This window comes from Lepisma saccharinum, chromosome 2, assembly GCF_977018435.1.
Source record: "Lepisma saccharinum chromosome 2, izLepSacc3.1, whole genome shotgun sequence".
Lineage (NCBI taxonomy): Eukaryota > Metazoa > Arthropoda > Insecta > Zygentoma > Lepismatidae > Lepisma > Lepisma saccharinum.
In genome coordinates, this window is record NC_139230.1 from 7,445,774 (window position 1) to 7,671,712 (window position 225,939).

General features: G+C 38.3%; 3 protein-coding genes across 9 annotated transcripts in view; 1 reads left to right on the plus strand and 2 right to left on the minus strand.

Annotated features, from left to right (window-relative positions):
• Positions 1 to 23,620, minus strand: part of LOC145984353 (uncharacterized) — a 242,526-nt gene extending 218,906 nt beyond the window's left edge. Inside the window, exon 1 of the mRNA XM_083118009.1 lies at positions 23,486 to 23,620. Within this exon, the coding sequence (XP_082974135.1) occupies positions 23,486 to 23,581 (96 nt within the window). The 5' untranslated portion in view covers positions 23,582 to 23,620. The remainder of the gene's footprint in view (positions 1 to 23,485) is intronic.
• Positions 23,621 to 59,586: 35,966 nt separating this feature from the next.
• eIF2D (eukaryotic translation initiation factor 2D) lies at positions 59,587 to 194,976 on the minus strand. Of its 2 annotated transcripts, none has more exons than XM_083117003.1 (6): positions 194,530 to 194,976; positions 96,608 to 97,834; positions 93,945 to 94,034; positions 83,379 to 83,580; positions 63,254 to 63,425; positions 59,587 to 59,812 (listed from the first exon to the last, which is right to left on the minus strand). In XM_083117003.1, exons 1-6 carry the CDS (start codon positions 194,565 to 194,567, stop codon positions 59,748 to 59,750), a joined length of 1,794 nt encoding a protein of 597 aa, XP_082973129.1. In that variant the 5' UTR covers positions 194,568 to 194,976; the 3' UTR covers positions 59,587 to 59,747. The 2 variants fall into 2 exon arrangements, with proteins under 2 accessions (XP_082973129.1, XP_082973128.1); XM_083117002.1 differs by lacking the exon at positions 194,530 to 194,976 and adding an exon at positions 102,036 to 102,231.
• Positions 101,838 to 155,048, plus strand: LOC145983899 (N-fatty-acyl-amino acid synthase/hydrolase PM20D1-like). Of its 6 annotated transcripts, none has more exons than XM_083117004.1 (9): positions 101,838 to 102,112; positions 125,149 to 125,474; positions 139,332 to 139,567; positions 141,631 to 141,717; positions 144,030 to 144,166; positions 146,206 to 146,401; positions 148,039 to 148,179; positions 150,287 to 150,524; positions 151,501 to 155,048. In XM_083117004.1, the coding sequence occupies exons 2-9, from the start codon at positions 125,156 to 125,158 to the stop codon at positions 151,740 to 151,742; spliced, it is 1,596 nt and encodes a 531-aa protein (XP_082973130.1). In that variant the 5' UTR covers positions 101,838 to 102,112; positions 125,149 to 125,155; the 3' UTR covers positions 151,743 to 155,048. The 6 variants fall into 6 exon arrangements, with proteins under 6 accessions (XP_082973130.1, XP_082973131.1, XP_082973133.1 ...); XM_083117005.1 differs by lacking the exon at positions 101,838 to 102,112 and adding an exon at positions 109,318 to 109,420; XM_083117007.1 differs by lacking the exon at positions 101,838 to 102,112 and adding an exon at positions 109,531 to 109,646.
• Positions 194,977 to 225,939: the final 30,963 nt, after the last annotated feature.

The following is a 225,939-nucleotide window of genomic DNA, read 5'->3' on the forward strand; positions in this document are numbered from 1 at the left end:
GGAATAATTTTCGCGCGCTCCCTTCAACGAATGATCCAGTTAAACTATGACAGAGTGATAAATGGTGTTAAAGCAGTTCTACAAATGAATAAATTTCGAATACTTAGTATACAGTCAAGAGTGACGTTTGTACAGGTGTACGCTCTCTCCAAGGTGTGGTATGTAGCAAAAATCCTCCCGTTGCGGCAACTGGATATTTTTAAGCTCAAGAGTGCTGTGAACTGGTTTGTCTGGAACGGTCAAATCTTGCGTGTAAATCACGCAACGCTTTGTTTACCCTATGCAGAAGGGGGAATGAACCTTGTAAACGTGGAATATAAAAGTCAGGCTCTACGTATTCAAGCTGATGTAACGACACTGATCCAACACCCAAACAGCCTCACTAGTAAAGTTCTGAGACACGCTTTGGACAACATTAAATTGGAGGCCCCCATTGATGTTACAAGACTTCCAGACAGATTATGGTATTTTAAGAATACAATAGTGGATATCAGTTACGCGTTAATACAATCTCCTATCCTTCCAACGCAAGAGACGTCAAAAATATATAGAAGACTGTGTTCACTATCACAAAACCAGTGTAAAATTGTAGATCGGAATCCAAGAGTCAATTGGCGGGAAGTATGGAATAATATACAGGCCCGCCACCTGACGTTAAGAGTCAGATCAGCGTGGTATATAATTGTACACCAAATATTCATTACTGGAGTTAAACTTTATGATATAAAATTAGTAAATACTCCAATATGTGCTACATGTAATGTACAAGATAATTTAGTGCATAAGCTTAGTGAATGTCAAATAATCCAAAAATCATGGTTATATATCAAAAAACTTGTGAGTACAATTTGTCGTACATCAGAACGTAACATTTCAGTAGATATTCTTTTGTATCCTTCCTTTGCATATTATCCAAGAACAAAACGCCACAGTGTACAATGGCTCTTAGGCCAATATGCCCTTTTTGTATCCATATATAGGCAACAAGATTTTCACACCCAATTTATCAATCACCTGCACCAGGAATACCAAATGATCCCTCGATGTAAAAGAGATATGTTATATGCAAATTTCCTAAATGTAATGTTAACTTTGTAATGACTTAAAATGTATAACATGCACAATAATATGTAATAGTTTCAAATAAAAAAAAAAAAAAAAAAAAGTGGTTAGCACATCGCGCTGCGACGCCAATGGTCCCGGGTTCGAATCCCGGTCGGGCTTGGTTGTTTGTGAATGTCCATTCATCCATTTCATCATTTCATCACTCATCCCCATCTTCGCAAATTAGCCAAGAGGCACAAAACGCGAAGTAAAATAAACTAAATCAAATCAAATCAAAAAATCAAAAAGTCTTCAAACAATTCTGGTACAATAACAAACCATTGATATTTTTCGAATGCACGTAATTTGTGGGTTTATTTATTCGTCTTTTATCTAAAATGCGACAATTCGACACGCGAGCAAATTTATCGTTCACAGTAAATCTTAGTTCAGCTTCCTGTCCATGAAAAGAAATCGGTTCTCAGTTAGCGTTCAGTTGACTTCCTCAACAAGCAATTCGTTTTTTCTATACACTCTAGATGGGGAAATCTTGTTATGGTTCTTCTCTATCTTGAAGACGGAAGATTGTTCGAGGGATTCAGAGCCGTTGCTAGGAGATGTAGTACAAGGCGCACAAATAAACCACGGGGAAATATGCCGTAGAATCGTTTTCTAGCGCCACGTTTCCTGTGACAATAAAACGTGAGAAAAATCAAGGTCGAAAAAGGTTTGAAAGCGATTCGTGAACAATGGTTGATGAGTTGTTGGATCACTAGAGAAAAGAAAAGCCATCAGGAATATTCTTGTACATCATATCACGGATTTTCTTTCTGGTTGAGCTTCCTGGCGGTATGTTCTACTATCTTAAATGAATTAATTCGTATGGGCTTGAATTCAGTAGTACAGAGGTTATTTATTCTGTCTAGATTTCTTTTCTTGAAGACTACCTAACCATCATGTATATAAAGTAGGTCCAATAAGCGAAAACGCTTCAATAAATATTTATTTCCTTCCTCGCTATTTCTTTCTTTGTCACACTTGCATTCCTTGTAACAAATGAACTCTTTCGATATTAACCATGCACTGAACAACAGCTAGAAATTTAAAATAAATCTAGGGTCTACTTCCGGCAGTTTACACCTAAGCCGAGACTCAACTCCAGAAGATTATCACCCGCATATCAAAGTTAATATCACTAATTTACTTTCGCCAAAAATGCGTCGCATTAACAGTGCAAACGCTTGATTTTAAAAAAGAGGGAAATTGCTTGTTCATCAGGAAGTGACCCAATTGGCGTGGGAATACCAAGGAAGCCGTCCCCTTTCTTTACTGAACATTCCTTCTCTCTCTACATTTCAATGTAAGCAAGGGGTCCTGAGTTCGATACCCGGTGGAGGCACATAGGTCAAGTCCTGATTGGTCTATCTGTGCATAAAGTTGACTTAAAACAACAATTCAATTCAATTCTACATTTTAAAATTAATTCCAAATCAGGAAAGAAAATTTTCTCTCTTCTGAAAATATGCGTATTACCATAGTTATTTTTTACCATTTATTACTAATGTCCATTTTTATTACGAGTATTATTAATTTATAATTGCAGTTCCTTGGTTAAAGTGTTATGTATGTATGTATATATATATATATATATATATATATAAAATTCACAATATGTGTGATTCGTTTTAAAACAAATATTTACATTGCCTCCAAATGTAACAATCTTATAACATACTAGCTGATTACCAGGCGTTGTTTAATTGTGTTTAATGATTTCTAACTATAGCGTAAAATGTAACTAATTTTATTTACAGGTATTTAAAAGTATAAGTACAAATTATAAAGTAATATCTTTTACAAATTCACTATAATATAAATTTAACAACAATTTATGAACAACATTTTTAGTTCCACCTCCAAGAGCAAGAATAAATACATTGAACGACATTGGGAATGTCACTATTCATCTTAGCGACCCCGAAAACTATGGATTCAACACTAATATCGGTCGTTTTCGATTATTTTTACATGTCATCCCCTTTCCACCCACCCCTACGGGTGCCAGGGGTGTATTGAAGTTGAACGGCATTGGGAGTGTCACTATTCATCTTAGCGACACCGAAAACTATTGAATTCACACTAATATCGGTCGTTTTCGATTATTTTTACATGTCACCCCTTCCCACCCCCACCCCTATGGGTGCCAGGACTGTCTTGGTGTTGAACGGCATTGGGAGTGTCACTATTCATCTTAGCGACCCCGAAAACTATATATTCCACGCTAATAATGGTCGTTTTACATGTCACCCCCTTCCCACCCCAACCCCTAGTCGTGTCAGGGGTGTCTTGGAGTTCAACGGCATTGGCAGTGTCCCTATTCATCTTATCGACCCCGAAAACTGTGGAATCCATACTAATATTGGTCGTTTTCGATTATTTTTACACGTCACCCCCTCCCACTCCCACCCTTAGGGGTGCCAGGGGTGTCTTACCCCCACAGTATTTCTTTCGAAATTGTAAGTGATACGTGTTCCAAGTTTGGTTGAAATCGCTCCAGGCGTTCGAGAGTTATGCCGGAACAAACACACACACACTCATACATCCATTTTTATATACACTGCTGGACAAAATAAACCAGACACTTGCATTTTTTGTGATAACGCATAAATTCTGATTCGAAGGCTAACTAAATGTTGCAGAAATTATTGGAAATGAGAAAACCTGAATATATTCAACAGAAAACAAATTAAATTTAACGACTTAGTGGCGTGCCTAGCATTTTCAACTTTTTAACTTTTTTAGTAATTGCAATTCAGATGTCAAATATTAAGGTGTCCGTTTTTTTTTTTTGTCCATCAGTATATTAGAGAAGAAGAATTTTCAAACATTATTATTATTTGTAATTGTAATGAGAAAGGTTGTAAAATTTACCTGAAGCTTAAATATATTTAAAAGATCTTACAATTCTCGTCCACTAAAAATACGCTAGTACTCAAAAGTTACAAAATTCGCAAGTGGAATTGAATCAAATACACAATTCAAGTGGAAGAAATTTCCTGTTGCTATTTCTTCTGGAAGAAGTAAATTTCGGGTCAATTTGCCTCCGTTTCTCCCAGCATCTGGAATATGTAACTCGGAATTGCCAGAGATATCTCGTTGCCTTTGTGATGTTTCTCTCCCCAATGTTTCTACATCGAAGGCCAGCCTTCCGAGTGAGGTTATAGTCATATGAAAATACACAGAATGGCCACATGCGGCTTCCTGTTGCACCGGAAACCTAACGGCCACCTTTCACAACTCTGTAATCAAATAATCCACATGTCCACGGATTTACTCCAAACCATATGTTAGTCACCACTATTTCTGCAACAGGAAATAGAAACGAGAAAATATTTATCTTAGACTCTTGGAGTTAACTTGAAGGAACCCTCAAGAAAGTTTCAAGCCAGGACTTTTAATCGGTTTGCCACTTGGAAATTTTTACAAATGCTTCCTGAAAGTTGCAGGTAAACATGGACCAAAACTTTTCAGAATATTGTCTAATGAATTGAACTATTAAAAAAATCTTGCTAGTTCATAAACCCTAATAGACAAGTCACCAGGTTCCACGAAGTCATCGGTTACAGGCTCGACGCAGCGAAAGCTCAGAATTTTCGGTGTTGACAATAGAGGAGGTAGTTGAAAGCAAGACTCGTGTCTGGAAAGCCAGAAAAGAGCGGCAATGGGACTCGATGCGCTGACCACAGGTCCCATAACGAAAATACTCTTGGCAGTATGGGCAAATAACCATTTACTCAAAGGCAAGACATCACAGGTTCATATCGTACCCTCTTCATTTTCTTTAGGCGAACGCAGACCGAGTTCGAAGCGTAGAAAATATAAAAAATTGCTTAAAGCTTAACGCCCACGGAGAAACGCGGCAACAGAAAGCAACAGATCTTCTGTTGTCTGCTTCACTCACATCCCCTTTCACGCGTTCATTGGTTGAGTCCCTTCGGGTCACTACTTGCGCAGAGACTTGTTTTCGTTCACTTGCTCCACAAATTCCCGGTATAGAATACTTTAGATCAATTTCGACGACGATTCCTGTCTTCTGCTTGGCTTGTTTGATTTTCTGGTCTGACGCATAAGAAGTTTAATGATATGCAGTTGAAATATGCGATGCCTATATAATTCCAATTTTTTCGTTGGGCAAATTTAAGACACAAACGTATTTTTCCATTCAGTTACGACATATGCCGCATGCTCTGTTAACATCATGATTCTGACATTCCTATCGTCACCGTATCAGAAGAAAAGCTATCTTACTGGGTTTTTTTATTAGGTACGTTTTATTTTCAGGATTGTTGGAATTAAAACTACCAATAGAACGTTTGTTCCTCTGTCACACACACACCCAGCCACAACTTCCTCTAACTCCTTTATAAAAAGTGCTTGATACAACGGTTCTCTCCGTCTACTAACCTCATACCCTCGCACGTATGATATCCGAATCGATCTCCAAAGAAAGCTGATCACGTTTTTCACTCAAATCCTATGCTCCTGATCAAATACGCTGCACGTAAACAACCATGGAAAGGAAAGAAATGGTTGCTCTCGAGTTCTCAGATACTGATCCTCCATTTGCAAAATGTAAAACCCTTTTGCTGCTGAACACAGCCTGAGCTCTCCCCATTCAAGGGGATTTCCCGATTTGTATGGTGGATAATCCTGTGGCCTTGTGAGCAAAGAGTGTGACCCGATATTTTTTTTTTTTTTTGTCTTTCTGTATTATTTATTTTCTGCAAATAGCCCAATTTAAGGAATAACATAAGAAGAGGCAAACCAGTGGTCCAGTAACCTTGCGGATTTAAGCAATAAAACTATATTAATTCAGTTGAACTTGATAGATATGTAAAGATTTAAGCCGTAAGTTAAAGTACCTAAGCAACAGATATTAATTATTTTAATTTTTGTTTCTTAGCGTCGCTTTTCTGTCAGTTTTGGCTAATTGCAACGATGAGGTTGACTGATGATATGATGAAATTGATGAATGGACGCTCACAAATAACATCCATGCCCAGCCCGGGATTCGAACCCGGAACCCCTGACGTCGCGGCGTGCTGTGCTAACCACTCCACCCTGGATTTCGGCAGGGCTGATATTTAATAAGAGTGTTATTTTAACAAAATGCCTGAAAGGATTAATAATATAAAACTAGTGAGAAAATAATACAAACATCAATAACAAATCATAAAGCAGTAACATAATTTAACATACCTGACAAAGAAGTATCGTGAAATACAGTATAAGAACATAAGTACTCTCTAGACGTAAAATAAGCAGTGAGTATTCGATTTCATTATCTCCCAATGGACTTTCCGTTTTTATAAACTAATAAGATTCCTCATTAATGTAGTTAAACCAAGTCATTATAGCCGACTTTCGTGGCGGAGTGGTGAGCACAGTGCGCTACTGGTTCCAAGGTTCGAATTCCGTACTGGGCATAGGTGTTATTTGTGAGTGTCCTTTCATCAATTTCATCATCTCATCACTCATCCTTATCTTCTGAATTAGCCAAAAATGGCAAAAAAGCGAAGTAATATAATCCAATTCAATCAATCAGCTCATTATAATCAAATATGGTAATAGGACTTAGCCTGAATAGACCGAAGAGTGCTGTGATTAACTAAATAAATACCCAACTATCCACTCTACTACAAAAGTATAAAGCCGCGATTAGTCAAAAGGGGTAAAAAAGCGAAGTAAAATAAATCAAATCAATCAATTAATCAATCTTAAACTGGCAGGTAGGAGAAACTCAACTTAGTATGTGGATTCCTGGGCTAATCATCAGTCGAAGTGATTCCCTCTTCTTCATTTCCTTACGTCATAGTCACGCCCCTTAAATAGGCAATGTAGTCTATTGGCAAAACAACATACCCTTGCTAAACTCAATGCATACCGTCAAAGGGGAGAATTTTTGATTCCCGGCGGGGTACATTGCATGGTGGTTCGAATTCCACCATAATAGGTTGGTCCAGTCCTGATCTGAATGCCCTAGCATAATGTCGTCTTAATACAACATTTACGAACTTTGTCTTCCTATTCGTGAAGTTTCATTGACAACACTTCTAATAAACTATGTATTAGAGCCGAGGTTGGTGATAAATATGAGAATAGTCAAAAATCGTAAACAAACGTTCCTTCTCTTCCAGGTCACACTTCGTAGCTGATTCAACATATCTATTTCCCATTGTCTTGTAATTGAGTAAGTAAGTAAGTTATGTTTGCTCTTTTCGAAAACAATTCAGCTGCAGTTACTCTATTTCAAAAGTAATGCAATGAAAGTTGCTCTTTGGGAGAGAAATTAACCGAGTTATAATTACTCTTTTCGATAATTAATTCAGTTCAAGTTGCTGTTTCGGAAAAGTAGCTCATTCAGTTACACTTACTCTTTTTTAAATGAAATCAATTAGATTTACTATTTTGAGAAGTAATTAAGAAGTTACTCTATTTGTGAAGTAATTCAGCTGCAGTTACTTCATTTAAAAATACTTCATTTGCAGTTCTTTTTAAAAAATGATTCAGTTTTCCAGCTAATTTGGAAAGTAATTCAGATAGACAATGTTTTTGAAAAGTAATTCAGTTATCAAAACTTTTTAAAAAAGTAACTATAACAGCCACAAACGTGCAGCTTTCAAATACAGAAATACTAACACACAAAGCATAACCCATGCCTATCTACCTTCCCAACAAGATCTTGTAAAGTATTATTTATTATTTTAATTGACAGCAATGTATAACAACCAATAGAATATTTCGAAGTATCACACACTATTTGCAAGTCAACGACTGAGGATAACCGAGGCAGAAGAAGCGGACCATCACTCCATGTAATCTGAGGACATGATCAATTATGTTTTTACAGCAAGGTGTAATGCGCGGTCGTCCACCCTGGAGGAGTGGTTAGTGAAACGCGCCAGAGGTTCGAAGTTCAAACCTCGGGTATGATGCAAATGCATCACTGTGATTGTCCCATCTATTTCACCACTTCATCACTCATCATCGCCGGGAATAACCCAAGCGATAGAAAAGCGACGTCAAACAATCTAATCAGGAAAAATAAAGATATGCACAAGGGGCAAGTTTATAGATAAAGTAGAAATCTATTATTCTGTGTTCTTATTGTCATATACGCATGTAATAGCATACACCATGTTGTTTCCGCCATGATGGTTTTCGAAATTATAACATGCCGAGTCACTTTACGTCACTTCAAATATGACAGCGCGTGAGAGATGATGATTTCCAGTCAAGAGTCGCAAGTCAACACTTCCATCAGAAACCTGTCCCCTAATTAGTAATAGCTGCGATGACCGATATTAATCAAGCAGGCCCTCATTTGGTTTGTGTTGTAAAGTCATTGGATGAAGCGCTGTTCGTGATCATTTCGCACCAATATATTTCTCGCAGCTAAATGTCGAATTCGAATAATACTTGGATTTTGTAGGTTTTGATGTGCAAACACGTTAAAGCGAATATACTCTTTCATATTTCTGTGCGGGCCTCTCCGATGGCGTAGTGGCAACACTGTCGCCTTGTAATCAAGGGGATCCGGGTCCAATCCCCGGTGGAGGTTTAACGTAGTTCGGATCCCACTTTAAACTGTAGGTCCAATCCTGATTAAGCTGTAGTGCGTAAGGTGGTCTCGAAACAAACTTTGAAACTTTCTGTGTACACACACCGTCAATTTAAGACCGTTACTGTTGGTATTTACGTTTCAAAACAGAAAAGTAGGCTTACTTATTCGATCAACATTTTTTTTTAAATTCAAATGTGTTTCTTATACCTCCACACAATAAGTGAAACAGCTGTAATCGACTGGTAATGAAAATTCGCAAGAAATACGTAACCATGCAATTTTCTCATATCTTCTTATGCAAAGGACATTATTATAAATATTCACATTATAAAATAGTACGCTTAAATTAAAATTTGTAGGGGGGGTATCGTACCACTTGGATAATTTTTCAGATTTTGATGGAATCAACAGCGGCTAAATAAAACGTAATAATTAGTACTTGTTGAAGTACGTACTTGCAAGCCAACGTTTAAAACTTAACTTCTTGCGGTTTAAATATTGTGAAGAAAAAGTGTAAAGATGAAAAGTAGTACACAGGGTTGTTAAAGGTCCAGGAATTGTAAATATATTCAATTCCGGTCCGGGAGAGAAAATCAGAAAAAGTAAATGGGTTCTGGACCGTAAAGAACCTTTATATCATTAAATACGGTCCAAGTTCGATATTGAAATGAAACAATACGCAACCGAATTTAAATTATGCGAGAGAAAAAAGTTTCCGGTTCTGTTATAAATAAATAACCCGTGGTTCGAGAGCCCGTAAGGGCCTTGGCCTATCTCCCGACTGCCAGTCTCCCTCCCACAATCCTACCTTGAGGTGTGGAGATCTTCAACCGGTAATGGGGTGACGTGGGGTCAGCACGTCGAACCCTCAGCCGTTATGGTAGATATCCGAGACCGGATTACGCTACTCGCTCGTAGCTCCCCAATTTCCCCACGATGGTGGGTTTGCCACCGGTCCTATACGCAGGCCGAGAACCCAGAGACTGAATCCAGGCGGATTCGAACCCATGACGTCCCGCAGTCGGAGCCCAAAGCACATCGCGTTAGACCGCACGGCCACAGAGGACGACTTCCGGTCCTGTTACGGAACCCAAGAGAACCCATTATAATTTATGAGTTCCTGGACTTTTGACACTTACGATCATGGTATCATAAATTGTACGTACCACTAGTATTATAGATTGGACCATTAAATAAATGCAAATGTTCTGACGCATAATACAAGTATTAAAAATAATAAAATTTTGTTTACAAAAATTTAAAAGATGAATGGCGTTAACGATGTCTTTAGAAATTAAAAATCAACCAAGCAGAATAATGTTGTTAAAGTAATCATCTTTCTCTTTATTATCACGGTCGAAAGGGGGTAGAAAAGTTATATTAAATAACAAAATATAATCAAACACAAAATTAATATTACACACACCCTGCATAGCAACAAATATGAAAAAATTACAGTCATTCTGTTTAGTCATTTAATGCATTGATGTATTTTGTTTCACGAAAAGTTGATCTAACTTAGGAATTATGCTTATGTAAAATGCTGGATTAAGTAAAAGTCAACTACCAGGCAAAATATATGTATCGCGTAGTTGACGTGTAGAGGCCAATTAACCTTATCTCTACACTAAATATGTTTGTTTACTGAATCCCGTAAGTTTACAGACCTACTCTTGAAATTCTTGTCTTTCGATAGGCATGAAGAGTATTAGAATAATCCGAACAACTATAAATTAAATTTGAAACAATTATGGTTCTTTCAATATAAGTGCGTCATTTATCCCCTTATTTTAAGACTGATAGTACCTTTAGTTTTGTCCTCATTTTCTCATTATTTCTTTTTGATTGATTGATTTGGTTTGTGTTTAAAGTCCACTTTACGTACAGTAAGGTTATCGGGACTGAACATACAGCTTTGAATCCTATGTGCTTCCACCGGGTATCGAACCTGGGGCCCCTTAATTACAAGGCGACAACGTTACCAACTACGCCATCGGGGAGGGCCACATATTATTCCCTCTTGTCTGTATTCATATCATCAATGCTTCTACAGGGTGGTCCAAACAAAACTATACCCAACACAACGAAGGTAATAACGTTTTGTGTGGGGCATCCTATAATATCTTATGATGACAAGTGGGCTCACACATTATTACGCTTTGCAAGCACGCATAGATTACATTTTATTCATATTTATTTAAAATGTTTCAATGATGAGGCTAAAAGTTGATTTTTTTATATTTACAGAATTAATGTAAAGTGGGCTTGACCTTTGGCCAACGCAGTCAAGGCCTTTTCGAATTTTTCTCTCCTTCCGAAAAACCGCTATGACATTCAAAAATCTGAAAAATTACATGTTCTTGGAATTCCTTCTAGAGCATTCACGTGAATCCTCGTGTAGTTTGCTTTCGCGGTTTCTTAGATATTCTCAATAGTTTCGTGGCTACGTAAGCCGATTAAATTATTGATAATATCTAGACAATTGACCGATTGATTTAGTTTATTTACTTCGTTTTTCTGCTACTTTTGGCTAATCGCGAAGATATGGATGAGTGACATGATAAAATTGATGAATGGTCACTCGCAAAGAACAACGATGTCCAGGCCGAGATTCGATTTCATCATACCCCGCCACAAAGGTCGGCAATCAATTAAATAGAGGAATGAAATGAAACGGGCACGTCATCTACGGAGCGTGCAAGACAAGGATTGGTGCATCTCCGCTGGAGTCGAAATCGAAATGTTCAACAGGTTAACGGACGTTGATGTGAAATCCTGCAGGGCAGGACGAAGCGATTCGCTGATCGAGCAGCCAGTTAGCTGGGGAAAAAACTGGTGGATTGAAGGGAATTAATTAAGGCCACTCCACGTCTAGAATAGGAGGGTGCAGAAGTTCAAGACGCCGATCTGATCAACCTATGATGTCTAAGAGGTAGAAGTGGAAAGTGGCGGTGTAAAGCGTGGGTTATAGTAATTACGAACATTTTTCGATTATAAGGGATAGAATTATTTGGAGCACATTGTTTCCCTTTGCGTCTTACATTACCAGCTTATGCAAACGTTTTTGCTAGTTCAAAAAGTGCTACAACATATGACAATAAAAATATTTAATCATCCACCGAATTATATAACTGTACTGAATCTTCCACATATCAATGTATGGAGCAATATATCCAAAGATCATATTTTTGAAGTTGTTGAATATACACATACTTCAGAACGCGTGTTTTTTTCAACTGTTAAAGAGCTAAAGGTAAAATGTATGAACACATGATATTTGTGTTTCATTTGTAACACATCCCTTGTTTTTTTTCTTTTGAACAGAACAGTTAACAGAATAAATTTCCAATTCATCTATTCCCTGAATATTACTATAAATAAGCTAAACTGAAAATGATATTATGTTACCGGTCTCACAACCTACATATTCTATACATGCATACGTAAATATGTCTAATGCCCATTCAGTTATGAGGGAAGAGAAATTTATCTTTCATTACAGAAAAAACTATTGTGTCTTTAATAAGTAATATTTCATTTTACTTTGGTAAGGGGACCTGTCTCAAAGTTGGCTACTCCTAGTTGACGCTCTTAGAAAATGTTACCATATTAAGGATTACTGGACTTAGAAATATTTGAAGTTGCGAAGTGATAATAATTTCGAGCTAGAGTTTCCACTTTTCTTGAAAATTGCAGCATACTCTTGTACAGGTGGAATACAAGGTTGTTTCGGATCATAAACTAAAAATGAAGTTACATTTTACCAGTCTCTTTGTTCTATACAAAGCTACAGCCTCCGATGGCGATAAACTAGTTATATTTGAGTGTAAATATGATTTGGGAACATACAAGCGCAAAACAGCCGGCTCGTATCCTAAGCTACAACTTCATCACCGACTGTATAGCAAGAGTTGTTATTTTCCTGAGAGACCGTTCAATACGAATTCGAAATTACTGTCACAACACGCCTTACTCGTACATATACCAGATCAGATGATTGAACATACAAGCTACACCGTCTTATTTCTCGTCATCGCAACCAGTGGTGACAGAAACGCCCATTTGAACCTAGAGATAAACTCGAACGCCTCTCTGACCCGACCTGTCATATGCCAAACGCACGTGCTCGTCTGGTTACGGGACAAACGTCCGGGTTTTCCATAACTTCATCAGATATGCCTCTTCATGCATCATCAGGTGCAGAGTTAATTGTGTTATTTGTGTCCTTCCACTCGAAGGGGTAAATTCACAGGTCGATAACCATCCTACAGGCAAATCACGGCAAGAAATTACGCTAAAGGCAATCTGGAAGTTTAAACAACCCACAGGTGTCCCGATTCAATATTGTAGAGATCATAGTGGGAGACTATTCTTGTCCTCTTCTATCACGTAAAAACGTCCAGTTTCTTCAATATATTATTGTATTTATTTATTTATTTAATTAATTATTCGTTTGCTTCCTACAGAGAGAATCTCCAATTACAGGAAAGCTTACTTAATTCAAATAATAAACATATAAGAGTGTAGATTACATATCAACACACACACACACACAAATACATTTATATACACAAGATAATAAGTGAAGTACTACAGTAAAGAAACATATATACATCCAACCATATACATAAATATTCATTGTTCATAACATAGCCTTTACATAGTATTGAACGAAAAAAATAATAAAAATAGCATAGAAGGTAAAATAATTTCAGAACAATGGAAAAATGCACAGTAGAATGGATTCACATATGTATATCTAGTCTTTTTCAAAAATTGGTTTTAGTGTTTTTAGATACAAGGAAAGTGGCAGACTAAAATCCAGATTTTCATGCTTTGTAGAAATATTATTATATGCAGAACAAAGTCTGAATAAAGGTGATGATTTGTATTTTTCTGTTCTCGGGATATCACAGAGGAAAGGGTGTTAGATTTTTTAGTATTAAATTTAAATTGATGAAGAAAGTTACTATTATCCAGAATTCCATTTACTGTTTTGTAAAGAAATATTTGTTGTGCTAATTCTCTTCTACTACTGAGGCTTACATAACAAAACTCTTTCAATAAATACTTATAAGATAATTTCATCTCGTAAGCAGATACTTGATTCTTCTTGTAGTATAAGTACCGTAGAAATCTTTTTTGAATCTGCTCTATTCTATTTTTATAAGATGAGACCAAACAACCGACGCATATTCGAGTTTACTTCTTATCATACTGTTATACAAGAGCATAATAACATTTAAATTATTTAGGCTCTTTGAGCTTCTTATGAGAAATTCTAGTCGTCTATATGCATCCTTAACAATATTCGAAATATGTTCCTCAAAGGATAAATTACAATCAACAACAACACCAAGATCTTTAACAGAGTACACTTTTTCCAGCTTTTCATTACTAATTCTGTATGAATACTCATATGGGTGTTTATTCATCGAAAATACCATAAAGCTACATTTTTTAATATTAAACCTTAGATCGTTATCCATACTCCAATCATAGATTACATTTATATCATTATGAAGATCTAACATATCTTGAGTACAATTAATTTCTTTATACAGTTTAACATCGTCTGCGTACATGAGAAGTTTGGAGTGCTGAAGTTTATGTGGCAAATCTTTATAAATATAATAAACAGAAGTGGACCAAGGTTCGAACCTTGGGGGACTCCAGAATTTACAACGTATTGATGTGAATCTGATTGTTTGTAAGTCACATATTGTTCCCTATTGTGAAGATACGAAATAATAAGAGATAACATGTCACTCGTAAAACCAAAGTTTGCAAGTTTACATAGTAATACATCGTGATTTAATTTATCAAAAGCTTTGGAGAAATCCATGTAAATAGTGTGAACACTTGACCGATTATGAATTGCATTATAAACATCATGAATGAAATTTACTAAATTTGTTACAGTGGATCTATGAGGAAAGATCCATAAATAGGAATTGTAGCTTTACTGAACGTGATTCGAACAAGTGTTCTCGGGTTACCAGTCGGGTTAAATCGACTTTAGCTTCCAATGTTTCGAGCGCATACATTGCTCTCTCATCATATAACAAATGTAATGTAATTAAATTTAAATGCCTTTACCTCATCTCCAGGAAGGTATGAACTAGGACAAGCTCCGGCACCTCCCGCCCTGTAGGGTGAGAATGAGTCAAAGCAAGGACTTTAAATACCTTTTCCTGCTCACCCCAAAATATGTAATACTTAGGCTGGAGAGTTCAATGAACTAACCGATCTCTAAATTATTGGAATGTAAAAAATTTTGTTTTCTTTTTGTTCGTGGACAGGACGATTTCTTTATCAGCTTCATATCTTTTTCTTTGCTGAAATCGGGAACATCGGGTTGCGATAACTGTTGTATTAAGTCGAGCAAGGAATCTTGGGTCGAATTGGACTCGTCCGAAGATATTGTGCGTGTGTTCTGTCCATGCCTGGAAACTCGGTTTCTGCGGCGAGGATAATTCTGGCTTCTGATTGGGCCGTCGGTCGCTGGTTGGTGCACAGGGTTCCTTGTCGTAGTCCTTGTTGGGTCAAGCTGAGTCGGTGACTCGTCGAATGGGCCTGGAAGTTGGAGTCGTGGAATCGTGTGTTGAGCACGGCGTTCATTTTTTACAGACTTAAATAGAAGACAACCTCTATAGCTGGCATAATGGTGTTGGCTGCAGTTGGCGCACGTCGGAAGTATTGACGGGTCCTTATTTGGGCAGTCGGAAAAACTATGTTGTCTGGCACATTTGATGCACCGGGATCGAACATAACAGTGCCGCTGGTCGTGTCCAATCCTCTGGCACGCGTGGCATTGTAATATCTGTTGGGAGTGGTGAACCCATGTCTCGGATTCGAATCCCGGCCTGGGCATGGATGTTCGCGAGTGTCCATTCATCAATTTTATCACATCATCACTCATCCTCATCTTCGTAGTTAGCCAAAAGTGGCACAAATGCGAAGTAAAATAAATCAAATCAATCAATTTAATAAATCGCTACGATGGGAATGATCTTGAATGAATTAAGGGTTGATTAAAGAACAACCACCAAGAAATGTTCACGCGTTATCTTGAATTTTAAATGAAGATCTCTTCGCTTTGCAGCATGTTATTGTAGCCACGGTAAAGGTAATGTCTATCATCACAAATCTTACTCAAGCGTCAAAGTACAAGTATTCGATTGAATACAGTGTGTAAGTAAATAAAATTCATCATGATTTGGTATCTGTCAAATATAATGTTAACAAGACTCCAAGATGTACATGAGCACTAATGCAAGGAAAGATGATACGTGTGGTTACTTTAATTGAATACCGTAGAAAAATCAGCGATAATGGTTGTTTATTAATTAACGATTCATGCGTCAGCAAGGAGATTATGTGTCCATTCACAACATACATGTTCTTATTAAGACACAAGAAACTCTGTCTAAAATCAGAACCATAAAGGATAAAAATGGAGAATTTAATTAAAAGATAATCAGAAAACACAAATGTTTCATGCATGTCGTTCCACTCATCCAAGCATTGTTTTAATAAAAGGAGTTTTTAAATTCACTTTATAATCAGATGGATGAATCAGGACTGGATCTAGAGTTTCAAGTAAGATCCGAATTGCTGTGCATTGTGTCTCCACTGGGTATCGAAACCTGTACCCCACGATGGCAATGTCACATCGTTACCACTACGCAATCGAGGAAGCTCGTAATTTTCATTGCGTAATACTTGAGAGAAAGTTTGGTACTGCAAAATGAATGGTAGTTACCAATCAACCTGTACTGAACCAAGATGCATTAACGTGCTATTTTTGTTCAGTAAGTTTCAGGTTCGATTTTGCAAGGGATAGAGCATTTCGGCGCTTCATATTCCAGGCCGTTTTCGACTAACACTTACCCTCTGTCCCGGAAAACTCTGGAGCGAGCGATCAAAAACAAGTCTCTGCACAAGAAGTGACTCGAGAGGGCTCCACCAATGAACTCGTGAGAGGGGAAGTGAGTGCAGCTACCAGCTGTTTGCAGCAGCGCGCACTCCTCTGCTCCGCCCACTCGTTTTCTCCCTTTCTCTTCCGTTATGCGCGGCCTTGCTCCACAGATTCCAAACACAGAGTGTAAGTAAGCATGAAGTGACAAGACAAACGTGAAGTGAAGTGAAAAGACAAACGTGAAGTGGAGAGATTGTCAGAAAACCCTGATAATTATGCAACCCAACTTGCTCTTGTGTAGTGCTCCGATCCGTATAAAGCAGGCAAATTGTTCCTATCGGTAATGCCAAGGGTTCTAGATTGAATTTGATAAGTTCATAATAGGTGAATAGATCCGTCAACAATGAGGCTATTTGCACCCTTCAACCTAATACGAGGAGACACGGGCCCTTGACAAAACGAAAGCTAATTTAAGTCTGGTACTTAAAAGCCCAAATATCTCGACAATAACCACGGCGGTGTTTGTAGGAGGCCTGGGAAATTCTCTTCTTTGGATAGTTTGATTTATTTATTTTACTTCGCTTTTCTGCCACGTTTGACTAATCGTAAATATTAGGATGAGTGTTGAAATTGATGAAGGAACACTCATGAACACTCATTCCAAGACCGGGATTCGAACCCGGGACCTATGGTGTCGTAGCGCGCTGTGCTAGCCACTCCTCCACGAAGGTAGGCTCTTCTTTGACTGACTTTCACTTTCTGCTTCCTCCGGCTTGGTGGACAAGCGCGTTAAGGGCCGAATTTCGATATCGTCACTGCAGTTTCCGGGTTCGAGTCCTGGCCTGGGCATTGGTGTTATTGGGAAGTGTCCCTTCATCAATTTCAAATAAAAATCATGGCGTAATGAGCACGGGGGTAACTTTAGTTTACCTTACATGAAATCAATAGTAGAACTGACCACGCATAGTCCGTAGAAAAGCCGGTTGGTATGGTTCTAGTCTTGGAAGGGGTGTTGCGCCATGGTGTTTAGTCGTAGTGTTTACATAAAAATGGGGTTGGCTTGTGTTAAAACAAAATGTATATTGCCGTCATTTTGATTCAACCATTCATTAGTTTTACCGGCAAATTACTTATGATATTAAAGTAGTTGTTTAGAAATTGGAAATAGATTTTGAGGATGTTGGGTCGCACGAGAACGTAGTTAACTTTCAAAGGGGCACATTTTTCAAAAAAGTTGAGAAACACTGCTCTGGATGGCATCCCTCTTATTCCACACACGTTGAGATAATTGTAATATTTGACACATATATTTGGCCGATATCCACGGCGAAGTGGTTAGAACAGCGCTCTACGACGCCAGAGTCACGGACCCAGCCATGCTTTGTGATTGTCCTTTCTTCAACTTCCTCATATCATCATTAATTCTCATAGCCACGATTAGAAAACAAAATCAAATCAACGTGTCCTTGATTTTCCGGTTACACGTGGCATTACCTTCATTTCGAAAGTACCAGAATTTTACTGTAGAAGTGGTTATGGAGTCTCCGTGGCATGGCTTCAAATTCCTCACGTTCCCATACCATCCCAGGCCATAAACAAGAAGGTCATTTTTATATACGTCCTAATAGTGCTCATTTAAGTTTATATCAAATAATCGGTTTAGATATTGTAAAATTTATTATTACTATCAAAAACGCATTGCTAGGCAGGACACATAGGTGACATCCATGATTTAATATCTCAATTCATAGATTTCCTGGGCCACCCCGATGGCGTGGTGGTAACGAAAGGGTCCCGAGTTAGATACCTGATGATGGCATGTGGTGGTTCGGATTATGGTGACCAACTTTTGACCATGAATTTAAGGGAAATTTCCAACTCTTGGCATTGAATTTACGGGAGATTTAGTCACGACAAATTTTGTGCATCTTTATCGGTGCGGCGTAACTCCATCAGATGTTCATGGGATGGATAATATTAAACAAAATAAGTAATTTACATTTAATATAATATATAGGTCACAATACAAAATAAAAATTTACAAATTTCTTAATTTTGACCTATATGAATTTATCCACTGATGCTGCAGAACCAAGTATTTTTTTTTTGTTTTCGTGTGGAAATTTTAAAAAACTCTATACAACTATAATCATCATGAATTGCTTTGTATAGCTCGTCGAACTCTTATTATATCATAATGAATTTAAATTTCATGAATATGATTGTAAATTAAATATACGCGAGAAATAGAATGTCAAAGGAGCCGGGAGGATCCAAAAAATATAGCCCCAGTACCGGAGTTCCCGGAAAATACGAGAGAGTGTCACCCTCTCAAGTTCGGATCCAACTTTAAACTTTCGGTTCAGTCTCGATTAGTCTATCTGAAAGTGCGCTCTAAAAAACTCACAATAGATTCCCCAACGTTTATTAGTCTGCCACCGGATCATTTTGCATTCAGCAGTGCTTAATTGTATCATTTTTTTGGGTCCGTGTCGATATCTTACACCCTGGATTTCGCAAACATTTCAAATATTTTCGTCAAATTAATAAGTTTCTTGTAACAAAGGGTGTTTCTAAATAGCGCGGAAGGAATTTTTTTTACATCTACGGCTACGAAACTTAGTTTTTTATTATATATATTGAAGTTCCTTACGTACGTAGCGTCTATACGGCTATTCAGGGCTTCCATAATGGTTTCATGTCACAGGCGCACGTCTACACATTTTCTTTTTCTTCTTATGATTGATTGACTTGTGCAATGGGATAATTTGCGATATGTTTTTTGTATGACGTATTGGCGGGTTGGAGATTTCAGACATTGGAATTGATTTGTGTGACGACGTTATCTTGTGGAATATCGTGCACATTTCTCTTCGCAACTGCGGGCCAGAAAAGAGGAGGGTTGTATTTTCTGAATGACTTGTGGGATGGGATAATTTGCAACTTCTTACTTGTATGATGGTACGGAAAGGGGAGGGTAGTATTCTGTGGAAAAGGAAAACAAAGACTTCTCTTTTGGACTTTCAAATTAACTTCGACCCGCAATTCAGCCTGCACTTGGAATAAAGAGGTAAGTTACCTTTTGAGGTTTAATTTCAGCCTTATTTCTTTGGTACCTAAATGTGTCGGTGAGAAAAATAGTATTAGGGCAGGTGGCTCCGGCCAGTTTCTAACATACCTTCAATAGGGACTCTATATAGAAAGGCGGGTAGCCGGAGCGGAGGCGGGGCCGCGGTAGCGGTAGGAGGCGGTAGGTTAAATACCCCAGGGACGGAGCCCGGAATCGGTGGGAAATTTGAACACAGCAACACTGTACAGTCGTAAATACTTATTTCCGCGCTCCAGAATTTTATTATTCACAATTAGCAGTACAATTTTCATAAAAAAAATCACCTGCGAAATCGAGGGTGTAAGATTTCAACACGGACCCATTTTTTTTTTTTTTTTTTATTTTTTGTTGGCACGTGTTGCTTGTCTGTTAACTTAATGGGTACAAAAATTTGACTGTTCGTTAGATCTCAGGACGTGACCCTGTGATGTCACAATGTCACAGTCTCGCCTCCAGATCATAAACGGTGAAACGTACCACTTTCCGGTTGTCGACATGTTAAAGGTTGAGAAATGGGCCCCGGGGGGAAGCAGCCACGCGTTGTCCACAAATGTTTATCCTGTAATCAGGGTTAGGGATGAAACCCCTTGAGGAAAACGTACTAATCGATGTTAGCAGATGTCGAATTGCTCCCGGCAGACTCTGCACCTAACTTGTTTGTTTCCGATTTAACCACTTCGGTGAATCTCTCTCTGCTAATTCCGAAACTGAATTGTAAATCCAATACTGTGTAAAATGCATTCTAGCACACAACCACGATAAAATATATATTTAATATTAGAATAGGTATTCGTTAATTGCTTTTGAAACTAATTAAGATATTTGTATATATTCCCATGCGCTAACAGAAAGCTTCTTCATCTATTTTGATTTTTTTTACAGGTGAGTGGAGAAGGTTACATAATTTAGAACTGAATAACTTGTATTCATGTCCAGATTAAGCACACAACCACGATAAAATATATATTTAATATTAGAATAGGTATTCGTTAATTGCTTTTGAAACTAATTAAGATATTTGTATATATATTCCCATGCGCTAACAGAAAGCTTCTTCATCTATTTTGATTTTTTTTACAGGTGAGTGGAGAAGGTTACATAATTTAGAACTGAATAACTTGTATTCATGTCCAGATTAAGAATAATTTATTTAATCAAGAAGACTTAGGTGGGCAGGCCATATGGAACGAATGGGAGAGGATATTGCTTTGCTTTATTTTACTTCGCTTCTTGTGCCACTTTTCGCTAATTTGCAAAGATCGGGATGAGTAATGGTATGATGAAATTGATGAATGGACACTCACAAACATCCATACCCAGGCCGGGATTCGAACCCGGGACACCTGGCGTCCATCGGTAGGGATGGAAAAGATTTTATTGATCTTGCCCAGAATAGGGACAGATGGAGGGCTTGTGTTGCTGCAGCCATAAACCTTCGGGTTTAAGAAGGCTAGAGTGTAGGTATTTTGAGTTTCATTACATTTCTAAAATTCAATTATGTACACACGTGTATGTAGACTCCTTTTCATATAAAGTGACACATATTTCAGCTGTTTAACCTTATAAAATGTGCCACTTTATGTCAACAGGAGTGTACACATAATACCTACAAAAGAACCACAATGAATGTTCATTAACTTGCATTAACTACGCATTTGATGGATATTGGCTTGTAATCAAGATATTTCCAGTTCGAATCGTAGTCATGGCACATTCTCTGCACAGGATTCGACTTCAAACTGTAGATCTTTTTTACAATAGCAGATGGTACATAAAGTAAACTCACGCAATACCACGCTATCAAACCAAACCTTCTGATTATCACAGCTATGTATTTGTATTTTTCTTATTTTACGTCGATTCCTTTCCTATTTAGGTTAATCGTGAATGGCGATTAGATAAAAAATTAACGGACACTCACAAAAGAACAGTTGGGCCCACACCAGGACACGAAACTAGGACAATCGGAAGCAGGTGGCGAGACCAAGCACTCAACGTCTTCAGCCACCGAGGCGACGAGTGATACAACTTATTAATGTTAATAGCAATTTTTGTCGAAATGTTTAAACGACGGAATTTAAGGAATTTATTATGTAATTACAAAAGCGATGGTTGAATATGAGTATGAGTACTTCATTTCTTATTATTTTTTTTTAGATATTTATGAACAACAATATTTTACAATCAGGTGAGTAATTTATTTATCTGTAGTAGCATGATAGATAGTGGTAACGTCGTCGCCTTCTAATCAAGGGATCTTGGGTTCGATACCCGGTGGAGGCACATTCGGATCCCACTTTAAACTGTATGTCCAGTCCCGATTAGCCTTCTGTGCAAAATGTGGACTTAAAACTCGAAATCCAATCAAAATCAAATATGAGTATGATTTTGCGCCACCTTAAAAGTGTTTCTTTGAGAACTAAGCTCAGTCTTATTTTTTGAGCACCCATACAGATGCAGGGAGTAATTGGATTTCTAACAGACTGAAACTGACCCAGCATCCACTCACAATTACCACTAAGCTAGACTTCGTGGCGCAACAACCCTTTGAGGGACAAGAGGCCTGTCAGGCAGGTTTGAGTGACGCGTGGTCGGCGCACAGAGTCCCGTCGCCGCTGTTTTCGGAGACCGGCTTATAAATAACTTCATTTCTTAATTATTTCTATGTAGAAATTTATGAACAACAATATTTTACAATCAGGTGCGTAATTTATTTATCTGTAGTAGCATGATAGAAATATACACTGCTTAAATAATTGAAGGACTAAGAGTGAGGTATCAATCTTTAACTTAATACTTTCTAATCTGTATCTATTTGCTGTTAAAATATATGATTATATAGTAAGTTACTAAATAAAAATTTTAATACTTTTATAAAATTTAGAATTGTTTGATAACTATTTTTAACCGATATATATTTACTATTCCACACATTGATAAGCCATGCAGACAAAGTGAAACTTTGTCTTAGTCTTATTTATATCTCAGAACTATTTTTGTCTTCAGGTTTAATGTTCAGGGTAGAGAACCGCTACACTCTACGGTTTGGTCTGATCTATTTCGGATATCTCGCGTTTCCATGTGTTTGATATTTCGTACTGGGAAGGAAGCTGTGAGGACACACTTCAGTTATTGTGTCAGGTGTGGTTACCCTACGCACACACCACATGAAACAGTTTAACCCCGATGACTGGGTAAAACCTATCAGATCGCAATATTTATAAAGCGGAAGAATTAGATAATGTGTTGGGAAGACGCCTTAACGACTATTGAAATCTTTGACGTTAGAAACTCTTGATTTGACCTTACTTAAACGGCACCTCTTTGGAAATATTATGTAATAGCTTTATCTCTTACAGAAGGAATAACCAAAGAAAATTTAGCCGATACATAAATTTTACATATGGCTATGTTCGTCTATTTTCTTCTACTCATTATTACTATTGTAAGATTACCAGGCACGCTTATTATTCTTCGCATCGTTTCAAGACTGCTTGAATGTCGAAGAAACTTTTGAACACAACTTTTGTCGTTCATAAGTATTTTTAATAGTGTATCCATTGAAACAAAGATAATTGCAAGGTCGAAGATAAGATTTCACTTTTTTTATCTACGTTCGACTATCAGATCATGTAGTCCACCATAAAAAATGCCCGCGATACGCTGATAGCGCAAAGTTGAAAAGTCGTTATGGAAACAAAATGCGCAAAGTAAGAGTTCACAGGTTAGAAACACAGAGTTACGACTTGTGGCTCATTATTCAGGAAAATGTGAGTTTCTTACTTACCTCTACCGTGCAAGTCTCCTCCAGAGAAGTTGCTTTTCCTGTGCCAGAGATGGAGACGAAATAGATCGCGATGATGGAGGAAATCCCAACCGCCATCGCCCCCTTTGCAGCCGCGTACCTTGATAGAGAACCGACCTGGAGGGCTGTTTATCACGAAGTGAGTTCCATCGACAGATGAAGCTCTCGTATCTCCGTAGCAACAGCGCTGCCACCTATCGAGAAGACACACGATTTACTCTACGCTCGTATCGCACGCTACTACCTAATTTCTTTGCAATACACGTGCAATATACAAAGTCAGATTAAAGAGTTAAATATATCTGTAAAAAAAATCATGTAACTTAACTGATGGAATTGTAGAGATATTTAATTACGAATAATTGTTTTCCATGAGTTACAGTCTATTAGTTACATCAATAAACTACCATGTCTGGGGATGGACGATATCGGAAATTTGATATCGCGATATATCGTCACAAATGATACAATATTTCTTCCATATCGTGATATCGGCGATATATCGTCTCCACGATATACACTCGCCAAATATCGTGACGATATGTCGCCGACACGACATATCGCCAAAATATCACCTGGACGATAAGATATTTTTTCAATATCGCTATATATCGTCTGGACGATATATCACCCAACATTAACCATGTCCAGAATAAAGAGAGAATGTTTTTACCAGTAACAAGGGTATGCGGGACTAGATTCAGAAGGAAAATGTTATAATCCCGACGTTCGGGACTGAAAAATTTCGCCATTCGGATCAATCTGTGAAAATCTTGAATTCTACACACTATTTCCTCCTCAAGTGATTGTTTTTGAACTTCTTGAATAAAAACTGTTAATTTCAAGAAATTTCAGACTTTTATTGTGCAGAAAATATCAATAAGTAACCATTTTTCCCGAAGTCGTGATTTGACCATGACAATTCAATCGCGTCATTTTGAATTCCTTTTTTTTTCATTAGCCTTCCGTGCGTAAAGGAGATCGATCATATTAACTGGTCTCTGTTCGATGTCTGTGCATCGTGAAAAAGTTCAAGAAGATAAAGAACTATTCATAAACATATTATGGATTATAACACCATTAAGCCTTGTTTCCATGATATGAAAAACTCAATATTCTGACCAAGGCAGAAATTTATTTTATTATAAAACATAAACTAAACGTAACGTTTCAACCTTCTTCAGACTATGTACCAAGTACAAATGTAACAAGGTACAAGAAAAGGACGATATATATACACAAAAATACTCCCCTCCAGACGTTACGTTTAGTTTATGTTTTATAATAAAATAAATTTCCTGATGACCGCAATATGCCAGCATTTCAGAAATTTTCACCCAACCCATATCCGAAGAAGAGTACAAAAATAACACGTTTAACAGTTCTGTGCAAACATAAAATCTCTCCTATTTATACTGTATAAATGAAAGAAATATACGGCTACAGACCAAATACTATTGTAACTGTTATTCACTATACATACATATATAATATATACATACATACACACACACACACACAAAGGCCTCCCAGAAGGCGTAGTGGTAGCGTCGTCGCCTTGTAATCAAGGGGTCCCGGGTTCGATACCCGGTGGAGGCACATAGTGGTTCGGATCCGACTTTAAACTGTAGGTCCAATCCCGATTAGCCTTTCTGTGAATAAAGTGGACTTAAAACAACAACTTAAATCAAACCAAAACACACACACACACAGTGCTCGAAGTGATGGGGGATGGAATCCCCAAGCTAGCAAATTTTTGTCGCAAAGCATTTCCCCATCTGTCACATTACTTCTATGTAAAACATAGGAACATTCCCAAGTTAGAAGTAAGCCTCTGCCAAATCTCCCCCAGTTAGCAATTTCTACTTCAAGCGCTATATATGTGTGTGGGCCTCCCCCATGGCGCAGTGGTAGCGTCATTGCCTTGTAATCAAGGGGTCCCGGGTTCGATACCCGGTGGAGGCACAAGTGGTTCGGATTCCACTTTAAACTGTAGGTCCAGTCCCGATTAGTCTTACTGTGCATAAAGTGGACTTAAAACAGCAACTCAATGTGTGTGCATGTATATACAGTGCTGTTTTCTGGGAATAAAGGTCTCGGTACTCTTCCAAGATGGTTTCTAAGAAGCTTTCAGACCGAGGCGACACGCGACACGGGGATTTCATAACAAAGTTACATGAGGGAAGCGAGACGGACCCCTGCAAGCTGTAGAAAAGCATTCACTGTGCATGGGCTACCAACAGATCCAGGCGACACGATTCACGCTATTGAGAAAACGGCTTAGTATGAGTAGTGAAGAATTTGGGAAGCTGCGAATGAGTAGCGTAACAACTTATCCCCCAGAGATTTCGGCCGGACTGGGGGTCCATCCTGCTGACCACACATCACTCCGTAACAAGTAACGGGTTACTTTGGTAAGGAAGTGCAGAAGGTAAAATTCCATGACTTCCTCCTTCAACGGGAGTAGTTAAAAATTGTCGATAGATGGCAGCACACATTTCATTTCACTTTTCTCGTTAAAACTGACAAATAAGTTTTGTCTTTTGAGATAACTGTTTACACCAGAAAATGTATATCTTAACGTTTTATTTATAAGTAAATAAATTATAAAAATTATTGTATATATTTGTGAGAAATATTCATAAATTCGAATCTCTTGCTGTAATTCGTAAGTGAAACGGTGATAAAAGAATGGCATTTGGCTCTTTAAGACAATGGCAAGATTTCATCCCGACCCATTGTAGGCTCCATTCTACATCTTCTTTGACTTTCTTGATCTTGTTAAAAAAAGGGTAAAGATAATGTCGAATGGAGCCTAGAGCGGGTCGGAATGACATCTTGCCATTGCAAACCGGCAATATTAGTTCCAAAAACCACAGCTTAATAATTTTTGAAAAAGGAACACTACTTCTTCTTGATTAATAGTAAGTCAATTTTCATTCGTCGACGAAAGGGGGAGGGGATGAGTGGAACTGGGCTAGTTATGGACAGTTGTTGATCGTCCCAATAAGTTTTTGTAGAGAGGATCAGTCTGCTGATGTAAATTATATAGCAGAAATTTTTATCGTCAATTAGTTAAAATAAGACCATCTTGCTCCTACCTTATCGTTATTATTAATATTTGCTGTCTATTCTTTACCACTAAGTTTAGCTTAAAATGTTTCAGGAGGGCAATGAGACAAGGGAAGGGGTTATTTGCAACTTACTCAAGGTAAATCGACGATTGTCATTTTCAGGCGTCTATGGGATACCTTTCAATAGAGGTTTATCCAGAATTTTCCATCTGGTAGGGGTGTAAGGGTGTATTTAGAGCCAAAATGAACCTAAATTAGGCCTTTGTGAAAGCGGTGCTGAAGAAATTTTGTGGATGTTGGAGTGTGTGGATAAATTACTGCCTTTCACCTCCTTTGTCAATGGTAGGCCCTGGCCGTCACGGGCTGTTGCGCCACTGGAAATTACTATTTATTCATTTGCTTACTTTTCATTATAAAGAATTTATTTTAAATTCTTAGGAAACCAGAGAGAGATATTCCTATTATTTGATCTTCGCAGAGCAAATTCGAATGTGAAAGTGAGTCAGTTTTCACTCAGATTAACTTCGGCACTTCATGTTGTCACCATACTTTGTCCAAATAAATCAATAAAATAATTATGAAATTCGGAATTATGGTCATTACCAGTATGTCTGAGTTTAGCCAAAGCGTTGTATCATCTTCGATTTCTAAACTATACTCTGTCACAAGAGTCTGTGGAGCTACGCCACACTTAACGGCAGAGATGGGGAGAAAGCAAGTGGGCGGAGCAAAGCAGTGCGCGCTGCTGCAAAGAGCTGGTAGCTGCAGCCGCGTTTTCTCCTCCATACACTCACTTCCCCTCTCGGGCATTCATTGGTCGAACCCCTTCGAGTCACTACTTGCGCAGAGGACTGGATTTCGATCTCTTGCTCCACACCCTTCTAAGACAGAGTATAGAAGCTTAATTAAGGGTAAGTGTTCGTTTGAATTCCTATTGGGAAATTACAGCTCATGGCGTCGATTTAGCCATGCACTCTGGCATTTTACATGATCAATTCATTCAAGATTAGAACGGTAACCAACATTGCCTTCTTGAAGTTACTTGGTAGGTGGGAGGGGGGTTAATCTCAGGCATCTCTTACAATATTTTCTACTAGTATAGAATATATTAATTTTTACCTTGAAAGTTGTAGTTCATGATAAAAAATTGGCCATGGGTTTTGTTTTAAATTCAACTCAAACTAAAAAAATTGACCATTCACCTAACCTGTTTATAAACATTAGAATGGATGCCAACTTTTTCTTCAACAAGTTTACAGATTATTTGCTTGACAATAATGTCAATTCTCATCCCGTAGAATAAATAACTGTAGTGTATTTTAAAGATCATAGTAATGGGGGGAAACTGGGGCACATTTGAACACACTGCAAATTTAATTCCTTTATTTATTTCATAGTCAAAATTATTCTGCTACTTTTAATAGAAAAAATAAGCAAACTCAATCTTCTAATGCATGTGAACATTTTTGCACACAAAAATCAAAGTTATTTTGCAAGTTGAATGCATTAAACAAAACATCGGTACCTTGTTCGAATCTGCCCCATGCATGCGGGACATTTGAACAGACATGAGACAGTTTTGAACAATGTCTTGTTTTTTTATTAATCTTATTGGAAACAGTGTTTAATACAATATACGTAATATTATTTTGCATTATCTTTGCTTTCGTGTTGGTTACAGCCGTATTGGTTACAGGCGATAGCTCGAACTCTTTAGAGAATATCCATATCTCGTGTTCTGCAAATGCCGATATAATATTCTTCGTCGTAAATGAAGTTAAATAGCCTGTCCCTCAAAGATGCCAGATCGCAAATAGGGATTGATATGCTTTCCAGAATTTGATGCCAGCAGGTCATTTTGTGCTACTAGCAGTTTTCCCTCAATATCTAGTGACTGGATTCGAAACGTTCACTGAGGAGGAAATGTTAATAGAACTATTCCATTCTCTTTTGCAAACAGAATAGCGTCAAGAGTGCAACGTCTTTCGTGGCTATCCATTAGAAAAATAGTTTGCTACATCTAGCAAGCTTCTTAACATGTTCAAGAAATTTTGTCAATAAATTTCCTGTCATCCATGAACTACATGAACTGTTCACCATCACCATTTAAAATCGTGTGAAATTCATTAGTTAATATTTGTATGATGAACCTACAGGAACTTTGCAGTGACGGTGCCAGCCTGAAATAGTGGAGGAGCTATAGATTTCGGAGTCAATTTTCGGGGGCTAACTAATACCGGCTAAAAGGTATTTGCTTAGTACTTTATTACGGTATAATTTTACCAGTGACATATTTTAAAGTACGTTCCAAAGATAAATCACTGAGATGTTGCATTTTGTTCCAGCATATACAAAAGTACTTTTCAAATAAAAGACAAATAATTATATTGTTATCTTTTCCTAAGCCATTATTGAGTGGAATAATATCACAGGCTTACTATTCGTATGAACAGTACAAGATACACCATAAAACTACACTCACTATCAACTCACTGGATATATACGTATAAGTAATACATGTTATATTATTTCTATATAACGAGTGAGAGTACTTTTTTGCTAAAATATGAAAATGAACCAAAGCAAGAAACTAACATAAGATGCGTCTGTTTTTATGAGCAGCTACAACCTTGTTTGAATCCAAACATTTTGCAACCTTTTTCTCAAAGCACAGAATAGATAGAGAACCTCTCGTTACCAATTCGATTACGAAGGTAACACTTGATTTGCCGCAAGCAGTCGTTGATGGAGGTGTACACATTTCAATAACACAAAGCTTATAAAGTAGGTAAAATGCAATTTTGAATGTTTCAACCATTGGAAGCAGCTCCTGAAGGGTCTATATTTTGAGTCCCTTTGCCTCATAGTGTGCCATAACTCTAAACGTCAAAATCACAACAGTATGGAGCGGCAAAAGATTGTATATCTTCGTGCTTCAGAAAAGCGGCACTAACTTAATAAAGTAGGCATCAAATAAGCAATAACACCCTTGAATAGAAAGCGTGTTATTGATACCAGTTTTCTTGTTCAACGACTGGAATTCAAAACTTAGGGCTAAAAATGGGGAGGATGTGGAAATACCGTCTGCTTAGGACGTGCCACTACAAATTCACCTCCACTAGGAGGCAAATACATTGTCATAAAAGCAACTCTTGCACTGGATATTTTGATTAACGAAAGTAGCTGCTGAAGATTATAATTTTATTTCAGAATATAGAATGCATAAATACTACTGATCAGAATTGAATCAATAGTTTTAGATGTGCTTCAAAGATTGATCCTCCTGCACGGAATCAAATTTGGCCACTATGAAAGTACTGCAGAAATTATTTTTCTATTCTCACAAATTATATTAATTAACATGTAGGACTAGGACTGCGAGCAATAAAATTGCCCAAGCATGCTGGTTTTCACACAGTATTGTAATGGTTAGTTGATTCGATTGGATTTGTATTAAGGTCCACTCCATGCATAAAGGCTAATCGTGACGAGAGCTACAGCTTCTAGTGGAAACCGAACTACTTAATGAAATGTTACCTCCACCGGGGAAGAACCCGGGACCATTTGATATCAAGGCAGCAGTTTTATCGCTCTACTATCGGGGCAGGGAACCCAAGTGTAATCTTTCCAATTCTTAGCATTTCAGAATTACGTAGTTTGTGTATTCTTTGATTCTTTAACATCTTATTTCTCCCTCTCGAATATTTACAGCGATAAGGATAGATATAACTACGAAACCAATTAGAGAACATCGCTAAGACTCATGCAATTGTCGGTAATCGAATGAGAAACCAACAAACATTAAAGAAACATAACGCTTGTTTAGATTTTGAACGTCTCTGTACTTATAAAAAATCATTTGTCACACCTGTTAGGCCTATTTAGAAATATAGTGATACGATTTGTACAGGCTAATAATTGTACATATTTAGCTGTATATGCCAACAATTGAACAATCGCAGTCACTGAATACGTCCACCTACCAGACAGTCAGCAGGTTTCGTAGCAAGTTTAGCGACTCATGGTTGGACAATTACTTAGTATCAAATGATTGGTGGTCACTGATATCCAGGAATATCTGCAGCTCCCATATCCCCCCCCCCTCCTTTGATTTTAGAACACATCGTAATAACCGAACTAGGAAACGTACTTGAACGTTGTACTGTACTTGCCCAAACTGAAGTTTTATATTGGAAAATATAAACTTCTACTTTTTAAGTTTTCAGTCGAAATACGTCCACCGTACTACAAGAAATCTAGGGAGCTACAGGGGGGCTGACACCTATTTGGGGGCTTTAGCTCCCCCTAGCCCCCTGTAGCGCCGTCCCTGGAACTTTGATCACTGTTCAAATGTACCCCAAGAGTGCTGTTCAAATGTTCTCCAACAGAGCTGTTTAAATGTGCCCCGACAGGGCTGTTCAATCTGCGCTACAGGACTATGAGAGACAAATCCACGCATCATAGGGGATAGCTAACAGATAAGACTTTTCGCAATAGTTGTATACAAACCTATCCATAATCAATAATACGAGGGTTACAGCAAAAGTCATGGCATTGAACTGAGGGAAGTGGGAAGTCAGTGCGTGTTTAACAGTCGTGCAGGATGAATGTGACCCGGCGTGAACAGCGTTCTTATGTGAAAATAGCAGTTCTCCTTGGAAGGAATGCGAGAGAATATCACACTAAGCTTGTGGAAGCATTAGGAAATGATGCTCTACCATCCCGAACTGTTGCGAGGTGGGCAGCAGCATTCGGGCGGGGAAGAGAAGCAACTGCCGACATGCAACGTTCAAGACGACCTGTGACTGCGCACATTTTGTATTTTCTCTATCCTGATACAGATCTCTATGCTGTTCAAAATTCATACATAAAACGTTAGCATATATCGTGACCATCCAATTGTATATTTTACAATTTCTTGCCTGACCCGCATTATCGTGGAAAAAAGTAGTTACCATGACTTTTGCTGTAACCCTGGTATTATATAACCAAACATATCTCTTGGCCTTCTACGTGGTTACCTTACAACTTTCGACGAGAAGAATTACTTTTCAAGGAGTTAGACACAAGATCTCACCTTAAATGTTTACGAACTGATGAATGGTCCGACTACCAGCTGAGAGCACATCTGCAGGTCTGTCATCCACTACCTCTGATGTCAACTCCTCACAATTTATTCGCTTTACCGGAACATTCATGATGTTCAAATGTGCCCCAGTCTCCCCTACTTTGCAGACTAGCCTCGTACTAAAACGCACGTTGTATTCTTCTTTTCGAAATACGAGTAATCAGATCCGCAATATGGAGATATAATATGCACATCAACATGTATGTACACGACGTTTGGTTTAATATGTCGATACTTCTCGGATCAGCATCAAATTCGAAATAAAACAGAAGCGAATGCAACGCTCTCTGAGTAGCTAATTACAAGTGCTTGTACAGACAGACTCAATTAATTTTGAGATTATCGGAAACTCGTTTGATCACCTGCATTAACGGCTAAATATAACTTCGGGCTTCGGTTGAGTATGTTGAACAGCTGCAGGGATTTCTCCAAAATATCCAGTTCGGGGTATGTAAGAAAGCATAAGGCACACTTTAGACGGAAGCATTTTTTTTTTTGGCTAGCATAAATGCTTTGTAAATGCTTCCAAAAATATTATAACAGACAGTACTTTACACGAAAGCATTCCATGCAGAAAAAATAAAGAAAAATTTCGGGGGGCAAGACAATACTTTATATATGTAAATATACATATACGTGAATTTTGGGGGCAGAAAATGCCTTACCCCCCACCCCACAAAGTCTGCGCCTATGATTTCATGTAACATTCCGGTTAGCTTTTGCGATATCGATGTTTAATATATACAGCATAATACACAATAATTTTTCAAGCCTTTGCTAATATCAAAGAATGCACAACAAACAACTTGAAAGATTAAATTACGCAATAAAAGAGCATCAAACGTGCAAAAATATGTAGTTTTCAAACATTCCTAAATTTTTTAATTTGGTTGAATCGAATTGATGTGTGCTAAGCAATTCTTCGATTGCAATTTTGTACAAACTGATCAAATGGTCAGAACTTTATGTTTAAACACAAGAAACGTTTTGCCATTAATCAAGTTTTATCATTGGCTCTTTTATCCAATCGAATCTTACAGTTCGCAAAACTACAAAACACAGCTAGTTTACTATAACTTCGAGAATTTCAGAAAAAGAATCGTATTCGGTCTTAAATCGTACATTCAGTTATAAAAACCAAATTTTATGCAACGATTATTATGAGCTTCTCCACTGCGATCATTACAATTTTATGAAATGCACCAGTTGGCAATACATTTGAAACTTAAAAATCTTGGCACTTCTCTTTTTACATTTACGCAAGACCAGCTCAATTCGTGCATTATTTTGTTTGGTGGGTTTTATCGGAATGAAAAAACAGGATGCTCTCTCTTTCTTTCTGAACAGAGTTTTGCGTAAATGGTTCGATATATTCTTCACCTTGCCGACAAATCGTAAAACGTTTTACTCTCTCGTCGTAACAGTGCGAAGTTTTATAGTGACTTACTTTATCATTGAAAAGCCGACGGGCATGGATGTTGTTTGTAAATGTCCCTTCACCAATATCATCATATCATCATTCAGCCTCATCGTGATTAGTCAAAAGTGGCAGAAAAGTGAAGTAAAATAAACCAAATTAATCAATCTATTTATCATTGAAAACTGAAGGTAAGCAGGTTTTTTCCGCAGAGTTCATTTCGATGGTCCAGTTTAATTTCAAACTAATAGTCTAATAGCCAAGATACAAGATATTACAAATTTGTTGAGCACTTTTCAGACTGATTTTTTCGCGGCACCAGAATAAAGATGGAAGTTACCTGAAAAGCTTCGATGGAAATCTGCCTCTTAGATGGAATAGTCGGCCAACATTTGCTCTATTCCTATTTGACGAGACAGGCACCAAGTTCTCGCTGACGACTGGTTTGCTTGTTCTCGTTCATGCTCGTGCTGCAAACGACTGGTATCTGCACTCGCTTCCCCTCTCACGTTCATTGGTCGAGGCCTCTCGAATCACTACCCTGAGGCTTGCATTCGTTCGCTCGCTCCACAGCCTCCCTGGGACATGTTGTACCAAGGTCATCTTCCCGTGCGACTGGGCCATGAACGAAGCACAACGAGCTCGAATATCGGATATAAGTAACAGTAAGAAGCTATTGCTCTCTCCACGAAAATAGCCCAGTCAAGGTCGGAGCTTCCCCTGGCCCTCCAGGGTTGCCACACTTCTTCTAAGTTGCCCAGTCGACACTTCGCGCGTTGTACACTCAAGTAAAAAAAAAAGGTTCATATCACATTAGTGATTTTAAATTGTATTCTTGGGGGACCACTTTCTAACATTGTTGCCTGACATTAAAATAAGCGAAAACACACTGCTATGCTTAATAAAAAAAAAACATCCATTCATTGCCAGATTGTACAACTGTATAGGTCGAGGTTCATAAGCCTCGTCCATCTCATTCTAGGGACTGTATATTTTGTATACAGTTTACAGTGGAATCACAACACAGGTTATAACATATTATTTAGGTTGTTTAACCTAATAGAATTCGAATCCCTGAGAGAGCCAAGTACTGAGCTTTAGCATTCCATATTAGCAAAACCTTTATACGCACGTATTTATAACCTCAATTTACTAATGAGGGAATCCCCCTTAGCCAACCAATTAGCACATTTATATGACCTTCTATAGAGGAAGAGGACATGACATTTCCGAGCCGGTATTATTGATGTGACATTCTTAACAGGTTAATGCATCAATCTTTACGCAAACACTTAGGAATGTTTGGAATGCAAACAATTCTTGTGACAAAACAATTGGGAAATTCTTTTTTTAACCAAACAATCAACACAAATTTCTCTTTTTTTATAGAGAAAAGGGAAGAGCATAACATTCCCGAGACAATATTATTGATGTAACATTCTTAACAAGTCAATGCCTTAATGTTTACACACATACATAAGCGCATCAATCTCTACACAACCACACACACACATATACAAGAATATTTGGAATGGCTCAGAAAATTCCCCTTAGCCAGTTAAATTACCAGTTACATGACCCTCTCTCTCTCTCTCTCTTTTCTCTATAAAAAAAAGAAGGTTATGACATATCCAAGCTAAGGTCTAAATCACAAATCCCTGACACCTTCTGTAAACAAACGGTCTCACCGATTCGATGTATCACTCCGCGTCAGCTGATCCATGACCGCAATCATCTGCTGTTACACTCATAGTTCGCCGCACCTATTCATTTTATATAAGAGCCTCTGAATGTGAGAACCCGCTCTCAAAACATCAGACGAATATGCAGCCGCATACATTGTTACTCCCCGGCCATTCTCTCTTTCATAACCCTTAAAAGTGCAGACACTGACACACCACTGCACTGGGATACCAACTTAGCCACTTCATTTACTGGTTTCTCAGGATACCACTGACAGAACGTTACATAAATATTAAGTAGAATCTGTTTCTCACCCCTTTTCAAAGGCTGTCCTTGCTGGTGTTTTGAAAACAAGTTCGGAGAACACTGAGACCTTCCCGCACGCACAGAACTCGGCATGTTATTTTTCTAAGGATAAGTCAGACAATATTACTAAGTTGCACTACTTCCTTGCTGTTCACATGATTATTTTTAGAAAATAACCAATGTTATAAAATATTATTATGTACACAAATCTCTAAGCTCATTGAAAGTTACAATGCATATTACTACAAAATGTTCACACTTATCTTGCCTTGCCATGTCACCAAGTTATTTTACAAAGTGCACTATATTTGGCGGAACAAAAAATCGTTATTAGGATGCTTGTCAAAGTTTCCAACCGCAATAAATTTACGAACTTTCTTTGTCATCATCATCAATATATTTATTGGACTTACAGCATTGCATATGGCTGTTTATGCCCATTATATATTTTATTTACATAAGATACAATTTACATAAAATCTACAAACAAATTTCAAATACACTCCTATCTATATCATCCTTAGAAATATACATTACCATGTTATATCATTTTGTCTAAAGAAATGCAAGTAAAATATATTCAATTCGCATGCAAAGGAACTGATTACTGGTGCAAAGAGTTAATCATAAAAGTGAAGCAATAAGTACAAAAGAAAAAGCATTGGGTTTAAAGTGAGACGTCATTTGCGGCAGCGTATCCCATACTACAAATTTGCCATTGTTTTACCTTACGTAATAAATCCTGTAACAACGCTGGATTTTCGTGTGGATTATTTTACTTCTATGAGTTTGCAATGCTTTCTGCATGCAGGTGGTTTTTGTTTACAGAAGGTGTCAGGGTTTGTGATTTGAACTATAGTATTATTGACGTGACATTCTTAACAGGTCGACGTCACATATACACACACGCACGCACACTCGGGGAATGTTTGCAGAAGTTGACTTGTTCACCGAGTTCAGATGTTTACTCATTGATGACTCCGTCGTTGTCGTCTATCAAAAAAACCTAAGTATTTTGCAAACAATGAGAGTTATCGAAAAATCTCCCCTTGTCGATTTTTTTTTGGTGACGTAGAGTACGCGTAGAGAGGTCGGGTTTTAGTGTGTCGGTCGAGTCTCGGTGTCCTCTGTCCACCCATACCAAAATAAACATAGGTCGTCATGAAACCAATTTTTCATCAATCGAAAATTTTCCAAGTCCAGCGTTAAATTGCAAATATCTCAATAATGGTAAGAGTTATCGAAAAAAATATATCGAAAAACACCCCCATCCTGGTATCGTTAGATACCCCCCTGTCGATTTTGGAGGTGGAGAATACGTGTACCAAGTTTTGGTGGTCCTGGGGCCAAGGGGTAAGAAGTTAGCCCACCTCCCAAAACTTTGATCACTCGTAACTTTTGAACGAATAGTCGTAGAAAGGTCGGGTTTAGTGCGTTGGTCGAGTCTCGGTGTCCTTTTTGATCTTCTAACAAAAAAAACATAGGTTGTCATGGAACCAAATTTGACCCCTCTGTCGAAAAATTTTCCAAGTCCAGCGTTAAATTGCAAAAAATGTCTCGAAAAAACAGTGAGAGAGAGAGATAGTGCAAAAATCCTCCCCGTTGACCCTTTTGTCGATATTGGTGATGCAGAGTACGTGTACAAAGTTTTTAGAGGTCCTGGGTCAAGGGTGGGCCAATTGCCAAAATATTTTTTTCATCGCTCGTAACTTTCGAAAGGATGATCATAGAGAGCTGTGATTTCTTGCGTTAGCATCGTCTAGGTGTCCTCTGTCCTCCCATACCAAAATAAACAGGTCGTCATGGAACAAAAAAAAAATGTACCGAAAATTTTCTAAGTCCAGCGTTAAAAAAATCTTAAATTGCAAATATCTCGAAAATGGTAAGAGTTATCGGAAAAATATATCGAAAAACACCCCCATACGGCATCGTTAAATGCCCCCTGTCGATTTTGGAGGTGTAGAATACGTATACCAAGTTTTGGTGGTCCTGGGGTCAAGGGGTAAGAAGTTAGCCCACCCCCTCCCAAAAACTTTGATCACTCGTAACTTTTGAACGAATAGTCGTAGAGAGGTCGGGTTTAGTGCGTCGGTCGAGTCTCGGTGTCCTCTGTCCTCCCATACCAAAATAAACATAGGTCGTCATGGAACCAATTTTTTTCATCAATCGAAAATTTTCCAAGTCCTGCGTTAAATTGCAAATATCTCGAATTTTTGATAAACAGAGGTGTCCCATAGGATTTTTGAGAAAAAAAAACACGTGAAACTCTACAGAGGTATGTGGTTATCTAACCGCAGCCGTTAGAACTTTTTTTTGGGTTGGGGCACCACGCACCCTGGCGGGGTTATAGGGGCCAGGAATCCTAAAAAAAAAAATATATATATTATTTGTTTGTTTGCTTGAAAAAAAGAAAAACACGTCACAATACAGAAATAACGAGAGGCACGCATGTGTGTGGCAGAAATATCACATCGTTCCCGAGAGGTTTACAAAGGTCACGATATATAAACATGGCCTTACTTAGAAAATTACGATAAGGTGCATTCATCCTTCAAGGATGAGAAAGGATGAGAAAGTGAATTTACTCATCACTGCTTTTCTGCGCCGTGAAACATCGTCAGCGCAATAAATGAGGCGCGGAACGTGGAGAGAAAGTGAGTTTTTGAGGTTTTGGTGCGATTTTCTTAGAGGTCGAAAAATCAGGGTAGTGCTAGAAGGTACAATTACTATCTACTGTTCGAATAAAAGAAATGATCAACAATGTCGATATGAAACAATCAGCCCGAAAATTTTCATGGCCAACCTAGACCGACAAAGTAATGTTTACCATTGTTGCATTTGTATTTTTGCACATTGTAAGTGCAAATAAACATTCTCGCTTTCGCAATTCTTTTTTTCTTTACCATTTTCTTCGAACGCCAGTGCTGTAATAGCCAATTCCGTCGTTGAAAATATCTTAAAGATTGTAGTTAGTACAATCGGCAGGCTCTTTATTAAAAAAAAAAAAATAGAAAATCAGAGTACTCTGTCAAGAAATCAACACCAGATTGACGATGATTATACCTTGACCGTTAATGTGGATACCCCCTGACCGAGCGTGGACAGTGATTTGAGCGTTGCTTGAGAGTAGATGAGATTCAAGCCTTACAGCTTACAGCGAGACGACAGCGCTTGTTTCTGACCCAGGGTGCACTCCCCCAACCCTAATAGTGGAGTCGCCTGTCGCTACGTCACTGCACTTCCGTTGGGGATCATCTCCTGAGCGGTGGGCTGTACCTAGCTGCTACGATAATTACAGATCAAAATTTCAAATTTTAAAGCTGTTGGCGTAGCGTGGCGACTTGCCTCCCATATTTGACACCTCGGCCCTCTCCAACCATGCACTATATTTGAAATTCTTCGTTGCAAAACTTTAGCCTAGAAATTCTCTAAAATTACTGATAGTTTCATTTCTTAATCTTAATCTCTGAATAGCAGTCTGCGATTTGAAAATATCAGTAAAAGGTGAAAGAATTGTTTTGTTACGCCATATTAGAATCAGAAATGTTTTATGTTGTAATATGAAAAATACAGCGCTAACCAAATAAAATATACCATATTGCCCCAATCTCATCGACTGCCTTCGCGATCAGCCAAAAATGGTAGAAAAGTGAAGTAAAATCAACTAAATCTATCATTAAATTATTTCCTTCTAACTCTTTCATTCATGTAATTCTTCTTTAGTATGCGACATTTTTGTTAAAGTTATATTAAGATTTACAAAATGATGAAATGGTAAATGAGAACACGGCCACGGGCAACTTTCTTTTTAACACATCGATCAGAAAGCTTCAGAAACATAGATTTTCTCAATACGTTTGCACGTGTACTTCGCACCCTTTTAAAAGTAGTGCGTTTTCAGTTATGTTACTAATCATTAAAGAAATGCCTCAATACCATCATGCTTCACTGTATACGAAGACCGAATACCAGGCAGGGGTGGAAATTTGCGGTAATTATCGTTAAGACCTAATATTTCAGTTTTCATGTATTAAGCGCAGTTTAATGGAATTATAAGTAATAAAATATTCCTTAATACAGGTCACTGGACCTTCTCTTATCTCTTATGAGGCTTCGCCACTGTGGATATTCATATATTCAATAACAGTGACGTGCACTGAGGAGTAGCTAGTCTAGCAGAGATAGAGCAATCAATCTCACATTTCGAATTATATTCAAATCACAATATTTATTGTCTTGTTAAAGCCACCACAGCTCATATGCAACACCTTCTTTTCCACGCGCTTCTCGTCCATCGGTGTTCTCCGTGGGCAAAGCTGGCTGGATACCCTAGCTCGCTCTCCTTCCGCCTGACCAGTTTCCAGGTAGAAACGGCCGTCCGAAGGAAAAAGGAAGATTTTTACCTCTACCTCCCTTGTCCCTTCGCCCCCCGCTGCAATGGTTGAAAGCCCAGGCTTTCAGGTCCCCCAGTCTATCTCCTATAGGACAGATAGGGGATTGGTTTCTCATAGATTTTTTTTGTAAATCCTCTAAAGAACTCAGGGTAAAATTTTCTGCGGTACTTACATATGTTCTCTGTATTTACACAACATTTTACACGTTGTACAATATGTATGTATAATATGGGATGTACTTTTATTATTTATGAATGGGAACGTGTTATGTGCAGACAATAATGTAATGCTTTCTTTCTTCTTTTTCTAGTATGGAATATATAATGATTAAATGGACATTTCCACTCAATTCTTTTTACAACAATTTTAAAAACTACACCCTGGAAAAATGACCCCTGCAAGTTCTCGCGTTTCTCTGCGTCCAGTTTAAGGCAGAAAAGAGACTTCCAAAGTTGCGAGGCTAGCGTTGCGCTGAAAACACGCCGCCGCCATGTTACTACGTCACTCCTTAGGGAGAGCTCGTTTGTCGTCTGCTTCGAGCATCCAGTTCCGGATGGGTAGCCCACGGTGAGCGAACACGTTCAGCAGTTTTACAAATCTGTACCAATTTAAATAATGGAAGAAGGAGCGATAGGAGAAAGGAAAGCTATGCTTTGTAATGATCATTCTTCTATGAAATATCCGTGCTGCTCACGTGCAAGATAAGTGAAAGGGTTCAGCTGCGTGTGTGTTCTCAGGCCATGCGAAAAATATTGCTTATAAAATTGGTTGCTGACCAGACACTCAAAAATATTTTTTAAACTTATATTTATCGATATTTACCGTAACCTAAGTAGTGCAAAATAGGAATTTCCACATTCTTCACTTTAATTATAAAGCCTATTTAACTTTCTTTTCCATAAAGCAATTTCAGTTTGTGTTCCATTTCTGTTGCGCAAATTATGATCAAATATTTTTGTGCAGATAAGAGAAAATACACTGAGAAGATTACATTAGTTGCACAGTATATATATATATATATATATAATTTATATCTATACTTAGTTTATGTATAATTATTACAAGGAAATAATGTGTAAAACCATGGGCATATTTAAGGGGGATTCAACGGGTCCAACCCCCCTCTCTTTTTGGTTCACTAAAATTACCAGTTTCCTTGTTCTATCCGCTTGTTCATAAAAAATTCCTTCGGACTTATTTCATTCTCTTAAATTAGAGACGTATAGGACGGGATACGGATGGGAAGAAAATTTCGTAATTCCACACAACAGATGGGACTGCAGACCAATATCTGCAATTCCCTGATAGTTTCGGAATTTCTGCGATAAGAAACTGCATTGAGACTATCAAATCAGTTATTTTTCCCCCTTCGAATCATATTAAAGAAATTTGGTTCTTAAAAACGTAGTGACACAAGATGAACAGAAAAGTATCAATACTTCGTGACTACAAACACACAACTTTGTCGGGTCCAACATCCCCATGCTCTCCAAGAAGCTTCCGGCCAGCAGTGTCCTGGTTTTTCACTTACGAAATAAAGCAACCCTAATCATACCAAAAGTTGATCCATCCCTCGCCCCCCGTAAACTATATATACGCCCATGTGTATAACAATATCCCATACTGAAATGGTACGATATAATTATTTTGAATTTTGTAATGCGAAAAAAGCCGCCTCATCTCGTTACCCCGAATGCATTAATTGGTTGGTTCACAACTTCACCACTAAGGATCCTATCGAGACGAGACATGGCAGCCTTGGTCTCGTTCTCGTTGACAGTTGTAAATGTCTTTCTTGTGTTTATTTGTAAATGTCTCATTGACAGTCTCGTCTCAATTTATAAACATCCGTCTCGGTTTGGGAGGGCAATTCTCGTTCTCGTCTCAAGTCTAGAAAAATATAGAATTAACAACGTATGCAGAGGCTTATCATTATAAATACAAAAAAAAACTTTCTTAACATTTTTTTTATTATTATTATTATTCTTTGACTCCTCGTTTTGAAGGTTCGAGCCCTCGAAAAGTACATATTATCCTGCTTATATATGCAATCCAAGCTGCAGATTCAGAATTACCAGGAATGAACTGGCGTTGTAATTATTGTACACAAAATTCATGATTTATCTGAGGAAGTCGCATGTTCCAGGTTTGACTGTCGACCTGGGCATGACTGTATCCTTGTGAGTGACATTTCATTGAACTGGAAATTTTTACATGGGAGGATGTTTGCTCGAGACTTTGGGGACAGCTAGGGGGATGCTTCTATTGTTAATGTTAGTGTTGCTCACGAGACGAGGTATGTTCCGCCTCGTCTCATAAAAGGAGATGGGACAAGTGAATGTTTTCGAAATGAGATGGGACAGAAGAAAAAGTTCGTTTCTTATCATGGCAGGTTGGGTGATACTTAGATTGTGCAGTTGGTGGTAGTGTGTGTGGGGGGGGGGGAGGGGTGTACTCCTGCACCCCGACTTCGAATACAGCTTGTAGTTATTCATCTTCATTGTAGCGATTAGCCAAAAGTGGGAAGAAATGTGATGTTAGAGATGATACATAAAAAATTAACCATGCGTTCTCATCGTTGCGGTTAAACGAAGTGAACGGAAAAGCGACGTAAAAGTAGGCTAAATACAAAAATTTGCAATATATATATTAACTGAAGAAAACTGTCATTTACTGCAGGAAATTTCAAAACTCACCGTACCTTTTTATACCGTATCACCTCTTATATTGCAGAAATTGGCGTGTAAACCAGTGTGTTCTAAAAAGTATTATCTTAAAATTTGTGAAGAATATATTATGACGAAAATAACTGTAATTTCAGAAAAGGCATAACCTATGTATTCGCAATGAACAAGGCTGTTCACGTGTTCAGCCATTGACTGTTACATGGTTTGCTTTGTCACCCTAATGGGAAAACCCTCTACCGAGTGGCTGAATTATAGTAAATACTACTATAGTGCTAGGGCATAATTCATCCCCAAGAAATGGAGCACAGATTTTTGCACTGGAAGTTGTAAGATACTTGTTTTACACAGTAACAAGTGAATTTTCTGTCGCTTCCGCGGCTCATGCTAAGTTGACGGGACGAGCAGAAGCCCCGCCTGCACGCATTTCTAAGTGATGACGTCAGAGGACCTCCTGTCTGTGGAGAGGACGTTTTCAAATCCGTGACGTAGTAGGTGAATTTGAGCGGTGTTTGAAGGCGTGTTTCTCGAGAACCGAAACAAATATCGCCGAGATATTTTGCACATCTCATGTTTGTGTTATTATCTGTAAAATGAATGGATTTAAAACGTTTTTCACGTCAAAGTGGAAATGTCCATTACAAATGTGTGCTCGGGCTCTCTCTCACTCTCGTTTTAGAAGTGTTTTATTTAAATATACTAGTCTTGGCCTCTAATAGTCATAATGAATGAATGAATTGGTGTTTTAAGTCCACTTTATGCACAGTAAGGCTAATTTGGACTGGACCTACAGTTTAAAGTGGGATCCGAACCACTATGTGCCTCCACCGAGTATCGAACCCGGGACCCCTTGATTACAAGGCAACAACGCTACCACTGCGCCATCTGGGAGGTCCTCTAATAGTCATAAATACGGATGTATTTATTTGGGCATATTGTTGGTTTGGTTTATTTTACTTCGCTTTTTTGCCACATTTGGTTATTGCAAAAATGAGGATGAGTGATGATATGATGAAATTGATGAAGGGACCTCATATGAACAATCCAGGCCAGGATTCGAACCCGTGATGAGTGCGCATTCTTGTCCTATGTGTTGTACTCTGCAGTGAATAATGAAATAATTTGGAATGAAAAATGTACCTCAGAACTCAAAAAGCCAAATGAATATTATTGAAGAAACTACAAAAAAGTGTGTTTTGTTACCTGTTTTTTTCTGTGCATAAAGTGTGCTAAAAACCCCAGATCAACCAACCGTGGGGGAGTGGTTATCACAGCGCGCTACAACACCAGGAGTTCCGGGTTCGAACCCTAACCTGGGCATGGGTGTTCTTTGTGTTTGTCCCTTCATTAATTTTATTGTATCTTCTTCGCAATTAACCAAATGTGACAAAAAAGCGACGCTAAGTAACAAAAATGAAATCAAATCATTGATTGATTGCTTGATTTGGTTAATTTTACTTCGCATTTCCGCCGATTTTGGCTAATCGCGAAGATGATACGATAAAATTGATGAAGGGACACACACAAAGAATACCCATGGCCAAGCTGAGATTCGAACCCAGGAACTCTGGCTTAGTAGTCAAATCAAATCGTTTTTTATTTTCGAATGTGGGTGGGGTTTACGTGTACTTTATTTTAGTACTCATTCATCATTTTGCAATCTTTTCCTGTTATTGACATTCTTTTTTTTTGTTTTTAGGAATACTGGGCCCTAAATGGGGAAGGGGTGTGACCAATCCCACCCTCCTTGAGCACGCCACTGACTGCTACCCCAAGTGTCGACGTCACCGCACGTCACTGTTCAATAAGTACTTATTCATGTAATAAATAGTAATAATATATATATATATATATATAACAATAAAATAAAATAAGTTATTTAATAATAATTACTATATATACAGTGGTGGCCGGCGGCAACTATGATGGGTAGTGCCAACGTGATCAAGAAAGCAATGCCCTACCCCGACCCCTCCTTGAGGTTGCGCCACTGGCCAAGATGTTTATCCTCGTTTGGTAACGTGGAAAACGGTGTGTGTTTAAGTAATAACGCACTAATCCGATTTATCTTCACTCACTAACCTATCTTTATACACTACAGGAGACTTCCCTAAAAACGCAACAATCACAAGAGGAAGGGAAAAACAAATCCTCTCACCTTCTCCTCCTTCATGCACACGTATGGATGTCGAAAATATTCTAGACATTTGTTGTAAAAATAAATTGTCGAAATGCGAAAGGAAACTCGCATCTCCATAGGATTTTTTTACTTTTACATTTTTAAAAAAGCCTGGATGGTCCTCTAAGCGCAACTATCTATTATCAAAATGTTCATTGAACTTTGGAAAAATACTACGTTCTTTTCTCCAAAAGTAGGCAGAAAAATAGATTGTACCTTTCTTACGAATTGCTTCCCCGACGGGTCTTACAAATCCGTTGTATTTACCGACTTATCTCTGAAGGTGGCAACTGTGTCAACACTGCGAAAGTTCCCTCGCCGTGCCAGGCGAAAACGGGCACGGCTGGTGTCTTATGGGCTAACCCCGCCCCCTGCCACCTTGTTCCCGGCTCATGGTCGAAATGTTCACCACAGACTTCTTCAACCCTCTGCACGTGTATCAACTTGGTTAGGCCAGCTCTTGGTCGGCTCGGACCGCTGCCTCGCGAGGATAAGAAACAGCTGGCGATGCAGTGAGGAGGTTGGGGTGGTCGTTAAGTCACCTTGACCGATTGCAAGATTCGAATCTCCTTGTCTGTAAACTATCAATGTATTAATTTAACAATACTTGGGCGAGGTATGCGTTTCTTCTGATATATATATATATATATATATATATATATATATATATATATATATATATATATATATATATATATGGGGATGAGATCGTAAAAACTGGTTGATAGATTTGAAAACCTGTCCCCCCCCCACTCCAAAATAAGTTCCGACGTCCCTGCTACTTTCTATGGGATGATGCATTGGTTACATATGAGTGCAGGCACGTATCCAGAGGGGGGCTTATGGGGCTCGAGCCCCCCCCCCGAATGTTTTAGGTTTACACTAGATAAAATGAGTTTTTTTTTTTTGTTTCTTGTGGTGTGAAATAAAATAATGTGACAATAATTTAAGGAAAGAAATAATTATCGAGGCAAGACGGAGAATGTTCCGTAACCCTGTTATTGATAATAGCACGTATCCAAGATGGGGCACAGAGGGCTCGACCCTCTCCCCAGGAAATTTTTCACTTTACGTTAGATAAAATTAGGTTTTTGGCTTCTTAAATAATGTGAAAATAATGTAAGGAAAGAGATAATTATCGAGGCAAGACGGAGCATGTTTTATACCCCTGTTATTATTAATAGCACGTAGCCAAGGTGGGGATGAGGTGGCTCGAACCCCACCAGGAAATTTTAAAATTTACACTAGATAAAATTAGATTTTTGGCGTCTTGAATAATGTGAAGATAATAAATTTATAAATCTGAGAGAAATAATTATCGAGACAAGACGGAGAGTGTTCTATAACCCTATTATTGTCAATAGCACGTATCCAAGGTGGGAATCAGGAGGCTTGAGCCCCCCTTTAGGATTTTTTTCTGTTTACACTAGATAAAATTAGGATTTTGGCTTCTTGAATAATGTCATGATAATTTGGGAGAAATAATTATCGAGACAAGATGGAGAATGTTCTATAACCCTGTTATTGTTAATAGCACGTATTCTAGGTGGGATTGATGTGGCTCGAGCCCCCCCCCCCCAGGATTTTTTTTAACACTAGATAAAATTAGGTTTTTGGCTTTTTGAATAATGTGACGATGATTTAAGAAGATAGACAAGTATCGAGGCAAGACGGAGAATGTTCTATAACCCTGTTGTTGGTAATATTGCACGTACACTTTTCTTGCGCTTTCGGTGTTGTCTCAGCGCACTTGAGGACTATGTAGAGACTTGTCAGCATGTGGAAGCTGCACAACAAAGGTAGAGTCACACGTAGGGCGATTCGTTGTAATTTCTAATCTCTGGAAGGCGGGAGAGGGTACGTTCTTGAATGAGAGAAGGAGTCAATTTCTGGCGATATTAACGAATCGTTTTATCTGCGGAACGTTCTACAATATAATGAGGATATAAATACGCCGATTCAATTTTTCGATTGATCTGTACAAAGAATCGGTTAATGAGATTTCAAAGGTAAGTGTGACAATTCATACAGTCGATTGGTGATTAGATCAGTCAGCGTCCTCTGGTTGCTTTATAAGATATAGTGATTCGAAAATGAAGACATTGACGACAGCAGAACTTCCGGGGCCTCAGAGTAGTGCTAGCTCGGTTCAAGGGCCGAAGAGATCAAGGCCTCTCTCTCTTTCTCTCTCTCTCTCTCTCTAAAGTGAATATTTCATCAGTACCGGATATTAAAACAGAAATAAGCTGCATAGATCAACTGAAAATCAAAGTTTTGAGTGATGATTTAGTTTTGCCAGAACTAAATTTCGTATATGCAGTCTGAGAATTTCATGATATAAAAAAAATACTTTTGTTTAAGCCTACTGGGTTTGAAACAATTCAAACACTTAACTACCATAAAGAGACAGCAGAAAATTTTATGAATGTCGAGAAGAGAAAGCAAGAAGATGTTGCATATGTAGACATTTTAGGCGGAAATTGCAGGCTCTACCAGGACCCAAATCAGGGTTGTTGTTGAGAGAAGAAAACTGAGGAGCATTATAACCGGTTGAGGATATTTTTTTTCTGTTGTCAACAAGAGCTACTACTTCAAGGTGACAATGACAGTGGCCTAATAAGGGAGATTTCACACCGTGTCGCCTGAAGATTAGGTTTGTGCGGCCTTTTGTGTCACTACGGTGTGAAACGTTGCTGTTGATTGGCCCATTCCAATCGACATGTATCGCGTGTCCCTTCGGTCTGAAACCTTCCTAAGTCTTAAAAATCCAAGTCACAAGGATGGAAAATTACGGCCTTGTTAAGGTTATGTGTGAAGGCAGACAGACGACAGCACCCTAAAGGATCATATCTAAACCTGCAGGAAGGACGCATCTTACTTCAATCTCCAATACGATGATAAAAACTTCTGGCGAGTTCATTTTAAAAAATGTGTCCGAGATAAAGAGAGACGTGCCCAGGATTTTCGGAAGGGAGAGGGGTTACGCATACTATTTTTGGTAGTGAGTCCTGATTTTGCCATTTTTCCCTGTCTTTGACGTTTCTTTTTTTTTAAAAAAAAAAAGGAATACTGGGTCAAATGGGGTTATTACCTCACCAACCCTCCCTTGGGCACGTCACTGGAGATAAATGAGTAAGCATTTGATCATACTGGGAGACGAAACATTAGATGTGTTGGGAACGGAAGGGTTTTCATTATGCATTAATTGTTTCGTGATCCACCTGTATTCGAGAAGACTTCCGTTGTTTCGTGCCGATATATAACAAGACAGCGGAAGCTGTGACAGGCATTTTTGAACACTTGTGAGTGCTAAGGCCTGAATCTGAACAATTTGGTGGGTTTTGGCTTTTATAAGAGCTGAAAAAATGGGAGGACAAGACACGTTAGTGGTGTTCAGGCTCGAATCAGAGAGAAATATTCGAGAGCTGTCTGCGTCCAGTTCGCAACCCACAATTTGAATCTCGCGTTGTCGAGTGGATTGTCCATCCCTTGCATGTGTAACAGCTTCATAAAAACACTCAAAGATACCATAGATGTTTTTATACCTGATGAGAAGAAATGGACAAACACATACTGAGATGGTTCCGGCACACATTATTAATGCATGGAAAGAGAGGAGTCGAGTGGTAAAAAATGTTCCGATTTCACGTTCTGATTAAAATGATAGATAGCCTTACAGTGGCAACGATTTAAGGGATAGTTGCTCCCCATTTTTTATTTTTCTGCTTCAAAATTATGGCCTCTTAATGTTAAGCCTTGGCTACCAAGAGAAAGTAAACTTTCCTTGCAACGCCCTCCGCACCCCCGCCCCCCTCCGTTTTGGAACCCAATTGCCACCACTGGTCTTAGACATACAATTGTGAGGTTCTTACTATACCCCTTAAAAAAAGGTGTTGAGCCACCCCCCCCCCCCCCCCCCGAAAGGAATTCCTGGATACGTGCCTGCATGAGTGCAACATTCTGCAAGGATTTTCCCCAAGAGAAAGATAAAAAGAAAGTAATTTTTACAGAGTATTGCACATGAACTAGTGACACCATTTGCAGCACAATACAAAAATTCTGCACTACCAAGAAATATCAAAACAGCATAGTAACATACAGATTTGCTTCAGATGAAAACATAATGCAAAACACTGAGAAGTATGAGGCAGTATCAAGGAAGTGAGGACATTGTCCTGCCATAGACATAGAGGCATGAGAACAAGTATGTGTGCAAATAATGTGTACAGTATGCCTGAAAATACCATATGAGCATGATCATTACTTGTGATATGTGTATAGTTCAAAATCAGCATTCATTTTTGTCATCCTTTAATGGTTGATCAGAAAGTCAAAAATAAATTGAGAACTACAGTCATTTATCAATTAGTCTACATTTGTCCTAGGAGGATATGGCATTTTAAGTCGAGAATAGAAGGAGAACAAGACATGCATGGCATGGTAGTGGAGAAAATGACCGAAACAAGAGATAATGTACATCGAGAACAGATCAAGAATGATTGGATTGGATTGATTTGGTGTTTTAAGTCCACTTTATGCACAGTAAGGCTAATCGGGACTGGACCTACAGTTTAAAGTGGGATCCGAACCACTTGTGCCTCCACCGGGTATCGAACCCGGGACCCCTTGATTACAAGGTGACGACGCTACCACTGCGCCATCGGGGAGGCAGATCAAGAATGAGACAGGTCATGTCAGTCCAGACCAAGAATAAAAGAGGGGTAAGTTGAGAATAAATAAACTGTAAGTAGAGAAAAACAGAACAAGACATTCATTCTATGTTGAGAATATACCCAGAACTAGATGGGTATAGCTTTACACTCAAAATGAACTGAGAAAGAGACAGGCATTTTAAGTCAAGAATAGACCAAGAATGTGACAAGCATGATAAGAAAAGCATACACTGAAATCAGACAAATTATGTAAGTGGAGAATAGACCAAGAACCAGACAGCCATTGTACTGTACATTGAGAATAGAAAAAGAATGAGAGTTGATAATAGACTGAGATCAAGATAAGGATTGTAGGTTGAGACTATTCCAATAACAAGACAGGCATTATATGTCAAGACTATACTGAAAATAAGACAGGCACTGGAAGCCAAGAATGAGACAGGCATTGAAAGTCGAGAATAGACAGATAATAAGACGTGTTAGAAGTCAAGTATAGACCAAGAACAATGCCAGCTCTAAATCTAGAATACAAGAAGAGACCAAGAATAAGATAGTCATTTGCAAGTTGAGAATATAAAAAAAGGGTATGCGCACCTTTAAAAGGCACCTTAAACATAAACCAGGACATCTTTCGCTCCTAATTTACCTGTTCCCCCATTTTTCTTTTGTGTACTTTGTTCATAATATTACATGTATTATAATAACTTTGAACATTGTTTGATTTATGAATTTTGATTACAAAACTTTGGATTACAAGACTTGTTCTGCTTATTTACATAAGCACACAAATAAAATAAGTTGCTTTTTTTTATATACCTATAACTAAAAATTATTTTAATATTTGTGGTTGCTGTTTTGTGTGTGTGTGGTACATGTTTTTTTTATGGATTGGGGTGTATGTAAGAGTAACTGAAATACCAAAATTTCAAAAAATTAAATTTAAGGCAAAGCAAGAGCAAGTGTAATTGTATTACAGTAATAATAATAATAGTATAAACTATGAAATATGGTAGGGAATAGAGGATGAGGCTAGTATATTGGTTATGATCAAGAGTAGATAAAGTTATTGCATCACAAAGCATTTAGATATATACACAAAATGATAATGAAGTTATTACAATTAAGTACAGTTTTTTCATTATAAATATATTGCAGGATTATATTTCAACTTGAACACTTTAGTAATGATTATATATATATGTGCTTCAGTAGGATGTTTAGGCAAAGTTTAGAGGTTGGAGTACTAAGAGAAGGAAATAAGGCTAAGGTATGTTATGGGATTTAGAAATGATGTTGGTCTACTGGTTACCAGTGAACCAGGACAAATCCACCGGCGTCGACTTTGGTAGACCGTGATGTTTCTCTGGGAAGCTTCAGGAAGGGAGTCTGGGATGATAAACCTCCTGGGATTCTTCAGGAAGGGAAGGGGGGGAAAAAGCACCAGTCGAGTTTCTCTTTGTTGTGCTACTTCCTGTCTACCACGTCCTGTCTAGATTTATCATTGCCATTCAAACTATATAAAAAAATGATTGAATCAGAATTGACAACAAATACACTGTAATCATTCCCATTATTTTCCATTATATTCTACAATTATATATCTATAGGTATTTTATATCTGTAATTATTGCACAAATATTTGTTCTTGTATGGTGAAAGACAAGAGAAAGGGTCAGATTGTTTAATTTTATTATTGATTACGTTATTGATTACTTGTATTATCGGTTGATGTATGTTTATATATTTGCTAATTGTATTGTTTTCTTTGTTTATTTCTGCCATCTGTAATTGGAGATTTACCTCCATTGAGGGCAGTAAATAAATAAATAAATAAATAAATTTCTGCGGTCCTAGATGCTCCTTTCAGATGATCCTCTGCCATTCCTATTGGGTTTGTTCCAATTGGGGGTGGTACTCTTCTTTCTGATCTTCTTAAAACTTGCATGGTTTGGGGTTCTTGGGTATCTCAAAGTTCAACTGATGTGTGTGATATCTTTCGATAAGTCTTCAATTCTTCTTGCGAGACTTGATCCACCAATTTATTTATGGTTTCTAAATTGTGAGATCTTATGAGTTCATAGATGATTTTGTTTGGAAGTTTGTTTCTTTTGTCTACTATTTCACGATTTTCACTTGGACACTCAAATACTGTGTGTTCCGGCGTATTTATTACATTTATGCATTTCAAACAGTGGTCACTATCTCTCTGTTTAGTTTTTAGGAGATGTATTCCATACGGGCCATGCCCGATTAAGAAGTGTATAAGGCCTCTTGTTGGTTGGAAATTGTTGAGTTCCAGCCTCTCTTCAATATTTGGGAGGAAGTTGAAGAGTTTTCTTCCTTGTGGTGCAATGCTCCATTCCTCCTGCCATTCTTCTCTTAACTTTGTGTTTATGTCTCTTTTATTGGGGTGACTTCTCCAAGAATGCTTATTAATTTATCTTCGTCCCTTTCCGGAAATAGTAATTTGCTGCTCTCTTCTTGACAACCTTATCGATTGGCCACGAACCTGCAACTACCAGTAAGGCGAGTGTTGATGTAGTTCTAAATGCACCTGTCATTTGCACTAGTGCTTTCCTTTGTGATGATCTTAAATTTTGGACGTTGGTGATATACTTAAGACCATGCACCCAGAGAGATGCTCCGTACGAGATTATAGCATTGTATACTGATTCCAGATATGGTTTAATGTGCGACATCAGAAGCTTATATGTAGTAGATCCAAGAGTAGCCAGTTTGTGAATAATTGAGTAAACTTTTGTTTATGATTGCTTTTATGTGGACTGTATTGTACATCTTTTTCCTGAATTGTAATTCCCAAATATTTAGCACGAGGCTTATATTTTAGACTTTCACCTCTTCATTTTATTTGTGGGCGCCTATTAGAACTTAATTTTCCTTTTAGTAGCATAAGATGTGTCTTATTATGGGCTATATTGAGTTTCGCTGACACACCAGTCAGCGAAATTATTGACTGCTTTTGTAGATTTATTTTCTATTTCTCGTCTGGAGTTTCCATCTACGATTATTAGAATATTGTCTGCATATGCTATTATTTGTTTATTTCTTCAGTACTTTTTAACTTTTCAAGGGCTGGTTCTAGGTTAATGTTCCACATCTCAGGTCCTAGTATGGATCCCTGTGGACATCCTTTTGTTATGCATTTTGATGTTGTTAGGTTTGGGGTTTTCAAATTTGCTATTCTGTGGGTGCAGTAGTCTTTTAGTATTTTGTACAGTGTACCTGGAAATCTCTGGTCCCTCATAGTTTTAAACAGGTGTGGCCACTATAGATTGTCAAAAGCTCTGGCTATATCTATCATAATTTCCACAATGTATTTGGTTTCTGTGGAATTTACTGTTTCAGTTAGTGAGTTGAGCACATCCTCTGTGGACCTGCCTAGTAAAGCCAAATTGTGTTCCTGTCTTTTCCAGGAGTGTCCTGTATTCTATAATTCTCCTTGGTATTAATTTTTCAAATAGTTTTCCTGAAACATTCAACAAACATATTGATCTATATGTCTTTGGAAGGGTTTCATCTCTGTGCAGGTCTTTTTTTAAGTATGACGACGTTGGATTCTTTTCAAGAAGTTGGAAATTTAGTTTTTCCTATACAAGCATTGTATAGATCTGTTATGTAATTTATAAGTTTTGGTTTTGCCAATTTTATGATTTCCACTCTTATGCCGTCTGGACCTGGGGCTCTATTTCTTTCCATATTTTGAAGTTCTATTTCTACTTCTTCGGTGCTGAACAGGATAATTGGAGTATCCGGATATGGAAGATTTAATGCACCTCTTGTTATTTCGTTTATTTCATTATCGGTCTGTGGTCCATCATCTGGGAAAAGTTTCCCTAGAAGATAGCTTGTTGTGTCTTGTGTTGTTATAGTGTAAGTGTTGTCATCCTTAAGCAGTGTGGTGATCCTTTGCGGATTTTTAATTTTTCCACTTGCAATTTTATATGGAATGCTTCACTTGTCACGTTCCAATGTTTTGTTTAAGAAATGTATCCACCTTTTTTGTTTTGTTGTAAGTAGTTCCTGCTCATATTCTTTTTTAAGGTCTCTATAGATATTCAGATTTATTACTCTGTATCATTTAATTTTTGTATTTTGATAAATCTTTCTAGCTTTTCTCATTGCCTTCTGCAGTTTATGGAGATTTCTGGACCATGGACCGTTTGATTTCTGTGGTTCTAAGATTGGAGCCGATTGCTTTATGGCTTCTGTGATACTGTGTGTACGGGTTTTCTGCTAGCTCATCCATGCTTTTGCTCATGTCGATTGTGTTGGTATGTTCAATTCTTCTAAAAATTTGTTTGCATTAATTTTCCTTCAGTTATATCTTTTTTTTTCTGTATTTTCTGGTTGCAGTAAGGTAGATTGCGAAATTTTGATATCAAAAGTTATTAGAGTGACCATATCATGAAATTTCCAATTTCTTATGTCGGATGCTGCTTTGTTGTTGGTGAGTGCAACATCAATATTGCTGCTAGCTCCAGCCGGTCCTGTGTACGTTGGAAGGTTGTTTGGCTCATTTACTACACTGAGGTTATGTTCGAAAATCAAGTCTTCCAGTTCTTCGCTGTTGTCATTTGTCTCATTACCATGCCACCATGGGGAAGACGAGTTTGCATCCACAGTTATGATTAGCTTTTGGTTAGAATATGAGTTGCATATTCTACTCAGATTTCTAAGGTATGGTTGTATATCGTGGCTGTACTGGAAATATGAATTAAATAGAATCCAAATTCCTGCTTTCATATTTATTTGTATACAGTTATTGTGCGAGTCCCTGAATTGTGAGATCTTTGCGACATGGATTTCTTTGTTGATTATAACAATTGCTGCTGTAGTGATTTCTGAATTATTTTTGAGCTTATAAATGGTATTTTATTCTTGACTGTATATGGTTCCCGTATGTTTAGAATGTCAATGTTATTTTGCACTATGATTCTACGCAATGCTTCCATAACTAATTTGCTTCCTTTAGCATTTATCGATTCATGGATGTCTGTGCTGGAAGCACTGTGGGAATTCCAACTGTGCAACAAACAACACTTTCCTGAGGGCCCTCACTAGGTCCTCGTATACCTCCTCAGTGTTATGTATTTCCCCCCTTCGAAGAAATGCATTTTCTACTAGGCCTTTTTCAACTTCTGTGGGTAGGTTAACGAATCTGAGCATAAGTCTCTCTACCACTTCCGGTATTGGAAAGGTTATATATTTACCTTTTGGGTGTGTTTTCCTGATTAGGAATCTTAAAGTCGTAATCAAGTTTTATTTTTCTTCTAATGTTAGTTCAAAATGTGCATAAATACGGTTTGGGAATGGCGCATGTTTGGAATATGATGTAAGTTTGTCTAAGTCATTTCCAATTTCGAGGTCATTCTTGGAATCACTGTCTTGAATAGACTAAGTGGACACTTATTTTTCTATGAGATTCTATGTTGGTGCTATTTGTAGCTTCTGTGGTTACAAAGTTTGGATAGTAAGGGTGCGAGATATAAAATGGTGGAGCCTCTGGGTTTAGCAGATGGCACCCATATCTTTCCATTTCTTTCTTTTTGCGGTAAGCTGCCGCCCTTTGCGTGTTTCTTCTTCTGCTTTGTGGGTTTCTTCTTTCGGATTTAGGTTTATTAGCTTCCATAATCTGTTCTTTCTATTAGTCATTGCAGCATCATTTTTTGAGTTTGACAATCTTTATTGTCACAATTATTTTGTTTGTATACGCAAGGGATGCAAGTTTTTGGTTCTTGGAGTTTTCCGCAGGTCTCTTTTCGGTGTTCTCTGTTCCCACAGTGGGAACATACTTGCTGGGTTTTTGCAGAACTTTGCTACATGACCTTAATCATGGCATTTGTTACATCTGGCTACTACTAGATAGTCTTTAATGGAAAGTGCTTGGAAAGCTAGATATAGTTGACTTGATCTTTAACAGTAGGCTTCTGATGCCCTCATGGACCTCCACTACATAGTGAACTGTATTCTTGTTTCTAGGTCCAGTTTTGAATTTTAGGTTGAAACCCTTACTGTAGTCTTCCCACGAAATCTTCCCCTCAAAGTTTAGTGCATATACTTCTTCAGTGCTTTTATTGACAGGAACGTCATAAATTATCATTAGTGGATCTCTCTTTTTAAGTTCTTCTAATTTGATTTTTTTTTATTTTGAAGTTCATTACTTTTAACCCTAGCAGGACCAAGGTGTGGCATAAAGTACCACTTTTGAAGTTTTTGTGTTGGTAATCGAAACTGCCTTGAGCAATTGAATTAAAAATCCTGTTTATTGTCAATTCAGATGTGTATTTTCATATTTGTTAAAATTCAAGAGAAAATTTTATCCATTTTAATTTTTAAACTGAAGTTGATTGAGCCACATGTAGCAGAGAGAGCAAAGAACATTGAGGGATTGAATGCAAATACAGGTACGGCAATGGAAAACGTTCTTCAAAGGAAAATTAGGTCAACGGTTGACAATCCCATAGATATATCTACTTATGCAACTGCTTCGAGAAAAGGAAATAGGTGTTACATTTGCATTTCCAATGGAGAAAGAAGAAACAAACTCTCACGAACTACAATTTCATGCAATGACTGTGGTAAATGTGTCTGTGGAAGACACTGCATGAAAGTTCACATCTGTGACAACTGTGTAATTTCTAATAATAGTGAGTAATGCTGAGGAACTGTAATTTAGTGACAATGTAGAACTGAAATGTGTTATAATGTTATAATGTTTTATTCTATTATTGTTAATAATAAATATGCAGATGTACATTTCCAAATAAAAAATACTTAACATACATTAAAACTATACAAAATATGACTTACTTATCTTTCAAAATAAAAAAAAAAATACTTAACAAACATTAAAAATATACAAACTATGACTTATATTAAACAAAACATACTAGTAGCGCAAAATAACTAACAAATGTAGCAGAATAGTAAAGTGGCACAAAATGCCACCCTTAGTCCAGCATGTAACAGATCAAACCTTGGTCCTGCTACGGTTAAGTATCCTCTCGGCTGCTTCCTTTGAGGCCATTTCAACAATTAAAGTGTTCCTTGTTGTCCTCATGTTCTTGATTTTTATGTTTTGGGTGACAGGTTTGAATGATTTTGTAAATATTTGTTGTAATTGCTTACAGTCTTTTTTGTTTTCTTAATCTTTTACAAAGATAGTGAATTTCTGGGTGGCTATGGCCTGCTGTATCTTTACTTTATTCCCAGTCGGTGGTAAGCTAGCAACTTGAGAATAAGATTGCACTTGTATAGTAGTATCATCTCCGTAAGACCTGATCGTTGATTCTTGAAGGGTATTATTTACCGCTGCTAGCGATTTGTTTTATTTTATTATTTAGTTGAGAATAGACCAAGAAACAAGACATGCATTGCACAACAAAAATAAAGCATGGATGAGACAAGAATTGTACATCAAGAATAGGCTGAGAAGTAGCCACCTGTTAATCAGTATGCTGAGAGCTAGACAACCATTTATCAGTGTGTCAAGAATAGACCAAGGAGACTGGCATTTTAAGTCGAGAGCATTTATTTTCATCATTCAGGAGCTCTTTTAAGCAATGAATAGAAATAATTTTTAAGTTGTCACTAAGAAGAGTCATACAGTAAACTTTCTTAGCAGCAAGCTAACTGAATCTTTGGAAGAAGCTTAGCAGGTCCTGCTCAAAGCTATGGGCATTCAAAGGATTGAAGAGAAAGCTAGAAATGCTGGTCATACTTGCAGACTCTCTGGGGCAGGCAAGAGAACTTACCTTAGTGACCAGGCAGATATGAGAAGAAGAAATCGTAGATTTGCAGGGCACTGGTTGCACTGAAATATTACTTACCAGGTCTCTTAGAACAGTGGATGTTGTCCCTGTATCTCTGAAAATTTGTCAATAGTTGACAGACAGGGAACTGATACATAATAGTGTATTTTTCAGTTTTGCTGACTACTACTCTAACACTCCATGCACATTGAGCCACCGATTGGTGTCAGTGGATGTCTTCACACACGGCTACTTTTTTACAGAAATGAAACACTTTGTGGAGCCACCAGCTCATGTAAAGAATCACAAAAATTGTCCAAGGCAAATGGAAATAGGTGGTTCAGTGATCATTGGTTGAAAAGATGACCTCACTTGTAACAAACTTAATTCTTAACTTAATGTAACAAACTTAATTCTTCATTAAAATGAATGAATGAATAGTTTAAGAAATTAGTTAGGAAGTTCTTAACAGACCTATTTTATTTTGTTGTTAGGGACCTGTCCTAAATTTTATTTTAGTTAAGGGGTTTATGCCCGTGTTGTGTGACTGGCATAAATAGCCTGTGCTCTCACACACTCTCTTCCTTCCCCATCTCTCTCTAACTCTCTCACACACACGCACACACACACAGATAGAGAGAGGGGGAGGGGGAGAGTGTGTCTAAACAGATAATATAAAAAGACAATGAGCAACTGGGTAGCACATACGTCATCCACAAGCAATTCACTACAATAAGGTAGCATATACACACCAGGCACATAGCTAGAATTGATCTCCCGGGGGGGGGGGGGCTCATGGGTTATCAGGGGGGCTTTGTAAACCAAGTCCATGTCCATTTTTCAAAAGTTTAACAGGCTTAAATGAAGGTAAATTATTTGTGTGTGTGGGAGGGGAGTCATTAAGTTAATATAAAATTTAGTTATATCACACAAATAGTACAATTTTCTATAGGTATCTTCTAAGACATCTCTTGAAGTGTTAATTGTTATATCATCCCTTATTACATACTACACAATACTTTTGATGATACAGATATTTATTTATATCATACAAAAAAAATGCACAATATTCAATCATAGTGCCTACCATACATTCCACCCCCATCCCTTCATTCCAAAAACTTAGGAACTGTTGACCTTTGATGCAGATATGGAAGGAATGTGGATGACGACGGCAAAGTCACAGATTTCTGTCTAAACGGGAGGCCGCAACAGGGGTAGCAAAGGTACGGATAAAGAAGCTCCTCTGTGAAAGGACATTCTATAGTCTAGAGAATCTTCTAAATACTTGCCGCTACTTCGACTTCAGTTCATAAACAAGGCAAAGTTTATGTTCTGCGAGTTTATTCTTCACCAAGTTGTGAGCAAAATAATATCTGATGTCTACATTTTCAATCTTCACTGCAAACAAATTATACAAAATAGTTTTACCTAATGTCAAAGGGGAGCTCAGCTTGTCTACGGCCCTGCTATGCAAGAACTTTCTAAACTCTATACAACCTACTAAATACAGGGTGTCTACAAATGATTGAAGCAGTTTCACGATGTTACTGTACGTGTATTATTGATCATATTGTGAAGTATCTTCGCAGTTTTGTAGAGAAACTCAACAAGTTTTGTAACACAATGCAAGTGTTCGATATGCCCCCTCTTCGTGATTCTGCAGACATAAACTTTAAAATCAAGTTCTTCCCAAACGCGATGAAGCATGTACCTATCAATTCAATCAAAAGCATGCAGTTCTGCTAGAGCACTCTGTAATGTAGGCACAAACACTAAATCCTTTACATAACCCCACACAAAAAGTCACCGTAAGGCAATGACAGCAGTTGTGTATCATAATTTCCACAACGACCGACCCATCGGTTTGATACTCTGGTGGTTAAGATTTTGTGGACATCGTGATGGAACTGGGGCGGAGCACCATCCAACTGGTGGATAAAGTTCTCTATGTCTGTCTCCAACTGTGGCATGAGCCAGTTTTCTAGCATGTCAAGATACCCGTATTCTGTAATGGTTGTTCGCTGAAGAAGCAGCAGCCGTAAACTCTAAATTTTGAGATTGCACAAAAAGCCTTGAGTTCCGGAAAGTCACGAATATGCTCAATGGCACCACGGTGAACAGAAACCTCCCATAACTTTTAATGTGTCTCAAAACTTGTTGAGTCTCTCTACAAAATTTCAAAGTTACTTCATGATACATACAGTAATACATACAGTAACATCATGAAACCGATATTAATCATTTGTAGACACCCTGTACTTTCCGCTACTTAGACTTTAGTTCATAAACAAGGTGAAGGAATATGATAGCTGATCTTCGTTCTGTGAATTTGTCCTTTCATCAAGTTATGACCACATAATATCTGCTGCCTACATTTTCACTTGTCACTACAAACAAATTATAGGACTACAATAGTTTTACCTAATGACCACGGTGCTAACGACAATACAGGGGGGGCTGAGCCCCCGATGGCCCCTGCCTGGCTACGGGCCTGATACACACTCTCTTCCTTACTTTCATTTATCATCACTGAACACACAAGTCTGACAATTATTCTGAACTGTTTGTACTAGGCAAGTGTAGGAACTAAAGCTACCAGGAACTGAATCCAGGTTTCATCATACTTCTTGATATCACAGGATACCAGCATCCAACATCTCTTCTGACACCAAATACAAAGCACAATAACTTGGTATCAAAGTGAACACAAATACAATGAAATTGGACATTCATTAAGTTGAACCTGACCATGGAAGTAAAACTAGTAACGTAAACTGAACATAAATATTTATTAGTCGCTGCTTCACAAAAATTTACATAGGAAACACATGTGCATGTACAATATAAACAAATTTAGGTGGGCACATATCTGTCGAAATTTTATAACCGGTTTGATTTGATCAAAATAAAGAAAATTTACTGCATTTGCTCTCACTTCCTACGTTTTGGTGCCAATTCTAATCCTTTGATGTATTTTTTATTGATCTGGTATTCATCTGCAAAAAATACAAACATAGGAACTAAATACAATACTTAAAATATGTAATCATCTGTATGTATATACAGTATACAGTGGAGTGCACCAAAATTCCTCTTTTTTTTTTCTTCTTAAAAGTACATGCTCAAGAAAAAACACCATATTACTACATAAGAAGTCTGCATGAATTTCAATGATACTTGTGTTAAAGACACACCCAGCAAGTTGCCAACCTTCATGGTGGAGTGGTTAGCACAGCACACTATTATGTTAGGGGTCCCGGGTTCGAATCCCAGCCTGGGCATGGGTGTTCTTTGAGAGTGTCCCTTCATCAATTTCATCATATCATCCCTCATTCTCATCTTCATAATTAGTCACAAGCGGCAGACAAGTGAAGTAAAATAAACCCAAACAATTAAAACCCAGTAAGTGGTGGAGGTGTAGGTCAAGCTCTCCTAAAGAAGAATGTAAATTGCAAGAAAAGAAAACAAGAACTGATGGCTAAAAAAGAAGGTGCAAGTTCTAAGTCCACATATAACCTCACCAACACTGTACCCATATTTTAGAATAGAATTGAAACAACTAAAATACAGGGGCCGGCAACTAAACCTGACTGTTTTTCATTACAAATATAAACAAAACTCTTTCATGCAACAAAGTCAATTTAATACATGTTGTACTACATCTCAAAGCATTTCAGGAAAATAACATGAGATGCAGTTTCATGCAGTTTCTTGACAAGGACAGTTAATTTTTTGAACGACCCCTCAAAACATACCCGAACTCATTCGATGTTCTTGGGAGTGCAAACCTTACAATGTCCACCAGGTGTTCTTTTCATTGCTAATGCAGTCTCCTTGAAGTTCCTTACCCACAGTAAAATGGTATTCCGACTGGAAACGTGCAGATTATGGTGAACGTCGTTACCTTGAGCAACTTCTGTTCAGTGTTGATTTAAAAACAGTCAAATTCAATTGCCGTGCTTCACAGGTGTGCTACTCAAAAAATTATCTATCCTTGTCAAGAAACTGCATGAAACTGCCACTCATGCTATTTTCCTAAAATGCTTTGAGATGTAGTACAACATGTATTAAATTGACTTCATTGCATGCAACACTTTTGTTTTTATTTGTAATAAAAAACCATCAGGTTTAGTTGCTGGACCCTGTAGCAGAGTTCTGTTGTATTAATTTGTCCTTAATTCTGGTGAATACCAAAGACCATTGAGGTTGTTCAAAGAAGATGTGTACAAAAAAAAATTATAAAAAAATATTTGTTGTGTAATTTGACACATATACCCATACCCGTATGTCTATAAATGAATACAAAGGTATCTACTGCATTCCGATGTAAATCCACATGATCACCCATGTTGAAACATGGCCCATCATTCAGACACAACGTGAAACAAAACCTGTTAAGGTCTTCTGTTACCCTGACAGGATTGCATTAACTCCCTTAGATCATTGGCCTTAGTTTGTAATATTGTATTTGATGAATCCAGAAGCAAAGTAGAACAATGGGGGTTAGATCAAATAACTGGAGCATTCCATTTTAGGTGACACATACCTACCAACTTTCTAGGAATGGTGTATGACCAATCTACATGCTCACCCCCATGCATTGTTTTCCTACACAAGCAAAGCATTCAAAGACTTGGTTCAAATTTCCCCCACTCTTAGAGCTCCACTTGGTGGAGAGTGCAAAAAAGTTTGAGCGGAAATTCATTTCTCTGGAAACTGTGGCAGATGTCCTGAAAATTAATTAATTAATTTTACTCTTCAAATATGTATGACCGGATCAAGAAAGTGTGGGGCGTTATCCCCACACCCCTTCATGGCGTGGTGCTACGCACAGGGGAGCACTTTTTTTTTTTTTTACTCTTCAAATATCGTATTTATTTCACTTGCATTGACAGGCAACCCTGCAGACAGCACAGTCAGCTCTCCAATCTAATGAGCTAGAAGAGAGGGAAGGGGGTGCAGACCTGAGGAGATTGCAGCAGGTGGTTTACCTGTATAAAACCAGTTTCGAGTATACCAGCATATAGCAGGGTACGGAAGATCTGTGAAGATCGTATGATGTTCTTTTGAAATTATAGATAGAAAATGGTCAAAACGTTCAGAAATACAAATAGAATCAACACAGATATATTCACTTAGGCCAGAGTATGCAATTACTCAAATTCGCAATGACAAAAGTATGCAGTAAAGCAATGCTGTGCTCAAGGAGGGTTTGAGGGTGGCATATTCTTCAGATGTCAAGAATAGAGATGAATCACACATTATTCACCCAGCATCGTATAAAGTGAGTACCTGGAGGAAACTCGGGGGGGGGGGGGGGGGGGGGTATAGGCAGCCAGAGAGTTGGTGCTGATCACGCCACCCCTATATGCCTTGATGGCATGGTGCACAGCACAGGGAAGAGCTTTACTTTTTTATGTTCACATAGAATATAACATCTACCTTGTTTGCATAATCAACAGTGTTGCCACCTTAGAACAAAGTTTTTAACTGGAGCACACACAGTTTCATTACATATTATAATCATAGGTTCAAACCTGAGGAAATTTTTATCATTGACTTACTGCATTGTTGTATATTTTACAATGTCAAAGATGAGCCAACCTCTGTGGCACAGTGGTTATCACAGCATGCTACGGTGCAAGGAGTTACAGGTTCGAATCCCAGTCTGGGCATGGATGTTCTTTGCAAGTGTCCCATCATCAATATCATCATTCATCCTCATATTCGTGATTATCCAAAAGTGGAAGGAAAGTGAAGTACAATAAATCATATCAATCAATGATGCCTAAATGTTGTCCCCAAAGTAACAAAAATCACCCAAAAAAATAGCATTTTGCGAATGGAAATACATATACAAAATAATGCATGTGTGTATTAGCTGGGTAAACAGGAGAATGTTTTCCTACCCAACAATCCATGCATGTATTATGTATGTGTAAAACATGGGTATTGTATATTGCATGTTCACACGATAGTGAACAACTAGCTTTTCACATATGTGCCAGCAAAGTTTCAGAAAGGAGAAGGATTAATTTGAAGATGGTAATGATGGCAAGTGATGCATGATTTTATATCTAGGATAAACTCTTCCAAAAACCCAAACATCATATCCCTGCTCTTCCATATCCTTCATATTCACCCAATCTGTTACCATATGAAAATTCTGCTGAAAAGGAAATAACGTCAAGATATTCCAGTAATCCAATAGACTGTGATACCTGTGCTGAGACTCATTCCAGAAGAGGCTTTCTCTGCTTGATTCTGATACCTCTAGAAACACTGGCAGTTATGTATAGATGTGGAATGGACTACTTTGACAGGACCATTAGTTGATGAGTTGAATACATTATTTCTATACAACATCAGTCCTGGAACTTTTCTGAGAAAGGTTACACATAATGAGCACCCAAAGGATTACAATAAGAACTGCTTACCCATTAACATGTTTCCTATGAAAAATACTTGATTTCCTTGAACTAATACTTGTGGACTCTTCTTTCCAGGAACTGCATTTATAGTTGTGCCTGCAGCAACTCCAATTTGGCATCTGTGGGCAAATTCTTGGCAATTTATTCCATATACTTCTAGATTATCCACTAGTGTGACCTGAAATTTCAAAATTACATCTCACTGAATTTATGTGTTTAGCGAAAAAGATAGACAGAAATACAATAACAAGTTTATCAACACAGAGAAGTGCTGAACTCTGGGAACAGGCCTGCATTTTGTCTCCTTGCAATCAAAGTTTCCCTTCAGTTGAGACACAAATTTAATTCATAAATTAATTAATTTAATACATAATTGATTGATTTGGTGTTTTAAGTCCACTTTATGCACAGTAAGGCTAATCAGGACTGGATCTATAGTTTAAAGTGGGATCCAAACCACTATGTGCCTCCACCGGGTATCGAACTTGGGACCCCTTGATTAAAAGGTGATGACGCTACCCCTGCACCATCAGGGAGGCCCAATTTAATACATAAGACTGTAGTCCAATCGAGATTATCCTTTATGCCTGAATGTAAGACAACCTTAGCTAAATCTTCTAACTTTGGATATATAGGGTGTCTACCAGTCAAGAAATCAACAAGTAGGTCAAGAAAGTGAAGAAAAAGTCACTATATTATAAAGTATAGTGAATTTACATTGTTATACACCTGTAGTGGGATTTGATAAAATTGAATATTTGGAAATCTAAAATTGTATTGAGTTGTGGTTAAGGTTTGTTCACTTGGTTTCTTAAGAATTGCATGCTTTTATGTGAGCAAGTTTTGTAAAAATATTAAATAAAGTAATGTAGATATTCCCCATACAGGATGGAGTCTGAAGCATTAATTTTTACATGCATTAATAATTAAAGGAACTCTAAATCTCTTGTTAAAGAACAGCTTCAGCTTTTATCTTAACCAGCCTTGTGGTAGGAGTTTTTCACTGAATAAAAATATATTTTTTCCACGGTGGCTCAGTCGGTAACGCGTCTGACTACCATGCTGAAGGTCCCGGGTTCGATCCCCGGCCAGTTCAAATCCGGGAACTTTTCTAACGATGGAAGCGGCCCCGGTGCCCACCCAGCGTCGAATAACATGGGTACCTGGGGGAAACCCTGGGGGGTAAAGGCAGTCAGGGGCGTGATGCTGATCACATCACCCCCACTCACGACCGGATCAAGAAAGTGTGGGGCGTTACCCCCACACCCCCTATACGCCTTCATGGCGCGGTGCTAAGCACAGGGGAACACTTTACTTTTTACTTTAATTTCCAACTATACCTAAGTTGGGGACATTTAAATAAATGTTAAGAGGCAAAAAGGTCAAGAAAAGTCATGAAAAATTTTGGATTTTTTATTTTGGTAGACACCCTGATATAGTATCTTAATATTTCCATATACAATGTCTCATCAATATATATTTCAGCTAAGGTTTTCACCGTGTATCATGCCAATGGCATGACTCGAACCTGGGGCCCCGGGCACCATAGCCCGATAGCCTAATCACTTCTTAAAAAGGGCCTGGGTGAAAGAAGCTGTTAAGAGCTTCCTTCAAGCTAATTAGACTGGCGATCTTCAGCGGATGTAAAAAACCGCTGATATGAATTCTTCCGTAATCGCAGGAAAGATAATGCAAACACAGCTTTACGCTGAAAACGCAGTTATCAAGAGATGCGGTCTGTCAACAGTCTTGACAATCGAAAGTTCGAATTTCACATAAATAGCTTGAGAGAATATTTCTCACCCCAGTTGTCATTAGAAATCGATCGCGAGAACAGTTCTTGTCTCCCCCAGTTATGGGCTGAGTACCGATGTTACGTAAAGAGTTCCCACGAGCAGTGGTGTGATAGCGTAGTTTTATTTTATCTACACATTCTACGAGATCTTCAAGCTACAGGGAACCAGAGGTAAAACGAACATTCTTTTATCCCCATTCTTACATTCTCGTAACCCTGACAGACCAGTCAACCATCGAAGTGTTAAAGTCTAAAGTTTCAGTGTTGTTCTTATTTCATAGGGGTGAACCCCCTTAGCTTGTTTACGTGTTAACATTGTTTCCCTCTGGGGTGTTACCCTAAGCTATACGCGTACCTCTCACTGCTAATACCTCTAGCTCCAGGCTCTCACATAGCCTGAAGTTCGATCCCCAATAAGAGCCTGAGGGTTTTTGTATGGGACTATTAGTGATAGCTTGCTTTCCAATTGTCCCTAACAGGGGGTGAAGTAATGGGGTGGATGCAGGGGGTTTCCTCCCACTAGATAAAAGTATTCCTGGCAGTAGAGAAAGAATCATCCCTGGGGAATTATATCCACCCCCCAGAATAAAATAACACACACATGAAACGCAACAGTTTCCATGAAATTTTCAAATGTAAAGTTGTTGATGAAATTATCATTGTGTGCTTTTTAATCCTCATCAATGCTGCCAACATGGATGTCTGGAAGGTAGGGGCAAGAGAGGCCACTCCCCTTCCTCCCTGGAAAATGAAAGTAAACCAAAAATTATATATTTCTAACATATTTTTTTTATTTCAGTTACATTACTTATGTTAATTATTGTGAAGCCCTTGCAGGAAAATGATAACTTCAAACTGAAGCATTGTTTCTTGAGGGGACAATACTATTATGGGGGGAAATGTGCCTCTTTTGGCCCCTTGGAAAAATATACCCTCCTTGCCTCTTCCTGGAAGAAATCCTGCAGACGTCCATGGCTGACAATACATCTGACTGTTGTGAAACTGACAGTATGTACTCAGTATATTATTAATAAATATTGAATATTTTAAGTATTTGTTACTGTTGGCTAAATCATTAGTTAATATATTAATAAATTCAATTCAAGAAGTTTATGTGATGAAAAATCTGTGTATCAAGATCTTAACAAATGCACAAAAAATAATAATTTAATGTAAAACAAGTAACTTAATAACATAGGTGCTGAGTAGAAGAGACTAGAGAATTCTGAAAACAACCTTGTCTAAGATCAATTGATACTATAGCCTATTTTGACCATAATTAATTTTTTGGTGGATTTAGCTAATTTCTAGGTGTAGCAAATTGTCTAATCATGATATGAATTCTAAGTCCTCGTACTAGGATGATTAATACGACCTAGTACTACGATGATTAATATTTGTAGACTATTTTAGTCAAAATTAAGCTATATTTTCATATCTTCTGGTGGATTTCGCTAATTTCTAGGTGTAGCAAATTGCCAAATCATGCTACACATTCTAAATTCTTGTACCAAGATGATTAACAAGAGTACAATATTTGAATATCTAGCTTGGGAATATTCTACTCTCAGGGTCAAGTGACACCCTGTTGATTGGTTGAGAGTGTACTTATGCTCCAAACAGGTGACTAGTCTTGTTTAAGAACGGTGCCTGAGGTTTGGGTTGGTGCCGTAAATTAGAGAAGTTCCTAATTTGATTTATTTGCAACACCCTAGGTGGTCTGGAAATCTATTACATACTATTTTGATTAAATATAATGTGATTAAATTACTTGAAGAGCTGGTGTACAGTCTCTCTGTCATTGTAGAAGCTCTAAAACTCAATATTGACAAGATTGGTTTGTATGGTCCCTCTCTATATATAAATACTAGTATCCAAAAGTATCCAAAAGTATTTTGCTAACTAATACCCAAGATAGTTTACTATTCTTGATATACTTAACCATCAATTAGTTTCTATTCAATTTTTAAAAGTGCTTGGGCTAAATATATTATTTCTAAGTAAGATTGAAATATTGACACCCTCTAGAGTTGTAGTCTATCCAAAAAAATTATTTATTTATAAATACCAAATAAAAACAATGGTAAATGCTACTTGTAAAACTGAGTGCCACATTTGTGGTAAATTCATATCTAAAACAAATTTGTCAAAACACTTGGCAATATGCACTGGCCAACCCAAAAATCCTATATTACCAACCCAACCCTGTCCCTATTGTGAAAAACTTATTAGCATACCTAATATGAGCACACAAAAGAAGAGTTGTGAATCTCAACCATCAACTAGCCAGACCAATCCTAGAAAAAGAGAAGCAGATATAGCTCCAACTGATGGTCCTGAACCAAAACAAATTAAATCTTCAACCACACCTAGTGTTACAGCTTTTGGTGGTCAACTCAATGCTTACTCTTTTAAATCAGAGCCACACTGTGATATCAACAATTTCTTGAAGAACATAAAATCATTGATAATACAAGTAGAACTCCTGAGAAATGAACTTAAAAATAAATCTACCAAGTTTAATACTACTCTATCCTCTGAATATGAGAAACCTGATGAAACACGTCATATATTTTGCCATTGATCAAAGACCCAGACTCTATATTTGAATGATATAGATAATTTGGAACAAATCTATGCCCAGCTTATGGGCACATTACTTAGAAAACATGAGGAATTTGAGGCTAAAGAATCTGGATGGAAATTATATGGGAGTCCACACAAACTGGAACTGAAAATAAGTAAATTCTCACCCATTTCTGCTTCTACTTATGTTCCTCTTCCAGTGAATATTCAAAAAAAGAAAGCAGTTGTCAATATAAAAAATAAAGATAACAAGTGTTTTCTGTGGTGTATCTTGGCAAAACTTTACCCAGTTGATAGGAATCCACAGCTAGTTCATCATTATATATAGTATGAGACAGTTTAAGCATGCTATGTCAGGTATCCAATATCCTGTTGCTATATCTGATATAACAAAATTTGAAAAACAGGCAAAATAATTTTTCTTGACAATCAATGTGTATGCTTATACAGAGAATAATTTTGTATATCCTGTCAGAATAAGCACCAACAATAATAATAATGCTACTGAGATTGATTTGTTACTTATTTCAGATGACAAGAATTTCCATTACTGTCTTATTCGTAATCTCTCTCGTCTGGTTAGAAGTCAAATAACCAAACATAAGGGGGAAATTAAGATTTGCCATAGGTGTTTGACCATATTTGATAATCAAGTTCAACAGAACTATGTCAAATTTAATAATCCAGAAATTGCTAACCAGAAACTTGAAGAACACAAACTATACTGTGGTGAGATGTGTATGATTATGCCCAAACCAAAAGAGGTTGAGAAATTCAAACAACACAAGGTTCTGTTGAAGCATCCAGCTATAATAATAGCAGATTTTGAGGCATTTCTCAAACCAATCAACTATTCACACCCTGATCCTGAAATTTCTTCTACTACACCTTATCAACTCCTAGAGGTTATGGTTATGTAGTTGTGTGGTGCAATTTATTAAAACCTAATGAACCTTATATATACAGAGGACCTAATGCTGTCAAACACTTTTTCCAAAAAAATAAAAGAAGAAGTGAGGAAAATTGGTATGGTATCATCTGTGTCAAAACCAAGAGTACCATTATCTGCTGCTGAAGAGCAATTATATGATGCTACTGAGATTTGCCCACAGTGCAATTTATATTTTACAAATGAAAATAAGAAAGATTATCACCATTATCATTTCACTGGAAAGAATCTTGGGGTCTTGTGTAATAGCTGTAATCTCAAAATACAGAGAGACACAAATTTGTCCCCATATTCTTTCATAATGGCAGTGGCTATGATTTCCACCATTTGGTTAAGCATCTTAGTTATGATACAGAGAACATAGAAGTCCTAGCAGAGAATCAAGAGAGATATATTAGTCTCAGCAAAACAGTAAAGATTCCTGGTGGTGGCATTATTAATATGAGATTCCTAGACTCCATGAGATTTCTCTCTGCTGGATTCGATGCTCTTGCCAGGAAACTATCTGATGACCAGTTCCAAATTACAACTAATAGTTTTCCTAGCTTGAGCATAGAACATATTAGACAAAAGTTGGCCTATCCATATGAATATGTGATTGACCATACTAAGTTTCATGATGGGAGTTCTACAGCCAACTCAGAGAAAAGAATATTACAGATAAAGATTACCATCATGCACAACTGATGTGGAAGAAATTAGGGTGTAGGACACTGGGAGATTTCCATGATGCTTATCTAAAATTGGATGTGACAATTCCTGCTGACGTATTTCAGGCCTTTAGAAAATTGTCTATGAATATCTATAAATTGGACCCAGCACACTTTTATAGCCTCCCAGGGTTAGCTTGGGCAGCTATGTTGTTGAAAACAAAAATTCAATTGGAGCTGATTACAGACAGACATGCTTCTCTTCATAGAAAGAGCTATACGTGGGGGCATTGTACAATGCACACAAAGATATGCAAGGGCCAACAACATACATATGACAGAATATAACACAAATGAACCTTCAAGCTACATATTCTATGTTGATGTAAATAATTTATATGGTTATTCAATGATGCAGAAACTTCCCTATGGTGATTTGAGTGGATAGAACCTACATCAATAGATATACAAAATTTTAATAATACTAATTATGGTTTCTTTGCTGAGGTGGATCTTGTTTTTCCTCATGAATTACACAATCTGTTTTCTGATTTCCCACCAGCTCCTGAGTTTAAGTGTCCACCTGAATCAAAACAGAAGAAGCTTCTGATGACTCTTGACCCTAAAGAGAGATGTCATACACTATAAGAATCTCAAATTTTTAATGGAGAAAAAGGTTCATATAGTGCAAATTCGAAGAGTTCTTAGATTCAAGTATTCAGAGTGGTTGAGGCCTTATATTGAAACTAACACAAGACACAGAACACTTGCTACTTCAGATTTAGATAAGGATTTCTATAAATTAATGAATAATGCTGTCTATGGTAAGACTATGGAGAATATTAGGAAGCATGTAGATGTAAAACTAGTCTCTGATCCAAAAAAGTGTAATAAATTAGTGGCAGATCCAAAATTTAAATTAAGAACAATATATCATGAAGAATTGTCACTTTTCCAAATGGAAAAGCCTTGGATTAAATTTAACAAACCTATCTATGTGGGAGCTACAGTTCTGGATATGTCTAAGCTACACATACTCCAGCTTCACTATGATACAATCAAGCCTTTTTATAAAGATACCTTTCTCTTCTGTATATGGACACAGATAGTTTTATATATCATATCAAAACACCTAATCTCTATAAATACATAAAACACCCTAAGTTGTTTAATTATTTTGATACACCTTCATACCCTCCTAGTTTTGATATTCCTTACAACAATAAAAAGTTGCCTGGCAAACTAAAAGATGAAAAAAGTAAGGAATTTATTGGATTTCGATCAAAAATGTATGTAGTTAGATCAGAAAAAGATACTATTAAAAAAGCCAAGGGAGTAGGTAGAACTACAGTAGAGAATAAACTCTCCTTTGATGATTATTACAACTGTCTCAAAACTAAGTCTCCCAAACTGAGGGAGGAAAAAAGAATCCAAATGGTTGATCATATATTAACTACAAATAAAATAAGAAAATTGCCCTGGATTCAGAGGATGACAAGAGACAGATTCTCTCATGTGAAATACATACATTACCATGGGGTCACTATTGCCTGGGAAATGACAACCAATGTGATATTTGTCAATAAAATAACCATGAATCTGTTTGGGTTTAGAAAACAAGCTATGGAAGTGCCTGTTCAGATAGCCTCACCAAATCTCACTAATCTCTTGTCTAAACTAAATGGACTACTAATTATCCACTTCAACAGTATCCTAACAGAATATAATGATGATACTGGTAAAATGTTGTATATTTTTAATAATAATCTAAATTATTACAAATTCCCCATTGGTGGAAACTTCAAGATTCAACAGGACACTAAAAACCATATGAAACAGTTCAGTTTGCAGGGTAACTATAGGTGGGTAACAATTTTATCTGATCTTGTTCATAATTACAATAATTCTATACATGGAACCATACATATGAAGCCTGCTGAGGTAACCAAATCTAATGAGGCACACTTGATTTCCACTGTTTACTGTCCCAAATATCAACATACAACCAAGAAACCCAAGTACAAAATAGGAGATCAAGTAAGGGTTAGCAAATTTAAACCCCATTTTGAAAAGGGTTTTACTAAAAAGTGGAGTACAGAGTTGTTCACTGTGGTTGAAATCTTACCAGGGAACAAGTATACATATATAATAAAAGACAATTGCAATGAAATATTGAAAGGAAGATTTTATGAAGAGGAAATTAGCAAAACTGAATACCGAGATACATATCTTATTGAGAAAGTATTACGTAGAAAAAACAAAAAGTTATTAGTGAAATGGCTGGGATTTCCAGAAAAAAGTTGGATTACCACAGCCCAAGTAATTCTATGACAACAACATGGAACGTGGTAAGACGTTTGCCTGATTTACTAGAAACTAGAAAGAAAAATTGTGAGCTGCTCCCTGACAATCTCAGATGCCTTATTGTAGGTCCATCTGGTTGTGGAAAAACTACACTACTTGTAGATAATTTTCTGCTTGCCCCTAATTGGTTTGACTGGAAGAACAGACACCTGTATATATTTACAAAAAGTTTGGAGCAACCCAAATACCAGCAGCTGATGAAACTGTATGAGGGACTGGGCATAGCTACCTTTAAATAAGAAATAAAACCACTTGACAATTGTTATGAAAAATCAGTTGTAGTCTTTGATGATTTAATTTTGGAAAATAAAAATGAAATTCGTAATTTTTCACTCAGAGGAATAGACTGTTTTTATCTGGCTCAGACTTATTCCAAGACTCCCAAACAGTTACTTCGTGATAATACAAATCTAGTTTGTCTGCTTCATCAGGACCACACTAAACATGTATATAATGACTATGTAGGAGGAGATTTAAACTACAGTCAATTTTCAAAATTCTGCTCTTCCTGTTGGAACAAAGAAGATTTTGGATTTGCTACAATTGATATGACTAAAAAACCAAACAATGGAAAATATAGAAACAAAATTAACAATTTTATAAATGTTGAGTCATTATAAGATACATTGTGACGTAATAAATAACCCCTAAACAAAAATGACAAAACATAAAATTGAAGACAATTTGAATTTACACGACTATCTGGCCAAAAGATTTAAAGGCTGGAAATCTGAAAGTAGAGGATACTATGAACAACAGAAGCGTCAGGATCAACCAATTATTGATGCTATCAGTGGTCTTGGTAGAGAAATTAAGGGTGTTACAGAACAAAATAAGAATCTCATGAATGAGCTAGTGCCTCTTGCTGCTAGAAATTATGCAGATTTTCCTCCTACACCACTATCCAGTATGCATACTCCTCTAGTACTCCAACAACCACCTACTAAGGCCATAGGAGAATCAGAAAAAAATGAGTTAGGTCTCTTGGCAAGAGATTGTCTGAGTACTGGGAAATTTGACAAAGATGAAGTGTTTGGATTGTATCCAACCATGGAGCCTAACGAGGGAGTAGTCTGGAAAATTGGAAAATCTAGAGTTACATTTCAAGGGGATGATGTAAAAGTCAATTTGGGTGGGGCAAATAGTTGGTCTAGAAATCCTGGCACTGTGGGAACTCATCACTAAGAAACACCCCAAAGATTATACAGATGAAGATTACCAGAGTTACTCAGAAATTTTGATACTGTCTGATGCTCTATACCAAAACAATGATGCTAGTCAGAATAGAGTTAAATCTAGCAGTGGGGATAAATACAAGAATTTGATTAAACCTATATGGAACCAACTCAAAACTGGTAGTGGCATTAAAAACTACAATACTCTACCCAAAGAGTTTGTCTGGGTGGATGATGTGAGAAAACTCATAGATAGATTGTTGGTCATAGCAGAAGGAAATGCTGGCAACAATAATTTCCATAATGAAAAAATAGATATTGTAGATATGATTAGTGCTAAACTAGCCAATTTTGTTGTAAATGACAGTAAAGGCATAGGATACTTAATTAAAATTATTAATACTCTACCTCCAAAATTCTGGAAGGGTCGGGGTTTAGTCAATGACATTATTAACAAACTTCCTTTCAAAATGCACTTACCTGGTTACCAATACTGTGGTCCAGGGACTAAACTAGAACAGAAACTGGAGAAAGGAGACAGAGGAATTAATCCTTTGGATACAGCTTGTAAAGACCATGACATTGCCTACAATACTCATACTAATCTTAGTGCTAGTCATGAGGCAGATCAAAAATTGGAGCAAGCAGCATTTGGAAGACTAATCAGCAAAGATGCTTCATTAGGTGAAAAAATAGCAGCATTAAATACAACCATTGTCATGAATACAAAACAAAAATTAGGGTGGGGACTATCTTATTCAGATCTAAAATCTCTAGGATCCTTAGACAGTCACCTCACCAAAAAACAACAAGAGCAGAAAAAATCTTGTTTGAGTAAGGGTCATGGAATGAAATTTACTCTTAGTACACCTCAGTTGAAAAGATTGCAGAGTTCCAGAAAAAAGAAACACACTGGTGGTTTCATATTCAGTATTCCAGCTATTTTAGCAGCTCTGGGAGCTGTGGGGAGTCTAGCAGGGGGTAGTGCTGCTATAGCAAAAACAGTTATTGACGCAAAGAACAACAAAGCTGAACTAGAAGAGCGAAAACGTCATAATTTAGCAATGGAGAAGAAAGGCAAGGGTATTAATGCTTTGAGAAAATATATAAAAAAATAGAAACACTCTCCAACTTTGATATTGAAAATTTAATTGAATTACTTGGGAATTAAACACTTCAGAGGTGTTTTCATGTCAGATTCTCTAACCATTAAGTGACCATATAAAAAAGAGTGTGGTGTAGTCAATTTGGATAGTTTCAAGGCACCCACTGGATCTGTTATTACAAACAAGCTAACAAAGCTTTTGTTTTTGATTCTTTTGGTGGCATACCTCCATTAGGTTTAGTTAGTTATCTCAATACTCCTAATCTCTATTATAGTGACGAGCATATCCAGGGTTTTGAGGATGTAAATTGTGGCCACCTATGTGTTTCAATGCTGGCCTTCTTATCTCAAATAAATAAACCATCAATTGAAGATTTTCAGAAAGCATTGTTGCATCTAAAGCATCATGGGAGTGTTTCATCTCACTAGTGAGACTTCAGTACTAAAACTTAGCTTACACAATGCTAGCTATCCTAAATCTATAGCTCTTCGTGCTTTCTACAGTATGTATCTTATTCCTAATATCACAGAACACAATAATAGGGTTGCAGTAGGGAATGAAGAAAAAATTATTATTACTCCTGGTCAGTATAATCTATCAACATTACAAGCTCATCTGCCTAGAAGTGTGTTACTATCACAAAACTCTGTTACACACAGGGTGGAATTAGTTTCTGCAACTGAAACTGTTGATCTAGGTACACTTGGTAACCTACTAGGTTTTGAGAATAACATAAAAATTGGAGTCTGCCATCAAACACATAGGTGGCAATATTCCTAAAATCTTGGCCATAGAGACTTTGAATATTCATTGTAATGTAGCAGAAGGAATGATTACTAATTCTGATGGCAGCATAGGTAGTCACAAACAAACTGGAATCATAGCAACTTTCAAACCAAATTCTGAGTTCATGGAGCCTATCATCTACACACCCTCCTCACCTATCTATTTTCCAGTATCCCACAATCATATAAACCACATAGAGTTCATAGTAACCAACGAAAAAGGTGAAGTAGTAGATTTTTCAGGTGCCTCCACAACAGCAATCATAGAAATTAATATATAAAATAACCATTAACATTGAGCATATTGAAATTTATGAATTACTATCTTTTCCTCCAAATCGTCGTACATTTGCTAATCTCAATGAACCCAATCGTGAAATTGAATTTGATGTGTACGTGGGGTGACAGTTTTGTACATCCTCGCAGAGCTGACTTGTATATTAAATTTGAAGTAAATGAAAATAATGAAACATTTCCCCCTGGTGTAAACATACAACTAGTAGATAATTTTGTACCACACTTGTTCTCTCAAGTAGAAATTAGAAAACATGGTACTGTGATAGAGTAGACTATCCTGGTATTACTTCTACTACAGCGCCTAGAATAACGTAGTGTGGAAAACGGCATGCTTCTGCGCTCTCAGGCTGGTTCCACTCGAAAATGATCCACTAGAAAATGATCCACTAGAGGTGCTGGTGTTGACCCCGGTGCTTGGTGTTCGACTGCTTATAATGGAAGTAAATGGAGTTTTCGCTGCAATGTCTGATTCTTTTACATGAAGCATTTCTATGAATGTGATAATTGCTATGATATTTGGTACAGTGGTCGAGAAGATATTAACGAACATTCTAGACAGTCGACCACGTCCTGTTATCGTCATACTTTCGTTAATAATATGGGAGAAAAAATACGCGTGGAATGTTCTTGGCAACTAAATTTTTGTGTATGAATTAGGTTCATTATTATTATCATCATTTCTTTTAAAGATATACACACTGAAGCATTTGTATTTTGGATATTTACTGTCTCTTTTCTTCCGCTTTAAACTAATCGCGGCGATGATGATAATGATGATTGCATGAAACGACAAGGGGAACCCCACAAAACTTTCTTAGTGCCATCGACATGAGTGTAAGGCAACTTTCAAACCAATGGGACAAGCGACACGGGATGTTCACACTGTCACACTAGTGACACACACTTCCAGACTGTAAAATAGCATTCATTGCACATGAGGGTCCAAACAGCAAACGACACATTCATATGGCGTATTCGCGTGGTACTTGTTACTTCGGTCGGAAAGCTCCTTAAAGGAAGGGTGCTGAGACCGAAGTGACACGCTACAGGGGGAGTTCCCAACTAAGTGACAAGTGACATGGTGCCTTCAGTCTATTAGCAAGCGTTGCTTGCGAACAACAGTTAGGCGACACGATAAACCGCACATTACAACAACAGATCTAGGCGACACTATAAGCCACACGTGTCGCTTTGTCGCTTCTGCATCGCTCAAACTGGGCCATTTCCTCAATAGCTTGCAACATGTTGCTGTGGTTTGTTGTTCGCGCATACACGATGCAATGAGTGTCTTGCTTTAGTGAGATTGCGCACCAAAGCGACAAGCGGCACGCAACACTTATCGCTTGAGGTTTTCATCAACCGAACGCTGGCCTGTGCTTCCCGTCATGCCGCTACGATGTGAAATGTTGCTCTTGATTGGCTCCTTTCCAAGCAATATGTGTCACTTCAGTATGAAAGTTGCCTTGGACCGAATGACCCATGTTGCTTTGGTGTGAAATCCTGGTATCGTTTGTCGCGTGTCGCTTTGGTGTGAAATCTCCTTGAGGAAACGGTGCAGTCAGAGCTTTTGTCCCTATGGTTCGAAAGGCTGCATTGATTTCAGACTGCTCGCTTTCAAGTGACATTTGTGGTTTGTCGCCTCGGTATGAAATATCTCTCAGGATACTATTTATATTCTAATAACATAGAAAAATAAACTCTAATACACAGTCCAAGACCTGACGTCCGGAATCACATTGCGATGTTTCTTCTTGTGTTGCGCATGCTATTTATTTATTAATTTTATTTTACTTTTCTTTCCAAATGAATGCCATTTCGTGACTGCAAATCACTCCACAAATATAACTGTTTCCATCAATTCACTTACCGCCTTTCTAGAGAAACAAATCTACACAATATATTCAAAAAACTAACTAAGCCGCATTACTTTCATAACAAAATTAGCACCTGGGTCGATCGCACTGCCATCTACTTGTCATCGTCTCGGGGAACCAGTTTCTTGGGTCGTTTTCCACACTACGTTATTCAAGGCGCTGTACTTCTACTGCCATAGGAACACTTAAATTTTCCAAAGTAAATGCAACATATTACCAGGCAGGGGGATTTGAATCAGGAACCAAAATCCTGACAAAAAACCACACAGTACTGTTCCCCATGCATCTGCTGCCAGGTTTCTTCTCAGACTACAAGGACATCATATGAAAAGGTGGTTTGAGAATTACTTTTCGTAGGGCAGCCAATGATGATAATGCTCTTATGAATTACAGTACCTTAAATGCAGATGGTACAACACTCCCAACACCCTACCTGAAGCAGCCACGTGTATTATCAAGACCATGGAGCTAAGAATACCAGTAGTAGAATACAAAACTAATTATGCTCTCAAATACAAAGCAAATATTCTGAAAAATCCACAAGTTCCTATAGGATTTTACACTTACCAGTGTGTCCAAAAACTAGCCTCTGGTGGACATTACGAATTTGATGCTACTAATCAATTCAGTAGTATACAGTGTGATATGCCAGATTTTGTAATTGTGTTGTTAAAGACTGGGAGAGAAAACACACAAGAAAAAGATTCCAGCAAATTTGATAATTGCAAGATTAAAAATATTTATCTTCAAAATGAACGTAATGAGATTTTCCTCCATGAAAATTATAATCTGGACATAGCACAAGATAACTATCTCAAATTATATGAGGCTTACACTGCTTACAAAAGTGTGACTGAGGGAAACATAGATGTATACTACACTCCCAGTGAATTCAAAGCACACAGGCCAATGTTTGTCATCAACACATCAAAAAGAAAACAAGTGGTAGTCAATGATAGAACAAATATCAAAATTGTATGGGAATTCCATGTACCTCTGCCTGACAACACTTTATGTAGTGTAATTTTTTTTTGCAGAGAAGACTTTTGTTTATGATGTGAAGAATGAGAGACTCACAGAACAATTTTAGTTGTCAAAACTCTCTTGATTGTTAATATTATTTAGATCCAAATATTATAAAATTGAACTCTTAAATAAGAGTATATAATAAGTAACATACTTGTAGTATTTACTAGATCTGAGCAAATATTGAGTAAAAATTATATTTTATTTTTTATACATATCTAAAAAAACTACCTTAGGTAGAAGCAAAGCAGAGTATCTCAAAAATAACTAGAAATCAAGTAGTTAGTAGTTTTTCATATCTAAAAAAACACCTCAGACACCATTCTCAAACAAGACTAGTCACCTGTTTGGAGCATAAATTAAGAACACACTCAAGCAATCAACAGAGTGTCACATGACTCAGAGTAGAATATTCCCAAGCTAGATATTAAAAAATTGTACTCCTGTTAATCATCTTAGTACAAGAATTTAGAATTCGTAGCATGATTAGGCAATTTGCTACACCTAGAAATTAGCTAAATCCACCAGAAGATATGAAAATATAGCTTAATTTGACTAAAATAGTCTACAAATATTAATCATCCTAGTACGAGGACTTAGAATTTGTAGCATGATTAGACAATTTGCTACACCTAGAAATAAGCTAAATCCACCAAAAAATATAAAAATATAGCTTTAATTATGGTCAAAATAGGCTATAGTATCAATTGATCTTAGACAAGGTTGTTGCCAGAATTCTCTCATCTCTTCTACTGTGCTGCACCGGACAATAACAAAAATAAAAATCAACATTCAGTAGAGTCAAAGGTGAAGCAAGGAATGCCACGGAAAGTTAATGGGGTAAGGAAAATTGTTGATTTATATTACTCCCTCTGTCCCATAATTATTGTCCGGTATGCCAAAATAGTAACTTTTTATTTAGGTTCTTTTGGATACTTGATTGGCCAATTTGTACTGATCCTTGAGTAATAACGTTGTATGACACATTCCCGTGTTTCATTTTCTTCTTCTGTATACACCAATGCCACGGTTTGCATATCGGACAATTATTATGGGACAACAAACAAAAGTGTACCAGACAATAATTATGGGACAGAGGGAGTATGTTGTTTTTAGGACAAAAGTCAATACAAATTTCAACAGATGCCCTTAATCTTCCTGATTCTCATAGACACTAATGCTTGAAAATTGTAACAAAGGTTGTTCAAAATATTAATTAACTTGAGGAAAGATTTACTCTACAGAAAGATGGGTAGGTTAGGTTTTTGTTTGATAAGTTCAAATCTTTTATTGCATCTAGGTATTGACTGAACAACATAGTCGGATGTTTGGCACACCCGGTACTGCCAAACAATGTTGCCAGTACACCTCGTAATTACGAAAAAAACATACTTTCTTTATGAATATGAGATCATTAACCCCATAAAATAGTCTATAATGCATAATAGGAGTCAAGATTTATCGTTCTTTTATCAATTTGATAAATATCCACACAGACCATTGATACACATTGAAAATTTTTGCAAGCAACTCCACCTTTTATCCATGTTTGTTTTTACTTCATACAAAAGCTTTTTTACACCTTAGTAGCTTTTTCTGCATACTGAACGTTCATGTAGAGCATAATTTTCTTGCTTACTGTTCTAAAAATTCCAAATAGACAAATTTGGAAGGGGGGCTCATCCTTGTCAGCATGTGCCATCTAAAGGTGAAAAAGTGGGGAGTATATTACAACTTATTACACAAGATATTTAATCCTGCTAAGGAAGAAAAATTAATTACCACTATACACTATTTCCAATGAAACCTTTGTACGCTTTCGATTAGGGGGGCCTTCAACCCACAGAGCCCACCCACTGGCTACAGGCCTGGTCTGCTTCAACAGTCTGCTGAGAAACAGATGGGATGACATGATGAAATTGATGAATGGATACTAACACATCCATGCCCAGGCTGGGATTCGAACCGGGGATCCCTAGCATCGTAGTGCGATGTGCTAACCACTCTGCCATGGGGCCGGCAGTGACCACTCTGTGTACCACTATGAACACCGAAATGCAAAATCCAACAGTGTCACAAGAAGTGGCACCAAGTGACTTCCATGATATGAAGAAATCCCTGAGGGTTCACCAATTAGCAGTTCATAAAGCCTTACATTTATTTACTCATGCACAACAAAATCAGAACTTTTGTATTGCAGTCTAATACTAGCACATTTTTGCTAAATCTTTTCAATATGTATCAAACATTTTAGAGAGGGTAGTGCTTTTAGCGTATAGTTGTCCAACGGTCTGGACCACACATCCACATATGTGGCAGCATGGTCAGGACTGTATGGTTGATAACACTGAATCATGGCAAACGATCACCTTTCAGTGGTTGGGATTCCATTAAACTGCAAATTCAATCCCAATAATCAGTCTGTGAATAACATGGAATAAAGCATTTGATTTGACAATAGTCAGAGAGTGTGTCAAATTAACACTGACACATATAGAAATGTATATTTAGAAAACTGTGGCTCATCTTAGAATTGCAAATATGACTTATTGTTACATACAGGGCACTTTGGTAAACCCAACAAAAAAAATCAGGTGATGTCAAGTCTCGTGATCTTGGTAGCTACAGTTTCTTTAAAAAGTAATCAGTCACCAAAGTAACGTTCATTCATCTAATAACAGATTCACAAATCCACTGACTATGTTCAGGTACACCTATGCAATAACTGTTTGATCAAAGAATATGGTGCCATTAATTAGTTTACACATCACATACCAATATTCTCTGAATGTGAAGCCTCCATATGAATTTCATTTCTTTCTACTGATACAGGATTGGTTCCATAACAAACCATGCACAAATTAGCCACCATTAGGAAAAGCAAGACACTGTGCAAGCTACAGCTGTGAGGCCCTTATATTTTAAAACATGGTACTACATCTACCTTCCATTCCTCATAAAGTTCAACATTAACATGATTATTAGTATTGCATAATTATAACCCTTTACCCCCTCCCTGACAAGCATGCACACACACACAAGAACCATGGACAAAATCTGATATCAAGACAAACATCTTCTGTTACTAAATTTTAGCTAGTTCTTGCCTTATTTTGGGACATTCGCATAGTAATAAATCTGCAAATGTCCCTTCTCCGAGTTTTAAGGAATTAAAAATAAAAGTACAAGGGTCGTTCAAGGTTGACCGGGACTTTTATTTCTGCAGAGGAAATAGGTAGCAGAAGAAACACCAAACTATGTCAGTTTTTCAAAGTATTCTCCGTGCGTGCCGAGGCACCGTTGCCATCGTTCTGGCAGCTCCCGAATTCCTTTGGCGTAGAAAGAACTTGGTTGTTGTCGTAGCCACTGGGGGACATTGCTCCGCAGTGCTTCGTCTGTCGTGAATTTCTTCCCTCCCAGATGGTCTTTAAGGTGTGCAAATAAATGATAATCACTGGGGGCTAAATCCGGAATGTAGGGGGAATGGGGCAGAACTTCCCAGCGCATGTCGGCCAGAGTTGTTGTTGTCACATTGGCTGTGTGAGAGCGGGCATTGTCATGGAGAAGAATGACATTTCCAGACAACATCCCAGGTCTTTTCTTGCGAATGGACTTTCGTACAGCACCACTCAACAATGTGGAGTAATACTGGGCATTAATCGTTCTCCCTTTGTCCAGAAAATCCACATGGATAACGCCCTTCATGTCCCAGAAGACACTTGCCATGATCTTTCCAGCGGATGGCTGCCTTTTGCTTTTCTTGGGGGGGCGGGGAACCTTTATGCCGCCACTCCATGCTGCGTCTTTTGGTCTCTGGGGTTGAATTGTGCAACCATGTTTCATCACACGTGATGATGGATTGCAACAAGTCATCACCTTCTGCTCGAAACCGATTCAGAAGCTGTTCACAGACCGTCCTGCGTGTCCACTTCTGATCGAATGTCAGCTGGCGGGGAACCCACCTTGCACAGATTTTGCGGAAGCGTAAGTGGTCGTGAATGATTGTCTCTACACTCCCGACACTGATATTCACCTCGGCAGCAATATCCCGCACTGTTACTCGCCGGTTCTCAAGAATCATTTGCTCAACATGTGCGATATTCACTGGTGTGACTGCAGTCGGGCGAATGTGTCCATGCGCTTCATTTGTCACCAGCACCTGTCCTTCGCGAAACTGCTCACTCCATTCGTACACTCTTGTCCGCGACATCATTTGTTCACCATACTGTGCTTGCAATCGTCTGAAAATCTCAGCTGGTTTCACTTTCCCCTTCACGAGAAATTTGATTACACACCGCTGCTCCACAGCCACAGACACACTGATTGCCGCCATGTTCGCTGCAACTGCTGCACATGCACGAAATACGTCATGCCGGGTGCTAGTTACTCGCGAAGGAATACATTACGTCACCCGCACGTTTCATCATGATCCGGCTATTCATCGATTTTTTACATACGAAAATCCCGGTCAACCTTGAACGACCCTTATAACTCCAGATCTTTACTTCTATTTCTGCTGTAAATTTGTTTTGCACAAAAGGCAATATGACAACTGGGACATCATATCTCCCTGTCACAGTCATTTTCTTTTCATCTTTTCTCAATTTACCCAGTGGCAGATTAAGGTGGGTGCTATTATGATGGTGATGCTGCAGCATTAGGCCCATTCCTGAAATAGGCCTAGGTGAAAACAGACTAGAATTTTCCGAAAGCTGAACAGGTTTCTTTTGCTATATTAACCTGAAAATAAATCTTAGAATGAAATTTGGAGCCCCAATTTTGAACACTTAGACACAGCGTTACTTATTATACAACTAGTATTCTTTTTTCTCTGTGATGTAACTATAATGTTGTTGTGTTTATTGTTCACCAAAGATTTCAAGTTAATGCTATCAATTTTACATTAAACAGTTTACTTAGTAGCAGCGTCAGGCCCAATTTCATCTTAATCCGGCCCTGAATTTACCTGCATTGATAATTTCGAAATGAGACACGTGGTAGTAGATAAATATAGAGAAAGTAGTACTCACTTTATCCGTTTAACAGTTTCGTGGATAAAGTGAGTTCTAGTTTCTCTATATTTACCTGGAAGGACATACACCCTCAACTTTGGTGTGTGTGTGTGTGATTCAATACAAGGAATGTAGAAGACTAGTTCATGACAGAAAATTGGTAGAAGTTGAGGGTTACAAACAAGAATTGTGCTCTGGTGGAAATTTTCGCATCTTTTCACTGCAAGTATGCTGCCCATTTGAAACTTTGGTCTATTTTACTATAGTATGTAAACTGATTACAAATAGAGCAGTATTGCTAATATAGGTTTCATTTCTCTTCTTCTAGCCTAAAGCGATAATGTTTGCACCAGAAATAAATGTGAATAAGATATTCAATAATAATACATAAATGTTTCGGAAGTACAAGGCCCTGCTCAGTGGCATGTGTCACATATCCCTAATGGAGACCCTGCTGTATATGACACTGAATTACATGTAGTTTATGAAAACAAACAAATTAAAATTAATACCTTCTTATTTCCTGAACGTGTTCCGACTGTCAGTTCTATTGGTTCTAATTTTCCTTTAATAATCACTGGTACTTGCCCAGGGAAAGTCATTTGGCAAGAACGGCCCATGCACCCTAGGCATTTCATGAACAGTTCTTCCCAAGATAAATTAGTATCTTTGGTGTTAGTTGCTTTCTGTAACACCTCGTCCAACATCACATGCCTGAAAAGAATATGTACACATTTGCTTAGTTCACTTTAAAAAAGTGACATTGACAACAATATGAATCTCAACTGTGAATAACCAACTTAGTTTCAAAGAGTTTGGAATGCATCTATGAATTTCTTTTTAGAGAATGGAGAATGCTTTGGGCATTTAGCAGCAATTGGAGAATATAAAAGTCTCCACAAATTTGACTAATGTCAGTGTAACCTTGACAAACATAAACATGTACTTTCTGTAGCCCTCTACTGGGTTTTCTGATAAACTCCACTTTTGCAACAAGCTTTGTAATGAAAATAATGCCAGGGATGCATCAGCAAGTGATTGACAAGTGTGTGAAGTTGAAGGGTAAATGTTAGCATAAAGTGTGCAAGTAGTAAATTCAGATTGCAAACTTTGCTCCCTCAATTGACCCCTTCACTATGATTTTTAAATTTTACTTTCTTGAGGAGGGTTAACACATGTAGCTCCAAAACATGTGCAAAGGTGACAACAACAGATGATGCATTTGCAAAGTCTTGTTCTAAACATAAGTAAAAAACATACCCACACAACCAACAATCATGGGCCACAATATATATGATGCAATGAGATTACCACATAGAATATACACCCTAGACATTACTGTATATGCAGGTAAAGAAGAAAAATAAATATTGTACTTCATGGTGTAGAACAAGTGGCACAGAATGGTAAAACTGTAGTAGAATTGTGGCATCTATTTCTCCTCCAGATAGTGTAATGAAAGGCATTGTAAGTACTACAAACGATCCCTTACACAGAATGAAAGCAATGTATTCTCAGGATTTGGTTGATTTGGTGTTTTAACTCCACTTATGCTAATCGGGACTGTACCTACAGTTTAAAGTGGGATCCGAACCACTATGTGCCTCCACCGAGTATTGAACCTGGGTCCTGGGACCAATTGATTACAAGGAGACGACGTTACCACTGCGCCATCGGGGAGGCCCTGTATTCTCAGGAGAGTGATGTCACAGACACAAATGTTGAGGAGGAAATCAAGCCCATTATTGCTCTGTTGTATTTAATGGGTGTCATGAAGTCTTCTCACATGGTTGTTGAAGAACTCTGGGCAACAGATGGGACTGCAATGGGATTTTAGCCATGGTGGATTCTCGAATGTGTTACATGTCACAAATGGAGCCTCATGTTGGGCAACAGCCAGATGAGGGGCCATGTATCTCAGGTCAAAGAAGAATCATATCTGCTTACAGTCCAAAAAAGAAAAAAATCTTAAGACAATGTCTAGATGTAGCAAATGCCAGTTTTCGATCTGTGGAGATCATACTGTAACTGGCTGCAGGAGGTGTCATTTTGAGAAGACACCCAATGAGGTTTGTGATTTACCTCCACTGTGTTTCACCGGTATGTAACACAGTCAAACAATTGAAGTTTGTTATTTGTCAATATACCAGTGTTTTCTTCATGTGTGTTATGTAAACTTTGTTAATATTTAGAGTTGCATAGCATTGAAATTTGCACGCGGAACAGTTTGTTAATACTGATAATAGCATTACATCTGAGATTTATAGTGACAAAAATAGGTGGTCTTATTACAAAGAACAATACTGGATTTACCTGCATTAGTCACTTCCTTTCATTGGGACTTTAAATAGTGAATATATAAACAATTTCGTAAGTAAACACAAAAAGTTATTCAATTTGCACAATAATATTTAATTTTCTGTATGTTACATACTCCATAATACAACTTGTACCAATATTGAAAATATATAAAATGTATGTACCATTATTTCCTATAAACAAAAATCAAAATAATACAAACTAAAAGGACAAAATAAATCAGCTTCATAATGATGCAAACTTCAAAATATTCCAAGGTGAGCATGACTCTCACCCTCGACCATGGCATCATCAAATAGTGCTGACCATAATAATCCAGGACCAGTGGCACAGGGGTGGGAGCATTGCCAGCCCCCTCCCCCAACCTTGGTCCGGAATGAGTTATAGGTGGGGCAAACATTGACAACCAAGTGTACCTGCAGGGGGCAATTACCACCCAGAACTTCCAATTTTATGCAAATAAAAATACTTTTCGTAAAATTTTCTTCCTTGCTTCCCTCGCAATACCTGCTTTTCTTAGTCTTATCAAGTTGAGAACCATAGGTAGGGGATGGCATGAGACGGGCCTGGGTGCCAAATGATCTATACTGTTTCCAGCTTTAAAACGAAGTAGGTGTGGCCAATAAGTTACCGAAATTTGTATTAATGCGCGCGGTGCCCACTTTCTATTCGCCAGCACTTGCCCCTCCCTCCCAGCGCACGTGTTAGCTTCAGTGTCAGTATTTTCCACAACGTTTCGAAACTAGAGTGACTTTTAAAAATGTGCAAATATTAGTTTTTAAAATGAACACTGTTGTAAATACGAGAGATGAAGAAAATATAATGAAATAGAGGTAAACACTTACCAACGATGTAAGTTCTCGTCAATGGTAATATACTATGTAAGAAGAATTCTCACAGCTGGCCGTTGCAGCGGAGTGGTTATCACTGTGCGCTACGACGCCAGGAGTCCCGAGTTTGAATCTTGGCCTGGGCATAGATGTTCTTTGTGAGTGTTATTTCATCAATTTCACCATGTCGTCACTTATCCTCATCCTCGCGATTAGCCAAGTGTGGCAGAAATGCGAAGTAAAATAAACCAAATTAATCATGCAATAATATAACCAGCGTAGACAAACTCATATCCATGAAAAAAAAAACATCCATTCTCCTGCTGACGGCAGCAAGTACAAAATCGGCTAAAATGTGCCATCCGCGTTTTTGTTCGGCTGAATTTCCTTGCGGACCGCATAAATGCTTGTTTTTAAGACACCTGTTCAGAAGTTAACGATTCAACACAATACTCTGGATTCACCGCAATTTTGGTATCGCCACTTGTTTAAGGTTTCAAATGTAAATGTTTTGTAACACTTGCTGTTGAAGCCACATCAACATTCAATGATATTTAAAACCTATAAACACTACGCAAAATCTCGAGAACCACTACAAGGCAACGGAACGAAGAGGAGGGCAGGTTTTTCAGGGTCGAGGGGAGAAAAGCTATAAATAGCCGTGTGCTTGAGGGTTTCGGAAGATTCTTGACCACGAGAAGTAGTGTCTCCAACTATGTTATTTTTTCCCTTATGAATTAGATACAAGAAATGTAAAGGTCTTATTACGTACACGCGTGTTGGAACATTAATAAAACTTTGTAGTTTCGAAGTTGGCTATATAGCAATTAGATACGATAACAGCTTTGGAATATTACCGAATTGTAACGATGTTTCTATAAAGGTCGGGTAGCAACACTGAATGGCACAGTTTGCCCATCTGTAACGCCAAAAGCTTGTGTCCCCGCCCTCTACAAATTCCTTCATGCGAGCAGTTGCCAGTGTATGCATCTGGCATTTTTCTTTTGACAAGCTGGGGGAATTCAGGTTCCTGAAATCTGAGCATGTTTTATGTGGGAAGTAAAGGAAAGAAGCGTAGGTGGATCATTTAATAAATGCTAAAGTAACATCCCGTACGATTTTAAGCATCACTGGTTGTATTTGCACCAAGCACTTTGGCTTTTCTCAAAGGTTTCCCTACAATGCAGTGTGTTGATTCTACCATTCTAGATAAAACGCATGAAGTTGAAAGTAGTGTATGCGTGTTTGTGGTATAGCCTATACATCAACACGTGTGTAATCTAGAGATTCCCATGTCAGTCACTGTCAGTCTAAATCATGTTTTCTGATTCTGTCTAGTCCGGTGTTTCAAGATTATAGACTTTACTTAATATTGCGAATTTGCAACACTGCACAACACAGAGTGACGGACAAGTAGCGGGAATTTCGTTAATTTGAATGAGTGAATGTCACCGTAGGTACTTTACTAAAGAATGGTTATGAATCCATAAGCAAGGATAAGGCTATTAAATGCTTTGAACAGCATACAATGCTGTAATACTCTAGTTTCAAGACGGCATTGAAAGAACTATCTATCAGGGTGCAAAAGGTCTGCGGAGGGACTACTGCCAGAATCCACCAATAGGGATGCACTGGCTTTCTCTAGAACACGTGCTTTTGTTTACATCCACTTCGTAGTGGAAAAAAATGGACAATAAATGAAAAAAAGTTGTAAAATTGATTGATTGATTTGTATTTTTTTTAAAAGGTCTACTTTATGCAATAAAAGCTAATTGAGACTGGGCCTATAGCTTAAAGTGGGTTCCGAACCACTATGTGCCACTACCAGGTAACGAACCCAGAACTCCTTGATCACAAGGTAACGATGTTACCACTACACCATCGGAGAGGTGCAAAAGTTGTAAACGATATAATGCCATGGCGTTCCGTGAAACTATTTTCACCCTATTCAATTAATATTGATTTCAACCTGCAAAAAGATTGGATCCAAAAATGTTCTTGCTTGCTTCGCTTGCAATTTATATTTGTTTGCTGTAATGCATTGTAAATCACCAGACAGAGAAATAAGACTTGTCTTAATAGATCTTGTTTTAAATGAATGAACAATTGTTTGGAGGAAAGGGAGTGTGCACATTTGAGAGACAATTTATGTAATGTTTGCTGTTGGTTTATTGTGAGATAGATGAATTGGTTGTGTAATGTATTTAAATAATATATGCTGTATATAATATTAAAGAACCTTTGAATACGTACACAATTTAGTGTCTACGTCACTCCACGTTGCATATATGTGAAACATATATCGTGCATGAAAGTTATGTTAATGTAAAAAAGAATTATACTTGGAATGCATTTATCAAGCATTTTCTGTCTTTCAAAAATAGTTGATGTGCTTGTTTTCCGTTATTAATGTGAAATTGAACGTGTTAAGAAAATAATTCAAATCATTTGTTCGAACACAAATGCTTCAGCACAAACTTCTACCAACTTTTCAAATAATTTATGAGGATAATAACGTCTTTGATATTACCAGTACTAATAATAATAATACTGTTGGTCCTGGGTTCGAATCCCAGCTTGGGCATGGATGTTTGCGAGTATCCATTCATCAATTTCATCATGCCATCACTCATCCCCATCTTCGCAAATTAGCCAAAAGTGGCACAAGAAGCGAAGTAAAATAAAGCAAATCAATAACAATAACAACATTATTAGTAACATTATTATTATTATTATTATTGGTACAATCAACAGCAAATGAATTAGGAGAAAAAATATTTTCTCGGTGAAAAATGAGTTGGCAATGCTGCGAACACCTAGGCAATCTTGATAAGACGCTTGAGGAGCGTCGAGCAAACTTTCCTGAAAAGCACAACTCGACTCCAGTATTGAAGGTCATGCTACATGTGGATTGGCAACTTTCGGGAGCATGCTGTCTGTCTACACAATTCTCCCCAAATGCCTGTTTGAAGATGAACCTTCTGCTCGCATTTTATTTTTCAAATGTAGTTCTGACGTTGTAGTCATTTTACAATTATTTGTATTTGTTCTTATTTTGCTTTGCTTTTATGTCACCTTGACAATTAATCGAAACAATGAAGATGGATGATAATGAGATTAAATTGATGAAGAGACACTTAAAAAAGAGACTGCCAGACCAGGACTCGAACCCGGAACCTAAAGCGGATAAGGTGGGGAGACCGTCAATAACTCCCGGCCATGAACTGGAGTATAAAATTTGTAATTGCTCAGGAGTATTTTTTGTTCTGTTCATGACTAATACCTGCTTTTGGACACTTAATTTATAAGTGACACACTTCGTTCGGTGGGGACAAGCCACGTATTGTTTGAGAGGAGGGACACATCTCGTTCATATACTAGATACAATCATGGACTATACTTGAAATGTGACGTGCTAAACAATACTTTCAGAGATCAGTTGGACATAGCCATTTTGATATACAAGTTGCATTTTCTCTACTTATTCATCATGCCTCATAGATAATCTCGCAACAACACAAAATGTTTTAACTGACTCGAATTCACAATGATTAATATATACAGACCTACATATTTTAAATGCAAAATCTATGTGACGAAAATATGCCTCAACACGAAATGAAAATGCAATATTCGTTCAATACACTAAAAAAGCTAACCCAAGCAGACTTTTAACAACATTACACACGTAACGTTTCCATCCTATAACAGGGTTTTTCTTGGAGTAAGATTCACATGGCGTAATAGAATTATCATTCACTGCAAAGCAATAGCTATAAACATAAGACAAACCTGAAATGAGGGGTTAGAATTCACCATAAGAGAAGTGCAGCAGGTAAAACAAAACACATATGTAAGGAAGAGATGTGTAAGTGTAAGTTTTTATGTGAAAATTGACTGAGTGGTAGCACTAGACGATTTTATGTCAGGGATCCTAGGTTTGAATACCAGTCTGGGCATTGGTGTTGTTTCTGAATGTTCTATTTATTTTATCTTCACTAATCTTCGTCGTCGCGATTGCCCAAAAGTGGAAGAAAAGCGACGCTAAATAAAAATAAAAAAATATATGTGAAAATTAGAAGGTTAAGAGCTGATAGGTAAAATATACTCTATGAGCGATGTTCGATAGAAGTTCTGTTTAAGATGTCAAACCTGTAAGAAGCAAATAGCGAAGTTGTGTGAAGGACTGAAGATAAGCTTCAATAACATGGTCACCTGGATTGTCTCGAGCTGAACCAGTAAATGGGCGATGTTTAATCCCCAAGGCCATTCTGCAAAACGAATGACAAAAGAGGTTCGTGTGTGGATTTGGTCAGCATGAAATTGTTGGGTGATGATAAGTGAATGGTATTTTTTCTGTTTTCGTTATTTTACGTTGCTTTTCTACCTCTGGATCTTGAATGATGAAAAAATTAATTTGGTGAACTGATAAACACAAAAAAGCCAACCCCGTGGCTAATTGGTTAAAGCACGTGCTTCGAAGTAAGGTGAGAATATGTCATTGTCTGCATCCCACTTCCATCTTCAACCTTCATCATTGTGGTTATCCGAGACTGGTAGAACAGTGACGTGAAATAACAAAAATATCACCCTCGATGTCGATTTCAAAGTTTGAAGTATTGCTGTTTCTGCATTCGATAGCGGCTCTAGATTGTAACAGTGATGTGAAATGCTTCTGATTTTATAAGAAATAGTAAAACGAGAAGAGCAATAGATATTCCTCTATTTTCAATTTTCTCTAAAACTATTTTCCCCGACTGTGGTGATAATGAATTCTATGTAGTATGAGAAATATACTTTAAATTAATTTATACTAATTTAAGCATATGCAACTGATTAAGAGAGCCTCCACGATGGTGCAAGGAAATCGTAGTCTCATTGTAATCAAGGAGTTCTCGGTTCGATGCTCGGTGGAGGCACACAGTGATTCGGATTCTAGTTTAAACTGTAGATCTCGTCCCAGTTTGCCTATTTGTGCATAAAACTCAGACTCAGAATGATTAAGGACTTTTCGAAATATTCTGTCTGTATTGGAATGGCAACTTTCTTCAGAACGAAAATGAATTCGTAAAGCAAGAATACTCACAGCACCTCTAATTACCCACTGCCATTCAACACGCTACTATTCGTAAATTCAGAATTATTATTTTAGGGTTCAAATTCTGGCATCTGAAAGAGGGACACTTGGCCCCAAAAGTTTCAGGTTTGTTAACATTTACTAGTTAAGGATATTTTTGTTAAGCTCCTGGGACCTGAGGAACAAAAATATAGATATTTTAAAATGATTTCTCAAATTAAATGTAGAAATTATGCAGCACACTAGCCCAGGGACGCTATAGCTTATTCATGAGATGGAAAAATTGTCATTATCAACTTCGTTCATGATAATTGCAGTATCCATACGTTCAAAAGAACGAAGCAATGGCTTGCACATCACCCTGACATTCAGCCATTTGAATGGCCAGAAAAATCACCAGACCTCAATACAATTGAAAACGTATGGTCCATTATGGTGAGAGAATGGGAACCTGGCTATGAAAGAACAAGAGAACAATTACGTGGCCATGTGTATGACGTATGGAGAACTATACAGAACAGGCCACGTATTTGCCATAGACTTGTTGAATCTATGCCCAGAAGATTACGTGAAGTAATCGACAACAATGGCTAGTGGACTCATTACTGAACACACGTCAACATTATTTGAAACATTGAAAATAAAGTTTATTTTTTGTTTGTTTGAATGAGTGTGTCCTTTCTTTCATTCTGTTTTCCCTAGAGACAATATATTTATTTTCTTTGAAACATTTTGAACTCTGATTTTTACAAGACTGCATTAATTTAGCATGTGACACAATGGTCTCAAAATATGACATTTCAGTTTGGAACAGGCAAACTAAAGTCGAGTTTGCAAAAGCAAGTACATTTTTTTTGCCCTTGTAACTCATTGTTTCTTCCAATTATCGAGTGCTTTCTTTGCTTTGCGTTGCTCTAGGTCACTCCGTTGCCATTTTTGTTTGTGAGCATATACTAAGTTTGATTGAATCTTATCCTCTATCCTTTCATCATACAACTTGACTATGGGCTTTAGATTTGACATCTTAATAGAATTTCTATCAAATATAAATCATCAACTTGAAATTTATTTCACTTACTAGCTCCTACTTTCCAAAATTTGGTATGTTTGGTTTTCTGATGATACACGTGATATTGTAAAATTTGAATATGATAGATTTGTATTTCATACGTATGGAGATTACTTACTAACTTACTTTTGTATCTCAGATCTCTTGTAATTACCTACAAATTATGCGAAACAATACACTAAACATCCCCTCCCCCCAACCTGTTTTTAAGGATCGATCCAGCATCCACCTCACAGAAATTTCCATCTCGATCATTGCATATCAAATGAGTGTGGGTCTTCGTGAATCTTCCCTGTAATGCAGATCCATAATTTGCTCTAGATCATGTGAAGATAACTGAAAGCAATACTTGTGTATATAATTTCAATTTTGAACTATTTATTCATCTATTTACTTCTTTCATTGTGGGAGGGAGACTGGCAGCAGGAAGATAGGCCAAGGCCCTTCCAGGGCTGTTGAGCCACTTTTTTTATTTACTTCTTTCGGTCCGGGGTTCCATACCCGGTGGAAGCACATAGTGGTTCGGATCTCACTTTACAACGTATGTCAAGTCCCAATTAGGTTTTCTATGCAAAACGTGGACTGAAAAAATTACTTACATAGTCAAAATTTGTGACAGTTAGTTACTGATCGCAAGTTGCATTGTTGCAGAATATGCAGATACTAGACGTGTTGAAAGCAGAGGTGTTCATTTGGAATCAAACTCCCTCACCGTCCGAGATCACAGTAGCCCTCACCCTCACCCTCACAAGTCTTCCAGAGGGTGAGGGTGAGGTCTGCCCTCACGAGGGTGAACACATCTGGTTAAAGAATCACGACGATGAGGATGAGTCATGATATGACAAAAGCACACAAGCCAACAATAACCAGGCCAGTATTTTTTTTAAAAAAGGAATACACCTATTCGGTAGTATCCCCCGTCATTCACACATTTCTCAAACTTTCACATATTTCAATTTTTACTCTAATTGTTTCTCAGATATGAACGAGATGTGCCTCCCCAAACGCCCCGTCAAATAAAAAGCGGATTCTCCCCGACGAACACATTTTGGATCTAATACCACTCACAAATTAAGTGTCCAGAAACAGATATTAGGTATGAATATACGATGAAATACTCATTAGCAATTACAAATAATTATAAGCTAACTCGTGGCCGAGACTTAGAACGATTTGACTAAATTTCCCCGCTCTTGCTTCCGAGTTCGAGGCCTGGTCTCGGCATGGAGTTCTATCTCTGCAGTGTTTCCTTATCAATTTAATGTAATTATCATCCATCCTCATAGTTGCGACAAATTATAAATGTGTCATGGTAAAAACAAAGGAAAATAAGAAAAAAATATTGTAACATTACTGCAATGTCAGAACTACATTGGCAAAAAAGAAAAGTGAACACCAGAACATTTTCAAACAGGCATTTGGGGAGAACTGTGTAGAGGTAGACAGACAACATGCTCCCAAAAGTTGCCAATCGACATGACCTTCGGTACTGAAGTTGTGCGTTGAGAAAACTTTGGTTGAGGCTCCTCAAGCGTCTTATCACAAATGCCTCGGTGTTCGCAGCATTGCCAACTCATTTTTCGTCGAGAAATTTTTTTTTTTCCTAATTAATTTGCTTTTGATTGTACTTGCCCCCCCCCCCCTCCCAAGACAAAAATTTGTGGTAGCGCCTCTGTCCAGGACACAGTGTTTCAATTATGCTTATTCAGAACAGAAAACAATAATCTTTGATGCACAGGTATACAAGAACAGAATAATTACAAAAACTTGAATGAATACCAACCTCCTACTTCTTGTATCTTGAAGATTTTGATCTTTAACATAGGTCGTAATTAACTTCCTCACATCTTGTAAAGAAAGATGTTCCCCCTTTCTGAAAATGAAAGAAGAAAATTAATACAGAAATATGTTGCAGATATACAACAAAGCTAAGCTTGAACTGATATTAATTCTGAAAAGCTGGTAAAGTTATAAAATAGTACCATATTAACATAAAATATTTAACAATTCTTATTTGAATATTATTAATTTTAGTTATACTGCATACGGTTCTAGAAGTGGTATCACGTGAAATTACGCAGAGCCTGCCCACGGTGACCAGCCAATGGCAGGAGTGTAAGATTGTACAGTTACGAAACTACTGCGCATGCAGTGTTCTGTATTTTTATTCCGCGCAAGAAGTTTTTTTCATAAAACTTGCCACTTTAAGGTTCATCATAAGAAGGGGAAAGACATTTTGAATCTGTCTGTCCAAGCACCAACACGTCTCAACACTCTTTCATTTTCCTTCAGTCAGTTTTTTTCATTGCCACCGTCAGTTTAAATGCTGAATATTTATTGCACAATCTGCAGTCATGAAGACAATCAATCCTTCTTGTACATGAGATTGGTAACTTTTTAAAGAATGCCTGAGGGTAACATCTTTTGCGTAAAAGCAACTGTAAAGCAATAAGTATTAATTTGCCACACTGTTAAACAACACAGAACTTAATAAAATAATTATTCACTTCTACGCTATTCCTCTGTTAGAATCAAAATGTACAGTTATTAAAAGTTACATACACATGAATATAGGCCTAGATTGTAACTACAAATCTCCCAGCAGCAAAACAAGTTGTTTTTTTTAAAATTTGGTTCTTTGCATCCCAATCAATAATCTTCAATAATAAACATGTGAAATTATTTACTACTGAAATAAACTTGTTCTTGTAGGTGAGTAGCATAGCTTCTGAGAAAATGCATTCACTTTGAAACTACATTCAGAAAATTAATACTTCTCAGGAATTGCACCTTCTCAAATAAAATTTGTGAAAATTATTTCCTTAGTCAGTACAAGGAGATAAGTCAATTGGGTGCATTCCTTCATTGTCCACAAACAACACAGTTGTGTGTGTTATCATTCTAAAGCTTATATTCTTTACCAAACATATTTTCTGTTCTGTTTCGTTCCAAACTATATATACAGAAACAGTAACAGTTTACCTGTTGGAAAGTAGTTACATATAAATTATACACACACTAGTCATGAGTAGCGAGTAAGACAATACAAACTGATTTAAAATATGTAACAACCTGGCTTGTAAATCTTTATATTTAATGACATACATCTTGTAAAGACATCCATTTGACAAGTGTCTTTATTTGTCATTTAAGCAATGTCATTAATGGAATAATGCACAATTACTGTTATGCTGTGTGAAGTAGTACTGCAATATTACCTCACTTTATTCAATTAAAGAACCAATTAAAACTTTAGAAGTCACACAGGTCCTGTACAATCATCCCGTATTGAACTTCTGTCATATTACTAGACATAGTCTCCACATCAAATTCTAATCCACAGTTCACTAAATTAATAGTGCACCAAAAAATTAATTTTCACCTGAATATGGACAACCAATTGCTAATTAACAAATAAAACTACTTTTTGAAACAATATCGAGCAACTGGATTTCAGATGTCAAGAGCATTTCATGTCATTTCAGAACACATTACACAAATGAGCTGGCCCCAAAAGAAATAGTGGTCTCGTGCAGTGTTCTAGTTTTATTGATGAACTCCATGACTTCTAATCAAAACTGTTCAATCTGAATGAATCCCCATCATGCAGATATATTTTGCAAACATTACTAGAAACAATGGAGACTAATTTAGTGCTTAAAGTAATATACACACACATATATTTACAATGGAACATTATCACATGATGCCACGATGAAAATGAATAATTTCCAATGGTAATGAAGCCACAACATGGCACATACAAATTGTGCACTATGACTAATTATGGGTTAGCTTTGGTATACAATTGGTGGCCTCACCATTACCCACGTTTCACATTTGTTTCCTTATCATTGTAAAATTTATATGGCAAAATTTACACAAGCCCACAGATTAATTCGTAGTGCATGCTAATTAATGTAAATTGTTTGAGAAGGATAAGTCCAGCACTCAATCCTGGTATATAGTAATAATATCCAGTTTCAATGTCTGCATCTTGTAGAAACTGGCATTGTCTTTCAAGTTGAAAGTGACACCGGAGAATGTTGCATTTGCTTAGCATTCTCTCATATTTCAACTTAACCCTTTAATACATTCAATCCAGCTTTATTTTTACGAGTATTTGTCATAAGATAATAACACACATGTTTAATAAATTTCATCTAAAAGCTAGGGAAAATCTTGCATGAAAATTTATGTGATTAAGATCACTTGTAAAAACAATACTAATTCCATGATAAACTATGTCCAACAATGATTATATTTTGATTTCTACCTAAAGTTATTACTTCCAGAAAAACGATTTGGATGGTTCAAGTCTAGTGCACAAGGGTACATCTAGAAGAAATAGAATTTTCCTTCCAATGGAATACAAACTAACATAATCAAAGAAATTAGGAAGTTTTTATGCCCACACAAAAAGAATAATTATTAATTAGAACTTACTTGTGACGAAACGTTTGGAAAAGTGGTACTACAGCTGCTGTAATTGAGTACATTTCCACTATTTCTGGAGGTTGGTATTTCTGAACTTCGTCTTCGGTTGATTCTTCCTCCACTTCTTCGGTCCCGGCTTCAGTATCTTGAAACTCACGAAGCATCAAATGGTTTAAGTTCACTTGAACAATACTCTCCACACCTTTACTCAGTTCTTTCACCACAATGACTCCTGCCTTTTGCATTTCATTTAAGAACTTTGATAGTTTCTTGTAGCTGGATTTCTTTATATCAATGCTTTTACCTCTAGGACAAGCCGGTATCATGTGACGTTTAAAGAAATTTCCAATCAACAATGGCAGTTCTGCTTTCTTGGCTGAAGTTTTCCATGCTTTAAGAAAACAATATTGAACCAATTTATCAGTTTCTTCTTGTGGGGATAGACTTTCAACTGCGCTACTATTTACAACACTAGAATCTGCTGATTCAGCATCATTACCCGATCTTTCCTCATCAGTCAGTACTATATTACATTTATCTTCCATTTCAGATGCAAGCTGTTTACAGTCACTATCATCACACGATGTGATCCCTTCATCGGCAGAAACAGGGTTTTCTATACGTAGGTTGGTCCTATCGGCATTGTCTTCTTTGGTCCTATCGGTATCGTCTTCAAGTTCTTTTTCCGCCACATTGCTGAACCCTTCTGGGGGACCCAATGTTGGAATCTTGGATCTTGTATTGTGAAACCACAAATTATCTCCCATGTGATGAAGGATGTGGACCCCTCTTCCCCTTTTTGCAGCCATATACATATCAAAACTTGACAGAGCTGCCTTACCTACTGCCACCGGAGCTTTATTGTCTGTTAAGTTCACTGCCACTCGATCTCCCTTGTCTAGCTTTCCGAATGCCGTGGGACTCAATTCTTCTTTCAAAACAATCCCAGGAAGCATCAAATCAGCACCTCCAATTAATTTTGGCAACACTTGGGGCCAAGTTGTGAATGTGTGAAGTAAATTGGGAAACTTCCACAATAAATACACGCTAGGGTACATCACATCCTCAATTTTAAAAACCAATGGCATTTCATGGGTGCAGTACACCACCACCACTTCTCCACTGTGTGTGAAAATTTTCATGGCTGACATCACTTCCTTTGATGAAATAAGTGATGTTAGATCATCATCTGTCAACTTTGGAAAGCTATTCAGGATTTCCGATCGAATTCTTTTCCTGGAAAGAAAAATTAAACATAAGTTATGAATCAGTATGGGAAAATAAAAATACATTTTTGCATTAGTGTCTACAGGTGGAACTCAATTACTTGGCAGAGCTCTTAACATATACAAAGCATAATACAATAAATACATTTTTACCGAAGGTCAAAACATTTTTGCTCTTTGAAGGTGATTAGTGGTTTTGATTCATTATAACATAATTACGTTAGACCCTAAATAATCATGGACACATCAGGCATGCATCTATAAATATATTTCGAGGGGGTCTGAACCAAGTGTAACAGAAATAATAACATAACTATTAAAATTAATGTGTAACATAATATATAGGTCTATTCATAATATGTGAAGTCTAATATTGTATTAAAAATTACATGAATAGGTAAAAAGACTGAATATTCATTATCTAGTTTATGCATACTTAAGATCGTTAAAATTTACATAAAAACAACTGTCCTGGCAAGGAAATTTATGTCAAAAAGATAAAGAATTGAATATTTACTGAATGACCAAAAAAAATGTTAAATACAATTGACAAAGAGTAAAGTTCCTGGCCCAAGTTCCGATTGTTTAGTTCAGATTTCATCATGGCATACAGGCACTTTTTTCATGGCCTGATAGCATATACTTCAGTGTTTTAATGATTACTTACTGCATGTTGGCTTGAGAATGGATTTTTCACTTCCGTATGCACCTAAGACCTTGTCTTGGTTAGAGACTGATGCTACCATCTAGGTCTCATGTGTGTGGTGTGAAGGGGTTTCATAGTTAGGTTAGGCAAGGCAGGTTTACGGCTCTTAGGGCAGGTTGCACCATCTCCGCTTAACGTATCAACCCCAACTTAACACCATTTTGCGGGTGTTCAATGTCCACCTAACGTTACCTGGCACTTAGCGTCGCATGTAATGTAAGTGGTGGTTGGAGCTTCACCTAACGTGTTAAGTGGCAGATAAACATGGAAATGTAGTGTACTGTGCAGCCAACGAATATGTATAATACCTAGCACAATATATGTTTGCAGTTGATATCTGTACTTGGAACGACTTGATATGACCGGACCCGTCTCCGATTTTATTCATATTTGGCATACTCACTAATTGAGGCCTACTCATCATGAATCTGAAGTTAAAATTTGTCGGAAATTTCTAGAAATTGCAAAATAAGCTAAAATAAGGCGTTAGTTTTCAGAATGGACACAGTATGTTTGCCTAACCTAACCGAAACTAACCTAACCATGCGCCAATGGTTCGTGGGGCTAGCATCAATGGTTCGCAATTATTTCCAATTTCTAGATCCTGATACTACCACGACACGAAATTTTAACTATGTTTGCCTAACCTAACCACGTGCCAATGGTTCGTGGGGCTAGCGCCAATGGTTTGTGAGGCTAGCGACAATGGTTTGCAATTTCTAGAAGTTTCCGACAAATTTTAACTTCAGATTCGTGATTAGGAGACCTCAATTAGTGAACTATGTCAAATATGAAGAAAATCGGAGAGGGGTCCGGTCATCTCAAATCATACCCCGTACTTTTGTGCAAGTTTATATGCTAGTGCAGTACAAGAGTGTATATATTTGTTTACAAAAACTAATATCACCCAGAAAATATATCTTGTACATACGTACAAGCTGTTGTCCTTTTTCGGCCAGTTATTTTGTAAAATCAAATTCAACATCATGTGTATTGCATATGAATGAAAAAAAGAACCTTTAGAGTTTGCGTTTTATGCAACGTCAGGCATGAAGTTTCATGCAAAGTCATTACAATGGTACATTTTCTTTGTATCTACGAAGCGTAACACCATTCAGAAATTGTTCCTTGTACATACATATCAACGCCGTAAGAATACTGTGTAACAGTATACCTGTCTTTTCTTTCTTTTGCCAGTTATAAAGTTGAAATACAAAAACTAAATGTAATTAAATATGTTAGTTCGCATAAAATGCTTTCTGTAAATTAAAAAAAATTAAAAAATTTGGCATTTACATCTTATGCATCCCATGTATATTAGGGTAGGTTAGGTTAGGTACAAAACCAGTAGGAAATTGTTCCTTGTACATGTGATTTAACATTGTAAGGATATTTGTTAACAGCAAACATTTTTTTTTATGCCAGTTATGGAAGTTAACAAAACAAAACCACACATATACAAATGTATGTTTCTTTAATGATTGGTATTACGTCTTCATTAAGCATGTAGATGCTTGCAAGGTTATTATTGTACGAGTGTTTGTACAAAACACACCACCAATCGGAGAGAGGTCCGGTCATCTTAAGTCATACCGTATGAACTGAACGGTAAGAGTACAGTAAAATTTCAATCTCCGGGAAACTTATTTCTTCAATTTTACAGGAGAAAATACTTACGGAACTGAGTTTCTGTAGACTTTCAAAAGTTCGTGGAATTCTTTTCTCCCTTCGTTCAATTTATTCGGCTGGTAAATCATGTATTTTTCGACATTAATGTCTCTCCAATGCACAAAAGCTCTTACCTCCATTACCTTCCACTACGTGAATCAGATGTTCCGTGCGTTTGATGACATAACCCCGGTCAGTGTTTCCAACCATGCAGTTTTGTAACTATCTGCACAAATTTTTTTATGCAAGCAGGTACCATGCATTACACGTAAATGTGCAACATTGAATGATGCGTAAAAAAAAAAAGGAAAACCAGAATATATGTTATACTGACATGAATTATATTGCATTTTTCTGATGTTGATTAACAATTTTAACTATATTTGCCTTATGCAAGCTAACCTACCCTTGCCGTGCATGGTTTGTGGGGCTATTGAATGGTTTTAGAGGCTATCTGTGCATAATTCATCATACTAGGTATTTTAATGAAATGTTCGTCGTACTAGGTATTTTTCGGTGAAGAAGGTTGGAAACACTGCATACCCACTGATGATCGACAACGCCAGTCAACCTGTGGCCACCATATTGCGTGTTACGGAAGCAAAAAAACAACGAAGAATAATTACTCGATATGTCGAAAATAGAAATTATTTTCATTTAAAAAGCAAAATTCCATGTTAAACAATCTTTCGCAATGCAGAATCAGTAAGTACGAATATTAAAAATCACTGAATAAATGAGTTAGAAATGCTTCGCGGAGATTGAAATTTTTATAAGCATTTTAGGTCATTGATTTAATGCTAAGAGCCCTAATCCTATCTGACTAACCTAACAAGAAAGCATTTAGGGACAACACTTCTTCACACCTCACATCCCGTGACATAGTAGCAACAGCAGACCGTATCAAAGATGACAGTAAGTGAATGGCTGGTAGCAAACAAATATAAGTACACAGAAGGGAAACATCATTCTGCAGAAAACACAGTATATAATCACTAAACCTCTGAAGTATGTGTCAACAGACAAAAAGAAATAGAGCCATGTAAAAATGCATGTCTACCACGATTAGTTCCACATTAAACAATCATATCTTGGGTCATATTTAATTAGTACTCCAGAAATTGCATGTACATATGTTTCTGCATCTTTAAATAATATTATGTAAAGTCAAACATTGAAGTTTGTCCATTAAAGAAAGAAAAGATATAATTTTCGATGGTGTACAATGGATCACCTGACCCATTCAATACGTCAACAATCCATGTTTAAGTTGCTCAAGTTTTGTAGGCAAACGATGTGAACAGTACATAAGGACTACAAAAATACACTGTTTTAACACATATTTGCTTAACCTTTTAATTGTTTCTTGAATAAATAGAATATCTGGGATTTGTAATTATAATCATCTTTATTTATCTGTCTCATCGTACTGTTTACATATGTTTCCCGGGCATTATCGAGCGACACATTTAGTTACGTCTCTGCTCCTATTACACGAACCAAGATTGCAGATTACATTTTGAATAACCTTCTATCAAGATGTTATTGAACAGGTCGGCATTATTTAATCGATAATAACCGGACTGCCAACCTAACATCACGTTGGATTCTAATATGCCTAGAGTAGTCATGTAGTGCACTTCCAATGTGTGAACGTGAAATTTTTCCACCATCTACAAGCAGAGATGTCTGTACAGCAGCAGCTCCCTACGTTACTTTTGAAAATTTCAAATTCATTACAACAACGACAGTATTTACGTTTGTACATTTCATTATTTCAATATAAGTCTCAATGAATCAACTACGACTAAAAGTAAAATTTGTTCTGTTTACGAACCTTTCTGATCCCTTGAGCTGTGAATTTGACTTAACTTTAAAAGGCTTGCTGAACATTTTGGATCAACTTATAATTTGGTAAGTCTCCAGTACTATAATTAACCAATTGTTATTATGAACCACAATTATTGAAATATGCCACTCATATATTGCAATGCACACATAACAAGCTGGTGTAAACGATGTTGACAGAAGGAACAAGGATACGGACACATCGAAAGTCAAAGTAAACTTTTATGATTCTCAAATGCTTTAGAAAATGTGAAAGCAGTGGGTAATATGTGTTAATTAAAAACAGTGTATAATTTAAGTAAATTGATGATCCTCTAGTATATTTTTCTTATGTTACTATTGCAGTGAAAATCTTTGTTTCGTTCATATTGTAACACAGGGGTGCCAGGTCATTCCTATACTCGATCAAAAAGTAGAGAAACGACCAACGAAGTAGAAGGTCTAGAGTGGCTGAAGCAGTTTTCTGCCTGAAGCACATTGTTCAGATTGTAAAGTTGTAACTTGTATGTATAAGGAACTACGTGATCGCAGTTGTAATTATAATGAGAAGGCACAAATGAAAGGGAAATATTTCGCATTCAGTTTACCCCATGCTCGAAGTGGAAATTGTTATGTGTGTGGGGGGATACTTGCTAGAGCCTTGCGCAGTCATATAGCCAGGGGGAGGGCTCGGGGGGCTGAAGTCCCTCCAAAAAACCTACAAATGTCTTGTATAAATAGTGTATAGTGGTAATAATTTTCATTCCTTAGGAGGATAAACATCTTTTATAATAAGTTGTAATACACTGAGAAATTATTCTTCAGGGCTTCTACCCCCCTACGTTTTCGCTGCCGATAACGTATTGACAGTCTACGTATTTATTTGGAATCTTTTGGCGACAAGCCAACGTTCAGTTACTGGAAGATATTATTATTATTTTTAAAGAAACTTGTTTTCGAGCCACTGAAAAAAACACTCCTTTATTGCCTCAAATATAGTATTTCATTAATGGACATTTCCACTCATTTTTTTTACAACAATTTTAAAAACTACACCCTGGAAAAATGACCCCTGCAAGTTCTCGCGTTTCTCTGCGTCCAGTTTAAGGCAGAAACGAGACTTTCAAAGTTGGGAGGCTAGCGTTGCGCTGAAAACACGCCGCCGCCATGTTACTACGTCACTCCTTAGGGAGAGCTCGTTTGTCGTCTGCTTCGAGCGTCTAGTTCCAGATGGGTAGCCCACGGTGAGCGAACACGTGCAGCAGTTTTACAAATCTGTACCGATTTAAATAATGGAAGAAGGAGCGATAGGAGAAAGGAAAGCTTTGCTTTGTAATGATCATTCTTCTATGAAATATCCGTGCTGCTCACGTGCAAGATAAATGAAAGGGTTCAGCTGCGTGTTTGTTCTCAGGCCATGCGAAAAATATTGCTTATAAAATTGGTTGCTGACCAGACACTCAAAAATATTTTTTAAACTTATATTTATCGATATTTACCGTAACCTATGTAGTGCAAAGTAGGAATTTTCACATTCTTCACTTTATTTATAAAGCCTATTTAACTTTCTTTTCCATAAAGCAATTTCAGTGTGTGTTCCATTTCTGTTGCTCAAATTATGATCAAACATTTTTGTGCAGATAAGAGAAAATACACTGAGAAGATTACATTAGTTGCACAGTAGATATCTATACTTAGTTTTTGTATAATTATTACAAGGAAATAATGTGTATAACCATGGGCGTATTTAAGGGGGATTCAACGGGTCCAGCCCCTCTCTTTTTTTGGTTCACTAAAATTACCAGTTTCCTTGTTCTATCCGCTTGTTCATAAAAAATTCCTTCGGACTTATTTCATTCTCTTAAATTAAAGAGACGTATAGGACGGGATACGGATGGGAAGGAAATTTCGTAATTCCACACACCAGATGGGACTGCAGACTAATATCTGCAATTTCCTGATTGTTTCGGAATTTCTGCGATAAGAAACTGCATTGAGACTATCAAATCAGTTATTTTTCCCCCTCGAATCATATTAAAGAAATTTGGTTCTTAAAAACGTAGTGACACAAGATGAACAGAAAAGTATCAATACTTCGTGACTACAAACACACAACTTTGTCGGGTCCAAAATCCCCTCCCCCCCATGCTCCCCAACAAGCTTCCGGCCAGCAGTGTCCTGGATTTTCACTTACGAAATAAAGCAACCCTAATCATACCAAAAGTTGATCCATCCCTCCCCCCCCCCCGTGAACTATATATACGCCCATGTGTATAACAATATCCCATACTGAAATGGTACGATATAATTATTTTGAATTTTGTACTGCGAAAAAAGCCGCCTCATCTCGTTACCCCGATCGCATTAATTAGTTGGTTCACAACTTCACCACTAAGGATCCTATCGAGACGAGACATGGCAGCCTTGGTCTCGTTCTCGTTGAGAGTTGTAAATGTCTGTCTCGTGTTTATTTGTAAATGTCTCATTGATAGTCTCGTCTCAATTTATAAACATCCGTCTCGGTTTGGGAGGGCAATTATCGTTCTCGTCTCAAGTCTAGAAAAATAGAATTAACAACGTATGCAGATGCTTATCATTATAAATACAAAAAAAAAACTCTCTCAATATTTTTTTTTATTATTATTATTTTTTTGACTCCTCGTTTCGACGGTACAGCCCTCGAAAACTAAATATTTTCCTGTTTATATATGCAAACCAAACCGCAGATTCATTTATTGTTTGTTTTTTTATTGATTTAGTTTATTTTACGTCGCGTTTTGTGCCTCTAGGCTAATTTGCGAAGATGGGGATGAGTGATGAAATGATGAAATTGATGAATGGACATTCACAAACAACCAAGCCCGACCGGGATTCGAACCCGGGACCCTTGGCGTCGCAGCGCGATGTGCTAACCACTCGGCCACAGGGTCGGGAAACCGCAGATTCAGAATTACCAGGAATGAACTGGCGTTGTAATTATTATACACAAAATTCATGATTTATCTGAGGAAGTCGCTTGTTCCAGGTTTGACTCTCAACCTGGTCGTGACTGTTTCCTTGTGAGTGACATTTCATTGAGCTGGAAATTGTTACATGGGAAGATGTTTGCTCGAGACTTTGGGGACAGCTAGGGGGGATGCTTCTATTGTTAATGTTAGTGTTGCTCACGAGACGAGGCATGTTCCGTCTCGTCTCATAAAAGGAGATGGGACAAGTGAACGTTTTCGAAATGAGATGGGACAGAAGAAAAAGTTCGTCTCTTATCATGGCAGGTTGGGTGATACTTAGATTGTGCAGTTGGTGGTAGAGTGTGTGTGGGGGGGGGGATGTACTCCTGCACCCCGACTTCGAATACAGCTTGTAGTTATTCATCTTCATTGTAGCGATTAGGCAAAAATGGGAAGAAATGTGATGTTAGAGATGATAATTAATAAATAAATTATAATAAATTAACCATGCGTTCTCATCGTTGCGGTTAAACAAAGTGACGGAAAAGCGACGTAAAAGTAGGCTAAATACAAAAATTTGCAATATATATATATTAACTGAAGAAAAGTTTCATTTACTGCAGGAAATTAAAAAATTCACCGTACCTTTTTATACCGTATCACCTCTTATATTGCAGAAATTGGCGTGTAAACCAGTGTGTTCTAAAAGTATTATCTTAAAATTTGTGAAGAAAATATTTTGACGAAAATAACTGTAATTCCAGAAAAGGCATTCCTATAATATTAAGTTCTTGCCAGTCAGAACTAACCTATGTATTCGCAATGAACAAGGCTGTTTACGTGTTCATCCATTGACTGTTCCAAGGTTTGCTTTGTCACCCTAATGGGAAAACCCTCTACCGAGTGGCTGAATTATAGTAAATACTACTATACTGCTAGGGCATAATTCATCTCCAAGAAATGGAGCACAGATTTTTGCACTGGAAGTTGTAAGATACTTGTTTTACACAGTAACAAGTGAATTTTCTGTCGCTTCCGCGGCTCATGCTAACTTGTCGGGACGAGCAGAAGTCCCGCCTGCACGCATTTCTAAGTGATGACGTCAGAGGACCTCCTGTCTGTGGAGAGGACGTTTTCAAATCCGTGACGTAGTAGGTGAATTTCAGCGGTGTTTGAAGGCGTGTTTCTCGAGAACCGAAACAAATATCGCCGAGATATTTTGCACATCTCATGTTTGTGTCATTATCTGTAAAATGAATGGATTTAAAACGTTTTTCATGTCAAAGTGGAAATGTCCATTGGATCATGTCAGTTTTTTTATGTGGGGGTTATTTCGTATGTAATTCTTTGTATATATTTAATCCACGAAATAAATAATATTCAGAGTAAATAAAGCAATACACACATAAAATGTGTCACAAACTGACACACTCGTATAATATAAGTTTAGATTCGGAGGAGATCGATTGCGTCTGTACACCCGAAGCTAAGTTTGGAAAACATCACCCTGCAGCTGCAGGGGGCGAGAATTAAAACTTGTGGGCTACTTTGGTGGTGGGAGACAGAATCATAAATTTTCCATTCCATAAAATTAGCAGCCTTGACCCAACTATTTCACTATATAACTGTTACATCTGGAAAATCATAAAATCTTATTACTTTGGTCTTAAGATTCCAGAAGGCTAACAGAAATAAATAAACATGAAAAATTGGGGGTGAGTACCTCCATTGCCTCCCACCCCCGCCCTAAATTGCACCTATGAAAGTAAATAGTCTTTATGGGAAAGTTTGACACTTCGAAAACTAGAGGACTATTGAGTCCAATTTCACAATCGAAGAAACGAGAATTTGTAGTTCTACTGAATGGAATATTACATTGAGTCGGAAAATATCACCATCTTAATTCTTTTATTTTGGCGCAAAGCCTCTCTTTCCCTATTCAGAAACCCTGCTTTTTCCCCTCTGGGAATCAGCTCTCGCCAACCTACGCTAACGCAACAGCAAAAACCATCCTGTGATAGTCCCAGAGTGTCAGAGTGGCAAAAACGTTCCCCCTCCTGCCGTCGGTCATTCACACGTGGTTGCAATATAAACTAAAGAATACCTGGTAATTGCAAAATCTCAAAATAACTTATAACATAAAATGCCACTGCGTGCCCGTGTGATTTCTACATTAGGTAGTCTATATTTTTGGTTCCTTTTCTGTGTGTGTGTGTGTGTGTGTGTGTGTGTGTGTGTGTGTTCGTTCGCATTACTTTTCTATAACTTGACAAGTTTAAAAACAAGACGCTGCAATCCATTGTTTGCGCACCTCGCATCACATTTCCCCACCCCATTGTCTGCGGCGACGTTCGTTCGCAGTGTTGCAAACCTGGAAGGAGAGGAATCGTCTGAGAATTTTAAACGAAATTTGAATGTGAAAGACATGAATTAGTATCCCCTCACCTACGCTACCTATTGATTACGCTAAATTCTAAATACATTTTGATATTTTCCCTTTAAACCTTAAATGAATTAAGTTATATTAGGGATATTTCTTACCAGCATAAGAAATGTAACAAATAGAATGATAGAAAAATGAAAAATATATAAACGATTGAACTGAGGTTTTCCTGTTCTCCTTCTTCAGTTTCACTCTCCCACTCATCCGAGTCTGTGTCTACCGATGAATCTGTGTCCGTGTCTGAATCGGCTTCACCAAGTCTAATTATCAGTTCATCTACAAGCTCGTCCATAAGTCCATCTTTTTCAAAGTAAGAATCTTCAATTTTTTTCACGTGTTCACAACATTTAATCCATTTCTGTACAGAATATTCACTACATAATTTTCCCAGCAAATCTTTCTTTGCGTCCAGTGAATCCGAAATGAATTCCCTTGCCTTACCCTTGATTTCCCCCCCACACAAGTTCAATGGGATTTAAGTCTGCATGGTAAGGCGGAAGTCGTATTATGGTGTGCCCCGCGTTTCTAAATTTCGTGTCAATCGCATACTGTTTCACATAAGGTACACTTTGAATTTTTAAGTACAATTTCCTTGTGTTTATTGTTCACAATGCTTTCACTCTATTCTCCGCATCGATTTCAGTTTCGTTTGCAGGTTTGTCTGTCGCTGAGAGCCACTGTAGCATGAAAATCGTCATATTTGTATTAGCTTAATTTTGCTGAGTTGGCACCACTGGTACTCTCAACGCCAGACCAGTGAGTAGAAGAGTGGTGGGGAGTATGACGTAATAGGAAGTGCTCCGCAGCGATCTGCGCATATCGGGACTTAACTTGTCAGGCTATAGCATAGAGTTGAACTCAAGGATATAATAAAAGAACAGCATGTATCGGTGACTTCGGGTATTCACAAAGCCGGCCTCCGTCCGTGGTGGAGTGGTTAGCACATCGCGGTGCGACGGCAGGCATGGCCGTCCGGAAGGGGGGGCAAGGGGGGCCGTGGCCCCCCCCTGGAAAATGAAAGTCAACCAAAATATATGTATTTCACACATATAATTTCATTTTAGCCACAATAATATGTGTTAATTATAGCATGAACACCATAAATTCAAATTTAAGCAATGTTTTTTAGGGAACAACACTATTTTTGGGGAAGATTTGCCTTCGTTTGCCCCCCCTGGAAAAAATACCTTCCTTGTCCCTCCCTGGAAAAAATCCTGCGGACGTCCATGACGGCAGGGGTTCCGGGTTCAATCCTGGCCTGGGCATGGATGTTTGTGAGTGTCCATTCATCAATTTCATCATAGCATCACTCATCCCCATCTTCGCAAATTAGCCAAAAGTGGCACAAGAAGCAATGTAAAAAAAAAAGCAAATCAATCAATCGGTTATTTGACAATGATAGTTCTTCGTGAAACGAAAACAATTTAAAATGTATAGGCGATGTATATGTGCGACTTTGGCAAATAGGTTTCATAGTAATATAGCATAATCTTTTATGTCGACGAGAGCTGAAAACATGATTAATCAGGTTTGGGAATCCGGGTTCGAAACACGGGTAAGGCAAGAATGTTTGAGTGCCTACCCTGTTGAAAATGAAAAGAGTTGAAAGGAATAATAAACCAAGAAAATTAAAAATAAGACATGAAATTATTATTTTATATATAAAAAGAAAAAGTCTAATAAGCGTCTTTAAGCTGAAGTCCAAAGTTCGATCACCTCATGTGTATGTGTGTTAATTTAATTTTTAATTATTATTTGCTTCTTTATACTACTTGATTCACACATGTGTAGATATTCTTGGGCCAGAGAAGTGATCTAACTGCGAAAGGTTGTAGAAAATTTAAGATAAGACCGAGACATGATAATGCCCCACTAGAACTTTGGCGTTCACAGCAATATGAATGTCGTTAAAAAACCTCGCATTACATAATGTTGAGAATTCTTTCCTTGCTCAGTTGCAGTTGAGTTGTGCTTGCACTTAGAGCGAACCGTGCAATTTCAAAGGTATTTGTTACTTTCGTAATATTTTTCTTACTTTATCTGTGTTTGTGATACAAGTTAGTCATACTGAAGACTTTGCACTTTTAAATAAGGCACACTGATATGCCCGTCTGCTTTGCGTTACATGTATTTCGATTTTGTGATGAGTCAGCTAGCTTTTGACAGTCTGTGTCTTATTTTTAAGCTGTGTTGCATGTTAACGTGGTGTGAAGTTAATCAGCAAATTAAGGTAAGCAGGCGAATTGAGGAAATACGAATTAATGTATTTTTTAAAGTGTTTACTCGGACACCTTTCAGTTTTCGAAAACTCCAATTTTTGGAGAACAGATCACCGGTCAATTTCTTGAATCTAAGAAACAAAAATAATTTCTGGCCATAAGATCAGGACTGTAGGGAGGGTGTGAAAACGTGTCGCTTTGCTTCTGTCTTTTCCCATGACAGTAGTATCGCTTTGCCATTTAAGGTTGAACCGCACATTTCAGGGTCGGACGTCGGAGTGACTGGCGTCCACAGGTTTACGATTAGTACAACATAAATTAATGCGTCTGTCTACATATCATTGACTGATTCGGTGTATTTACTTGGCTTTTCTACACTTTTTGGCTAATCACGAAGATGAGGATAAGTGATGATATGTATGATGAAATTGATGAAGGGATAATCACAAACAACACCCAGGCCGAGATTCGAACCCGGGACTCCTGGCGTTGTGGCGCGCTGTGCTAAACACTCTGCCACGGAGGTCGGATACACATCAGGTCAAGAGCGTAGCTTCACCTTCCGTAAAAGTAGTTTCCTGTAGATCCTTCATCTTTGATAACCCACTGCCGAATATTTTAAGTTTCCAGCAAATTGGCCCACTTCATAATGATACTTCATTGGCTTGCATCTTGCACTTTTATCATTCAACTAGAGCCACATTTCTAAAAGAAGTAACTGATCCTCGCATGCATTAGAACACCCGTTTCTTAGTTGGAAACCCTACAGAAAAGTTCTGCGTGCGCATATGAACCCTAACAGATTTGAACAAATCACTTGAATATTCCTTTACAAAACAGCTTTTATCAATGTCTCTCGGGATGTAACGGTAAGAAATGAAGTCTTTTTATTACGTAAAATAATTTTACCTTTCAGTACATCAATATGATGATCTAGGAAAAGAGAATATTGGTGTAATTTTTAAACTATCATTCTTCAAACTTGTTAATTCGTCCTCTGGGTACATAAAACCTTTGCCATAGCAATTAGAACGTGAAGATTTTCTAGTTCGGTCTCGTAGCCAGAATTTTATTTCGGGGGGATCATCCCTTATCAGCAGCCGCCATCTAAAGGCGAAAAATGGGGGGTTCCCATACAGCACCAATCTCCCAAGGGTTATCCATTAGATATCCACAATGTCCAGATCAGATCCATGGATATTATGGATATCCGTTGGATATCCACAATGTCCAGATCAAAACCATGGATATTATGGATATCCATTGGATGTCCATTAGATATCCAATTCTGGATAACCTTGGGACGTCTATTGGATATCCAGAACTGGATATCTGAAACTCGACCATAGAACTGGCTGTCAGAAACATTGTCCAATTCCGAATATCCAATACGTCGCCAGATCTCTTCCAAAACTGGATATCCAAAACATATCCAATTCTGGATATCCAAAACATATCCCGATCTTGTCCAAAACGGGATATCCAAAATACATCCAATTCTGGATATCTAATACATGTCTAGAACTTATCCAGAACTGTTTCGAATATTAGAAAATGGTCATAGTATTCCCGTTGTGTATACTTTCTCATGCTTTATCTTGGAAGTGATCGGGAAATGTCCAAAACATATCCATTTCTGGATATCATGTATGCGGACAAATGGATATCCAAGGGGCGTTCAATGGATGTATATTGGATATCCAGAACTTCCGACCCAAATATCCAAGGGATATCCAATGGATGTCTTTTGGACATTTGTGTGCTGTGTGGGCTGCAGTCGCTAGATGGCACTGGCTAAATGTATAAAAGAAACTAAAGTTTTCGTAACACAAGTAATGGTATATTTGATTATAAATATAATGAAAAATTATGTTTTAATACGCTTCGAAAGATGTGTGAACATTAAGCTACAAGGATGAGAAGAAAATTTAAAGAAGTGAATAAAAGTGAATCTTATCATAACAGTCCCTAACAGTGGTCCTGTTCGCGGGGTCAAGTTATATCAGCTGTCCCTAACAGCGGGGCCAAAGATAACACCACCGCACAAAATGGCAGGAAGTGCCAATTATGCAATAGCAAACGATCCAGGTTGATTTCGGGTTCTGAACGGTAACGCTATCCTTTCAATGCGGGAATGGGAATAAAATACCTAGAAATATATCACCTTGCATTTTACCTGACATCTGTCGGTACTAAAAGAAAACACAGCAAATAGCATTGTATGTACTTGATACACCTGGTACCTGTAAACATCAATAATAACTCGTACGAACAGTAAAATATGAATATATTGGAATCAAAATATTTACAAAACAAACACCATACAGGTTCCCCTGACTCATTCTCTCACTCATTCATTCACGTGGAGTATTTCAACATGAAAGTACACATACAAGGCTCGTATATAATCAATGTACTCTTCCTTTTTGTTTAACATTAACATGAATTAGGTCGTTAATCTTTCTGCTTCTGTGCTCATTACTATCAATATGCGCCAGCCCTCGGAAAAACAATTATCAGAAAAATATGTCGGCGTGGTTGAACCTTTCGTTCAAATGAACATACGCATCTATACCGCAAGCATGGCATTTACCAAATTTCTCGGACGGGGGTATTACAACAAGCCTCTCTCGTTCCTCGAAAACAATTACACCTCTACAGAGTGATGCAATACTTAATTAAGCTCCAGCTACCGGAATACATCATTTAACCATCGGTGCGAGCAAAAATTACAATATCAATACACAATTTGGAATACCTCACTTGCACGACCTGGCCTCCTCGATGGCGCAGTGGCAGCGTCGTCGCCTTGTAATCAAGGGGTCCCGGGTTCGATACCCGGTGGAGGCACATAGTGGTTCGGATCCCACTTTAAACTGTAGGTCCAGTCCCAATTAGCCTCACTGTGCATAAAGTAGACTTTAAACACCAACTCAACCAACTTGCACGACCTGCACAAATCAACATACGTATTCAACAAAGTAAAAGACTAAACAGTCGACTTTCGATAAGTTATTGAAACGACTGGGCGGCTGATTTCATTACAATGAAACACACATTCACAAGTTACAATGGAATTTAACGCAATAAATGAGCTTTATCATAAAATACTGACATTTAAAAGATTAAAAGAAAATCTAAACATGAAACGACCTATTATATAACAATTACTCAAAATTGAGTTGAGTTTGAGTTGGTGTTTTAAGGCCTTTTTATGCTAATCGGGACTGGACCTACAGTTTAAATTGGAATCCGAACCACTTGTGCTTCCACCGGGTATCGAACCCGGGACCCCTTGATTACAAGGCAATGACGCTACCACTGCGCCATGGGGGAGGTCCAATTACTCAAAATACTTACAAGACACGACAGTTAGGTTCGGAACTCCTGAGTCACGTTGAGAATCGCAAGTCATTGTGATTTCGGCTTTTGTGGTAGGGCGTTGACAGAAAACAATACATTCGTACGTGGATGTGAATCGACAGAAGAATACTCTACCAGACTCTGCTACATCGTCGGATGGTCCATCTTTCCTAGGTACGGGAATTCACACTAGGTTCCATTGCGAAGAAAAAAAAATCCTTCGGATGTTAACCGCGACGAAGGCCGGTGGCGATGATATTTGGCATTTTCACTTTCTCTCGACGTCGCGTATCTCTCCTTCTCTCAAGCGTCGGCTGTGCGTTCTCATCTCGGGCGTCGGCTGGACGTTCTCATCTCGGGCGTCGGCTGGACGTTCTCATCTCGGGCGTCGGCTGGACGTTCTCATCTCGGGCGTTGGCTGGACGTTCTCATCTCGGGCGTTGGCTGGACGTTCTCATCTCGGGCGTTGGCTGGACGTTCTCATCTCGAGCGTTGGCTGGACGTTCTCATCTCGAGCGTTGGCTGGACATTCTCATCTCGATCGTTGGCTGGACATTCTCATCTCGAGCGTTGGTTGGAAATTCTCATCTCGAGCGTTGGCTGGACATTCTCATCTCGAGCGTTGGCTGGACATTCTCATCTCGATCGTTGGCTGGACATTCTCATCTCGAGCGTTGGTTGGAAATTCTCATCTCGATCGTTGGCTGGACATTCTCATCTCGATCGTTGGCTGGACATTCTCATCTCGATCGTTGGCTGGACATTCTCATCTCAAGCGTTGGCTAGACATTCTCATCTCGAGCGTTGGCTGGACATTCTCATCTCGAGCGTTGGCTGGACATTCTCATCTCGAGCGTTGGCTGGACATTCTCATCTCGAGCGTCGTCTCATCTCGGGCGTCGGCTGGATATTCTCTGGTTGGGCGATCGCAATGGATGATGTTGGCGTATGATGTTGGCGTCGGCTGGCTCGGCTGTAGCTTCGCGCCAGTTGGTAGTGGCAGCGTCATTGCGGAACTCGGGAATCCGACATCCCTCTCTCCTCTTATCCTCTCAGCCTGCCATGGTTCTTGATTGTCCTTCTTTCGCAAAACAATTCACTGTGTAAGATCTCACAGAATCAAGCACACGCGAATCAACTCACTGGCAGTTACTCGCTGACGGTTCGCAAAAAAACTAAGTCCACGAAAACAATAAGTATAGGGGAGTCTAGCGCAGAGGTGCTCTCGCTACAAAAATCGTGACAAACTGTGTTGAAAACTCGAAGCCTCACAGTTTTATACCAGATTCAAAAATGTCAGTTGGGAAGACGCTAAAAGGAGCGTCGCTTGTGTTCCAGCGGGGTACATGTACCTTGGTTCTATTGTGTTTGAAACGCGGTCAAGGGCGTGTCTGCAGGTAGGTGCAGCGGATTAAGTCCTCGCCTCACTAGCGTCTGTCTTGGGAATCCATAGTTGGCCTATGAATCGCCTATAAAAAAAATCACCCTTACGTCGTGGATACTCAGTTGATCTCCTTGAAATTAAATCCGGATATCATTTATAACGTGCCGCTTCGGTTGTCCAAATTTCGTGGAGATCCGCCGACGGGAAACTGAGATATTCCATAAGGTCGATATTCGTACAGGTGCAACGTAAGGAATGAACCTTGTTGACGATCGTTGTCGTGACTGAGAACCTGTCCCCCAACTCTCGTTTTTGATTGATTGATTTAGTTTATTTTACTTCGCGTTTTGTGCCTCTTGGCTAATTTGCGAAGCTGGGGATGAGTGATGAAATGATGAAATTGATGAATGAACATTCACAAATAACCAAACCCGACCGGGATTCGAACCCGGTACCCTTGGCGTCGCAGCGCGATGTGCTAACCACTCGGCCACAGGGTCGGGCCCAACTCTCGTTGTCTTGCACGAATGTCATTTTCACAACAGACACTTACGAACTATTCAAATGATAAAACCAAATCTCACGTCTTACATAAGTCATATTATGGTTAATGATACATAATGAAAAATATTGAACTGTGATTTACATGTCACTGAATACCGTGACAATCTCCCATGACCAACCCTTTTGATTCATGACTATATAATCAGAAGCTATAGCCTGTTCATTACCAGTGCGTAGTTACAGAGCGGTTAGTTCATTGAACTATCCAACTTGACTAGTGCCTATTTCAAGACGAAACAAGAAAATTAACAACAAACATTGGTGGTTGACTGTTGCATGCATCTTTTCATATCGAAATAATATCCAGATGAGATCCAAATGGACTATGTAGTCCAAAAATTGTACTTTTCTTGTCCATACAATATCCAAAGTATGTACAAAAAATGTCTAAATCAAAGCATAATGTACAGATTACGTCCCACTTGATGTCCAAAAAATGTCGAAAGTGATTCAAAATGTCCAAAACATATCCATTTCTGGATATCTCCGGGATATCACTTATGCGGACAAATGGATATCCAGCAGATGTTTTGGACATTCCCGGATATCTATTATATATCCAGAACTTCCGACACAAATATCCAAAAGATATCCAGTGGATATCTTTTGGACATTTGTGTGCTGTGTGGGTTGAAGCCCTGAATATGAATTTCTCAGTATATTACAACTTATTATGTAATACATTTAATCCTGCTAAGGAAGTAAAATTAATTACCACTATAGCTACACTATTTAAATTAGATATTCGTAGGATTTCGGGGAGGGGGCTCCACCCCCCACCCCGAGCCGCCCTCCTTGGCTACGTGCCTGTGTAGAACAACATTCACATGTGAAACGTTAAGGATGTCGAGAGTTGGAATTACTCAGCAGAGAAATGTCTGACTTTCCTCTCAACGTTTGTGTGCAGGGGCTTATCGTAGGGATACTCAGAACAGGCACCGCAGGTTGTTTTCATGCGTTTCTTTTTCTGTCTACTCCAACAACGGGTAATTTTTATACTAGATATTCAAAGTTCATTTTGAGGTTTTTTTATGCACAGATAAGCTAATCGAGACTGTGCCTAGAGTTTAAAATGGGATTCGAACCACTATGTGCCTTCTCCACGGGGTAGCAAACCCGGAACCCCTTGATTACGTTACCACTTTGCTATCGGGGAGTCCCAATATATTGATAGTTCACTCCATCCGCAAACACTAATGGGAACAGTTCGATGAGGGTTAGAGTCCAGGATCTCCTGACTATCAGGTTTTTCTCTAACTACCATAAGGAAAACATTTCTGAGTCCTCTGCCTGTTGATAAGTAATTCCCCCTGCATTGCACGCTAATTTCACATCATCCATTGCCTCCTTTTAACTATACTTATTCTATCACTACATTTCGAGGGAGCACGTCTTCTCTCGTCTTCAAGACATTTATTTTTGCCGGTGGTGAGGATCGAACGTACGACAGACCTGTGATTTTACTGTTTGTTGAATACTTTTTCCGTTACTGTACATCATAGAAGGCAAATGCCATCGTCACTTATCCAGTTCCTTTTTTATATCAATTCGAATGAGTCTTAACCTTGCTCCAATGAGATAAGCATTCTGATAATGAAGTGGAAAATAGCTTAGGTAACAGTGTGATTGCAATTCATTCTTCTTTAAGTGCTTCGGGGAATATTTTGGTGAGAAAGTACGACATGTTTTGCTTGCGGGTGTAGATTGTATAACACAAGAAGTCCAAAGTTCAGGCAGGTACATGGTATTGTTTTCCAAGGATTGTTTCTTGCTAGTTTATATTACTCTTGTTTTAAGCGTAAAATTTATGTGCCTCCATTTCATGTGTAGAATGGATTAGGTTAATGAGAGTGCAAATTTCACTTTCAAGAAAGAGACAATGACGGTAAAAGTTAAAACGTCTAACGGTAGTATTTTTAAAAGCTTTTGTGTTTAGAATTCCGGTTGTACTTTCGGTTTCTTCTAGAGTTAAAATTTAAAATACTGATATTTCCTCAAAGCTAGTGGGACTACCTCCATGGCGGATAAACGTTATAAGTTCCGGGTTCGAATCCCGGGCTGGCATGGGTGTTCTTTGTTAGTATCCCTTCATCAATTTCATAAGATTACCGTATCACTCATCCTCATCGTCGAGATTAACCAAAAGTTGCAGAAGAACGACACAAAATAACAAATATAAAATCAAAGCTTGTGGTTCTTCGTTAGAATTTTTATCAGTCCGAAACGAAGAAATCAACAATTGAAGATTTAGATGTACTTAATTTTAACGTAACATTTTTGGTCCATTTACTCTACAGCGGTAGAAGCGCATAATGGTTCGGATCCAACTTTAAACTGGAGGTTTAGTCCTGATTAGCCTATCTGTGCATAAAGTGGACTAAAAGAACTCAAATTCAACTTCTGAGTGTGCAGCTACAAAATAACTTACTTACGCGCCTCTAAATCAGTTTTTAAAATCTGTATATTATCATTGGTTCCTTTAGATACTCTTAGACTGCTGTTCATTTTAACGAGTTTGATTTCCGAAAGCGTGTCAGAAATTCGGCGTTGAGCCTGCATCATGAAGATAACAGAGTTGGTCCTTGACCTCACGTCAAGCAACACCAGGCTTGGCAGTCTTCATACGAAGAAGCAGAGTTGTTTTACCATACGAGTTCTGCAGAGAATAAACTGAATTGCTATGCCAGTTTAAGATCAGTCTATTTCGAAATCGTGGGTGCAATATAAGCAAGATTCTTATTAACGAAAATGTACAGACGGTATCAAATAAAATGTACTTCCCTTTTCCTACCAACTCAGAAGCGAGTTGGAAACTCTGCATTGCTCCTGTATAGATAAGAAAGTGGGGGAGGGCAGTAGCAGACAAGGCCAGCACGCAAACTTGTGTCCAGCAAGCTTTTTGTTGGAGTCTTGGCAGTTTGTAGAAGGATTTTGTGTTCCTTCCCCCCTCCCCTCTCCTCTCTCTTCCAGGGTGCGACGATTATGCGTAGAAATATACACTTTATTTGAAGATGGTAATAATAATAATAACCCGTGGCGCAACAGTCCGTGAGGGCCAGGTCCTACCTACCGACTGCCGGCCTCACTTCCACCTGCCGAGGTGGGAATTATGGGGTGACGTGTGGTCAGCAAGACAAGTCTTCAGTCGTTGTAGGTTTCCGTGACCGCGTCACGCTATTCATTTGTAGCTCCCCAATTTCCTCACGACGGTGGATGGCCACCGGTCCCATACACAAGACCAGGTGTCCCGGGTTTGAATCCCGGCCTGGGCATGGATGTTTCCGAGTGTCCATTCATCAATTTCATTATATCATCACTCTTCCCCATCTTCGCAAATTAGCCAAAAGTGGCACAAAAAGCTAAGTGAAATAAAAGCAAATCAATCAATCAATTGTTAGGGCAGAACCATATATCACACAATACAGGTGAAATTGTTGTTGGTTGACGTGAATTTTTAATATGCCTAAACTCTTAAAATACTCTAATATCAGGTTTTCTGTTGCAATTATTATTTCAATTTTGAGGGCCTTCATGACTGAGTTCTTTGCATACTGCTCTATGAAACCGGAGATCCTATGTTCTATTGATTGATGATTTGCTTTATTTTAATTCGCTTCTGGTGCCACTTTTGGCTAAACGCGACGATGAGGATGGTCGATTAAATGATGAAATTAATGAAGCGACACTCACAATGAACACCGAATGAACACAATGCCAAGGCCGGTCATTAAGCAAGCAACCACTCTACCACGGAGGCCGGAATCCTTTTTAATGTATAGGAAAAATCGTTCTTTGTCATCGAATTAAGAACAGTTAATATGCGTCACCTCGGAGTTATTATATTTTAAATTTCGAACAATCAATTGAGATTTATTCTTAACCATTCCACCTACATCAAGACTTCCACACAATAAGATCAATTACACTAAGGACAACAGCGTTAGAATCTATGCTTTAAGGAATGATTAAGCACACGATGATGACGGAAAATAATTCACATGATTATAGTGATGCATTACATCAGTGAAACATCAATTTTAAGTCATGGTGATAAATTGAAAAACGCAGGGACACAATAACCGATTGACTTATTTATTTTATTTCGCTTTTCTTCCACTTTTGGGTAATGAAAGGTGTGTTATGATGAAAGTTGTGAAAGGACAACTACAAACGTAGATGGATGGGACACAATCCAAACCCCACAGACCATTATACTGACCTTATGTCTAGACGCCAGATCCTCGTTAGTGTGCAAAATGCACTCCATGGTCACAACGACGTAAGCATTCGTAGAATTGATTTCTATATTTTGTTTTTATTATTATTATTATTTCAAAAAAGCCAAACTATTGCGCATTATGTGATATGCTCATTACTTCTCAGGAACACTCGCGGCCTTCAGCCAGTTTTATCCTTAAACAAAATTGCGGGTTAGGATGTTAACAGACACTTCCAAGACAATATCCAAAGAATACTGTCACAAACGCGAAATGTAAAACATTTTTATTTTCTCGTTTCTACTACATCCCTGGGGAGTAAAAACGGCTGGAGCGTGATGCTGATCATTGACCTCCAAAATGGCCGAACTCGAGAATATGCGGCGCCCTACTGCCACATCCCCTAAATGTGCCTTCATGGCACGGTTCTACTCGTATACGGACGACGAACTTTACCTTACCTTTACTACTACTAACTACTTATGCCATGAATTTTTGTATATTTGATCCTTCATTATGTCTCCATTGCTAACCTGGTTCATACCCAGTCACAACAGCAATTAGTCAATGCAATAAAATACGTCAAACTTAAAAATGAAACAGGTGTCGGCGCGCGCACACACACACGCACACGAATACACACACAAACACAAGGAGGGAGAGAGAGAGAGAGAGAGAGAGAGAGAGAGAGAGAGAGAGAGAGAGAGAGAGAGAGAGAGAGAGAGAGAGAGAGAGAGAGGCGGGGGGATAGGAACACAAAATCCTTCCACAAACTGCCAAGACTCCAACAGAAAACTTGCTGGACACAAGTTTGCGTGCTGGCCTTGTCTGCTACTGCCCTCCCCCACTTTCTTATCTATACAGGAGCAATGCAGAGTTTCCAACTCGCTTCTGAGTTGGTAGGAAAAGGGAAGTACATTTCATTTGATCCCGTCTGTACTTCCTCTCCATTTCCAACTATGCAACGTTTTGATTGAGAGTCTCGTTTTAGGACGTGTCCTGATTATTATAATAGCGTTCTCGTCTTGATTTGCGAACTTTATTTATTATTGTTGTTATTATTTTACTTTTAGAAACTAACAAAAAATATACAGGGTGGTCCATAACTGTTTTTTTTAAAGTCCACTTTATGCACAGAAAGGTTAAATCGGGACTAGACCTGCAGATTTAAATGGGATCCGAACCACTATGTGCCTCCACCGGGTATCGAACCCGGGACCCCTTGATTACAAGGTGATAGCGTTACCATGCTATCCTGATCTCTATATATCCCAACTAACTGCTGTGTATTTCCAGGTTGCTAATAATTATGGAGAACGCCGTGCCATGCCATAATTGAAGAAAAAATACTTTTTGCTTGCGTTGTACTTTTGGCCTAATATTCTGTCATAAAAATTCTAATATGCCTGTCAGCAAATATGGCGCCGTATTGCATGCAGCAGTCTTCACATCAAAGGGGAGGTAGCGTGAGCCGCATACATCCGAGTCACGCTGTCTCCAACTGAGAAATTGGGTAATGGCAGAATGAAGATAGGGTACAGAGTGTTGCATAGCAAGTATTGATTCGCGAATCATCTATTTCGTGCCTGCATTTGAATCGAAGTCCTGATCCACTGTCCTGTAAAACAGTTCCGACCTATTCGATGCAGGAAGATGATCATGACACAGGACTGTGACGTTTTAAAGTGACATGCAAGGCTTTGTCGGGCTTGTTTGACTTTACCAGAATGTGCATTTCGATCATCAACCAAAAGACTTGAATTGTCCAATGTTACGAACAGCATATATATTTTGATTCTCCACGAAAAAGGTAAAGTAAAATGCTTTTCATGTCACGTACACAAACGCACACACATGAACGCACGCAATAGTTTTTTTGTTTGTTTTATTTAGAACTTATTCTACATCGATTGTTTGGTTTATTTAACGTCGCATTTCTACCCCTTTTGGCTAGTCGCGATGGTTGTGAGTGGTGATGAGATGAAATGGATGAAGGGACAATCTCTAACACATACCGACGACAGGGTATGGGCCTTATAATTATACTTGCTGCGAGTCCAGACGCCAGAGCCTCGCTGGCCTGCAATATTGCAGTTGTCACGGTATACTACCAGTGAGGTGCCCAGCATTTGCGACCTTTTTTTAGTTGTCGGTCCTCGTTTTGCCATCTTTTCTGCCTTTGACGTTCTTTTTTAGGAACACTGAACCAAAGGTGGGATATGACCCCCACCAATCCCCCCCCCTTGGGCACGCCACTGTGTACTACGTGAAACTGAGGTAGACGTTTTGGTGCTTTCGGCGAAGGTCACCCCCTACACCCCAGAACGTATTCCAGACTGCACGCACGACTCGTATTATCAGTCCGAAAGCTTTGGGATCGAGCCCAGGCATGGTTGATATTAAAGTGTATATGTGAATTGATTGATTGAGTTAGTGTTTTAAGTCCACTTTATGCACAGTCAGGCTAATCGGGACTGGACCTACAGTTTAAAGTGGGATCCGAACCACTATAAGCCTCCACCGGGTATCGAATCTGAGACCCCTTGATTACAAGGCGACGACGCTACCACTGCGCCATCGAGGAGTCCCGTGTATATGTAGAGGATTTGCATGTAAAATCATGGACAGTGTAGATACGCCCATATTAATATAACAAAATGTTCACAAAACTGTAGTAAACTACAACGGTTTCGGTGAATTGTTTACATTTATTTCTATACAGTCACGGACAGTTCTAGGTTGTAGTGATCCCTTTGAAAGTCAATGGGATTGTTTACAACCCAGACGTCAGTGATGTACAGTCACGGACAGTTCTGGATTGTAACGAATCCATTGATTTTCAATGGAATTGTTACAACCCAGCAGTGTCCGTGACTGTACAATGCGCACAAGCACTTAAGTGTGCGGATGTATCTGGTTAACTTTAACAAGTAGTGCATACACGGGGAATTTCGTAAGGCGAATATGACCGTAAATCATTCTTTACTTTCTTCTTATACTCTCTCTCTCTCTCTCTCGGGTCTGTGGAGCAAGGCTGCGCATAAAAGAAGGGGAGAAAGCGAGTTGACGGAGCAAAACAGTGCGCGCTGCTGCAAACTGCTGGTAACTTCACTCACTTCCCCTCTCACGAACTAATTGGTCGAATCCTCCCGAGTCACCACTTGCATAGACACTTGCTTTCGTTCGCTCGCTCCAGAGATTGCCGGGACAGAGTGTAGTAGCAGTGTTATCATCATCTCTTCATGTATCCGGCGTTCTTCTTTATATATTTTTCTTAGGATTTACGCACCAAATGAGGTTATAACTAGTGTTGGGCGATATACCGTCCAAGCGATGTATCGCGATATTGAAAAGAATATCATCCAGGCGATATCAACTAGACGATATATCGTAAAGATATTTTGGCGATATATATCGTGTCGGCGATATGTCGTCACGATATTTGGCGATATATATCGTGTTGGCGATATTTTAGCGATATATATCGTGAAGACTGTGTATCACCGATGTCACGATACGGAAAAAATATAGTATCGTATCGTCTGTGACGATATATCGCGATATCAAATTTCCGATATCGTCCATCCCTAGTTGTAACCCCACGCTGGGCATGTCATCAGTAGTAAATGTTGCGAATTGTGTTTTATTTTGCAAGCTGTACATTTCATTTTAACACTTGCTCTTTTGTACAGTACCAGCGCTACGCCAGGAGGTGCGGACAGCTCCCTAGCTGCCAGCTCCCCTCCCCTTTAGCAAACAAAAACTAGATAAAATAAATTTTCTTTTAGCCAAAACATTAATTCTTGTGTAGTATTTAAGGATATATTTTACGTGTCTTCCCCCCTTTCCCAGAAAATATTCGCGCTCTCGTCTTGTCGCCTACTCCTTAATTTTCAGGCGCTTTCGTAGAATTTTATTTTATTTTCTTCCGTTGACCCTTGATTAAAAGGGCATGGAACACTTTCCCCCATAAATAAACACATGCGGATATACGAGTGTATGTTACTATACCATATTTTGATTGCACCATAGTTACGGTAAGGGGCTTGACCACGTATAATATGATTGGACCAAATAGCTTAAGTGCTGACGCATCTAAAATTTTAAATTTCAATCAATCAAGCACAATGGTGATAGACTACAAAAGAAATAATTTACACAAACTTGTCCAAGAGGATGGAATAATGATAATCGATACGAAGAAGGTAGCACGAAATCACTGACCAAGAACTACAGACCCTAAGCGCATGGCCTTGAAATTAGGCGGGTGGCAGAAATTCGCGCTGTTGCCACGTCGGAGCACAACCCTGTGTGTTCGAAGGTTTAAGAGAATGAAAGATCTCGTTGTAGAGTTGGTCTTTGTAATCCATGTGATACAAACTGACAGTATTTGCTCGAAAGGTCAGGGATGACAAGAGTGCCCCAGAGAGAGGTCGGTCTGACGCTCGAACTAGGCAACGCAGCCCGGTTGACGTTGCCACACAGTGCGCGGGAACCAGCGACTTTTGTCCCGCTCTCGCTTTGCTTTTCCCATATGTGACACCAGCGCAATTCTGCCCAGCCGTCAATTTTCATGGCGTGCGTTTATTTATGTGTGGTGGGTGGAGCGGAATTGTCTAAAGTGTTGTGGTAATTGCTGGCTTTATGTACACTCGCCTCGCAGTTGACTTCTTAATAGAGGGGCTCCCGTGGTTAACGCTCTCGCCTACATTCTGCCTTGGGCGCCACGGAAACACCTTGAAACAGTAAAGGCACCGTGAAACGAAAAAGTTAAGGAACCCCTGGCCAAGGGCGCCGACTTTCCAAAATTTCTGTGGGTGCATATCAATGGCGGATAGATCTGTAATTATCAAGTATTGTATACTTTAAACAACTTACATGCACAATGATTGCAAGAGGCAATGATATTATCAACACGTTACTAAAAGAAAATACCACATTCATACAAATTAAAATGAAAAAATCTTCATAAATGCAAATAATTTTAATTGTATTGCAGAATGAACTATGCAAGGATTTTGTTGTGAACAGAAACTACAAAATGACTAACTTTATGTACCAAATAATAATAATAATAATAATAATAATCATGACATGTTAACTTTCAATATAAAACACATTCCTTCTTACGTCATTTGCACTTCTGAATTTGTTTGCAATTTTGGTAATGTCAATATTTTTAGTCATTTCTTTATGAACATGCAAAATTGCCAAATCATTCAATATTATTTGGGTCATTGTTGACCGCAAAATCGTTTCCAATCGTCTAAGTGCTGAAAATGACCGCTCAGAGGTACACCCAACGGCGAAAGAAACAGTATGCAAATTGTCCACCACCATTTTAATTCGGTCTGTATTACACATTGTGATGACAATGGATTGAAATAATGACGTCAATAAGCAGAGAACAATGCCTGCTTCGAACCAACATAGTTTCATTTCTTAAAACAACGCAGGATGTAGAATAAAAAAGTAATTAAAATAGCGGTGGACAATTTGCCTACCATTATCTTTGCTGTTGACTGTACAAGAAGTAACAGGTATAGTTAAAATCACCCGTACAAACTCACAAATTCTGTGATCATTTCACGCATGGGACCACTGTTTTCTCTACTTGAAATATTTGTAATGTCTGACAAGTTGGCCACTTCTTCTTTGTTCGTTCTGCACACATCTAGAAACATGTCCCTGTCCAATGTTAGCTTGTCTTTATCAAAGTCTGTCCCATCTCAATGTTTTAATTGCTTATTATTTTTTGATAATGGCAAGTGAGAAATATTTATTTTATTTTGTTTTTATCAAACTAAAAATCTTGTGGGTGCGGCGCACCCACAAGATTATTTATGTGGGTGCTCGAGCCCCGGAGCACCCACGTAGTCGGCGCGCATGCCCCTGGCACATGTTGTTTTCTATGAATTCAAAATTTGAATGTATGTAACCTTCACCAAAAGACTAAACTATTCATTTTTTATTTTTGTATTGCAGGTAGAAGATGGGAATATTAAATAAAAGAAAGTGCCGCTGGAGATGGAAATTTTGGAAAAAAATATTCTTCATATTAATTGTCATCCCTCTTGCGATTCTATTGCTTCTATCAATTATAGTTTTAATTCGAGCAGCTACTATAAGAGAAAAGCCTGGGTTATCGAGTACTCTCCTAGATCTTAACACTGAAGATAAAATTGAAGATGGGAAACAATACAAGCGAGCTGAAACTCTTGCAGGATCATTGAAAATTAATTCAGTTTCTTATGATGTTGACAATCAAGAGACTGGACCTCTGCTCCAAATGCATAAATATCTGGAAACTAGTAAGTGGAATTTTATGTTTCAATGTGTGCATTCTTGTCATGTATTTCCATTTTTCTGCTCTTCTTCTTAGGCAAGTTATTTAGTTGTCATAAGAGTCCTGTAATATTTATCTTTCACATACAGTTGAATAGGGTGTATAAGTAGAAGTAAAGGAAGATGGAGTTATGAGTCCAGCTATGCGTTTCCAAAGCTGGTGGTTAGGCAAGTGTGGACTCAAAGAATCCAGTTTTGAAAATGCATTCTATGGAAACTTCAACTTGCAAAATACCACCCCCTAATCATCTTTGAAAGGTCACGAGCTGCCACTGGATAAAATGATGGAATGTGTAATCCCTGACGCCTCCTCTTCCTTTCAATACAAGAATTGATAGATTGATTGAGTTGGTGTTTTAAGTCCACTTTATGCACAGTAAAGCTAATCGAGACTGGACCTACAATATAAAGTGGGATCCGAACCACTATGTGCCACTAACAGGTATTGAACCCAGGAACCCTTGATTACAAGGCGATGATGCTACCACTGCGCCATTGGGGAGGCCCATTCAATACAAGGGGTGAGAAGAGGAATATCTTTTCTGCGTAGTAGAAGCTAGTTACACAACCTTTTGACAGGATAGTTAATTTGGTCAACCCAATTTAAATGCTTCATTCCAATCCCACATTCTATTAACAATTCTACAAAATAAATATAAATATCACAGTCGTCTAACAACATTAAACAACAAAAATTTACATGATAATAGCAAGGAGTACAACCTCATGATATAGCAGTCAACCAGAGCAACCCTCTACAAGAATATTTCTCCCAATATATCACTTGTTACAGTCTGCTTCAATTTTCAAGGTTGGATAATATGTCATAAGAGTATGTGAATGTGTAAATAAGTCAAGCCATGCTAGAGTCTGGTACAAAATATGGCTGTAATGAGTACTATAACTCAGCATAGAACCCATCCAAGCAATACGACCCACAATAAACAAAATAAGTTTGACCTATTTAAATAATAATTGAAATATTAACTAAAAGGAAACAACAATGAAATTTAAGGCAAATCACTACCAGGCCATGGAGGCCTAAAAAAAATACACAGAGTTACAATATACTCAGCCTGTATTGGACAGTATTCATCCAATTCCAAGTCAGCAAGGTTATGCCAATGTCTAGCCAATGGCAAAGTTTACTTTAGTCACATGATAATACCATCCACAGGTCTACCTGATATCATTACATAAGCCATACTGCAGTATATGTTTATAAATGGATGAAAATATTGCCATAAAGGATTAAACAAGGATACCCTATCTTCACTTCACCAAAACACATGGTAATTGAAAATGAACAAGAATATGAAGATAATATACATACCTCTAACCAGAGGCAGCCGGCAGCTACTATGAGGGGTAGTGCCAACGTGATCAAGAAATCGAGAAAAAAAAACCTCCGCAATGCCATTCTCCCACCCCCTCCTTGTGGTTGTGCCAGTGGCCAAGATGTTTACCTTAATTTATGCTCCTTTGGTAACATGGAAAACAGTATGTGTAATAAGTAACAACTCACTAATCCAATTAATTTTCACTCACTAACCTATCTTTTATACACTACACTTCCTAAAAACACAACAATTACAAGAGGAAGGAAAAACAAATCCTCTCACTTTCTCCTCCCCCATGCACACATATTCCAACTTTACATCGAAAATATCCTAGACATTTGTTGTAAAAGAAATGTCAAAGGAAACTCGCATGACCAAAGGATTTTTTACTTTATAAAAAATATATAAGTCTGGATGGCCCTTCGGACACATCTATCTTATATCCAAATGTTCATTTAACTTTGGATAAATACTAACTAAACTAACTAACTCTCTAGCCTTCTTAAACCCGAAGGTTCATGGCTGCAGCAACACAGGCCTTCCATCTGTCCCTACCCTGAGCAAGATATATATACTCTTTTCCATCCCTACTGATTTCCTTTAGGTCCATCTCAACGTTATCCCTCCATCTTCGTTTTGGCCTTCCTACAGGTCTCTTACCATCAGGTTTCCCAACAGGAATCCTGTAAACTCCTCTTTCCTCTCTCATTCATGCCACATGGCCTGCCCACCTAAGTCTTCTTGATTTAATCATTCTAATAATATCTGGACATGAATACAAATTATGTAGTTCTAAATTATGTAATCTTCTCCACTCACCTGTCTCCTCATCCCTTTTAGGTCCAAATATTTTCCTAAGGATCTTATTTTCAAATACTCTCAATTTATGTTCCTCTTTCAATGTAAGGGACCAAGTTTCGCATCCATATAATAATACAGGCAAAATTACTGTTTTGTATATTTTAACTTTTAGTTTCTTAGATATTAAACGAGAAGACAAAAGTTTATGAAGAGAAAAGTAACATGCATTTCCTGAATTAAGCCTGCTTTTTATTTCCTCTTTAATATCATTTTCATTTGTTAGTATTATTCCTAAGTTCTTGAATTTGGAAACTGGTTCAAACGAGTTGTTATCAATAATTAGATTTTGATTATTACCTAACACTTGGTTTCGGCCTGTAAGCATATACTCTATGTGATCAAAAGTATCCGGACACACTGCGAAACGTGTGTTTATCATAGAGGGCGACACAGTACTGCCATCTAAGGCATGGAACACATAGTCAGCGAACTCAGTAGTCTGCAGACAGTGTGAAACACCAGTATGGGATGGTCTGAGGAACTCGCAGACTTTCAACGTGGTCAGTTGGTTGGGTGCAACTTGTGTAGGAAGTCTGTGTGTGTGATTTCCACCCTCCTAAACATCCCTCTGTCCACTGTTTCCAATGTTATAGTGAAGGGATGTGTATAACTCAAAAGCGTGCATACCAATCTCCCATGTTGTCCTCCAGAGACCATCGAGTGTTGAAGAGGGTCGTACAGCATTATCGTCAATCATCCATTGCCACCATCACACAGGAATTCTAAACTGCATCAGGATCTACTCCAAGCACCATTACGCAAGGTGCGGCAACTTGGTTTCCATGGCCGAGCAGCTGCCCATAAGTCAAACATCACACAGACAAATGCCAAACGCCTCCTCGTGTGGTGCAAGGAGCATCGAGACTGGACCATAGAACAGTGGAAAACGTTGTGTGGAGTAGGGATGGCCAGATCCGGATCCTGGCGGATCCGAAATCCGGATCCGGTTGGTTCCGGATCCTAAAATTTTTCGGATCCGGATCCGCGGATCCGGAATTTTCAGATCCGGATCCGGATCCGGTACTTTTGGATCCGGATCCAGAACTTTTCGGATCCGGATCCGTTTTGCCATCCCACATGCGCTTCTTTGGAAAGTAAGAATGTGCTTATAACATATTGTTACCCGCTAATATACACATATATATATATATATATATATATATATATAATATACATACATACGCACACACACACTATATATATATACATAGTGTGTGTGCGCGCGCGTGCGCGATTTGTAATTAATTAATACACTTACAAGTGGCCGCGGTGGCTCAGTCGGTAAAGCGTCTGACTACCATGCTCAAGGTCCCGGGTTCGATCCCCGGCCGGTTCAAGTCCGGGAACTTTTCTAACTATGGAAGCGGCCCCGGCGCCTACCCAGCGTCGAATAACATGGGTACCTGGGGGAAACCCTGGGGGGTAAAGGCGGTCAGGGGCGTGATGCTGATCACATCACCCCCACTCACGACCGGATCAAGAAAGTGTGGGGCGTTACCCCCACACCCCCTATACGCCTTCATGGCGTGGTGCTATGCACAGGGGAACACTTTACCTTTTTTTTCACCTTTACTTACAAGGGATGTCTAAGTCTCCCCCTCCGATTTGCATGAAACTTGACAGGTGTATAGAGGTCCCCCCTCAAATGTCAAGATGAGGAGAAATTGAAGTGGGGATCTGACCCCGAAACCACCCTAAATATGGCATAGGAAGAAACAGGGGGCATAGGGCTTCTCTATACACCTGTCAAATTTCATGGAAATCGGATGGGGACACAGGGGTCAGATGATCCCCACGTCAATTTGTCCTCATCTTGACATTTGAGACGGGTTTTGCCCCCTAAAAAAGTTTTTTAGCTGAAACAAAAAAACACGTATTTCTTCATTTGGGCCCGTTTATACACACACCTGCCAAGTATAATGGAAATTGGAGGGGGACACAGGGGTCAGATCCTCACTTCAATTTATCCTCATCTTGACATTTGAGGGGGTTTTGCCCCCTAAAACCGTTTTTTAGGTGAAACAAAAAAAACACGTATTTCTTTCTTTGGGCCCGTTTATACACACACCTGCCAAGTATCATGGAAATCGGAGGGGCACAGCGGTCAGATCCTCACTTCAATTTGTCCTCATCTTGACATTTGAGGGGGTTTTGCCCCCTAAAATCGTTTTTAGCTGAAACGAAAAGATACGTATTTCTTCCGTTGGGCCCCACTATACACCTGCCAAGTTTCATGGAAATCAGAGGGACACAGGGGCCAGATCCTCACTTCAATTTGTTTTCATCTTGACATTTGAGGGGGTCTTGCCCCCTAAAAACGTTTTTTAGGTGAAACAAAAAAAAACACGTATTTCTTTCTTTGGGCCCGTTTATACACACACCTGCCAAGTATCATGGAAATCGGAGGGGCACAGCGGTCAGATCCTCACTTCAATTTGTCCTCATCTTGACATTTGAGGGGGTTTTGCCCCCTAAAATCGTTTTTAGCTGAAACGAAAAGATACGTATTTCTTCCGTTGGGCCCCACTATACGCCTGCGAAGTTTCATGGAAATCGGAGGAGGACACTTAGATAACCTCCCTTGTTAGTCTTACACTTTGTAATTATATAACACTGCATATATTATAATGTTCTATTTTAATTTGTAAAACTGTAACTATAGAACAATTGTATAATTTTTGTATAACATTTCTATCTTGTTATATGTGTTAAAGGTTTCATTCTGGAATGGAATGTCTCACATTTATGTGTGTTTTCATTTCCAATACATTGGAATGAATACATATTCGTTTCAATGGCGTTTACAAAATCACCTCTGACATTTTATGTTAAACAAGTAAGATTTTTTTGTGCACGAGTGTGTTAGCCGATGCGTAGCAAAGTATTTTAGGAACAACACTTGAAAAAAATTCTTGTAGGACTAACTAATGAAAAATTTCTTTGTAATCGAAGATCATAATACCTTTTAAGGTGTGGTAATATTATAATGGGATTGAGATATGAAACTCTCTGATCCGGATCCGGAACTTTCGGATCCGGATCCAGATCCGAAACTTTCAGACCCGGATCCGGATCCGAAATTTTTGGATCCGGAAGTCTCGGATCCGGATCCAGATCCGAAACTTTCGGATCCGGATCCAGATCCGGAATTTTCGGATCCGGATCCAGATCCGTAACTTTTGGATCCGGATCCGAATGGATCCGGATTTTTCGGATCCGGATGCGTTTGGCCATCCCTAGTGTGGAGTGATGAATCACAGTACACAATGTGGCGATGCGATGGTAGGGTGTGGGTGTGGCGAATGCCTGGTGAACGACATCTACCAGCCTGTACAGTGCCGACAGTGAACTTCGGAGGTGACGGGGTTACAGTGTGGTCATGTTTCTCCTGGAGGGGGCTTGGCCACCTTGTTGCTTTACATGGCAATGCCACGGCACAAGCTTACATTGATATTTTAACAGCTTTCATGCTGCCTACCGTTGAAGACCAGTTCGGGGATGACCATTGTGTCTTTCAACACAGCCGAGCACCTGTCCATACTGCAGGGCTTGTGGGGGAGTGGTTTGACGACAACAACGTCCCACTAATGGACTGGCCTGTGCAGAGTCCCGATTTGAATCCCATAGAACATCTCTGGGATGTTTTGGAATGCTGACGTCATGCTAGACCACACCGATCCACATCAGTACCTCTTCTCATTTTGGTGCTCTGCAAGGAATGGGCTGCCATTCCTCAGGAAACCTTCCGGCACCTGATTGAAAGTACGCCTGTGAGAGTGAACGCTGTCATCAAGGCTAAGGGTGGGCCAACACCGTATTGACTGCCAGTCAGTGGCGGATTACCAAATAGGCCCACTAGGCACGTGCCTAGGGGCGGCAAATCTTTTTTCCAGAATATCAAGAATAATAAAAAGTGTCTTACGTACACAGTGACAATTTAGACCTATGAAACCAATGTTTCAAATCAACGGTTAGCAACACTTTCGCTTCATAGGAAAGAAACCTTGAAGTATCGGATTTGTGTGTTATCAAGAAATGTTTTGTCTGCTCTGCCTCCTTCAGGCACCAATCAATTTGTTTTCAACCCTTGTGGTGGCTTTTATCGCTTACAATACAATGCAAGCCGCCCAGCCTTTGTTGGTTTGTTTTTGTAAATACACACCCCTCGATCTTCCACTAAGCTTTTGTTAATGGCCAGGCAGGAAAGAAGACTGATTGCTTGAAACTCACACCTGTAACAATGCCAGTCTTAAAAAAAAATAAACACATAAACACTGCTGATAAGTGAGTGAGTGAGTGAGTGCAGCTTTCGCATGGACAGCAACTAGTTTTTGTCTTTTTCTTTTCTTTTATGCAGCAGACAGCATGAAGCGAACAAAGTTAAGTGGGGCGGCTTATCGTAAACGTGCAAACGCAAAGCGTGAAAGAGAAGCAACCTTACAGAAAAAGCTTGGTACAGTGGACACGTTTTTTAGGCGAAAGGAACAAGTGATTTCCGAAAGCAGTTCAAAAAGTGGAAGCGGCTACATCAAGTGAACTCTGTAAAATGCAAAATGTCGAAAATATTGTGGGTTTAGTGGAGGAAGAAAGTGCACCTTAGGTAGTGTCCCCTCAGTTCGTAGGAGTTCCTGATTGTGACAGTGAGAGTGCAAATTTTGTTAGTGACGATCGTGCCGAGTGGTGTCTGAATGAGTCTATAAATCACATTCTTCTAAGACATGGAATTAATCAGAATGCTGAAAACGATTTTTCTAAATCAAATCAATTTTTGCGGAATTATTTGGTATATTCGTGCATCACTGGTGCCGTTTATTGTGCATCATGCTGATTGTTCAAGGGCAAGACAAACATCGCAACTCACGGCATTTCAGACTGGAAAAACATTTCAAATATTCTAGCATCACACGAAAAGTGGCGAGTGCTGAATTTAATTTCTCAATACATTACATAATTTTAGGTATAGCACATACAGAAAATGAATTGTTTGTTATTGATTTTTATCCTTTGTTTTTTATTTCAGTATGTTCAGTAATTTTTGTATTAGCCTGTAAAAATACTGCAAATAAGTTACTACTTTTCTTTTGAGAAGGGCGCACATTAAGTTTGTGCCTAGGGGCGGTGAGGAAGCTTAATCCGCCACTGCTGCCAGTGTTCCCGATGGAGGGTTGCCCAAACTTGTACTTTATTTTTGGGTGGGTGTCCAGATACTTCTGATCACATAGAGTATTTAGTTTTCTCTTTGCTAACTTCCAAACCTCTCTCTTTAGCTGCTTTGAAAAATATTTTAGCATTATTCTTAATTATGTTTATATCATCCCTTAATAAGTCTACATCATCTGCATATGCTAACAACTGAGTCACACCATTTAATTTTAGTCCTTCGTTAGTTTCTTTTACCTTCCTAACAGCATATTCTAAGGCAAAATTAAAGAGCAATGGAGATAATGCATCTTCTTGTTTTAACCCATCATAAATTGTAAATTTGTCACACACATTAATACCCACACAAATTTTACTTTCTGTTTCACTGGTGCATACCTTTATCATATTGAGAAGCTTCTTAGGTATTCCAAACTCGACTAATATATTATATAATTTCTATCTTTTGACCGAATCATATGCTTTTTTGAAATCAATGAATAGCTGATGGACATTTTGATTATATTCCCACTTTTTCTCAAGTGTCTGTCTGATGTGAAAAAATTGATCTGTAGTTTATCTGTTACGTTTAAATCCACATTGATAATCACCTATAATTTCATTAGCATATGGGGTTAGTCTTGTTAAAAGAATGTTAGATAATATTTTATATGTTGTGGAGAGTAGAGAAATTCCACGGTAATTATTGCAGTTCATTTTATCACCTTTTTTAAACACAGGAACAATTATGGATTCTTTCCACTGTTGAGGGATTTTTTCTTTATTCCATATTAAACAAATTAATTTATGAATTTGACATATTAACGAATTTCCACCATATTTAATTAACTCAGCTGGTATTAAATACCAGGTGCTTTGTTATTACTTAGCCTTTTAATAGCATATTTAACTTCAGTCGAGTTAGGTTCTGGAACTAAAGGTTCTGCTGTGTGATCTTCATTTACTTCTGATTTATCTCCTACATGAACATTTAGGAGGTCATTATAGTAGTTCTTCCATCTATTTAAAATATCACTTGGATAAGCCAAAAAATCACAGTCTTTATCTTTTATCAAGTTTACTTTCTAAATTCATTTACACCTTTATATAAATCTTTGATATTTTTGTTTTTGCTGTTTATTTCAATTTCACTAATTTTGCTTTTCAAGTAAACCCCCAATATGAATGGGGGATGGTACCTGTCGTTGGTCAGCGGATCCCTCGGATCTAGCTGGGAGGATCACATAGTAGTCCACCAACCGTACTCCACTTCTGCCGATTGTGGGACGCTCATAGAGCCATGATACTACAGCTCTGTAAATCCCAACATAGCAAAATGTTGACCATTTCACTCTGTTGGTTGACTAACTGCAGTGAACAAACCACTGGGCGATGAGGTCGTCACATCCCTACGCCATTTAAAACTAAAATTATGAATGTTAATTAGCAATATTTTATAGTGTATCCTGCTCCTCCTTGTGTGATATCCACTTTTACAAATCCAGTCCCCTCCGAAAGAAAATCCTACGTATGCTAGCAGGGGCTGAGAATGCTTATACTTCAGAGACAGTAACATATTGAAAGACAGTAAATATGGAGCAGTAACTAGAAGGACCTTGGGAGTGAAATTTGAGTAAGGAGAGAATAAATATTTCCTTTGGAATGGCTTCAGGTCACTCCAGATCAGAAATGCCACGATGGAATTTATTGTGGTCGTGGACGTTTTGACCTTTGCCTCCCCAGCATCTACATCATCTGGACCATCTCTGGAGGAACCAATTAGCTCTCGGGGATTTTATGATCGACCTGGTGCATGGTGGATAAATACTAAGTTCGTTTTTTTTTTCAAAAGTAGGCAGAAAAGTAAATAGTACCTTTCTCACAAATTACTTCCCAACGGGTCTTACAAATCAGTCATATTTAGCAATTTATCTCTGAAGGTGGCAGCTATGTCCCTCATCGTGCGAAGCAAAAACGGGCTCGGCTGGTGTCTTATGGCTACCCCCTTCCCCTCCCACAACCTTGTTCCTTGCTGAGACTTCTTCAACCCTCTGCACATGGGCGTATTTAAGGAGGGGGGTTCAACGGGTGCAACCCCCCCCCCCTTTGTTCAGTAGAATCGCCAGATTACCTGTTCTGTCCGCTATGTTCGTAAAAACTTCTTCAGACTCATTTTGTTCGAGCGTATAGAATGGGATATGAATGGGAGAGATATTAATTTCACACACCAGATGGGATTGTAAAGCAAATGTCTGCAATTTCCTGATAGTTTCAGAATTTTTCTGGAAAATACTCAGAAAACTTCTGATGTTTCGCAAATTCTATAATGCTACATGTAATTTCTGCTCAAAACGGCTGTTTGTGAACTTATAATAAAATGATAATGTTCACACTATAAGTTCCCGATATGGTTTGTTACCATTCAAGAATTGAGTATTCCTCAGATTCTAATTTTTTGATAATCTGAAATTTCTCAACTGTTTGATAATCCCGAAGTGTCGATAAATCATTTCCGAAAGTCTAGATCGGGATGGGAAACTTTCTTTCCAATTTATCCCTATTGAATATTATAACTGCATAGTACTTCTACTCTCTTTGGGTTGGGTGGGTGTGGATTTAGAAAAAAATTGTTGGTGAAGGTTATGATGGTGCTGATGTAATGAGTGGTAGCATTAAGGGCTGTTGGCCATTTCTGTGATATTAAGCCTGTAAAATCAGTTATATTTTTTTTCCCTCGAGTCTTTTCAAAGGAGCCCCCCCCCCCCGTGGTGGAGTAGTTAGCACATCAAGCTATGATGCCTGGGTTTGAAACCTGGCCTGGACATAAGCATTTGTGGGTGTCCATTCATCAATTTCATCATGTCATCACTCATCCCGATCTTCGCAAATTAGCCAAAAGTGGCACAAAAAGCAAAGTAAAATAAAGGAAATCAATCAATAAATTTTCTCAAAGGAAATTGGTTTTAAAAATGCAGTGCAAGATAGCCAGGGAAATACTGTAATGTTCTCAAGTTGTTAGACACAAGATGGACAGAAAAGTGTGAATACTAAGTGAGGTGAATTGTGAAATTGTATACACTAATAGTAGAAACTTTACTGTTGTCCATTTTTGGATCATTTTGTAGTGGAAATGAGCCCAAGTTTCTCTGAACACAGTCAACACATTGAAAATTGCAACAACTTATTCCAATATGAAATGCCTATTCCTCATTCATTGCAAAAGTATCAAAATGTTGGATGGCGTGGTTGATATTTTTTACAATTTCAAATCTGAATGAAAAATGTGGTAAACGGTAATTAAAAAGACACATCCAGGGTCTGCATTGTAGGCAGTAGAAAATTGTGACAAGCTATTTTACTCATGGCCGTGTGCACGAACGAAGATCAAATTTTAAACTCAGATCGGGAAAGGATCACTGGAAAATTCCATTGCACGAAGACGCTTCAACACTTGATCGCGATCTAGGAACATCAAAACGAGTTTATCTTCTGATCGGCCATTCGCGACCGTTTTGGTGTCTGATCCTGGTTCACGATACTGACGCTTCAACTGCAGGGCAGTTGTTTTTTAATATAAAAAGAGCGGAAACTGATATCGAGGGCGTGCAAATGCTAGAGATGTTTGATGTAGCCTACAATCCTGATAATTCGAGAACTATGTAAACTAAAAACTGCCAAAATAATAATAATAATTTGTGGTTCTGTGGTGTAAAGTCGTAATGTTTATAAATACTGTACTTTCTATCCCAGAACAAAAACATATATAAATGTCATATATTACGTGCAAGGTAAATTAGAACACAGCAATGTTTACGATATTGCTATATGGTGTTGGAAATATGATTGTATAAATTTACGAAAATACATGTTACTGGCTATTTGCACGACACGACAATATAAATATATGAGAATTAAGAAATGAAAAATTCAAATACTTACCACAGTACAGTAATAATAGAAATAATAATCATATATATCTTTATTTGAGCGAGCGAGGTTCAGCGTACGCTGTTCTCTCAAAATCGAAGGCATTTCGTAAGGCATTAAAGTCCCGTAGAACAAGGTTCCATGCTTTCTCCTCCTTTTGTGTTGTGCCGTCAGTTCATTTTTAATATTATTATTTTTTTACACTCCACTACATCCTTGTACATATTGACAAGGTTGATTAGTACATCTCTCAAATTCAGAGAAGTTTGTAGCCCGAATTATGTTCTTCTCCTACATGTTGATACTTTAACACATCACATTACTCTATGGGGTTCTTGATTGTCATTTGTTTTAGCCAACCAATCAGGTATAGCCTTACAAATTAATCTCGGATCAGTTGAACGGAATCTCCTGAACATCGTTTTTCGTTGGTGCAATGCAAATCTTTAAACCAAGTTCATTTAGTGTGGATTAAAATTGATCCCGTTCATCTGAACTTCGAAATAATCGGCGTTGGTGCACGCGGCCATCAAATATGCACAAATTGTTGGTGATCTTGGCAAGGGCAACGCTGCCAGTTTCATCTTCAACATCCGATAATGTCCTCTCAATTCAATGGGAGATTCTCAAGTAATGGGCCCTGCACTGTTAAGTATACACACATACAAATATTAAAATAACACCAATGGTGTTATTTTCAATTTTGTAGCAAGGAGGAAAAGACTAATTCCAATATTGTTTTTTTTAAAAAACAAAGCTAGGATTATCTTTTTCAAAAGCATTTTCTGTTCATTTTATGTAGAGAAGTTAGTTCGTAGATAAGACTTAATTTAATAAATTTGTGGCCTTTCATGTGGTGGCAGATTGGATTTTGATAGCCAGATCATACCTAGGGACGCTATACGTCCCGGATTTTCAGGGACAATCCCGGAATGGTATAATTTGTCTCTGTGTCCCGAATAGTTTCTTCAGGATGCACAAATGTACTGGAATCGGGTGGGAAAGAAGAAATGATCAAGACTATACTATCCTGACCTTCTTTTATATTTAAATGTGTGGACATAATTTAAAATGCTCATTTTACAAAACAATACAACTCTACATTGAACCGTTCCCTCTCCATAATACAAGAGTTATCGAGTTACAAGAAGGTACTGCAAACATCTTTGCCTTCATGATGGCTCCACTGTCTGCTAGCAGTGCTGAATTTCAGTTACAATTCTCTTCCATTATATAGTAACCTGCTTACTACAAAGAGACAGTGCCTATCTGTTCAGTCAAATAAAGTTCCCACACAATGTGGAATGACAATTATGGTGTACATACATACAACTTTATCGGGTCGAGGCCCCCTCCCCCCCTCCTGCTCCGTAACAAGCTTTCGGTCAGTAGTGTCCCAGATTTTCAGTTATGAAATATAGAAACTGTAATTGTACCAAAAGTTGGACCCCTTTACGTGAACTATATATACGCCCATGCCTCTGCACATGTGTCAACTTGGTTAGGCCAGCTCTTGGACAGCTCGGACCATTGCCTCGCGAGGGCACGAGACAGCTGGTGATGCCACATGTAGGTTGGGGCGATCGTCAGCTTGACCTATTGTGAGATTCGAATCTCCTTGTATGTAAATTATAAATGTATTACTTTAACAATAGTTTTGCGAGGTATGCGTTTCTTCTGAGGGTAGTGCCATGGCATGCCGGCTCTGCCCTTCAAGCCGCTGCTGCCTCTAACTGTAGCTTGTTAGACTGTGAGTGAGTTCTGTCAAAACTTTTGACTCGCATTGAACTTGCATGAGCTACAGGACAGATAGCAGGTTTTCATATGCAAAACATCTTCTTAGTCTGCCTTTAAAAGAAAATAATGGATGCACTCATTGGCAAAGCTTGACTATGGGAAATGGCATATTTTTGTTAAACAAGACTGACAAACAGTTAAAATAGCTACAAGCAAGGGTACACAAACTAAAAATAATTTAGGTGCCAGCCTTTTTTTTCTTTCTTTCAAATATGTGCTAAGAAAGCCATGAATCCAACTTAAATAAAGCTACACATTTTGAAATTTGATCTTCAAACATGTCATTTATTAATTAATATAAGATTGGATTAAAAGTAATTAACTCTTGCACTGGAGTGGCCTTCCTAAAGAACCAGCATGAATAACATTCTAATATATCATATGACAGACTCTACCATATTGCTGCAGTTCTTAAAATTCGGGTAGCAACAGTGAACAAAATTTAGAATGGCATGTTTATTATTCTGATTTAATGATACACGTTACACAGAAATCACAAACATTAAAAAGAGGTAATGGAAATTTCCATAAGCGAACTTGAAATATTTAAAAATATATATATTTTATTAGAACTGAATTTAAAATTCAGGCACCAGGTGAAAATTTTCAGACATAATGGTGACTGGGCAGTCTGTATTTGTCTACCCCTGGCTGCAAACATGGTTGCCAAAGAGCACTACTGTGAAAATAAATAAAAAAAAATTGTAACTTTTTCATGAATTTATAGATCAACTCTAAATCAGTTTTTCTTTTCTGTAGATTTCCCTGCAGTCCATAACTCAGCATTTGTGACAAGAGAGATAATCAACACCTACAGCCTTTTGTATACCATTCATGGATCAAGCCCGGGAAAACTTCCATACTTGCTAGCTTCCCATCTCGACGTGGTGCCTGCTAATCCTGCTGCATGGGAAGTCCCACCTTTTTCAGGAAAAATTGTCAATAATACTTTTATTTATGGCAGAGGGGCTATGGACGATAAAATTGGTGTTTTGGTAAGCACTATTTTCTCAGATTGGTAACTGAAGTGATTTTCTTAGTAATCATTTAATTCTATGAAATGCAAGAAGGTAATATATAACACATACTATGTGCCGATAATTACGTATGGAGCAGAGACTTGGACAATGACAGAGAGAGACAAAAGAAAGATTCAGGCAGTGGAGAAAATTTTTTAAGGAGTATGTTGGGGAAGACTAGAAGGGATAGAATAAGGAATGAGGAGATCCAACAGACAGTGGGTGTGGTGAAGCTTCAGGGCAGGATAGATCAGGCACAGATGAGATGGTTCGGACACATGAAGAGGATGGATGCAAAAAGACTGCCAGTAAGAGCTTACAATGCACAATGAGTGGGAATAAGGCTGAGGGGGAGACCAAGATGTCGGTGGAAAGAGCAGATAGTGGTGAGTGTTAGAAGAGGACAAGATTGGAACACCATTGAAAGAGAGGAGTGGTGGAAGACCAGGCATAAATTGAGAGGCTTGACTTCTATGCTGACCCAGCCAGAGGCAGGAAACTGCAAAGGACGATGATGATGATGATGATGGTTATGACAGTCATGTGTTAGCAACAGCAAATACTTTATTCTTTCATAGGTTTCATAGCATATTTGTATTTTATAGTTAATATTATATCACTATTATCAGTTTTGGGCAAGTTACTTAAGAAATAATAAGTTACTTTAATTTTCTTCTAACACTAACTTGGAAGTATGTGTTGGTAATACATACTACACACGCATGAGTGTCAGGAAGGGGAGCACTGCCTCCACCTGGAAATTGGATGTTACCATAAACTTATATATTACACACATACATCGAGTGCTCACTGAATTGCGACCACCGTTCCAAACGACGAGGATCAGCCCATTAGCTGCTCTGATCTGACCACCCTGACGGGAAGTATTGTGGTGAATATATAGACACAATGCTACATGTTAGTCGAACAGCACACGTTAAAATGGGAGATGGTCAGGATTTAACGTTGATCCAAAAAGGCTTACACATGCCTTCACAAAATAACAAACATAACAATCATGGTCATATTTTAGATTTTTTATACTACAATTACAAAAACTCAAAAATAAATAAAAATACACCATAAGTAAAGAAATAAAATACACCTATGAATAAATAAATGAATGAATAAATGAAATATGAAATACACACACACACCATGATGTTGACAGGTGAATTATTTATGTATATATTTAATTATAAGTTTGATAATGTTAAGTTAACTCCAAGTCTTCCATGATTTAACTAAATATGAATGACACAGTCCTTCTGACCAAACAATTTGTTCCTTTTGTGCCCTCTATTAGCCACTGTAGGAGGCAGAATTTGTAACGAATCGTTATGATGATGTGAAAATAAAATAAATAGAGAAACACAGGTGTTGTTTCATGCTCAGAATGAAAGCAGTGAAAAATATGGCTTGGAAAAACTGTACCCAAAATGACGGGTTCGTCCTAATAGGTAGCTAGGAAATCACCGTCCTCCTAGTGTTAATATCTATAAATAATATTGTGATTTATCTTTGTTATTTAATGTCACTTTTCTCTCTTTGTAGATAATGAGAGATTGTGAGAATGAGATGATTATAAACATATGAAAGAATAAATGCAATGAAATATTTGCATTATTGCATCCCCACCACCTAAAATCAATTTCAAGACACTGGACATATGCCAAGTGTGCCTTTTAATACATATTAGCTTGTATATAACTATGAACTATAAATATTTTCTATCATATGTTCATTTTGCTTATGAACAATTCTTATTCCATTTCAAAGCAGTGTTTATTCAGTTTGATAAATATTTAAATTGATATCAGCAGCACCTAAAGTGGAAAATGTTAGCTGGGGGTTGTTTGGATGATCTTTGGGGTTAGCTGGGGGAATGCTCCTATGGTTTAACATGGTGACAATGAGACAACTGTGTGGTATACTTTGCGAAAATTTTCCTAGCTGGGAGATACCATCCCCTGCATCCCCTCTCATTTTGAGCATTGGGTATGAAGGAAAGATTGCTATTATTTACTTTTTTTTTCAAGGGAATACTGGAAGCTCTGGAATATTTACTTGAAATTGGAGAGAGGCCTCAGAGAAGTTTCTATATTGCTTTTGGGCATGATGAAGAGGTAAGAGTGAATAATATATTTACCCATATAGTGTTATTTTTTTGAAAATATTTTGTGCACTAAAATTGAATTTAATATTTTGAGTTACTATTATCTTAGATAATTAAGTCTGTGATAATAATTACGACTGAGCCGATGCTGATGTATCTGTATCGGAAAGTATTGGTTGTATTTTATTAACCGATGTTGGTTTACACTTTGCTGGCATTTTGGTCCTTCACAGTATCTGCAAAAATGGTGTCGTAGCACGATGTGCTAACCACTCTGCGTCCGGCGTCCGGGTGGATTTTTTAGAAATCGGTAAATGTCCTCCTTTTTTTGGAAAGAGTATAGCATTGACCATAGCAAATGTTCTGCATAGAGAATGCTTCCACACATAATGATATTCATATCACTTGGGGCACATTAAATATTAGAGCAATGCTCACCTATCATCTGGGAGCTGAACATGATCACTTTCCCGACTCAGTCAGTAGTAGGGGTGTGCGGGATTCAGAAAAGTCTGTAAAGAAAAAATTCCCATCCTGATCCAGACTTCGGGAAATGATTTCCAGACATTTTGGTATCCCGAGCAGTTTGAAACTTCCAAATGGTCATTTCAAAAAGTGGTTAATTCTTGATGTTTTCTGCATTGTAAGTGTTTTGACACTTCTCAAAAATTGTTAGCTTTTGTTTCAGAAATGGAAAAAAAGGGGGGAAATGACGTAAAATTTGCGATTTCCACAGTGCCGGGAAATTTTTTAAAGTCATATTTTTTGATCCAATCTAAACTACCTAAAATTTAAATAAGGTTTTTTGGAAATAAGTTAAAGCAAAGCTTACTTGTTACATTTGCATTCACTTATGGTGATATTGCATTCTACTCGTAATATCCAAGAATTGTAAAAAGAGTAAAATTCTGTGCTTCAAACTATATATATATTCTTAGTTATGATTGTAATGTGTTAAATAATAGATTAGGAGATTGTTTTCATTGCTTAAAGGTAAGAGGAAATTATTTAAAAAATCATCAAAATTATATGTGAGCAAAGTCTTGGTAGTTATTTTTATATTCATTAAATTATGAGTAATGGCAAAATAGTTGCCATTTTTTGTGGTGTCCTCTTTTTTATGACTTTGTCCTCTTTTTTACATGTGTGTCTGGTCACCCTATACTTGACGGCAACTGTTGGTTAACATATTTAACGATGTTGTCATTTTATTGAAACAACTTTTTAATTCTTTGATTGATTGATTGATTTATTAGCATCCATGCAACTTTACAAAAGTTTGGGATTGTCACATTGTTCATGTACATTTAGAATACATCTATAAAATTATAGGCATAATATAATATAAAATACAATAGATGGTATGAGATACAAGATATCGTATAAATAACGGAGAATAAATGCATGCTCAATGTTATTTTCTTGAGACAAATTGGCTAAAAATTTGTTCTCTATATTCAATGTTCGCTTCATCTGCTATGACATTATGTACACATTATATATATATATGCATTCACACAAACATATATTGAGCATTCAATAGTCACCTATACTTACATCTAGATAACTGGAATCGAACAGCAAAGGAAAAAATAGAAAACTAATGATAGGGCAGTTCTACTTTGTTACATTATTGTTGTTATTCCTGCCACTTATGGTGTCAATGTACTCTTGCACTGTGTAAAAACAATGTATATTTAGGAATCTTTTTAGATGTAACTTGTATACTGGCAATGACTATGTTTTTGAATCCATTTGGTAGCATGTTAAATAAGCGTATAGCATTATATGTTACCCCTTGTTGGTAGAATGTGGTATTGTGTAATTCCATATGTAAGTCATTCTTTCCCCTGGTGTTGTAGGTGTGGTAGTCCTTATTTGCTGCGTGTGTATTTTGACAAATTGTAATGCCTGTTAGGATTTCATATAGCTATATGCATGGAACTGGCAATATCTGTAATTCTTGAAATAATGGTTTGCATGGTGCATCTGTTGGAGCATTTGCCAGAATTCTAACAGCTCTTTTTTGTAGTCTGAATAATGTAATGCTTTTGTTCATAATGCCGTACCATAATACAGAGTGAATGATGCCATAGTATAGTGTTTTTGCTGCTTCTAGATTTACTACATTTCGTACTGTTCTTATCACATAACAAAACCCACTAACCTTGTTTGCTGTAGCTTCATTTACATTTTGCTGTTACCTGCAGTAACACCGGTTACATGCACCTGCCTGTGCTAATACTAAATAGTGTTTTACTTGATATTAGAATACTGGTAGTTCCTATGTATGCAAATGAAACTGATAATGATTTTCTTCAGGTTAGTGGAAAGAATGGAGCACAATATTTGGCTAAAGCACTCCAGCACCGTGGGATTTATCAGTTGGATTTTGTGTTAGATGAAGGATTCCCAATTTCTGAAGATACAATGCCTGGTGCAGAGAAACCTGTTGCTATGTAAGTATGGTAAACTTGCATTAAACATTCAATGTGACCTTGATGTTTTGCTCAGAAATTGTTAGAAATTTATCATTTACTGAGAAATTTTACCTAACTTTGGAATATGACTACCCTTTTCATTAGGAGTCATAGGCTCAGTTACTTGCAGTGTTTCTCAGCAACTAACACAAAGAACAAGGCATGTCAAATTTGAGTTCGTGAGAGTACTGCTGCAGAGAGATATATTTATTACATGTTTATTTACATATTCCTTACACACTGAGTGCTTGATTTTTGCAAGAAATATCAAGAACATTTTGAAGTAATTTTAGACACTATTTATTACATGTTTATTTACATGTTCCTTACACACTGAGTGCTTGATTTTTGCAAGAAATATCAAGAACATTTTGAAGTAATTTTAGACACAATGTCCACCATTGATGATGAAGTCACTGGAAGAGATGAACCACCTGAATCTGTATACAGATAGATGACTCAATATTTACTACCAGTAGTGGCGATTGGGTGCCAAAACTTGGGAAAGGGGGAGGGGGGTGGCAAGAACAGTTTACTTTCTCTTGGTAGACAAGGCTTAGCATTAAGAAGTCAGTGCGGGGGCAGGGGACAATTCCGCCCATGCTCCCCCTAGTCGCTGTCACTGTTTACCATTCCATACTCAAGATTATAGAAAAAAATTCAATGTTATTTGCTTATTGTATATTGAAAGTGACATATTAAGCTCAGTTAGTATTCTCTTTTTGTTGCTTGATGCTAATTTCAAAGTTTTCAATTTATAATTAAATCTCGTTGATGCTAATTCACCAAATAACTATCCCTCATTCATATTTTTCAATATGTTTCTCATACTTCTTTGAAACACACAAAAGTAGGTGGGACTCCTTTATGAATTTAAAAATTCCATTTTTTCATCTAAGAACAGTTAATTTTCCGAATAAAGAGATGGCTATTGTTCATGCAGAGTTCCGTTTGAAACAAATGTTTGTGGATATGGTAGTGTTTTACTAACTGTTGGTGTATATATCATACAAAAATGTAAACATTTTGGTAACAAGAATGTTTTGAAAAATCAATGAAAAGCACTATTCAATAACAGAAATATGAGGGTCAGGTAACCCTACAAATTAGATTGCCAGCAAACATATTTCAAAACTCCAATTAGGATTCTTTGCATCACTGATAGTTGCATTCATTATCTTTTGAAAACCTAAAAATAAACAGCATATGTCCTATTTCAAAGGGAGGAATTCACCTCTGAATTTTCTTGGGTGTCTGCCTTCTTCCATCCATCACTTATATTGAATGTTATATTGTTATAAAAACAAAACCCTCTGTCCTAGGTACTCGTAAAATCGGCCTGGCTTCTCAGAGAATGGTGGATAATCCAAAATTACTAACAGTTTATCTATTCCGTTAATAATGATGAGAAAAAAAGAAAAACAAAAAGTTTGCCAAAAAAACAAAGTTCAGCTGTGGAAATTATGTATAGTTTGCATGAAAAGTTGAGAAAACTGGATCCTGAGCATTGTTTTAAAGGTTGGTGGAATGAGGAATATTGAGTGGATCATCCGGATGACAATTCATCTCTATGTGAACAATGACATTTCTAAAATAAATGTGACCAGGCAAAACAGCAATGATAATCTAAAACTGAACTGATAACAAAATGCTTTTCTGGAGGATTAAGTAAAGTGCTTTATTTTCTGGTACTTTTTGTAAAATGGGAGTACAATTGATTGGCAAGAAGTATTAAATCATATTGCTATAATCTTAAAATGGTGTACATGCGATTGCATGGATAATATTTTTCAATTTGAATATTTCTTGGCTTTTCTTTAAATGTCCAGTTCTACTTTACTATCCACTACATATGAATGAGCAAAACTACCGAATTGTTAATTATGTATTTAGTAATTGCATAATAATTCTAATAGTTGCATAATTAAATAGCTATACTAAAATTGCAGAATATAAGGTAACTGAAATTAAAATTTTAATTTTAATTATGCTTTCTTAATATCCTTCCTACCATTCAGGGTTGGTGTCACAGAGAAAGGATCAGCTACAGTTCAACTCAGTGTAAATAGGTCTCCAGGTCACTCCAGTATGCCTCCACCAGAATCTACTATTGGAATTCTAGCTTCTGCTGTTCACAAACTTGAAGCCAATCCTCAACCTTCGATGTTTGGATATGGTCCGGAATCTGCTATGTTTGAGCATATTGCCCCTCATGTAAGTTGATAATGAATTTGCTATTATTCAAGTTTATCTTATTATTTTAGATAAATGATATTGTTATAATTACAATTCAAACTTCACATTGTTATATAGAAATAACAATATTTTAACAACTGTGTTACTAATAGAAAGCATATAGAATGTAGCACTTCGACAAAATTTCTACAGAATTCCTAGAAAGATTCAAAACATTCCAAAATATACAAATAGGTTCATGTGTTTAAATGACTGCCTAACCAGTTAAGATGTCTAACACTTTTCAAGTCAAAGAAAGAGAAGTCTGAATTTACTCCTTGATTGCAACCAAGAAATCCTTCTAACATTAAAATGAATTGTCTGTTGCCTTCCAGGTACCTTTTTCGAGTTGATGGGTGAGGGACAAACCAAAATTTTGAGTCGTACAGTTCAAGTCTACATGCATAAAAATTACTGATTGAAATATAATTTATTTGAAACCATAATGTTTTTGTATTTTCATGTTGATTTTTGTGTTTTTCAGTAAATATTGAATAATTCTTGATGAATAAGATAAAATAAGTTTTATTTTAAAGAGTGCATTTTCATTGAAAAGAATTTATTACATTTTGTTTTATCTAGCTAAGCAAAGTAGAGTTGTGAACACGGCACTGGTTTCTGCAGAAAATTGCAACTTTTCACCTGAAAGTTTTATTTTGTATGAAAAATAGAACATCTTTCTGAAAGTTGACAAACTAAAAGAGTTTTGAAATCTTCCAAGGAGTTTTGAATTCAAATTTAAGGAGGGACATGTAACAAGACAATACAAGGCCAATGTACTAAACAAAATTTATTTTAATTGTATTCTTATTCCAATCATGCAACAATGATAATGTGTTTTTATTTTTATTGTAGTGTAATGAAGTGCATTTTTCAATTTTTACTTTGGTGTAGTGATGTAATGTACTACACAATGTTTCTTCTTTTTTGTTATGATGTACTAAACTAATTATTTCATTATGTATCTTGATGTTTACCATGCCCTTTTAATCAAGGGTCAATGGAAGAAAATAAAATTCAAATTCAAAATTCAAATAAGCTATGAGGACAAAGAACTTGATCTGTGAAATGTATGTCAAAGTACAAGTTACTAAAACACTGTCTTATTTGCTAACAATGTCATGTATGACATTGTCGCCATAAATTTTTGTATAATGGAGGAGATAAGACTTATATTGAAAACTTAAGCAGCGAAAATAATGGTTATGATGGTTAATGTTCATCAATGAGTGAAATTGTATAGTATAATATCTTGATATGCAAGGGTTATAATACACCAATATATATGTGTGTATCTTATGTTAAAATTACCAAACTTGATTATCATGTACTTCTATTTGACATGTCCTATACTACAGTTGTACCTACTTGTACAAAATTGTAGTCCTTGGATGCAAATAAATCAAATCAAATTAACTAATAATTTACTCAAAATCTTCTTCCCCAAGCAAAAAAAAAATCTGCAACTTGTGAGCTTTGTCACAAGACATGTACAGAACATTTATGCAAATTTAGGTATCCTCATTTAATATTTCATACTGTGATAGCTAAATTGTTAAAATGTTCTAAGATGGTAGGTAAGTATTTCTTATTAAAACGCATATTTTTAATTTCAGGTATCATTCAGTTATCGGATTTTATATGCAAATCTTTGGTTATTTTCTGGCATCATGTCTCGATTTATGAGTAGCAACCAAGTGACAAATGCTTTTGTGAGAACTACAACAGCAGTGACCATATTCAATGGTGGTGTGAAGGTATGTGTAATTCGAGATTATTTGCTTTAAAGCAATGTTAAATTATTGGAAAAAATCTTGATTTCACAATAAAAAAGCTGGTTGAACTTTTGACCTAAAAAAATTAGTTTTCATTGTATCATTCATTTGCTTGTCTAATTGTCACATTTGGAACAAACTGTGTAATTTAAGGCTGTATCTGTGAAAGCTTATTAATACACATTTCTCATGTAAATAACACTTTACTGTCTTAATGTCGATTGACAAGATATGTTGAAGTTTTTACATATGGAGTTTTAAAAAACAAATGTTACTTAAGTGAAAAGTTCTGAAACCACCACTTATTTCTGGACTTAAATATGTAGTTATTAAGTTTAAGTTGTAGTGAATAATAATTACATGATCATGAAAGAAATTCCTTCCTGATTATTTTCCAACTTATGGGAGTGGAAATCTCCTTTCCATGTGATAGTGTACTCTGCTCCTGCAAGCATTTGAGACCTATCTTTTACATATGTTTCTGCAACTTGCAACTATATCTGCCTTTCTCCCTATCTCAGTACATGGGTTGAAACAGTCATTGCAGGCCAGTAGCCACCACTTAGTGTTGGGAGTGAAATTCCTTGGGAAACATGAAAGTAGGGTGAAACCATCATCAGCTATGCTTATGAAAACCAAATGTGGCTCCTTTTTCCCATGTGTGCAAAAATATCTGTATTCCGGAAAATTTAAAATCAGGGTTCAGAAATTTTACTATCTGGATTTTGGAGGCAATCCAGATTTCAGAGGGAATTTGGATTTCAGATTACTTTTTCTGTGCACAAGCATAACCATTATCTTTGTATCTACTATTTCCCAGTATGGAAATGGACTTGGCTGCAAACAGAATCAGGAAACTTAACTTGAAATCTGGATTCCTCCAAAATCCAGATTTTATATCTGAAATCTGGATTTCCTCCAAAATCCAGATTCTCTGGGTTTACTCTCTGGATTCTGGATAGTAAAAAATCCAGATTTGGCCATTCCTAATATATATATATATATATATATCTGAAGTGCACCAAGGACTCTTGCTAAAGAATAATAGGCCTATTCATATGAACAAACTTGTATCAATATTGTGGTGAGGGGGGAAAACAGTTTATGTTAAAAGCTGTAGTTTATATCACACAAGATTTTATGTTAAGGATTAGCAATGGAATGCATTTTTTTTGCACTGCAACTGATATCATTCCAAATCACTGTTAAAAATTAGTTATTATTTTTTTTTTATGTACGAATACATGATTGTTCGTCCAAGTCACTCAAAATGCTACTTGCAGTGCATATAATTTTATTGTGTTTATGTATTGGAATTACGTGGACTGGAAATGTAATAGTGATTGCAGCAGTGCTGAGGGGAATGGTGGTACGTGCGATCATGATTATGTTGGCACATACAAGGCTGATCCCCATTCAACCCTGTATAATTGTAATACAATGTTTTGCGTAAGGTACTTAAAATAGAAATCCAATCCAATGTGAATGCATGAGTGATTAAGCATATTAAATGACCAGTAGTGGCGATTGGGTGCCAAAACTAGGGAGCAGTTTACTTTCTCTTGGTAGACAAGGCATAGCATTAATAAGCCATAGTGCGATGGCAAAAATTGGAGGGCAACTACCCCCATGCCCCCCCCCTCAATAGCTGCCACTGTAAATAACTATTACAACAATCCAATAAATTAAATCCATCAACCTTTTATGTGCTAGCCCTCAAGTTTGATGTAAACAACTGAAGAATTCACAGAAAATGCTGTTCTAAGAAAACATATGGAACCAGAATTTAGGCTAAAAGAATAATAACCACATCATAGAACAAGCAAGAGGAAATGCATATCATAACCATGATTGTATTATTCTCTTTGAATTTCACTTCAGTTACTATGTTTTAGGTTTGACAATTCTAACAAATTTTGTCATTTTTCTCTCTTTGTGGAATACATTTGTGATTTACATGAGATGCATCTTATGCACTTTTGTGTGTGTTTAGATTTAATTTAAATAATAGATAATATTTTAAAAATTTGCAAAACCACTCTTAACATTTTGTTTCATCTTACTAATGCTATTTCACTGATGATTGCAGGATAATGTGGTTCCAGCTTCCGCAACTGCCATAGTTAATCACAGAGTCCATCCATCCCAGACAGTTGCTGAAGTTTTGCAATATGATCGAGAAATTATCAGTGATTCTCGAGTGAAACTTGACATCAAAACAGCGAAAGAAGCTCACCCAGTGACACCATTTGGTCCAAATGATATGCCATATCAGTTGGTTGCTGCCAGTGTAAAGCAGACTTATAGTGATGTCATTGTGGCTCCAGGTAAAGTAAAATATTTTTTATAAAAAGAGTATCTATCTGCATTTGTGTGTGTGTCCAAGAGAAAGTGAAGAGCAGGAAGTGCTACTTTAACATGAAACTTTTTCATGTATCTGATTCTAGTTTTAGGAGTGAAGGAACAAAAGCAAATGATTATGACACCCAACGCCACCCTGCTTAGCAAATAATCCAGAGTAAAATCCACTTGATACCATACGACTTCCAAATGATACAGAAAAATGACAGCCTAAATAATGATCATCATATGCATTTTATACCAAAACGCTAAATATTGCCACACACCCCCCCCCCCCCTTTCCCCGAACTTCAAAGTACGATCCTCCCTTACTATGGAAATTCTGTGTCAATCTAAGACCTAACATTGATATCCAATATCTGGATATCCCCCCTCAAGATCCCCCCAATTTAATGCTCAATGTGGAATTCCCGTGATAATCTAAGACTTAATGTTGATAGTCAAGTAAGCGGTTTATAGTGTCCCCCCCCCAAAAAATAATGCTTAATCTTCTCACAAGATTTCACCTGACAATTTAAAACTGAATAAGAACCGGGCACTGTCCTCTTTCCCCCAAATGATATTTATTACCCATCCCTTATCAGACACCAGAACCTCGTTAGTCTGCAAAATGCTGTCCAGGGTGTACTATGTGGAAGTGAGGTCCCTAATAAGTCTACTTGCTTGGTAACTTACTCATTTGCAGGCAGCAGTTTTATAGATTTGCAGATATTCCAGAGTGGTAAGATAACCATGATTGATCAGTGCTTCATTGTAGCATAGGTTGTAGTTTGGGCAAGATGAGGTCAACAAACAGAGAAAGTTCACTCTGCATGTCATGTGGCATACTTTCTCAAAGTTAGTAAGAGTTTAAGTAATCAAATACTCATATATTCAAATTTTCTACTATGTGATTAACTTGCAATATACGAGACTTATTTTCTCTCCATCTTTTTTTTTCAGCTGTTTTAATTGCAAACACAGACACCAGATGGTACCTGGAGCTGACCAAGCATTTGTTTAGATTCTTACCAATTATCATTGGTCCAGAAGACTCAAAACGTTACCATGGTAATAATGAAAGAGTAACTATTGAAAACTACCACAAGGCTGTAAATTTTTATTACAGGGTGATCAAGAATGCTGACATTTTAATAAAACATGTTCCTTTATCAGTTGCTTACAACAAAGACCAAGAACTCTAGTCATTTACACACTTTTTAACTATGATGTACATAATGAGTTGCTTATGATGTTGATGTTGATGTTTAATTGTTGTGTTGTTTGTTTGTTTAGCTAAAAACAGAAAATCCAACTTATATTTTTGTATTTCTATTGAGCCAGAGCAATAATATATATGTATTCCATTTATTTTTCAAGTAAAACAACACCAGAATATTTAAGTGGGATTTTTTTTTAAACAGCTGTTAAGAATATTTTTTTCAATCTACCTTAATCCTTTGTATATGTGAACCATATACATCAGAATTACGAACAACAATGTTAGGTTCAATTCGTATTAGTATTTATATGTCTATTTTCTTACAATTGATGGTTGTAAAATAAGAGAAATATTCTGTTGAAAAATTGTTTCTATAGATGTCAAAGATGTCAACTTATAACAATTACACTTGATGTTGGAAATCGAAGCTGTTAGATAAACATAATTTTATAGTTATACTTCAATAATATTCTATTCAAAGGAGTTTCCAATGGAGAGGTAATTCATATAATCTTCTATTCTAGCAAGTTATCTCCTATTAAAATTATGTTTGTTTTTAGATGTGGACATATACAAGGTGGGGCAAAAAGAACACATGTTTTTGGAATAAGTGTAACGTCATTGATTTTCAAGATACAAACGTTTTATTAACACCAAAACCATAGATAAGAAATGCAGAAAGTTCAGCTTACCAGAATAACTGAATTCTCAGTTGGTACATCCACCTGTATTACAGTCAGTGCTTGAATTGGAGGGGATGTATAGTTTCCCCCCTCCAGTTAGAGTAAATATGTAAGGCATTTCCACAGCTGTCTTGATTTTCCCCATGTTAAAACATAGGAACATCTGCTCCTCAGCTTGACCCAAGGCTCAGGCAAATACCCCCTCCCCACCTAATAATTTCCACTTTGAGCGCTGAATAGTAATATTTTCTTCTAGATCTACATGAATAATGATTTATCCATTCCATCTGAAGCTATTCAACATCTCCTATTTCGTTTTTATCCATGGTCACTCCTGAACATCTCCTTACATAATTTTTACCCAGTGTAACTTATTCATTTCTTTTCTCTGTCGCTCACTAACTGAAACTCTGATTTTGAATCTTGTGTACTAGTTCACTCTCTTTTCTGGTATTAGTGACAATGTTCATGGTTTTTACCTATTTGCTTGTCATCTTCGAAATGCTAGTCTTTCTCTAAGGCTTTGTACACATTATGATGAACTCAGTCACATGGATGGCCTTTAGGGTCAGTGTACACAGTACGAAATTGCCATAATCAGGGATTTATTCATAACTGTCAATCTGATAAGGGTGGGGATGCAGATGTTTCCCAAGGGAAGTTAAATCTAGCACTAAAAATGATCATAAATGTCCCCATGAAAAAATAAGGAAGATGAGTGAATAAACAATTGACTGAAGATTAACTTTTGAGCAATGCAGGTAACAAAAATCATTAATGAAATGCCATAAAGCAAGCATAAAAGGGTAAAGTAACAAATACTAACTTCAAAATAAGAATATGATGCTTCAATAGGAAAACTATTCAATGAGTAAAAGTAACTAAATTACTACTATCTCTGAGGAGTAACTCTCTCTAGAGGGGAGAATTACCCTCAACCCCTCTATTATACCACCCTGGGTATACACCACTGAAGATCATTTAAGTATTCAATTATTGCATACTCTTAGCTACATATTTTACACAAAAAATGCACATTTTCTAATAATCTGACACTTTAATATACTAGGTATTTAATTATTATTAAATATGATTGCTAGTAAGGTAAACTGCCATAATATTGGATACCCGCTCAATATCGGATATCATCATTTCTCGGCTCGTGGGTGCTGCCATGTGCAAAAATCCACTGAACTACGTTCGTCGATTGCCGTCAATACTTCATTGTGAGTGGGAACGCTGTTGACCACACTGCGCGTGTACAATCGACGAAAACAGAAATTTTCAGTTTCTGAGTTTTTGGAAGCATTTCATGATCAAAGGTTTTCACATTGAAGGTAAGGAGAAACTATGGCTTACTTATATTTCATAGAAAGATGGAATATTAGAGTATGTTGATATGCTAGTCCTATTCAGGTAAATGTCTGTTTGATATTAAGGTTATATTTCCCACGAGGTCGCATTCGGCCTAATATCGGATAGGGAGGCCTCCCAAATATCTGATATCAAATTGGTCAAATTGACATTCCCCAATCCCAAATTGCAGCACAAAACATGTCAAGAGCAATCTGACTCAGAAGAATCTGACACTAGTTTGAAAATAAATAATAGGTTGCTTCCATCATGAGATGTAATTTTATTTCAAATATAATGTTAATATATATATTATATAATGTTAAATTCCTATCTGATATTAGGCATACCCACTATCCGATATTCGGATGGCTTTTTTTGATTCCTCAAATTTGCATTGTTTTTTATTTTGTACTGTACAACAAATAATTTAACAATAAGGGAGATAAACACATCACAAGGCAAAAGGTAAGATACCAATAGTTCATATTACCAAAAATTATGCATTTCTGTTAAATTTTAGTGGGTTAATAATTATGGTGATTTCAAAAAGTATCCGATATTATGTCAGGTTACCCTACATGATTCTCTTTTACAAGATGTATGCATCATGCAAACAATTCAGTGTCCAGGAAAATTGAAACAAAAATTTTGAACATAGAATATTGTTCCCAAATTCTGGCACACATACTTGTAGTCCCTATAAATGCTGTTTGACACACATGCTAGTTTTGCACAATAGCTACAGCATGAAACTAAATATTTAAGAATTTTCTGCCTGCTGAAAAGAAAATTATAAAATAATTGTAGTTCAATAGAGTTGTGTGTATTCTTGTAATTTCATATACACCAAAGTTACTATATTGCTCTGGCTACTATTTTTCAAAGCTCAAAATGTAAATAATTTTTTTTGTTTTTTAAAAAAAATTGAACTTTCCTTTGGAAAAATGTGATAACATAATGTGATTTTTGGGGAGTCAGTTGTACAGGTGTTGTTATAAATGACAAACATGGGTGTTGTATCAAAACTAAATATTTCTGTCTGAGATCACTTTTCTTTCTAATGCCTACTTTATTTTCATAATCTAAATGTAATTAATTTGAAATTATAGTAAATAAAGATGCTTAAAAACCTAATCAAAAATATTGTAACCAAAGGAAATTTGAATATTATGAGATTATTTTGTTGAGAGAATTATTTCCATTGCATGTATTTTGACATGTTGAATATAACAAGATGCTTTGAAATGCAAGTGATACAATTTTTTTCATGATTTACCTACTTACCTACTGGCTAACCTAAACAATTTATCTGAGGGATCTATCTCTATCTCATCCTATCTCTATACTGAAGCAATAACTTCTATACCCTGTCCCACCTATCTCTGGAGCAGGCAAACAAAAACAAGACTTGCACACAGGCCCATAGCCAAGCAGGGGCATCATCGTCAGCTCCCTGGCATCATCGTCAGCACCCCTGGCATCATCGTCAGCACCCCTGGCGTCATCGTCAGCACTACTGGCATCATCGTCAGCACTCGGACATTAGGTAAAACTTGTATAATTTGTTTGTAGTGACAAGTGAAAATGTAGACAGCAGATATTATGTGGTCATAACTTGATGAATGGACAAATTCACAGAACGAAGATCAGATATCACATATCTTGATTATAAACTGAATTCTAAGTAGCGGAAAGTACAGGGTGATTAATAGCGGTTTCATTATGTTACTGTGCATGTGTTATTAAACGCATCACGAAGTAACTTTGCAGTTTTGTAGAGAAACTCAACAAGTTTTGTGGCACATATTACAAGTTATGGGAGATTTCTGTTCGCCGTGGCGCCATTGAGAATATTCGTGATTTTCCGGAACTCAATGCTTTTTGTGCAATCTCCAAATTTAGATTTTACAGCCTCCTCTTCTTCAGTGAACAACCATTTCACAATACGAGTATCTTGACATGCTAGAAAATTGGCTCATGCCACAGTTGGAGCCAGACAGAGAACTTTTTCCACCAGTTGGATGGTGCTCCACCCCAGTTCCATCACAATGTCCACAAAATCTTAGCCACCAAATTATCAAACTGGCGGGTCGGTCGTTGTGGAAATGATGGAAATGTCATTGCCTCAAAGTGACTTTTTTTTGTGTGAGGTTATGTGAAGGATCTAGTGTGTGTGCCTCCATTACAGAGTGATCTAGCAGAACTGGGGGGCTCGTATCATCAGTGCTTTTGATCGAATTGATAGGTACATGCTTCATCACGTTTGGGAAGAACTTGATTATAAAGTTTACTTCTGCAGAATCACAAAGAGGGGGCATATCAAACACTTGTAATGTGTCACAAAACTTCCTGAGTTTCTCTACAAAACTGTAAAGTTACTTCACAATGTATTCAATAATACACATACAGTAACATCGTGAAACTGCTTCAATCATTTGTAGACACCCTGTATTTAGTAGGTTGTATAGAGTTTAGAAGTTTGTGCATAGTAGCCAGGCTGAGCTCACCCTTGACATTAGGTAAAACTATTTTGTATAATTTGTTTGCAGTGAAGAGTAAAAAATGTAGACAGGAGATAATATCTTTCTCACAACTTGGTGAAAGATAAATTCACAGAACAGGGGCCTCCCTAATGGCGCAGTGGTAGCATCATTGCCTTGTAATGAAGGGGTCCTGGGTTCGATACTCAGTGGAGGCACAAGTGGTTCGGATCCCACTTTAAACTGTAGGTCCAGTCCTTATTAGCCATACTGTGCGTAAAGTGGACTTAAATCACCAACTCAAACCAAACGAAATTCACAGAACATAAACTTCATCTTGTTTATGAGCTGAAGTTGAAGTAGCAGCAAGTATTTAGAAGATTCTGTAGACTATAGAATGTCCTTTCACAAAGGAGTTTCTTTATCCGTACCTTTGCTGCCCCTGTTGTGGTCTCCCTTTTATACAGAAATCTGTGACTTCTGACGTCAGCATCCACATTCCTTCCATATCTGCATGAAAGGTCAACAGTTCCTAAGTTTTGGGAACGAAGGGAAGTTTTATTCCTTCAGCTGGGGGTGGAATGTATGGTAGGCACTATGATTGAATATTGTACATTTTTTTTTGTATGATATAAATATCTGTACAGCACCCTACGACGTCAGGGATCCGTGGGGTGGTTCAAATCACGGCATGGGCTTGTACAGTGGGATCAATGAGAATTACGTGCAAATTGTGCATTACTATTTTCATTAATTTTTCTCTTACATCCTGTGTGTTTTTAAGCGATTGATTTTTTATGTATGCTGGTGCAGAAGTTGTCAACAGCTTGTTTTGAGTTTTATTTTAATTTTTGAAGCTCTTATTGGGTCAAATAAAGTGCACGAACATGGTGATGGACAATTTGCATGGTAATACTCATGGGTTCCACTGTACAGAGTCAACGAAGTTAGTAATAAGTTTGTTTTATGGAGCTTACATTGATACACTTGTATGTTGAATTGTATCTTCTGCAAATATGCTGTATAAAGAAACAAACTGCCGGAGTACTGAGTGAGGCGAGTGTACAATCTTTGTGTGTATCGTTCATCAATTTAATCATAACATCGATCATCCCCATCTTCGCGATTAGCCAAAAGTGACAAAGAAGAGAAGTAAAATGAACTAAATCAATCAATCAATCATGCACATTAAACATTGGTAAAACAATACAAGAATGTTGTTTTGGCTCAATATATATATATATATATATATATATATATATATATATATAGAGAGAGAGAGAGAGAGAGAGAGAGAGAGAGAGAGAGAGAGAGAGAGAGAGAGAGAGAGAGAGAGAGAGAGAGAGAGCTATAGTATGTAAATTGTTCATTTGATTTAAGTTGAAATATTAATTACGTAAATAGTATTTCTGTATTGAGATGTACTATTTTGTATTGTGACTCTTAGATATAAGATTTGAATGTTATGTGTTGAATGGGTTACGAATAATTTCAAGCAATCAGTTTTTCTGCTTTGCGGATTTGACCGACCCCCCCCCCCCCCCCCCCCCATACAACAGACAGCTTCGTTTTGTGCCGTATTTCGTGTTCCTTGCAGGTGACTCAGTGCAATCGGCTAGCGCATTGGTCTTGTGCCTGTTTCAAGAGGGGAGGATGGTGAAACTGGTTCATACGTAGCTTGTTTGTGTGTGCTCAGTGGCGCAGGAACGGGGGGGTACAGGGGTACATTGTACCCCCCTAAATTTTTGAAGGGGGTACTGTACCCCCTAAATCCGTAAATCGAGTTGTACCCCCTGTACCCCCCTTGCTAATTTGACAGCAGACGCAAGGTGCTACAGTTAAAAGAACCTATTTTAAGTTCGCCCAATAAAAAAGTGTATATTGTTTATAACTTATAGGCCTAAACATTATCTTCATTACCACAGAAATTCAAACCATTGTAAACTTATTCTACTACATTGTGGTTGCTACTAGTTTGTTCATTGACCTACATTTCGTGGAAACCTCTTTAAGGAGATGAAAATTGTTTAAAATGTGTGTGGAACGATGGAATCAGATTTGCTCCCAGACAATCAAGCTGCAGACGAATGCTCCTTTTCATAAGGAGAGGGGGTGTACACTTTTCTAAAGAAGTGGTCGCTTCGATTCGAAGATAAGATACAAATCTTCATCAGAAGAATATATGACTGATCCCATTTTCTTTTGAATATCTAAAATGGAATTTTCCAAAACGAAATACTTACACGAACGAGACGAGACACTACAGACCAACTTGGGGGTACAATGTACTGCTGTACCTCACCCACATTTTTCATAACTTTGTAAGAGGCTGTTCGGGAAACTATACTTAAACCTATATATTGAGAGATTTTGAAAATAGAGTCCCGATTAGCCTATCTGAGCATGAAGTGAATCTAGAATAAGTTTTAATAACTTCTGAGTGTAAACCGAAACAAAAATAAACACAAACAAGAACGAGAAGGACCTCGCCACACAGGAGACGAGATGAGGCTGTGACAATTCTCGACTCATCGCATCGCGATATCATTCCTAGGTGAAACGAATTTTTTTCTTAGATATTTAAACAGGGTTCAATTTGCGATATTATCAGAGGAGCGAGGAGGGAATTATTTTTACCTATGTATTAGGTATACTTATAATTGGACATTAATTACTTAAAATCAAATTTTGATATCGAATGCAACACAAACACAACGCCATTTTAAGTTATACCCTAAATTTAAACTGTAAGAAAATTACATTAGTCAGATGAATGCACGAGATAAATTAAACTCACTGCAGGTTCTATTGGTAGATTTTGGATTGGATTCGCAAGGTCTTTTTGAGTGAGATGGGGATTGATTTATTTGGTTTATTTTACTTCGCATTTCTGCCACTTTTGGCTAATCGCGAAGTTGAGGATGAGTGATGATATGATGAAATTGATGAATACTCACAAATAACACCCATCCGCAGGCCGGGATTCGAACCTGGGATCTCTGGCGTCTTAGCACGCTAAGCTAACCCCTCCGACACGGAGGCGGCAAGGTGGGAATGCGATTTGGATTTTCTTTGTAGATGCGAAAATATTTAACTGTGACGCGCACATGCTTTTGCTTATATTGAAGTTTACCTTTTCACATAAACGAGAAATTGACATGTCACTCTAAAATACAGGCATGTATCTGCATTTAATACCACTACATACAAAAAGAAGCCTTGGCCGGTTCTTCATTTGGTTCACCAAAGATTGAAAGGAAAACAAAACTTTTGAGCATACGGCTTTCATTGCTTCCTCCGAGATCTGAAGAATTTCGGTTTTAGTATATGTAATAATAGTACTTTCAGTGCTTGGAGAGTGTCATTAGGTACAGCTAATTATATAACAAATTATGCTTTGTCAAATGTTTCACAAATATTTCAAAGTTAGACTTCTTACGAGTTGATCGGGAACCATCTCAAGTCAGTCTTTTTCTTTTTTTAATACAACGCCCTGCAGATGTCTGAGTAAATACCAAATACGTGGCTTCTAAAAGACATTGAATGTGGTACACATCTGCCATAAATTGTTTAAAGATATATTTATGCGTAGCTATGGGAATTTAAAATTAGAATGAACTGAAGTGGAACTCTATAAGTTGGTTTCTATATCCAGATGATTATTCCTGGTTGGGGTGGTTCAAGATCCTCCTCACCCCCTTTAATCTCAACCTGCATTAAAATGAATAGATGTATCTTTGTTCGCAATTTTCAGATTTCGAACTCCTGATTTTCCGTTCCGTTAAATTCAAATAAGCCCAGAACGAAGTCCAGAGCTATATATGTTTCAGAATTATTATCTGGTTTTAAAATCTGTTTAAAGAAACATAAATTCTAAGAAAAATAAAGAAAAATATAGTTATGCAAATTTTGCATTAAATAACAGGACATTCGTGTGTGCTGTTCTAAAATAGAATATTTCCCATGCCTTCACATTATACCTAAGTATCAAGGACGTATTTCGGAGGGGGTCCAGACACTTCCCTGAAAGACTTACCAAGAAGTAAAAGTAAATAATCAAAATATAATTGTTTAGCATTTGTTATATAATCGATGGTTATTTCCGCTGAACTTATTGGAAGTCAAGGAATTTGGTTCATACGGCTTTGAAGGGTTCCAAAAGATTTATGCACACAACTAATGATAATATCCATAAGATATTAATCAGAAACTTTACTTTTCGTTAATTGGATCTAACTTTTGTTTATTATTCAATAAATATTCAATTATTTTTCTATTTGACATTAAATTCCTTGCCAGGGCAGTTGTTTTACGCAAATCCTGTCGATCTTAACTACATGCAAGCTAGATGCTGTTATATCTCTATTATTTTACTATCTTTTACCTATTCACGTAATAACAACAATACAATATTAATTTACATATTTAATTAATATTTTAATTGTGTTTATACGTAGTATATATGGGAGTCTGAATTTTGTACCCCCCAAATGAAAAACGTTCCTGCGCCACTGTGTGTGCTTTCGGGGTTGAGAACTTAGCTCGCTGTGCTGTACGTTGCGTTCGACTTATCCGTACATGGTAGAGACATCGCCTTTGCCAGACAGATCCAGTGTTGTCAGTTGTATTAGAATTATGGTACATCAATTCTGGCTAGATTGTTCTCTTTTAAAAGTATTACTTGCGGGTGTTGTTCTTCTCTTTACTGTCATAAAAATAAGCCTTTAAAAGCTGTGTTCTCTTGTATCATTACATGCATATTACAGTGTGTGTGCTTGTCAACGGCGATATATGGACATTTAATGAAATTTTTAACGCCGCTGATACATGTACGTCTTCAGGATTTTTTCCAGGAAGGGACAAGCAAGGTATTTTTCCAAGGAAGGGCGGACGACGACAATGAGGCAGAATTTCCTCAAAATAGCATTACTCCCTTTAAAGAAATTCTTCAGTTTGAAGTTATCACATTCCTGCAACGCCCTTGCAATAATTAACATATATTACTGTGACTGAAATGAAATTATATGCGTGAAATATGTTCTTTTGGATTGACTTTCATTTCCGGGTGGCGTGGCCCCCTCCCTTCCGGACGTCCATGCATATGGAGAAATCATTCCAACCAGTCTCGGTTAATGGAATTATAAGGTGACTAGATTTGTTAAATCAATATACAAGAACAACAAAGAAAAATCCGTAATTGTTAATTTTATGCATCATAAGCCACGAGAATCATGGAAGATCTATACTGTAATAATGAATTGAAGGAAATCATGCCGAGTTTTTATTTATAGTCTACCTGTTCAAGTAGGAATGGAAAGGTGAACAAAAAGAATTACAAAAATGTATGTAAAAGAAAACCAAGTATTTCGATCAAGTTATTTCTATAATTGTAATCAACAATGACCAATTGTCCTTTCAACTAAGTATAAGTTTCGATTTGTCTTTTCCCTTGCCTTGCCTTTAATCGTATATTTCTCATGATCCGTAATTTTAAACAAATCCTAGATAAGTCGGTAAAAAAATAGGACACCAAAACTATGGAAAATAAATATACTGTCATAGAGAAATAAACACAAAGGAAACACCAATAACATTAACGCGGGTCAAACCAACACCATTTGTTGTTGAGAGCTGAACTCACATCCACGAACTCGCAGAAATATTCCCATGGAATTCGTTATTCATCTGATATTGAATACCCAATGTCAATGATGCTTTCTGTTATGTAATAGACACTTATGAAGTGAATACATTATTAGGACTTTGCCAGATTTCAGAAAACACACACATACGTAAAATATATGAATAAGAGGTTGTTCATTTGGAAATGAACTTCCAAGTTGTATTTTTATGCTCTTGTGAATAGATGTAAAGGAAAGTGAAGTCTCTTATTGTTAAACAGAATTACAAATTTATATTTGCTTAAGGATTAATTTATCACAATATACATTGCAGTGATACATTCAACATATGTTGAAACAATGCCTTTTGTTATGGACTTTTGGTGGATTTAAGACTCAACAATACGCTATCGAGAATAGACCTACAGTTTAAATCCTACCTAAAGTGGAATTCGAGCCACTATGTCCCTCCTCCAGGTATCGACCCCAGTGCCCCTTCATTACAAGGCGACGTTGTTATCACTATGTTATCGGGGCACAGAACGCTACCTTTTTTTTCCAGTACACATTTATCAATTCTCTCATTATCATCGTCGCGATTAGCCAAAATTCAAAGCAAAGTAACAAAAATCAAATCAAATTCCATCAGTGAGGAAGGCACGTATTGCTCACAGCCCTGTTTTTCAAAATGAAACCATAAAATTCAGGACATGCCCCTATCCAAGTAGGATGCTTCGCCTTTCCTCTGCGCGCTCCTGGCCTTTAGAAGGTCGAATGGATTCTCTGCAGTACGTAGTTTCGACAGCGTTACTCAAACCAATATTCCGGAATAACTCACTTCTCCCGCGGCGTGGACTGTAACGTCGGGCCGATATGCCGAAGTGCTTAGCCCGAACCAGAAGTTGAACCGAAATGAGTTTCAGTCGCGATCCCTGGTGGCAGGAAATGAGAGAGTGGTCCCATTCTCTCAACTTATAAAACCACAGGTGGCACACCTGCTATTAAAATATATTGTCCACAGAAGTAGTAGTAGAGTAGTAAAAGTGATAATCAAAATAGTAATAATAATAATAATATCGCTCTCTTCACGAAAACAGTCCAGTGAAGATCGAAGCTTCCCCTTGCCTCCTCCACACCCCTGGCCCTCCAAGTTTGCCACACTTCTTCTACGCTTCACAGTTGACACATTGCGCGTTGTACGTATGCGGTTGATTGTGCCTTCCCTGGTGTCTTGTGTAAGGATTATTCCTTGCTTATTGGCAACACTGTAGGTGAGTGACGTGATCTTGACTGGAATGTTTCCGTGGCGTTAGCTTTAGTATAATCAGTTTTATAACAACAATAACGGGAGATATTCAAATGCCTTACAAATTCCACAAACAAAATTACTAATGTACTCGGAACCTTTGATCGTTAGTTTTCTGTATACACTCGTATTATCCAACCTCGGAGCGCTCCGGAGTCGCTCCGGAGCGAGAAGCGATATTCTAAGATCTTGCCCACTCCGCTCCGGAGCGGAGCGAGAAAGTTTCCAACTTCCTCTGCTCCGATCCGGGGCGGAGCGTGTCACGGTAGCGCTCCGCTCCGGAGCGGAGTGAACCATTTTCTAAAATTTCGCTCCTCGCTCCGTAGCGGAGCGAGAAATTTTCCGATTCCCGCTGCTCCGCTCCGGAGCGGAGCGAACCATTTCTTAGAATCTCGCTCCGGAGCGTGGGAAACAACCGGAGCGTTGATCCGCTCCGCTCCGAAACCCTGGATGCGAGGCGGATGCACCAATTAACACTTGAGAGGGAACAGGATTGCGTGAAGAGGGGGGTGCAGTTACCAGCCTGTCACAGCAGCATGTACTGCTTCGCTCTGCCCACTCGATTTCCTCCCCTTCTCTGATGCTATGCATGGCCTTACTCCAGAGATAGTTGGGATAGGGTATAGTCAGAAAACTGTTTCATACTTCCACTACCCCACAGCCAGGCACGTAACCAAGGGGGCTCGAGCCCCCCTCCAAATGTTCAGTTTACACTAGGTAAATTGAGGTTTTTGGTTTCTTGTGGTGGGAAATAAAATAATGTGACGATAATTTAAGGAGAGAAATAATTATCGAGGCAAGATGGAGAATGTTCTATAACCCTCTTATTGTTAATGCGCGTATCCAAGGTGGGGATTAGGGGGCTCGACACCCCTCCCAGGAAATTTTTCAGTTTAAACTAGATAAAATTAGGTTTTTCGCTTCTTGAAAAATGTGACGATAATTTAAGAAGATAAATAATTATTGAGGCAAGACTGAGAATGTTCTATAACCTTGTCATTGTTAATAGCACGTATCCAAGGTGGGGATGAGGGAGTTCGAGCCCCCTTCAGGAAATTTTTCTCCTTACGATAGATGAAATTAGTTTTTTGGCTTCTTGAATAATGTGATGATAATTCGAGAAAAATAATTATCGAGACAAGATGGAGAATGTTCTATAACCCTGTTATTGTTAATAGTACGTATCCAACGTGGGGATCAGGGGATTTTTTCAGTTTACACTATATAAAATTAGGATTTTGTCTTCTTGTACAATGTGACGATAATTCAAGGAGAGAAGTAATTATCACGGCAAGACTGAGAATGTTCCATGTTCTTTTTGATAATATTGCACGTAAACTTTTCTTGTGCTTTCGGTGTTGTCGCAGCAAACTTGAGCACTATGTGAAGATTGGAAACTGCACAACAAAGGTAGTTAGGCGCCACATGTAGGACGATTCTTTGTAATTCTTAATCTCTGGAAAGCGCGTGTGGAAACGTTCTTGAATAGAAGGAGTCGAACTACTAGCAATATTATCGAATAGTTTTATCTTCGGAACGTTCTAGAATATAATGAGAATATAAATATGCAGCTTCAATTTCCCGGTTGATCTGTACAACAGAATCGGTTAATGAGACTTCAGGGGTAAGTGTAACAGTTCATACAGTCGATTAGCGATTAGTCAAGTGTCCATTTTCGACCCTGTCATTTTGTGGTCATGTCTTTTATCGACTCTGTCATTTTGCGACCCTGTCTTTTATCGACTCTGTCATTTTGCGACCGTGTCTTATCGACCCTGTCATTTTGAGACCGTGTCTGTTATCGACATTGTCATTTTGCGACCATGTGTTTTATGCACAGTTTCATTTTTCGACCCCGTCATTTCGTGACCGTTTAATTTTTCGACCCCGTCATTTCGTGACAGTTTCATTTTTCGACCCCGTCATTTCGTGACAGTTTCATTTTTCGACCCCGTCATTTTGTGACCGTTTCTTTTATCGACCCTGTCATTTTGGAGGAGGTGTATTGATCAGTTGATTTTTTTCCCCGTTATTTTGGACCATAATGTCGGAACTATACAATTGTATGTTTAGTTCTAGCTGTAATATTACCATAGCATTGGTGGTCACATCTGATACTCCAACAGCATTTCGCCGACCACCGTAGTGGAATAGTTAGCACAGAGCTCTACGATGCCAGGGGTTACGGGCATAGGCGTGCGCACGTGGGGGGTGGCAATTGCCTCCCCTAATCACGGACGTTCGCAGAGGGTTTTTTTTCCCCACGAAGGGACAAGCAAGGTATTTTTATATGGGACATATTACCCCGTGCTGCCCGCTCAAAAAAAGACCACTTGAATTTGAAATTATCGTATTCCTGCGTCCCCATTACATAATAATTAATGTAAATTACTGGCCATCCTTGCTCCCCTTCCAGGCGTTTCCTGCCCCTACATTATTATACTTTCACCTAGAAATTTAGTGTAGAGGAATCTTAACTGTTATTTAACGATATTACTCTCTTAAAGAAATTAAAGTATTAAGCTGATGAAAGTTTAAAGCAACTACGGGGAAAGGGGGTGCAGTGGCGTAAACACAAGGACGCAGGGTGCATTGCCTTTTCCCAACCTTGGACGGAAATCATTTCTAGGGGGGCAAACATTGTAGTAAAATAAAGCAAGGCTACCAGAATCTAAGATTAGCAGGACAAAAGGATACTCAAAATGGAATTAGTTCTCACGTCTTTCATGCATTATTTCTTCCAGACAGCCAGGAGCACCTGCAGGGGAGGAGCTCAGAGGGGGCAATTGCATTTCTCGACTTCAAATTTTATACAAATAAAAATATATTTCGTAAAATTTTCTTGCTCGCTTCGCTCGCACTATCTGTTTTTCTTACAGTCTTGTCACGTTCTAGGGGCCGGCGAAAGTTGCCTGTGGACGCCGAATGATCTGAATGAGAAAAATTGTAAAAGAATGCCATGGCGTCCCGTGAAAATTTTGCATCATATTTAATCAATATTGTTTTCAATTTGTATAAATTTGGATCGAAAAATTTCTTATTCGCTTCGCTCGCAGTTTCATTCTTTTCTGTAATGCATTGTAAATTATACTGTGCGACAATGAAAATTGCCACAGAACAAAAACATGTGCTTCAGTGCCCTGATGACAATAGTGAAAACCGTTTTTCGCTATCACCGAAACTTTTCTCTGGAAACGCAATTTTATCAGCACATGACTGCATGTTGTTGTTGTTTCTCTGCTCATCAGCACAGCCTGTTACTAGGGCTCGACAGCGCATAGGGGAGGGTGTGGAGAGGGAAGGGATATATAGCCACTTGGGTGAGGTATAATGCAGTTGCAGTTATTTGCATCACTCAGTTGCTAGAGGGATCACGCAGTGTCTCTTCCTGCAGTGTGTGTCCTGCAAAACGCCTAACGTGAAGAATTCTGTTTGTGCGTGTTTGCTTGTTTCTTGTGTTCAGCGATGTCTAGGAAGTGTGTTAATCCACCAAACCTTTTCTGTTATGTGTGTGGTGAGTTTACCACTAAGTCCCAAAGACATTCCATTTCCCCGCTCATCAAAAAGGCGTGCGAGTTGTATTTTGAATCAAAGGTAAATGAGGGTAAGTGTTTGACACCACAGAACTGTTTCTCACGTTGCTCCCGCTATTTAAGAGGCTGGTTGCATGGAACCCACCCATCTATTCTATTTGCCGTACCACAGTTGTGGAGGGAACCTAGAGACCACATAACAGATTGCTACTTTTGTTTAACGAAAGTAACAGGAATCTCAAGTAAATCAAAACACACAGTTTCATATCCAAATTTGGAATCTGCAATGCACCCAGTTCCAAAACCAGCAGCGGAATGGACAATGGAAAATGTAACAGACGATGGTAGTGACCAACCAAAAGATCACGAAGATCTTGATTACACACCATCTACATCACAGCCCCAACCACAGCCATTGTCACATGCAGAATTGAACGATCTTGTAAGAGATCTAAATCTTTCAAAAAGGCAAGCAGACTTACTTGGGTCTCGTCTTCAAGAAAGATACCTGCTACAACCAAACACTGGTGTATCATTCCATAAACGACAGCTTGGTCTTTCCACTTTTTTCTCAATGGCAGAAAGTCTGGTATACTTTAATGACATAAATGGGCTGCTTACAGAATTTGGAATGATTCACAATCTTGAAGAATGACGCCTATTCATAGATTCCTCAAAAACTAGTCTCAAAGCTGTTCTCTTGCATAACGGAAACAAGAAACCTTCGATACCAGCGACCCATTCCGTTCAGTTAAAAGAAACCTGCGAGAACATGGGACTACTTCTGAAGTATATTGGCTATTCGAACCACTAATGGAAAATCTGTGGTGATCTCAAAGTTCTAGGGCTTGTGCTGGGAATGCAGACTGGTTACACAAAATTGCTGTTTCTTGTGCCACTGTGACAGTAGGGCAAGGAAAGACCATTATGTAGTGAAACAGTGGCCTTCGAGAGAACGCTTCAATCCGGATGAAAAAAATGTGTCGCATGAACCCCTTGTTGACAAAGACAGTGTGCTGTTACCACCGCTCCCTGCTCAATCTGAAATTGGGCTTCATGAAGAATTTTGTGAAAGCAATGGACAAAGATGGCAGGGGTTTTGAATTTTTACTGTCCAAATTTCCTGCGATTAGTACTGCAAAAATTAAAGAAGGTATTTTCATTGGTCCTCAGATTCGTGACTTGATGAAAGACATAACCTTTGAAGAGTTGCTGACAGATACTGAGATGGCAGCTTGGCTTGCCTTTAAAGATGTATGCAACAATTTATTGGGTAACGTCAGATCTGACAATTACAGGAAACTGACGGAACACATGCTGGACTGTTACAAGATTATGGGGTGCAACATGTCTTTGAACATACATTTCCTGCATTCTCATTTGTATTTTTTCCCACCTAATCTCGAAGATGTGAGTGACGAACATGGTGAGCGATTTCACCAAGATATCTCTGCCATGGAAAGACGATATAAGGGAAGATGGTCACCAAACCTTTTGGCAGATTACTCCTGGACACTCCTACAAGAAGTTTCACCATCCGTTCACAAACGGAAAGTTTTCAGGACACATTTCTAACTTGTAAGTTAAGTACATTTCAAGCTTTTTGCAGCTTCTCGTTCTTTTTTTATGTTTTGAAATACAAACAATTAATTTTGTTCCATGATCTGTATTTATCCAGGTACAGGATCCTCCTGTACTATAATGAAGTTGTTTCCAAGTGTCGCGACAGTTGCTACTTTGTTTTTCATGAATTACAATCTATTGCTAACTATATGAAATATAGGCTAAGTGGTACATGTGGCATATCTTTTCCAGAAAAATTGGTACGTGATGGAACATTTCTGATTTCATTTTCGTAATCAGCGTATTTGATTTAGTAAAGAACACCTTCTCTCATTTCGCGGCAAGACACAAACTTCAAATTTGTTGCACTGTGAGAGAAGTGTGAACAACCAAGTACTTCAGACAGTTGCTGTGTCAACACTTTGGTTTGGAGGAAAGGGAGTGCGCGCATTTTAAAGACAATTTATATCACTTTTGCTGTTGGTTTGTTATAGGGCGGATGAATTGATTATGTTATTTTGTTTTTCATTTGATTTGCTTTATTTTACTTCGCTTTTTGTGCCACTTTTGGCAAATTTGCGAAGATTGAGATGAGTGATGAAACTGATTAATGGACAATCACAAACATCCAAGCCAAGATCGGGATTCGAACCCAGGACCCCTGGCGTCGTGATTATGTAATGCATTTAAATATTATGTTACATACATACATACATACACACACACACACATATATATATATATATATATATATATGTGTGTGTGTGTGTGTGTGTGTGTGTGTGTGTGTGTGTGTGTGTGTGTGTGTGTGTGTGTGTGTGTGTAGGGTGTTCCGTATAGGACGCCGAATTAGAAAATTAAATAAAAATAAGGAAAATATCATAAAAATAGTTGTATTTCACATATATGTAAGTAATAACATCTCCCATTTACGTATGAAAGACCATGTTAGGCATATGTCCATCCCTACTGAGTCTGCATGCATTTATAGGCTCCACAGAATTATTGATAACCCTCTCGCAGATGTCTGTCCCGATGTCTCCAATCACCTGTAAGATTTCCGCCATCAGTTCCAAAAGGGTTCGTGGTTTGTTGGTGTACACCTGTGATTTCACAAATCCCCATAAGAAGAAATCACAGGGTGTAAGATCACACTCTGCCTGTCAAAACCCACACCACACAGTCGTTCTCAGCGGATGGATGGATTTCACGCTCCTGGATTACGGTATTCGAGGATTTTCGGAAGGAAACCACAGCAAACGAGTCAAAACAATTGAGGCTACATTAATCGGCATGACAAAAGATGCCAACGGGTAAGAACAATACAATAAAACTAGATTCAAATTCGGCGTCCTATACGGAACACCCTTTATATATATATATATATATATATATATATATATATATATATATATATATATATATATATATATATATATATATATATATATATACAGGGTGATTCTAAAGGTATAGTACAAACGAAAACCACAGATACCTCCCATGAAATAGAGACGAAAGTTCCCCTTCCACTTTGCCGAGAGATGCCTCCGTGAGGAGCTAGACAACGCCGAAAACGTGTGAAAATGAACTTCACACCTCTGTACAGCCAGTACCAGTGAAGATAGAAAGGCGGAACAAACGAAGTCAAAAGGAACACCAAAGTCGCCCATCCGAAAAACACTAGGCGGCAGCTGCGCAACGCATGCGCATGGGGTTCCACAAAGGAAATAGGAGTGTCCCGCAAGACAAGTGAAGGGAAAGGGTAGCGATCGACAACGGTAGGGACAAAAGAAGCTATGAAGCATGAATAGGGTTACCAGATCGCTGTAAGGGAAATGTAGGACATGCTGTCCCAAAATGTAGGACATTAAGTCAAAATGTAGGACACAAAACATTCTCAATAAATAATATATATATTTCTATAGAACACGTCAGAAAGTAGTTGAAAAATGACACTTTTCAGTTTTAAAGAAATGAATTCTTCATGAATTTTTAAGTGCAAAATTTCAAACCTTGCAATCATACTAATCAATGCACCTGTTACTACATGATTTAAGTGGTACTTCTCAGAGAAGACAATTTTTATCAAAATTTCAGGTATAGTCAAACTATATTTATGTTAGAGTGGACAGTCGAAGTCTTTGAAATTATGCCATACATTTTACAGACTTTATGAAAAATAATTTCTCTCGTGAGTCTGTTGTGCTGATGGTAATGGAAGTACTCCCTCAACATTGGAATTATGATCTGTAATGGCAAAGAAATATTCAGCAATTTCCGTTAAGTTAAGATAAAAACTGAAGTTGAATTTAAGAAGAGAATTAGATCTGCTTTCTCGTATCAATGCATCCTGAACTGTGTTTGGCAGACAAGCGAGGCTTTGGCGTCTAGACTCTCACCCTCTCAGCCAGTATAATCTCATGTGGGGCTTGTGTCGGTTGTCCCTATATGTTTGTGACTCTCCCTTCATCTTACCATCATTCATCTTCATGATTAGCCAAAGGGACAGAAAAAAGTGAAGTAAAATAAACCAAATCAATAAATCAGTCATAATAGCAAGAATTCTTGACCACAAGAATAATTTATTACCTTTTTATTGACTTCTTGACCTGCTTGTTGATTTCTTTACTATTTCTTGACTACCATGACTTTCTTGACTGGCAGACACCCTGAATAACTTTGTTCTCTATACCCCTGCTTTACAATCAAATTATATTGAATAAGAATGGGCAACACCTTGTTCCATCAGTATAAACCCTAAGGCAAGAAATTCTGCTCAGGCATTGAACAGTGACGTTATCAGAAAGTGGTCCCAAAACTTTATTCATTAATTGCTTCCTTTTTCCCGTTTGTTTAAAGCAGGACAAACTTCTTTTCTTTTTGGGCAATGACTGAATCAAAATAAATTTAACTATTGAGTAAGGAAGCGCAGTCCATAGACTTGTAACTTGTTTAATTTTACTTTTACGTATATTCCTAATTAATATTATGTGATGCTCAAAATGTAGGACATTTATGATATTTTTCAAATTCCTCCCGGACGCCGGACATAAGGATAGAATGTAGGACATGTCCGGGAAAAACCGGACGTCTGGTAACCCTAAGCATGAAGTAACAATTGCACAGCGGGGAACAAACACCATGACTGAAGCAGTGCAGTCGAGAAAAGTAGTGCGGGGTTGCAGAACCACGGGAGGACGACGTAGGATGTAAAAACACACCGAGAATGCAAGCAAAGTGGTCCGTGACACTCGACAGGCAACAGACGCGTAGATGGTTCGGGGCAGAAATGGCGGCGCTGGCGGTGCAGCGCAAGGGGAGTCCCCAAAACACAGTGGGGAGACACCGCAGCAAGAACAAAGCACGGTGCAACAAAAGAGAAAGAGGACCGGACGGGGAATGGTACCTGCCAAGGAGACAACAAATGCGGGACGAGGGATTCCCCGTAGCAGCACCGAGGGGATGTCACACAGAGGTCGTGCGCCAGCAGGACAAACACAGCAACTACGGGCACAGGAGGTTATTGCTAATGAAAGGTGCACGTACAGATAGGACCACGTACCCCATACTGACGTTGTAACAAACGTCGTGATGGGGCCCAATCAGCCTCTTAGAAATGAAGCCGGAGGCACATCGCTGGGTGGGAGCGGGCGAAAGGCTGCTGGAGTGTCGTACGGACCCCACCACTCCGTACGGTGGACGACACTAATGGACGAGGTCGGAATGTTTCCATCCCGATCACCAGGTCCACCGTTCCCAGACCTGACGCGGCTGCTTGCTTCCGAGCGCAACCCCAGCCGAACAACTCGAGTCCCTCCTCGGCCGCAGCCTTCCGCTCCGAAACCAAGCGTGGCCTCACACCACCGCAGCCGCACACTGCCGCGTGGGTGTGAGACCGGGCCGAGCAAGGCTGGACAGATAAACTGCGTGGGACAATCGTGTAATGAAGCTACGTGGGGGTATGCACGTCTGTTCAACTGCTGGGTTACCCCACATTCGTGTACACAAACACCACACGATCGTACGTAGTGCTCCCCGTCGGCTCGAGCAAGACGGACGAAGTACGTGTTGTGGGTGAATGGGGCAAGAATGAAGGACGCTACATGTGTTCCACGATGACAAGGCCCCAGAGTACATGGTCAGGTAGTGAAGAGCACAGGCACGGGTGGCTCAGGAACGTCAGCTGATTGTACCACAGCGCCGTGCGGACGTGTGGGCTGATTGGAAGTGCAGCGTCAGGAAGCGTGTCAGTGAAAGAGCCGGTGCGGTGGTGGTGTGCTTGACGTACGACAATTGAGTACGTTGTTTCGAAGCCGTTGTGACCAGTGTATGTGTGTGTGCCACCTGTGCACTGCAGTACAGTATTCCATAATTGGCACTATCCTCACCGTACCATGGAACGCTACACATTTGTAGAACTGAGGGACATGCATTTTGTCTACGGCCTTGCAGATGGCAATGGCCGAGCAGCTGCACGCCTTTATCGCGGACGGTATCCGGAGAGGCGACAACCCGACAGCAGGTTGTTTTCGAACGTGCACCGTACCCTTGGTGAATCGGGTGTGTTACGTGCAGGCCATCATGTCGGTCACCCAAGACATGTGCGCACCGCGGCGGTCGAGGAGGACGTACTTGCTCGCGTGGACGACACACCGTCCACTAGCACCCGTAGCATTGCACGTGCAGTGGGAGTATCACAGTCGACAGTGTGGCGTGTCCTTCATGATGATCTGCTGTATCCCTATCATCCACAGCGAGTCCACGCGTTGCAGGCTGGGGATTACCCACGAGGTGTGGAATTCTGTCAACGACTGTTGCAGTTTTGTACCGACGATCCCCGTTTTTTGCGCCATGTGCTTTTCACGGACGAGGCAACATTCACCCGTGAGGGCATCTTCAATTGCCGAAACAGCCATGTGTGGGATTATGAAAATCCACATGCAGCAGTCGAGATGCACCATCAGACCCAGTTTGCAGTGAATATCTGGGCAGGTATCATCGATGAACAGATTATCGGTCCATACCTGCTGCCACCACGTTTAAATGGCCGCCTCTATCGCACCTTTCTTGCATCAGTCCTTCCAGAGCTGCTAGAAGATGTACCCCTCAACGTGCGACATCGTATGTGGTTTCAATTGGATGGAGCGCCTGCACATTTTGATGGCACAGTGCGAACCCTTTTGCACCGTACCTACCCACAGCGCTGGATCGGCAGAGAGGGCCCCGTCCCCTGGCCCGCCCGTTCGCCTGACCTCACACCAATGGATTTCTTCTTGTGGGGCCATGTGAAAACACTCGTCTACGAGACCCCGGTGCCTGACAAGGAAACATTGGTAGCGCGGATACTTGCAGCATCGGCCGAGGTGTGTACCATGCCAGGGATGTTTGATAGGGTTCGCCAGAATTTCCTGCGACGCTGCAATGCCTGCATTGAATGTGGTGGTCGTCAATTTGAGCAACTTTTGTAACAACGTCAGTCCGGGGTACGACTACGTACTACGTACTATTCCTATCTGTAAGTGCACCTTTGCGTGGCAATAAACCTCCTGTGCCCGTAGTTGCTGTGTTTGTCCTGCTGGCGCACGACCTCTGTGTGACATCCCCTCGGTGCTGCTACGGGGAATCCCTCGTCCCGCATTTGTTGTCTCCTTGACAGGTACACTTCGCAACTTCTTATTTGACCGCCCTGAAAAATTTCAAAGTCCGGAATTCGTAAATTTGGCAGCATAGCGCTTCAGAGCCAACTAAGAGTAGCCAACTTTGCAACATTTCTTCTTCCTGAATGAAAACGCTCGTGATTTTTTTTTTTTCATTCTTTCACATTCCATAAAGTAAAGATACCCTAAAGCACTAATAAAATACATGAGTAGACAAAAAAATGTTAAGTAGAAATACGAATGTTGAAAATATTTCAAGATTCCTCGCTCTGAATTTGAAAAGAGGTAAATTTATGTGCATTTTGAAACACTGAACAAGTTCTCATCCACTTGGAAAGAATTGCCGTCACATTTGAATGCAAGGAGGCAAATTCATGATGATTTTATACGAAATTTTTATGAAAGATACCTTGCACAACACCAAACGATTCTGGAAAGTGTGTCTTTTCCTTGGTTATTGGCGAAAAATGGTTCGAAACTCCGGCACAAGGTTTCTTCAACTGAGATCAACGTGCTTTACTGAGGTTTTCGTTAGAAATCTCCTGGAGTAGTTGGTTAGATGACAACACTTTTCATTTTTTACTGTTTTCGTCAAGATCGAAACATCGTAGGTTCAAATCCCACCCCTTCCTGATTATGTTTTCTTTTTTATTTACCGAATACGAAGTGTTGTAATAACGTAATATAAGATTATATGATATTACTGTAAATATTTATGCGATGCATACTCAGTGGCGGCGATTGAGTTCCAAAACTGATGGGGCAAGGTGTCAAAACTGGGGGTTTCCCTTGGGAGATAAGGTTTAGCATAGTGGGAGGGCAACTGTTCCTCTACCCCCCCCCCCCCCCGTCTAATCGTTGCCACTGTGCATGCCTCAAGTAATATTTCTACTAATGTTCTTAAACTTTCAGTGATTGGCAGGATGTAGGAAAAACGTATCCTTTCATTCAGCTGTCATAAGTTATGTTAACACATACGCGTATTTAAGAACTTATATGTCATTAATATCTGTTCTTAAACAGGATGTTGTAATCAAGGGGTCCCGGGCTCAACACCCGGTGGAGGCACGTTGCTTCGGATTCTAGTTTAAAATATAGATCCAGTACCGAATAGTCTGTCTGTGCAGCAAGTAGACTTAAAACAACAATAGAGAAACATATACAAATCAGCGGCGTATACTGTGGGTCATCTAGGTAATAGCAGATGACCCGGCTGTATTTCTTTTTTTTTAAAAAAAAAAATGTATATATATACACATTTCTTCCCAATTTTCTTCCAAACCAATTTCGATGCATACATTTCCTTGCTTCCAGCGCGCGAATACTTCCAATCGTTTGCCTCCGAATGTCCGGGAACCTTTCTCCAGCCGGTGGAATGTCTACAGGGAATCTCACCCTGACGTCATTCCTCCCGCTTCCCTTGCAACCCTTGGCGAGGAGGGAGGTGAAAGGAAAGAGGGGGAGGAAACATTGCTTTTCAGGCGCGGTGATTCCGTGCCCAGGGTAAGCTCCTTCTTGTGAGAGTCCACCGGTCGCACTCTCAACCTTCAGAGCCTCTCCATTCCCTCCGCTGAATAGGGAAAACATACCCGGTAGAGTGCGAAGAACAGGAAAACTGAATAACATGGGCAAACCAATTCTACGCTAATTTTCACTTTACATTTGCTTCTGTCTTGCTGATTTCTGTTACTTGAACATAAATTTATCAAAAGGGAAAAACTTAAATATTGAAGATGAAGCAAACTGAATTAAAATTCAAAGCTTAAGAAATTAAAGCACCTATTTGCTGACTCCCCCCAATCCTTGTATTTACAAAAATAGTGATTGTTTCTCCTCTCTAATCTTCAAAAGCAGCGAGAATACTTCTTTCACGGAACTGAATATTTTTTAAAGGGAAAGATATGAAAAATAAATTATATATATTAGTTAATTTAAGTTGCTATATTCCGCCTGTTTAGATTAATAGTGATGAAGATGAACGAATTAAACATAAACGAAAAAAACACATCAGGCACGTAACCAGGTGGAGGACTCGGGGGGGCTGAAACCCCCCCTCCCCGAAATCCTACAAATATCTAATTTAAAAATCCTCCTCCGTAGTCGAGCGGGTTAAGGCGTTCACTCGTCTTGAGATCGTTCGCTGCGGGACGGCGTAGGTTCGAATCCGGCTCTGGTCGGAATTTATTCAGCCTACGTATAGGGCCGGTGGCAACCCACCATCCTGAGGAAATTGGGAAGCTCCGAGTGAGTGAGCGTAACCTGGTCAAGAAGACCTACAACAACGGCTGGGGGTTCGTCGGGCTGATCACTCGTCACCCCAACACTGGTCTGAGACCTCCACGCTATAACAGGTGACGGCGGAACAGTGTGGGAGGGAGACCAGCAGTCGGTAGGTAAGCCAAGGCCCGCCAAGGTGCTGTCGAGCTGTAGGGTTATTATCTAATTTAAAAAGTGTATAGTGATAATTAATTTTACTTCATTAGCAGGATTAAACACTTTGCATAATACGTTGTAATAATCTGAGATTCATCTTCAGGACTTCTAACCCCACTGTTTCAACTTTATGTGGCGGCTGCTAATAAGGGATGATCCCCATCCCGAAATAAAATTCTGGCTCTGACCTGCAATGATTCGAACTTTTAAAAACCTGTCATTTCGAGCTCGGAAAGGGATTTTTTTTATCATTCATAGGGAATTTCTTTCTGAGCCAGGAAAACAACAACAGAAGTTTGGCGCGTGAAACTGAATGCATGTAGTCGTTGGCTTCGTGTTTATTATTTATTAAGGTGTTAGTGTTTGTCGTGATAGTGCTGTGTTAAAGGGTAATGGATGTGATACAAGATTTGCTGGTGAAACCTTTTGGAACAAGATCTTTTCAGGAGAAGTTGCAAATTGTTAATACAGGTAGGCCAGTGTCATCGCTTGAACTTATTTCTACACACAAAGACAAAAATCGGGAATATGTGAGGCATATTCGCAAGCAAATTATGACAAAACACCATGGTTGACAGGAAGTATAAGTGTTAATAAGCTTTGCATTTTTGTTGGCCGTGCTTACTTTTCGGGGCTGAAAAGAATGTATGGACGCGTGGCTGATACTGTAATCTTTGCAACACTTGTGTCAAACATGAAAAATCCAAAAGTCACATAACTTCCTTTGTTAAGCTGCAATCTTTCGCAAAGACACGTATTGACGTGAACTGGACAAACAGCGTGCTTTGGATGTGGTACGGCACAAGTGATCGGGTCCTGGAGTAAGTTGAATTTTGCACTTAAATTAATATTGCGGGTTTTTATTTCACTAGTGCACGTCTTTCATTTTATATTTCACAGGCTGTTTTTTATAGCTTTATAATACTGTCTTGTTTTATTATTTGAAATTCTACACGTATAGTAAACTGCAATAACGAGAATTAATTGATTGTGATCGTAGCAATAAGACAAATATTCCGACACAATATTCCTAAATCCAATATGGAGCTTGACATAAATTGCACGGAAACTTTTGGAGTTTGAGGATCAAAAGGTCGGAGATTACCCACTCGTTAGAACCAGCATACACCACTGATACAAATAGAATGTTCTTTGCTTGGAAGTTACGAGTGAGTAGCGTAACCCGGTCATAAAAATCTTCTATAACGGCTGAGGGCTCGACGTGCTGACCCCACGTCACCTCATACCAGTTGAAGAACTCACACCTCTAGGTAGAATTGTGGGAAGGAGACTGGCAGTCGGGAGATAGGCCAAGGCCCTATATGCTCGTCAATACTCGTCAGAAATTCAATCAAATTCATTCAGCTGTGCGTCATAAGTTGTGTTAACACACATTATGAGTCAATAATAATAAGTTAAGAAATTGATAAGACGTTTCTGTACTGAAGGTAACTAGAGGTTGTTTTCTTGTAACGTCGTTACTGTGTCCAGCTCGGCATTGTGATTAAAATTACTCTATCTGCATGTTCACTTTCCTCTTACATAAGTTTTCCTTTCGCGAAAACATCGTTCCATAGTTTCCAGTTTCTCAATATATTTTTCTATGAAGTGTTGAATATAATTCTAGCCTGCTTTCCACAAGCTACACAACTTCTTCCTCTCTCTCTCTCTCTCTCTCTCTCTCTCTCTCTCTCTCTCTCTCTCTCCCACTCAGAGGTGCAATGTAACATAATTTAAGAAGGCCATTGTTGCACAAACGATAAACGAACATGTGTTAAATTCGGTAAGATCAGCAGGTAAGGGAAGCTCGATTTTAGCTGCAAATCAGTGCCTTCGTTACAGGAAAATCCCCAACAAAGCAAGGAAATAACTAATGAATGGTTATGCTTTACGATCTTTAGGGTTAAAAATAGGTGATCTAAATCTTTAAAAGAAAACCGTTTTCCAGATAGAATAGGTGTATGCATGAATAGAAAACAAAAATTAAGATATTGTATTAGCTGTGGAGTTCATTCTGTTGTAGCTTTGTGGCACATCCGGTAAAGGCACCCATTTCCAGTTCCACTTGTGTCTTGATTAGGGTTCGAGCCTCACTTCATCTGGATATTTTTATTTATATTGAGGCCTGTAAGACAATAATATATGAAAGGTTCCAAATTATTTCTTACACGAGTGTATTTTTTTTTTAATTTGTTAGTCCTGAAAAGGACTGTTTGGGAAAATTGAACATTTATTTAATATCTTGTCCAGTAGCCACCTGCATCTATGACATGTCTCAGGCGTCGAGGAACGGATTGCACAAGATGTCGAATATACCTGTGCGAAGTGCACACTTCATTCCAGGCATTGTTGACGTGGTCAAATAGTTCATCACTTCTGCGAGGTGGTGGATCGGGCCAGCTTTCTTTCAAACATCGAACGACCTCGGCCCACATATTTTCAATTGGGTTGATGTCGCATCCCATGGGTGGCCAGTCAATTAGATGTATGTCGTTTCGTTCAGAAAACCAACGCTGAACGATGGCTGAATCATGGATGGAGGAGTGGTCTTGCTGGAAGTCAATATTTCCCTCGGGATACAAAGCTCGCACGCCAGGAACCATAACATGCTCCAAAATGTGCACATACTGTATCCCGTTGAGACGTCCTTCTATGCGGTGTAGGTCACCTCCGCCACCGAGAGATATCCAACCCCAGACAGGCACGCTCACGCGTCCACGCCGACGTGAGTTAGCAAAAAAATGGGGATCAAATCGTTGTCCTTGACGCCGGTAGACCAGAACCGGACCATCATTTGCAGTAGAAAATACTTTCTCGTCTGAGAAGATTACTCTATCCCAAATCCTATCAATATTTTCTTCAGCAAATGCTAGCCTATCAGTTCTGTGTGCATCCGTCAAGACCTCCTTCTTTGCTGCCCTTCGTGCCCGTAAACCAGAAGCAGCCAGCCTCCGCCGAACTGTCTGTGGGCAACCAGGAAAATCGGCCCTTGCCTTGAGTTGAGTGGCTGACTGGAATGGATTGGCTTCACACTCCGCTATCAGCCGATCGTCTTGCACTGGTGTCGAAACACGGCCCCAGCTCTCGCGTCTTTTCCGTGATGCCTCACCAGTTTCTTCGTATCGAGCCCACCACCTCCTTGCTGTCCGTGCTGGAACGCCATACTGCTCGCCAGCTAAACCAGGTGACAATCCAGCTCCCTCGATCAAACCGATCACTCTTTCTCTTGTGGATTTGTTGTAGTGCTCCATTCTTCGCGAGGTTGAAGAAAGAAATGTTGCATGCCTCTGTTTAGAGCGTAGTTCAAAGGAAATAAGGTCTTCTATTGGTATAGTTAATCACGTGATGCTGCAGTTGGTTCAAAGACGACTTCCAATTACATTCAGCCATGAAAAGTTTCGTACGAATTCATACCAGAAAAGGATGTCAAGAATAATAAAATAAATTTAACCATTATTTACAATTACATTACTTTCATTTAACAAATAAATAAAGAATAATTATGACAAATGTGCTACAACGAGTGCTCTTTACATCCATGTGCAAAAGTATTTGGTATTACTAAACACGCACACACGTTCGGAACATCTGTAGCGTAGTTGTAACGTTTCAGACAAGCATACATCTTCTTACGTTCATCTTTTCTCTTTGAGGTATTGGTTCAAACCCGGCTCAGCTTTCACGTTTTTTTTTATGTAATACTTAGTAAAGTTTTTGTCACAATTTTTTCGTCCACAAAAAAAACAATAAAAACAATAATTAAACGATCTTCTCCCCAAAACAATAATTGCAACATCATATTTATTCACATAATAAATCTATTCCACTCATAAAATTGATTCCTTCGGGTCTTAATGCAACATCACCGAAACATTCAAGTTTCAATGTTCATGTTGGAAATTGAACAATAAACAGTTTTGGGGACACATTGCTTTATATAAAACCTCATGTTATTATAGAAATATACACAAGACGTCGAATGAAAGTATGCGTAAGGAATACTCTTGAAACTCTAGAGTTGTAATCATGCGATTTGTTTTTCATAGAGTAATCTGTTATATTCAAGGTTAATTATTTCAAATTTTTTGTATTCAGTAAATATCGTACTTCTGTGTTCACTTCAACAGAAAAGAAATTGAGCGGCTAGGATTTGAACCTGTGATCTTTCATTTTATATAAAAAAAAATACACGTCTTACCAACTGTTCTACAAGGAAATAGACAAAAAGTTTCCTAACATGGTTGCGGCAACAACCACCTGCCAGTGTTCCAAACATTTCTTTGCCACAGATTGTGGATAAGTTCCTCTCTACACAAATGCCCGGTATTTTGCAGTGTATTTTAGCTCAAATTTTGCCTAAACTCATGCGAACTTTGATGAAGAGGATTTACCGGGATATCAACGAGGTTATTTCTGGATAGGCTTCCGAGGTTTCGAGAGCTCTTTTATCTTCAGGGATTGAAGGGATGACGGATAACGTGCTTGTTACTGGCAAGCGTGGTCGTAACTGCGATTCCTCATGCTGCCGAATTTTATTTTCGGAAGGAGTATGGCATCGGACGTAAAATATATATATACTGTTCTTGGATGATCTCTCTGTGTATATCGGGAGGTGGCAGTAATGATGAAGCGTTTAGAATTTTCGGAAACCATTTCAATTATATTACTGAATCACGTGCCACGTGGAATGGCAGAATCAAGTAACGTATAAGCAAGTCTGAGGGTGGCTGTTTTGAATATTGCGAATTTGGTGGAAAGTTCGTTAGATATACTTTCTGTTGAAATAACAGTATTATTTTGTTGAAATTAGACAAGTATTTTGGATATAAAGCAGTGCCGAATTAATGATCATTCTCAAGTTTTGCATTTATTAGATGTCACGTAATATATAAATAGTTATTAGTAGATTTTTATCGCATCGGCCTCGGTCGCAAAAGGTATTTACTTACGTTTATTGGGGATTTATTATTAGATTTAGATGCATTGGAAGATCGAAGTGAGGGGAACAAGAACAGTCATTACTAAATAAACGACATCACATAACCAATCTTAGCGAATTGAATACATTAAACTCTCCCGTTCGTTACAAAAATTCAATACATCAATGTAGTGGATTATTTCCTATTATAATTGTGTGTGTTTGTGTGTTAGTATTTTGAAATAATTAATATTTTAGTTGTGGAGTGAAGAGCGTACACAATACTTATCTTAAATTCCATTACTTGATTGATGATTTGGTTTAATTTACTTCGCCTTTGTGACGTTTTTGGTTCATCGCGAAGATGAGAATGGGTGATGGGATGATGAAATTGATGAAGGAACACTTACAAAGAACACCCATGCCTGACCAGGATTCGAACCCAGCATTAAATACCATTACCTACAGCATCCTGAATGTATATATATTATATGTAAATTAGTCATAATGTGTGTTAACTCAGCTTATGACGAATAGCTAAAATACAAAAAGTTTTAACCTTAAATCCTGGCAAGCAACTGAATAAGCATTAACCTTCTTAGGGAGAAAATGTGCAGAAGAGACATCCCTTGAAGTGTGCATCGGATATTTTACAGTGCTGAAATATCAATTGTCTCTGTTTAGCACACACACACACACACACACACACACACACACACACACACACACACACACACACACACACACACACACACACACACACACAAAAAAATAGAGGGTGGGATTTGAACCCGCGACCTTTCAAGTATGTTGAAAAATATGGATACCAGCGTCTAACCAACTGCTCTACGTTAACTTAATGACAACATTCCCTTACAAACACGTAGATGTTTATGATAAAATCGATCTTCCTGTGTTCCAGCATGTTTTCTCCACAAGTCGTGAAATAAATGATTTCTTTTAGATCTGTTCGATATTGTGCAGGGCATTGTAAATAAAATGTCGCATAAACTCCTCAGAAATTTGCCTCTTTCTACTCAAACTTGATGGCGATTTACTCCAGGTGGAGAAAACCCCTGTTCAGTGTTTCAAACCTATGTGATATCAAGTCGAGCACGCAGAATTGTTACAATTTCGCACGATTCTCATTCTTATTCTTATTTCAATTTACTATTTCAGTTTCAGTGTGTATTATATTAGCGATTGATAGTTTATAAGTTCATGGAATGTGCGAAATTGGAATCCTTTCACCGCAGCGTTTTTCGTCTAGTTGAATGACGAACTCAAAGTTGGCTACTCTCAGCTGGCGCTGAAGTGCAATGTTGCTAAGTTTACGATTTTCGGACTTAGAATTCTTTCGGGGCGATCAAATAAGAAGTTGAGAAGTGTACCATTCCCCGTCCGGTCCTCTTTCTCTTTTGTTGAACCGTGCTTTGTTCTTGCTGCGGTGTCTCCCCACTGTGTTTGGGGACTCCCCACGCGCTGCATGTGTTTGTTTCCCGCTGTGCAATTGTTACTTCATGCTTCATTGCTTCTTTTGTCCCTACCGTTGTCGATCGCTACCCTTTCCCTTCACTTGTCTTGCGGGACACTCCTATTTCCTTTGTGGAACCCCATGCGCATGCGTTGCGCAGCTGCCGCCTAGTGTTTTTCGGATGGGCGACTTTGGTGTTCCTTTTGACTTCGTTTGTTCCGCCTTTCTATCTTCACTGGTACTGGCTGTACAGAGGTGTGAAGTTCATTTTCACACGTTTTCGGCGTTGTCTAGCTCCTCACGGAGGCATCTCTCGGCAAAGTGGAAGGGGAACTTTCGTCTCTATTTCATGGGAGGTATCTGTGGTTTTCGTTTGTACTATACCTTTAGAATCACCCTGTATATATACTACACACATACCCCCCCCCCCACACACAGACACACGCAAGTTTCAATGGAATAAAAGTAAAAGACTGAGATAAAATGAGGACTTTCTTTCCCGACTGAACTTTCATCCAGGCTTTTGCCCCCCCCCCCAATCAGAGGGTCTGAACACGCCTATGGTTACGGGTAAAAATCCCAGCCTGGACATACGTGTTCTTTGTGAGTGTTCCCTTATTAATTTCATATCTTTATTCATCTTCATCGTCACGATCAGACAAACTTGGCAGAAAAACCATGCAAAATAACTAAATTCAATGAACCTCACAGCATTTGTAATCTTCTTTGTTCTACATGTTTATATATGCCCCCTCCCCCTTAAAAAATCATGGGCACGGGCCTTAGCAACATAAAATAAAGAAGAAAAAACAAATGCAAAATTATTAATAGAAAGCAATAATTAAGAATAAAATCTAACATGCCCGTAACCCCAGGCGTCGTAGAGCTCTGTTCTAACTACTTCACTAGGGTGGTCGGCGAAATGCTGTTGGAGTATCAAATGTGACCACCAATGCTATGGTAATATTACAGCTAGAACTAAACATACAATTGTATAGTTCCGACATTATGGTCCAAAGTAACGGGGAAAAAATCAACTCACCAATACACCTCCTCCCTAAATGACAGGGTCGATGAAAGACACGGTCCCAAAATGAAGGGGTCGAAAAGAGAAGCGGTTGATAAAGAACACAGGCGCAAAATGACAAGGTCCATAAATGACACGGTCTCAAAATAACAGGGTCGAAAAGATAAATTGTCGATTAAAGACACGGTAAAAAATGACAGGTTCCAGAAAAGAAACGGTCCAGAAAAGACATGGTCCCAAAATGACAGGGTCGATAAAAGACACGGTCACATAATGACAGGGTCGAAAAAATAAACGGTCCATAAAAGTCATGGTTGCAAAATGACAGGGTCGATAAAAGACACTGTCGCAAAATGAGGAGGTCGATTAAAGACACGGGCGCAAAAAGACAGGGTCGATAAAAGACATGGTCGCAAAATAACAGGATCGATAAAAGACACGGTCGCAAAATGAGAAGGTCGATAAAAGACAGGGTCGGAAAATGACAGGGTCGATAAAAGACACGGCAAAAATGACAGGGTCGAAAAAGTAACGGTCCATAAAAGACACGGTCGCAAAATGATACGGTCGGAAGAAGACAGGGTCGATAAAAAACACGTTCCCAAATGACAGGGTCCATAAAAGACACGTTCCCAAATGACAGGGTCGATAAAAGACACGGTAGAAAATGATAGGGTAGAAAAAAGAATCTGTCCATAAATGAAACGGTCGCAAAATGACACGGTCCATAAAAGACACGGTCGATAAAAGACACGGTCGCAAAATGACAGGGTCGAAAAGAGAAACGGTCGATAAAAGACACGGTCGCAAATTGACAGGGTCGAAAAAAGTAACTGTCCGTAACAGACATGGTTGCAAAATTAGAGGGCCCAAAAAAGACACGGTCGCAAAATGACACGGTCTGAAAATGACATTGTCGAAAATTGAAACCGTCCATAAAAGACAAGGTTGCAAAATGATACGGTCTGAAAAAGACACGGTCGCAAAATGACAAGGTCGATAACAGACACATTCCCAAATGACAGGGTCGATAAAAGACACGGAAAAAATGACAGGGTCGATAAAAGACACGGAAAAAATGACAGGGTCGAAAAAAGAAATTGTCCATAAAAGACACGGTTGCAAATGATACGATCGGAAAGAGACACGGTCGGAAAGAGAGACAGTCGGAAAATGACAGGGTCGATAAAAGACACGGGAAAAAGTGACAGGGTCGAAAAAAGTAACGGTCCATAAAATACATGGTCGCAAAATGACAGGGTCGAAAAAAGTAACGGTCCATAAAAGACACTGTCGCAAAATGAAAGGGTCGAAAAAAGAAACGGTCCTAAGAAGACACTGTCGCAAAATGATACGGTCGGAAAAAGACACAGTCGGAAAAAGAGACTGTCGATGAAGGACACTTTCCCAAATGACAGGGTCGATAAAAAACACGGTGGAAATGACAGGGTCGAAAAAAGAAACTCTCCATAAAAGACACGGTCACACAATGACAGGGTCGAAAAAGGAAACGGTCCATAAAAGACACTGTCGCAAAATTAAAGGGTCGAAAAAAGACACTGTCGCAAAATGAAAGGGTCGAAAAAAAGGAACTCTCCATAAAAGACGGTTGCAAAATAATACGGTCGGAAAAGTCATGTTCGGAAAAAGACAGGGTTGATAAAAACAAGTTCCCAAATGACAGGGTCGAAAAAAGAAACGGTCCATAAAATACACGGTCGGAAAAGGACACGTTCCCAAATGACAGGGTCGATAAAACACACGGTAAAAAATGACAGGGTTCTTAAAAGAAACGGTACCATTAAAGACATCGTCGCAAAATGACAGGGTCGAAAAGAGAAATTGTCGATTAAAGACACGGTAAAAAATGACAGGTTCCAGAAAAGAAACGGTCCATAAAAGACATGGTCCCAAAATGACAGGGTCGATAAAAGACACGGTCACATAATGACAGGGTCGAAAAAATAAACGGTCCATAAAAGTCATGGTTGCAAAATGACAGGGTCGATAAAAGACACTGTCGCAAAATGAGAAGGTCGATTAAAGACACGGGCGCAAAAAGACAGGGTCGATAAAAGACATGGTCGCAAGATAACATGATCGATAAAAGACACGGTCGCAAAATGAGAAGGTCGATAAAAGACAGGGTCGGAAAATGACAGGGTCGATAAAAGACACGGCAAAAATGACAGGGTCGAAAAAGTAACGGTCCATAAAAGACACGGTCGCAAAATGATACGGTCGGAAGAAGACAGGGTCGATAAAAAACACGTTCCCAAATGACAGGGCCCATAAAAGACACGTTCCCAAATGACAGGGTCGATAAAAGACACGGTAGAAAATGATAGGGTAGAAAAAAGAATCTGTCCATAAATGAAACGGTCGCAAAATGACACGGTCCATAAAAGACACGGTCGATAAAAGACACGGTCGCAAAATGACAGGGTCGAAAAGAGAAACGGTCGATAAAAGACACGGTCGCAAATTGACAGGGTCGAAAAAAGTAACTGTCCGTAACAGACATGGTTGCAAAATTAGAGGGCCCAAAAAAGACACGGTCGCAAAATGACACGGTCTGAAAATGACATTGTCGAAAATTGAAACCGTCCATAAAAGACAAGGTTGCAAAATGATACGGTCTGAAAAAGACACGGTCGCAAAATGACAAGGTCGATAACAGACACATTCCCAAATGACAGGGTCGATAAAAGACACGGAAAAAATGACAGGGTCGATAAAAGACACGGAAAAAATGACAGGGTCGAAAAAAGAAATTGTCCATAAAAGACACGGTTGCAAATGATACGATCGGAAAGAGACACGGTCGGAAAGAGAGACAGTCGGAAAATGACAGGGTCGATAAAAGACACGGGAAAAAGTGACAGGGTCGAAAAAAGTAACGGTCCATAAAATACATGGTCGCAAAATGACAGGGTCGAAAAAAGTAACGGTCCATAAAAGACACTGTCGCAAAATGAAAGGGTCGAAAAAAGAAACGGTCCTAAGAAGACACTGTCGCAAAATGATACGGTCGGAAAAAGACATAGTCGGAAAAAGAGACTGTCGATGAAGGACACTTTCCCAAATGACAGGGTCGATAAAAAACACGGTGGAAATGACAGGGTCGAAAAAAGAAACTCTCCATAAAAGACACGGTCACACAATGACAGGGTCGAAAAAGGAAACGGTCCATAAAAGACACTGTCGCAAAATTAAAGGGTCGAAAAAAGACACTGTCGCAAAATGAAAGGGTCGAAAAAAAGAAACTCTCCATAAAAGACGGTTGCAAAATAATACGGTCGGAAAAGTCATGTTCTGAAAAAGACAGGGTTGATAAAAACAAGTTCCCAAATGACAGGGTCGAAAAAAGAAACGGTCCATAAAATACACGGTCGGAAAAGGACACGTTCCCAAATGACAGGGTCGATAAAACACACGGTAAAAAATGACAGGGTTCTTAAAAGAAACGGTACCATTAAAGACATGGTCTCAAAATGACATGTTCACAAAATGACATGGTCGATAAAAGACACGGTGGCAATGTGAAGGGGTCGAAAAGAGGAGCGGTCGATAAAAAAAACGGTCACATAATGACAGGGTTGAAAAAATAAACGGTTTATAAAATTCATGGTTGCAAAATCATAGGGTCGATAAAAGACACGGTAAAAAATGACAGGGTCGAAAAAAGAAACTCTCCATAAAAGACACGGTTGCAAAATGATACGGTCCGAAAAGACACGGTCGGAGAAAGACAGGGTCCATAAAAGACATGTTCCCAAATGACAGGATCAATAAAAGACAAGTTCCCAAATGACATGGTCGATAAAAGACACAGCAAAAAATGACATGGTCGAAAAAAGTAACGGTCTATAAAAGACATGGTCGCAAAATTACAGGGTCGCAAATTGACAGGGTCGAAAAAAGAAACGGTCGCAAAATGACACGGTCGGAAAAACACAAGGTCGCAAAATGACATGGTCGATAAAAGACACGGTCGCAAAATGACATGGTCGATAAAAGACACGGTCGCAAAATGACATGGTCGATAAAAGACGGTCGCAAAATGACATGGTCGATAAAAGACACTGTCGCAAAGAGAGACGGTCGCAAAATGACACGGTCGATAGAAGACGCGGACAGAGAGTGACAGGGTCGAAAAAAGAAACGGTCCATACAAGAGATGGTCGCAAAATGATAAGGTCGGAAAAAGAGACGGTCGGAAAAAGAGACTGTCAAAGGACACGTTCCCAAATGACAGGGTCGATAAAAAACACTGTAGAAAATGACAGGGTCGAAAAAAGAAACTGTCCATAAAAGACGCGGTCGCATAATGACAGGGTCGCAAATTGACAGGGTCGAAAAAAGAAACGGTCGCAAAATGACACGGTCGGAAAAACACAAGGTCGCAAAATGACATGGTCGATAAAAGACACGGTCGCAAAATGACATGGTCGATAAAAGACACGGTCGCAAAATGACATGGTCGATAAAAGACGGTCGCAAAATGACATGGTCGATAAAAGACACTGTCGCAAAGAGAGACGGTCGCAAAATGACACGGTCGATAGAAGACGCGGACAGAGAGTGACAGGGTCGAAAAAAGAAACGGTCCATACAAGAGATGGTCGCAAAATGATAAGGTCGGAAAAAGAGATGGTCGGAAAAAGAGACTGTCAAAGGACACGTTCCCAAATGACAGGGTCGATAAAAAAACACTGTAGAAAATGACAGGGTCGAAAAAAGAAACTGTCCATAAAAGACGCGGTCGCATAATGACAGGGTCGCAAATTGACAGGGTCGAAAAAAGAAACGGTCGCAAAATGACACGGTCGGAAAAACACAAGGTCGCAAAATGACATGGTCGATAAAAGACACGGTCGCAAAATGACATGGTCGATAAAAGACACGGTCGCAAAATGACATGGTCGATAAAAGACGGTCGCAAAATGACATGGTCGATAAAAGACACTGTCGCAAAGAGAGACGGTCGCAAAATGACACGGTCGATAGAAGACGCGGACAGAGAGTGACAGGGTCGAAAAAAGAAACGGTCCATACAAGAGATGGTCGCAAAATGATAAGGTCGGAAAAAGAGACGGTCGGAAAAAGAGACTGTCAAAGGACACGTTCCCAATTGACAGGGTCGATAAAAAAACACTGTAGAAAATGACAGGGTCGAAAAAAGAAACTGTCCATAAAAGACGCGGTCGCATAATGACAGGGTCGCAAATTGACAGGGTCGAAAAAAGAAACGGTCGCAAAATGACACGGTCGGAAAAACACAAGGTCGCAAAATGACATGGTCGATAAAAGACACGGTCGCAAAATGACATGGTCGATAAAAGACACGGTCGCAAAATGACATGGTCGATAAAAGACGGTCGCAAAATGACATGGTCGATAAAAGACACTGTCGCAAAGAGAGACGGTCGCAAAATGAAACGGTCGATAGAAGACGCGGACAGAGAGTGACAGGGTCGAAAAAAGAAACGGTCCATACAAGAGATGGTCGCAAAATGATAAGGTCGGAAAAAGAGACGGTCGGAAAAAGAGACTGTCAAAGGACACGTTCCCAAATGACAGGGTCGATAAAAAAACACTGTAGAAAATGACAGGGTCGAAAAAAGAAACTGTCCATAAAAGACGCGGTCGCATAATGACAGGGTCGCAAATTGACAGGGTCGAAAAAAGAAACGGTCGCAAAATGACACGGTCGGAAAAACACAAGGTCGCAAAATGACATGGTCGATAAAAGACACGGTCGCAAAATGACATGGTCGATAAAAGACACGGTCGCAAAATGACATGGTCGATAAAAGACGGTCGCAAAATGACATGGTCGATAAAAGACACTGTCGCAAAGAGAGACGGTCGCAAAATGACACGGTCGATAGAAGACGCGGACAGAGAGTGACAGGGTCGAAAAAAGAAACGGTCCATACAAGAGATGGTCGCAAAATGATAAGGTCGGAAAAAGAGACGGTCGGAAAAAGAGACTGTCAAAGGACACGTTCCCAAATGACAGGGTCGATAAAAAAACACTGTAGAAAATGACAGGGTCGAAAAAAGAAACTGTCCATAAAAGACGCGGTCGCATAATGACAGGGTCGCAAATTGACAGGGTCGAAAAAAGAAACGGTCGCAAAATGACACGGTCGGAAAAACACAAGGTCGCAAAATGACATGGTCGATAAAAGACACGGTCGCAAAATGACATGGTCGATAAAAGACACGGTCGCAAAATGACATGGTCGATAAAAGACGGTCGCAAAATGACATGGTCGATAAAAGACACTGTCGCAAAGAGAGACGGTCGCAAAATGACACGGTCGATAGAAGACGCGGACAGAGAGTGACAGGGTCGAAAAAAGAAACGGTCCATACAAGAGATGGTCGCAAAATGATAAGGTCGGAAAAAGAGACGGTCGGAAAAAGAGACTGTCAAAGGACACGTTCCCAAATGACAGGGTCGATAAAAAAACACTGTAGAAAATGACAGGGTCGAAAAAAGAAACTGTCCATAAAAGACGCGGTCGCATAATGACAGGGTCGCAAATTGACAGGGTCGAAAAAAGAAACGGTCGCAAAATGACACGGTCGGAAAAACACAAGGTCCCAAAATGACATGGTCGATAAAAGACACGGTCGCAAAATGACATGGTCGATAAAAGACACGGTCGCAAAATGACATGGTCGATAAAAGACGGTCGCAAAATGACATGGTCGATAAAAGACACTGTCGCAAAGAGAGACGGTCGCAAAATGACACGGTCGATAGAAGACGCGGACAGAGAGTGACAGGGTCGAAAAAAGAAACGGTCCATACAAGAGATGGTCGCAAAATGATAAGGTCGGAAAAAGAGACGGTCGGAAAAAGAGACTGTCAAAGGACACGTTCCCAAATGACAGGGTCGATAAAAAAACACTGTAGAAAATGACAGGGTCGAAAAAAGAAACTGTCCATAAAAGACGCGGTCGCATAATGACAGGGTCGCAAATTGACAGGGTCGAAAAAAGAAACGGTCGCAAAATGACACGGTCGGAAAAACAAAAGGTCGCAAAATGACATGGTCGATAAAAGACACGGTCGCAAAATGACATGGTCGATAAAAGACACGGTCGCAAAATGACATGGTCGATAAAAGACGGTCGCAAAATGACATGGTCGATAAAAGACACTGTCGCAAAGAGAGACGGTCGCAAAATGACACGGTCGATAGAAGACGCGGACAGAGAGTGACAGGGTCGAAAAAAGAAACGGTCCATACAAGAGATGGTCGCAAAATGATAAGGTCGGAAAAAGAGACGGTCGGAAAAAGAGACTGTCAAAGGACACGTTCCCAAATGACAGGGTCGATAAAAAAACACTGTAGAAAATGACAGGGTCGAAAAAAGAAACTGTCCATAAAAGACGCGGTCGCATAATGACAGGGTCGCAAATTGACAGGGTCGAAAAAAGAAACGGTCGCAAAATGACATGGTCGGAAAAACACAAGGTCGCAAAATGACATGGTCGATAAAAGACACGGTCGCAAAATGACATGGTCGATAAAAGACACTGTCGCAAAGAGAGACGGTCGCAAAATGACACGGTCGATAGAAGACGCGGACAGAGAGTGACAGGGTCGAAAAAAGAAACGGTCCATACAAGAGATGGTCGCAAAATGATAAGGTCGGAAAAAGAGACGGTCGGAAAAAGAGACTGTCAAAGGACACGTTCCCAAATGACAGGGTCGATAAAAAAACACTGTAGAAAATGACAGGGTCGAAAAAAGAAACTGTCCATAAAAGACGCGGTCGCATAATGACAGGGTCGCAAATTGACAGGGTCGAAAAAAGAAACGGTCGCAAAATGACACGGTCGGAAAAACACAAGGTCGCAAAATGACATGGTCGATAAAAGACACGGTCGCAAAATGACATGGTCGATAAAAGACACGGTCGCAAAATGACATGGTCGATAAAAGACGGTCGCAAAATGACATGGTCGATAAAAGACACTGTCGCAAAGAGAGACGGTCGCAAAATGACACGGTCGATAGAAGACGCGGACAGAGAGTGACAGGGTCGAAAAAAGAAACGGTCCATACAAGAGATGGTCGCAAAATGATAAGGTCGGAAAAAGAGACGGTCGGAAAAAGAGACTGTCAAAGGACACGTTCCCAAATGACAGGGTCGATAAAAAAACACTGTAGAAAATGACAGGGTCGAAAAAAGAAACTGTCCATAAAAGACGCGGTCGCATAATGACAGGGTCGCAAATTGACAGGGTCGAAAAAAGAAACGGTCGCAAAATGACACGGTCGGAAGAACACAAGGTCGCAAAATGACATGGTCGATAAAAGACACGGTCGCAAAATGACATGGTCGATAAAAGACACGGTCGCAAAATGACATGGTCGATAAAAGACGGTCGCAAAATGACATGGTCGATAAAAGACACTGTCGCAAAGAGAGACGGTCGCAAAATGACACGGTCGATAGAAGACGCGGACAGAGAGTGACAGGGTCGAAAAAAGAAACGGTCCATACAAGAGATGGTCGCAAAATGATAAGGTCGGAAAAAGAGACGGTCGGAAAAAGAGACTGTCAAAGGACACGTTCCCAAATGACAGGGTCGATAAAAAAACACTGTAGAAAATGACAGGGTCGAAAAAAGAAACTGTCCATAAAAGACGCGGTCGCATAATGACAGGGTCGCAAATTGACAGGGTCGAAAAAAGAAACGGTCGCAAAATGACACGGTCGGAAAAACACAAGGTCGCAAAATGACATGGTCGATAAAAGACACGGTCGCAAAATGACATGGTCGATAAAAGACACGGTCGCAAAATGACATGGTCGATAAAAGACGGTCGCAAAATGACATGGTCGATAAAAGACACTGTCGCAAAGAGAGACGGTCGCAAAATGACAGGCTCAATAAATGACACGGTAGAAAATGACAGGGGCCGAAAAAAGAAAATGTCCATTAAAGACATGATCGCAAAATGACAGGTTCGATAAGACATGGTCGGAAAATGACAGGGTCGAAAAGAGAAACGGTCGATAAAAGACAGGGTCGCAAAATGAGAGGGTCGATGAAAGACACGGTCACAAATGGCAGGGTCGAAAGGAGAAACGGTCCATAAAGGACATGGTCGGAAAATGACAGGGTCCAAAAAAGACAGGGTCGATAAAAAACACGGTAAAGATATCAAGGTCGAAAAAAGAAACGGTCCATAAAAGACACGGTCGGTAAATAATTTTTTTATTTATTTATTTTACTTCGCGTTTTGTGCCTCTTGGCTAATTTGCGAAGATTGGGATGAGTGATGAAATGTTGATATTGGTGAATGGACATTCACAAACAACCAAGCCCGAGCGGGATTCGAACTCTGGACCCCTGGCGTCGCAGCGCGGTGTGGTCGCAAAATGACATGGCCGGAAAAGACGTTCGCAAAATGACAGGTTCAGAAGAAAACATTGCCGCAAAATGACAGGGTCAAAAAAATACATTGTAGCGAAGACACGGGGTCGAAGAAAGAAAGTGTCGTCAAAGGGGAGTCTACACCTTTTCTGATGTCTGTCTTTCAGTGCCCATGTATTTTCTCATGCCTGTCTAATAGTGCCCATGTTTTTTTTAAGAACCCTATCTCTCAGTGACCATGTTTCTTAAGTCATTTTCTTTTAGATTCCGTGCTAAAAACGGAATCACTTACATTGAAATATCTAAGTTCCTTGGTCTGCATTATAACAACGCTTTCGTCTATGTATCCGTGTGTGGAGTTGGGATTTACGCGATACTTTAAAGATTTACCCACAACCATTTGCTACCCCAAGTGCCGAGGTCATTGCATGAGGGAGAGCAGAATAAGTGGTCTCCAATATATGCGCTTCGTGAAAAAGTACAATAATACAAAGAACTGGGCATCAATCAAATTATACGTAGCTGTTTATGGAAAGAAGCAAGGCGAATCCAGTTTCTATTTAAATAGTGGACTCAAGTCTGAACTTGTAAACAACGCCAAAGATTTTCAATTCAATTTGAATTTCATGATTTGTAAAGTAATAATAAAATATAACAACAATAATGATAAAACAAATATATAAGTTTATGTAATGAAATATTACTCTGCCGCTCTGAGAAAAAATCCTGCGGGTGCCCTTGTGCGTTACATTTAATGTCTTTGATTCGTTTTGTTCAAATGCATTTCCAAGGATCTAACTGCGACAATTACAGATCAAATTTTCTGCAAGGCAACTGGCGTAACCAAAACATCTGCGACTTGCCCAATTTTTTGAGCATCTCGATGACGTAGTGGTAGGGTCGTCGCCTTGTAATCAAGGGGTCCAGGAGTAATACCCGTTTGAGATTATTCCACTTTAAACTGTAGGTCCAGTCCCGATTAGCCTTTCTGTGCATAAAGTGGACTTCCACAACAACAATTGCCACATATTTGGCCCCCGAACCATGAGGATGATGAAATTGATGAAATGACAGTCGCAAGGAACATCCATTCCCAGACAGGGATTCGAACTCTGACTCCTGGCATCATAGCACTCTTTGCTAACCACTCCACCACGGAAGACGGCCCATGTGCGTTCGAGATTATCCTTTCATCAATTTAATATTTTCACCAATCATTCTCTTTTCGCGATTAGCCAAAAGTGGCAGAAAAGCGAAGTAAAATAAAACAAACACATCAATCAATCAAGACAAAGTAATGCACTTACCTTGTAAGTATCGCTGATAGGCTGAAGCATTCCCGCATTTCTGAGATGAGGAATCAGAGTACACGAGAGTACACACTCGTAAAGATGAAACATGTCTATTCCAGAGTTATTAGCGTCGGGAGAGAGATAGTTTCCTGGCAAGTTTGAAGCAATTTACTGGAAATACTCAACGTTCCATTTGCACTGTGTTCGGTGGCTTGATTGAACGTTTTGGCATGCTTCTTTCACTGTAGAGACTCACCGTGCACACTTGAGCCGCAACGTAAGACTTTCCATATTAGGCCGAGAACGGGATTGGCACTTTTACATATCGTCGAAACGGCCCGACGGCGTCCGCACTGCTGGCAACAATACTAGTTGCACTTGACTCTCGCTGCTAAAGAGCAAAACGCTTTGCCAGCAAGAAAGACCCACACTGACTCGCACAAACCAGTCCACAGCACACGTTCCTCTATGCTCTCAACTTCTAGTTTGCTAACCGACAGCAACTACCAAAGATCAAGCACTGTCTGTGCAAGAAAACAGAGTTCCCGTGCTGTAGTTTTAAAACCAAGGAAGTTGCAACTGGGTCGAATACTTCTTTGTTATTTCTTTTAACGCGTGTCTCTACGGTAGACCGCTCCATGAAGCCTGCACAATGCACATGCCTATAACACCATTAAGCCTTGTTTCCATGATGTGAAAAACTAAATTTGCTGACCAAGGCAGTAATTTATTTTATTAAAAACATGAACTAAACGTAACGTATCAACCTTCTAGCAAGGTCTTCTTCAGACTCTGTATCAAAAGCGGGCATTAAAACTTACAGGAAGGGAGGGAGAAGAGTCTTAGGAATAGCGAAGAATGCAAACAAGAAAAATGAAAACAGAGAAGAGGAAGAGGAAGGGATTATCTACGAAGTGAAATGTAAAGAATGTCAGAGTGTGTACATAGGAGAAAAGAAAAAGAGGCTGAAAGACAAGTTGAAACAACATAGGGATTATGTACGACTTAAGAGAGAGAGAAATGCAATATTTAAACACACGAGAGAAACAGGACATGACATAGAGTGGGATGAGGCTAAGCAGATAGGAAGGGAGAAGAGAATGCTAGTGAGAAAATGGAAGGAGGCCAAGAAAATAGAGAAGAAAGGTGAAGACACAATGAACTGGAATGGGGACTGAAGTTAAACAAAGAATGGAAGAAGGTGTTAGAAAGAGTGGAAAGGACAAGAGAGAAAGAGGAGAGAAGAAGGAAGAAAAATGAAGAAAAAAGAGCGTGAGATAAAAAGTCCAACCACATTCTATATGGAAGTAAATATGTTTAGACTTTTAGGTGAAAGTACAGTTGACAGGGGAAAGCCACCTGCTAGAAAGTTCCAGAACAACTTTCTAATGGTCTGGAGGGAGTAATGTTTGTGTGTATATATAATGCCCTGTTTTTGTATCTTGTTACATTTGTACTTGATACAGAGTCTGAAGAAGACCTTGCTAGAAGGTTGAAACGTTACGTTTAGTTCATGTTTTTAATAAAATTAATTACTGCCTTGGTTAGCATATTTAGTTTTTACATGCTTATAGTTTCAGTTCTCATCGGAACGCCACTTTACTTCAAAGAAAGTTCCGAAAGATAAGTTTCCCCTCTGACAATCTGTGTCAACTCCACGTGGAGCCCCGTAAATCCTCCCCTCAAACCTTTCCCCACAATAACGTCCGTCCAAGAACTCACAGTAGAGTGCAACACACATACAGTGATGGACAAAAGTAATCATACAGTGGAACTGAAAGGAAGAAAGGATGAATTGCAGCAGCTAGGAATACAATAAGGAAGTCAAAACTGTTAATGCTTTACCATGTATGCACCAAACGATATATTGACAACAAAAATAAATAACAGATGCTGCTTGTAGAAAAAATAAAATACAAAACATTCTCAATACCCGCTTCTTTGGCTGGACAAAAGTATTCATACACCAACATAAAAGTTCACTTTGAAGAAAAGAAAGAAACAAATACCATGTCGTCAGAATTTAGTATGCATTCCTCTGTTATGGAGAATAGCTGTCAAGTCTCTTTTGCATAGAATGAACAAGAGGCGTGGTTATTTCAGATGTAATATTGTGCCACTCATGCAAAATGACCTCTTTCAGTCTATTCTTGCTTGTTATGTCATGTTTTCGGAGTCTGGTTTCCAAATGGCTCCAAAGATGTTCAATGGGGTTAAGGTTGGGGGACTGAGGTGGAGTTTTGAGTGTGTGGGGAGTATTATATAACAACCAAAGGCGGACAATCTCAGCTGTATGTTTAGGGTCGTTGTCCTACTTGAAGTAAAAATCATTCCCAAGACCCAAATGATCGATACTCTGCTGCAAATTGTTCTTCAGAATATCCAAATAGACAAATCTATCCATAGTTCCCTCAATAAAGACGAGTTCTCCAACACCTGAGGCTGACATACAGCCCCAGACTATAACGCCACCACCTCCATGTTTAACTGTGGCCAAGATATTTCGAGACTCAAGCTCAGTATTGGGCTTTCTCCACACCAAAATTCTACCATCACTATGGATAATATTAAATATACTCTCGTCCGTAAACAACACTTATCCCAGAAGTCCAAACTTTTACTCACATACTCCTTTGCAAATGTTAATCTGACCTTCTTGTTCTTCTTACTGATCTATGGCTTCCTTCTAGGTACCCTAGCTCTGTACCCTGCTCGGTTGAAAAGCCTTCTAATACTTCTTGAGGACACTTGTTTTCCCAAGTGTTCGTGAACATGTGCCGGCCGTGAACCGGAAGTTGTTGTGCTACAGTTCCACAATCGATTGTGCCGTTCGATATGTTTTTGTTTACTCGTGGATAGCCCCTATACTCCGTATACGGGCCGCAACCTGATGACGTCAAAAGATTAGTCGTGTGTTTTGGCGAAATACATGTATTTCAATGAGAGATTTGTACGATAAAGAGTTCCTGTAAATCTATTCATTTCAGAGTAAGAACAATAATTGTTATCGCAAACTAGACTTAGTTGTCTCCTGATCAGTTACAAGTAAATTTATGCGTTTGTATGTAGTACAACATTTAATTAGATGTTAGTTATAAAAAGTCTGTGTTCAATCAGTGCGATGTGTACGACATTTAGGAATTTGTGAACATAGCTGAATGGTAATATTAACTACATGAATGCCGGGTTTGTAACTATTATATTACTTTATTTATCACGAAAAAATGTTGATTGTTATTTATATGTCCGTTTTATTGCTCATACTTTGTCTGAAATTGTGCAGTTTAAAGTGCAAGAGTCACGTCTTTAACAATTTTATTTCCAGTCACAGTCAATGATATTCACTTACTTCTTCATGCTATGTTCCAGTTTACAAGAATTATGTGCTTGATATACATGACCTGACAGAAATACAATGTACATCAATAGAATTTTACGACCTTGTTCAATTTTATTAGCATATTTCACAAATACATTGTGGATAATTTTGTACCTTTGTACTCAGTAATGGATGTTATATTTTCGCTTTGTCGATTGTTTCTGTCAAAAAACAGGAAGATCTTTTGATTATTGAGATGTAGTTAACGAACTAATTACAGAGGCTGATTCATTTATATTGAGCCGAATTCAATGTGCCACTGTACCATGCATGCGCAATGCATCGCCGTGAGATTGCCCCGAGGCAAGCAAAAGTATCTCGTTAGTCACGCAGTAGAGCAGTGTGGTCAAGCGTAGTCTGATGCCGCCGAAACTGAACAGATTCTGGGAGGGGTACATTGTTGCCCTTTCCGACGGTAAGTTCACGGCGTCGCGCATCGTAGAAATGTGTAAAGTGTGTAATTTTCGTGTAGGTCGTGCCACTGTGGTTCGTATTATATGGAAATATGCGGTAGAGAGTCCTGGACCCACCACACCTACGCGAGCAACTAGAAACCGGCCTCCCGTGAAGAGGACCCTGCCGCTATTGCATGTTGTTCGGCGTATGGCGACCTCCAAAAATTCCCCCACACAGCGTGCAATGGCCAGCAAATGCCGCACATCGCAGGCGACAATCAACTACGCCATTCTACAGGGTGTCCCACGAACGGCGCAACTGGGAATTAAGAGTGGCATTACTTTGTAACCAGGGGCGCCGACTTGTCAAAATTATTGGGGGGGGGCTCTGATCACTGAAATAAATGAATGAATGACTCAGTCCCTCTCTTTTTAAAAAAATAAAAATTACGTCTTCTTATAGCAGTTCTTAAGCAGCTATTATATTCCTCATGCAAATGAAATGTAACATGAAAAACGTGTGTCTGTAACACGTGTGTAGACAACAATTAACATTTTTATTTAAAAGTAGGCTATGTATTTACATTAAGAGGCCAACATAACAGTTTCATGCCGGCCTCGGTAGCCGAGCGTGTTGGATGGTCGGTTCAACTCGCTTTGATCCGGAGATCTCGGGTTAGAGTCCCGGCGAGGGCATGGGTGTGTTTTAATGTCCGCAACAGACTTGTAAAGAAGGTTACATAATTTAGAACTACATAATTTGTATACATGCCCAGATACTATTAGAATAATTAAATCGAGAAGACTTAGGTGGGCAGGCCATGTGGCACGAATGGGAGAGGAAAGAAGAGTTCACAGGATTCTTGTTGGGAAACCTGATGGTAAGAGACCTGTAGGAAGGCCAAGACGAAGATGGAGGGACAACGTTGAGATAGTATGACGAACTGTCATAAGGTATTCAAGAAACTTGAGTTTCGTGTGTGTTTGCTGGGGTAAAGTAGCCCAACATATGTCCTAAGACGATGAACTCGTCTAGTGCAGAGAATTCACGATAGGTGGAATGCCTATGCAATATAAAAACTTTGTTGCTTTAGTACTTACGCGAAGAATCGCTAGATGGCTCTGACCGTTGTGCGCGTTTAAATTGTAAATTCCTTTGTTTGATATCCGATTTTCTCGCGGTTTCCTTATGCACAAGGACATTTTGATGTGTCGGTCATTGCACGCGTGGACAATTCGCGGTATTGGCGCAAAATAATAACATTTACAGCGTTTTGGTCTAGATGCCATTGGTTAATTAACAGCAAAAAGTTTATCTTAATAAGCATTATAATAGGTTCTTTAACATATACACATATTTGTTAACGTGTGAGTTCTAAATCATGTAAATTGTTGCTTGGTAAAGACAATTGTGCTCTGCGAAAAAGAATGGTAGTTATCGATAGGGGTGTGTGGTGATCGAAAGAGGACTTCCGGTACAGAAAAATGGAGTGAAGAAAGTTATGTCACGACGATTGAGGAAATTGTAATTGTTTTCAGTGGTTTCTGGACGAATATGACATCGGCTGTTAGGATATAACGGCGGATAAAAGCATGGAGTAAAAGTACAACGCAGATAAAACGTTGGAAGTGAGTTGAACTCTCGGTTCCCAGGGAGGTAAGGAGTGAACTCGTGCATGCTGGATTCTTCGTTCCGGAGACACAAGGTAAGGGAACTAAATTTCCTTAAGTGACTTTGAGAAGAAGAAAATTCTCGCAAATCGTGGAATCTACAGATACGCAAAGTTCGTTTAAGAGATAGCTATCTCGCGTGTGTTGGAACTTATTTGACACGGTACTAGTACTCGTTACAAACCATGCGTTAATTACAAAATGGCCATCGACGCCATGTCTGAATAAGGTTGTGTGCACACACAAAACGAACTATTCTCGTTCGAGAAACGTACAAAACATGCTAAAATAAATGAGTAGTATGTTCCCAGATTGGTTTTACGTCAATTTGAGGAAATAATATGGACTTTTGTAACCCATTTTATATAACATAAAAATGTGTATGCCCAATGACCATAAATGGTAATTTTTTCAGTCACGTATAGACAGTTGTTTCACGTCTCATAGTACAATAAGGACTGATTCATAATGCTCTCATAAACAAGAAACATTTGTTATTTTCAACTCAATAAATAAGTTCATTGTTTCTTATGTTTCTATTTGCGTTCTTCAACATTTCTTTCATTCGTATTTCGTTGATGTGTAAATGTGTAAATGATTAATTCTTCTTCTTCAGAAGGGGGGAATTTCGCATGTGTAAATTGGGTTAGTGTTGTTACCATGGAAAGTGGTTATTGTTAGTTGTAAATCAATTATTTTGAAATCCAAAGGTATAAAAATTTCTTTCGCAGTGCGCTGCGCGCGTCACCGGCGTTACCAGGCAAATTTTCGCAAAACAAATAATTTGAACGAATGTCATGTAGCTCGTCGCAAGATTGATGTGATTCAATTATTGAGTCGTTGCTGCTGGGTTCAAACTATTAAATTTAATCTAATCTTATTTAGTCCGTCGCAATAGACCTAAGGGAAATTGGTAGGGATGGAAAAGAGTATATAGATCTTGCTCAAGATAGGGACAAATGGAAGGCCTGTGTTGCTGCAGCCATGAACCTTCGAGTTTAAGAAGGCTAGAGAGTTAGTTAGTTAGTTAACAGACTTGTAAAGAAAGGACATGTGACGGGTGCAAAGAACCTTAGTGTTGACGTACCCCTAAAAATAGCGAATATTTACAATATTTAACAGTTTTATTAAATTATTTACATAAATGCTAACACAAATCGCAGGCAAATAGTTTTACTTTTTTGTTCTTGCTACAATATTTTACTTTTTAAATTTATCATGTTGGAAGCAACTTTATGCAAGGTTGATTGGTTTATATTGTTAATGGCTGTGCAAATGTTTATTTTTAGATCATCAAGTGTTCTTGGGTTATTAATGTAAACTGTTTGTTTCAAATAACCCCACAGAAAAAATCTGGAGACGTCAGATCCAGGGAGCGACTGGGCCATAAGTTTTTGCTTATAATGTGATCGCCAAAAAACTCTGCCAACATGTCTAAAGTCTCATTAGACGTGTGACATGTTGCGGAGTCTTGTTGAAACCAACAATCACGTTCATCACGTTCCAACAGAGAAATAAACTGTGTGATAAGGTCACGATAAACTATTCCGTCAACTGTTGTGTTGAAAAAGAATGGACCGATTATTTTTCTCCGCGAAATCGCGCACCACACACCGATCTTTTGTGGATGAAGTGATTGTTCATGTAACAAATGGGGATTGTTACCTGAAACAGTGTCGAGAATTTTGACTGTTGACATATCCATTTAAGTGGAACCATGCTTCATCCGTGAAAAAAACCTTATCCAAAATATTCACACCATTGTCTCTAATAAAATTTCTAAACCACTTGCAGTATCTTACACGTGCACCTTTGTCTGCTTCCTTCAGTTCTTGCACAGCCTGTACCTTATATGCACGTAGGTGCAATTGTTTTAACGCTCGGTGAGTTGTTGTTTTTGATACTCCTGACTGTGCAGCAAGTTTACGAACAGATTTCCTGGGAGATTGTGATATTCTCTGCTCCACATCCTGCAGCACACCTTGTGTCAAAACTGGTGGTTGTCTGTGGTAGGGTTTGTCATTAACTGATCCTGTTTCACGAAATCTGGAAACAAGTCGATATATCGTCGAATTTTCTGGAACACTGTTATTCGGATATTTCTCGCGAAACACAGTTTTTACACTAGCGTACGATTTTGAACAAATATAATGTTCCACAATGAACACCCTCTCTTCCAAAAAGTACTTCATTTCACAGAACAATTCTAATCTTAGTTATTAGTTATTGAAAACCAAAAAGGTTGTTAGGTCCAACTAATGAAAAATCAAGTCCCCGATTATTATTTTTGAGTTTTTTTGTTGAGTTTTTGTTTTAAGTACACTTTATGCACAGTAAGGCCAATCAGGATTGGACCTACAGTTTAAAGTGTGAAGGCTGTGTCGATCAAAGGATCGGTTCTGAAAAATTGCAAGTGCATCTACACAAGAAGGCAAGAGTAGATGCACATGCAAAAGATTTAACAAATGGAAAAATTACACGGCCATGGCATGATGTATGTAGTGATGAAGTTGCACATACATTATCATTCAACATCACTGAATTAAAACACATGGGCGAGTTGGAAGATGGTATCCTTTGTTGGAAATATTTTTCTGTTTCTGCACGCGCTGTCAAGTTGGTAGTTTTGTAATTTTGCAGCAAGCTAAACACATTTATAAAAAATATCATGGCTAAAAGTACAGAAGAAAGGAATCAATATTGACTCCATTCTCTTGATCAGTTCCGTAACAACAATTGATCATGAAATTATGTACAGTGTCTCTCAAAAGTTTTAGGACAACGACATTTTAAACTAGGCAACCCAAATTACGTAAAGCGCTGGTAGGTTGCGTGTAGAGTTAGACTCAATTTCAGGGTTGCCATATGCACAATATATATTTATGAAATACGCGAAAGGAATAAAACCAAGTATTATTGTATAAAACGCTAAAAAAAAATATCAGTATTACATTTGTCGCAAATAAGAAATACTTTCTGAAAGACAGAAAATCGATTTTCTAGTATTTCATCTCTGATGAGTCTACATTAAGGAAAAAATGAGAGAGGAAACGAAAAGCGACAACAAATGAGAGGAGAAAAGACAGAGCGAAAGGGGAAGAGGAAAAGTAAAGGAGGGAAGAAAAAATAGGACAGATAGGAGAAAGGGAAAAGATGCGAGGAGAGATGAGGAAAATGGAGCAAAGAGGAGAAGAGAGGAGGGAAAGAGATAAGAGGAGAGGAGAAGACGTGGTTTGAGATGAGAGGAGAAGAGGTGAGTTGAGAGTAGAGTAAAAGAGAGAACGTGAGAAGAACGAAAAGGAGAGGAGAAGAGTGTAGTGGAGTCGGAAATCTAAGACAGGAGAGGAGATAAGAGAAGTGGAGAAGAATCGGATGGAGACAAGAGGCGAGAACAGAAGGGAAGGCGATATGACATAGGAGAAGAAGGGAAGAGAAGAAGGAGAGAAGAGAAAGAGAAAGGAGGCGAGAGGGGAGATGAGGTATTAGTAGAAAATATCGTCTCATCGTCAAGAATTGATGCATTGTTCAAAATATAGACATGAAACATTTAATAATATTTTAAAATGAATTGGAGAATGTATTAGATTGGTGCAAAATGCCTTTTGACTGAGTTCAGAGCTAGATAAAATCTGCCACGTAAGATCTTTGATTCTACCTGCGATTATACCACTAAAAATATGAATGTAATTTTCATATTTATAAGAATTATCCAATTCTTCTCCACTTCTCAGTTAGTTGAAATTGAGGTTTTTGTTATTTAACATTTCTCCTCCCCCCATCGTTAATTCCAAACAGAATCATTCCGTTTCACACTGCGTGGACAATGAACACAATGGGATATGTCTAAAACTTACGAAAATTTTCTGCCAATTTTTATGATTCCGCAAATGTAACCGCAATTTAACAAAGTAGTCTTGGGTGCTATTTTTATGGGGTAGACACCCTTTTGATTTTGCCTCCCTCCCTGCTCCCGTGGTTACACCCAAGTTCGATTCAGATCCCCAAAAGTTAGGTCTCAGACTAGATTTCTGGCGGAGGATGTAAAAATCTCATTTTCAAAACTGTAGGTCCAGTGTCGATTAGCTGTTCTGATCGTAAAGTGGATTTGGTCTTTTCATTTTGTCAAGATACAAATTTAAATCGTCAATTTTTCAGCAATTATTAAAAATATGTTTTGTTCAAAGTTTTTTTTAAAAGTTGAGTGACGTAAGTTGAAGTGTGGAGAGACCCCATTTACTATTTAATTGTCGAGATACTCCCCCGCAACACCTCCCCTCTAGTGGCCACAAAGGTACATACACACACGTGTGTGTGTATATATATAAAGCATTATCTCATACTGTCTCTAAATAGTCAGTGGAATTTCCCCCCTCTGGAAATTTCATAAATACCACACTCGGTTTTAATGACAAAAAATGATAGCCTCATTTTTAAAAATACTTAAATATTACTATTATAGAATACGTTTATTGTAGGGCTTACTTAATACCTACATAATGACATCAAAGTAGTAGTAATAACTTGGCTTAAATTGCTACATAATATTGGAATATATTTATTATGGTATACGCAGTAACTTCAATTAATTCTTGTCTACACAAATCCAACTCATTTTAAAAACAAAAAGTCACGCTTATATAATCAGAAATAAGGTTTTGGCGCTACTCAAGGGGGACGCTCGCCCTTAACCCGCCCCTACCCGGGACCCCTTGATTACAAGGCAGCGACTTATCGTTACGCCACTGGAGAGGTTCCCATTATTTTTATGCATATTGTTATTAGTAGTGATACGCATGATTTTTCGCAGGCACTGTCAATCCAAAGCTGTATAATCACAGTCTAATACCTTTACGTACAGTTCTGGGTTGTAACGATTCCATTGACATCCAATGAGAGCGTTAGAAACCAGAAGTGTCCGTGACTGTACCTACGTTCTGCGGAAGAAAATCAACTTCATGTTATACATCATTAAAAATGCGTTTTGTTATTTAATTTCGGTTGGGGGCCGGACCTCCCTGGACCCCTCTCTAAATGCGACCTTGTGTGCAGGAGTGAGCAATGCCATGCGCTGAGCTTGAGTATAGGATTTTTTGTAGGGAGCAAAATTAATTGAATTTTTATTGTATAATTAATAAAAATATATATATAAAGTTTATCTACCACCAGGAGCGTAGCCAGAAATTTATTTCTGGTGAGGCACAAGTTTCGATGAAAATAGGTACGTATGTTCGAAAAGTGTGAGAGGAATACAATACTCAAATAACAACTTGGTATCGCAATTTGTGACTATGCATTTATAAAGTATTACATTTGTCAAAATGTTAACGAACACATTAAACTCACATAGCAGGAGATTTATAACTATTGCAGATTTTTTTAACAGAATATGTACAAAATGTGGTGGAATTTGTGATGGACCTATTTGGATTATTTTATTCGCTTTTTGGCCACTTTTTGCCCAATCGCGAAGATGAAGACTCCTGCAGCTTATCACATCACCTTCACTATAGGGACGAGATCGAGAATGTGTAGGGCCTACTTCATACCTCCTTACGTTCCTTCATAGCGCGCTGCAATCAACAAATTAGAAATATAATAACCTTTACCACCACATATACGTCACCTTGTAATCAAGGTGTCCCGGTAGAAGCATATAATATTTCGGATCCCATCTTAAACTGATCCAGTCCTGATTAGCCTATATGTGTATAAAGTGGACTTAAACAAGAACCAAACAAAAAAACAAACAAACTCTGAGACTCAAACTCACATCGCAGATCAATAGCAGTGTTGGCACACAAGTTGTTCAGATCACGGACCTTGGTTCAGATATCATATGAAATTTTCACGGTTTCCTACCCAGGTGCTAGGAGCGGATCCATGGGGGGGGGGGGGCGATAGACAGATAGATATATAGATAGGGGCGATAGTCCCTCAAAACCGCCAAGTTTCTGGCATGCGTAATATTTCTGAAGACTCAAATGTCCTGTCTTTTATCACCAAGATTAACAGGCTAGAGAACATTTTTTAAATTTTGGTTTAAGCCCATTCTATGCTCATGATATGGTGATCCGAATTGGACCTACAGTTTAAATTTGGATCCGAACCACTATGCACCAATATTTATTTATATTTATTTATTTACCAGACAATTCCAAATACAGCTTTGGCCATTTTACATTGGAATGTAATAACAATGGAAATAACAAAAAAATAATAACAACGGAAGTAACAATAAAGAATAATAACATAAACTAAAATACATATATGAGATAAAGTGAATTACACGTTGTTACACAGTAGCCTTTTAAAACTTGCCTGGTTTTCAAAAATGTCAACTCGGTTTGGTACGTACAAGTGTTGTATTGGTCGGGTAGTCTGTGGAAGAGAGAACGCTGTATTAGACTTAATCTTGGTTTCTGGTATGTGACAAGCTGAGTGCTCCTTGTGGTGCGGGGCGGTACTCGAAAGTGAATTTCTTGAAGAAGGTGATGACTTCTTATGTTCCCGTTGGTTATCTTATGGAGGAAACATGGGTTCGAACCAGAGACTGCTTGAGAGATCAGGTTTTAGTTCTCCTTGTTTATTTTTACTCCTCATATGTGATGGTTCAGTTGGCAATGGGAGGAATTATGATAACGATATTCAACCATGTATTTTTGCCAGCTTGGTTCGTGTTTGCAGTACTACTTATTGTTTACATAAAATAGTGCAAGTGTAAGTTAGAATTGATCCCTCCCAACTGTAACTTCTGGATCCGCCACTAGCAGGTGCTCATAACTGAAGTTTGTCTCATACACACGTTCAGGTATAGCGTAAGTTTTTATTGGTTGGAACGCCAGTTCGGGATCTTTGACACAACCCGAGGAAGCCGACCGAACACGTATCTGGTTTCGAGCCAGCACCTGTGTTTCTGAAAAGAGCTGTTGTCACTTTTACCTGTAGTGTTTAGACATCCATTCATTCACTGCGACGATATACTCCCAAGGTCTTCATATTGTATAAAATAATAGCACAACTAGCAAAGATAACGCAACCGTAACCTCAGAAATCTCGAAAGAAACTGAATTGCCAACATCTCATTTACTCCAGTGGAACTTGACAGGTAAAGCCCAACACATATATTTATTTCTGCCGTGCGAATGCGCGACACAACTCAAGAAGCAGTGTTGCTAATGGAGCAGATAGAAAAATCGCTGCAGTGCGCTGATGCATAGCTGTTACGTACAACAAGAAAAAATAGAGAATTCAGGTCTACCTAACGTTGAGTTTTAAACGTCATGCATTATACCAGGACTAGGATTAATATGTACTAACAAGTGGCTTTGTATGTAGGTACATACATATGGACTAACACATACGTAAAATTACCAAAAATGCTGCAAAGAAGAATTCTTCATAGCGATTTCTTATTTGAGTGATTTCAAACAAAATAAACACTTTATCATTTTCCATTGCATTAATGCACTGGTGGCGTTCTAACTGTTCACTCCCAAAACCCGGCTACACTGGTACGGAACTGCAACGACAGATAATACACTACCGACACTATCACTGCTTTGAGAACAAATAACATGCGAACGTGTTAAACCGCGACAATTGGACCACGACACTCCTCCTCAAGCAGTATTATTGCCTCTCTGTGATCGGCGACAGTCGGTTGCCTTTGTTGTACATGTTGTACTTGTGGCCTTTCTTCTCGTTTTGCGGATGAAATGGATCCTATAAAAGCACTTGACGACGAGGAGAAGAAGAGATTCCAGGGCAAAGTAGAGATCTTTGCATATCAATTGGATGAGCAAATAGGAAGTAATACGGCATTATTCCAGGATGAGATCCATTTGCTGATCGTCGTTGCTTTGGCGATATTTGTACCCTACATATTTAATAGAAAGTAATTTTTCCTACAGAGCAAGAGCGCTTAAAGCATGTAAATCTTTGGATGCATACATTTATGTTTTAAGCAGGGACGGCGACAGGGGTGGGTGGGCACGGGTGGGCAAGAGCCCACCCAAAAATTCCTGTGCCCACCCGATTGCCCACCCAATCAAATTCAATAAGTACATATACTCGGGGATATATGAATGATTAAATATTTAAGTGTAACCTGGTGTTCATAACATGTATATTTTACTTGCGAATATTTTCTATGCTGGAAATGTTCACATATTATCAACCCATAAATAGCCACTTTTGTCATTGTTGAAACAAAAACTGTGATCAAAGTAATACTTCCATGTTTAAAAGCAGCTAGTAGGCTTAGGAGGCTCAAAATTATTCAGGGTATGGTCATGATTAAATCAGAATTGAGGGTGAACTTGAGGGCTGCAGCTCCGGGCCTCCACTACGTATATATATTCTGGCTATGGTTAAAATAATCTCCAAATAAACAAATAAAAACATCATCTTAGAGTTACTTCCACCAGCAACACAATAAATGATTTCGACTTTTTAATTAATATTAGAATAATTTAATCAAGAAGACTTAGTTAGATGGGCAGGCCATGTGACACGAATGGCAGAGGAAAGAATAGTTTACAGGATTCTTGTTGGGAAACCTGATGGTAAGGGACCAGTAGGAAGGCTGAGACGAGGATGGAGGGATAACGTTGAGATGGACCTAAAATAAATCGGTAAGGATGGGAAAGATTGGATTGATCTTGCCCAGGATAGGGACAGATGGAAGGCTTGTGTTGCTGCAGCCATAAACCTTCGGGTTCAAGTATGCTATAGAGCAGGCATGTCCAACGCGTCGATCGCGGGGCGTTTGTTGGTCGATCACAGTTATCTATTGTAATTATACGAATATACGTTATTTGAATTCAACTTCTATAATGTATAATGGCTGAGTAGGTACAAATTTTTGCAAACATTAACGATTAATAGTAGCTTACTGCCTGTTGTGACAATAAAAAGTGTATCACTGCTTGATTGAAGTTGGACATGCCTGCTATAGAGTATAATATAATTTTAATTAGCTCAGCATTGAAATTACAGAAGTGCCCCTTTTTTTCATTACAATTTTTATATACCTGTCATCTACAAATATCAATATGGTATACGAAATATCAACTTTATATTCGTTCTACTAATAAGAAGGAATCACAACAATCACTACAATACCGAAGTGAATAAATTTTAATAAATCAGTTATATATGGAAAAAGCTACAGAATTATTCAATTGCTAATGAGTGGCTTATCCTATTTAGAAATCCTCATTCCAGACATAAATTTTGTCACATAAATCAGCCGAAAATGTCAACAGAATCTGTAGATGCAGCTGAAGTAAAGAAAAAAAGTTATGTCACGAAGTATATAGAAGACGATTTTGTTAGTTTGTTTCTAAACCCACTTTTATGCTCAGATATGCTAATCGGGACTAAACCTACAGTTTAACGTGTAGTCCGAACCCGTGTGCATTGTGCTTCCATCAGAGGAGGGGGGAGTCGAACACAGGACCTCTTCATTATAATGCGACAGCGTTATGCCATTGGTGGAAAATATACAGAAAGAACTCGTACCAGACGTGGCATTTTATCACCACAGAAGATGCGTCTATTTTAAGAGGGTGATTGCCTGAGACAAATATTTGAGACTTTCGGAAAACAACGTCATTGTTCACGGAATTAGCTGCCTTGATCCACTAATGAAACGCTGTGCGATTGAAATTACCACCTCAACTTTCTAAGAGGTATAAACTAATGAAACTCCATTTTTGGAAGAGTAAGTTCTGGTTGATTTGTTTTATTTAAAGTCATTTTTCTGCTAATTTTAATAATGACGACGTTATAAGGTTTAATGGTGATTAGATGAAAGTAACACACGCTGACACTCAAAATACAAACCCTCATAAATTATTACTTTGACAGTGGTTCCAGGCGCCAGGGACTCGTTGCCCTGAAAGAATAAAGTATCCAGGGTATGCTGCACAGGATAGAGGTTGACATTCTAGTGTGTTCGATATGGTCACGCCATACAACCCAATGAAAAATAGATGAAGTATTACTGGTACCAGGCACGTATCCAAGGGGGGTGGGGCTTAGGGGGCTCGAGTCCCCACCGAAAGTTTTCAGTTTACACTAGATAAAATGAGGTTTTTGGTTCCTTGTGGTGTGAAATAAAATAAAATGAGGATAATTTAAGGAGAGAAATAATTATCGAGGAAAGACAGAGAATGTTCTGTAACCCTATTATTGATAATAGCAGGTATCCAAGTTTGGAATCAGGGGGATCGAGTCCCCTCCCCCAGGAAATTTTTCAGTTTACACTAGATAGAATTAGGCTATTGGCTTCTTGAATAATGTGACGATAATTTAAGGAGAAAAATAATTATCGAGGCAAGACGGGGAATGTTCTATAAACTTGTTATTGTTAATAGCACTCGAGCCCCCTTCAGGAAATTTTTCAGATTACGTTAGATAAAATTAGGTCATTGGTACTTGAATAATTTGAGAGTAATAATTATAGAGGCAAGACGGAGAATGTTCTATAACCTTATTATTGTTAATAGCATGTATCCAAGGTGGGGATCAGAGGGCTCGAACCGTCCCTTCAGGAAATTTTTCAGTTTACACTGCATAAAATTATGTGACGATAATTTAAGGAGATTTTTAACTTCTATGTTCTATATAACCCTGTTGTTGATAATATTGCACGTAAACGTTTCTTGCGCTTTCGGTGTTGTCGCAGCGAACTGTTTGGAAGCTGCACAACAAAGGTAGCGCCACAAGTAGGACGATTCGTTGTAATTTTTAATCTCTGGAAAGCGAGATGAAAACGTTCTTGAATAAGAGAAGGAGTCGAACTATTGGCAATATTAACGAATCGTTTTATCTGCGGAACGTTCTAGAATATAATGAGGATATAAATATGCGGATTCAATTTACCTGTTGATCTGTACAACAGAATCGGTTAATGAGACTTCAGAATTTTCAGAGTATGGCAATTCATACAGTCGATTAGTGATCTGTGAGTGTCCATTGCAGGGGCGGCCGCTCATAAGGACGATACGGACGCCGCACTGCCGTGTGTAAGCACAAGTGAACAAACATTACATTAACATTTATATATTAGCTTTTACATTGTCTGAATTGAAAATATTCCATTGCTTATAGATCGTTGGTTAGTTCTGTATTCATTCTTCCGCGACAATTGCGAAGTTTGCGCGCCACCGTGCGGGGGAATATGCAACTTGGAGAGAAATGTGGCAGGGCGCCGTCCTCCCACTTTACGAGACGTAGAGCCTGCGTAGAGCATTCTCAGGCGCGGTCGCGAGGGGTAAGAGGCGAGGGAACTGGGAGAATAACACGCGCGGGATCTGTGGTTTGGAGGACGGAGGGTTTGTCGTCCGAAACCCACCCCCTAGGCGAAACTGGCCCTCTCTCCAGAGAACGGTAAACAATGAAGAGTTGCCAGAAGCAATGAAGTTAACATAAGATACAAAATTACCAACCGTTGAAAAAAAATAATTCTGTATTCCATAATCTTATTCACTTATGACATAAGAGTAGAGCAATAAATAATGCAATTTCCAATGAGGAAAGAAAATATCGGTAACTGAAATATTACGGACTCTTGCTTCATTTTTGTTATTTACCGTCGCTTTCTGCTACTTTTCGGTAATCGCGACAATGAGAATGAGTGATGATATAATGAAATTGATGGAGGGGTACTCACAAATAACACACATACCCATGCCGGGATTCGAACCCAGGAGCCGTGGCTTTGTAATGCGGTATGCTAGCCACGGAAGTTGGCTATAGATTCTTGTTACTCGAAAATTATCGCATATGTGCATTGTATTTTTTCTGAGTTTAGTGGAAAGTACATTTGGATTACAATAATGTGGAGTACATCATGTAGATTTAATTACATGTTTTGATCAGCACGTTTGAAAAAAAATCCTGATAATGTGACAAAGTTGTCCAATTTCTTTTCAAGCCGGCTGTTAAATAAATTAGAAACTCGTCATCTAAATTCACCAAGAGCCGCTACAGGAACCTGTGAACTACAAATTTCTTAAAATTTGGCAAAATTGTCTGGCAACCCCGAAGCAATAAAACGACTGAATGGGAAGACGATTGACACTTGTTGTTTCTTCGTTTTCCATGGAAAAGTGAAGCTATTTCGGTAGTTGTGTGCTGTAGTTGCACATTTGTCGCGATGAACAGAAATTGTTGGTGCGAAGTTTTTTCTGCCAGATGTCTGGATGAAAAAATAAACATAAAATGCCTAGGCCGAATTTGAATCTAGAACAGGTGTCCAAGAAGGGAGGTCGTGAGTTCACTCGCAAATTTCACGTTGAAGGACAGAAGGATGAATTTCAGTTACAAGCATGCCTGAAGAAGATTTTTGGTAAGTTTGAAGTTTTTACTGTAGAGTTTCTGGTAACGCATATATCACCTTTCCAGTGAGATATTTATTTTTATGCCCTATTTCACATATCAATTAGTCATGTTGGACAGGAGACTTTTTTCTGTGTGACTTCTTTTTACTAGAAATGTTCACGATCAATGCACGTAAATATTCGTCATTGTGCTTATCAAGTTGTGTAAAAATTAATTATCCCTTCTTCTGAATTTTCCCCTCTGTTAATTTGTCTGACAAATTTACAATTCATGATGAGTTAAAACAAGGAGATGCATTATCTCCATTGCTCTTTCATTTTGCCTTAGAATATGCTGTTAGGAAGGTAAAAGAAACTAAAGAAGGACTAAAATTAAATGGTGTGACTCAGTTGTTAGCATATGCAGATGATGTAGACTTACTGGGGGATGATGTGAATACAATTAAGAATAATGCTAAAATATTTTTCAAAACTGCTAAAGAGATAGGTTTGGAAGTTAACAAAGAGAAAACTAAATATATGCTTACAGGCCGAAACCAAGTGTTAGGTAATAATCAAAATCTAATTATTGATAACAACTCGTTTGAACCAGTTTCCAAATTCAAATACTTAGGAGTAATATTAACAAATGAAAATTATATTAAAGAGGAAATAAAAAGTAGGCTTAATTCAGGAAATGCATGTTACTTCTCTCTTCATAAACTCTTGTCTTCTCGTTTAATATCTAAGAAACTAAAAGTTAAAATACACAAAACAGTAATTTTGCCTGTAGTATTATATGGATGTGAAACTTGGTCCCTTACATTGAAAGAGGAACATAAATTGAGAGTATTTGAAAATAAGATCCTTAGGAAAATCTTTGGACCTAAAAGGGATGAGGAGACAGGTGAGTGGAGAAGGTTACATAATTTAGAACTACATGATTTGTATTCATGTCCAGATATTATTAGAATAATTAAATCAAGAAGACTTAGGTGGGCAGGCCATGTGGCACGAATGGGAGAGGAAAGAGGAGTTTACAGGATTCTTGTTGGGAAACCTGATGGTAAGAGACCTGTAGGAAGGCCAAGACGAAGATGGAGGGACAATGTTGAGATGGACCTAAGGGAAATCGGTAGGGATGGAAAATAGTATATAGATCTTGCTCAAGATAGGGAAAGATGGAAGGCCTGTGTTGCTGCAGCCATGAACCTTCGGGTTTAAGAAGGCTAGAGAGTTAGTTAGTTAGTTAATTAAAAAAATTCTACGACTAAATCTATTAGAATTCTATTTCTTCTTCCATCTTCTTCGCATTACTGTTAAATAATTATTAATTTATTATAATTTATGTGCAAACGTGCATGATATTCGGTAAACACAAACATTTTAATTTCTTATCACGTTGGCTGTTCATCATTTAAACTCACATTACTTACTAGTAGAGCAAATTTGTGAGCTATCGCCCCTCCATTTTGATTCACCACGAGCCGCCACTGGTCCATTGTTTGCTTTTTAAGATCTAATGATTTGAAAATTAAAAGGACTGAATATCGTATAGTAACGAAGTCTATTAGTTCGGGTCCAAAGCTGAAGACATTGACGACAGCGGAACTTCCGGAGCCTCGGTGTAGTGCAGCTAGTTCAGGTCGAGGGCTGAAGAGATCGAAGGTCTCTCTCCATAAAGTGAATATTTCAGCGATTTATTAAAACAGAAATAAGCTTCACAGATCAACTGAAAATCAAAGTTTTCAGTGATGATTTAGTTGTGCCCGAACAAAATTTCATGTATGCAGTCCGAGAATTTCATGGCATAAAATAAATAATTTTGTTTAAGCCTACTAGGTTCGCACACACACAAATACTTAACTACCATGAAGAGACAGCCGAAAATTTTATGAATGTCGAAAAGAGAAAACAAGATGTTGCATTGTGGCTTTGGTGCTCCGACATTTTGTGTGAATTTATCTAGTTTGAAGTGAGTGATGGCAACAAAAGTAAGACACGGAGAACAGTAAGTATTACTAATGACAACTGAATATAAATTATTCATTATAATGATGAGTTAAGCCAGCAATTCAGTTAATATTTGCCTTGCGGTAAGATACGCAGAATGTAAACAAACAGTATTGCCAGTCACAAAAAAAAAGATTTGTGTGGAGCGAAGTCACTAGTCGTTCGAGATATAAATATATATATATATATATATAAGTATCGACATGAGTATGAGTGTGTGCGTGGAATGTTCTAAAGCCGTACCAAGACAAGACATTACATCAAAAATACAGTGTTGTGACTGTTACAATTGGTTTCACATAAAATGTGTTGGTCTAAAGGAAACTGACGTAGAATATATGAAGTCCGTAAATCAAACATGGCGGTGCAAAAAATGCTCAAATACGAGGAGGAGTAGCTTGCAAGATAATAACATGCCACTACCTTCGCATTCATCAACTCTATCAATATCAGATGTTTACAACATGTTACGGGATTTAAAGACAGAAATAGAGAATTTGAGGAAGGGTAATGAGGAGACTGAGCGTGAGCTGGGAAAATCCCTAAACCTGGCACATGAGAAACTGGACGAGAATGCGAACTTTATGAAGAAACAATCTGAGAGTATCAGTGCTTGTCTAGCACAAATTCAGGAACTGAAGGAGGAGAATCTTCTCTTGAAAAAACAACTGAAGGAAACTCAGCAACAACTCGATGATCTCGATCAATATGGAAGAAGAAACACGCTTGAAATCTATGGTATTCCGGAGAAGAAAAATGAAGACTCGTATGAAATTGTAAAATGTGTGGGAAGGGCATTGGATATCGAGATGACAAATGATATGATAGATGTGTGTCATAGGTTAAGAAAACTACCGAATCAAAAAGCAGGAGGTATAATTGTTAAATTTGTAAGGCGTGCAGACAGGGATAGGTTTCTGGAAAGGCGAAAGGTGAAGAGAAATTTAAATTGTATTCATTTAGGTTATGAAAGCAATGAGATGGTATATGTTAATCAGAATCTTACCCCATATAGAAGGAATATTTATAGTGAAGCTAGGAAACTTAAACGCGAAAGAAATTACGCCTACCTATGGGTGGATAATTCAGGCACTATTAAACTGCGAAAGAATGAGGGAGAGAGAAATGTATATATATTGAGAACACTTGAAGATGTATCTAACTTAAATTGATGTCATTACCACTAATTACTTCTAGATGACGACTATTGATAACATAACAGTTTATTATCAAAATGTAAGGGGGCTTAATACAAAGACTCAAGAATTCTATGTAAACAATATTGAAAATGGCTATGACATAGTTATCATTACAGAAACCTGGTTACATGAAGGTGTCTTTAGTAGTGAGTTGTTTAGTGATAATTATAAAATATATCGTCACGATAAGAAAAACCGAAATAGAGGAGGTGGAGTAATAATAGCAGTGAGGCAAAACATAACATCTAGGAATGTTATTTTAGATGATAATTTCGATGTCTTATGTGTGAGAATGAATTTAAGAAATAAGGTATACTACATAGTAGCTGTGTATTTTACTCCTTCCTCAACGATTGATAATTATATGCATTTTTATAATTTGTTTGAGAATTATAATGAATTTCATAATGCCAACATTATTATTGTTGGTGATTTTAATCTGCCAAAAATCTCTGATACGAGTTACAATCTGCAACTAGGTGGACCGTGTTACAGAGCCCTAGATAACTTTTTGAGTCTATATGGCTTACGCTCATTAAACAACATACAAAATCATAATGATAGGACACTGGATTTAATCTTAGCTAACGTGTATGATGATGTTACTATTAACAGAGAAGAACTCCCTCTTGTTAAGGAAGATGCACACCACCCAGCATTAGTAATAATTCTACATTTCGCAAAATCAACAAATATTATAGAAAATAACCCAGTCAGATTGTTGAATTTTAGAAAGGCAAACTTTCTTGGAATTTACGAAATGTTAAGTGATGTAAACTGGGCACCTATTAGTAGCATGGATAATGTAGATGATGCGGTAAAGTTCTTTAATGACAATATTAACTCAATATTTAATCTTAAAGTACCAACAAAGAAAATCTATGCAAATAATAAATATCCTTGTTGGTTTACGCGAGAGATCATTGAAACACTTAAACTTAAAGAACGACATAGAAGGTGCATGAAATACGATAGCGACAGTAGAATTAAGTATAAGGATACTCGTAAAAAAGTAAAAACACTCATAGATAAGGCATATAATATGTACCTAAGAGAAACAGAAGAAAGTATTGAGAATAATAGTAAATTATTCTGGAGTTACGTAAAAACCAGAAAAGGTAGAAATACTTATTCAAAGCAAAGTATGACATATATGGATAATGTAATAGAAACAAATCAAGGTATAGTCGATAACTTTGCTTGTTACTTTAAATCTGTCTATTCTGAGTTTCCAAGCACGTATGATGTAACGGAGCAAACGGAATTATGCGTATCTAATTCACTCTCAAGCAACAAAATTACTGAACCGGAATACTGGGAGGCAATAAAAAAATTAAAACCCAAAAAATCTAGTGGGCCTGATGGAATCCCTCCATATTTACTTAAAGGGTGCGCTGAAGTGCTTAAAACGCCTCTATGCTTAATATTTAATCTAATTATGAGGACGCAAACTTTTCCTACAATCTGGAAGTTAACAAGAATATGTCCTATCTTTAAATCAGGTGAAAATGCAAAAATTGAAAACTACAGACCGATTGCCATTCTGTGTGCTCCAGCAAAAGTGTGGGAACAAATTTTGTATTCAAGAATTTTTAAACATGTTAGAAGCTATATAAGTAGCAATCAACATGGCTTTTATCCATGCCGATCCACTACAACTAACCTAGTAAATTTTGTCCAAGATGTCCACAATGCCTTTTATAATAGATCAAGTGTGCATTCAATTTATATTGATTTTGCTAAAGCATTTGATAGAATTAAACATAATCTTCTTTTACGTAAGTTATCAACTTTTGGGTTCACAATCAATTTAATAAACTTATTCAAATCATATCTTCAGGGAAGAAAGCAATATGTAACATATAAACAATCAATATCTCGTGAGTATTATGTAAACTCTGCTGTGCCCCAAGGATCAAATCTCGGGCCTCTATTATTTATGTTGTTTATAAATGATTTGCCAACTTATGTTAAGTATTCAAAATGCCTTATTTACGCTGATGATGTAAAATTATATAAAGAGATTACTAGTGTAGAAGATACATTAAAACTTCAAGAAGATCTAAATGCATTATATGAGTGGAGTTGTATAAATGATCTTAGTTTTAACATAAAGAAGTGTTGCTTTATGCAGTTAACAAATAAGAGAAATACTGTTCATTATACATACTCTGTAAATAGTCAATTGCTTCCTCAGGTGTTCGTAGTAAAAGACCTTGGTGTTCTTATTGATTCTTCCTTGACGTTCAAACAGCATATCTCACATGCTGTTAATAACGCATACAAAATACTAGGCTTTGTTATTAGAAATACTAAGAATTTCAGAAATATAAACTGTATAACAACCATATACAACAGTATTGTAAGAAGTAGACTGGAATATGCTTCTATTATCTGGTCACCAATCTACAAATCACATGAAAATACCGTGGAGAGAACACAGAAGAAATTTTTGAGGTATTTATATTATATAAAATATAAAAAGCCAGTACAATATAATGTGCCATATCAAAATTTGCTGCATGAATTTAATTTTAAAAGCCTTTGTAATAGGCGGAATAATCTGTATCACTTATACTTACATAAAACTGTAAACGGTATGTTAGACAATAGTTATTTCCTCAGTCAACTACAATTCAATACCAGAAAAAATAATTTACGTGGGCGAAACTTACTGATTCCGAAAATTCCCAAAACTGAGAAATATAAAAGCAGCCCATTAAGTAGAATGTGTGATTTGTATAATACGCTTTCAATGAATAACCAGGCCTTAGATTTATCATTGCCATTCACACTATATAAAAAAATGATTGAAACAGAATTATGACAAAATACACTGTAATCATTCCGGTATCACTATTCTCCCATTATTTCCTATTGTATTCTACAATTATATCTATAGGTATTTTATGTATGTAATTATTGAACAAGTCTTTGTTCTTGTATGGTGAAAGACAAGAGAAAGCGTCAGATTGTTTAATTTAATTATTGATTATGTTATTGATTATTTGTATTATCGGTGGATGTATGTTTATATATTTGCTAATTGTATTGTTTTCTTTGTATTTTTTTTTCTTGCCGTCTGTAATTGGAGGTTTACCTCTGTTGAGGGCAGTAAATAAATAAATAAAATAAAAAAAAATATGTAGTTATTCTAACGTAAATTGCAGGCTCTACTAGGACCCGAATCAGGGCTCTGGCATACCATGCCATTGCTTTACCAACTGAGCCACCGAGCCACCCTTGACTTCGACTGAGTTTGCGCTAAACTGTATAGGCTACATTGTACATGTTCTGTGTATGTCAAATTGTAAGATGTTACCAGTTTTATTAACAAGCACAGAAAATAAAGGAGAAAGAAGAAATCTAAGGGGCATTCCCACCTGTTGAGGAGACATTTTTCTTCGGTGGTCAATACGAGCTACCGCTTCGAGGTGACGATGACAGTGGCCTACTAAGGGAGATTTCACACTGTGTTACCTGAGGATTTCACAAGTCGAACGTTGGTTTGTGAGGCCTTTTGTGTCGCTACGATGTGAAACGTTTTTGTTGATTTGCTCATTCCATACGTCATGTATCGCGTATCCCTTCGGTCTGAAATCTACTTAAGTCTTGAAGATCCAAGTCACAAGGATGGAAAATTAGGGCTTTGTTAAGGTTAAGTGCGAAGGCAGGCAAAAACACCCTATAATATAATATCCAAACCTGCAGGAAGAACGCAGTCTTACCTAAGTCTCGAATACGAAATGATAAAAACTTCTGGTGAGTTGATTTTAAAAAAAATGTGTCCGAGATAAAGAATGACGTGCCCAGGATTATCGGTAGGGAGACGGGTTACGAATACTATTTTTGGTAGTCAGTCCTCATTTTGCCATCTTTTCCTGTCTTTCACGTTCCTTTTTTAAGGAATTCTGGATCAAATGGGGTTATGACACCCCCAATACTCCCTTGGGCACGTCACTAGAAATAAATAAGTAAGCATTTGATCATATTGGGAGACGAAACATTAGATGTGTTGGGAACGGAAGGATTTTCAGAGGCCTGAATGTGAACAATATTCGGCTTTTATAATAGCTGCAAACATGGGAGGACAAGCACAGTAGTGGTGTTCAGGCTCGAATCAGATAAATATTCGAGAACTGTCTGCGTCCACCTTTCAGCCCACAGTTTGAATCTCGCATTGTCGAGTGGATTGTCCATCCCGTGCATGTGTAACAGCTTCGTAAAAACACTCAGACACCATAGATGTGTTGATGCCTGATGAGAAGAAATGGACAAACACATACTGAGATGGTTCTGGCACATAATGTTAATGCATGGAAACAGGGGAGTCGAATGGTAAAAAACGTTCCGATTTCACGTTCTGATTAAAATGGCAGCCTTAAATAGTAGTAGATAGTTGCTCCCCATTTTTTGCCTCTTAATCCTAGGCCTTGTCTACCAAGATAAAGTGAACTTTCCTTGCACCCCCCCCCCTCCCTGCCGTTTTGGAACCCTCGCCACCACAGGCCTTAAACATACAATTGTGAGGTTCTACGTATGTAGAAAAAATATGATGTTCAGCCCCCCCGAAAGGAATTCCTGGATACGTGCCTGACTGGTACGATGATCAACTTCGATGAATTCCTTGTGTCCTAAATCATTTTGTTACCTCAAAATATGTTCATGTAACCATACGTGTATTGCTTCTCCCGCATTAGTAATATGACAGTTCTTCAGAAAACGAAGAGCAATTTAGCTAATAATCTGTTAAATTCTGAACAGATTTCTCAATCTTACTTGTTTATTACTTATGACGAGTGATATTTTGTCAAAATAGCCTTTCATTAGCCTAGGGATACTTAATGGACAGTGAACAAATAATTTGTTTTCCGTGTGTGTTTTAAATCATTCCTAATAAGACGTTCATTTTCATCCGAACATTCAGTGGCGGCGATTAGGAGGAGCGGGAAATGGGGGATGCAGTTCCCCAGCCACATTTTGCCACTTTTTGCTCCCGCACTATGGCCTCTTTATGCTATACCTTTTCTACCAAGAAAACGTATATTCAGGGGTGCCCACGGGGGGGATTATGGCGCAGGCTGCGCCATCGAGATTCTTTGGGGGATTTTTTCCCTTCAAATAATGTAAAATTGAACATTTATATATTTTCCCAAAATACACCATATTTAATCCATTAGATGAAGAAAAGAAAGCGTTTATGGTCATTATTGAAGGTGCGAAGCGGGGGGGGGGGGGAGGGGATAAATATCCAACTCTTATATATTAGGCCTTAATTGACACGTGGGTTCTTGGGGGAATTCTGAATTAAACGTTGGCGGGGACAGTATTCAACTCTAAGTCTTAGATTATTTATTTATTTATTTATTTATTTATTAAACACTACAGGCAAATGCCCAGTTACAGTGCTTTGAGGTTAACTGAGTTCAGTTTACATACATATTGACAAAACAAGTAATTAAAAATTGGTAAGAGAAAACAACAAAGACAAGTAGAAAATAACTACGTATAAGACGGAACAGAATAATCATTACATAACAACAATATATAATACAAGGGTGGTATGTCATAAAGTATACAACATATTTGGTTACAATGCCATTATATACAGGGTTCACATAATAAGTTTGCTTTTAGGTCTAAATAGATCAATGTCAGGGGTATTATTGGAGACTATATTGTACAACGCGCACATCCTCCTCATGGGATCCATTTCAGCCATCCTGGTTCTACCGCGTGAAATTTTAAAGAGGTCATTTCTGGGTCTTAATTTTGAGCATGGAACGTAAAAGTTTATTTTTGCGAGAAGTGCGGAGGAGTCTGTTTTTCCATTGACAAGTTTCGAAAGGAATGTTAACTGGTGCATCTGTCTTCTTTTTTCAAGGGACGGGACACTCAGCATGTTGCGTAAGATGTCACCCGAAGTGAATTTTGGATAAATGCCATCTAATTTATATACTAAATACCTTAAGAATTTATTTTGGAGTTTCTCTATTTTTTCGATTTCCTTTATAAATAACGGGTCCCAAACGACTGAGGCATATTCAAGTTTTGATCTGACAAACGTATAGTAAAGTAGCAAAAAGGTTTCTTTTTTCTTAAACTGGCTACACATTCTCATCACAAATCCTAGGTTCCTGTGCGCTTCACTGAGGATGCGCGCAGTGTGTGTCTGGAAATTTAAAACTTTGTCAAATGTGACTCCAAGATCAGTTACAGTATTCTCTCTTAGGATTTCTACGTCGGAAATGTTATATGAATATTGCATGGGATGTTTGTTACGTGTGAATGACACTACTTTGCATTTCTTGAGATTGAGATTAACCTTGTTGTTCTTGCACCAATCAAGTACTTCGTTAAGTTCGTCTTGTAATTTCGTACAGTCGTGATCACTTTTAATTTGTTTGAAAATTTTGACATCGTCAGCAAAGATTAATTTTTCGGAGTTTTTTAGTGCATCTGGTAAATCGTTAATGAAAATCAAGTACAGCAGGGGGCCTAGGTTCGAACCTTGGGCTACACCGGAGCTGGCTACGTAATAGGAGGACCTTAGTCCTTGGTGCATGACATATTGTCGTCTATTCTGTAAATATGAAGCAAGTAGTTTTATAAGTTGCGGGGAGAGGCAGATGTAAGCTAGTTTCTGAATTAAAGTATCGTGGTGTACAGTGTCGAAGGCCTTTGAAAAGTCCGTGTATATTACATCGACCTGTCCTTTATCGTCAATAGTTGACGCAACGTAATTTGTTAATTCGACGAGATTAGTCACAGTTGAACGGTTTTGTACAAATCCATGCTGGTGTGGAGAAAGGATAGGTTTGACATGAGAGTAAATATGATTATAAATTATTTGCTCAAAGAGTTTAGCTGGAGCTGACAGTTTCGCGATTGGTCTGTAGTTACTTATGTCTGTCTTATCTGCTGCTTTGGGGATTGGACAAATCTCCGTCGTTTTCCAACTTGCGGGGAATTTTTCTGTTTTCAAGATTAAATTAAAGAGGGTGTGGAGAGGGAACTTGAGCGCCTCTGAGCAACCTTTAATAACGTAGGGGGGGGGGATTAGGTCCGGTCCAGCTGCTCTTTTTGGTTTCAGTTTCTTGATGGCTTTTTCGATTTCTTTTAGGGAGATTTCTGTAATGCTTAAGAGACTAAGTTGGGATTTCGGGAGCGCGTTCGTACGTGTGGTTTCGTAAGAGGACGGTTCCGCGGAAAAGACAGATTCGAAATATGTAGCATAAACATTCTGGATGTTATTGTTATCGATAGGTTCACCATTGAGTTTGGTTGGTGGGGCTGGTGGATTCTTCCTTTGATTCTTAACTAAAGACCAAAATAGATTTGGGTCGCGAGTCAGATTAGCTTCGCAGCTGTTAAGGTAGTTTTGGTAAGTTTTGTTTATTTCCGCTTTTAATTTCGTTCTTAGGGCTTTAAAGTTAGCTTCATGATAGCCTACATTCCCTTGTTTTTGTTTCCATTTTTTATGATGGTGCGACTTGATCTTTATACCTTTTATAATATCTAGCGTGAACCAACATGGGTACTGATTAGAATAAGTAGAATATGGCGGGTATTTTAGTTAGAGGGGCATTGAGCATTAAGGTATCCAATTCTTGTGTATTACTATTGTCTTAGAATGTTACAGAAATTCTGGTGTGGAGACTAAAAATTAATTTTTTGGAGGAGGCATTATCCAGTCTTCAATATCAACAGTAAGTCTAAAATTGGCATGGACATTTTGTGGTAGGATTGAGTATGAAAATTAAAGGGGAAAATAGGAAGCTCTTGATAAAATGTTAAATCTTAGATTGTTAAGGGATTTCTGTAGTGAAGAGAGAGTTTGAACATTAAATTTTAGAGACTGTATTTAGCGATATGATATCCACACGTTTTCGACCCCGAACGTGCCAAAACAGAAGTTGGAAAAGACTAAATATCCCGGGATCCTAAGAAAGTATTGACAGCCCCTTAAATTAATAGTCTTGAAAGCCTGCAAAGAAATGGATGTAAAAATGTTCTTGCTTGCTTCGCTCGCAATAATGTGTTTGTTACAACAATGCGTGTTTGGCGCTTTACTGAGGTGGATGTGAATTTTTATGCTATAGCTGCATTACAAGACATGAGCGATATTCTCCATATTCATGAGTAACATCACTTCTTAAAATATAGTGCTTAGTGTTGGTATACTGCTTGTTTTAAAGCAGGTGCATCATTTGTAAAAAGCTAAGAAAAAAGTTACGATATAGTTTCAGGGCGCAAATGATATTATTTCGGGGGGGATGACATGGACATGATTTTTGTGGGGATGCGCCATTGGCCTTGGGAAGGGATGGGCACCCCTGCGTATATTGTCCTTGCCCTTCAAATGTTGGCACCCAATCGCTGCTACTACAAACATTCAGATAGATTTGTCAGTTGTACAAACCTTGTAAGCTAAGAAAAGTAACCCCCAAGGAGTAAGAAAACTCTTTCAGTCAAAAACCTATACGATGAAAATACTATGCTCAGGAACATGCATTTAAATTACGAGAAACTTCACGATTGTCTACCATCGCACTTTCTATCATTGTCGCCGAATACATAAAATCAAGTATGTGCCTTGTATTTGCAACACAAGCTTAAACCTAATTCACATTTATTTCACTGTATTAACATGCATGAAAGAATGTGATTAGAATGTATGGCTGGTGTATGGCTGCGCATGCGTAAACCCTTCCTTGAAATAATTGTGTCCATCAGAGACAAAACGAAAGGAAATGGAACAAGATGCGAGAATAATTAGAAAAGAATAAAGAGGAAAACAAGGAAAGGGAAAAGAAGTAAGAGGAAAATCGGGAGTGTAAGAGAGAGGGGGATACATACGTCTTACGTACACATACATGGTCTTACATTTATACTGCCCGCCCTAATCTATCATTATGGAGCTTCTGCCCACCCGGTCGAAAATTTCTGGCGCCGCCCCTGGTTTTAAGTGAAAAACTGCGAGATGTACGGACATATAAAAAACGGGAAAAGGAGCTTCTTTTCTTCTTTCTTCAGTCAGAGCGAGTCCGAGGGATACGGTAATGCACACTTGCTGGTTTCGTTCCCGTTTGAACGCAGAAATACAAAACGCTCAATGTTATTTTAAGTCAATTTTCTGCTATTTGTGTTGAACATGACGATGAAGATAAATAATAAACTGGAAAAATTAATGATGGGACAAACACAATGCCTGACCATGGTGTTCAAACCTAGGACCTCTTCTCTATCAATGTTGAACAGATTTCCATTGCAAAAGACGAAAATTAATAATAGTACCCGCACTGAATTTTCTGGTTACACAAAAAAATATTTCCTCTGGTTGCACACACATAAAAAAAATCTGTTTACACAAACATTTAATAGAGTTCGTGTTTACTTCAAGAACGTAACGTGTAACCTATCTGACTATGACCGAGCATATTTTGAAAGGAAAAGTAATATTTTTGCTCATATCACTAAAATAGAGAGAAAATCGAAATTTGAATGGTTTCTCTTCTACATTTAATGAAGTGCAAGGGGGAATTTTTGGTTGGGAAGGAAACAGGACGGGGTATTTTTAAAGTCCTGACGTTCAAAACGGGAAAAATAATGTTATTTCCCGACTAAATTGGGAGATTATAGGAGCGGAAAATATTAAACATTACCCGATACTAAAAAAATTCAATTATACACACAATTTCACCCTCGGGTGATGATTTATTTTGCATTTCTGGAATAAAAACTGCTAATTTCAATAAATTTCGGACATTTAGTACAAAAAATATGTAGGGAATAAACTACTTTTAAACTCTTTTCCGAAGTCTGGATCGGAACGGGATTTTTTTTTTCAGGTCCCTACTTTTTGGGTTCCTGCACATCCGTTGTCATTACTGCGGAGTCTACTCCTGCTAATGGGCTTCCAATTTTTACGCCTGACAGCTTAAATGCAATAATTTTGGCGCCTACATCTCGAGGAAATGGAGGCCTCCCCGATGGCGCAGTGGTAGCGTCGTCGCCTTGTAATCAAGGGGTCCCGGGTTCGATACCCGGTGGAGGCACAAGTGGTTCGGATCCCACTTTAAACTGTAGGTCCAGTCCCGATTAGCCTTACTGTGCATAAAGTGGACTTAAAAACACCAAATCAATCCAATCCAAATCGAGGAAATGGATGAAGAGAGATGCGTGAAAGAATATTTAACCCTGATCGTAGTTTACATCCTCCTTGTACACACCCATTCGTTCCTTTCATACATGACACAATCTCAGCTCCCTTTAGCGGCATGTTGTGAGCCTACGAACCGGAAGTTGTTGTGCTACAAGTATGCCGTCCACGCGAAGGCACTTCCTTCCGGTGGATAGCCGAGGCCCCGGTTGAGTCGAGTAGACAGGCCAGTAACTCGTCCCAGTCAGCGGCGGTTCAAGGGGGAGAGCCGCCGTGCCAT

Coding starts and splice junctions, on each gene's coding strand:
- LOC145983899 (XM_083117004.1), top strand. CDS start 125,156: ATGGGAATATTAAATAAAAGAAAGTGCCGCTGGAGATGGAAATTTTGG. Junction 141,718..144,029: donor CTTTTGGGCATGATGAAGAG/GTAAGAGTGAAT, acceptor GATTTTCTTCAG/GTTAGTGGAAAGAATGGAGC. Junction 144,167..146,205: donor GCAGAGAAACCTGTTGCTAT/GTAAGTATGGTA, acceptor CCTACCATTCAG/GGTTGGTGTCACAGAGAAAG.
- eIF2D (XM_083117002.1), bottom strand. CDS start 102,091: ATGTTCAGCAAGCCTTTTAAAGTTAAGTCAAATTCACAGCTCAAGGGA. Junction 94,035..96,607: donor TTCCAAACGTTTCGTCACAA/GTAAGTTCTAAT, acceptor TTTCATTTTCAG/AAAGGGGGAACATCTTTCTT. Junction 83,581..93,944: donor CAAGATACAAGAAGTAGGAG/GTTGGTATTCAT, acceptor TATTCTTTTCAG/GCATGTGATGTTGGACGAGG.